The sequence below is a fragment of the Puntigrus tetrazona genome, chromosome 24, assembly GCF_018831695.1.
Source record: "Puntigrus tetrazona isolate hp1 chromosome 24, ASM1883169v1, whole genome shotgun sequence".
In the NCBI taxonomy this organism is placed as follows: Eukaryota; Metazoa; Chordata; class Actinopteri; order Cypriniformes; family Cyprinidae; genus Puntigrus; species Puntigrus tetrazona.
The window spans coordinates 15,550,320-15,822,975 of NC_056722.1; the positions used below are offsets into that span (position 1 = coordinate 15,550,320).

Here is a 272,656-nt window from a genome sequence, read left to right on the forward strand (position 1 = left end):
GAGTAAAGTAAATTACATTTTGACCTTAAAATGGCATTTAAAGAAAGCCTTTTTGACTTAGGTCATCACAAAAACACCCTAGAAATTCCGCAGCAATGCTCTGCCTTTTTTTTAGCAAGCACATATTAACATTTTTGAATCAGCCTGTCACGGTTGCGCTTTCGCGGGATGAAGCTCACGAGACGTAAAGTAAACGTAAATGGATTTAATCTTGAAATGGTTAAATAAAGATACAAAAAGGCAGGCAGGTAGAACAGGCTGGCAGGTAGACACAGGTACGGACATCGGGTAGGGACCTTGACGCTCGGACAAACAGAACTGAAAACACAGGACTTAAATACACAGGGTAATTGACTAAATTAACACGACACAGCTGCAGACAATACAATAAACAGAGGGAAGGCAGGGCACAGGGAGCACATGGCAAGAAACGAAAACATAAACAAAGAGTCCAGAGAACGTGACATTACCCCCCCCCTCCCGGAAGGTGCGTCCTCGCACCGAAAGGGTAACAAACAAAAACCAAAATGACTAGGATTTGGGGATACCGGGTCTTGGGAGGAGGTTCTGGTGGAGGACGGATCGCCAGGATGGGGCAGGCAGAAGGCAGAAGGGTCCAAGGAGGTGTAGATGGGGGAAGGAGCCAGGAGGAGTCCGGAGCAGGAGGAGATCCAGAGCCCAGCTATGGTGGTCCAAGGTGGAGCCGACGGAGGGAGGAGCCAGGAAGGAGACAGGAGGAGTCCGGAGTAGGAGGAGATCCAGAGCCCAGCTATGGTGGTCCAAGGTGGAGCCGACGGAGGGAGGCGCCATGGAGGAGGAGCAGCCATCGACTCCATGGGGCCGACCGACGGCGGCGGAGCAGATGGTGGAGGAGACTGAGGTGGAGACGGAGAGCCGAAGAGCCAGGGTGGCGTCGAGGCGCTGGAGGTCAAGGCGACGCCGCAGGCCGGCGACGACACGGAGGCGGGGGACGGGAAGGACGCGGCGGAGCCAGAGCGACTGAGGACTGAGGTGAAGCTGGAGGAAGGAGGAGCCTGACAGAGCCGGTGGGATGGGTGGCGAGGCGAAGCCGGAGGAGAGAATCGAGAGAGGCGACGGATGGTCGACGACAGACCAAGGCGGAGCCGGAGGGACGATGGAGCCTGGTGGAGCTGGTGGACTGACGGACCACGGTGTAGAGGAGGAGCTAGGAGCCCAGGGGAGCCAGCGGGTCTCTGAGCCGAGGAGGAGTCTGGGTCTCGGAGGCAGGACGGTGAGGCGAGGATCCTTCAACCTCGGCGGCGATGGAGACTGGCAGACCCGTGGCGAGCTCGGATGGTGAGCTGAGGATGAGCGCAGGGGCTGCTGGGATCCATCGGCGTGGTGTGGCAAGGGTGGAGAGGTGGGAAAACTTGAGGCGGCACTGGAGGAAGCGCACACAGGCACGGGCACAGGAAGCGGGACGGAGCGCGCGCGGGCGCGGGCACTGGAACGGGAGGACAGCGCGCGCGCGAACGGCGCGGGCACTGGAGCGGGACAGAGCGCGCGCGTGGCGCGGGCACTGGAACGGGACAGAAGCGCGCGTGGCGCGGCACTGGAGCGGGACAGAGCGCCGCGCGGGCGCGGGCACTGGAGCAGGACAGAGCGCGCGTGGCGCGGGCACTGAACGCAGGACAGAGCGACGTGGTGGCGGGCACTGGAAGCGGGACAGAAGCGCGCGTGGCGCGGGCACTGGAGCAGGACAGAGCGCACGTGGCGCGGCGCTGGAACGAGACGGGCACTGGGCGCGGGCACTGGAACGGGACAGAGCGCACGCGGCGCGCGGCACTGGAACGGGACAGGAAGCGCGCGTGGCGCGGGCACTGGAGCAGGACAGGCGCGCGTGGCGCGGGCACTGGAGCAGGACAGAAGCGCGCGTGGCGCGGCACTGGAACAGGACAGAGCGCGCGTGGCGCGGGCACTGGAGCAGGACAGAGCGCGCGCGCGGCGCGGGCACTGGAACGAGGACAGGCGCGCGTGGTGGAACGAGCACAGAGACGAGACGGGCGCGCACTGCGTGCGCGAGGCACTGGGCAGGACAGGCGCCGCGCGGCGCGGGCACTGGAGCGGGGCGGCTGGGGCGGAACCAGCGGGCTAGCGGGGCGGCTGGGCGGAAGAAGCAGCGGGCGCGGGCACGGCTGGGCGAGCGCAGCGCGGGCTAGCGGGCACGGCTGGGGCGGAACCAGCGGGCTAACAGGGCGGCTGGGCGGAACCAGCGGGCTAACGGACGGCTGGGCGGAACCAGCGGGCTAACGGGGCGGCTGGGCGGAACCAGCGGGCTAGCGGGACGGGCGGGCGGAACCAGCGGGCTAGCGGGGCGGCTGGGCGGAACCAGCGGGCTAACGGGACGGCTGGGCGGAACCAGCGGGCTAACTAAACGGGAACAGGAACTCAGGATACAGGGGAGGTGCCCAGTCTAAGTCCAAGTCCAAGTCCACATCATCCAGCTCCCTTTGCAGATCCAGCAGCCCCAGGTGGATGATCAGCTCATCCTCAGCCGATGTGCAGTGGGCGGAGCTCCACTCCGCGCTCTCCCTGCAGACGACTGACTCCATCGCGGTGAACTCCGTTGCTGGCTCGCGCACCTGGTCTGACGTATACGGCTCGGGTCCTGTTACGCTCCACGACTCTGTCGCTCTCTCTGGCGATGGGTCCGTGGTCGCGCTTGACTCCGCCCCCGTGTCAGCGGTGGGCTCAGGCTGGGGCTCGACCTTGCGGTGAAGGGATGAGTTGGGCTCTGGATCTGGAGTGGGGCTGGTGTCGTTGTCCTCAGGCGCAACCATCATTGACGATTTGCACGACACCAGCACCCACTCGACGTACGCGGCGAGGCTCTCTCGAGGACCGCTCCCGGACAGCTGCGCTTGGCTGGAGGTGTGAAGTCCGCGGAAATAGAGTTCGAGCAGAGAGCAGTCCGGGTAGCGGGAGTCGTTGGCCAGTTCGAGGAATAGTTCTGTATAGTCCTCGAGAGAGCAATCCCCCTGCTCCAGCAGGCGGAGGAGGAAGTTTGGGTCTTTGAACTGGGCAAACATGACAAACAAAAACCAAAAAATAAGGGGGAAAATACGCCGCTATTTACTTTTTTGAGGTCCGAGCGTTCTGTCACAGTTGCGCTTTCGCGGGATGAAGCTCACGAGACGTAAAGTAAACGTAAATGGATTTAATCTTGAAATGGTTAAATAAAGATACAAAAAGGCAGGCAGGTAGAACAGGCTGGCAGGTAGACACAGGTACGGACATCGGGTAGGGACCTTGACGCTCGGACAAACAGAACTGAAAACACAGGACTTAAATACACAGGGTAATTGACTAAATTAACATGACACAGCTGCAGACAATACAATAAACACAGAGGGAAGGCAGGGCACAGGGAGCACATGGCAAGAAACGAAAACATAAACAAAGAGTCCAGAGAACGTGACACAGCCACAACACCTTAATCATAAAAGTAACTTTTGCACAGTCTAAAAATATATTTTTTAATATGAATATTTTCTTTCCAGTACCCCATAAAACAAATGTGCTGAATTGTACTGACTAAACACAAATCTAAACTATACAAATCTAAAAGGAAATAACTGTATTGCATAATATAATAATAATTAATTAACATATCCAAAAGAAAAAAGTGTGTAACTCTCTTTCTTTCTCTCTCTCTCTCTTTATATATATATATATATATATATATATATATATATATATATATATATATATATATATATATATATATATATATATATATTATAATACAACTGCTGTTTCACATCAGGAACATAGGGACATGGTTGACATAATCAATTATTCTTACAGTGTGTTTTCATTTAATTAGCAAGTAGTCGAGTTTGAAAACACAGTTTACGTTGTTCTTTTAAAGTGTATTATTTCCATAGTAATTGCTCTTTCTATGCTAAAGTGTTCTACTTTTCAAAAGAGACATTTTTTGACCATCTTTACATTATACTGAGAAGCCAAGCTAGTTGTATCCAATTCGACTGTAAAAACACTGTCTAAAACATAATTCTAGGAAAAGACAGATAAAACCGCTTGTTCTTTACACACAAACGCACGACTGCGCTGCATAACTACTTGTAGTTGTTGGCCCAGATTTGAACAGCTGGTTGTGGCAGTTAATGGACGTCCAGCTTGGCTCACGGCTCGAGTCATCTCTCTATTAAACTGCCAGCTAAGGAGAACTGACCACATGGTGTCAACTGTCTTTCTTTAGCTGCCCCTCTCTCTCTAACTGCATTCAATGATAAACAGACGTATAGTTCTGCATACACATCATGCACAAAGACAAACGCACAGCAGCCCATGTGAAAGCATTCGTTCTCACAACGACACCTGCCCGGAGCACAGCTGACACGCAGCACAAACACACGCAAGCAGCAAGCGCAGAGCCATCCATACACCTGCGCTTGACTGCACGCCTCTCTAACGATCACGCAGAAGGAGTGACACTCTCGTTGACTGCTTTGGCACGGCGCCAGTCCTTGATCCTGCACGATCCGGGCTTGAGTGAGTATCGCCATGGCAACAGGAACGCCATTGTTGCCAAGGGAGCAGCTGGCGCATGGTGGCAGATTAGCACTCAAACAGATTTACTGGCAGAAAGAGAGAAAGAGAGAAAGTGTACTCTTAAACTAAGGGCAAGAGGCGAACATTTGTATTTACAAATGACAACTTTTGTTAGTCTGTCTGTCACCTAAGAAGAGCTACAACACCGAAACAATTGGGATTCATGAAATCAACAGTGCAGGAGGACAGAAGTTCAGATAATATTGCTAGAGGATAAAGGTTTTTCCTTGTAATTGAGTCGAGTTATATCAGGAGCTAAATAGACTTTAAGCCATTTACTGTATGGGTACCGTTCATGTTGGCTTATGTATATATCTTAAAAATGCTTTACTTAGTGAAATGTACCATGATATTGGACATGGTATCTTGGCAATTGCATGGATGACTGGTGATACTATGACATTTCTTAGGAGTAACAGGTATATATGACATGAAAGACGTATCATTTATGTCCACAGCATTTATTGAAGTGCATTAGAAACTGTTTTGAGGCTTAATATGTTGTGAAATCTAATACAGTTTTCTTTGAAAAGAAAGAAAAAAATATTGACCACAAATGCTGTAATAGTACCGTATAGTGGAATAATGATACATATAAATGATACATAAAATATTAAAACTGAAACCTATATTAATAACGCCAGCCTTTAGTTTTAAAAGATCTTGCCCCAAATTCAGAATATTATATAAGAATTTTTCAGCAGAATGCAGTTTATTGATGCTTTAATTCATTGTTAGTCTAACGGAATGCTAAAAACGTTAATACATCTGATCCCATCATTCCACCATGATACCACCACATTTCTTTCTTTTGTAAGGCCTGTGCTTGATTTCCCATGTCTATTTAATCTCTTATGATGTGGTGGACATTGATGACATAGACATATTTGTCCGGCTGGCCTCTCCAGTTCAAAATTCATGGCTCAAATTGCTCTCTCAATTACTCATTAAAGCAGACAAGCTCCAGTATTTCATATTTACAGCCTAAGAAATATATCTATTACTAGCCATGAATGGGTCTGCCGTATTAAATGGCCAACATTAATTATTCTCATGCTTATTGATTTACATCTACAGTGTCGCAACTGCCAGACAGTCCACCAGGTCGCCCAGATAACAAACAAATTACCGGCCGTGGAGACATGTCTAGATGAGATGTTTTGACATTACCTTTCGTGTTCCTCGACTCAGGATAAACAAAAGAACGTATACTATGCATCCCAAATACAAAATCTGACGTGAAAGGTCATTCATGAATATGCAAAGGATCTGAAGCACTTTAGAGAGACAGAGATGACGCAAGAATTCCTTTATTAACGTAAATTGGCACTATTTATGCTTGCAAAGATACATGACAAGAATTTTATTAGAGCTGCTTTTTTTAATAGATATTTGTCCCGCTTGTAGACTCCATCCACTGTAAGCGTCCATTAAAGATTTTTTATGTGGGCCATTTCTGAGATTTACTGAGTTTTATAGCACCTTTACAAAAAGCATAGGGGACATATACTGCTCTTCTAATGGACAAGCTTGCAATTTTGCTAGTTAATGCAACCACACTGTATGTAATTGATAGATAACTTCTGCTCTAGGGAGCAGCTTGGCATTTAGTAATGGAAATATAACCACTGAATCTTTCTTATACGGTGTGCGCATAGTGAAAATCATGAAATAATAATAAATATAAGTGGTTTATTCAATAATGTATGATATCACAGTTGGAACCTAGTTGTTAAATGTACGCTAATCATGATTTATTCACTGTATATTGAGGTTATTATTGCTTTTTAATTAGCTATATTTTCACAGATCAAAATGGCTAATACATTGGCAGCACATTATCATAACTTTGATTTGTAATTTCTCATTGAAAATTACCATTATGACCCAGGAATCTTTTCAGTGAAATGCTGTAGTCGTGGAATGCAAGTTCAGTTATAGGTTATGTTTCCATGGCACTTGAGTTCACAGAGTGAATTACATATAGACCGTTTGTTAGATTTTATTAATATAAAAATGTATGATTTATTAATTAATATTTCCAGTTTGCATGTCAATTATCAATCCACTGTCTTTCTTCTTGGGAAATTTATTGCTATTAAATAAAATGTATATTTAATGTTTGATTGACAGCAAGAGTATTATAATAATTTTATACTGTATACCTAATAACTGTATTTACCCAAAGTGATTTTTTTTTTTTTTAATTCTGGCAATGCTCCTTTAATATTCATGCTTCTAGTTTTCATCCCTTGAGACTGAATGTAATGAAGCTAATTCTGCAGAGATGTAAACAAAGATCAGTAATAAGGCTTAAATCCCTCTGCAGCATTGTTCTTTAGGAGGACATGTTTGGACATGCCTGAGGAAACTTTTCATCCGATGTGGAGACAAGACCAAGGGTGACTGCTCATTTAAGGGACTCTTTGTTTGTGTGTGTGTGTATGTGTGTGAGTGTGTGTGTGTGTGTGTGTGTGAATTTACAAAGCAAGTGTGTTTACATTCACACATTTGGAAGATGCATTTATCTAAAACCACTAATGGCGATTGCATTAAAGATACACTTTTGATCAATTTAAGCATTTCTTGGAAACTGAGTCTACAACTTTGAGCTAAAAGAGATTATTTCCTTGGTCACATAATAATGTTAGCATTATATTGCATTATATAAGGGCAGGCAATAGATGCTCTTTACACTAAGCGCAAATAACACCGCATTCTATTTACGCTAATTGAAAATATCAGCATTATTTAAGTACAAATAGCATTTTGTGCTATGCTACTTATTGCAAGTGATAATTATCTTCACCTCGGTATTAAAGTACATTATAATACCCTTATTCGGACAATAAAGTCCACCCTACACATAACCAAACCCTACCCAAAACTTTATTTTGATCTTTTTGATCATTGCCTTCATTATTATTGAGCGTAAATGCTTTTATGATGTGATTTAAAAAGGGGGAAAAAAAATGTCATCAGAAGATAGATACGAACCTACGCCAATCAAGTCAAAATGTAGACACCGTACGTTTGACCATCTACACCACTGAAACTGATATCAAGCAATCATCCTTTTGTAATGATGACTATCCCAATCACACACTGGTGGGTGGAGTTAGTCTAAATAAGGCAGTGTTAATAGAACAAAACTACAATAACGTGTAATTAAACTGAAATTGATTCGAATTTTAGGTCATGATAGGGCATGGAGAAAACATAGGACGATCCTTAACATGTCTCTCACCCTGTGCCCCGTCATTACCCCTTCAGTGCGGAAAGAGATCAGCCACAGTTGTTCCAGATAAACTTTACTTTAGAGGTGTCATCATTTGGACTAAGAAAGCAATTAACCCATATCACAACCTTTTGGTAATGGCCACGTCATCCCTGCCTTTCTAAAAGTGTAGGAGTAATTTACAGCTTCCTTCTTCTCGGTTGCTCACAGTAATTATTTTGTCGCATTCATATCCTGGTCATGACCTCTGTGGCGAGACTAGGACATATCCGCCACCGGGCATTTGTCATTTTTTTTAATATAAATCTCTATCTGCAGGAAAAGGGTCTGTCTGGAATGACATAGCTAGGAAACAGAATTCAGCATGTTTTGAATGCTGATGTCTTCATTTTGAATTATGTGCACTGAAACCCAATACAATATACTGCAAAAGTCTTGCAGTCTTTCCAGAATGCTATAGACACATTTTCCTTAGTTGTTATATTTTTTGACCAAAACGGAAAACTACGATTACTGACTTTTATTGAAATTTAATGGAATATTTCACACGAAAAATTACAGAATATTCTGTTATTATTTACTCAAAGCAAGAACGCAACACCACCAAGGCTTATTGAGAATGACGTGAGGTTATTACTTTTTTATCACATTGTTAGTCATTTTTAATTAAAAGTATCTGCGAAAGGAACAAATATAATGTGTAATTAAAAAAATAACTACTGTTCAAAAAATTTGGAGTCTGTAAGATTTTATAATGTTATCGAATGGCTGTTATGTCTCTCATGCTCACCAGGGATGCATTTATTTGATAAAAAGTGCAGATGTTCATGTAGCTCAGATAGCAGAGCATGGTTCCAGCAGTGCTAAAGTGATTGGTTCAATTTCCAGGCAATGCAGGAACTGTACAGCAAATTAGGAATACTCATTTTATACTACTATTATATTTTATACTAAAAACTATATATAATAAACATGGTCCAATAAATGAAACACGTGTACACAAACCAAACTTTTATTTTTACTACAGGTAAATGCATTCAACAGCTTTTGTATTACATATGAAAATACAAGCACAAAACTGTAATACTGCAAAATAATTTTCAAAAACACCTACTAAACATGCATACAAGCAACATTAAAACAATGTTGTTTTAAATAGCATTGCGTACTATATTAGTGATGCACTGTCAAAACAATTAGCTCCATAAGTAAAATAAAGAAACCAAGTCAAATCAATTAAAAGAAAAACAAAGTCAGGAATAAAAACAAAGCTGCAGCTAAATAAATAAACGTACAGACCTAGATGCATACATACAAGCACGAAACCTTGAATACAAAATTATGGCTTCAGTGGAAGTAATTCATTGAACAATGTGCAGATAAATGCTTGCTAAAGTTTCTGTTTGTTTGTTTTTAAACAGTATTTGTGTGTGCAATATTAGTGCTGCACTGTCAAAAAGTTGAGCTCCAAAGTAAAAGAGTAAAGAGACCAAGACAAATCAAAAGAAAAAACAAAAACAAAATCAGGAATACAAACAGGGTTGCAGCTTTTTTCAGGAATTTCGGCGGTCTTGGAAGATCTTGTTTGTTTTGTTCCCTTCATCTCAGCCTTTGACCAGGATTTATTCCCAGGACAATTCTGAAAGAAATGAATAGTAACTTCACAAGTTAAGAAATTAATGACACAGAAAGATTAACAAGCAGACAAGGTTTAGAATTTAGTGTCACCTAGATTTTTGGTGGTGTAAATTTATTCTGAAGCAATATTTTCAGTGCTCTATCAGCATTTACATACTTAAATCTGCATATTTATTTAACTTTATAAAGGCCTAATTTTACAATCCATACATGTTTTGATATTAAACAAAACGTTGGATGCTGACGTTTGAAATTATTTAAATAAAAAATGTCATTTAGTCATTTAGTCAAAAAATGTATCCGCTAGTAGGTGGCAGTAAGTCACTGTTAATAAGTGAGTCATAACGATTGAACCGAATCATTTAAACTGCTGATTCATTCAGGAAGCAAAGCAGTGCTGTGGCTGGGTTTGGAATGTTGGTAAAATAGAGCAAAAACAGGCAATATGTTGTTGAAAAAGTAAGTCTCTTAATTAACTTTCTTATCGAATTGTAATATTTGAAAAAAAAATCACATTTGTAATCATCGCACGGAACTCGTGCTCTAGACTTCATGTCTTGTAACAATACTAAAAAAACTTAACGTTACCTATAGATAAATTAGACTAATAAAACACTAAAATGTAAGGACACAGTCACACATTCACATTATCTCCACACATATCAATTAAATCAGAATCAAATCACTGTGTGAGGACATGCAAAACGGTTACGTTAAGTTAAACTCAACGGGTCTAAACACAGCTTGTGTTACATAAAATAAAGAAAGGAACAATAACTAAATCCAAAACTTAATATTTTACCTCAGGGTCGTTAATCCTTCTCCGGATGAAGTAATCCTTGTGTTGATGATGTTTGCTTCTCCCGCACCCGATTCGCGCCACAAGTTTCTTGCACCCAATAATAAATCAGTCTGAAATATAAGGGCACAGTCACATATATTCACAGCATCTCCACAAAAACCAATTAAATCGAAACTGGAATCAAACATTTGTGTCGTTGTGCGAGGACATGCAAAACAGTAACGTTAAATTAAACTCAACGGGTCTCAACACCAGATATAGCACCTAAATACTACATTGGCATTACTAAAGATTTTAAAGAACAAAAACTAAATACTAAACTTAAATTTTACCTTTAGAAGCGTTAAACTAATCCTTCTCCGGAAACTGAATGAAGTAATCTGTGTATTAATGGCGTTTGTTTCTCGCTCACGCGGTTCGCGCCACAAGGATCTTGCACCCACAATGCAATGCGTCATTAAAAATTACGGAAAAACACCTGTAAACTAAATATAAGGAAAATTCCTTCAGTTAAAAACAGAAGTTTTTACTGTATTTTTTTTACAGTGTAGTTCTCACTTATGATACCAATACAGCTTTATTATGTCAATGCTTCGACTTAAGAATACCTCTGAAAATGTCATGTGGTATCTGGAACCACGCTATTAACATTACCTAGTTGTGGGTGGGTGACTGGATTCGATTCGTTGGTTCAGCTCATCCAATAGATTGAGATCTGGGTAATTTGGAGACCAAGGCAACACTTTGTGAACTTTTTGTCATGTTCCTTAAACCATCCTTTTTATACAGTGTGGCATTATCTTACTGAAAGAGGCCAATGCCTTTAGAAAACACCACTGCATGGAGGGGTATATGGGTTTTGACTCTGTGACAATCTTTAGGTAATCTTTGCACTGGGTTTCCCAGCAGATTGTCTCCATTGGCCTGCTTTTTTCCAATAGTGATTACAGCTGCCATCTCTTCCCCAGGTAAACAATGCACATGCACACCATGCATGTGATGATACTGATAGTGATTTTTCAGACCAGACAACCTTCTTTTAAGCAACCACCCCATGGTCGAATTTTGGCCAACACAGACTCGTTGGAAATACGTGCCTCTGCTTAACTAAAAAAATGTACCTATACAAACAAATTGCTGCAGTTTACAGTTGAAATGGACACTAGAGACAGTAAAACTCCAACAACTTTTGTTTCTTTTCACTCAGAATATGATTTGCAGGTCCCCAGTTTTGATTAAAAGGCAATTTTTTGCATAATTTGAAATTGAGGAATGTTTTTGTCAGATACAGCGCCTTGCGAAAGTGTTCATAACCCTCTATTCCTTTTACCTTTTGTTATGTTTCCGTCTTATGTATGACTATGACATCAATCTATACTCCATACACCATAATGGTAAAGTAAAAAGCAGGTTTTCAGTCTTACATTCCTTTTTTTTTTTTTTTTTGCATCTTTGCAAATTCATTAATAAAAAACTAAAATGATTCCATTGCATAAGTATTCACACCCTTAATCTGGGAAAGCTGTGGTTTGCTCACAGATGTTACTACATTTCAAGTGAAGTTAATCTGTGTTCAATTGAATAAATATGATTTGGAAAGGCACACACATCTTAATAAAAGATCTAACAGCTGATAATTCATGTCAGAGAAAAAAACAAGCACTGAGGTCAAAATAACTGCCTGTAAAGCACATAAACAGGTTTACGTCAAACCACACATTTGTGGAAGGGCTCAGAAAAAATTCTGCTTCATTGAAGGGTCACAGAAGCATATAGTCTCTGTTACCCTTGATGGAAGAAGTATGAAACCAGGATTTTTCCTAGCTGGCCTCCTGGCAAAACTTAAGCAAATGATGAGGCGTTGCTTACAGTGGTGACCAAGAACCTGATGACTTGTTGAGCTCAGTGATCATATGTGGAGAAAGGAGAAATCTACAGAAGGGCAAACATTACCGCAACACTCCATCGATCTGGGCTTTATGGCTGTGTGGCAAGACTCTGCCCTCTCTTTAGTGAAGATGCATAAAAAACACTTGAAACTGACAAAGGACACATAAAGAACTCTCAGACTGTGAGAAACAAAATTCAACCAGCTCTGCTCACCTGCAGAGTTGCATCCCAAAAGTAAAGTGCGCTGGGAGCAGCCTCATGCTGTTTTTCAGTGAGAGGGACTGAGGGAACACCCCACAAAACTTGATTTTCTTTTAGATGCCAGACCAAGTTGTCTACAGAATCACTCTAAGACCATTTTTTTGCTTCCTACTCATGAAATTTTAGAACTGGTTATTCACTTGCTGACTAATATATCCCAACCTTTGCTAAGTGATATTGTAACGATATAACCAATGCTGTGCACTTCACATTGTAGAAAGATGTATATAAAATCTCTAAATTAAAAAAGGCTTATTTTGCTCAATATTTAATAAAATTAAAAACAAAAAGCTACAGTTCTACAGTTATGTACAGTATGTATGCCAAATATCAATCAGCTTGGGTAATATGTCACTATTCTGTAGTCACCCACTTAAAAACCGCAAATCCTGTCCATTTCTCTTTTTGCATGTGACCAAGTTAGAGAGTGTAAAGGGAATAAGCTGTTCAGTGTGCGAGAAAAGAAATAACTCAGTAAGTGTCAAAGTACTTGACTCCAGCCTGGCTACTACGTGACCTACACTGAGGACAGCTTCTACCTACCATACATTACAGCAGTGATTTAAAGCCTGACTAAATGAATGAGGCATTTTTCTGGGGCATTAAACATACAAGTAGGACCAGTGTTATTTCTGTACATTGGGCCGACGGCTGAAGCTCGTCTCTAGTGGGAGGTTGGCCCGAGCTCAACTATGCCGTAAGGCTGGAAATCATTTTTGGCGGTCTGCTGGTGGATGGTTGGGGCTACCATGCTGTGGCGTTTTCATTAACCCCACTGTGGCTCAAAGAGAAACACGCAGGAGGAGAGCAATTTGTCTGCAGTGAAGAGCTCCATCGCTGAGGAACGAGAGTGAAGGCTAGACAGATGAAGGCAAGCGATTTAGCATGCATAACGTCTTTGTGTGGGGTCACGAAGGCTTCAGGGCTTCCTGAGATTATTATTGCGGTGATTATCAATTGTCTGCACTTTATCTTGAGAATAATTTAATCTCTGCAGAGTCTAAAAAAGTCCCAGTGCTTGTTTTCTTTGTAAATTATTCCCATGTTACAAATAAATTAACTTATCTTTCAAAGAGTCAGCTGGTAAATGGAGTAGAAGGATATTTCCTTTTTCTTTTTTTTTTTTTTTTGACTGACTGACTGACCACAAAAGCAGTAAAGAAAGGAAAGTTATTTCCTTTTCTAAGGGCACAAATGGTGGGAGTTGTGTTCTTTGCTTTTTATAGTGTCTTTGGGCTGAACGCTTTCTGCCCAAACTGTACTGGGGTTTGTAAATTAAAAGCATATCATTTCTTTCTGTGGAGTTGAGGTCTGAATCCGCCTCTGTTCCAATGGAAGTGAGTTATATAATCTTACCGAAGGCCTTCGCTGTTGGTTGGCGCACGTCCTGAGTGAGGTTGGGCCGGATTGGAACATTTCAGTCTAAACTGAAAACACTCTGTCATCCAACCTTGTTCTTGGCACCAGCTGTTCGGCTGGATACTTCAGCAGCTGAGACCTTTGTAGCACTGTTTTTCCTTCTTTTTTTCCCCATATTTTCCCTTTCTTTTTAGTTAAGATTTTTAAAGGTCCACTTCAGTCAGCACAGTTAAATCTTGTATCCTCTTATGTTTTTTAACTACACATGCTTCCATATTTTACAGACTTGCACTTCAACGTCTATTTGTTGCTTAATTGTATCTTATTGCCTTTTTGAGATGCATGCTGTTTCACACTTGTTATAATTCCCTTGGTCCTTCTTTTGCCCCTCTCCTTTCCAAAATTCTCTCCCTTCCTCCATCTGTCTCATTTTTGTCTCGATCTCCATGCTTTAGTTGTAGTTATACAGAAAGCTGATCAATGTTGTGCAGCTGACAAGCACCTGCTCTCCATGTGTGTGTCCCAATGGTCCCTCTTCATTCAGTTTGCTGCTACTGTAGCCTGATGAGTAAAAAAAAAAATCCCACCTGTTCTAGCTCTCCACCAGCAACTGCCTGTTGCCTCTTTCCTCTTTTTTTCCCTCCCTCTCTCAGTTATCCTGTAAGCTCCTGGCCTTGTGTAAACAGATGACGCAAATCCTTAACGGCTGCTGTTCCGGCATAATGACCCTCTCCTAAAATCATTTGCCTTTTGTGACTTTCGTTTGTAATCCAAATCCCTTCCGTTGCAACGGCAGGTCACTTCGTAGACCCTTAATCTGCAGTTATTGGGTAATTAGTTAGGCATTAAATAGTAAAAGTTGACACTATGCCAGTATACAGACAGCTGCAGAGTATATTAATGAACTCTTTATCTAAGCCACCGGATTTCATTTTTCTACTTGGATATGCAAAAAACTTGGTTAGTTACTTACTTGCTTTAACATAGTTGATGCATTTCTGTTTTTTGTAATTATTTTGTTTTGCAAAATGCTATGATGAAAGTTCTTTAGATTGATCCAGCAGGCTGTATTTTGCTGCTAATTTGGTCGAATCAACTCGCTGTGCTACAAGCGGATAAATCAATCATGACTGATTTGTCCTCTGTTGGGTACAATAGTAATTGATGGAGCTCATTACCTCTCTGTTGTATCAGAAAGAATAAATGACACTCCTCACCTGTCTATCATGCTGTCATCACTCTGTTTAAGAGTTAACAGTCATAGACGACCATCTGGAATTCACAATGCATTGCCAAATAGTCATTTTCTTAATTGGGTGGAATATATTTTGTAATATTATATTTTATATTATACATTTTTTTGCAAAATTGCTAATAATGTTACATGTATTTATACATATCTAAGTGGTGCAAGACTTTGGCCCAACTGTAAAACATAACATATATAAAATATGAATTTATTTTATACTAAGTACAGTTCAGAAATTTTTACTGAAAGATAACTTAGGACTTAAAATAAAAAATATAATTAAATTCTATTTGTCATACATTAAGTTTAAAATGTGTTTTAATGTCAGGATTGTATGATCTATGAATTCAAATATAATGTTATGAATAATATACAATAGAAATTCATTAAGTACAAAAATTGTTCCAATTTAGCAGACTTTAAGTATACTAGTTTAGTATACTAAAATAAATGTATAAATATGAAAAACAATTTGTTGTGTACTTAGCATGAAATATATGTATTTCAAAAATATTTAAGTATATTTATTTTTTTCACTAGGGATGTTTGTTTTTATTTTAAATTAAATAATTTTGCAGACATTTGTCAACCAAATCAAAATCAGTGCAATCAACATGCAGAAATCTATCTCTTTGTTGGCATGTGACAAGAAAACTATTAAATGGGAAATCATATCACAGATCCTCCCTATAGAACCTCATACATACAAATATATAAGAAAGGTTGACAGATTTGATTTGTTATTATAGTGGTAAAGAACATAATTTAGTCATTTTAACTTTTATAGTTACAAAATTCAATACAGTATAGCTTTTGTATGAACCCATCATGAACCAACATTTCCAAGAACTTGGCATGTGAACATTTTTAAAAATAGTTCTCTTTGTATTCATTTTTAATAATCTTGGACAGTCTTTGACCCTTTTTATTTCTGGTAAAATGTCTAATCCACTGGCTTCTGACTTAAATTGGTCGCTTTAGAGAAGCTTGATGATTCAGTGAATATGAATGCGTTTTCTTTTCATCCGTACCTAATTTGTCTCTCTGTGGAATACGATGCTTTGAATTCCCCTCTGTGTGACCCCTTGAAATCATATATGGGAGCAGTCAGGGGCTCTCAGATACCCAGTTCCGGTGGGCTATTAGATCCTGCTGTTTTATGTAGCCATTAAAGAGCAGTCAGAAAGATGGGCTAACCAGTCTCCCCCAGAGACAAAGAGATGGATGAAGGATGCTGGATAGAGAGTGGTGAATGACGACAGGGTCACCGTTCATTTCCTTGATGATTTTGTGATTTCCTTGAATACATGTCTAAGCTAAACGCTTCCTCTCATTAGAGGGTGACTTGTTTGATGCTCCATTGATTTACACATCTGGCTTTGTCACATGTTAGACAAGTCAACAGCATGACGTTGATATGACTGAATTAATGGTTCGCCATTTAAGACCCCAATTTCCACCATGTGTCTTGCTGTCATTCAGCATAAAGATGAATTTACAACAGCATAATATGGTTAAAATAGCATTCGATTATAAATCCATCAATGATGAGAACCCAGTGTGCATATGCATGAATCTGCTTCATCTGCCAGCCATTTACCACCTGCCTTTACTGAATGCAAAACAACTCTAAGCAGCTATTCCTATTCCTAATAAGTTGTCATATAATAGTACAACAGATTCTGGCAGGCTACCACGTATCAACCGCCAATATGAAGACAGAATAGATTTGGATTTGTTTTACTCTAAATCTTCATAGACGTCTGGGAGCAGAACAAAACGGTGAAAAAGAAAAGCGTTTTCATCAAAAGCTTCCCCGGACAATCTGTACCTCATTATGGTACGCTAAACCTAACGGCCTCTTCATTAGTCTTCTTAAAAGGCCTCCAAAAATAGATCCTACTGGTGATATCCTCATTAAAAGACCAAAGCCAGAGCTGACCCAGACAAAAGAGAGTTTTAATTCATCAAAACTTTTGGGATAAAGCCAGCGGGAAGCCCTGTCTATGGTGTGAGTTCACACAACATGACTGACTGTGACTGGCTAGACATTTTAGTGGCTTGCAGAGTTAAGATATAATTCTTCATTCTTATCAGAAATTGCTTTTAATATATATGTATGTATGTACATATATATATATATATAGAGAGAGAGAGAGAGAGAGAGAGAGAGAAATAGTTTTTTAATGCAAGAGATAGCCTTGATGCAGTTCTTCCTTGCAATTCAAAGCATAACAGTGAGATAATCAGCGATTGATCAGGTCACCGACATTTTCTGTGAAATTTCTAAGAATTTACAAATTCTTCCTGCACTCAAATTTTGATATGCATCAAACTTTAATCTACATATATCTCGTGTGCAGGGCTGAGACCTTGCTATTGCACTGCAGGGTTTGTCAAATGTAATGCTAAAATCTATTTCTGCATCTGCTTATCTTAGTTTCCAGAGGAATACAGAGAAGATAAGCAAGACATAGCTACGAAACGATGTGTTTTGAAGGAATTTAATGACGTTTGGGTTTGGTTTAATACAGCTCTTTGAATTAAGCAAACAAAAGAAGGTTGGGATTGGTCAAGGAGTCAGCATTTAGTTTCATGCATAGCAAAAACTATTGATTATCAGCATAAAGACTGGTGCTCTTTGCAGACTCTGACTTGAAGTCGCAAAAAAGACTGTTTGAGTAATGTTTGCATACACAGAATTTATCTGAAATATATTATACACATAATAATGGACAAACATAATCAACACACACTATACTGTCTATTCTGAAAAAGAAACATATTTCAGTATACTTTTAAAAAAGCGCTAATTATGGAAACAATATAACTTAGAATAATATATATGCTTTAGCAATTATTGTTAATGTTAAGCAATATAAAATAAGTCATAGTCTTTGCAAATGGTTGCATTTATTATTATATATATATATATATATATATATATATATATATATATATATATATATATATATATATATATATATATATACATACACACACACACACACACACACACACACACACTGAATACAATGCAATCTAGCAAATGCACAAATGTAAGATGAGAAGCAAGATAACTATAACTGGGACACACATAACAGGCCTGTAATAATTTTGTGTGTGTGTGTGTGTTAGAACTGCATGCTCTAGCCAATGTGAGCATAAATGAATGACCCTACAACAACTGATGTGACTTTCACTCCAGACAGACAATTAACCATCTACACAAACAGCGCTGTCTGCATCAGCTCATTTCAAAAATCAATTTCACAAATAGTTTCATTATGTTTGAAGGGAATGTCATTAAAAGGTCACAATATGACAAATGAACAAATGAATGTTGCAGGCACTTTATTCAGGATGAGAGGGTCAGTTGGCTTTAATGGTGATCCACCTGTTGATGCCGGTCTGCTGTGATGCATCCGGACCCTTAAGTCATCCATGTTCGATCAATCAGGGCTGGCTGGTTTCTGTGGTAACCGATGTGGCGTGTGCAAGGGAAAGAGTGAGTCATCCTGTCCAATAAAATACCCAAATAAACAGGAGCATGCGTCAGGCAGGGACATGACCCACTATACTAAATGTCAGAAGCATTGTTTCCCTGGCAGCAGAATGAAAGAGAGAGAGAGAAGAAGAGATGGAGATGGGGTCATTTGGAGATCTGATGCAATAAAGCAGTGGTCTGCACTGCATACGTGGCATTAAGGGTATTAAAAACCTGAGCAACACGATCTGACTAACTGTATAATAAAACACAGAGTGCATAATAAAGTATGATTGGTCCTTTATGATGAAACGTCATATTTGAATGTTTTTATTATTTTATTTTGGCCTTTTTACCTCATCATGTAGAGAGTGACAAGAAGAGAAAATGAATAGAATGTTAGTTTAGAGTATATATTTGGAGAAGGGAATATTATCCCCAGTGTTTATATTTGTTTTTTGAGAATATTTATAGTTCTTTTTGATGTGTGTCATTTTAGACTATCTGTCTCTATTACTGACATTAGCTTGTTTCCCCCTCTTGTCATATTTCACTCAGGAACATATTTTTAGGAATATGTTCTCATTTACACAGATGTTTGACAAGAAATAAATAATAATGTTCACCTAATCACTACAGTATTTAGATTGTAAAAGATTTAGACTTAACTTCCATGACACCCCTATAGCAGAGAAATAAACATTGTGGCACTCAGGTTTGATTTGTATTGCGAAGAATATAAGGTCATAATACACAAATACATTAATATGTTTCATCATATTCTCTCATCCAACCCAACTATGTATGTTTTTAGATTTCCGTATAGATAATTTTGTTGAATCAGTCCACATATTCAAAAATTAACAATTTTAACATTACTAGTGAGTTATCACAATCTTCACTTTAGAATATGGATCCAAATAATTAATAACTCCCTCTGAAGTATTTGTTAATACTTGAGTCATTACTAGTGGGTTACCATGACCTTCACTTTAGAATTAATTATACATTATGTATTATTCATATTTATTATGAACCTGTATACTGTAATTCTTAGTAGTTCTTGGGAAGGTATAAAAAATAGTAGTTACTGATTAGCTAATAGCGAACTACCCCATTTGACTAAGTCCTATTACTTACTAATTATTAATCAGAGTTTCTTGTTAGTTAGTAGTAGTCACTAGAATACTAATATTGTGTTAGTCACGTGTTATTGTAGTCATTATGGATGGAACTGTATTCTAAAGTGTTACCACTTTTTTACTGTAATGTGCTACATGCAAGCTGGTTGAAGTTTAAGGGAAGGGTCGTGGACAAAAATTTGTGTAGTGTATATTTGCTAGCAGAGTGACTATGCATTTTGAGAAAAAAAGCAAGTGTTTTCAATGTTCAGGAGGAATAATTAGCATAGGAAACACAAAACTTCTAACCATTTTGAATTCATGCAATCTTTACAACAACATGAATTTATTTATTAAAAATACAGGGGACTATTAGCTTTCTTACCTAGTTCCTATATGTGCACACGCATACTACACCTACACACACACACAAACTCACAAAGCCTCTTCTCCGTCTGAGTGGGCTGTAGCCATGGTAATTAAACCCCATTAATAACTCTCTCTTTTACTCTTACGCTCACTCATTCAAAACAATCTTTCCTTTTCTCTCTCTCTCTCTTTAATCTACTCCGATAAAAGGGAACAAAGAGGGTTGCGCGTGGCCCACCCAAGGAGAAAGCGGATCTGACTGCAGCACTAACCCATCATTAATTATTAACCAAGGTCAAATTTAATGCGCAGTTGGCTCATTTTGGCATATATTATTGATAGAGAAGGGTCAGAGATCTGCAGCAGGCACTGGCTAGCAGGAAGAACACTGGACACTGCGCAGACATACGCTCGACACACTGCATGCACACACACAATATTGATTCATTTCAGTCTCAGTCAAATCCTGTATGAAACCATATTTTCAATTTATAATTCATGATGTGAAGGATGAGAAAAAGGAAACAGATACAGGCACCAAACTGACGGAGGGACAGGAAATATCATAATGGAGGGGTGATTGATTGATGATGGTGACTGAAAGTATGAAAAACATAGCACGCACACACACACACACACACACACACACACACACAATAATATAGGTCTTCCACCTCACTGTTAAGTAATTAACTTTTGCATCAATAAACTTAATTTGCTTCTTCGTAATAGTTAAAAAGGTAGTTGTTAAAGAGATAGTTCACCCAAAAGTTTTTTTTATCATTAATTAATCACCCCCGTTAAATTCCAAAACCATAAGCTCTCTGACCCTCCATAGAAAACAAGGGTACTGCCACTCACTGTCAAGGCACAGAAATGTAGTTAGAATATCAGTTAAATAATCCATGTGATATCAACTGGTCCAACTGTAATTTTATGAATTTACAAGAGTACTTTTTGTGCACTTTTTTGAACCATTTCTACTTCTACCTTTTCTCTGCTTCACCAAAATGACTTAGGACCTTTTTGGAGAGTAGAGCAATGCATGCGTGTAGTGCTGCTCTAGTAGAACCCATAGTGAGTAATTAATGAAAGAAGTTTAATTTTTGGGTAATCTATCCCATAAAGTTTATGCGACGGAGGGATCTTATCATGGTTATGCAGGATAAGACATTAATATGTGCTTTATAAGTAATATTATGGACCTAGAACACTATGTAACACTTGATGGCTGATCTTCCACATTTTTTATCATCAGTTACACACACACACACACACACACACACACACACACACACACACACCTATATAGAGAAATGTTAACCTCAAGGTTAGATTATTGTGCTTTATTGAGTGGTCACTCTTTGCGTTAATAAATTCCAGTTTGTCCAAAATGTAGCAGCGACAGTTCTTACCAGAACCTAGAATTATGACCATATTAATACAGTTCTGTCAACACTGCACTGGCTCCCAAATTAAACATTGTATACATTTCAGAAGTCTCTCCTTTTCTCCTTGTGCTAAAGAACAGAAGTGTGTTTAATTGTACTGAATGTGCACATGTGGTACAATTCCACTCTCAAAAATACAGATTTGCAGATACAAGAAATATACTTAAAAGTATATTTAAAAAATTCTGTGTGTCTTAGCACACTTACAGTAAGAATTTTTTTTAAAAGCGCACATTGTAATAATGTCAAATATTTACTTAAAATTCCATTATAAATCATTATTTAAATAATTATATCACCTTTATCATTTCAACTGTATTATTCAATATTGCAATTAAAAGTAAATATTTAAATGTACTAAATTAACAAATGTATAAATGAGTTATAAACATTTTTTTAATTAAAGGACATAGAAGTTTTGATTGATATTTGATATTTTAATTTACCATACGTCAAACACAGTACAAGTAATAATTCAATTAAATATATTAATACATATATAATATATAATATAATAATATGAATCCTGCTGAAAAGGATGGTTTGCACAAATATAAAAATTCTGGCATTGTTTACTAACCCTCAAGTTTTTCCAAACCTGTTTGAGCTTATTTATTTGTTGAACAATATTTATATGTTGAACAAAAATGTATAAATAAATAAATAAATATTAACCAAAAAGTTGATAATAGCTATTGACTTTCTATTGTGGATGTTTATAGTTAATGGCTACTGGTTTATTCATTTTTGAGTAAGCTATACCTTTAAGTGGGTTACAAAGCACTCAAAAGTTCTTACAAAAGTTTTTACAGTTTATTAAATATATGAATTGCAGTTTATATGTTTAATTGCATTTGCATCATATGTAATTCCTTTTTGCATGCTAAAATGTACTTCTTTCAACAAGCAATATTTTTTTCAACTATCCAGGATCTGCGGTATTTGTGTTTGCTTACCAGTTTGTCCACTTGTAAGATATGTACTTCTGCTTGAACAAATTAAGGCACCACGAACAAAGACAAGCAATCACACAAATCTGCAATGTTTAACCTGAGTCTTAAGCAGCTGCTGATTCTCCAAGGCAAGTTTGATCTGAGGTGTAGTATTTATCCTTTCATTCTCTCTCCACTGGAGCTGGCTTCCCTGACCTACATTCAAACTAGTGCTAAACTAAACCCTTCTGAGTTACCTATTGTTCATAATACAGTACTTTATCAATGTCAGAGAAACTGCTCCATTTGTAAAACCAATTATTGTGGTAATAGAAGGCATGAAAGTATGAAAGTTTAAGTACCATATATATATATATATATATATATATATATATATATATATATATATATATATATATATATATATATATATATATGTGTGTGTGTGTGTGTGTGTGTGTGTTTATGTATATATATCCACTTCTTTGTTTTCTAACATGTAAAATCAAGGTTTTGACCTGTGGCTGAACTTGGTCACTTTGTTTGAAGAGGGGCCCCAGGGTCAATATCAAGACACGTGTGTCCCTGATCTGATGAGAGCCTATATGCAACAAAGGCCTTGCAGGATAAATGAGAAAGGTGAAGGATGGGGCAAACACACACAGACTGGCTGTTCTCACACACAAACACACAGCCTCTAACGCATTCAGCGCGTTATTACACAGAGAGAGCAAATTGAACGTTATTTGGTCAGTGGCTGAAAGCAAAGAAAATGAAATGCAGAGGATGCTCACCTCTTAAGCAGATAGCAATCACCATTTTTAAAATGTCCAAATTGCCCTTGGAGAGCTTTTTACCCACATAGTCAATGGCTTGACAGAAATTGCTTACTCATTTGATAAGAAATGTAGGCATGCGGCCAGGCCTTTAACAGGTTTTAGTGCTGTTGAGCTGTGGTACTCGTAACAGAATTATAGGAGTTGATCTCTGTCTTTAAACTTTCAAATGCAGATTGATGAGGCCTAAATATATGCATATGATAAGCATTCAACACTTTGTAAAAATTGAAGATTTTGTCACTAAACCCAAACACACCCATGGAACGCATAAAAAGACAATAAATAACCAGTGAATGATTCATTCATTGAATAAATTAATAATTATCGTTCATGTTGTTATTTTCTATACAGTTGCATTGAAAAATTATACAGTGTTTTGAATGCAATTAAATAAAATTCAGGTCTTAACAGGTGAGTAATTGATGACAGATTGTGCATCTTTTTAATAGGCATTCTCTAGAGTTTAAGCATGTGTGCAAGAAGCTAAAGACAGCGGACTGAAGCATTTTTCCTGCTGCGTTCGAGTGAAGATCTGAAACAAGCTGAGCAGTGTGGAATTGAGGAGATTAGAGTGGAGAGTGTGTGTTTAACAGCCTGCTCTGCCTCTAGTGCTCTGTACTCTTGCTGTGTTGCGAAATTCACTCTGGCGGCCCTGAAATTGCTTCTGTGAGAACCACAGCAGCTGCATTGATGTACAGTTTGCCCCAAATGCCCTGCATCCACCATGCACAATCTCGCCTTTCTGACAGACACATTGGGAAAGAAAGAGAAAGGAAAAGGGGGCCTTCAAATCCTAATAGTTAGAAAAGCACATGTACTGTATAAATCTAATCTGTGTATTTTATTTCTTAGATGCTGCTTTAAGGTGTATTATTTTAATAGTATTAATTGTTATTTCATTATTTTTATTTATATAATTTTATTGACTCTTTTTCAGATGAGACAGATGTTGACAAACAAGCTTTATAAATTATTTTAATTCTATATAAAAATAATATTCATATAATTTTGGGGTATTTTTCAAGAAGATGTTGAAGTTCATATTGAAATTTTTGACTTTTGTGCTTTTGAATTGCTGTCTAGGAAAAAGAGATACTGAACAGATCTTCATATTTTTTTAAATGGTAAATTGACAGCTAATGACTCAGTATATCACATGCTCACAGACAGAAACAGTAAAATAAACAATAACATATTTAAAAATTGAATATTATAAATATTATATAAATGTTTAATGTTTATTCCATAATATATACGATATTTGAATATTTGATCTTAAATGCAGTACTGTTGATTCAGACATACAAAAGTAATTGTAAATTTATTTTATTTACTTTTTTATTGTTATTGTTTGTTTGTTTGTTCATTTATTTTGGAACTATATCAAAAAGCACAAACTCCAATTTTGACATTTCATGTATTATTATCTAACATACGTTTTTGCAGTGTACAGAAATGATCATTCCTAAATCATTGGTTCATTATTTACATCTTAAACATACCCACATTGCATTGATGCTGACATTGACCACAGAATTTACAGCCAGATTGTGTGAGGATTGCATTGCCATAAAAAGATTTATGTGCTCTTATTCAGTAGCACTCTTTTATATTTAGCCACTCTGTCTTGCTGTCTGCCCTTCTTTTTCTGTCTTATCCTCTTCCTCTTCCTCTGTGTTTTTTGTTAGCCTGAGGATATTTAGGGCTGCATGAGAGCTGCATACTACCATAAATCTAAGTCTTTGTTCCGCAAGTGTTTAAGACTAGATTAATTAACTAAAGGCAAGGCAAAACAACTAATAGCCTTAAACTTGACCTCGATGGACACCTGCTAATTACCCTTACAGTGTCTACCGCTGTTAGTCAGTCCACCTCATGCGGTGGCAGGTGTGGTCCCATGACTTTAGGGTAGATAGTGCACAAGTAAGAGGATTATTGGGATCCTGTGATGTCATTGTGTCGGTGGTAAAATTTCACCTGGCTGTGACCCGTCTCTTCCCCTGCTCTTAATCCTCTTGGTTCACAATGTCAATTTCAACATCGCATTCAGATGCATTTTAGGTAAATCTCATGAAGCCGCTTGAAAATATGCACATTTAATCAGACGTTAAGTGAGTAAAGTGAGTAAGCAACTACTTTTTTCCTTCTTCCCAAATCTTGTTCCTACAAGATAGAAAGTGCCATATGGGCTCAAAGTTGCACGTGAAGCGCATGAAGCCATTTGTTGAGGAAGGGTGAATGGCAGATGGCTCAGCCCTTGCCAGGCTGCAAAGACCGGGCATCCTGAATGGCATTCACACTCTCTGTGAGGGCTATTGTCACAATCAGATGCTCGATGAAGCAATGCATCTCCAAAGTACCAACGAATAACGATTAAAGAGAGACATTAGTCAGTCCAGTAAGTTAAGTGATCCATTGAAAAACATGAATTGTGCCTACAATGTTTCATGTATTAACATAACTTTTGTTCATTATTGATTTTTTTTTTCTTTATGTATGTATGTCTTTTTTATATTGTAATGTATATGTATATGTACTTTTCAGCAAGATTGAAAGACTCTACATAATCACCATGGTATATGCAATAATATAATATAATATAATATAATATAATATAATATAATATAATATAATATGATAAAAACCTGTTTGTGAATTGATACATTAAAACATCTTTCATCATTTTTGTTTTAAAAACTTAATATCTCATGTGGTTTATATCATTTATATCATATTTAACAAGAATTATTATGCAATAAATGCTACTTACTGAGTGTAATTTGTAACTTGTAGCATGAAATTGTACCCAAAAAACATTTTTGAGCTTTAATTTTTTTGTATAACGTAACATTAAGTAAACTCGAACACTAAAACATGCATTGTATCCATGCAAAGTATGAAATTATACAGCACTTTCTAATTCACACTCATGTATTAATAGCATTAAAAGGGTTTAATTTTCTCTGTCTTTTTTGCCGATACTTTGGTTAACTCTCAGTCAGTACTGACTTTATCTGAAGCGGACACCTCAGCTGTCGCTCTATTAGTCTATAACTTCTGGCTAAATCTTCTTAGAGCTTACACAGCGTGGCTTTACAATGGATCATGTAGCCTTTGTCTAAAGTAGGCTATCAGTTCTGGGTCCTCCTTCACTACCTAATTGAGCTGTACTATAGGCAACTCAGATTACTTTGGAAATTTCCAAAAAAACCCAGATGTCCTTACTTGTGAATATACGTAAATCGGCCCTGTCTCCATTCCACGTGCTGTGTGGAATCTTTTGTTGGCTTTTGTCATGAGTGTGTTCCTATATGTTACAGCATCTGTTATTTTATACCTTGCCACCGGGGCTTTGCGCTCACAGATGGCAGACATACATTGTGAATAAATAAGCATATTGCGCATTGTTTGGAAGATTTCACACTTAATGCTTGCTAGTGCCATTGCCAAGTTCAATGAAGTAATTTTCCTGTTCACTTCCTCTGACGAATTAGAGATATGGGTCAGATCTCTTCCATCTGTTTGGAAAAATGTACTTCACGCTTGTTATCAAACCCAAAGCAAAAGCTGATCTCTTTTATGAGCTTTGTTTTTCAAAATCCAGTAAGTGAATTTCATGAAAAGCACTGAAAATTTGATTTGATCACATGATCACTTCTGGCCTTAGACCAGTCTGCAGTCCAGTCAAGATATGCGCTGTCCACTGTGGGTCACTGGAGCTGCACATGAACAACATCGACATCAAAAGAGAACGGTGCAAACAGAGTGGAGCACAGGTCAAGGAGGTCCTTGTCACACACACATATCGATTCTCCATTACCTCATGTCTGCTGTCATTTCTGGCTGAAGCAAAGGGTACAATCAATCTGAGTGGTTTTGATGTTTCATGGAATCTGTATGCAAAATACTGCCTTCAGACCGAATTTTGTAAAACACATATTCTGATACATTAAAATAACATAATTAAGAGTTGATTTTCCAATTTTCTACTGTTTACAAATTCATGATTTAGTGTTTTATTCATGATGTACCACGATTCTTTGAAAAATGCATTTTCTCACATTTTACATTATTGCAGCAACTCCCTTCCAGTCTATCTTGAAATCCCTGTTTAGTTCCTGCTTCTCTGAAACCCCTCCTTATGAAATATGAAATGTGCTTTGATTGGTTAGCTGGCCCAGTGCATTGTGATTGGAGAACCGCTTATAGAGTTCATCTGCTCAGCTGTAAATATAAACAATGGCGTCAATTTTGCCATGCCAGTTCGAGCCAGATTTGCAATTATTATGATAATTTTTTTACTTTTTTGTGTGTTAAAAATACATTTTTCCACCTTAGGAAGGCCAAAACAAAAGGGCTTTGGAACCATAGTGGGGGAAAATTGTCTCTTTTTCATGGAGACAATATGCTACAAAGCACTTCTTCTTTGTCTACGTCTATGCTGCTGTGCAGTTGCTCAGGGTGTTCTTTAATATGTTGCTATGCAATTGCAGCAGTATTTTGCATATTCAAATGTGAAGCTGGTTAGATATCCATATTATATGCATATAATTCTGCATGCTATGTGTGGCAATATGTTTGTATATGATCTGTCATGTAGCATTTCTAACGTCCCTAGGTCAGATTCTGTGGTTTGCTTCCCTGTGATTTGATATATCTGAATGTGTGAAGGTATATGCATCTGCATGCATTAGCTAACCATCCTCACTGGATCCATTCACAGTTCTGGCCTCTGGAAACTCTTGTGTGGAATCTCCGGAATGTGCCACATCTCTCGCCCTCTTCTCCCGCCCCTTTTCCTCCTCTTGATTTGTGGGACTTGTTGAATATTAACCTTGTGGAACCTAGACTTGATTCCTAAGGCCTCATTCACCAAGTTCAAGGGTGTTTCAGGAACACAGCATGTTAACAGCTGAGGTCACACAGAGTGTTTACACGTGAGCGTCTCAAACATGCATTTCTCTTTTCCTCCACTGTACACAAGGACCTACAAATTATGTAACACACATTAATGCAATTTCTCATTCACACCGCAATTTATAAGATTGTAATATTATTGTAATAATTACTATTGTGATTTTCCCACAGAACTCAAAGTGGAAACCTGTGGAATCCTTCCTGTTCCTGTTCCACATCTTGTACAATGTAACCCTTAATAGGTTGAGTCTACTCAGATGATTTAGGAATCTCACCCAGTGTTGTCTTACCATTGCAAAATTACTTGTAGTTAGTAGAATGTCTAAAGTGAACTATCAAAATAAAGTTAAATCCCCTTTAAATCTGTCTGTTTTTTCAAAAACTATAGCATTGTATGAGTTTGTGTGTGTCCGAAAGAATTACACAGCAGCTGTGTGTGCCTGTCAGCGAACAGAGAGAGCTTCCTGGTATAACACATGGCAGATTTACAGCAAAGTCAGGGCAGGATGCCCTAAAAGGCCTGCCGGAAGCTTTTGTGTGTAAGTGTGTGTTTGAGTGTGTGCTCTCATCCCAGGAGCTTCTACAATGATATCATTGTTTGACTACTGTTTCTTTAATGAAAAAGGCTGTGTGTGTTTCTGTGTGTGTGTGCAGTCCTGAACTATAGGAGAGGTGACATCAGTCCACAGTACTGACTGTCCATCAGCTGTTTGATTTCCTGTTTAATACAATGAACAATGAGCGAGTCTTCTCCTACTTTATGCATGTCAGCTATAACTGCTACTGAACATGCATTTTAAAACCATCCACTTCTACTTCCACTTCTATATATATATATATATATATATATATATATATATTATATTAGACATAAATGCAATCTAATAACTCCTTTAGAAACATTGCTGACAAAATGTTTATCTTTATATTTTGTCATATGAATTACAGAACAAACTGACTTATTAGAATCAGTAATTCAGAAAACAGAGAACACTGGCTGACCCATCAAAAATAACTTGTTACAGACATTAATTCAAAGTTCACTGATTGTGATGTCCTTGAATCATTAAAAACATCCAACTCATAGTTATTCATTCAGTCAAATAAAAGAGATTGTGCTGTACATATGTGCTTTATTCACACAAAAAAAAAATCGATAATTGATGCCAATTCAATTCATACCAGAAAAAATATCATAAGTAAAAGCATATAACTTCCAAAAACTATGCATCTAAGCAAGCAAGAATGAAAGAAACACTGAGAACTCTGTTTTCCAGTCGTTGGGTTGTATTTTAATGCTGTATAAAGGGGTCCTTTCCCTGTAACGTCCTTGATTAAAAATTATAGTTGGGTATATTTGGGGTTTGGATGTTTTAACTTTTACCATAAAGCTGACAGACTTCTCTTGTTCAATGTAATGGTGGAAGATCCCTCCTCTCCCAATCTTCCTACTCCCTCCATTCCTCCTTCCTTTCCTTACAGAGCTGCTCTTTCACAGTAAAAAAGAGTCAGTCATTCAGTGTCCGTAGTGGCGCGTGATTATGACCCACAACCTCAATAATCACTAACTCATGGAAACAAACAAACAAAGAGTTACAACCGCGCTACTTGAGACAAAGACATGTTTAGTCTGTTCATAGTTCAACTCTGAATGAGCCTTTTTTTTTTTCTTTTTTTTAGAGAAGAAGCAAATAAGAATTGACCCCATAGAACCTGAGCTGGCTAATAAAGGGTTTATATTTTTGTTAATTTTACAGTTACCTGTAGTCTATGGTATATGGTAATTCAGTGAGATAAATAAACAGAACTAGTTGGATAAAATCACTTACTATGCATGTTCAGATTTAAAAATGTTTAAGTTTATGTAGTTAAGATATCAGAAAAGGACAAAGAAAGTTACAGAACCAAAACTTATGGTATAACATGTCGATAGTCTTTAGACATTCTAGTAACTTTGCAACTACAAATCAACTAGTAGTCATTAGAGCATTAGTAGACTGTCTCCAACTATCTTCCATATATCTTCCAACTCTTTATTTTGATGAGTCCACAACATACTGGTTATGAGACATTTTGCAAGTATATGCCAACTTATTCTACTAACTCTAAACCTATCCTAACTCTGAAAGTTAGCAGAAATATAGTTGCAAATGAATGAGAATTAGTTGACATGTAGTTACAAAGTTACTTATAGTTAGTAGAATGTTTAAAGTGTTATAACCAGAATTAACCAGACACAAAAACAGAAGTTAATCTACACATTTACCGTACAACATTTTTTTGTACAGAATTAATATACAGTAGTTTTACAAAACTATGAGCTGCAAAGTTCTGCTTTTAAACCCTCTAGGAATATCTTATAGTATTTAATACCATTGAGATTTCTTCCATCTTTATTTAGTTTGTGAAGTTAAACGAAGCAAATGAACTCATTGCCCTTTTGGAAGTCTGTTTGTGGAGGAGTGCGTGTGGTTCTGAGTTACAATCTGTCATTTGTGTGAATTTTTGTCACTCTTTCATGGATTGTCAAATCTAACAACAATTCACATTCAAAGACAGACAGAGTTTCAGTGGTTGTGACCAATTTGGGCTTTTTTATGATCTGGGTTTTTAGTTTTCTGTAAGGAAAGAATAGGAGGCAGAAGCGCAGTCGTCACAGAGCCTTGGAGCTACGTGATTCTGAAGCCACAGGTATTCCACAGCACCACAGAACAGCTCGTGGGCCGTCTGCCAAACACACACAAGCACATACTTCTGGCTTCCACATCCCTGTGTTTCTGTGCTCTTTTACCAGTTTGGAAGTGTTTAGTGAGGAATATGAAACAGTGTGGCATCATATTGTTTTTAGAGAGGATAAACATTTTTAAAAAGTAACTCACAGAAAAGTAATTCTCAAAGGGACAAAAATTCTGTCATTGTTTACTTATTCTAAAGATGACTTTTGTTAAACTCTATTAATGAAAGTTAAAAAAGCCCAATGTTCTCTTGAATTTCATTGTATGGTTCTAGACTTTTTTCTTTGTTATCTTCTTTTGAGTTCCACAGTAAAAAGCATGTGAGACAAATTGCGGACAACATGAGAGTAAATAATAACACAATTTAATTTTTTAGGTGAACTATTCCTTCAAATACGTGTAAATGGGATTGCAGGCAATAAATATCAAACCAAGCAGTATCTGAAAACAAAAGACACTACATGTTCTATGAGAACTAACTTCACTTTTCTAAACAATTCTTCCATTGACCTTTAAACAGTTGGTCTGAAGGTCATTTTCAGATGATGTTTGTACTAATGTTTGACCGCAAGTGTTCTTAACAGTATTGTTTTCACGTTTTTAAGCCAAACAAATATCCTTTTGTAAAACAGTTTGCTTGAAAAAAAGGGCTTTAAATACATGTCGCATAAATGTGATATTGCATATGTACTTTAGTTACCTCAATATGTTTTTAAGTAGGCTTAAATGCATGTCCATGTTGTAAAGTTTATCATTCGAAAAAAAAGTTAGCAAAAAAGTTTGAGATACAATTAAAAGGAAAATGTAAGACAAGTAATGAGGTTACTTTATTAGCAGTCTATTCAAATCATTTGTCAGAAGTTTCACCTACTGCGTGTTTGGGATTTCCCTAAAACGTTTACCACTTTTTTGTGCTAGTTTCTATTACTTTCAACTTTCTAAATGATTATGAATCATTGGGTATCAAAATGATGTAATCAGCTGATCTCACAGGAACACCTTTGAGCCTCTTAGTGGTTTAACTAATTAACTTCAATGTTCTTTAACTAAACCACACTGAAACTTCATTTTGTTGACCACATATGTCCAGTTTGACTAGCAGGGTATATCCCCCAAATCTCATTCAAGCACAAGTGTCCTGCAAATATCAATTATCATTTTAATCCCCCACAAAAAGAAGAATTTCTGAGGCAATTGCACATTAAATGACAGCAGGGAGATGAAAGAGAGAGTGTGGCCGGTTCCTTTCCCCATGTTATCATCCAAAACTCATTCTCGTTCACACTTTCTTTCTCTTCCTCACCTCCAAGTGAGCCACATGGGTGTCTGGCTCAGCCAAAATACTGAGGAGCAACAGACATGAGAAAACACACCCCCAGGCTTCACTTACAAAATCCTCCCCTAGACAAACACACACAAAAGAAGAGCCAGCTTTTCTATTACTTGAAAAGTCTTTGAGATGTGCTTTGCAGCTTTAAGCAATGCAAAAATTTTTTGCCAACTTCATTCTGTGAGACTCACATGCACTGCACAGTCTCTAACTCACACCTGCAGAACACTTCATCAACCTCAAGAACACAGAATTTGCTGCTTTACCTAAATATTTTCAGTCTCACTGTGCAACACTGTTTCCTAGATTCAGTGCTGCAAGAAATAAGTGCAAAAATAAGCCAAAACATTAATACACTCTGACATCAGCATCTATTGAAAGCAAGGACACACCAAGCTGATGTCTAAAAAGCTGGCGTGATGAAAGGTGACTGTGTTGTCACCACACATCTTCTGTGTCTTGACCCAAAAGCTGTGGAAACATGAAAATGACAGCCAGCTGTAATCTAGCATGCGTGTTCTCCCCCTGCTTGAGAAGAAATACCTGAAGGTAGCAGTAGTCTGTATTGTCATTTACGAAAGGGAAACCGGAGCTAGAGATTGAGAGATCCTTACTATTGAGAGATGAGAGCGTCTGCATTACTTACTATTGGAGAAAGTGTAAGTATTACTTGGATCACATGTGCCTCGATAACCACTCACATTATAGCCTTGACATCTCTGAAATGTGTCAGAGCTATGCTACACATTGCCATTCATGTATACCATAGGAATAAATGAGAAGTGCTGTAAACTGAATCCCACCTGTCTCTGTGTGTGTGTGTGTGTGTGTGTGTGTGTGTGTGTGTGTGTGTGTGTGTGTGTGTGTGAGAGAGTTCATCTAAAATTGCTATTTAGTGTTAAATAATTAAGATTTATTAAATGATAAGCTACTTCCTCCACCTAAAGGTTACAGGCTTGCCTTTCAGTAGCTTTATACATTACATTACACATAGAAAATGTATACAAAGCATAATTTGCATAACTAATTAAATAACATAGTTTTATCGCTCACCGTATAATGCAATGATAAATTTGGATGAGCTGTAATTGAAAAACCAATTCGATATTTTTCTCTTGCCAATGAATCAAACACTAATTCTACATGCTGAATCAGGCTAACTTCCATCAACACAAAAACTAGCCGTATAAATGCTCCTGGTGGCCCAACACCGCCAATCTACTTATTATGTCCCTGCCTTGAGACAGACATTTTAGCAATACTTTGGCAACTCGGTTCCTGGAGGGCCATTGCCCTGCAGAGTTTAGTTCAACACTAATTAAACACATTTGAATCAGCTAATCAAGGTCTTGAGTATTACTATAATTTTGGAGTTGGTGGGAGCTACACTCTGCAGGACAGTAGCTATTCAGGAGCAGAGTTTGACACATGTGCCAAAGAAATTCCACATCAATGCCACTCATAAAACAATAGGGACTTTAAGCAACATCTGCTAATGGAACAGCAACAGCTTTCTGGCATTCTTTTATTGTTACTTCACAATGTTGACCTGTAACCATATTCTATTGGATAATCTGCCAAGGTACATCCTATTGAAAAAAGTGTTGGTTAGGTATGTTTTGAAGCATGGTTTAAGCTGTCTCATGTGTTGATCCTAATCTGATCCTAAGCAAAAGCTCAAGACCAGGTTAAACCATCTGAAATCAGCTGCCATACTTCAAAACATACCTAGCCAGCATATGCTATGATTTATGGTATGTGGCATTGTAAATGTCTGAATATCATTTAATGACAAAAGCAACCATTGTTTGGGTTTATTAAATAGCTTTTTTTGTTTACATTGTCAACTGGTTAAATGATCTGTTAGGCCATACTCTCTTTTTATTGTTGCTTAGTATTTTTTCCATTCTTTGGATACAGCAGTTAACACTTTACTTACTGCCACCATTACCATTCCATTAGCAGCTGTTACTTAAAGTCTCTAATAGCTACAGCACAGCAACACCCTGGATACTACTTAGAGTACTTTAGCTACTGCATAGCAGTACCCTGTTAACTATTTAGAGTACCTTAATGAGTGCATTGCAAATCTTATGCTTCTCCTCAGCAACCGCATAGTGACACCAAGTCAAATTAAGTCTCCCGTATTGGTATAGTGCTTTTTACAGTGCAGTTTGCATCAAAGCAGCAATGCCTTGGCAACCATCCAGAACACCATAGCATAGCTGCCGATTTTGCACGAGTAAGGTAAAAATGTATTTTGACATTTATTGCACAACATTTATGTAATGTGCAAAGCAGTGGTGTAAAACAAGCTTGAAGTTTTGGCAAAGCTCCAGTGAACTATATCTAAACATCTTATCTTAGCTCTGATTATTGATTACATATGCTTGTGACACTGGCAACCGTGAACCTCAGCTGACAGCACTGCTGATGTCCTGATGTGTGCACAGCACTTTCAAAGTATGTTTTATTGAGGACACTCTGGTGTAGACACACACACAAACCACAGCGCTGTTTTAGGTGAGGCTGAGGCTCGATCTTACAGGTTGAGAGCGGTGGATTCTTAGAAACTGACACAGTTACAACATGCAGACATCACTACTAAGAGGCACCATGTTTTGTTGTAACCACTGTTCTGAGATAGTCTGATGGGTTTACTATAATGAGATGAAAGGTGTGCCGGGTTGATCTCGCTGAGAGAAGCGTCTGCAGACAGGTTCAGCACAAGGAAGTTGATGCTTTTTTGGGGGGCCAAAGCGAACTTCCTTTACTTTGAGATATGCTGTACTGACTTCTGAAAATACAACCACAGGAGCTATTTCTCGACTTTGAGTAAGACTTCTTCATAATTTTGTACATAAATAGCATGAAAAAAACAAGTTCAGCTTTGTTTGACTTTTACCCCAACAAGCAGAGCTCTCAGTCGTGGTGTGCGGAGTTTCTGTAGGGAAGTTTCTGAGTCACATTATTTCATTACGGGTGTAGTGTCCCCTAACTCATTCATGTAAAACCTGAGAGTGAAAACAGCAATGATAAGAGTTTAAATGCAGGACATAACACCAAGTCAACAAATACGGACATTACTGATTCGTTTTTTTTATAGGTGCTAAAGTGTATCACGCCATCACTAAAATTCTGCTTATATTTATTTACTTTTTGTTAATGTACTTTTATATATATATATATATATATATATATATATATATATATATATATATATATATATATATATATATATATATATACATTTATTTTATTATTTATTTTATCTGTATAAAGTTACTATATTATGTCTGAATCAGAAAAAAATTGGTCATTCAAGCGAGACTGTCACTTTCTTGTCTTACTAAACTAACATTCACACTTTCACACACTGTTTTTTTTTTTTTTGTTGTTTTTATAATCTCTCCACTCGAGTGTTGTCCTCCCCTCCCTCTCTCACTGTTCTGTCAATTATTCAAGGTAAATGATACCATCTGTGCAAACAGACAAGTTTGTTAGCCCCTCCTGTTGTCTTTAATGATGAAGCACTAAACGTAAAGTACTAATGAGATAGGTTGAACGGTGGGAAAAGACCAGAAAAGAGAGAGAGAAAGTGAGAAAGAGAGAGAGAGTAAAACCACTATGCCAGGATGTGGGCTGTTTTTCTTTCCTCCCTTTTCATGTGCTTTCTTTTAATGGGCTTGCAGTTTTCTCTTTTGTCATCCTTTTTTGTATTCATCTTGATCCTTCACACTGTTTTCTTCTCCTTGGTGTCTAGATATGATTAACCACAGTCTTGTTTTTTTATTTATGTTGACGGATAAATTTCCTCTGATATGAAATAAACGGGGAATCCACAGTAAGTGTCTTTGATATACAAACTGGGACAAATCTGGTCATGCAGACTAGAGGGTAGAAAGTCCTCACAAAAGTTCCCATCTGCCCACCCATTGTGCTGTGATTGGTCAAAGGCAAAGAAAAGTAAAGCAACATGCTGACAGCGGTTTTCTGCTGGTGAAGTGTAGACATAATGTCAACCTCAAATCCAAACACCATCACCTATAACTGTAAAACAGATAAAGGATTGTTCAAAACATTGGCGAACTTTCATCTTTTGGTACCAAACTCCCCTCTGGATGTTGTTAAAACGCTATCTAGTTTTATTTGCCCAAACAGAGGTAGTTAGAGATAAAAGGTGTTCCATAACAATAGCAAGTGTGAACTTTTCTGTGGTTTGAGCCCACGTGCTAATAGAAATGTCAACATTGTGAATAACAAACGTATCTAACGTTAGACAGTGGAGAAGTGAGGAGGATTTTATTGTAAGCAACAGTTCCATTACTTCCTCTGCTCACACTTCTGCCTGTTTTACTGCCTGTTTTTACCATTTAAATTACTACCTTTGGAAATTAATCAGAAAAATTGCTAAACGGATCTTTTTGATGGTGAAAATATATGGAAATTCATTAAGCATTAAAGTATGTGTTTACAGAAAAATGGACAACAGAAAAAAAAAATCACATATCACATGCAGATGATAAAATATGGATTGTGGCAACAAAAACATTTGTGAGACATGTCTTAGAACTCTATTTGTTTTCATATTAAAGAAGAGCTATTCTAATTCAAAAGGGAAAATTGTTACTTGCATAACAAAATACATATGCTGTATATTGATACAGGCTGCACAGACATGTGATATCTCATAATGCTACTAAATTAACAATAATGCATCTGAAAGCGAGCATTATTGATACAGCCAGATGTGTCCAACACCTGTGTTCTAAATCTGTGTAATTCAAGTGAAGCATTTAGCTGGAGGTATTGAGAGGGAAGGAAAGGAAAAGGTGAGCGAAGGTGCATAGAGAGGAAACAGTGCGTGATTCCTGCTGGCATCCTCACATACGGGTGGATTTGCAGGAACACGAGGAGCAGGTATCTGCCTGTTCAGCTGGCACTGGATTCGGGAATCTTGGAACACTGGGTTTGCCAAGCGGCCTGCCTGGCTCCACGCACAGCATTTTTAGCAGCTGCCGGGTCTACGAGCTGTCGGTCAACCAGTGCACGACACGGTCAGCGAGGTCAACAACTTTACCTCAGGGTAGCTTTGAGAAGCTGCCAGAACAGAGCGACTTCCTTTTTGCCCGTTTATAACAGCTGTAAGAGAACTATGAAAGCTGAATTGAATCCAAGAGTAACAAAAATGAAGTCATTTAAAAAAAATGAGTCAGGGGGTAATTTTGTTTGCCAGTTTAAAATGCATCAGTGCCACACAAAGTAAAGCAGAACTTGAATCACTTTACATTGTAAACCCACACACTCAGATCTGTGCAGCCAGGCATTAGCCGATCAGATAACAAGATTAAATGAGTGATATTCTGTCCTGCAACAGTAATTGGCGATTAGCTGATAACGATTTATTAAGGCTTAATGGGCTGGTGCTATTTATAAACCATCATTGACAATGAGACAAGACTCAGTTAACGCACAAATCACTCAGGCTATATTTATTTTATTTGATTGTTTATTATAATTAAATATTATGTATGTATATTTGTATAAACGTATAGTGCAAAGTTATATTTGCATTATATTAATCTTCATTACATTTTTCTTGATCTGTTACTGGTGTTGTCATTATTTAATGTACGTTTTAATTAATGTCATTTGAATCTAGAGGCTACTTTCTCATCTAATGTGTTTATGACAGTCACCATTTACAGTATATATTCGAAAAAAAATTTGTTCAATGAAAAAAACTGTGTTTGGGTCAAAATGATTGAGCTGTATTTCATCAGTCTTATTTCTTTATTTGTTTCCTCATAAAAACATAGCCCGAGCACGAAGTTGCCTGTGAACAAAAACCTACAGTAAACCATCCACTTTTTTCTACTTCCTGTCAGCTATGTTTTTCTGCCCTCCTATTGGATGCCTCATGTGTTGTGTAGTTTCAAATATATTTAGGTGTGAGGGTAAGTGGGGTAACCAGAAGTTTTAACTTGCTGCCACATAGTTAGAGTTACGGAAACCGATACTATTGAAATGAGTTGTTGAGGTTTGTTAGAGTCGTTACGGAGAGCGTAAATTGACTCCCACGTCCATTCAAAATGCAAGTCTCTGAATGAATCAGACATGCCCATATATAGCAGTTCCAGCGTGATAAAGCACCATAGGGATTAAAAGACAAATTAATTCACTAAATAATGCAAATTGAAATACTTTAACATACAGGAAACATTCTATAAATGCTTCATTTATTCGTATAAAGACACTTTAGAATGCAGGTAGCACATTAACCCCTTTGACCAAGTGACTTTGTTAAACTCTGCAGGTTATCTTTTTACGTGTTTATGATCTGTATTTGTCTTTTCTAGAGATCTGTGAATTATTATATTACAAAACGTAAGAAATAGTTGTGAGGGGTGACAAGTGAGTTGAAGATATTGAAGACTCCGTGGTCCTTAATGCCTTGTGGATGTTAAGATAACATAATACTGGAAAAACCACTAGCTCTACTAACGATAATAGCACTACTTCTGCTACTACTAATAATACACATAATGCATCAATACAGATAATAATTTAATAATACACATTCTCAAACTCAAGGAGCAAAATAATATTTCAAGTGAGTTTTCAAGGCTAAAAAAAGTTTCACTAATGCTTTGAAGAGGAGCAGTTTGACAAAGACCACTATCAGAATCATCTCGTTCCCATAAATACTGTTAAAATCTTCAATTCTTGTTTTCCATTTCTCCATTTCTCCACAAATGATGACGTTTTTTGTTCTTTTGATGCACCCTTTGCACCCTAAAATACAATGTGAAGAAAGCTGTTGTAAATAAAGCTCAATGTGTAAACATGTATCTGCAGATCTGCTGTTTATCCAAGAGCAGTATTAAATTCACGAACAAAATATCTGCTAAAGGATCAAGGACGTACTGTACATCTGCAGCGTTTCCTTATGAAGTGTCTGGAGGATTTATGGATTCTTCAGAATTTCAAAGCTGTGTGGTTTCCTTTCATTATTGGACACAATACTTTAATCTCTTGTTGTGCAAGAAGCTGAAGATGGCTGTAACAACACGTCTGTTAAAATTCAGGACTTTAATCTTTTTATAACATTTTCTTTTATGCCGTTTTTTCTTTCCATCCATCTAAGATGACAGACATGTCTGAAAACCATTATGGTCTTTTTATTTGGTTTTTTTATTAATAATTATTATTTTTATCTTAATTGTAGTGAATATTGGGTTGGCAATCACGTCAAATAAAGGTTCATGAACTTGTCTTCTTTCATAGAGACAGGAGCAAAGCGGTGGATGATATCCGGCTGCTATACATCAATAGGCATGTTGCGAAATACCTGAGTGAACAACATATCATCCTGGACTTAATCAGCGGATTGTCATTCAAGACTCCCGTGGTCCATCATTACTGTGAGCTAGTTCGTCTTATTGTGTTTGTAGTTTACCGAGGGACTGATTATAAACTCATTGCCTTCTGCTTGTCATGTAGTTATACATTACTGCAGGTCACATATTTATTTACAAGAACACTGACCTTGACACTGCTGGCCCTGACAGTCATCAAACACACAGCCGTAGGCCTCTGAAAAAAAAAAAAAAGAAGTGGCGCGTGTAAGCAAAGATGTAATGACCTGTTATCACTGTAAAACGGCTAGAAACACATCATTTTAACCTCAAGCCCCTCACATTTCTGCTTTTCCTAGTGATTTATAAACATACAGTAACGTGATATTCTTTAGCAAATCAATTCAAAGTGGTCCAGTAAAATGCAATGAACCTAACACTACAGTGTTACTTTGACACTACTTCGATTTCACTTCGAAGAATATGTGAACGTAAAGAATACCGTACATATATAATGTAAAACAAATTTAAAATCACCGTTTTCCATTTGAATTCATTTTAAAATGTTTTTTATTTTATAAAATAAATAAATGTTATTTAATTATATGCTTCAAGGAAAGCATTTTACAGTCTGTGAGATATTATACATATGTGTCTGCGTGTGTTTGGGAATTATTTGATTGAAGCAAAGTTCAAAAACATGTTTTCTCATTTACTTATTTGTGAGATCATCATAGCGCCGCTCACCTACCCGGCTAAATTCTTGGAAGAGAGTTGCTGGGTTCAGTAAGCTGGTAAGCTTTGGCTGAGTGCTAACTTTTGGCAGAATTCCAGCAAGACTTCTTCCTTTAATCCTTGAGCTTTCACAAAGAGTTTGAGGGGGAAAAGAGCAAGAGGTGTCAGAGGCGTAAACCTGCTGTCACTGCAGCACCTGTTTCGTGTCACAGCTGTGTGAGTGAGGCCAACAAGGATTGAGGAGGGATTTCAGTTTCCCCTGACCCGGATCAGGGTTACTAAGACAAAAGAGACTTCTTGCTTGTTTCTCCTTCATGTCTGACTCACTTTCTCTGCCGACTGTTTTTAAACAAACCAGGACCTTGAGGGCGATTGACCGTTCCTCCTATTACATCCCCATTAGGCTGACAGGAGAAACCACTTTTCAGCTTCTGAACAGGATCTGTTTAAGCATGTAATGGAACAGGTGTTTAATGTAAAGCAATGCTTAGCTTTTTGAAGCCCCCTCAGGCGCTATGACCCCTATGACTAAAACATGCTCTGAACATAAGATAGAACAACCATCGCCTTGCTGTTATGACTCACAAAGTCTTTCCATGCATGCTGACTCAATTCACTCAATACTGCAAGCGTATACTATTAATTTTTTTAACAACTATATTTTCTGTGTTAGAGGTAATGCATTACAAATAACGCGAGTTATGTACTCACATTTCTATTAACTTGTAAAGTAACAAATTACTGTTTAATTTGCAAGAAAAGTTACTTTTTCAAATAATTACACACCCTCTCTCTCATGTTCCTTGTATGAGCTGTGCAGACATAACATGCATTTACTCGTCTTACTCGTTATTCTGAAATATAAATATGACTCAAACCTTCAATAATTAACATTCTTTAAAATAAAACAGAAAATATAAAATAAAGGATAAAGTATTTTCGATGATCCAATTCAACTGTAAGATAAGCAAAACTTACTTTAGATAGACTTATTTATTTATTTATTTATTTATTATTGCTTGTTTGCAGAGAAATGTTGAATTTTCGTCTCCTACGTCTTATTCTTCACGCAACCCAAAATGGCAGCGCAGCTGGAAAGTTTGCATAAGTGGCACCCTCTGCTATACAGGCGTTAATTAGCATTTCCTTCAGCCTGAGGTTTATTATTTTACATTTTGAGGGATTTTACATTTGCCAAAAAGCTTAAACTTTTTATCATTAACAACAAACAAAAAAGTCCATCACAGTCGAGAAAAAGTTAAGTGGTATGGCAACTTAACACACCACTTTGCATAAAAAAAGTAACCTAGTCGCACAGTTAGGTACTTTTTTAGGAAGTAATGCAATATTGTAATGTATTCCCTTCAAAAATAACATTCCCCAACAACCACCAGTAAAACAAAGAAATGTAAAATGTAAAATGTTTGAAATAGTTTAATGTTATACATAGTATGCTGTATTAACTTATCATTTTGCATGTTTAAGTCAGAGATAGGATCCAGATATCTTCTTAGAAAACTGTTCTTGTCAGTCTGTTTTATTTATTTATTCATGACTGCAGCAAAAGTTAGCTGATGGCGCTCGATGTGTTTCTTGAGTTCTGCGGGTTTACAGAAGTCAGTGTACCGTTGCATGTCGCGTACTAACTAGCAGTTAATCTCACATCCTGAAACACATCCAACCTGCGTGACTCACCCCATAAACGAACTCAATACACCAAACCGCTCAAACAGGAAACAGACATCGTTGTCTGTGGCTCGTTTCTTATCTTTCCACTTAAGAAATCCCTCTTCCATAAATCATGTACAATGTTCTCATGTCAGAACATCATATTGTACATGTACATGATAGTAGTATATAACGGGGACTGCACCCTCTTCTACTGTTATAAAATTAACAACAATGCAATTTTTTTTATTACACATTTATAACATAAAAAAGTGACAGCATATGAAGTGAAAGAATTTTGTGGCCGATTTTTAAGTTATGTCGCAGGAACATATAGTTTATATTAAATTATAACAAAAAAAACACATAAATACATTTTAACAAATAAAAAAGGTTTTATAGCATCATGCATAGCATCATCACGTAGTCCCTTTTTAAAAGGTAAATTAAAAAGTGATACATAAAACACTTATGCACAGTGAGTTTGTCGTGAAGGTTTAAACTTTTATGTACATTTTACAGCCTCTCAGTATGTGAATAAGAGTATATTCAGCAAATCAACTATCTACTTTAAAATGCCTGGAAATTTTTTTATTCTTTTTTATCTGTTGTGGTCAGTTTCATTTCACTCTATTTCCAGTGAGATGGGACATCCCCCCAAATAACCAAGCAAGCAGTCATTTACACGCATAGATATGCACTGAACAGTTTGAGTAATCATCAGTCAAACAGAAAAGAAGGGGAGAGCCCTGCGCGCTGAAGATTGCTGAGAAACCTCACAAGAGCCAAGTGGGAATCTGAATGAGTATTCACTGTTTGGTGCTCTACTTTCTGTTTACAGATATTTTACCGTGCAAATGTTTGCAAACATTTTCTCACTATGACTGCTTTTTCCTGCACTGCAGACCTATAGTTGCAAGGTTAAAGTTAATGTTCTAATCTGATTTAATTTTCGGGAAAATATAAATAATTTGTGCGTTTGTGAGTGTGTGCATCTTTAGCAGCGTGGGCTGTACCATCCTTCAAATGGTAGGGATGGTATGCAAGGGCTGGTGGGAAAATCAGTCACCCACTTCCACCCTTCCTATCAGGTAGACAGATTGCTGTTCAGTGGCCATCACTCACTTACCCATATTCTTTACCCCGTGATAATATCTGTCTCACACACATACACATTCCTCCTGAGCCACAAAGTACACACACACACACACACTTCAAACCGACTCTGTGTGGGAAGGACACTTTTGTAATGCTGGCAAAAGACTTGTTTTTCCCCCTATGATTGCGAGAGGGAGAGTCGTGAACAAAACAGATAAAGGCTGAAAGTCGCGAATGACACGCTATGACAGGATCACTATAGCGGGCATGAGGTAAAGTGAAAATAAAAGGAAGATGAGCTAAAAACATTCACTGGACATGTATAAGGCAGAAACCATTACAACAAAAAATAAAAATGTTCTTTGACCACAGGGGGAATTCAAATCTGCAGTCAAAAACAAGTAATGAACCGCAACCGACTTGACTTTCATTGCACAAGTTCTCTGACTAAGGAGGGCAGTGTCTGTCCATGTTATGTCGGTGGTATGATTTTTCATTTCAGTGTTTGTAGCTCGATATTGATTCAGTTCATTTCAACAGCGCTGTTGACGTTGCAAAATGTATGAATTTTAAACAAATTTGATTCAGCTCTACAGAAGCCAGCTTCATTCAGATGTTCTCATCCATCTCAGAGCTGTCAAATCGACGATGTTACTGAAAATGATGCGTCTTTTAGAGCCCAATTAAATTCTAAGCAAAAGTGGCAAGCAAAAAGCTCCATCAGCTGATAGAAATGAAGGACGAAAATGCTTGGGAGAAACCAGGCTCAGTTTGGGGAGCATTTCTTCTCTGCGCTAAATAAACGAACAGAGAATTATTAATCTGGATATGTAGTTTATAATTTTTGAGTGACACATATCTTGGTCTGATTTGTCTCATTTTCATTTCATCATGCCTGTAATGCCTAAATCAGCGTTTATGAGCGCAGCACTGCTTTGTGTACCGCGTTACCACGGAAACAGCTACAGCTATTTTTACTGCTACAAAAGCGGCACCTAGCGACATGGAAGGAATTGGCATTTTCATTTACAGCAATGCAAAATAAAAAAACACAAGCGGGCATGGTAATGTAGTATACACTTTGCAGGATTTGTTTCTGTCACTTAGAGCTGTTACACACTGCTTGAAAGAAAATTTTCAAAAACGAAATAATGAATTGGACTTTTCATTACCACTGCACTTTTGATCGTTTCTTGAGCTCGCTTGCTCATAAATCTTCCATGAAAAAATGCAAATAATACTAAAAACTACTTTTAACTAGATTTAGTCAATTAATACCCAACATACACACGACGAACATACGAAAGCATATTAGCTACAAGTTGTGCATACAGATGATATGGTAATGTGATTATTTATAATTCACAATTATGGGGTTGAAGACAATTCTGATGATAATCAAGAATGTTATATGTGGTATGCGAAACAATTACGAAACTGAACAAAATAAGGCACAGGAATGACTTTTGACATCATTCCTATAGGGTAAGAAATGCTTTTGCAAACCCTTGAAACAACAAATACACACTCACATAAACTTCCAGTTAACTTGATTATGCAAACCATATCCTCTTTTTACATCCGTGTATTTTTCTTGTAATATGCAGCTTTTAAGCATTAACTGGAAAGCAAGACTGCATTTCTCAACTTGAGAAGCAATTTAAAAATACTCTTAAGCAACTTATAATATGATTAACCAGATAACTACCTATTTATTTAAATGATACTTGCTTATAATTATAATTAGTAGGATCAATTCTTAAACACATGTACGGCAAGACTACAAAAATCTATAACGACCAGATGAGCGCTGCTTACATAACATCTTCACGGTGACTTACTGATGTTCTGAGATTTCCACATCCATAACCAGGATCATGGGAAAGTTTAGATTAAATCTCACCTGTGACAAAAAGATAAGTACAAGAACATGAAATCACGTTGTAGTGTTTCTGTGACGTTAGAAATCAGGCTTGCGAGCCTTCCAGGAATGGGACACTCCTAGGGAAAGGTTTATCAACTGCTAAATCAATATGCAAAGCGGTTATTTCTTCAGTACAGAATATGCATGGGTGGAGTGTGCTCACCTTTGAGACCTTAAATGAATTATAACAGGTGAGAAAGTTTCTCAAACATTTTGATGCTTCAGGCTAAAACTGTTATGCAAAAATCTACATTCCATCTCATTTCAAAGATGGGATTTCAGTTGAAATGAAGAACGCTCCGGAACAGAATTTCCTCCAGCTGAAGTCTGTTAAAATGTACGAGTAAAATGAATTTGTTATAACTGTGGTAAACACAGTTTCAAACCGCTGCTCATGTTTTCATTATGCTATAGTTTACACTCTGGTTTCAACTTGATTACCCTAAATTGGTAGCAATATTTTAAAGGCAAAAATGATTATTGTGTTGTGCTGCACATTTTGAAACTCGGTGTTCCTAAGGAGAAAGGGAGTGGTTGAGTCATATCCACATCAGGACGGTAAGAAAAAGCACAATCAATAAGGATGTGAAACTCAACTCGGACCTTAAATACACATTTCGCATGATTTCGTGTCCGGTCCTGTGTTAAGAGCTATCGCAATTCGTTTGCTCAAATACAAGGAACTAAAGCGCAAGTTACAATTATCTGATTTAACCACATCTTCGTAGGAAACTAAATAAGATATTGTTAGAATGAGTTAATAATAAAAAAAAAAATCAAAGCACTATTCTTCATCTATTGTGCAGTATACTAAATGTCTACCAACATCATATGTTTTGTCTAAACACAGGTGATGCCATTCAGCTCTTGGGAATCAGCTGCTACTGTCTTTCAACATCCTGGCAGCCTGTCATCAACCACTCACATGTCTAATTGCAGTGAGGGAGAAAGAGAGACTAAGGGAAAGTTTATCTCAGAAATTACTGCTCACTTAAACATGTTCTGTCATGAAAGCACTTCAAACTGCTTTAACGGGTTGTTAAAAAAACTTGCTTCTGTAACCCTGCATGCTTCAGAGCCAGCGAGAGACAGATTTCTCAATGAAGACACAGGGAGACACTTAAGGACATCAGTAAAATGGTCAATTTGACATCAGGGGTTTAACAGTGATTTTACGAAGCTACGGAGGATGCTTTTTGTGTGCAATAATAACAATAAACAGTAAGAATTGGTTCAGTACTGAATGTACGCAACACTTATTGTTTTCTTTGTGCACAAAAAGTATTTTTGTAGCTTCGTAAAATTACAGTTAAACCCCAGATTTTAAAATGTCAATTTTATTGATGTTTTTGCTACCTTTTTCTGCTTTGATTATGGTAATATCATTGCTGTCTATGGAGGGTCAGGAAGCTCTCATATTCCATCAAAAAAATATTGTGTTTCTGAAGATGAACGGCGTGAGAATGTGTAATTATTGACAGAGTTTAAATTCTTGGGAAAAACTATCCCTTCTCAAAGTATTCCTTGAAGTGTTGACAATTACTAAACCTTATGTTGATATATCATAAATATGTCTTTCTTTCATCTGAGAAACAGAAAAAATATTTCATGCTGCTCTTTTCCAAAGTATAGTGACTGTCCAAATCATATTTTATGTAGTATTTTTAATATTTCAGAGATGCAAGGATGAATACATTTTCTATTTGATTAAATGAATTAATTTTTGCTGTTTTGGGGGGTGGGGAGGGGTTAGGGATGCAAGGCAAGTACACTATGTATTATGGCATGGGATGTATCATACTCGTTTCCTTATGATAGAGTCACAAAGAGCCTAATAAAATCTTTCTTCACCTGATCAAATAACTAAACCGCCACTCAACTATAAAACAAACTGCAGAACCATAAAACTGTTGAACATCAGGGAAGGAAATAGAGTTTATTATGTTTTATTGCTTTACAACCAAAAGAAGTACAATAAGGCTTTTCATCTCTTTCTTGGTCTCTATGTACAGTATGTAAGATAGCCAGGAAAAATGAATCACAGATCAAAGGTTTAACCAGAAAAAAAATGAACTCTTAATATATGCAATATATGAATGTTTAGCCCCAAATATTGTCCAATTCTCGGACAGTTCAATCTATATAATGCCATGAGGATATACTGCGCTTCACATTTGACCTTTCCTCACAGAAATAATGCTGCGGCACATTTACTTTAAATCAAACTCTAAACTATATTGCTCTTTTCACATTTGTTATCCCTTGACATGTGAAAAATGCAATTTCACATGTCATGTGCCTCAACGATATAAGCGTGAGAGGGGCAGAAGGGTGTGAATGCATCCCTACCGATGGAGAGATAGTGTTGCAAAGACACGCTGGCTGTGCAATATTCCTGGGATGGTGATGAGGTTTTGTCAGGAATGTGTATGAAGGGGAGAGGCTGTTTTAAAAAAAGGACCGACCTGACATGTTCACACACACACACACACACACATACGCACACATTCAATATCCCGTGCCTCTGCCCTGATTCTGTGGGGGCTGCTGATTGACAATAAACCTATAGAAGTTGCCGGTGTCATTCAAATGTGTATGACTCACAGATAGACACTCTCTCTCTTGCTTCATTCCAGCGGAATTAAATCTGAAAACCTGGAGGCTTTTTCCTCAGTCAGGCAGCAGGATACTTAAGCAATCACCTACACGCTGCCCATTGATGTCTAGAAGAAACAATTGAAAGATTAAAGATACATCATCTGGAATGGGTTAAAAGCAGAAATAATGAAGAAATCACTCAGACACTGTGGGTTAACAAAGACATGTAGGTTATTACGTGACTATAAGATATTCCTTTCTGACGTAATATATAACTCATATGTACTCTGCTACAAATGATTAAATCCGTGTTGTTGAGACAAACACTCCAACTTACATAATCACAAGTGTTTCTGTAAAATGGAGGTGCATCCTGTTTGCAAATTAAACCTGACCAGAGATAAAAGTTCATATTATACACATGCACGAAATATTCTCAAAATCAGCATAGCAAATCTTCCAGCAAACCTGAGCTCAATCCATTTGCATACTTGGAAACTGTTTCCAAGATCTGTTGACTTAGGACTACAAATCTAGAGCGGAACTGCAGTGTAATGAACTTTTTTGTTCTCTGTGGTTCCGCAGGCCGAGACCAGTTCTGTCAGGTCAGCAACGGAGCTGTATAAACCCTACTATTTATGGGACAGGCTGTAAAGGGAGTCAAGATTTTTTTTTTTACTTCCCCCATCCTGTGAAGCAGGAGATTTGCGAAAGACAAGCAAAGGGACTGGTTGACGTATGTTCATATGCATGCATGCGTGTGAGGCAGCCGTTCGGTGGAACAGAAGAATCAGCCATTCGCAGCAAGCTGTTCATCCACTCATCTTTCATCAAATGACCCTTGCTGAAATGTGATACAACAGGAATGCGCGCCAGTCTGTCCCGTCCAATCAAAGACAGGCAAATGAAATGGAGCACCGTCAATGATGAGGAAGGTCTCATTCATCTGCTCTCTGCTCATTCACTCTTGAGTCAAATAGACCTTTCACAGAATTACAGAAATTATGGTCCGACCTCCCAAAAAGTGACCACTAATATCGCCACTTGATTCATCACAATGATTAAAGAATCATATAATATATATAAATACATGACAATATATATGGTAACACTATATTTTTAAGGACTAATTCTTTTAGTAAATAAGGTAGTTGTTAATTTTAGGTATGGGGTAGGATTAATGCAGGATAAGGGTTTTTGTTAAATGTGAGCCAAAATCAATTAAAAGAACCAAAGATTTAAACTACTTCATTCTGTGTGCATTGGATTTATTTAATACACAAGTTTCACAATTTGAGTTGAATTACTAAAATAAATAGCATTCTAATTTATTGAGACGCACCTGCAATCAAATAATCAGCTTATAGAGGCATTTGGCTGATTTGATAAATAGATGTGATAAATAGAAATTTTTCTATTTCTACAAAAGCTTTTGTAACATAAATGCCATTAAAGACACTGAGGCCTACACACACACACACACACACACACATAGCAGGATGCATATATTGTCAAGCAATTAAACCTGCACAGAGAATCATGGGAGTGTCCATCCTTCAAAATCTTTTATTTTGTGAATTTATTCAAATAAATGCTATAATTCATTCAATTAAATGCAATCTTTCCACATTCCACATAGCTGCAGCTGGCATCATTTTTACCCTTCTTGTCTATTTTTGTTCGCCAAACATCAATAAAAAGCTGTAACTAATCAGTGTTGGTAATCTGGCAAGTACAACACTTATTAAAAAAAGACAAAACAAATTATTGAAAACAGAAGATGTTTATTATTCATTCAGCCAAAGAGGACTGGTTATTGGCCAAGAAACTGGCTTCTATGCATCTATTTCAACTATCATTAGTGGTTTATGTTTTTAACAGCAAACTGCACATGAACACACAAAATATCAATTACAATTTTATCAAATGATCATTTATTATTTGGAGAGGAAATCTTTTAGTAGTTCAGGAAGTTAAATGTACAAAGCATGTAGAAATAAACATATTTATATGGTGGGGATGGGGGGTGAATGCATAGGCCTGATGCTGAATTCATGCTAAGTCCAAATACCAGAGCCTTACCCTCTTTCACATCTTTGCTCCCACTGTGTAAAACCCAGCTGTCCGCAGGCAACAGCAGATCTTCATCTCTTCACAGCAAAGCTGCATCGTTGACTTTGATGGCAAAGAGTTGTCGGCTCACAAGGGGGCAGAACATGTAGGTCTTTTCCTGAAAAGTTTGGCATTCACTCATGGCTCCGGTTTCAGGCTTCCATTGAGAGAACGACAGGCTGACTAGCAGCTGCTCTGAAGGTCTGCAAGGAAATGAGGGAGGCAAGTCATCAGTTTATGGGGATGAATGGGCATGACTAAGTGATACTAAAACAGAGCATGTCCACTAATTGGGTTTCTAGAATTTCTACTGGCCATTAGGGGGAGGAACCTCTAATAGCATTTTTTGTATAGATCACTCTCACGTAGGCGGAAGAAACCTTTACTTTTCACAAAGCGAATGGAAGTATTGAAAGGTTTTGTTTCTAAAATTGCTCTGCAGCTGTATCGGCCTTTTCCCTCACAGTTTTATTCATCTCTGGGGGGTTATTTCCAGACACTTACATTACTTTTTGTGCCTTCTTGCTAGCCTTTCAACCTTTATTCAGCAGTTATCGGTTAAATTATGCCATGTTCACTCCAGCTCTATTATAGGACGTGCTAATGTGAGGTTTCATTTCAACTTTGATCTGTTTTCCTGTAAGAACTCGGAGTGACCTGAAGCCTCGGTTTTTTTTGCTTCAACTGTTAAAGCTTGAACAGGTTTGTCAGGACTTACTTATGTGCACTTGAAGTGCCTTATCACCATATTATCATGTATTTAACTTGTTTTAGATACATGTGAATTGGGCTAAAGAGACACTGACAGACTGAGCTCCAGGTTACTAATGACAAGAAAGGAGAATTCATTCTAGGGAAACTGTGTAATTTACCATGAGAGCCTTTAAGAGTGTGTTAAACTTCAATTAAATGTTCAGTAAGTCAGACTGTCATCCTCACCTTGGAATTTTGAAACAGGTCAACACAAGCTGCTATTTTATTCAGCTTTATTCACAGAGCTTGAGAAGATGCTTAAGAAGATGACACACACAAGTACATATTACCGCTTAGTCACATGCTGCAACAGAGAAAACGATTGTCTAACCCAACATAATTAAAGTGGAAATCTGTAAACTGGGCCTGTGCAGTGTAACACTAAACACTGAGAGAAGTATTTTGTTATAATAACTCAAGAGTTGTCCTACTTCCAGACGTGCTTCTCTCAGCTGTGTGCGACTACCGGGACTACAACTGCAAAGACTGCTTGTTTAAAAGATGGGGCATCGTATATGCAGCTGCAGCCTATAAATTAGTGGCGTTAAACTTGGACAGGCATGTCACACAACAGGTGCATTGCCTGAATAAAGCTATGCTGCTTGGGGTAGTACTGAGATGTTTTGAGTAGGTTTTTTTTGCAGCACAAGCAGAGTGTGAATACTGCATCCATATCTGATTATAGAGTCTCCTTATCTGATCATCACTATGCATTATATAGCAGCTGTGGTATAAGCATCCGCACGAATTTCTATACCAATATGTGTATGATGGCAGGTAGATACAAATGGATAGATGGAAGAAAGAACATTCAGATGTAGATAGACAGATGACACAGGAAGTCAGCAAGTATATATTTATATATACTTATATATATATATATATATATATATATATATATATATATATATATATATATATATATATATACATATAGTAATTGCTGACCAATTTTGAAAAAGTGGAATAAAAAAAATAAACAAAAAATCTAAGTTAACATACCTTTGACAGCCTTAAAATGCTTTTAGTTTTCTTGAATTTCTCTGAAACGTTTTATGGATCACCAGGCACTCCTTGAAGTCCCCTGGGACCCTAATTTGAAACCATACTCCTCAAGAATTTCATTGTATGGTGTAGCAGTTGAATTGGTTTCACCTGCAATTAAGAGGCCAAGGAAAACCTGTTAATTGCAAAGGAATGCCCACATAACTTTGACCATGTAGCATATAACCTGGTTAGCATTTAATAGAATGAGAAAAAAAAAAAACAAAGAGGGAGAGTGAAAGATGGCGATAATATGTATCTTTGTCTGCTACCCGTCTTGAGTCATGACGTACTTAATGGTAGCACAAAACAAATGACAGTCTACTATTTCTGTTATAGGTTTGCCCAACGTGATCTCATGATAATTTGTATGCATTTTACATAAATTATTGTTCTATAAAATATAAATTTGCTTTAAATTTACTGCAACATGCAGTGTTTCTGGTTAGGTGTGTTCAAATGATTATTATCAACATAAATTCTGCTCTGCACTTTACACAAACCTACTGTTTTCCGCCAGAGAGGACTGTGGCTGCAAAACATCGTCAGTTGGGTTACTTTTGGTACTGCAATTGACATTTTTGTAATTGCATTTATCTGTCTGTCGTGTTGTCTTATACTGTACAGAGATAATTATATTTAGGTTTAGAGGTAGGAGTGGGATTAGCAACAAAAAAACATTTTTAACGTTTTTAAATGCTACGTTAACTAACGATAAAAATGCACTGATACAAATCTTAATTATATAAAAGATATGCCAATATTTTGCATTTTTGAACTACAAATATGTAGCGATGTGCGTTTTATGCTTGGAAATGTTACGTATTTACACCTACGTATAAAAATGAGATCAGGCTGGTTTGCCACTGGTGACACAGTGTTTGAAAACTCTCTCCATCCTTCCACACTCTAGTGAGGTGATGAGCAAATGTGATACACTGTGAGTGACAATTGAGCTGATGAGTGTTTCAGTGGGATCATTAGATAACGTGCCATGTAATTTCTTACCCCACTGCTTCCTGTCAGGACAAAAGTCCTCCGACATAAATGATAAAAGTCTCTGGCTTTCATAATTTAATCTTCAGCCAATCAGCAGTGTCTACTGTAGATGTTAACAGAAGAGTGAGTTATGATGATACGATAATGCATGCTAAACCTACTTGTATTAATTCATAGCTGTACAGACTGAGCCAAAGTGAACAAATGATGCTCCCACTTTTGCCAGGAAGAAAACTGAATTCTTCAAATGTTCTGTTCTGTAGAACAATGATGTCATCAGGAATGTGGGTGTGTCTATGGCAGTAATGTTTCCTATTGACCACGGTGTTCCAATGAAAACACAAGTATTTGATCGCTACATGTAAACGATATTATTTCCTGTCAAAAATTTGGAATTCTTCAGCTTTTAAGAACTGCCAGTTTCTCTAGAAATGGCTGGAACTAATGCGCGAAAGACAATCTCATTGGCTGGCGCTCGCGTATTATCATCCCTGTTTTGATTTCAGCAAATCAATTCGAGAGAACGCTGAAAAGGTAACTCAGCAGCTCATTAATCCTTAGTGCATTTAATCCCTTTTTTTTTATTAATCCCTTTTTAATAGAAACACTTAATGATAAACAAGCACCACCACCAGTCCTAATTCAGTCAGCATGACAAATGTGCATTCATACTTAGTAATTCCGATTACGAAAGTTCTATAAATTATAATAATATTATATTATAATTCTCGAGTGACTGATGCTATATGTCAGTAGATAAATAGTGTAGATGAATGTACAATGTTTTGTAATAATACTTTTGTGTCTATTTCACTCATTTAACATATAATAATGGCGACATACAAGTTTGGCATTTGAATTTTTTTTAAGTAGCACAATAGTTACTTTTCCTGGTAATTAATTTATTTAAAATTCTACTACTTGTGAATGGTGACTAGTAACTATTAATAATTAGTTTTTTTTGCAGTAACGTGCCCAACACTGGGAATCATACAGTCCTGCTCATAGTATTTTAACATGGGTCAGAAAAGACAACATAAAAACATATAGACAGAATATAAGGGGAAAAAAAGACCCGTGACGTGTGTAAAAACATCATGATACATCTCAGTTTCTGAGCAGCGTAGAGGACACAGAATTCAGACAAGATGACACTACGAGACCACAGATGCTATACTTCACTGTAGTTTTAGAATGGGCTGGGTCTCACTGCTCTATTTTAAGCTTGTCCTGACCTCAGAACCTAGTTTGAAAGCACAGTGCAATATTACATCAGACCAAAGTCTTCCAGTGCAAACATATTTGATTGCTGTCATATGATCAGATATATCCAACACCTGGAGTAATGAGAAACTGCCCTCAGTTTGCCTCACTTTCTCTTACAGAATTAAACGAACAGATCACTTCCTCTTACTCTTTTCTCCACGGTCTCACAGGGAGAACTGTGTCTTCCTGTAAGAGTGCATTAGAAACAGAAAGGTCAACAGGGTTACTGAGAGCTGTCAGGAAGTTTTGACCAAGCCAAACAGAGAGAAAACTCGACGCAAAAAAGTCTGCTCATCAAAAGGTACGTTTTCTTCTATAGTTAATCATAATTTGATCAAAGACCTCGATAAATGATCAAATAATTTCAAGCATCTGGATTTCTTTTGTCTGAACACTTATTCCCACCAGTTCTCGTCACTGAGCTTTTGTCTTACTGTCCTGTTTAAATGTGAGCGAAGAAAAAATACTTCATTCATTTCTTCTGGAGCCTTTGAACGCTCCCACAAGAGCACTAAATATTTACTTGAGGTGCCTCTGTTTGTTTAAAGTTGGGAGACACACCAGAGAAGCCGAAGAGGCCGGTTGTGGGGGAACTTGAGACAAAACACCTCTTTACTTGTGATGACTGCCAGACCACCAGGTTGGTCTCTCCCTGTCTTCCTTTAAGCGCCATCACCTCTTTGCCTCCTTTTGAGGGCATGAGGGAGTGTAGACCACAGGCCTGCACTAACACATCTCTCTCTTTTCAAAGAATCTATGCAGACTAAGCCTACTGTTAAAGTTTTATCTAGTCTTAAGGTTTTACATTTCCCAATCATGGTATGGAGTTCAAGATTAAACATTGCGTATGGCTAAATGATGGTAGTTGTCTTGTCAGTAAGCTCTTAAAGTACTTAAGATACAGCAATAGCTCAAAGAGTATATGGCGCCATCAATGTCAAGATCATATGTTTGATTCACAGATTTTACCTGATAAGATCTATATGAAGAATGAAATCTAAGTGCTTTGCATAAAAGTATCTGTCAAGTGCGGTTAAACAGGAGTCAATTGCTGAGAAAATGTTCATTTGATGAAAATATCAGGATGACAGCTACCTTGGAAAAATTAAGTAAGTGGAAGTAAAGGAAAGCATAGGGATTAAGCTGTACAACACTTTTAGACCCAGATTTCATTAAAAAAATACTAATTGCCTGACAATTTGTGCATTGAACACAGACTTTGCATAATAACCAGCAATTTGTGTACTGGGAGCAGCACAAACTGCCAAAATTGGTGAAGACATGCTTTTTTTTACATTAAATCAGTGGTTCCCAACCTTTTCTTGTTTGAGGCACCCTTGGAAAGCCTTTCAAAAGTTCCCGGCACCCTTATAAGGAAATAGATATTTAAAATCTCCGTAGCTTTTTTATTATTATTTATTTATTTGTTTCATTTCGAGAGTTTGCATGCAACAACACCTTATACCTAGTCCTAGATGATATGAGAATACTGTTTACACCAGTGGTTCCCAACCTTTTCTTGTTTGAGGCACCCTTGGAATTTTTTCCCCGAAATTTTGGCGGCACCCTCAAAAGATCTCACGGCACCCCTTAGTGCCGCGGCACACTGGTTGGGAACCACTGCATTAAATAATGGCAATGGGTTCATGAAGGTGTTCATAAATGACTTGTAACTCATTTACAAATGCATTATAAATCATTGATAAGCCTTAATAAATGCATGTATAAAAGGGTTATTTTAATCCAAATACCTGCCAAATAGTGAGCCATTTTACCTCACACATAATAAATGCTTAACAAATACATTTAATAACACCCGCATCAACTTCAAATCCCTGATGCTGGCCTACAGGACAATCACAGACTCCGCTCCCTTGTACTTACACTCACTAATTGAATCATATGTTCCCGCCAGGTACCTACGCTCTGCAAACGAAAGGTGTCTTTGCAGTGCCATCGCAAAAAGGTGCAAAATCACTCTTGCGCACCTTCACCTGGTCTGTTCCTCGCTGGTGGAACGATCTGCCCGTTGCCACTAGGGCAGCAGAGTCACTAGCAATCTTTAAAAACCAACTCAAAACTCATCTTTTTCGTTTACACTTGACCCAGCATCGCTAGCAATTTCTTCTTCTTCTCCTGCTCTTTCCTATCCTTTCCTTTAAAAAAAAAAAAAGCCTTGTGTCTGCGTTAAGTAAGCCAAGACCCCACTTAGAGCAGTTATGCACTGCTGCCCTTTTGTTGATATAAATTGCTTCTATTGCCTTCCTCATTTGTACGTCGCTTTGGATAAAAGCGTCTGCTAAATGACTAAATGTAAATGTAACACATATTGCACTTAAAACAAAATTTGATTCATGATCCAGCAAACATTTTACTATTATAGCAGTACTGAAGGGTGTTGTATTTATGGTTTTCTCATTTATATCTCATGACTCTTGTCAGAATCTACTCTGTACCTTCACGATGCCTATCCACAGCAATGATTAGAAGTGGGTGTATTTTGTGCCTTGATACAAAAACTACATTTTTAAAAAATATGAGTTTTGAAGTAATTAAGTAATACAGGATAAAGTCTGTCTTATTGTAAAACCATCCCTCACAACCTAATTTTCATTCACATAAAATTCAATACGCTGACTAAAGTTTATTGTGCCTCATTCATTGGTGCACATTATTTCACAAACCTTATTTAATGAATAAAGTAATTTTCCACCCTTCTTATGTTGCATACTTTAAATTATTCAGAAATACAGTAGAGTAGGTTACAAGGTCCTATTCATGATGACTTTAGATAAGGTTTAACTAATTTGCTTTGAGGCAATGACATAGATACATACATTTTTCAACAATATTGCCAGGCATCTTTGGGTAATGTTGGCATCAACAACCAACTAGGTGAGACACAGGGACTGCAACTGATTTAAAGTATCCAGATAGAAATTTGTTACCCATTCTCAGTGGGAAAAGTGCCCGAGCAACATTGCCTAAAAAAGTTGCTCAGCAAAATCGGTAGGACTTTTTTTTTGAAGAATTGCGTGTTGGCAAAATGCAACTTTGGTATCACAGGAATTAATTACATTTAAAATGTATTAGAATAGAAAACAATTATTCTTAGTAGGTAGTAATATTTCACAGTATTATTGTACTGCATTTGATTCAAATAAACGCACCTTTGATTGGCATAAGAGACTTGTTATAAATAGAATATAAATAGAAAAATCAGCCCCAAACCTTTAAATGGTAAGGTCAGTATTTATTTGTCCTAATCATCTTCCAGAGCAAAGCATATGTAATACAGCAATGCAGTTCATGACAATCACATTTCAAGACCATGTGCCAGTGTTTTTAGCCTGCTTTATCTGGTCTGTCAGACCTTAACTGTTATAACTGAGATCACCGCAGTGGGACAGTTATTCATGGGCCAGCACATATAATGATTCAGCATCAACTGAAAATGCTTTATCCCTCACTGCTCTCAAATATTTAACAGGGAGCTAATCAAATATTTAACAGACAACAATAACCTGGCGAATAAAATGTTTTCCTCAACTGTTAATGTTACGCTAAAGCACATAATGCTATTTACATTACCATACCCTTAAGTACCAGAGTATAACCATAATATGATATTTAAAATAATTTGGTTAGACAGTATTTAAAATAGATCAAAAATAGTACTTTAGTGTTATATGCACACTTTTCTTAATGATTTCTTTTCATCATTAATTACTAGAACAGTTTTATCTCACTTTATCAGTGAGAATTCCATGTGGATGTATGAAATTACATATTTAGTGTAACATATAATGGAAAAATACTGTATAGCACAATTGAAAACACATGACAAAAAGCCTCCTCTGTAAAGATAATTGCTTTTACAGTGTCTGTGGACATGTTGTTTCATGGATCAGCAGTTAATTCGATTTGTAGAGCCATTATTGAGGAATGCACTGACTCAATGCATCACAGTATTTGGCCTGAAGAACTGAGAATTATATACTGACAATGACTTCAATGCAACTGACTTTGCTCTCCTCGGAGCAGCTGACATGAAGTTATTTGCTAAACTGAGTTGTCAAGGCTCCATCTGTATTTTGTGCAAATGAATAGAACAATTGATGTTGACAAGTCTTAACAAGACAAAAATTCTGATATGAAAGCCATACAGTTCCCGGTCCGTCTCTCTTTTTTTCTGTCCTCCCACTCACCTCCTGTTCACTCGTACCCATCACACAAAAGCACACGGCTCGATTTCTTTATTGTTCCTCACACTTTCGCCCTTGTGCATAATCTCTCTCACACACCGTCATGCTGGGAAGCTCCAAATGTTTATGTCCCATCAGTCTTTTTCTCCTCTGACCCCGGCGAGCCCCCACAGAGCGACTTCTGACCTCCCACCTGTTACTTTCTGTCACTGAGTTTGAAAAATGGGCTTTGGAAGGACCAATTGAATTAAATATTTATTTATTGTTTTAAAAGGAATTAAACTCTGGCTTCATCATTGCAGAAGTTATGTTTAACTTTTTTTAGTTGTCTGAAATTAGTTTTTTCAATTTTGTTCTATGGCATAAAAAACGTTCTGTTTTAAAAAAAAGGGGCTACTAACAAGCAGCTAAACCAGACAGAGGCACAGAGTTTGGTTATAAAGGAAAGCTTTCCAGGTAGGCAGTATTGTTTGCTGCCGTTGTGAGGTCCATAGAACATCTGATAGTCAAAACAAAATACCGCTTGCATTACTAACATATGAAATCTTATATTTCATTGAATTTTTCACATCAACACTGATTAATAAATCATCGGATTATCTGTAGCTTTACGGTGACCCCGTATTGTGTAACATCCAGTCGATGTATTGCCTCCATTCATATTCTATAGGCAGCCCAGGCCGAACACTCGATCTGTTTACATTGAGAGCACAGATGTGGCGGTCATGTAAGGATTCAGTCTGCTCTCCATGAACTCAACTCCAGCAGGTTTCTCTGACATATTCAGGGGGACAGGGAGAGAGACTCTCTTCGAGAAGAATTAGCCAGATACCTCCCTCGATGGAATGTAGAGAAGACATGCAGCACTTCTATAAAGAGACAAAGAGATAGAGAAACTAAGACATAGACATAAGGAGAAAGACAACTCTATGAGACTGTCACTACTTCCATATGGTGGCCATTCTTCTCAGTGGGACTAATGAAAGGGGTAATAAATCCCTGTGTGGAACAGAGAGGAGAGGCAAGCGCTGAAAGAAGCCCTCAGATGGGGCACATCAGAACGTGTATCTCCTCTTCAGATGTTGGGCTTCAGGAAACTGGAAAGCACTGAACTCAATATGGCCCTGGGAGATTAGAGCACAATCACATTGAAGTTTTAGTGCAGGTATTGAACTTGTATTTAAGAAAAACTGCAGCTTTGCAGATATAAATGTCACTTTGGGAAATACCACATCAGTGTCCAAAGTCAAACTTGACTGATCTAATCAGGTTTTGCGTCCTCTGTTAAGATTTATTTATTTATATTCTGTTTTAAACCCTGTGACAGTGAGGTGAAACAAGATGTAAAGGCCTATAGTTTCCTATAAGTGGGACAGAATTACACATGTAAAGGTTATATAATTAATCAATGTCTCTTCAATGCAATGCAGTGTTAATCAATGCAATGTCTCTTTTTCACCAAATAGTGCAGGTACTTGGATGGAACAATCTGTGGACTTCTCAATACCAGCCCATATTTCCAAATTGAGAGACAAACAACGAAATATTGGTCTAATGTAAACCTGTCACAAACACACATGCATCTTTATACCATCTGCCTCTTTATTCCATCACAACTGGCTTTAATGAAAGATCCTGAAATGATTTAAATACATGAACAAGTAAAATTCATAGCAATTAATTCACAGTAGTATTTTATTTTTTAGATGGAGGGGAAAAATAGACAAAAAACTGTGAACTACAGTACTCGTAGATGTCATGTTCTGAGACTATTTTGTGTTTTCTTCCCCCTTGTGTTCTCCTTTCCCTTATTTGGTCCTTCCTGTTCCTGTCCTCGTTATGTGATTAATAGTTAATTAGCTCCCACCTGTGTTAGTTCTCCTTGATTGTTTGTTAATAAAATAAAAGCAAAATATAATACTTAATAATTACTATATTATAAAATGACAAAAGCAAAAATGACTAAAACTATAAATAAACTATAAAAAAAATAAAATCATAAATTAAATTACATTGTCACAAAAATAGTATAATAACATTTGTGGTCAAGAACTGCTCTCAACCATTCATTCTGTGATGACCAATGAGTTTTCAGGATACATTAAAACAAATTTGCTCACAAGAGTCATTGGTGTCCTAATATGACTGCATCGGCCTTCTGAACTTCACTTCTTTTCAGACAGATTCCTAAAACCCTCATAGTAGAAGAAAGAAATCAGACGTTTCCTTAATCACATTTCTTTGTAACTGTCATTCCTGTTCCAGGTCAAATTTCAGAGTCAACTTTTTCATACAGCCACTATCAGATAACAGTCCCAAACAAAACTTGAACAAACGTTTTATTGTACTGTTGCCTGATAGTTTTGTCACCTTCAAACGATGTAGGAAGTCATGTTAAGACATATTCCTATACACTATACGCACTGAGAAAGCACTATCAAAAAGGAATTCATACTGTTGTCTAGTTCATTATGGTGACCAGGCAAGTCCTGCCCCCTGCGTGTGTGCATCTGCTTTAGTGTGAAAGATTTCTCCTTCACACCCAAACAAACAAATTAAATTGGTCCACTTAATTAACACAATGAGCTACATGCTGCCTAGGGCTGTTGATTTAATTTCCCCTGATGTTCAGTAAGTTAGGAAAATTAAAAATGGTAATTATTTGTCTAATTGTGGATAACTACCTGATCAGTCTTAGATCAGTACCTTGACACCAATTTGTAAGTTTGGTTAACATAGGTTACATTCAATCATGCATTAATCAATAATAGAATAGAACTTATTTTCATTGCAAGAGCTTAAAACTGGGGTTTTCTAACTTTAAATACTACAAACTAATTATATATATATATATATATATATATATATATATATATATATATATATATAATATATATATATATATATATATATCTTTTTTTTTTTCATCACTTATGTACAAATTATGCTTAATGCTTGGTGTTAGGGTTTGTTAAAATACACGAGACATAGAAATAGTAATGTCAAACACAGCAATTTAAACGTTTATTAACCGTGAGAAAAGTACACAAAGCCTCTGCTGCTTTTCCATGTTACATAACCGTCAAAAGATTTTCTTTAAAATAACGCCCACTTGTTTAATATCTCATTTTTCCAAATGGATAAATGTTCTGATATCCTGTTAAACAGCCCCTCCTTTTTAGCGTGGCGTCTATGTAGGTCAGTTGTACAGTTTGGATTTGAATAACTCTTTAGTTTAATATTGCGTGTGTGCAATAGTGTGTAGTTCTTTGTCTGTCAGTGTCTGTTGTTCTGGCATGCAGTGTGTTGGCAGGGAAACAAACACACTTTTTGTAGTAGCAATGACTCATAAATTAACAGAAGCTGGAAAATGGGCCAGAGAGACCAGCCCATCGTCTTTCTATGGCTTTTTCAATCCATCTCTTTTCAACCTCTGCAGCTGCTGACTTTCAACTGGTTTGACTCACGCTTTCAGTCCGAGTAATACAGAACTCCTAAAGATGTAAGCAGTGTGTGCTGAAGATCTACCTGAATAGAACAGGCTATTTATCGCCAATGAATTTAAACTATTCAGTATCTAACCAATATATCTCTGTAACTTCCTTTCTTTCACTCATTTTCTTTAGCAATGACAATGTTATAGTTCAATGTCCCATTTTGTCCTCAATGACTGTTCTTTGTTGTCATCGGAGGATTATCTATTTTAACTTTTATTATCATTGCAAATTACATCACTATGACACGCCTCTACTGTGGGAACTGACCGGCCAATGAGAATTGACCTCAGGCTAAACCCTGTTAACACGAAGGTGAGTGAATGGAGAGAAGATTAGGAGAGTTTGAACTTGATTTCTTTGTGTCAAAGGGTGTGGGAAAATGCAGATGTCTGCCTGTGGAAATGTTATGTCACAATTTTAAAAATCTAATTTAAAAGAGAAAGAAAGCTTCCACAATTCAGTCCACATTTAGAAGGCATTTTTAAAATGTGTCTTATGTCTTAAAGGGATAGTTCACCCAAAAATAAAACTTCTGTAATTATTTACTCGCACTCATTTCCCTTTTCAAACCTGTCTTTCGTTCACCTTTAGAAAACAAGCAAAGATATTTTTGATTAAATATTTAACTTTGACCTAGAGGTACTTCCTCGTTTAAGGCACAGAAAAGTACCAAGATGATCAACAAAGTAGTCCATGTGGCATCGGTCTGTCAACTGTACACTCTCAGAAAAAAAGTACAAAAGCTGTGACTGGGGCTGTACCTTTCAAACAGGTACATAAATGGACAATTTTGGTGCAAACATGTAACTTTTGAAAAGTGTTCAAGAATACACAAATAAAACAAAAAAGTATATTTTTCCTTATTTTCTTCTCTGCTGTTTCACTTCTGGATGTGTGTTCACAAAGAGTGGTGGCTCCAACCTAGATTCAGTGTGATGAAGTTTCTTTGTGCAAAAAAGTATTTTTATATCATTGTAAAATTAAAATTAGCACATTGATTACTTTGTCAATTATATTGGTACTTTTCTGTGCCTTAATCTGGGCAATATGCTTGATGCCTATTGGAAGGTGAGAGAGCCCTCATACTTCATCAAAAAATATGAAGAAAAATATTCAGATGATGCACGAAAGTCTTATGGGTTTGGAACAACACGGTGGTGATTAATTAATGACAGAATTCACATTTTTGAGTGAACTATCCCTTTAAGGCCCGTTCACACCAAGAATGACAACTATAAAGATATTGTCTGTTTATTCAAAGTTAACATTAATCTGCTGCTTTAAAGTCTCTAGCTTGCAATAGCAGGATTGATTCTGATTGTGTTATATTGTGCGTATATTAACAATTTACAGCATTCATACTGTTCACATAGGCAGCATATTAGTTCCCTTTCAATCAGTCATACCATCATTCAGCAAAATTTGCATACCTGACCACACCTAAATAGGCCAATGCAGCATTTTATTCCCATCTTATAGTCCTTGTTGTTAGATCAATGACACAGGCAGCATAACTGATTTCTCAACTGGTGCTTGAGAAAAGGATGTGTTATCAATTGCAACATCAGCTGAACCTGTACCTCCAGGTGCAACGTTCCAGTCCGACACTGACACTGAGATGGTGGTTGTGGTTACCAGAGCAGCTGAGAGCACTGGGCTATACTGGAATCCTCCAGTTTACCCCAAGTGCTCTTGGCTGGATGATTGGTTGCTAAGGTCTAAAGCAGGGGTGTCAAACTCAATTCCTGGAGGGCCGGAGCCCTGCAGAGTTTAGATGCAACCCTGCTAAAACACATATACTATGTATGTCTGAAGTACTTGATTAGCTGGATCAGGTGTGTTTAATTAGGGTTGCATCTAAACTCTGCAGGGCTCCAGCCCTCCAGGAATTGAGTTTGACACCCCTGGTCTAAAGTCACGCTCAGAAGTGCACAAGGAGTTGATGAAATCATGGAACACACCTTTCTCTGCTAGAACACGGTGCACTAACCCTTTTTGCCACTCTCAGTGGATGTTGAGCAAGGGGGTAAATTGAGGTGGACAGAGTGATTGAGAGCTCACTTCTATTAAGAGGGTGGGCGGTTTGCAAGCCCTCTTTTTTGCGACAAGATATGCGTCATACAGTTCAACATTCACATTTTTCTGAGATCTTGGTTTGGATTTGTGCCCAAGGTTCCCTCTATTCCCTTTAGGAACCAAATAATGATACCGCATGCTGTGGGAAAACCCAGACCTGTCTCTATTTTGCTCACTGCAAGCCCTGTGAATCAATTTGGAACACACACAATCTCTAACTGGATTGTGGATGTGATTTTCATGGCTTATCAGGCCAGAGGCTTACCATGCCCCTTGGGAGCATGAGAGCCCACTTGACCAGGGCCATTGCAGCTTTGTCAGCTTTGGCAAATGGTGCCTCAGGAGCAGACATTTGTGAAACAGATACACTAGGGACTAGTTTTATTACATTTTTGGAGGTATGTTTTGTGGCTGTTCGGAATTCAAATATTAGGGAAGTGTCACTAAAGGTTAATGCTCTATCACATCGAAAACACCAAACCCAACCCTAGTGTTAAATGCAAAAGTAATATCTAATTTCCTAAAGCAAGCATGCTATTTTAATTTAACTTATTTAAATTTCTTGCTGTTATGTCAATCCATAATTTCAAGGGATTTGTACCGGAGCTCTTCATCACCCTAAAGCAACACTGTATCGTGTGTGCTACAACGCAAACCTATACTGAATTAGAAACTCTTGCTGTGTATGTGACAAAAAACATTCAAAAGTATCAGCTTTCAAAGTTGTTTTGAAGTCAAAACACAATATTCTGCAAGTAACTGTGTGAAAATTTGACTTTATTAATCAAAACTCTGTACCTGTGAAACATACTTTGCATGAAAAAGAATATCAGTCATTATTTTTTTCCTCCTTCTGTACCAAAACAATAACTGTGACATTAAAACGTTAAAATTAGCAATGTACCAAACTACCATGATTGCATACCGTTACACTCCTACACACATGCGGCTTTGGGCCACATATTTTTTTTAGCTTCCACCAAACATTAATAAACCATAGTAGATTTATTTAGAACAGGTGTTCTCAATTCAAAGGAGCCCAAACATAAAAACACTGTATCTGGAGATAACTGTCATAAAATGGCTTTGCATCCTGCTTTGCTAAAGCTTTAGGACATCTGGGACCTGATCACACTGATGATGATGCAATGTTTTCCAACGTCTTAATCTTATTACTTATTGTTTACATAAATGTTTACATTGTTTAATAGGAGTGGGCCAGTGCCACCCCTTAAGTATCCTTTAGCCACTTAAGATCACATTTTTTTCAGTGTAGAGCTGCAGTTGTGTTCTGCAGCAGAAATTCTGTCATTGTAAAAGCACAACAGCCGTCTGCTGTTGCCATTACACTGCCACTTCACTTACACACTGCTTGTGCCTGCAGTGTTAAAACAGGCCTTAGTCAGTATGTCTGTGCTAAAGCTCAGCTCCCTTAGCTGAAACTAATCCCACAGCGCTCATGGTCAGGTTATCCCAGGTCAGGTGCACTACAACCTGCAACATCAGATGCCTGCTTATTCCTCAAACACCAGTTGCTGTTTTTAATATTAAGAGTAACTTGTATAATGCCAATATATTTTACAAGGATTTAAATGCAATCACCACTAGCAATATTTGTCCCATCATAGTGCTGGGATGCACAGTATTACCTGACCCGATTTCTCATGGTACTAACATCAGCGTGTTTTAAAACTGACGATAAATCAATTTTCTTAACTACAAGCAAAAAAATTCCATATTGCCTTGAATTGCTGCATTTGTGTACGTTTGAGTCAGTTTGACATCTTACATACTGTCACAAGCACTAGTCTATACTAAGTCTTTCGCAGCTTACATTCAACAGTCATACCGTGGTACCTATTGCATATACAAGCACCCTTTTATTTAAGCCCAGGACAGACATAAATAGTCTCCACTGCAGAGTACTGACATATCACAGAACGCACAGTATATAACCATAATTCAGTCTATAATTCTGAAAACAAGCTAGTTTTTAGAGCGACTAACACAGAGGCTGACATCACAGAATGTTTCCTCAACAGCTGTTCGTGAAGACAGGCGTGTGCTTTCGTGTGTGTGTACGCGCCTGCATGTTTGTCTTGGGGAGGTCTGCTTAAATATTCACAGAGGTGCCTTACGCTCCCAGACTGTAAATGAGCAGGCTTACAGCGGGAGTCCTGATCTTTGGTGGTCCGAACATGTCTCTTTAAGTGTGTAAATCTGGATGGCTTAGTTTTCCAGTGCTGTTTTTTATGCCTAGAATGCACTCCTTGAACGCCAGCTCTCACACAGCTAACACGACCGAGAAAAAGCAGAAAGCCACTTGGCAGGTTGACAGCACAGGGTCAGCAGGGCCAGGCAAAACACAGACGCCGCCACCATCGTCACTGCCGTCTGATGGAAAGAGTGAGAAAACAGAGAGAGGAATAGAGAGGGAGGAAGAAAGAGAGAGCATGCTCGCAACACGATACATTCAAAATGATTTTGCCTGTGTGGCAAAATTACGCAATTATAAACAATGCAGTTTTATTAAGTTTCTCAAAGAAACCTGAGAGCACATTTTCTTGTGACTGAAATGTTATTATTGCCTCTGTGATTAACTACAGTAACAAATACAGCTTTAAAGTTGAAAAGTTCAGTTTATTTCCATGAGTAACAGTTCAAACTGTCCGTTTCAGTTAAAATGCTTTTTTTTACCACCACTCAAAAATATTCCTGTGTAGCATTTTTCATATATTTAAAAGTCTTATTAAAACCTATATAGTATGTTCTGTTGCTTATTATTGCGACATATTATTAGAATTATATTGGTAAAATATAGTAATAGTATTAGGTATTAAATATAGTATTAAATAGAAAAGTATTAAGTATTAAGTATAAGCATATACTTAAAAAATGTTTAGCTTTCTTTTGGTTAATTTAAAGAAAACCAGCATGGAAAATATGCTGGAAAATCTAGCATAAAATATATATATATTTTTTTATTATTAAACACATTTAAACTTTTAAGACATTCCTGATTAAATGCACCAATATTAGGTTGTTCTTTTAAACGTTCTATGTATCAAAAAATCTTGAAAAAAAAATGTATGATGGTTTCCACAAAAAATATACACATATTAAGCAGAACACACGGTTTTAACATAATAATAAGCAATGTGTTTTGAGACAGAGTATTAGAATAATTTCTGAGGAAGAGTGGTGCTAGCCACTTTTATTACAGAAATACATTTTAAAATATATTCCAATAAAAAGCTTTTTCATTTGTAAATAAATCTCACATCTATCTATATCAAATAAATATATGGCAAAAGACAGCAAAGAGAGTGTGTGGTAACGTGGTTTTAGGCAGAATGAAGAGTGATGTCAGCAGAAAGTGATGTCGTTGTTTACAGGGGCCAGAGTTGAAGGGGGCGGGGGGGGGGTTAAAGAAGGAGACGGCGAAGACAAAGACAGACAGTCCTGTAGTGTGCTCAGATCTTGCCGCAGTAGGGACCTCCATTCCAAACTGGGGGGAGGGATTACATAACACATGGAAAACCATCCAAGGAAGGAAAACAGGCCGGCCTCTGTGTTGCCAAAGGAGCCTGTTCCACCCTCTCTCACAGCCTATAACACAGCTGATGGATCCAATTCATCTAAACTGCAGTTCAACAGAGTTCTTAGAGTCCGCTCTCAGAAGTCACATACCAAAAGTTATACACAGAACAATGTTTAATAGAGTTTGTTCCCCGAAACTGACATACTAATGAAGATCAGATGAGAGTTTTTTTATAAAGTTTGCAGCTCAAAGTTAAATGTGAGCAGTTACCCATGCAAACTGAGCAGACACAAAACGTTTCAAAAAGAGCCATCTGTATAACTCACCGATACTTAAATTTGAGTATAGTGGACGTGTGCTAAGAGCAGCACTTAGAGGAATGTACATTTTTGCTGCCCAAGATCAATACACATGATCAATAACGACAGCGGCGAGAAAACAGCAGTTATGAAAGCATCTGGTCATAGGGATGTGAATGTCTGCACCGGTTTCATGTTTATTTCAATAGATTTCTTTAATGCAAGCATCTGTACAGTATTAAACCCGATAAAACTGTGTCAGTTAGGATTACAACTTTAATTATTGTTATCAGACAGCTGAGATCGGGTTTTCTGACCGCAACAGAAACAAAGTTTTCCATAAGAAAAAAAAAAGACAGCATCAGAGCACATCTACAAATTCAGATGGCCAGAGCAAAAACTCTTCCTCAAAAAAATCTGCAGGAAGCACACCATCATTAATGTCCGCATAGCACAAATTCCCAATGTTTAATATTTTCAGTTCGGTTTGTTCAAAGTTTGAGAAACATTAATGATGGAAGCACCCACCATTATGTTTAATTTGCTACAAGGACATATTTAAGTGGCGCACCAATATGCTTTAAGTGTGCCAAGTGCAGCAGGTCAATGAATAAAAAGCGTCTGCCAGTGTATTATTTACTGCTTAGAACATCTATTAGTGATTATTGGTTCCATTTGTGGGTTGCAGCAGGCTAAAATACAGTACATAATTACTAATTTGAGGCCCCATGGGTGTACATTTATATTTACAGCAAAAACAGTAGACTGTTAACCGTGGTCTTCACTGCACGGTGTACCTTTGTCTCAGACTAACCCTGAGGCCGGGACAGACCTTGACTGTGTGTTAGTGTGTGGTCTACCTCCCTCAGTCAGACTTGTACTGTCACTGCCAAGGGGAACCATGTGAACTTGGAGTAGGATAGGCCAGGCCAGGGGAACCAGTTTCGTTTTCTACTCACGAGCAGTTGCTTACTTTTATTACTATAATGGAATACTTATGAAAGAGCCTTAAAGATATGGCTTTCCTCTCGCGTTCAGCTCTTTTTATGCACACATTGGGTGTTTAATATTACAGAGTGACAAAATGTGCAGAACTAGTCTAAGCTGTACATACAAATCTGAGCCAACTTGTGCAACACACCTTAGCAGTGTACACCTGTTAGTCAACTTCATTAAGGCTCTGCAAATATGTATCAGCTGACAATACAATTGAAAAATTAAACAGATATGGTGCAGACTCTTCTATTGCGCAGAAATATCATGCCCTGGGACGAATGCTTTGATAATGCGTCATATGAAATTTGTTTACCAATGCAGAATGCTTTCAGGCACTTCTCCGAATATTTTATATATGTATGCCTTTTTAAGGAATATGTTAGAATGATTAAAAATAGAATAATCAAGCTATTGAGAAGAAGAAGAATTTAGGGACGCCGGAAATCCTTTTATATAAAACAATGAAGGTGCAGCGACGGTGCAGTGTGTCTGCACACAGTTTCTTTGTTAAATGACATACAGACAAAAGAAACTCAATCCGAGCAAACACACTGCAGCTGTTTTCTTAAAAACACGTGTTTCTGAATTATGGCAGTTAAAGGTACTTAATATTTTTTTTTTTTGGTACCAAATACTTTTAACAATCTATTAGACAAGATGACATGTTATGGATTATAAATTGAACAGATAAATAAAATCAAATCTCTGTTTTTTAGCAGGCATGAAATGTAAAATAATAAGAATAACTAGACTGAAAAAAAAAATGTTACAAGAAGTCTTTATTTGAAATTTGGCAAGTATAAAATTACTCTGCCTCTAGCAGACTGACATTAACTAATTACTTGGCTCATAAATAGTGCATTCCTATTTGCATAATGTGAATATGCATTATAAAACTCTTCGTGTCAGCATATATGCAATATAGCTAATACCATGCACATATGCCCTATTGTCAAAGAATGAATTTGTATGCTTCAATAACAAGATGAACACACGTGTGCTTTTAAAACAAAACAAAATCTAAATTATAACGTAGGGTAATGGAAAATAATGCAACACCTACCCCTTTTGCTCCAGATTTGATTATTTTGTTACTGATATTCCATTTCAGGTTGGAGTTATTCTTTGGGTACTTCGTCTCGAGCCCTTTTCCATGTGCTCGGAGCACGCGCTCCACGGCACGCGCTGCGTACAGTCACATACAGTCCATGACGTCACACAGCCCGAACACAGCGGCGTCGGAGGGGGGAAAAAAAAAATCACTGCTTTGTTTAGTCGGCATGGAAATAGATCCTTGCGAGGCTAATACCCGCGTTTAATCGAACTCAGCGATGAGCGTTTGGGGAAGAGAAAGAGCACGCAAAGGGTTGAAGTGGCAATCCTTAACGCTTGAATTGTCTAATATAATATCGTAATCATACCTAATAAAGATTCAGACGTAATAGATATAATAATCATAAATGGTGATTATATGCGTTTATATTAACATAGGAGAGTGATTCGCTATTAAACATTAGTAAAGTGTAGACAGAAGATTATTATTGGGCGGGGCGTGGTAGGGACGTCTGACTACGGTTGAAGCAACCGACCCCAAAAGGAAGTCCACCCTATCTATCTATCTATCCCCAATCTATCTATCTATCTATCTATCTATCTATCTATCTATCTATCTATCTATCTATCTATCTATCTATCTATCTATCTATCTATCTATCTATCTATCTGCCTGCCTGCCTGTCTGTCTGTCTCTCTATCTGATCCTCTGTCTATTAAAATATATTTATATATCTCAAGCAAATGCAATTTTTGTTCCTGAAGATGTACAAAATGTGTCACAATTAAACTAAATTACAAATAAAACTAATTAGAACTACAGCACCAAAATAATACACTGAACTAGGTTCATGTTGCTCATAGAGCATCTCAGAGCATCTGCTGTGGACGTGGAAAAGGTTTGCTAATGCAGGCTGAGCTGTGTTTACCGAGCTGTAAACCACTCTGAAATCAGTGCAGCATCACTGCAGGCACATTGTGGACAGCGTGTGAGTTATAGATTTTAAAAGAACGGCGTTTAGATTTTAAAAGGTGTTTCAAAAGGACAGAGGGTGCGATGTGTTATTGAAAGTATAGAAAGTTTGTCTAGACTAGATCGAGGACTGTGGAACGTGAGTCATCATCTCTGAAATCGTACTGCCTCGACTATGGTAAATCACCTGAAAGTTGATTCTCTTGCTGTCAAATTCCCCTTCGTTGGGTTTCCTGGCAGCGGTCCTCACGAAAGCTTTGCAATGCCTTTCATTTTTGGGCACTGTTGCTTATTTACATACCAAGTATGAATGAGCCCAACTTTCATCTAAATGGGTGAGGGTGCATTCTTGCCTTTTGCAAGCTGTTCTATGCTGACTTCATGAAATAAGTGCAATCATTTCAAACAGGTGAAAGCTTAAACTGACTTTTCTGACTGGGAAAATCCCTGAAATGATTACCAGTTTGTCAAAGCAACAATACTTCTCGAACTAACATGCAAATATCAGATTTCTCTAAATATTCCCCAAACGTCTTTCAAAAGCGTCTCATCTATATGTATGAGGAGTACAGCGCAAAGAGACCAAGAGAGACCAGCGTCAGGTTCAGAAATTCTTTCCTTTATGATTAAGTGAAAACATGAAAAAAAACCATATAATGAAACTGAATATGGTTTATGAGAACATGTAGCTGATACAGATCCAAAAATACCTTTCTTAGGAAATATTAATTCACTATATACAAAAACATACAAAAAAAATTTTACTTTAGGGTTGTGCAGCCCTATTTTTTTCTCGTTTTATTAATAAAAATAAATGACTTAAATACAAATTATTTTAACCACCTTAAATTTTTTAAACTGTTGCAGTTTTAAACATGAAAAGAACTGACAATATTCCAAAGGAAAAAAAATGCATTGAACATGCAACATGAACTATACATAGCAACAGTTTAACTTGCATAAAAAAGCAGGGGGGGAGGGGGTTCTTAAAAAGTCTTTTCACTTTGACTCTTGTGACACAGGTCCATTAATGTGAAATCCGCAGCTGCTGCAGCCTGTGTTTTAACTGTTCGCTCTTTCGCCTCAGCTGTTCTTTGATGGACAGCAACCTTTGCTCATCCAACTGCATGCTGTGGATGCACTCTGTCGCCTTCTTTAGAATAACAACTTTAGCAGCTTTCTCATTATTCGCAACCTCGGGGATCTCATCCCGTAGTGCAAAAAAGCTGAGTTTGAGTTCGTTTCTTCGTTGGCGCTCCAGAACATTGTGAGTCCTGCGTTTGTCGTTGTCCTCGGAATCCGATGTCCGGGGACTTGTGCACTTGCGTTGCTTTCCGTGCCTGTTGCTGGTGCTGTTGTTGCTGCTGCTGCTGCTGCTGGCCTCCAGTCGTAGCCTCTTGACAGCCGGCTGGTCATGCCGCGTGGAGGGGTGGGCGGCGTAGTTGTGCTGGTGGGTGGAGACGTGACAGCGCTTCAACACTAGGGGACTGGGGTACCTTGAATCTGACACCTCTGCCTCATTCCTTTTCTGACGCTTTTCCACAGTCACCACATCAATTTCTTCTTCTTCTTCCTCCTCATCTTCCTCTTCCTCTTCTTCTTCTTCCTCCTCCTCCTCCTCCTCTTCTTCATCCTCTGCAATTGAATTACAAAAAGAAAATTAATCACTTAAACAAAACAGCAGAAACCTCATAAAACAGTGCAATGGGAATTTAACGCAATTTGGCAATGGGCTTTCCACAAAGGGTGAAGTGTGGGGGGAGGATCTGCATTCCAGTCCCCGCCCACTTTCCTCATCAGCTGATATTTGAACATTGCAGTCTTTCCTACAGATCTGATTTGGGTCTAGCAAAGGGGCGGTAAAGGGATCTTATGCAACTGCCACTTACACCGATCATTGCATCAAGGGTATGAGAATAAAGTCCTGTGACCGACACACCACCTCGCCAGTGCCATGCAAAGGTCACACATACAGAAACCAGCTAAATCTGGACTCTAAATAACGAAATAAAGCGCTAAATGAAAAAAAACAAAATAATGCATAACCTACCAGAATCGCTGCCACTGCTGCTGGAGCTGTTAGGTGGAGTGTCCAGGACAAGCATGGGTTCTGATGGAGCAACCTTGCTGCATTTGCTGGACTCCGTGAGGGGGTACGGAAAGACCACAGAGGGATCGATGCATTCTGATGCAGAGGCGCTCAGATCCTGCAAATAACTTGCATTGAGTCGAGCTGAGCCGCTGTCAGACATCAGTTCCTTCCTAGCAGCGTGCAGGGACGCCAGTCTCTCAGAAACCACTTTCTCCAACTTGGCAGCGGCGGAAAAGCCGCTCCACATGCAGTCCTGGATGATGATGGACTTGATGAAGGACTGGGAGTAGTCCGCATCGCAGATGAAGCTCTGGTTGACCACGTCGTCTCCCAGGAACTCGCTGACCATCTCCAGCTGTTCGGCGGTGGAGAGCGACTGTCTCCGGCTGGGAGAGAGGGGCGGTGTGGGCAGCAGCTCGAATTTCTTCCAAATGTCCTCGCTGGGAGCTGGAGGTTGAGTCTGTCCTTGCTGATGGTGATAGAAATCCTCATCGTCGTTGTCGAAATAGAAATAGGGCTGGATGGAGTCGTAGTCGTAATCGTAGTTTTTATACGCCAAACTCGCACTCACCGGCATTTTGACACTTGTGAAGAAAAAAAAAACAAACAAACGGGAATTACTACAGCGCTTATGCTAGGTCTAACTACACATCACAACAAAACGCTTTGCCTAACGCGCGCAATTAGACTATGCACAGCATGCATGGGATTGGAAAACTGGCTAAATAATGGAACTAAATGACAGCGTGTGTAAAAACGGAACGATTAAACGCCAAAGCGGGGCTAATATCACATTTAAAAGCTGCCCTCCTCCTGGTGTGTCCTTTGAGCGTGCAACATTCAAAACTCCAGTTAAAAAATACAAAGACGTTTGCGATATAAAGACGTCTGCATAACACGCAGTTTGCACTTTAAGTCTAAAAGATGCATGCAACGTCAAATGCCGGACCCCTTACCGTGTATTTAACAAACGCAGTTTCACGATGATTTCTTTCGAGACGCGATGCAGTGAAAAGAGAACAAAAAATCAGGAGCAAAAAGTAAGATCCAATAGTTTACTCCGCTCACTTGCAGCATAAGTGGAATCGCAGTCCCGGTCAAATGGAAAGTGAAGGAAAATGTAATGAACGCTGCGCTCTTGTGCACCTCTCAGATGCTGGACAGACTGATAGGCTTGTGTGACAGTAGCAGGATGAATAAACTCGAGCTCCCGCGAGCAGCAGCAGCAGACGTATGACATACGCACCGACGTTTCCCGCCAAACGAAAACACCGTGGTTTGCGGATTAGATCCCTCCGCTAGGCTCGCACATTAGAAATAATAATAATAACGATAATAAACATTATTAGACCTGGAAACCATCATTAGTCTTTACTGACTTAAAACGCGCGTTTAATTTACGTCAGAATTCACTAAATGTGGGACTATTTCTCGCGGAAGGACAAATCGATGGGCGGGGATTTCACGTCATTCGAGAGACATGGTTTATAGTCGAGCAGTGACAGCTCACCTTTTTATGTGTTTTGTGCATATTTATTTAACAAGGATGAAAAAAAGTGATATCATTGCTTATACATTTCTGTCTCATTCTGTTAAACCATAAAGAGAAGGAACATCGTTTGAAAGTAAACATCTTTTTGTTATTATTATTTAAAAAAATAAATAAAACATCGTTATAAGTGGTTTGAAGAAACCAAAGTAAAGATAGTCTTGGTTTGAACTTAAATATCTATTTATATATTGTGATTCTTTGTATTTTTAATTTCCTTTACTTCTTCATTTTCATTTTTGTGTGCTAGAATTTATGCTAAAAAGTGTTTTTAGAATTTGTATGACTGGCAGAGTAGATTAAAAAACAAGTGACAGCATGGGTTGTAGTAGAAATCATGCTTGAACAAACCAACAAGTGTAGACTACATAATGGCTATGGATAATATTGTTGAGGGAAAAACAACAATAATAATAATAAAAAAAACTACTATGTCACACAGAATGTCACAAATCTAAGTCAAAGTCATCCAGAGCAGTGTTTCTGAAGCAGGGGTCCACTCAAGGGGGCTAAGTATATATGCTAGGGTGTTGCAAAATGACTTAAATTGCTAGGTTAACGATTCAATGGGCTATAATCTAGTATTGGCATAGAAAACGTGTGTCCTTCTAGACAAGCATTTCAAAACCTATGCATTAGATAGGAGCATAAGACTGTTTTTGTTTTTCTTAGTACTGGCAAACTGCTGCGTTCATTAGTTAAGTTAAATTCTAATTAAAAAATAAATTTAAGACGGGTGACTTCTAGGGTTTATACGTTTAAACTGATTTATACATGGTGCAGGCAGTCCTTAAAAAGTGTTTTCGGAAACCATTAAGTCACATAATCGTTTAGGGGGGAAAAAATGATCAACGCAATGACCTGTAGCTTAATATAAAAGTTATAGTTTGGTATTGCGTTGTATCCAAAGATCTGTGAAATAGTATTAAAAGAAGGCTATTGCACCGAAGTAATTATTAGACTACAGAAGGGGCTTTAGGATTTCAAGGTCCACCCAAATACACGGTTTGTGTTATACATTGTTTTGTAGCGCCCTCTGCTGTCAATTACTATAATGATCAACTTATTATTATTATTTTTATTAGTATTAATCAATAAAATACAACTACAATGCATTCTAAGAAATGAATGAATAAATAAAAATGAACATTTTGTATATTGTACTTTCTACAATTGTATCAATGCAGCTTTACATTGTTAAACAGGAAAATGATGTTGGCAAACTAAATGCAATTCTGCTGCAAAGCTGCTCTAAAAAGAAGAAATCAAGTCGATGATATCTCCAAATATAAAGTGCCCCCAATTGAGCATGCCAAAAGGTGAGAGTGGCAAGAAACCTATATGTCCGTATGATATTTGTGAATTAACTGTATTATTGTTGTTAGTTTATAAAATATATTAAGTTATGACGACCAGTCAGTTATTTGACAGTAAAACCTACAGCAAAAAAAAAAAAAAGAAAAGTGAGAGAGAGAGAGTTAATAGTTATTTTAAATATTACAAATATTTCTACATTTTACTGTTTTTTGCTGTACTTTGGATCAAATAAATGCAAGACCTGGTGAGCAGAAGAGACTTTTTTAAAATCTTACTGTTCAAAAACTTTTATAATATGCTAATGCATATAATTTAATCATTAAAATATGCAATGAAAATCACTTAACTTTTTTTTATTTATACAAAGCTTTTAACAATACAGATGGCATCAAAGCACTCAACAGTATCAAATAGGAAAACTGAGTGATACTGATGTATAATGACGAGATAATTTTTTTAAAATATAAATTCAGAGACGGCCTCTAAACAAATCGCTGATAATTAAGTGAAATTAAGAAATTAAGCGTAAAAAAAAGCAGTAAAAACACTATAAATTCTTCAAGGATAGCACAATGAAAATTATTTCTATTGTGGCCCTTGATGTAAAGCACAACTTTCACTCCCAGTAACAGCTACACAGGCACTGCATTATAAATATAAAAATTGCAATGAAATTCTACATTTACAAAAATGTAAAATCACAAATAACCATGTACTTAATGCAAATGCATCAACAAGGCAACCTACTTAAAAGCCAGCTTTTAGCTTTTAGGTTAAAAAAACTAACCATAATTGAAATAACCTTTAATATCCACCAGTAGCTTATTCCACAAAAGTGCCCCAGAATATCTAAAAGACCTAGTTCTAAAACGACATAATGTAATATCCATAAGATTTTGCCTAGTTTTATAACATTGTTGCTCTAGGAAAAATCCATTGAAATATGAGGGAACTATATTGTTGATAATCTTATTTACATTGTTTTATTTAAAATGTTCTAATCTACTTTCTATAGGTAACCAATCAAAACATTAAAAATGAGAAATCTCCCCAACTAAACCTGTAAACTAGTTTCATCAATTTATTCTGATTTTTTTTTCTGTGTGTCACCTGGCTGCCCGTTGACGGCAATATTATATATTAGATAAGATGTCCAGCAAAAAGTTGACCTCTGTATCATCAACCAAATGTCAGGCTCTATATATAATCGACTGTGATGCCAAGCGACATCCAGTAGAGGGCAGCAGAGATCAAAAAGAATAGACTACACTTAACTTTTCACTGTAACTTATTAAACTATTGCGTTTTATATTAAACTATAGCCTAAGACGAAGACGAGCCAATGTTCCCTAGGAAACAACAAATCTGTGTTTTTTTTTTATTCTTAGCGCCGCTCCGGCGGACTGACGCGAACAGCTGGAGAAGGGCTCGGTGTTGTGACGCCCCACGTGTGTTCTGCACGAATATAAATAACACGCGCGCGCGCGCGAGCAAACACAGCTGACAAGCGCTTCAACCTTTCAGACACAACAAAATGCCAATTTTCAGCGGTTTCCCGCATCAGCACGTCCTGGCAGTGAGGTTTAATCCGCGGGTGAATGGCATGACGGTGTAACGCGAAATGTTTGGATGACCTTCTCCTCGGAAGCGGTGGGAACGACAATGTCTACGGTTTTTCCAGTTTCACTTCAGGCAGCTGGAAGCCGCAGATCATAAAGCGACTCCTTACGGACGAGTGCCTTAAATATCACTGTCATCATTTGTCACGATGGACTGTCTGTCGCGCAATGCGTACTGGCCTCTTATTCGCTTTCTGCTGCCGCTAGCCATTACTAATATAGCCATCGACTTCGGAGAACAGGTGAGATACGACGCCTTTCAACCTGTGCACGAACCTGTGAAATATACACCTTGGGCTTGTTTAGATGCACGAATGTCAGGTTGAGTCTAGTAATATAGGGTGGTGTGGCGCAGTGGCGAGCTAGTAATCTAAAGGTTTTTGGTTCGAATCTTACTGGCGTTGATCCGTTGCTTGCTCTTATTCCATTGAAACTTTACAATGAAGGTAGATTAACCATCCTTCAACAATTAAGGTTGAACAGAATTTTGAACTGATTTTGAAGATAGAAGTTGGCTGTTTTGATGGGTTTTTGTTTTATTGTTTGAATTACTTTATTCTGTATAATTCAACTGAAATGTTTGCGATGGAAAGTTACCTAGAATTCTGAAAAATATGCACTTGTTTAAAAGTGTGACAGCTAGCCCAGACCTAAAGGTTAATTGCTTTGTCAGTCAAATTCTGAGAACTTGCTTTTTTTAGGGCATCGCTGCAAATAAAACTGTGTTCTGTCTCTGGTGTCTGCTGCATTGATACGCAATTGCTTTTAATTATTGATTGAATTTCCCAAAATGCAGCGGCATGTTTGAAGTCAGTTCTAGAGGATGTCATCTCATTCAATCCCTTTTATTTATATAGCTCTTTTAACGGTACGAATTGTATCAAAGCGCTGAACGGTATCAAATAGGAGAAAGCGATGATAGGGGTGTATAATGACGAGATTGAACATAACCACATTATGTCTAGAACATAACTAAATTATATGTAATCTTTATGCTTTTTAAATTACAGTTAACCCGATAATAAAACTGCTGTCAGTTCCAAAAATGGCACAAAACGTCCTTGAACAATGTCACTACTGTTAAGAAAGGCATGTTAGAAGCTCTGTTATGTCTTAGGACAACTTTGATGAACTATTGTGATCCATTCAACTGTGTGTATGTCGCAACCAGAGGCTTTTAGACCCATCGTAAAATAATTCACAGTGGGGCATATTTAACTGAAAGTTTCACTGTGAAGATAATCTCTGAAATTCTTAAGGATAGCCCAGGCTTTTAGCTTTAGAGGATATTTTTATGCTCTCTGTGCGTGCCTTAGATATGCACCGGATGGTTTGTAATCAACGAATGGTTTATCAAGTTCATTTGGGTTTACCAAGTTGGGTTTGATAAATACAATAGTTTCAGGCAATGATTTATTTTTCAGTCTTTCAGTCAGGTTTGTGTCATTTAGTGTTAGAAAAATGACAGTCTTAAGTGCCGGTGTGCGCGCGTGTTTGAGCGGGGAGTTAGATGGGGTAAGGATTAGTCTTATGTAACTAACGTGTGAGTGTATTTTTAGCAGCACTCATTGTCTCTTTGCTTCTCTCGTTCTTGCTCTGCTTATAGGCAGACACACAGATACAACTGGAAACAAACGGTTTTCAATATAGTCTGTCCAAGTAGATTTTTTCTCAAAAAAAAAACAAAAAAACAACTAGGGGAACTACGGAACACTTAAATCATGTACACTGGATCTTGATCAACAAAGTTTGTGTTATTTACATGATTTAATTTGTTGAAAACTTATGAAAAATGATGTGATAAGTTGAAAAAAAAAAAAAAAAAAAAACATTTATAGGCCGATCCAATCATTTTGATCATGGCAGCTAGTAATGTAAGGCAGTAGTGGTGTTTATGGTCCCCATGTGTCTGTATGCGCTCCTGAGAATGTCTGGGCATGCTCCTGATGACATGGATTGTTTCCTGCGGGATCTCCTGCCAGACATGGATCAGGGCATCACTAAGCTCCTGGAGGTCTGTGGTGCTAATTAGCGGATTTGGATGCTCTAATACATAACATCTCAGAGGTTCTCAATCGGCTTCAAGTCTGGTGAACGTGAGGGACAGTCAATGCCTTTGTCATCCAGGAGATGCCTACACACTGTGGCCACATAAGACATAAGACACTGGCTCTGAGGATTTCATTCTGACAGTTTGGTCAAAACATGCACACAAGTACCCCGATGAAGGTCATTTTAAAGGGCCCTGGCTATACTCCTTATTTTATTTTTTAATCTTCATGGCCAAATAAACAAATTGAGGTTGAGCTGCACCCTTTAATTCCTTTTTTTCTTTTCTTTTGCTTCTCTTCTGTTACTGTGGCTTTAGCGGAGTGCAGTCACACAGCCAGGAATCTGAGAATGGCTTGATCTGAGAAAGGATTATGATTTTTGTGGAGAAAAAACACTGGGTAGACTTTTATCATTATAGGGTGGTTGAGCACACACACCGCCAACACACATTTACGTTCAAACTACATGAAAAAAACATTTTGCACCCTATGACCCCTTTATTATTTTTACGAAAAAGAAAGCAATATTATATTACGTGAATAAAGTGTAAAAAAAATTGCACTGCAAAAAAAATGTTGAAAGTTCAAGTTTAATAACTTTTTTTTTTCTGCGATAAATGTTCTGTTATAAGTGTTACGACTGTCACAAGGTAAAACTCGTGTTTTTCAAAACAAAGATATATCAATTAAACTACTGACCTCTTGCACATCATTGGAACTGAATTTAAAGGCTGAGACTTTGTGTTATATTAAAAGAAACAAGCACAGAACTTATTGCGATTTATTGGGTGGCTGCTACTACTAATAAGTGTAACATTAAGCAATACATTAAGTATCATTTCCAAGCATTTATACTATCAATAAAACCTAATAAAAGACCGAATTGGATCCTATAATGTTTGAGGGCACAGGACTGACTTCTACTCTGCTGGTTGCAGCTACTATGCTACAGGAAGTCACAAAGACACTAGCAACACACAAAACTAGTGACAAATCGGTCAGTAAGGATGATGAGTGAGTAATTGTCTGTGGCAAGCACCTGCAAAACCAGCTTCCTGTTTAATTGCCCGGAGTTAAACTGCGACCATTAGGTGTTACCTTAATTTTTCAGAGCCATGCATATATAAACACGCTCACAGCTATGACTCATGCCCTTTCTGTCGTATCTGCTTCAGGCTCTAAACAGGGGCATCGCTTCTGTGAAAGAGGACAGGGTCGAGATGTTGGCCAGCTATGGCCTGGCATACTCGCTTATGAAGTTCTTTACCGGACCCATGAGCGACTTCAAAAATGTCGGACTCGTGTTTATCAACAGTAAGAAGGAGAGAACCAAGGCAGTCCTCTGTATGGTTGTGGCTGGGGTCATTGCCATCATCCTTCACATCCTAATAGGTGCGTCCGTTTTGCGAATACAATCTAGTTTACTTTTGCAGTTCTTCAACGTAAGTCTTTTATTAAAAAACTGTCACTTCTCCCCAGCTTACACCGATCTGGGCTACTACATCATTAACAAGCTCCACCATGTGGATGATTCAGTAGGAAGCAAGACAAGAAAGGCTTTCCTGTACCTTGCGGTATTCCCATTATTAGATGCAATGGTAAGTATGATCCTAATAATATAACTTTTAATAGGAGATTCAAGATGGATTAAGCTATTGGCAAAGTTCCATATTTTGCTTACGCGCAATTTTCCCTGATAGCATGTGAAAGATGTAAAAAAAATAAAAACAAGGCTCAAACAAGAGGTGTAAAAGTTCCAATTAATAGGCTATTACTTTTGTTATTACAAAATGAAAAATGGGGGATCACATTTAATGCATTGTGGTATTCAGACTTTGATCACTATATATTACACTGTATACTACAGTTGTTGGCAATTATATTTTCTGTGTGGCATTCAATGCATGCAGACAATGTAACTAACTGTACATAGTATGCACACTGCAGAAATAAAGTACTAGGATGCTACATCCTTTTTAATTTGCACTGATTTAATTTTGCTCTAAAGGCGTGGATTCATGCTGGCATCCTCCTCAAACACAAGTACAGCCTGCTGGTGGGATCTGCCTCTATATCTGATGTTGTTGCACAGGTAGCCCTCTATAAACTGTTATATGCTAAGTAATCATCTCTCCTTGTGCCACAATTGGGGGGGAAAAACATCTTTGTCATCAGATGACAAACTGTTTTCTTTTATCAACAGAGAAATAGCATGAAGCAGGTCATATTTAAAAAGATTTTATATAATTATTTAAAACTCTTTTAAGCTATTTACATGATTATACTTCATATAAATGTGTTATTCATGAAATATAATAAATAATTAACAGCAAAAGACAGTTTTGTCTCTTGAGTTCTTCATGGTAAACTGATTAATGTGAAGTGAAAGATATGGGGAGTGACTTTATTATATCAGATATATGTCACTTTGCTCACAGCTGAATAGTCCAGTTTGGGTTTGCCCAAAAAAAAACCTGCTCCGGAGCAGGTTATGCTGCAGCGTAAGTTACCAAAGCAATGAAACCTGCTCAAAAAAACCAACCTACCAATTTCGCTCAAGCTGAATACAGGTAAAACTTATCTAGGTAAAAGATTAAACTGGTTTTGTGTAACAGGCTTAACTTGCGAATTAATTTGATATCGTCGATTAAAGCATATGACACTGAAATATTTTCAAGTAGTTTAACATTTTAAAAGAACATTGTAAAATATCCAGAACAATAAAATATTAATTAAAATAGTATTAAACTAACAAGATTTAATTAAAATAGTTTTCACGTGAATTTTTTTCACGTCATGTATTCAAATCTGTTTATTTAGCACCACCTGCCAAAGGACTATTTTAAGCACTCACTTTGCATTGCAGATTTGCATAGCATGTAAGAGCAACAGCGTATCTCTCTCAGTTTTTTTAATCTATTAAATGCACAAATATCTTTGCACGTTTGTCATGTGTTTAAACACGTTCTCAAACTTGCCCAATATTTAATTGATTCTTGACTCTTCTGTCTGCCTGCAGATAATATTTGTGGCGATTCTTCTCCAGAGCAACCTAGAATGTCTAGAGCCTCTTCTCATTCCCATTCTCTCCCTGTACATGGGAGCTCTGGTGCGATTCACTATCGTAGGACTGGGCTACTACTGTAACGTCCACGACAATATCCCTGAATCAAACAGCATTGAACAGGGGGTATGATTACTAAGAAGGCTTTCACAGAATATTCACAATGTTGCTTCCTATATTCAGACCACTTCTGTTGACTTCCAGGGCGACACCACTATAAGGAAGATGCTAAGTTTCTGGTGGCCGCTTGCCCTCATTTTGGCTACTCAGCGCATCAGCAGGCCCATTGTCAATTTGTTTGTCTCTCGCGACCTCAAAGGCAGCACTGCATCGACTGAAGTGAGTACTGATGGGTGCAAATATGTACTACAGTCAACAATTAAAGACAGCAGCCTGTTCTAACTGAATTGTGTGTGTTTGCTAGGCAGTAGCAGTACTCACAGCAACATATCCGGTTGGTCACATGCCCTACGGCTGGTTAACAGAACTACGTGCGGTCTATCCAGCATTCGATAAGGTAGGTGTCGGTTTGGATTATGAATGTGACAATGCATTTTACCGGCAAAACACTTAATATGCAATCACTTTTTTATCGCGATAGGATGGTTTAGAGGTGACAGGAAGTGAATTGACTGACCTTGAGATGGGATTCGAACTCGGGACGCCCGTAGCACAATAGTGTTACAGTATATCGGCTATTGTCAACAACAAACGAATAGATAAATGTAGTTCCCTCCCAGCTTTTTACTGTATATTATTATCTTTTATTATTTGGTAAGAGAATTAGGTAAGATCTTAGTAACTTTTGTTTGGTTTGTCCCGAGGCTTTGGAATGTTTTTCGTCAACACCCGATGACTAGTTTTCAAAATAAAATGCCTCGTCCTGTAGACCTGTAATTATGTACCATTCAAAGACCTACAAAAGTCAGATTAACATGCGCCTGATTCAACATGTTTAGGTCTTGCCTTGATCAGAGACCTAACCAGTATCCTGCATGAGATATTAGATTTTAATTTTATGGTTATGTTGGTGAGATTGAGTGAAAGATTTAGATTGGGGAAAACTTGTTTTGTAAATTCTAAATGATGTTTTTGCAGTCACTAGTACTCAGTGTTCTGGTAGGGAAGTAAGATAACAACATGCTTTTCATTGTTGAAGCACATAGTTGTATAGTGGGTGTGAAAATTTTTTTCTTGGTTTTGTTGGTTTGTTGAAAGGCGGCAGATTTGCAGATTTTATGCACGGATTAAATATATAACATTGACTTTTCCAAAAGTGTTTTTTTCTAAACTGTATAACTTGGAGAATAAATATTCACATTTGTACTTTTGTTTTAACAGAACAACCCTACTAATAAGTTAGCCAGTGGTCTGACAGTCACCAAAACGCATATCAAGAGGTTCACCCTTTGCTGTTTTCTCCTCTCCTTAACGGTAAGGTCTATTTATCTTTATGCTTTGGTGAGCAAAAAAAAAATTGGGGGTATCGTGGCATAGTTGTTAGTGTTTAAAATCTAAAGTGACCTACAGTTAAAAAATAAATAAATAAATAAAATAATGAACCTGATTTACATGCATGTACCCAGAGGATATTTTCATAATGTTTTTAGTTTCATTTTAAATTTTAAGGCTGAATCTGTTTACATCACAAAACATAGATCTTTGCATGCATGTGAAAATGGAATGCATTTTTCACATGCCATACAATCAGTAAACACAGATATCCGTTCCACGTTGGACGTAAACCTATTTTTTTAATTTTTACTGCTCAAAGTCACAATTTTTATAATGCACGACCAGTGGTTTTGTCTCAAAACACAGCAAGGGTTGTTGAAAAGTAGATGTTAGACATATGAAAGTTTTATTTTATCACAGATAAAACGTATCCATGTCGTAAACAGACAAAAAAATGATCCGAAAAACTAACGAGCTTGGTTTAATGGGTCACAGTTTTTGTTTTCGTGACATGACTTGTACGTATGTGTTGTGAAATACGGATTAGAGGACCAAATAAAATTGAGATGGAGAGAAACATGCGTGTAGATCTTACACACCCACTTTTCTGAATGGAGATGTAACACCTGCGCCACCAGTGGAGACGTCTCAAAACAGCCTGGAGATATCTGGCAGCTTTCCTGAGTCTTGTTTCATAATGACAGTGGAGAAAACAACGAATCAAATAATCTTTTAGGGAATCCATGCCACAATAAAAGGAATTGCACAAAGTTTTTAAAAATGTTGCTGCTTCAGTTGCAGAGGTTTACGGAGGTTCCTTGAAATGTATATTACCATAAAAAACAATAGCTTAAAAAAAACATAGATATCTTTTTTTTCAATTTATAAATAAATATTATTTTTATTTTTTTAGAAACTCAGCCCATATTAAGGATGTACTGATTGGCTGGTCTGTGCCACATTTTATTGTTTTTGACGGTGCAAAACATCCATCCACACATCAGATTCTGCTGATTTAGATTTCAGTGTAACCGTGTTCGTGACTAGAACTGTGTTATGAGTCAGCACTAAAGGTCAAAGCCAAGTGCGCGTTACATGACTGAAGCCTATAGCCTTTAACTTGGCCAGATGTGGAGGATCTTTTACTGTAAACTGGCATGCCAGGCCTTTGTCAGACTCTATTGTGCCAGAATAGAGGAATGCCTGTAGGCAGGGCGTCAAGCAGAGACCATTGCATAATCTAGTCTTGTTGGAATGAGAAGAGTTTCATAACAAAGGCACAGTCATAACTGACTGGCACATCAAAGATTATAATTAATGAAGGAGTGAACAAAATGTACACTTAGATATAATGCATGTATTGAGTATTTCAGTAGTGGCACTACAATAAGGTTTCCTTTGTTAACAATAGGTATATATTACTGTCCCAATGTTTCAGTTTGTGGTTTTTTTTGGATCTTTCAAATGGATCAGAAGTGACGGTATAGAAAGTGCTGTTACTTCAGGATCATATCAGCATATCACAATAATTTTGGAGTAATTCAGCTTGGCCATCACTTGAATATAACATTTTTAAATATATTTGATACATATAATTGTCCTTGATTCCGATTTTTTTTAAGTCAAGTTCGAAGCTTTCATAAATTATGCTCTACAACAGGGGTGGGCAATTAATTCTAGAGAAACTAGAATTGCGTCGAGGGCCACCAACTTTTTTTCGTTGTAAAATGCTCTAAATTAAATATTTTGAATAACTGGTACTGATAATCAGAAGATTAACACACTTTGTAAATATTTAAATTAGGTTATGTGAAATTATGGTGTATAGGTTAAAAAAGAAAACAAAATAATTTTTGAATCAGTGCAATTTATTTTTAACTTGTTCATTTTCCTCCAACAATGCAACAAATTGTGATTTAAAGCCCTTGCTCTGAAGTTAACTGTTTTACTGACAGCATCAACTACATGTTTCATTTTTAACACTGTCTTACACAACACTTCCTGATGTATGATACAATGCAAAAATGTCAATTTCTGAACAGGGTTAATTTCTGTGACTTTATCCTGCAATTCTCTTTAAAAGTCCAACATTTTTCCCTGTCAGATTTGGACAACCATCTGTTGTCACACCTGCAAGCTTGTCCCATTTCAAACCTAAAATGTTCAAACATGCATTTACCTCTCTAAATAAATCATTACCAGTAGTTGTGCCTTTTATTGACTGCATGGCTGCCACCTCCCCTGTGATTTGATAATCTGAAGTTTTTTCACGTAAGAAGATGAGTAGCTGGGCGGTGTCACGTACATCGCAGCTCTCGTCCAAAGCCAGAGAAAAAAAGTCAAAGTCAGGCGCTCTGTTCCTCAGCTGAAGCTCTAAGTTTCCAGCGATGTCCTCTATCCGCCTCGTTACAGTGAAACGCTCTCAAATGCGCCCCTTTTCTCCGGGCATATCAGCGCAGCAGAGTCCAATAAACATTCCTTTAAAAACTCTCCATCGGAAAACGACTTTTTTGGCGATTTTGTAAGAAATTACATAACTTGTCCTGACGGCTGCATCTCTGGCAGCGGGAAGTTTAGTAAAAAAAAAAAAAATCCTGTTGGGTTTGTAGTTTTGCAAGCAATGCAGACTCCCTTGCACGCTCTTCATCGGACAGATTTTTGTATTTATCTTCATGCTTGGTCGCGTAATGGCGATTCAAATTATACTCTTTAAACACAGCAATCTGTGTACCACTGCTTTACCTTTAACTTCTGTACAGAAATATTTGACAGTCCATTTTTTGTTAAAAATACGGCATTCTTTATCAACTTTTCTTTTCTTAGCGTGAGCCGATATCTTGAGGGTTAACCGTCTTGTATCATTTGTAGTTGTTAACCGTCACCCACTTACGCGCATACGTTCGTTTAATTAGTGACGTAACGCTTTTCAAAATAAAAATTAAAAAAAAAAATTTATTTATGGTAATTACATTTGACCTCGCGCGGGCCGGATACCAACGTACAAAGGGCCGGATGTGGCCCGTGGGCCGTAGTTTGCCCAGGTCTGCTCTACAAACACCCTTGTTTACATTTGTGCATTTCTTGACAACCAGTTTTGTTGGAGCCACAACCGTTTCTGAGGAAGTTACAATGTTTGACAGAGGAATAATGTTTTCATTAACACCGTTACACTTTATTTTGCTGTTTTATTTTGTGAAACCTTACTACGTATATGGAACAAACGTTTTATAAATGCAATAAGCCCCAATGTGACGAAGTGCCCCTTAGCCGTTATAAATTCACTGTAAACCACGGCTTCTTGGGTGTATTGCCTTATCTAATAAAATAAACTGTAATCTAAATGCAACTTTGGTATAAGAGATTTCTTTAAAAAATCTTGCTGACCAGACTTTTCAGTGGTATTGTAAACTGTATAAACTGTAAACTTTTGACCCAAAACCCGACAAATTACCCATGTCTGTATTTTCCAGATGTGTTTCATTGTATTCTGGACGCCTCATGTTTCTGAACGCATCCTGGTAGATGTCATTGGGGTGGATATGGCCTTCGCACAGCTTTGCATTGTACCACTGCGAGTCTTTTCCTTCTTCCCTGTGCCTGGTATTATAAAGCCTCTAACCTTTTATTTGACTTTGTACTGCATATAGATACACTGCACTGTAAGTCATGTGACCTTGTGACCTTGTGTCTGTGTTTTTCTATCAGTTACAATTCGAGCTCATATTACGGGCTGGTTAATGACGTTAAAGAGAACTTGTGTGCTGGCGCCTAGTTCAGTTCTGCGCATCGCTGTGCTCATCACCAGCCTTCTGGTGCTGCCTTACATGGGGTTAGTATACAGAAGTAATATACAAATATGCCGAATGCATCTCATTGAAATATCTTTTGAATGTGCTTCTCTGCTCAGTATGTGATCTGTGAAGTAATTAGCTCTCATGCTGCCTCTGAATTTTTAGTGAATCTAAAAATAAACCGTTTCAAATCCCTGTCTGCATTTTTTGAATTAATTATGACTGCACTCCGCAGCTAATGCAGACTGCTGCAGCAACCTTTAATATGAAAAGGAAAAATGTTATTTAAAGCTTTTTGGGTTTGTCTTTGCACAGAGTGCATGGCGCCACGCTTGGAGTGGGGTCTTTATTAGCGGGATTCATGGGGGAGTCCACCATGGTCGCAGTGGCTGCCTGTTATGTGTACCAAAAACAGGTGAGGGGCGAACAATACAGTGGTTCTGCAGAAATATTACAGCTAGTGGCCAATCAGTCTTTTTTTTAAATGTGAAATCAAGCTATTTTTTTGTGAATATGCCAGATTCATTAGGCCCTATAGATGTAAGAATAAGTGCAGCAAACATAATGATGCTAGCTGTTTGTGTTTCTGATGGTAAACCAAAGTGCTAGATTAGCAATGGACTGTACAGGTAAAACATCTGGAGACTCCTTACATATTCAAATTAAAAAATCCAGTGACATTTTCTTTTTTGTGTGTGTTGTTCTCTTAATTCTGACATAAAAACAGGTGTAACACTTTAGATTGCACATTTACTATTAAAGAGTTTTCAAATAAACTCCTGATTTACTGCTCATTGATAGTAAGGTAGCTGTTGTAGTAATTACAATTAGGATCATACGAAATGCTATTGTTATTTTTTATTTAGTATAGACGTGAATAAGAGATTTCACAACTTTTACATAGAGTCCAGAAGAGAAAACAGTAATACCCCGTTCAAAAGCTGTGAATGCTTGATTGTTAATGGCGTATTGTTACCTGATCCACAGCTGTGTTTCTAGGTTAATGAGTTCTTTCTTTGCCTTGAACAGTTAAACTGCCTGCTGTTAGTCAGAAAAATCTTTCGGGTCCCATAAATTCTTTGTTTTCCCAGCATCTTTTGCATATTTGAAAACTTTCCAACAATGACTGTATAATTTTGAGATCCATATTTTCACACTGATGACAACTGAGGGACTTATACGTAGCCATTACACAAAAGGGTCAAACATTCACTGATGCTCCAGAAGATACAACAATGCATTAAGATCTGGGGGGTGAAAACTTTTGAACAAAGACCTCTACATTTTTCTTATTTAACCCAATTCATGTAGTTGTTTTTCTCATTTAGTACTGCCCTTCAGAAGCTCCAAAAGAGACTTGCATGTTTCTCAAATACAAAATAAGCTAATCAAGGTATACTTCCAGGCAGATGTGTTAAGGCAAGTTAGAGCTAAACTCTGCAGGACAATGGCCCTCCAGGATCAGGTTTGATGACCCCTGTTCTAGAGCATCAGTGAGCGTTTTGATCTTTTTGTAACGGTTGCTCGCAAGTCCCTCAGTTGTCATCAGTCTATAAAAGATGGATCTCAAAATTATATAGTGATTATTGGAAACGTTTCAAATATGCAAAAGATGCTGGAATTTTTTTTTTGTGGGAGCTGAAGGACAAAAACAGCTGTGGATCATTCAGGTAACAACATGGTATAAAGAATGAAGCATATGTAAATTCAACTATTATTTTCCCTTGTGGACTATATGTGAAATATATTATTCAGGTCAGTGTTACATATAAAATAACATGCATTTTGTACGATGCCTCGTTATTTTGATAAAATCATTAACATTTTGCAGAAGTTTATGAAAATTTTGACCATAGCTGTATGTGTGTAGGTATTGGGTAGGGTTAAGGGATCTAGGATCTATGTTGGTAATATTTTTGCTAATAATAAGCAACTTAAAAGTGAATAGTAAACATGTTTTTGGACTTTTAAAACCCTTATGTATCTTAGTATTTATCTGTCTCGCTGTCTGTTTTCAGAAGAAAACCCCAGAAGCAGAAATGGTTGTGGAGGACAACTCTTCCCCGATGTATGAAGTCACCTCCAGGACAGAGCCAGATGTCACTGAAGAGGCTGACAATGAGCGGGTGGAAACAGAAGATGAATGAATCAGGGCGTGGAAAGAAAAACGAGGACGGAAGATACGTGTTTTCATTTCATTTGCAGCACAGTGTATTGGATTTTTGACAACGAGAGGCAACTAGTAATTTATCAATATACTTTTTTTTTTTTTTTTTTTTTACATTTCTACAATCTCTCCATTAACCCCAGTGGAATTGCCGGCTCGATTGATGTTTGTATGGGGTCGAATTAGCTGATTTGCATGTCTACATCAACTGCACTCCTGCACTTTTTGCACTGAGGCATATTTACACAGATGTCTTCCAAAGTTCCTGTTCTGCAGCCTGTGACCATTTTTGCCAAATTAGACCATTACAATCAGAAAACAAATCCTGAGAACAGAAGGACTCATCAAGACCAGGCTTGAAAGATGTTTTAATGACAGAACTGTTATCTGAACTTTGACCCTGAGACACACTGTCTCTTTCTTGCCTTGAGATGCACAATAGATAGTTACACTTTTGAGTGTATAAAAACTTGCTCAAAAAGAATTTATTTTACTGGCTTGGGGCACATGCTAGATTTGATTGTGTTCGATGTCAGTTGAATTATTTTTGTATTCACTGCGTTAATTTAGGTTTTGTACACTTTGCAAATGCCACTGTGGTGACAGGTCTGAAGATCACTATTCGATATATACAAAATATTTATTTGACCTTTCGTGAAAGCATGAATAGATCGTTTTTGATCCAATATTTTGTGTTGGGACCACATTATAGAATCCATTTTGTTTTTTCATTTTTCATGTAGAAAATGTATGTTTTGTTTTCAAGATCTGTTTTGTCAAATGATTAAATGGAATGCAGTTTATGCAGTTTTTAGGTACTTGTTTACTTGTTACTCACGTTACTTGGTGCTTGTGGTCTAACTGAATGACAGCTCATATTTCAGCTCATACAAATACACTAAGCACTTATAAATGCATTATGGTTATTAAACAAATGTTATGCTAAAGCTCATGTTTTGTACATATTAAAGTCAGAGCCCAAAGAGAATAGTCTTAGAATATTTTATTCGTATTCCCTCAAACGGTCTCGTCTTCCAGTTCTTGAAAAATGAGTATTTTACATAACCAATACTTTATAACTTTCATGTTCTGTATAACTTTCAAGTTAATCAGCATTAATCTGTCATAAAAACTTCAAACGAGCAGGAAAAAACATCAAAATAAAAAGTGCAAGTACTTGACGTTTCACTCCACAATGAGCCAAATATTAAGCTTTTTTGAGCTCGTGTTGGCAATTTTATCTCCAGCTGCCTTCTAACAAGATTTATGCATGTTATTGTTGCTTTTAATGTAGGTTAAGAACATATAAACATAAGTTATTTAGCCTTTTTTAAGAGTCTAAGTGCTCCAAAGAAACCTAATTGACAGTGTTGTGTGTGGAGCCTCATTTAAAAAGTTCTAAAATCATGAAAAGGAAAAGAAAAAAAACAGTTTTATAAATACGGTTTAGAAAAATGACCTAACATGTCTGACAGAATTAGTTAAAAGGCCTCAATCAGTGCCCATGGCTTTTTTCAAAATTTTCTTTTATATTTCGAAACGATGTAAATTTGAAGTATGTAACGAATGAACTTACGAGGTAAGTAGACAATTATCTTATTTCCCATACTATAGCCTACTCACAATACATTCTGTTGAATTAAATTTCTCTAAAATTACTGTAAACTCTTTAGTATTTTTTTTTTACATTGATAAATGTAAATCAACACTATTTCCGACAGTGCATAATACAAAAAATAACAGGGTTACAGTAAAAGGCAGTAAGGTTTTTTTTCCCCCACCTTTCTGAACCAGTGCTAATCGCAATATTTCCTGACAGGCTGATGTTAGTTCTGTGATTCATTTAGGGGGGAAAAACCTGAGCACTTTTGCTTGCAATTTGATCTCGGAAAAATTGCTGTAAATTCCCTTCACTGGATGACCAAGACATCATTATCAAAAAACAAACATCATGCCACTTTGTAGATCAGATTTGTTCTCCGAGGCCTCTGTTGTTAGGTCATTGTGATGTCTTCTCCGTGCTGGTGTTGAATGCTCCTCCTGACAGGGACGTTGTAATGGCGATCGTCTTCTGTGACGATACACACACAGGGCCACTCCTGCTTGTGGTCGTCTGGGTAATGTGTCACAAATTCCTCTGTGTCAGTCATGTACAGACGGAAGGCTTGAATGGTGTGCTTTAAGGCATAGCCCAGTAGAAACATCTCTACCTGCAACGAAACAAACATACATCTAAATTGTATTTTACAGCAGGAGCCTTCAAGAGCTGCAAGTCTGTGGCGGTGGCACCATACTTGCCTGTTCTACCCCTCCACTAAAGCCGATCTGGCTCAGGTGATTGGCCAGGAGGGTTTGGGGGTTTTCGGATGTGTCACGGGCGAAAAGAAGCCAGCAGAACACAGGCACTTCTTGATCTGCCGTCATGCTGTGATGTAGCTCAACAGCTTGGGCCAGCATTAGAAACTTCAGTGCTTCCAGAAGACCGTACTCCTCTTCTCCGCCTTGAAACACACGCTCGCATAAACCGTGCTTCTCCTCGGAGCTCTCACAGACTGCTGCTGCATGCCACTGAATAAAGCGCAAATAAAGACAGAAATTCTCATGATATTTTATGCAATTAAACTAAAAAGAACCTCAATTTTACTTAAAGTTAGACAATTTTCATTAAATGCTATGATTGACCATTCATTTTGATTTATTTACTATTAAATTAATATATTGTTGCCGGTCCCTCTTTGTGTCTCTAATACCTGTGTACTTAAGTAACTAGATGTGTACATAGCTGCTGTGTAACATCAGAGTAACTGCATGGTCTACTTAATATAAAGTATAACACTTTATTTAAAAAACTGCTGTTATTCCTGTTATACATTTGCTTTTCAATTACAAAAAAGTACATTAGAGCCGTAGATACTATGTACATACTGCTTACACATCTAGTTATTAATGAAGTGCACAGGTATTAAGACAATATAACCTTCTTGGTGCTTACGATGGCCCTGCTAGACTGTGACTTGATTTCGGTGAAAGAAAGGGTCTGTTTCAATCACGAAATGCATTCTATGAATAAAATATTCCTTTTGTGAAAGTAATGTAAAATATTGTGCATTTCATTTATGAATGCAATATGAAATGGAAAGTACAATTGAATGTACAAAACCTATTCTGGGGCAAAATACAGACCCTATTTTTCACTAAATTAAGCGTGCTTAAAAATATTTAGAAACTAAAAATGTTACAATTGTTAGAGGTTGACTCAGAATGTCTGAATTGCAAGATAAAAGTTTAGTTTTTCATGGTAAAAATAAAAAAGTCTATGTTGCTCTCATTATTTAACCTAGCCTACACATAACACACCAACACACTTTTATTATTCAAATCCATTAAAGGATTTTTAGGCTGCATTAATTAGATCTGCTGGAACCGGGAACACTACTCATAAAACACGATGTACTTGTGACATCGTAAAAAGAATGGCATCTACGCTCATATTAGTCTTGTTTCTTTCTTAATCTGTTTCAGTTTGTATCCAGACTAGATGGTGGATCATGAGAGATCATGTTCATCGGAGACCAGAACACCTAGATGCGCTCTGTGGACAGATCACCAGATCCTGATGCACACACGCACACGCACACACTAAGTCATTTACACTTTCTGACACAGCTGCGTTTAAAATTGAACTGGAGGTTAAGTGCTGGGCGTCCGGTCAGAGGAGAACTGGCCCCAACTGAGTCTGGTTCCTCCCAAGGTTTTTTTTTTTCTCCATTCTGTATGGATGGGGTTTTGGTTCCTTGCCGCTATCACCTCTGGCTTGCTTGGTTGGGGACACTTAACTTCTAGTGATTATCGCCAAATTGATTGCAGAGACCGTCTCTGCATTTAATAACAAATTCTTCACTCTCGTCATTATCCATCCCTATCATTGTATTCTTCTACTTTATACTGTTCAGTGCTTTGATACAACCTGTGTTGTTAAAAGCGCTATATAAATAAAAATGATTGATTGATTGATTATTTTTAAATGTCTTTATGGTCACATTTTATATTAGGTGGCCTTAACTACTATGTACTTTTTGTATTATATTTCAAAACACTTCTGCTGTTATTTAGGTGGGATACGGGTAAGGTCAGGGACAGGTTTGGTAGTATGGGTGGGTTAGTGTGTGAGGGATGGGTTAAAAGAATACTTATAAATGTAACTATGGAAATTAATTACAGATGTAATTACATATACGTGTTTTAAAAATAGAAGAAAAATGTAAAAACATGTATGTATACAATATGTGCATTGTAAGATTCATTGAAATGTAAGTAGTAGTAGTAGTAGTAAGTTCACTTAATATGTGTGGACCATTTACTATTAGTTTTAAAAAATTTATTAGATGATGATCAATTTCTTTAAAAATAAAAATATTTCAAAATGTTCTTGCACAGCAGAAAAAAAGATACTAACCTTCTTCTTAAGGAGATCCAAATAACATTTTAGCCTCTCCACAGAACTTTCCTTCTCACTTCCTGACTTGCATTCTGGAGGAAACACCCATCCACCAATCAAATGGTCCTGAGCGTCAATCTTCTCTGGTAACTGTGAGAATAACCAGCAGCTGTTAATCTGAGCTAGAATACATCACATACATTAACTATGTTTCCACATCTAATCTGATCTACAAGCAAAAAAAAAACTAATATAAATATCTGAATCTGAAATATTTTTCTCAAAAAGATAAAACAAAATACAGGACCTGTGCCATGATGAGTATGTTTACATATGTTTTACATCATGCAAATGTATGTATGTTTCAAGTCTTGTGAACTGGGTAAGTGGATGAAACTGAATATTTACTAAATATTGTTCAAAAGCTCAGCTATTTTTTTTTAGCTGTGTCAAGGAAAAAGCGTCAATTATGCTCAAGTTTGATCTGGTAACACACCTAGTGTCAGCTTATAAACGTCATTTGACACAAACGAACAATCTGTACTCTTTCTTTATATTACCTGCACCCAGATCTACCGATTTATTTGTCAGCTAAAATCTACCGAATGACGCACTTCGCCAATTCAGAGTTTTTGTTGGTGATTAACTGCAGATCGTGCTTTTGTGTTCTTGCAGGATTAGGCCCAGGAAATTATTACGGGTGTTGAAGTCTTCTAATATTTTTGGCACATCATCGCTCAGCCCTTTTCCTGTGCCATGTAGCACTAATTTAAAAAACAAAATTGCTTTCCACTCCAAGACTATCTTGCCAGCGCTGAATAACTCTTTTAAAGTCTGCTTAAGTATGGCATCCATCCACCCTAACTAAAGTTAATAAGAGTGTAGAGGTCTCCTTACCAATAGAAGGCCTTCATCTTGCAGCCAGGTAGGCATATTTGTGCTGTTTGCCAGCACCTGATACAGTGTAGCTCGTAGAGCACAGTAGTTATCTCCTCTGACTCTCCTCAGTCCACTAAAGCTACGGGACATCTCACTGTAGCCCTGAGACAAACACACTGAAGCAAGTCAGACTTCTTAAACAAGCACAGACAGAGCGATCTAAATACTTCAAACATATTTAATGACAAAAAAAGAGACATAGTTAGGTTACCTTTCTGATGAGAGCACTTTTGGCAGTGTTTCCCTTCCATTCTCTCTCACTGTAGGCCAGAATATCCACAGCTGGTGATAAGCTACATCTGGTCTCTACACCAGGAACTAGACAAGAAGAAAAACACATCATGACAAATACCAAATGACACGTCGATCTAGATGCAGAACCGGGTTCTTTCATATCATCACAACGACCTGATTTGTCTGTAATACATGTCTATAATTCACCCAAGAATGAAATGCTCTTAGCGTTTCTGTGACCAGCAGAGTTTCGCTTCTTTGCCACTGTTGCTTTTTGGTTTGCTTAGTTGCGGACACTTAATATTTGGAAATATTTTTGGACACCATTGGAAGAGAATTGAGCTGAATGATGATAGCACTGTTTACTCTTGTCTTCTTTACAGCAGAACTGATTTTAGTTTTTTTTATTGTGTTATTCTATTCCAAAATAGTATCTGTGTTCACTAACTTGAATACTCTGTTTGTCGGATGAATCAGAATTACAGTTGACAAGTGAACACAATGTGCTTTTAGGGGATAACTCATAATATTATAAGAATTCTCCTTTTGTGATCCAAAAATGAAAGAAGAGCAAATGGCATTAGAACAACACCAGGTTAAATAAATAACGACTTGAATTACATTTTTGGGTAAACTATTATATGCTGTTAATGAAAAAATCATTAATACTTGTGAGCTCCAGCAGTGGTTTGGATGGTTTATTATTGCTGGCCCCCATTTCAATCTCCTCAGCTCCCAGATACAGGTCTGCACTCCTACAGAATAAAGAGGAACTATCATTCATATGATGTTAAGTATGACAAGCAATCATGAGGAGTCTAGCTGGGGGAGATAAAACTGTTATAATAAAGCACAACATCCCAGACGATAGTGATTCATCATGCAGGGCAAGTCTTACTGGATCTAAAGAGGCTTTGTCATGATTCTTTAGCTCTTTTACGTCAGTTGTAGACATATTGTAGACATAAAACAGACATACTCATCCAGTGTCTCGTGTACTTCCTCCATACTTTGTTCTGTATCTTTCTGTATCAGCTTCACCTCTACTGTGCTACTGCTAAAAAGGATCTCTGATTTTGGGTCGGCGGAAGTGTCTTCTTTTCCTTCGTTTTCCTTAGCAACACTTGCTTCCTCTTCCTGTTTCTCCTGTCCATCCTTTGTTTGCTGAGGTCCAGTTTCTGCATCTTTAACAACTTCCTCCACTGACTTTGCTTCACTCAACGCAGAAAGCTCAACTTTGCCCTCGGTGTCTTCTAGAGCAACTGAATCACTGTAAACGGCAAATGAAAGAGTGGCTCGTATTTAAAAGTCACGTTTCACATTTACATTTCATATTTATTTTAACACTGCATTATACTTAATGTTTGTTAATATTTTACTATGTTCATATTCAATATTTTACATACTAAATGACCACAAACTACATGCACTGTATGCATTCATTTGCTAAATAAGCAACACAGTGCATTACTACTATTATTATTCTAAATGACTACTATTAAAAATATAAATATAATTTAAAAAAAGACTGTGTGTTTACGTATAAAAAAATTTGAGCAAAAAAACAGGAACTATTCTAAATAGTTCTATTTCATAGCCTTAAACTATGCCAAAGGTCACTATAATCTACGATCATAAAAATGTTCCCAAAATAAGGTCAAAAGGAATGCTGATGAGATAGCAATGGTCTTAGAGAATTGCTTGAAGAACTTCTGTATAAATGTATATAGCATGTAGCCTAATCACACATTAAAACATATAAACATAATTAAACAAAAAGGGTGTTTAAATGAACAGTGGCTCATTTAAGAACAAAAACAATCCGATTACTGCAACTGATGTTGACATTGTCTCTACACTGTACTTACTAGTGTTTGTACTTTATTACAATTGTTTGCCTTGGCGTGACACAAACTTCCCTTTTTGTCAATTTATCTATTTCTATTATGGCAGATGTGATTGCATTCTTAGTGAGTTGACACTGCAAACTAATTATGAACTTGAATTTCTACACTGAGCGTTTTGCGCCACCTAATGGTAATAAAAATGAATATCAGGAAGTACTGACCTGGTTGGTTCAGTGAGACCGGTTTTCTCAACGGGGCTTGATGGCACTGAGGCACATGTGGAGTCCAGTCCATTCTGAACGGGTTCTGTAATCTCGCGCTTTTGCTCTTCAACCTTTTCACTTTTCTCTACATCTTTCACAGAATTCATAATTTCCGGTTTGTCTACATCAACAGTGCTGTAAAAGAACAGACATGGGGTCAGTTAGCTAACATAAAAATGTATTACTTTACATAAACGTTAACTGAAATATCACAAAATATAAAAACCTACACTTATTACAATTTAGTTAGTTGCCAAAGTAACATTTCTCATTTTAATATATATTTTAGTTTAATTTTAAAACACTTTGAAAGATTAGTTAAAAGCAATCTTATTTAAAAAAAACTATATTCTAATGAATGGTTTAAAATCACTGGAAATACTAAATTATATGCAAAGCTTTTATGAAAATGCAGTTATACAATGTCACTGGTTGCCTAAATCCTACCAGTTTATTGTGTTTACGTCTATATTACCCAATCCTAATAATCAACAATCAATTCAAGATCTGTAGGAAAATTTAATTTGCATTAAATTTTGGATTTTTTTTTTTTCAAATTAACTCATTACCTGTCAGTTTGTGAGGAGGATTTAAAGGACATTTGCTCTTTACTCTCAGTTTCCAAGGTTTCTTCATTTAATGCCTGGACAATGTCTTCTGTTTGAAGCGTGACATCATTTATTATATTCTCAACTTTCAGATCACCAGGGTCCTTCGCAAGACCATTTTCTATGGTAGGAGAGAGTCCATTGCTAATATCCACATTTGGAGATGAAGCTTCCTGTGAATGTTCCTGAGTTTGATCAACTTCGGATGTCACATGCTTCTGTTCTGCCATCTCAGAATGAATATCCTCTGAAAGTTTGCCCTCTACTTGAGCTGTTTGCTCAGCGATAGGTTCTGCAGCATTCACTTCAGCTACACTTTCCTCAATAACATTCGTCTCATTAGACTTACCTAAAATGCATGGGTCAGGCTCTTTGCTGCTGTTGCCAATCAATGAAATATCCCCAGTGTCCCTGAGACAAGCCCCTTTATGTGTCACTTCATTGGTGTCACTCAGAGTTAGTTCCTCAGTTTGGATCATTTTCTTCTCATCTACAATCATCTCCACATGTGTTTCTGGCTCTGGTTGGGAGGAGTTCTTCTCAGATTCTACCTTAGCAAGCGCAGTTGCTTCTTCAACAGGTGCTTCCTTACCAGGTGTCACCACAGCAGCTGCGACTGTTGAGTCTGAACTTGTTGCTGTAGCACCTGCATCATCCGTCAGAGCAGCTGCGATGTCTACCTCTTCAACTGACCCTTGCTGAGTCTCTATCTCCCCTTTCATTGAGTCAACATTCTCCGCAGGTGCTTCGACTGTATCTTGAGGTGCTTCTGAGACTTCAGCTTCAATGTTTTGGATTTCTTCAGTGATTTCAGTCTCTGTTTTTGGTGGTTCTGTAGCTACTGTTGGAGCCATTACAGGAGAAACATTGTGATTATCTTCAGCAGCATTAGAGACAGTTTGTAATATTGACATTGTTGTAAAGTAAGAGCTCTGTGGTTTATCTTGAGCGATGGCATTTGGCTGCTTGGTTATAACCGGTTCACCCAGCTGTGGTTTTGTTTCATCTTCATGCCTGTTGAGAGATTTTAAATGCATTTAAGTCAAATATGGATGTTATGGAAAGTTAACAAAGCAAACTCTCTTCAGCCAATCTTTGAAAACTAAGAAGAATTTTTTTCATTGTAAAAATGTCCTATTATAACCATATTACTTTAGCATTTGCTATTCAGAATCAAACAATTTGGCCCATCTAGATGAACAGCCAAGTATGTTTAACTTAGCCAATCAAAACACAAGTCAATTAAACATTGATGTCTCAAAGCAGAAAAAAGCACAGTTTAATTCAAGGTGTCGAAGTGGCATTATAAGTGATCTGGGACGCAATTAAATATAAATCATCCACTTTTTCATGAAGCTGATGTCCTTCCAAAGACTGTACAAACATGGTAAAACCAGTGTATCAAAACATTCTCTTCCTCTTCCAATTGTCCTGTTGTTAGCATGCTCAAGCATGTGCAGTATGTCCGAAGTTGATTGGGCATCTGTATAATGTATCAAGTATAGACAGTGTGAATGATTATAATAGGTTCTATTTGCTTTTGACATAACATTGTAATTGTGCTCATTGTAGAAAGTTAAAATATTCCACAACATTCAAACAAGCCATTTTGGGAGCTTGGTTAAATAAGCGTTCTATGTGTACTCTCTCGCTATTAAATTTATAACAGATAAAGTCACAAAAATTCTAATTAGAATAAACTGTGACTTGTACTGTCAAATACAAACAACTAATGATACAACGGAAAAATCAAGTCTTCCAAATTTGGTCTTGTTGTTTCGTTCAGAGATATGTGGGAGCCAATCGCAACCTCTGCTTCATACTATGTTATTTAAAAGGTCAATTATTAGCATTACCTGTGCTCTTCATCTGAAGTTGGACTGGTGCAGACTTCCGTTCCTGCCTTAGTTGAAGTCTTCGATTCAGAACTGTGCAATAAACCTTTAGTCTCATCCTCTGTATGGTCACATGGATTTTTTCGTCCGCAACAATCCCAGAAGTTCCCCATGTTGGCACAGGCTGCAGTGATAGCTTTTAATAAATCCACTTCTCTGGGTTTAAGTTCAGACCAAAGGAGGCGCAGTTATCTAGAGCAAGCCGCTTCCACGTCCACAGGGCTAGCCATATGCAAATATTATTTCTCCAAACAAGATTCTACATGCCTCGTCCCAATACATTTGATCAGCGTCCATAAATAAAATGTATCTGTAAGAATAGTCCAGCTACAGGAGCTGACCATAAACTGAACTTCTGAGTATCTGGTCATCTGATCAGACCTGCAGATTAAAAACAAACACAAATGCTCATGTGAGTATAACATGCCATTTCTTGATCGGAAGACAAATCTGAATTGAATCAAAAGACTGTAAGACTCTGAAAGCTTCTAACATTAAGGTGATCTTGTACACATCATGTGCGGAGTGTTTTATTCGAACAGGTGTTGTTGAACAAATCCTTCACTTTCTCTTCCGTGCACTGATTCCTTTTTCATTTGTGGAATTCTATTCCTTTCGACATTTTCAACTATTTTATAAGTCAACTCTACCAAAATAAGGCAACTGAAAAGTTGGCGAGCACTGTTGCATTCTGTGAGACGTAGTGTCCTATTTGAGTGGTAAGTTTCCAAAACAGAGAAGATATTATCGAGGCACACCTCTGTGAATTTGCTCTCTAGCACTCACTTTCAGTACCCATCTTGTATATCTGTCTGCTGCTATCTGACACAGTCGACCTCCAGATCCTCCTGTCAACCCTTCATGACAAAGGGCATTGCCGGAACTGCACACTACTGGTTCAAGTCTTACCTCTCAGGTAGGCCCTTTAGGTTGTATTGGAGGAATGGGATGTATAATACACAACAACTACTGGGGAGCTTTAGGGCTTAGCGCTTGAATCTACACATCATCAGTAGAATCTTTATTTCAGAAACATGGCTTTTCTTATCGCTGCTTTGGTGATGGCACACAACTTTACTTCTCATTCCAGCCCAGACAATCCAACAGTAGCTGCTTGTACCCCAACCTGTCTGACAGACAGTTCTTGCTGGATGAAAGGCCTTGTTTTTCTTTTGTTGGTTTAATTGCTTTCATTATCCTAATTTGTAAGTCACTTGGGATAAAAGTGTCTGCCTAATGATTAAATGTCAACGTAAATGAGTCAGTGGAATAAATGAAGGCTACTAAGGTACATTTTTGTTAGGGAGTTTCCAATCATTTCTATTTACAAGAAAACCCAAGAGACTTTTTTTTATAGCTAAAATATATATCGCAAAAGATTTCATTTTCATTTTTTCATTGTGCCATCATTGGGGAATTCACGAGTTAGTCCTGAAATATAAACATGCAGTTCACGTAGGTAAGATTTCAGGTTTTCTAAGTGATTTAGGCTACTTTTTAAGACCTCCATTAGTGCTATTTTTGAAAGCTAGTTGCTACGCAGATGCTTTCATTTTAAGGAGACTTTCGCATTATATGTTTGTCTTTCCATGTAACTGACGCGTCTCAGTGTTTGCACATTACTGCACATCGTGTCTGAGGTTGTTTTGCGGCGCAAGGCACAAGTGTCCACAGCGCTCAGAATGATGACATTGTTTACCACAGGCACTATTGCAACACTTTGCCCTACACGTTAAGTATATTTAAAGCAGCTATTTCCCCAAAAGGAGCCCTAAGTATCAATTCAATCAAACAGAATGCATTTAGCTTGGTTTCTCAAACTCGGCGTTATTTAATAATACGCGGCATAAGTGCCTCACTGCGTGCTAGATTAAGCGATGCTTCGTACGCGAATAGCATGAATGTTACAATAATCAAATGTTATAATTCCTACCCAAATGTGGAGAATTCTCCATTTACTTGTGAAGCCGAACGACCAACTTCGTCCAGGAAGATCGACGCGTATCATTGACCGTATGTAGTTTCACTTTCCGTCTACGAACTTGCTCGCCACAGGAAACGGTGAAATTCAAGGTTCTCTGCTGATACCCTTGTTTAATAACGCGCTTTAAATGAACCAAAAGAAGGACAAAAACATTCGAGCCTAAACGGGTGCCGTTTATTTTATCCGCTGTTCTTCCTTTATAGCTCTTGAAGAGGGCAGTGCAGGGTCTCAGATTAAAGGAATGTAGTGAAATCTGATTCTAAAGGTCTCCACATCCATTAGCCACACATATACACAGTACACAACTATGTTGAACCTGCATTAGCACGATCTGTCCATAGCCAAGTTAAAAGGAAGTACACTTGTGCGTACTTTTTCAAATATTTTTTATAGAATTATATTTTTTTTTGCAGAAATATACTTCTGTGTAAACAGAATGCAGTGTTTTTGTACACAATCATTCACTTAATTGAACATTTATTTGTTGTTGTAAAATAAAGTGTGTTATAGTATAAATTGCAATACTTTACAGTACAATACTACAGCACAACAAAAGATTACAATAATGATTAAAAATGCGCTTTAAATGGGGAGGTTGGGTGCCATGCTGTTCCGTGCATTTAGAGTGGTTTTACAGAAAGTTTCAAAAAGTAATTTACTTCCTGGGTCATAAAAGTTTTTTTTTTTTTTTTTGGATCGTTGATCTGCAAGAGTAGACAACGATGGAACTCCTTATATGGGCATTTCCCCTTAAAGCACGCGCCCGCGCAGGCACAGACCAGAGGACTCGCTCGAGAAGAATGACTTTAAAGAAGTGTGTTTTTGGTCGTAAGTGAAATTAACTTTGTTTAGCTTCCTAAAGAAGCCAGCCTTACGTGAACAGATGATGCTGTTTGTTTTTCTGGAGCAGCAACGGAGTTTCACATGTTTGTAGAAGAACGTTTTATAAACGTGGCCCAGTTCGACGCTGTTTATGCACATCGTTTGATATTGAAAGATGGAGAGATCCAAGCTATAAAAGACTGTCATGATTCAGACAGCTACTCAAACGGCATCCAATATCTGTCTTGTTGCAATGGCCTAAGTGCTTGTCACTCTGTAGCTCCGCCCACAGGGCAAGCCTCCAGATTTATATATAAATATATAATATATATATATAGTAATAAATGGCTCAAATTAACTTCAGATCAGTAATTACATAAAAAAAATAAATAACTTTTATTTAGTGGTAAATGGTACAATTTAGATTACAGCTGTGTGCACAATGGTATTGACATATCAATATACAAACTTTAATGAATTTTGTACAAAGCATATATGCGAGAAAAAAAAAGAAAATGGACGGAGGTAGACTGAAAAGAATACATTATTGTTTTGAAACTTTATATCAGACCATTTATTATATAAAAGGGTATTAAAATGTACAGTGTAGTACTAATCCAGCAAAACTGCAGTTCAATAGAATCACAGCAATGAAAAAAAAAAAAAAGGTCAAATAATGCACAGGCTATTATCTTTCCACGAATTTGCTTGTTGTTTCCTGCCCACACAGGATGCTATATTCAGATGTTCTGCTGCAGTGAATCCACTTCAAGCGTCTATGAGCTGCTGTATGTGAAGTTTTAATTCTTCAGGAAGCCCCAGTTCTGTTACCAAGTCCGAGCAGCACTTTAGCAGCTGTTTTAGACTCTCTCCTGCAGAGAAAGAATGCTGGCAAAGAGTTCTCGGTGAATCTTCACTCACGCCTCCAACGTTTCCACAACAGTCACCATTTGCTCCCCCTCTCCCACAACAGTCCCCACTGTTTGAGCACCTGGATTCTCCACCTCGGTTTCTTTGTTCAACATTTAGGTCCTTCATGTCATCCACCATCTCAGTCAAATTAGGTGGAGGCCTCTGCTGGGCTTTCCTCATGTCCTCCACCAGTCCGTCCTCATGCACCTCCAATCTCCGTAGCAGATCCGTGATCGATGCAGAAGTCGGGCTTCCAGGCAGCTGAACCTGACACCAGCATCGAACGGCGCTGTGGAAGGAGAAGGCAGTGTGATACTGGTTAAAACAAATAGTGATACGAGTACATGTTTTTTTAATACTTTATAATTATTCAAGTTTTCAGTTAACACAAAACCTGGTGTAAACCTGGCAAGTCTCAGCTTTATTTAATTTTATATTTCAATAATGATAATAATTCTGCTTGAATAGCAAATTTTTTTGTTTAAAACAGTTGTTGTACTTTTTATTACCAGAAGATTCTGAGATGTTAGTGTCACAGAACAACCCTAGAACTATACATTACATACAAACCATCAGTGGAACGTTCTGTCTTTTGTAGTACTGCAGTTTAATTCTATTGTCATGTTGTGTCACGTATGTCACGTGATTGCCCGTAAACTCTTTACGCAAAGCATAATTATTAAGATTTTATACATAGCAAAATACCTATACTGCGGTTAACTACATAACACAATTAAGTATACTTCATTCTCATTGCTGGGCATATTTTTCACGGACTTCTACTAAAAAAAGGCCCTACCGTGCTGACAAACAAAGCAAATGCAGCTGCTTACCTGACGATTCCTTTGAGCTGACCGATGACTGTCATTTTAGTGGCTCCTTCCGTGTATCCCATGTTGAAACCAGCCTGTAGAGACGCTTCTTTCCCTGCATCACTGCCGTCTCTGAAACCATCCTGACAGAAAACCACATGGCAGTCGTTTCTAGACTGCGCTGCTTTCACTAGCTACACACCCCTGATTTTTCTTTTGCGCGTATCCAGCGTTTTTCCTTTTTTTTTTAAACAACTCTCACAATGCATGAACGCTCATTCAGACGAAAAACAGAACGAATCAAAACGATATTTCGGTATAAGCATGTCTACGCATGTGAATGAAAGGTTCAACACGAATAAAAGACTGTTCACGTACCTTTGCGCGTTTTTCCATGTTGTAAATCCATTCTTTGTTCTGCAGATTAATATCATCCACATCCTCGTCGAACACGTCCTCGCTGGACGCCACTGATTTCACCCACGACATGATATTTCCAAGGTATGAAACGCGACAGTTAATCTCACTAAGTGTGAACTCAACGAGAAAATGTGTCCGATGAGTAAAATACGCTTGTTTGGGCCCTTGACAGGCTCCATAAACCACACTCACATCCACGTGGTCATGTGACTGACGTCATCAGAATGCATATGAAGCTCTTTTCTTCTTCTGGTCGCTTCTAGGCGTAATTAAACAGGATATCGCCACCTGCTGGCGTGACTGTGCAGCGCAGGAGTTTATTTAACCTGTGACGTCGTGAAGCGTTTAACGTGATACCGCTCTTTTTATTTGCAATTAATTTTGGTATTAGTGTGGAAGTTGCTTGGCAGGCATATGACTGTCCATGAAATTTGCAATATTTGCGAGTGTAGTAGTATATATATATATATATATATATATATATATATATATATATATATATATATATATATATATATATATATATATATATATATACACACTTCCCTAGTTAATAAGAAATATAAATCCTTGATTAATTGTATGTACTTACGATTTAGTGTGAAATTAACATTTTAGTATCTGCCTACCCATTGGAGGAAAAAAAAAAAAATATATATATATATATATATATATATATATATATATATATATATATATATATATATATATATATACAGATTCAATTTAAATTAGGAGAATAAATTGAATATTACATTCTAAAAAAAATAAAAACAAAAAATAATAGAATTTGTGTAAATAAACAAGTGAAATAATAATCTTCAAATGTAATACTATTGTTAAAAGTATTATTAAAATGAAATAAAAAAAAGTATGTGTACTGAAGCATATGACCGCTAGATGCCGCTAGATTCACATTAAACTGTGTCTGGGCTCAACAGAGAGGATTGAGCTCATCGTCCGCGAGGTACAGTCAGTGCGTATCGAATCAACTCCGTGATCAACTAATCAAAAAGAGATATTTATTAGTGTAATGTAATTGCTCAAGGACACGGATATTTTTAATTTTTTTGCAGCTTGATACAAATAGTTCAATAAAGGACTTAGCCTAAGGAATTTTATTGAAGAAGAGAATGTGAGTTCAAACGACTCAACCTAGGCTGCCGTCTATATTGTCAATAGCCAATAATAATATTTAGAGTAAACATTTCACTGTAAATTAAAGGAGCTGACAGTGATCGTTTCCCCTGGTGTTGGACAATTAGACCGAGTGAAAGATGGAATCATTTTTAGGTTACTGAAAGCCTTATAAGATCAATACATTAATTAAAGTGTCAACATCACTTAAGAAACATGACTTTATTTCTCAAAATGTGCCATGTTAAATGAGGAGTCTAATTAATTTGGCTAGTCTAATTCAAAGTATTATGTTACAGGCTAAATAGAGCTGTATTGTAATGTGAAGAGGATAAATTCACCTCAACAGAACCGTGACCTTTATAATTATGCTAATTAAAACACCTCATTTATCTTCACTGTTATTTCGGGAAAGGAATAATTTTCAGGTATGCAACTTTTAAAATGAGCTCTACATGAGTCATTTGTCATCCTCAAAGGTGCCTTGCACGACGGTGAATAGTGCTTGATCCTGGTTATAAATTATGTCTCATAATAGGCCCAATTTTTACAAGCTTGCGTGATGGTTCAGTCAGTGAAGTGGCACAGCAGGCGAGAGCTTTATGAGAAGAGAATCATCCTCTATTTGCCCAGTGGGTAGAAATGTATCCATTTAAGGTTCTTTTCCTCACTGTTAGCACTTTGTTCAGTGCTGATATCAGTGTGGAAAATCCAAATTCATCACAGGTGCTGGGAACCCTCAGGAATCCGTGGTGAAATTTAATTGAAAAACCACCATACAGTGATTTCACCGCTCAGACTCAATAGAAAAGTTAAACAGCTAAGCAAGTTTCAGATTACAGCAGACCTTCGCGACTGAAAATGTACTCACGTTTCAAAAAAATGAGCAAAATTTCAAGTTTTTTTTGAATGCTGTTTATCTACACTCTCAAAGATAAAGATACGAAAGCTGTCACCGGGGACGGTACCTTTTCAAAAGGGACGTGTTTGTACCTAAAGGGTCCGTTTTGGTACCCGGTTAGTACTTAAAGTGTGCATATTTCAACCTAATAGGTGCAACATTTCGAAAAATACGTATTTTTATACTTTAGAACTGTACAAATAACTTCTATATGAACAAATGAATAGTAATTTAAAACGAACTAATAGTAGACTTTCAGAAATCAACGTGTACTTACATATTTGTAAGCATTTAAGGTATAAAAAATGTAAAATAGTAGTAGATTGATTCGAATGCATAAAATTTTGGTACAGAAATTAAATGTAAACCCAGTAAAACACTTATAAATGTACAAATATATATATTGTTGTCGATATTAAGCTACAGAATTGTAAATATGAAGCATTTAATTACACAGAAATATCAACTTTAAACATTCTATTTACTTTTAGCTTGCAGCAGACTTTCAGAACAAAAAAAAAACATACCGAAACAACTAATTTTCTATTGATTTCTTTCATTTTCACTTTAGTTCCAGCACTTTATAATGCTTTTAAAGCATGTCATCTTAGCGAGCGGCGTCTTGTTTTTTTTTTTTTTCGTTTTTGTACTCAGGTGCAGGAGATACGCTACAAGTGATGACAAACACATTACTCTCATCAATATTGCATTTTCCCTTTCTTTCGTCCGCACCGCAGAGACAAAGAAAAGAGGTCCCTGCTTTATTTTAAGATGGGCTATTCTTCATCTTGCGCTTTGTGGGAACACACAGGAGAGACGCGGCCAGTGGACAAATGCATTTCACCTTGCACAGAGTGCATTTGCAGGAGCCGGGCAACAATGGCCCAGAGAATACTCCGGAGGGCCGCGGCGGAGGCCTGAAAATGGATTCCGAGGGGCCTGCGGATCCGAGGCTTTTTTTTTGCCGCCACACCTTCCTCCTTCCAGTGCCGCGCTTTCCCCCTCTCACGCGCTCTCCCTTCCTCTCTCGCTCTCCAGGAGAGCAAAACAAGCAGCCGGGGCAATCACCTGACACATTTCCATCCAATTTCCACTGCCGAATGTGTTCATTTTCGGCCCTAATGGCATGTCATTTCAGCGGAGCCTTTGGTCAAGAATTAATCCTGGAATCAAAACAGATTTTCCGGGGAGCAATCTTCCATCAAGTATTGATTTTTTTACACTCACAGAGCCTGTACTCCCTAATTTAACCTGACAGCACACTGCACAATGGACTAGAGAGCACCTTGGCGACTCGCAGAGGGAACTCTCTTGCGTTTTCCCTTTCTCTCTTGCTCCCACTTTTCACCTCTCGCTCCCCCCCCTCCCCCCCAGCCTCCTTTAGAGCAGCTTTTCAAAAAGTCAGGGAGAAAAGGAGATTTTTGAGGAGAGAGGTTTAAAAACAAAGGACTTTGCGCTAGTCACGTAGAAGGATGATGGGAGATACAGTCACTGTTTTACCTCTAATTATGCTTTCAAGTGCATCGCATCCAAGGCGTGTAGAGCCGAGAAGGGCTCTGTAGGAAAAGAAAAAGAGGGAAATTAAAAGAAAGAAGAAAAGGAGGAAAGAGAGAGGAGTGTTTTCCAGGGGCTATCAGGTATCATTATGGGCCTGTTGACATCCAGGACTCTTTGTGCAATGCACCTCTAAGATTTTCTCCTCCTCCTGCAGCCATTTTCTTTCCCTGAGTGGGTGAAAAGGGTTTCATCAGGGTCTGGAGAGGAGGAGAGGGGGGACAGGAGAGTCTGAATGTTCAGCTGACCACTAATGAGTGGACCCTCCTGAAAGGGCTTCCAGAAGCCTCTACCCCTCAACCTGGCTCCTGGCAGAGGGTTCCCGGCTCTTTTTGGAATTTCTGGCTTTTCAGCTTTTATTGAAACAGATGAGTTGCCATTAAAAAGTCTCACACTATTCAAAATTTGAAAACAAAGAGATGCCATAAAAATCCTCATTTTGTTTTCATTGTGATATATTAAACCAAGTCCTTGCTTATATTCACTTTTTACTATGTATGCCAAAGTACAGAAATAAAGACACTTCTATTAGATGGCGACTTCAACTTTCATAAATAGAAGTAATGGAAATTGTGGTCTTTGTGTATAGTTACACACATTGTCCTCGTTTTTTAATGATTTCTAGACCAGGATATGCAAAAGGCAATTTAGATTTTGCTTTGTTTAACAAACTAACAGTAGTACTCTTAAAAGGTTAAAATAATTGTTCCAAATTTCTTTACTTAAGTTACTATTTATTCATTCATTTACTTATTTACTTTTTTTGTGGTTGGACAATCATTTTAGGAAATCCAGTTATCGAGTGGCCAGTGAGGGAACATAAAACAGTGATAGATTACTTATTAGGGTACTTTTTTGTGCATTTTAGCAGCTGTATGTAAATATTCTATTCTATTCTATTCTATTCTATTCTATTCTATTCTATTCTATTCTATTCTATTCTATTCTATTTAGTGGTGGGCCATGATTAATCACAATTAACCACATCCAAAATAAACGTCTATATATATATATATATGTGTGTGTATGTGTTATGTATATATAAAGAGACACACATACAGTATATATTTTGAAAATATTTGCATGTATTTATTCATATTGATATATATAAAATATATATATATATATATATATATATATATATATATATATATATATATATATATATATATATATATATATTAATCACAATCAATCATTGCAATCAATCAGCACTAATTATATTATGTTATATTATATTATATTATATTATGTTATATTTTTAGGTTGTAGTAATGCACTCTGCATTGCATCGCAGAGCCAGTGGTTCGTTGTTAGTCTCACCTCAAAGTTCTACTTACTGAACGCTAAAACGCCGCTTTAGCTGCTAAAGATAAATGGAGCGGAGGGCAATTGGATCTGTTGTCCCAGTCACATCTCCATCAGCATCAGAGGCAGGGGCATTATTTACCCTGCTGATAATGGAGAGGAGAGATGGACAGAGGGAGAGGATTGGGACGGGAGCCCAACCACTGACACCTCAGACAGGCTGTGAGCATCGGTAATTGCCCCTCCGGAGGCAACAAGGTGTGCACAAACAGCAGAGATGCCTGAGTGGCTATATATTTGTGTATGCGCCTCGGAGTGTGAGAGGTAGACGCGTTTGAGGGATACGGCGACAGTTCATTTTCCTAGAACATCGTCCCGCCACATGTCCACTGCTGAGGAGATAAGCCAAGAGAGCACCTCGCCGCTGATGGAAAAACAAAAAGAACAATTTAAAAGCATCGGCACCGCGCAAACACGCGCACCTTCACCCACAGCTGAATATTCTCCCTCACTTTCCTTTTCAGAGCGTCTTGACTGATATTGAACAGTAATCCATTTGAGCTGCTGACATTTCATAATGTTTTCTCCTCTCTTGTCTTCCTTCTTTCTTTCTCTCTCAGGGCAATTTCTGACACTTGGAAGTTGAGCAGAAACGTGTTCCATTGAAGCAAGCAGTAAATATGAGAGGATTCTGCTTTTGAAAAGCAGCGTGAAGTCTAGCGTGAGGATAATTATTGCTTTCACTGGCCTGAACAAATCGATCCAGATACGCTGCATTATCGAGACTTCTGCTTTTAAGAGAAGTTGGTCCACAACCAGAACGCATTTCTGTTTTTCATAACGGATAAGAAAACATTAAGAAGGCAGAATGAAAACAAGCACCGGCGCGTTTGTCTGCCTCATCTTGTGCTTAAGTTCTTAGAAATTTTACCTAGAAAATACAGCTCGCAGTCGCAGGTCTGTTACTGCTAGAAAATACACAATACAGAAGGTGTTCGTAGGCATAGACAGGATTTACAAGATTTAACCGTAGAGTATCACGATATCTGATTTAATCATTTAACTTATTGGTATTACATGTTATCAGAAACATGACATGCAGTTTCACATGTGGAAAAAAACCCATCTGTCCACAAAATACTACATTTGGCTAATCCGACCATAGACTTACTAACAAGTTCATGTTGAGAAATTTCATGGATCAAACCAAGCAACTTCCAACTAGCCAACGAAGAGAAATGCATACCGAGGTCAACAAAAATCATCAATCTGCATTAAAATTAAGCAAACTTAAACATGGATTCTGCACAAGTGAACAGGTTCTTTCTTATGTTTTTATAGTCTGTATAACCTTCTTTTCCCCATAAAGAACCTTTTGTGAAACAGAAAGGTTCTTCGGATCTTTATGGTTCTTTGTGGAACTATTTAGACGAAAAACGTTCTTCTATGGCAGCCGTGAAGGAGCTTTATTCTTAAGATTGAACATAAATGTGACCGCACCAACCTGAAAACATTCAAAAACTATGGTACAGATTGGAACTTTCACGCACGAGGTTTCATAACAACCAATAAAAAAAAATTACTACAAATTTATTGTAAAATAATAATTGTAAAGTAGTTACGAATTAACACAAAAGTGTTGAAACATGGATTCACATGTAGTTTAGATCAAATATGCGGTAATACCGTATATTAGCATATTACTAAAATACTAACCATTTATTAGTGCTAATAAAGCACATTAATTCTATGTGACCTTATTCCACTTAACAACTTCCTTTCTAACTATTAAAAAGCATCAAATTAGGAATGTATTGAGGGAAAAGTCATAATTAATGTTGAATAAGTGTTTCCTATTCCAAAGTGTTACCCTATACATATATTAAAGAACTAAATGTTATTACAATGAATCAAAATATATTCAAGACGCTGATTTCTTGCTTACGCTGATCCATTTTATTAGCTCATGCTTAAATCCGATCATTAGTTTAATTTAAAGCACAAGGAGACAAACCAAATATCACGTTCATTTTCCAACTGTTCAATGCTGATAGAGTGTTTGCCATTTAAAAATTGCCATTAGAAGTGCCTGAGTCACGTGTATCCAAAAAGCAACTAGAAAACTGGTTTATTTGGCAGAAAGAAAAAAAAATCCCCTCTAAATTGCTTCAAAAACGGAGCCGTTGTACTCTTTCCATTTCTTCCTACTTGGCAAAGTTTTTGAAAAGCTTCAGCCCGAACGCCGAAGACAACGGTTGCAAAAATAGCACATCTCTGCACGTTCATTACAGGGCTAATAGAAAATATGATGAAATGGAAGACAAAACAAAAGAATATCAAATAGCACAACTTTTAGCCTACAACTGAAAAATACATCTGCTACTTTTGAAACAAAGAGCAGGATGGGAAGAAAGGACAGCGCAAACATCTTCAACAACAGTTCTCAGCCTAATGTTAATAATTTATGTTGTGTGTGCTTCTTTATGATTAATATTTATTTATTTACCGCTCTTCAATTTGCCAGCCAGTCATGCTTTCAAAGGCTTCACGGACAAGAGAAGCCGTCACAAACTTCAGAGTTTACTTTCAAAAGCCTTTCAGCAGAGAATGTGCTTTCTCTCTTAGAGACGGCTCATTATTGTTATCTGTTGCCGCAAAGAAATGAAATATTGATGCGAAATAACCCTGGCATAGATTCTTCTCTATTGACCCTATGGAAATCTAAATGAATGGCTGCTGACCCTGGAAGCCCGTGGGCCTTCGGTTTGCTTTAAGGTGTGAATTCAGCATTGAAATCCTGTTCAGCTATAAGGAGAAAAGCATTTCTGTGTGACTCTTCACTTTATATCAGCGATTACATGGAAGGACGGCACATTACAGAGGACAGAATGAAAGACGGCTATTGTTCAGAGGAAGAGACGAATTACTGGGGAATAAAGTGGGCTTAACATGGTTAAAATAGCCGGACAGCGTTTCTTTTTAACGCCTAAATGGGATTGTTTTGCAGAATGAATGTTCGCTCTTGCGAGTCCACCGCTCGGCAATGCGACAACACTTTTTTTGAGGCATCATTTGAACTATGTGCAAGTAATTTAAAGTTTTACCACCACTACGCTGCTATTATTCACCATCATCATCATCATCATCATCATCGTATAGCTGTTAAGCCTTTGTTGTTTTATAGTTTTTATATAACGTTTCTAGCCTTTGTTGTTTTAATGCTGAAGTCGAAAAACCTGCACCAGACTGCTTTTGTGGCGTATAGGGGTGAAGATCTCTGATAACGATACTTGTTGATGAAGAACAAGCAGGACACCGCTTGAACGCTGATGTTTAGTAATGAAAGAACTGAGACGCTGTGTGTGTGTGTGTGTGTGTGTGTGAGAGAAGTGTCCACTGAATTACAGTAATTCAGCCGTCAATTGTTCATTCGAAATCCCTATACAATTTTTGCATTCCCAATCCATTTGGACACAAAGAATGTGTTTTATAAAACAGTCATAACATCATATTTTTCAAATGCAACCTTATTGTATGTGAACAGCAACTTAATAATCGAACGTAGGTAGATGTTATGTTATTACCGTGTTATTACTGCATTTCATTATTCCAATTTTGATTAAACAAATTGAAGAATTCTTTGAAATTCACAATTACACACGAGCAACGCAAAACATTATGATGCAATGTGACTAATGTCGTGATAAATTAACAATACATTTATTTATAAGGAATTTGCACAACGAGGTTATTTGATGTATTGGTCTAGTGATTACTCTAATTACAGATTTATTTTAGCATTAATACTGTTGCCATAGGAATACATAATTGTGAACCGATCCGAATATAACATCGCAGGTTGTCTTCATATATTTTTAGTAATCACAAAGGTGTGAACGCAGCATAATAGTAGTACTCAATTTATCGGTATATTTTTTAATCTTGCTTTAAAATATACCGATAAATCTAGATATTCCATATGGATGTTAAGTGCATTAAAATGCTGTGTAAAATACTCTTCAGCAAGAAAAGCAGCCATGGTGTTTCATGTCAAACAATTGTTTATTATTAATTATTATGGTACAAATTAATGTGACAGACTTGAAGCTGTTAAGAAATACACAAAGTGCAGCTTAACTGACCGAACAGATATTGCTCTATATAATACATACAGTTTTCAGTCTATAAAATTTAAAGCATCCTTAGCAGGTTAAACAGCTTTGGTTTCGAGGTCTTGAGAGTAATAACAACATTTCAAACTCGACTGTGTGTGTGTGTGTGTGTGTGTGTGTGTGTGTGTTTTAATGCGCGTATGTATACCAGTGTGTGTTCTTCGATAAATCTCCAAAGGTTTTCTATCATCTTTCAAAAGCAATTGAGTTGAACCGCAAAGTTTTCTTTGTTCCCCATTTATACGGGGCAATTCCAGGCAATTAAACTCAAAAATGTATCTTACATAGTGAAAGGAGATAAACAAACAACAATGCAGAAACCAAACAATAAAATAGAAGTAAGTCATGTAACAACGTCTGTTCTATACACGTGACCCTGGAAAGCACATCGTAAAGAAAAGCAGGTGAGAATCGATCTAAGATGGCCATAAAAACTACTTACAAACATGTACACAAGTCCTTCGTGTTTTGCTGTGAACCTTTGCAGAAAGGTACCATGTTATGACATTGCTCACTACTTAGCAGGACAGTGCTGAGGTAATTTTAATGATATATTCCATTTAATCAGTTTTCTTCAATCAGTTACATATTTCAAGATTGTCAGCGACATTTAGCCATTTCTCTGTACAATGTGCATATAACTATTGAGCTTTGGTCCAGCATTGAAAAGATGAGCAAAGGCAGAACTTAGATTCTCGTCTCTTGGTTTTAATTTTTGGTTACAGCTTTGTTTCGTAAGCCTGTATACCTTAAGACGTTCCTGTCTCTGCAACCACACACAGATACATGCTTCTGAATTCAGAAAAATGAAAGGGCCCGGGGGGGAATGTCATCTGGTACAATATGAGTTGAGTCAATGTAATCAGACAGCTCTTTTAATGCGTAGCCAGACGATGTTTCTATAACTATAATTGTAGCAAATGCTCACTGTGGTGACTAAAATACTTTGAAAAACGTTGCAAACAAGTTAAATCATACGATTTTTATCAACTTGATCGCCACTGCTTTTGGAAATACCACGTAGATGTCAGCAAATTGCCCGTTGAAGAACGCGATATGCGGCGAATTCCAAAATCTGATCATCTTTAATGTTCAAAAAAGTGAATTTATTGGTAAACTGAACTTTTTCCGTTGTCAAAGAATGAAGTGATTATGCCAACTTGATGTCATGTCCGGTCATGCGCATTCGTATACATTTGTACGGATGACCTAAGCCTGGCCAGATTGCTTGAGTGAGGTTGTACAAATCGTAAAACGCATACAAACTGGTTGCAGAACGGCATCAAAAAAAGCACGTCTTTGGCAAAATACTTTTAACATTTGCCGTTATTGACCTGTTATGCTATTTTAACATCAGCGTTAAATCGATCATCTTGCTTTCTAGATACCAGTCGTGCACTACTTTTATTTTCAATTGGAATGCTTCAATTGGAACTATACAATAAAAAAAAAAAAATCATAAAATTATTCTAAATCTAACTGTAAGGTGGGCTGAAGGTTTGTAGGATGGTGCGGTATTTGGGACAATAATCTTTATTTTTCTATATCAAGGTGTATGTTCAGTCAGACGTTTAGATTTAAATATGTCCAAAATGAGTATTTCCAATCGTTTCCATCTGAGAAAATCACGATTTTTGCACAAAAAAACCTTAAGCACCAAAAACGAAAAAGACACATAGACAAAAGATAACTTGCATAACCCAAGTGAAATATTTAAAAGTAATTCATCTCATTTACTTGAAATCTTTATATGTATATATATGTATATATATATATATTTTTTTGTTGTTGTTGAGCATGACAAGTAAAATAAAACAGTAAACCTTTGCTTTTAAAAAATAAAATCATCCGATCACATGAAAAGGATAAAATGGTTCAGGCCAAGGTATGACATACAATGTCCTTGTTCTTTGGCTAGGAGGCTTTGGCAACACCATTAAATAGCTTTAATCACAGCTGCAATGAATGTGGATATCTGTGGCATGTTCACTGAGAATCTCTTTGCAAAATATTCCTCCCAAGTGCACTCTTTCATGACCGATGCCTTTATGATTATGAACAGAGTGAGATGACACATTTGTCGATGGTCTTACAGACAGCAGAAACGTGACAATTTTGAAATAAACTTCTCAATTTCTTTTTTTTTTTTTTTTTTTTTTTGAACTTGTGATTTGAATTCGGTGACAATTTACCAGAAATATTTACATAAAAACCCAAGTGATAAAATAAGACGAAGATCAAATGTCACACCCATCTACCCCATCACATGAATCTTTTTCTTTTTTTTTTTTTTTTTTTTTTCCCCAGTAAAAATGTAAAAATGTAAAACACATTTACAATTAAAAAACCTCAGGTATCAGATGCAACAAACTTTGGTAAGTAGTTTCTTCACCATCCTTGATTTAAACAAGATCCTTGTTCTTAATTCCTCACAATCTGCTTGTGAATCAATACTAAAATTCTCGTACAACTCTCTTTTTTCTGAACTTTTTTGGTTTTTGCTTTTGTGATGATAACACTGACAAATATTTCTTTTTGCCTTTGTTGACCGTTCATCCAGTCGATGGTGCATCGGATAGCAATCGTCCAGGTCTTAAAGTCCACAACATCGGAAGTTTTCGCCATCGGTGCGTGTTCGCCTCGTGGCGCTCGTATCAAGCTAAGGGTGTTCCTCCATATTGTCAACCAGAGGGTCCATCGGTGCGACCGGCCCGAGCTCGGGCTGTTTAAGCCTCTTTATAGTGTTTTTCAAAGCTTGCCTCTTATTGCAGAACCAAACGCGCACCACCTCGCGATCATAGTTCAGTTTCTCTGCGATTTCCGTCATCTCCTGACCGGAGGGGTGAGTATTCTTCTCGAAGTGGCTGTTGAGGATTTCCAGGGCCTGTGGTGTGAAAGAGGTCCGGCGTTTGCGCTTTTTGGAGGGCTCGCTGCCGATAAACTCGGTCAGGTTCTGCATACCGGAGCGATGGCGGGCTTCTGCCTCGGCCATCCAGCGCTCCAGCACGGGCTTAATCTTCTGGGCGCTTTTTGGGGTGATGTCCAACTTCTCGAACCTGGCAGGATATAAAAGGCCAGGGTTCAGTTTGCCTGTCAGACTGCTAGCTATAGTGTTCTCTTGGGCTTCCTGTGGTAGGAAAAAGTGGCTTCTCAGGATGGTGTGTCTGGGGGAGAATTGAGAGAGAACAAGCTTACTCAAGTGCCCAGACCGGGTGAGGGGTTTCCTGTCTGACCCAGTTGCCCAGAAGAAGGGGTCTCTTGGTTCAGGCCGCCAATGGGACAGAGTGTTTCTTGGCATCTACCGCATGGCTTCAGCTGTTGCTTGCTGGGAAGCTATTTAATCTAAGCCCAAAGATCTAGTCTGTACACTCCAGTACAGCATGGTCCTTCGTGTGTTGCTTTGATTGACTCTCTGTACCCATGATGCATTGAACCAAGAGGACTCTTCCATGGGCCGGTCCAAAAACAAACAAGCAGCTGACTTAGCATAAAGAATTAATTCATTTAATGGCCTTGCATTTGTCTTGTCTAACTCTTCTGTACAATCAGAATCACAGATGGCATCACATACGATTTCTCTCTTCTGCGAGAGACTTTAATACATATTGTCAAATAAACAACACAAGCATGCAATAAAACATTAAAAGCATTACTAATTCACAAATGGCTTAAATTATTTACTCATACGCACATTTTAATACACCTCTCTAACTTTTCCGTCTTCCTCAAGCAACCCTGATGCTCATTTAATGTTTAATGCTAATACATTTTCACCTTCACTTTTGAATATGTCTGCAAGTTTATGTGGTCTCCAGGGAGAAAAATCAGTCGAATATTTAGGTCTTACTTTGGCTAATGCTGTAGAAACTTTGCTCTCGCTTCAAAATAACAATAATGGAAAATTTGGCACGGTAACTAGTTTTACACTTACATTTTGCTGGTAACGGTTTAGCACACTATGTGGCTTTTTGATTTACTTTTTTTTATTTCGTTTTAAGAAGGGAGGTGAAAATATATACACAAAAAACAATAATATACATCACATAAAATCATTAACAATGATTCATATTATGTTTGTTTTGTTTATATTATAATTAAGCATTGCATCTATAATTATGAATTCTTTCATGAATACGATGGACATTATTTATAATAATATATTAACAAAAAAAACAAAATTGGCATTGGAATAGGATCAGGATTTACTAAAGACGAACGTTAAAGAATTGGTGCTAAAAAGGATTGGGACTGTTATTTTTGTGCCTGACTTTATTGAATATGCATTTGCAGGAGTTTCCCTTTCAGATGGAAAAATTCATATGAGGAGAGTATCAAAATGAATCAGGCAACACCATTAGCATTCGTAAAATTAGTGGTATTCGCCCCAATTTTTAAATTGCCCCAAAAAGCATGTCATAAACTATTTTGTGCTCGAAATGGCCATTGCTAGGTGTGATTACTTTTCCACACGTATTAATTTACGTGGAATGCCCGAAGAACACATTATCCAAATATATACTTACAATAATTTGAACTGCTCTTGATAAAATTGTCATTAAATCACCCGCAGAAATTTCATCATGGCCGTTTTGGAACTGAGCTCTCGCACTAATTTGCCCTGTTTAGCGAAGCTGACCCTAGGTATTTAAAATATTGGCTAAAAAGAAAAGGTCTGTCTCTACTTGATGTCAATGTAAACTCTGAATCAAACCCCTTGAGAAGCACAGACCGGATCTAAAGCCCGTATAACCAGTCACAGAGTGTACAGTTACAGAAGATCCATAAAAAGAGCTTTTGTCTCCAATGACTCCACTGAATGGGGAGATTTCCAAAGTGTGTCTGTACAGACTTTAATGGAGAGATGTTTCGGTGAGTTTCCTGACCTGCGCTCCTATCCAACACATGGACATCTGTCAGGTAGACAGAGAAAAGCCCAGCTGAGAGAGGGGAGAGAGGTGAACTGCTGCTCTCTGAAACAACACACAGTCTCTCTTGGTCCTGAACTCCTGGACAGGCTCCTGTGAGGAGGCCTTTGATGGAATCTTAACTGGCATTTGAAAAGACGCCTGAAGCGGGGGCAAAGGCCCTCGCTCTCCCAGGTCCTCAAACGCAAAGACGTTTTTTTAGCACGGAGATGAGTGACAGCACCCTGTTAGATCCAACCGAGCAGGAAACAATACCGGAGTCCAGGCATATGCCAACTTATTTATTAAGTCATGTTTTATTCAATTTCCTAATTTTAGTTCCTGTTCACTGCAATAATACCAGAGTATTAGAAAATGTTCAGCTTCTGGTTGGAAAGAGAGAGAGAGAGAGAGAGAGCGCAGGACCATATAATAATGCTAATGCAGGTAGAACAAGAAACAAAATCAACAAATATCAAAACTTCATAGTCATATAAAACTGGGTTGGGTTGTAGCAGTAAAATATTATTATTCTTTTATTTTATTGTTATTAATTATTCAAGGGAAATTCAGGGATAATTGTTTTTGTTTAATAAATGGTCAATAATAAAAGTGACATCGGTATACATTTTTAAAAAGTCTCTCTTATGGAGAGAGGATGAATTTATTTGATCAAAAATACAGTGTATTGTCAAATATTATTAACAATTTAAAGGAACTGTTTTCTATTTGCATATATTTTAAAACTCCAGGTACCCAAGTCATCAGTGTGATCTTTCAAATATCATGTTGTTGTATATTTAATGTTTAATACAAATGTGCTATGTGATATGTTTATTTAAAATATAAATATTTTGTAACATTATACATTTTTATTTTTTATATATATATATATATATATATATATGTGTGTGTGTGTGTGTGTGTGTGTGTGTGTGTGTGTGTGTGTGTGTGGTGTGTGTGAGTGTGTGCGCGTGTCCTATTATCTAACATATATATATATTTCAATTTCAAAATGCCAAAATCATAAATTAATGTAATGCACTTAATAGCATCTACTCTATTTCAAGGATTTTCGAGACAAAATTTCAAAGGTTTGATCTGAACATTAACTAAATATATATGATACTTTTTTTTTAGGTGAATAAAGAGGGCAGCCTTGAGATAGAAATGAAGCAAACTGCAGCAGAAAAAAAAGTAGGTGTGATTAAATATATATACAGTCATGTTAAGCAGCTCTTCTGCCCAATTTGTTGTGCAAATTATAGATGGCAGCTTTGCAGCCTGAGACATGAATCATTGATGTGGATCCAGTGTTTTGGTGTGGATTAATGTTGTAAATCCACGCGGCTTAAAAGTGGAAAAGCGATTCCCATCTCGCAATTATGTGATGATATGACATCTTATGAGCATCCGCGTGCAGCGGTGCATGCAAAAGAGGGCTCGTGCCAGAAATGGCTGTGAACCGCACCGTGTAAAAGCAGGAAAATTTAATTTGACGCACCGAGTATGGCGTGTTTAACAGATTTAAACAAACAATTATACATTAATGAGATCTGAATATTTATCTACGGCATTTACTATACACTTATTCTCAATGAATTGAGTACGTCAGATGTGCATTTTATGATTTCATTGCAGTCATGTCAAATGCTTCACATCAGTCATAAGGCATCCGGATTCTCCGAGCTTTAATAATGACCCCTGTCTCTGATCAGTTTGACGATGCACCTTTGTGATTGTTCAGACGAACCAATAAAGCTTTTTTCCTCTGTGAACTATGAGATCGGACAAGATAGAGACATCTGTCAGGCCGAGTTTGACTGAGCAAAGACTACAAGAGCCCCAAGAGCTCACACGCTCACAAGCGAAAACGCGTTCACCTCTTTCCCCTCTTGTCTCTGCTGATGTTAACTAAACTAAAGCATGTGAAGTCTGCCTTTAAAGCCAGAAACACTCTGCGCACTGTCATGTCCAATGTCATACAAATGAACAAATAATGAAAAAAAAAAAAAAAAACCTTTCCCTTCTGACGAGACGAAAGGACGCGCATAGAGAAAAAAACATCGCATCACCTGTTTATTTTGGAAACTAATGGTTTTTAATGTATGCTATAAATATCTAAATAATGCATGCAGCTAAATATTTCATGCAGGATTTTTAAGACTTTCTACACTAGTTTGAAGCCTCATAAGGAATTCCCTCACTCTCCCTCCGCCGAGCAATTTCAGGTTTTATCGGTCGCTCGTTGCTGATATGATGAAATTTTAAAAAGCGTGTGACGGCGGCATGTCAGATAAACACAAGCGTCTCATCAGACGAACCATAAGACTTTTACAATCCCGCTGCATTAAAATGAAAAGGAAACAGGAAACTCTGAACTATAAACCTTAATGTGTCACAAATTGTGGCAAATTTATTCAAATGAGGTTTGGGCTATTTTATATCAAGTGTAATTAATGTTGTGTTTTTATTATTTTGAGTACTGTTTATATTGCTTATTTTGCACTTTCCTTGAATGCAGTACACGTTTACAACACTGTTATAAATGTAAGATACAACATACTGCATCTAATAATTAAACAAAACATTATTTTAACTTGTATTCGGTTAATTGCACTAAACATATATTTAATTCTTTCTCTACGAAAATGGAAAATTGACATATTATCAATTCACTTGACCCCTCAAGATCCTCAAAATCAAAAAGAAAACTTTTTTTTATTCCTATCCTTTTTTATTGTTATCTGGCATCACATTTGTCCTCTTTTTGGTGCATATTTTCCTCTGATGTACACAGGAACTACTAAAGTGCCCTCAATGAAAAACTGAATTTTCGCTATAATGATGATGTTAAATATTTGATTTACTAATGCTACAAAATGTCCCAGTTTATGTCCAAATCCGTTTTGCTGTTCCGCTGTGGAAAACCACGTTTATTAAAAGTCAAGCCCTGTCAAGTTCCTTTCAGCTAAATGTCATGTGAATACATGGCAATGGACCTTAGAAATTATTAAGTGGTTTAAGTGCTTCTTGTAATACCACAGTTGATGTATTTTACATTAGTAACTGAATCTTTTTATATATGCAGAAGACGAGTGGAGACAGGCACAGACTGGTCTAAAACAGATGGGTCTGACATAAATTGCACATCAGTTAACATCTCTGTGTAACATTTACATTTTTTGTAGTTTCGTATAAATAGGGTACTACTGTAAACCTGGGCAACACTAATGTGCAAAGTAGACTATTTAAAGATTATGATCACCTGCTTATGGTATTGATTAAATTATGGTCTGTACTATGGCAAAAAAAAAAAAAAATCACACACACACACACACACACACACACACACACACACACATATATAATGTATATATATAATAGCTAATAGATTTTTTACCCCTTTCTAATATAATATAATATTACATAATGCAATAATTTTTTTTTATAATTGTTATAGCTGTTAGACCTCCATACCTGCAGATGGCAGACTGGCTGTAGGCAGGGCCTTCAGTTGCACTGAGAGCCTGGCCCACCTGAGTTTGAGTAAGACCCAAAGACAGCCGGCGAATTTTAAATGCTTTGGCGAATTCTCGAATCTCCTCCAGGTTCACACCATCCACCTCACTGGGGGCAGTCTGGGGGTCTGTAAAAAAAAAAGAGAAAAGTATAAAGCTGCAACTCTTCGTTCACCAATTCATACCCTTGAAACAATGCAACGTTAGCTACTCCATTTTTGCCTGTATTTTATATCGAAAATGAAGACCTTCTAGATATTTCAAGCAGCTGCTTGAACAAAAGGACAAATGGACAAATTCTTTTCAATCATTTTCAGTATATTTTGACTTATCTTCATCTTCTTGTTATTATCTTGCATGATCTAATATAACAGGAATATCTTGAGAGTCTTCATAGAGTAAATGCATGAATGCACTTAATTTAAGAGTAAAATGACTAATCACATCAAAATAGCTTCCATTTATCTAGAATTCCTGTGTTATTTTCCAACCATTGAGAAAATTTGTATTAGCATATGGTTACTTATTTCCAGGTTTACATAATCTAAGTGTGAAAGCCAGTGAAATTAAAATGAACACTACATTGAAATCTGTTCTTCATTGGCAACTTAGAATTACACTTCTCAAATGAATCCTTTCGTCAATTGCATTCAAAAGTGCCTTTCTGAAAGCAATGCATATTCATTTTATGCCTTATTATAGGTCATTTTGCTATAAAAGTCAGAGGCACGCAAAGATTCAATTTCAACTTGATTCATTTAGCAGCTTTAGAAATGCACTTCAGGGCGTGTAGTTTCAAGATGGCATTTTAGGCTAATAAAATGTGATTGGGTATTATACACCACTGCCAGGTGGTCTTGCATCTTGCTTACATAAGAAAAGTTTGGCCGATTAAATAATTCATGGGCGTCATTATGAATGAATTATTAAAAGAATCCATCAGACATATTTAAAGTCAAAATCTATTGTACCAGCACCCTGTCACTCCTCATATGCAAATCAGATTTTGAAACCTGAACTTGCTTCTTTGCGATATTGAAAATCCCTGAGTTAAATGCAGCAGTTTTGTATTGTGACCACATAATAATCATTTATGACAAACTGTCAGGGCACATTGCCTTTTGGCTTGTTATTGCGTTTACTGCTGAACTGTTAAAATAAATTCCTTTTTAATAATGTTCTTAGATTTAAGAATTTGACCCCAAAAGATCAACCATGACCCGATTTCATGTCTCAACCCAAAAGTGTGGTATGATACCGTTATTATGATTTCCACCACATCAAATAAAATCCCAAAAAAGATTTGCCAAATAAAAAAGTGCACGGTCCTTGAAAACAAGCCATTTTTTTTTTTCCAGCTGAGCTGAACATGGTGGCTGTGGGGTCAGTCAGGCTTTTTTTTTTCCCTCCTCCATTCAAAACATGTTCTGGGGAATTAACGTTAGCCAAGGACATCGCGACAAACACAATCTGGCATGGAGAGCTGCGCCACGGCGGTAAACTGATGAAATGAATAGAGAATGCTAAAGGTATTGTGTATGTTTTGAACAAAACAAGATGGGAAAAAATGAAAACACAACAGTCCATTGGTTATATCCACAGCAAGTTGATCAATGGCTACTTCCTGTTTATTGAATTTAAAACTCCATTGCAGATGGTTTTAGGCCAATTGGCTATGACAAATGAAAATTTATCTAAGTAAAACAGTTTTTAAAAGGGCCGGCGTGGCTCTGACAGGCTGGAGGGAGTGATTTATATGTGGTGCTTCTCGAGGCCAAAGCCGTTCTAAACACAACCTTCCATTCATTAGGGCTACAGTTTGGTCAGCTAGATGACAGAATCAACTAAAATCTGATAAAAACAGAATGAAAAGGCAGAATATTTTAGTTAACGCTCATCTAAAAAACATATATCCACCAGCCACACAGAGATACGGTGCACACTCACTGCTGACTAGCTGCCCGACGCTAAGAGCCGAGGATGAGGATGATGATGTTGAGGAGGACGAAGAGGCCTGGCGAAGAGGGCTCTGGCTGTGGGGCATACGGAGCAGACTCGGCTGAGACACAGGAGGGGCCTGTGAAGTCTGACCAGCCTGCGGTAGCTGAAAAAAATGATAGAAAATAAAAAAGCTGATGAACAAACACAATGTAACATTTGAATTACCATGGCAGATCAGCTCAAGGTAATAAAGTAATATTTAAGGTTCAACCACAAGGTTAGAGCCAATCAAAAGCATTTGTTTCAAAATGTTGATTAACATTCATTTTGACTCGTCTCTAGGTTTTGTTTAAAAAAACCACTGAGGTTATGGTGAGCCACTTACAATGGAAGTGAATGGGGTCAGTTTTTAGAGGATTTAAAAGCATAAAAGTGAAACTTATCATTTTACGAAAGCACTTGCATTACTTACTCTCTAAAAACGAAGGTATTATTCGAGTTACGAATTTTTTTGGTTGTTTCTGGTTAAAGATTGCATGTTATAATCGCAAATAAGCTGCAAAAGCATATATCATTTACACAGAAAATGTCAATAAGTAATATTTTCTCACTACAAGTTACCACATTTTGTTTACATTTTGCCACTATTCTATTGCCTGCTTTTTTTTCACAAATCAATTTGAATCACAGAATGCGTAACAAATTTTGCAAATGAAATTTGCTCATGAAACTACAGAAAAGAAAAGAAAGAGGCTATTTCTATTTCGAGAGAAAGCAGATTCAGAGTAATGTGGCGAAACTGTTGAGAAATTCACAGCCTGTTTATTAGAGATGAGAAATAAGGGCGGGTGGAGATTCTAGAGGTTGCATTCAATTTTCCATTGAACACGGCTGTCAGATACTTTAAAGTACACAAAAGGAATGACAGCGTTTGGCTATTCAGCGCCGAAACCTTAACACAAAAAGGAAAACACACACGTTTACTGAGCCCAGAAATCAAAATTATGTGGCTACAATATGAGTCATTATTATGGGCAATGTGGCATGACTGCGGCACCATACATTTTCATGTTTTATGCACCATCGAGCACCTCTTGTAGACGGTGCATCTCCACTCTTCAAGAAAGCAAGCGTCTCATCTGTCTAAAAGTGGGTTGGCTTCTCTCTGCTGTTCTCTTGCACTATTAATTCTCCTCTGTGTGTTTGTGTTTGTGCGTGAGTGTGTTTTTCTTTGGATGCTGAGAGATGTCAGTAGTGTTGCACACACTGTCAGAACTGTCGACAGGTCTGTGAGAATTACCGAGCTTCAGTGGATCTCTCTGCCGCCACCGTGTTTGACAGCCATAAATTATCGCTGCATGAAATGTTTGGGAGTCAATTGAAATGCAGACAAATCCATAAACATTATTACAAATGCATTACTGCGTTTACGTCTGTGATCAAAGGTTCCAGTAAATATGACATAGAGTTGCTCCAACAGAAATGAGGTTGACCTATAGATGCTTTTATAGTCGACCGCTGTAGATTATAGGGTGGGACGGGGGATAATATGAATGCCTGTATAGTCTGCTGTGTTTTGCACTGTTGTTATGCTCTTTAAATGTGTTTTCTTTCTGCCTTTCTGATTATTATTTGATATCAGAGTTTGATCATTGTTATTTGAGGATGATTTATATGAAAGTTTTATTATTGTTATGCATTATTGTAGGTGCAAGGCCTTTAAATGCAGTATTACTGTGCAAGGGCTTTATGATTGGGTTCTCTTTGCCTATAGTATCTGGCTTACACATGTTTTTGCCTTTATGATGTTGTATATTAGAGGTTGCTTGATACTTAGGATGTATTGCACACAATGTCATATTCGGCACTTGAAATGTTTCTTTTATTGAAAATGCATATTTAATACAATGCTTTTAGGTACTCGGTTTAATAAACTTAATATATAAAATGTAAATCAATGCTCCATAAAATCGTCATTTTAAACAGTCACTGCATACCTGCTGTCCAGGCTTAATGGGAGAAAGCGTGATTCCCTGGGTGTTGATCACTGGCAGGATCTGGTTGCCAATCACAGTGGCTATAATCTGACCCTGTGCATTGGTCAGCAGCTGTGGTGTGATTGGCTGGACCTGCAGTGAGGGAGTGCCGCCCCCTGATTGGCTGGAGGGTCCTACGGAGTTTGGCATCAGAGGGATCGTACCAATGATCTATAAAGAAAGAGAAGAGAAATAAAATTCAGTTTGTTTTTTTTAAGTAATCAGCAATATTTAATCTACTCTATTAGTAAGCTTTTTAAAATGTTTTTAAACGTACACCATGGCTGCATTTATTTAATTAAAATACAATAAATCTGTAATATTGTATAATATAATTACAACTTTATATAACTGTTTTGTATTTTAATTTATTTTCAAATACAGTTTATTCCTGTGATAACAAGGCTCAATTTTCAGCAGCCATTTTGCCTGTTTTCAGTGTTACAAATACTTCACACATGTAATAGACAGAACAGGTGCTTAAGAAACATGTCTTTTTTAATTTGCCCGATATTTACATGGTTTAGCAGTTAATATTTGCACTTTGTGGGATTTGTGCGTCTTTTAAATGCACTTGGATGTGTGCATGTTTTTTTAAATGAGAGATTTGAAATATTGTTTGTACTGTTAGACATATGACATTAAACGTATTCATTTATTCATTCATTCATTCATTCATTCAAGAATACTTTTCACAACTGATGATCTTTTTTTAAAAATCCAAAACCTTTTGTAACATTATAAATGTCTTCACTTCAACTTTTAATGTATGTATTTTCATATATAATGAATATATTAATATTTACATACACAACATTTCAAACACACACACACACACCTCCTCACGCATGCATGATGATTTATGCTTGTGCAAAAATACGCTTCATCACTGCCTCTGTTTGATACAGTGTTATTCAGTTGGACATGACAAAGATCATGATCACTCCTAATCTTTGTACCTGACAAACACAACAAAGACATCAAGCTAGAGCACTAGAGGAGTGTCAGAGCATCAAAGTCCTCAGGTTTTACCGAATAGAGGGCTACTTAGTACGGGGTGGAGAAAATAGACTGTATAACCTTTTTATTTTGGAGAGAGGCTTGAAAGACATACACACACTCATACATTACCACTTGCACTGAACCACAAACCCAGATGAACGTACGGCGTACACACACACAGACACAAGTATGGGCACATGAAAGCCCCCCACACAAAATGTGCTCTTTGCTCCTCTCTAAAGGTCAGGCTCTGAGTACCTTTATGTGTGCTGGTGCACACCACTGACTGTATTATCTATCATAAGACCAGAGGAAAAATCTGTGTATGTGTGTGTGTGTAAAATGCAGAGTTAATAACATAGCCTCTTAACCACTCGTCCCCCAATAAAACACACACACATACACACACACTCTATTATAATTCTGGTCCCAGTGTCCATAAGGGACGCCCTCCTCCCACAGTCCTTTTCTCTGGTCTTCGGGCCCCCCCCCCTTTCTCCAGTTGTCACAGATCAAAGGCTGTAACCCTTTGTAGCTGCAGTGTTTTACCTCTCAAGGCCACGGCTTCAATGAGCCATGTAGAACAACTGCGCTGGAGAAAAGGACCCGACGCCTCCTCCTGGCACACAACAACGGTTTATGTCAGTGGAATCGCAAGACTTAAGACCTCTTTCATCCAGAGCACCACAAGCAGTTCATAATGAACCCAACAGTTCATAATAAAAAAATTGTTTGCTCATAAAATACATATATATATATATATATATTAATCAACATGACATTCAAACTGACACTAGTTATACTACTTATGAAATAAGACTGCATTTATTTGATCACAAATACGTCATTTATTCCTGTGATGGCAAAGCTGAATTTTCTTTATCGTTGGATGACCCTTTAGAAATCACTGAGAAACTGCTTAAAAATCTTTTTGGGGGAAACTCTTTTTCAGGATTCTTCAATGAATAGGAAGTTCAAAAGAGTTTATTTAAAACGTATTGAAATCTTTTGTAACAATGTAAAAGTCTTTATTATCACTTTTGATACATTAAATGAAACCTTGCTGAATAAAAGTGTTCATTACTTTAAAAGTAAATGATGACCACAAACTTTTGAACGGTAGTGTATATGTTCCTGGCCTTCTAATGAAAGATGTACAGTATAAGAATGTATTTATTCCAAGATGCAGATTCTTCCAAGGTTGAAATGTTTTTTTGCCTTTGTGCAAATGTTTCAGGAGGACAGTAGTGCTTCATAATGGTCTTTATACTCACCAGTTAAGACTTTCTTTTGCAATTTAATTAATTCAATATGGCTTTAAACAAAAATCTTTAAAATTGTAAATGTTGTTTTATGTTAATCTTAAAGCGTCTAGCCTAGCCTTTTTTAAAAGATCTCAAGAACGTTTCAAATATACCTCATATAGAGGTTAAATTAGGATTAAAAAGGATTTCAGCAACTTTAAAACAGTTCACCCAGTTCATGCGTCTTTCTTTCTTTTGGCGTAATACAGTATATCACAGAATAAATGCAGTAATAAAACACTATATTATTAATAAAAAAATTATTTAAACTTATATAAATTTAAGATCAAATTGAAAGAAGTCAAATGAACATTTAATGTACAATTACTCTGCTCTGCAATCAAGAATCATAAAGTATGTTAATACATTAAAAGGATGCTATATGATATAAATTGCAGCAATTAATTTTTGCCGCTAAGAAAACACCCATAACCTAGTCTTAGCCTTCACGTCTGGGACATACTTTGTCAAGAAACAAGAGTGCAAAACCCCCAAAACAGAGAGGAACGGAAAACGTTAAAAAACACTTTCCCCCTTGTGTGTGTGTGTGTGTGTGTGTGTGTACACATGTCTGATATACCACCTAGACTGAAAAAGCACCATTGATCTATTGCGTATAATTTACCCTCGCCTGCCAGCGGACCCCCAGCTGCGCTAACAAGCTCTGCATCTGTATAATCTCTGACCGTTCCTCTCCTCCGCCTGTTCCCTCCTCTCTTTGACATAATGACGATGGAGCGGTGGAAAAAAGGAGGGCTGACTATGTGTAATTCACCCTCACCACGGCTCATTTGGTTGCGTTGCTTCGCATTAAGCGACAGATAATTTATCTCTCTCTCCCTCCCTCCCTCCGTCGCTCTTTATCGCTCCCTCTCAATCCTCCGCGGCCCTCTCTCCTGCCACTTAGCATATTTTATTGTGCGGTGTGGCGCTCGTGTCCCCCGACATGGCATTTGCATGCTGTCTTGTCTCAGGGCTTGTTCCGCTCAATTATTCACTCTCATTGGACTAAGTGGCTGCTCTAACGCAAGCAATAATACAGCACACGAGCTGACAGCTACATACTGTCCCGTGCCGCTCTGAAAAGCGCCGTTCACATCGCTCTCAGCTTACCGTGGCATGTTTTTACACCTGCAACTGCATTAACCGCAAACAGAAACTGCACTGTAAAAAACGCTGTCAATCATATCTGACATTTCTATACGATTTCACGAGCTTTCGAAGTTTCAATTTGATTTCTTTCACTAGTTTAATCAATTATACTGTTAGGCCTGCACTTTTGTACTCTTGCTGTACTTTCTAGCGTGTGTGCCAAAACTAAATTATGCAGATTGCCGTTATTGTTTTAGTGTTTGCTGCATGTACGTGTGTCTTGTTGAGTATATTATTTATTGGATCCTTGGTTCATACAGACCATCTCAATAGGCATAATGTGTCATTTCTCACGTTAGTTATTGTATTAACTAACACGAACAATGCATTTTACACTATTTATTAATGAAAATACAGTTGCTCGTGGTTTATTCATGTTAGTTCACAATGCATTAACTAATGTTAACAAACGCAACTAGTGATTTTAACAATGCATTAGTAAAGGCTGAAATTAATATTATCTATGATCTTTAACGATGGTAATTAATACACTTTATTGTAATGTGTTACTGATATGATTAACACTGAACACTACTTCATAGAAAGGCTAAATTAGGATTAAAAATTATTTTAGGAAGAAACTAAACTAGAAATATTAGTTTACGCTAAACTGGAAATTCATTTATTCCTCATATAGTTCCAAATCAGAATGCCTTGTTTTTTTTCTATAAAACATAAAAGAAGATCATTTTGATTCTATAAATTTCTGTCCACATTATATAAGTCATTTAAATGCAGTGTTGTTTCAGATCCCAATAACCGTAAATCGTAATTTTTAGGGTAAACTAACCCTTTACATTTTAAACTGATGGGGATTGATATTACAGTATATGATGTCTGTCCCAAATAAAACAGCTGAGCTATAAAAATGATGCAGAAGGAAAATTAAGTTTAAAACGATTTCCATCACTGTCTAAAATGCTGCCATGTTCCTCGTGAATCTGTATAAGTAGCGAATAAAAATCCATCTGATTTGGTAAAACTGTGTGAAACATATGTGGACTTTGCTGGTGACTCGATCATGTTGGGTGTTTGATGTCAACAATCTCCTGAAACATTGTCAACCAATCCGGCAAGAGCCTGTGCTCCGCTTCTAAATCCGATAATGTATTTTGTCCGCATGAGGAACACCTGCCTCAAATGGCAGGAGATAAAAGAATTACTATGAAGTAAATTCTAAAGGGTCCATACATTGTGTCAATAACTGTTTTTCTCTTGTTCCTATACTACATAAGACTTGCTTTTGTTCTTCCACACTTGCGTTTTACACTGTGGTGAGCGTTCATCTCCCTTCCTCCTTTTCTCCCTCTCTCTCTCTGTTTCTCCTCTTTGAGCAGAACTCATTAGGATTATACTGGCAGTGATTCCCAGGGAATGTCATCTCTTCCTGCAGCCAGGCCAATCTTCAGCGTTAGCCATGGCCGCCAGGCAATATCCCTGCCCATTTTCTGCCCTACTGCCCGCTGTTTGGAGGGGAATAGGATGGGGACACATATTGAGAAAGAATTCCAAACTTCTAACACCCGTCGCTGTGAAAGTAACACAGATCAGAAACGGTCAAACACCACTTTTTCTGATCAAAGTCTTGGTCAAAGTTTTCAATTGCTTAAGTTAAATAATAAGAAATGATTTCCTTTATATATATGAAGATAAAGATACTTTACAGCAAGAAAGTTTATGCTAAATATATTATGCACCCATACTGAATGTTAAAATAATCTGTATTTGCAGAACAATTGCACTGCAAATACAATCTGTAAATTAGTATTAAACTAATATTATATAATTATGTTACAAGTAAATAAAGCATTATTACAATCGGAAAACATTATTTATTTTTATATAGAATTAATTTATTTTTCTTTCTTTTTATCTTTCTTTAACTATTTCCCAACGGAGTCTTAGTCCACGTAAATTTAGAACGAAGGAAATGGATGAAAAGTTGAAAATTCAGAAGAGGGAGAAAGCCAAACAGTTCTAAAAGAGCTGGGAATTTTGCCCCTGCTATCATTCAAGCCCAGAAGAGACTGCTAAGGTCATTGTGGTGAAAAACTTTGATCTTCCCACTCATTTGATCCTAAGCACAAAAAAAGACGAATGACTAGACTTGAGAATGGAAGGCAGAGGACCATTTTAGCAAATACTGCTGTAAAGTTTACTTTATTCAGACCCTGTCACATCTGCGAAAATACAATAGGCTAAAAAATGAAATGTTTTCACAGTCCTCATGACGCTTAAGTCCTTACATTTTTAGTTTTTGCAATGACAAATGTCAACTTTTGTTTCTCTCTCTCTCTCTCTCTCTCTCTCTCTCTCTCTCTCCATAAGACATTTTTAAACATAATTATTTCATATCAGGTTATCAAGTTATCAAGTTATCAAGTTATCAAGTTATTTGTGTTATCATCAGCCTGTAATGATCCAAATATTGTTAAACCAATATTTACGTTTGATGCTTTAATTGACAGTTCTGCACTTACAGTGTAAACATAATATATATATATATATATATATTTTTATATTTTACTCAGAAATATTCATAGGCTGATATGTTGAGGCTGTGAAAATGGTATTTTTAAAAGGAAAATATTTTTCAACTTTAATCTTATGATATAATATAATATGCAGTGAGATATTATATATACTGTGTGTATTTTTCCACCTATTTTCTATTTCCACAGAATTAAAGTTTCTTCCCATCCACTACATGTATGAAACTCTAATGATCTCCTTATGATTTCCTTATTTGAATGGCAAACTGTGACTGTAATTGAAACTGCACATTTATTCCAGTTAATACATTAAATACATATTTAAAATAACGATTAAAAAGTTTGAATTTATCAACATCCACTATTTATTACAATACGCATCCTTTCCCATGACACTGTTGCAATCTCTCATCCCAAATGAGACGATCTTCAGCTGTGTGGCAGCTGAGGGAAAACTCTGCTACTTATAGACTGAGCTTAAAGCAACCCAGCCGCATTTGTGTTATTTTAGTAATCTAATATCTAGCCAACATTAATGCCTAAGAGCCAAATCAACACCCTAACCAAACAAAGAGTGCTTCAGTCTAAAGTAACACATTGAGTTTTCCCTTTACTCCAACCTTTTCCTTTTTTTTTGGGTCTGTGGCAGCATCTGCTGTTCCCCTGGCCACGTCTGGGGCCTGTATTAGTATCATTTTAATGTTAAAAGCAAAAGAAAGGAGGGGGACGAGGCTCAAAAGGGTGGTGGGTGTTTTAGCAGACTCAAACTGAATAATGTGCGTCAGTAATAAGGTCGAGAGCAGAGCCTGTAGCCCTGGGCTTTGACCGTCTCAATGACCTGATTATGTCAGCCAGTGTCAGCCGCCACGACACTACAAACACAGCGCATCCCATCAACGGCATCGCCATGCCGATACGTCCAGCCAAGCCCTGCAGGCACCTTCAGTATAGACAAGGCCATACCAGTTTGTTAGGTAACGTCTACCGTACGCATGCATACACTCGGCATCTTTTTATATGAGTGACATTTTATCAAACACCAAACAAGTAGGGAATATAATTCATTTTTCATATAGACGTGTATATATTTATAATGTATATATAAATACACAGACATCCATGTATAGTTAAAATATATAATATATAATATATAAATGTTGTACTGTGTTATATATACATATAAAATATACACAGCACAATACGCATATACTGTGTACACAAAAACCTTTATTATGGATACTTTGACAGCACTGATACTGTTATAAAGGATTTCTATTTTTAATCAATTCTGTTCTTTTAAACTTTTTATTTATCAAAGAACCCCAAAAAACATTTTCTAATAAATAAACAAATAAAAAAATAAGAAGACTGACAATAAATCTAAACATCTGAATGAAATCTAATAAAGATTCAGCTATGCTAAAAAAGAAAAATAATTGTTTGTTGTTAGTTAATGTTAACCAAGGCCCATTTCTTATTACTTTATAGCATTCTTGCTGAATAAAAGTAACATAAGAACATATTTTTTTAAAATCTTGACAACAAACTGAACAATATTATATATTTTTGTGTAATAAATGTATATGCACAGATGCATCTGCTTCATGTGGCCAGTTTCTACTAGATTAGAGATGAGTTTTGTTGTGACACATTGCCTTTGACGTCAACAACAAAAGACATAGAGACCATTTTCTCCTTCCCTTTGAAAGTTGATAAGCCGATTTATTTTACTGTCCTCACTGTGCCAGATTATACGGCTCCTTTTACATATAAAATGTCATTAGATATTTTTGATTACATTCACAGCCAAAACTGTTAAAAGCGTCCATAAAGCCTTCAACGCGAGCGGATAGGCTACATAAAGAGGCCCCCAGCGTGCGTTTTCTCAAACAATGCTTTCTGTCGTATTACAGAAGAGAAAGTGTCAGTGCAAGGAGGGGAATGAGACAAGGGTTAAGGTAAATAATGCCGTCTGTAGCGTGAAAGGGCACATTGGCTATACAATCTTTCCTTTAATATGGGAGCGGTGCGCACCTGCGATAAGATGATTCATTAGATAGGGCCCTGGTCTGACAAGCCTCATCGTTCAAGCCTCTGGATACTGATGGAACAATTCTGCAGCCGGCCCCGTAAATATGACAAGGTCAGCATTTTATCCCCTGCACTCCCACGCGGCTGTCCAATCTAAACACTACTCCCCTCTCGGGCTCGTTCTATCGGGGCTAAAGATGGGGCACGAAGGTCAGTACTCAAGACTGGATTTGGGTACCTGGGTTACATTATACTAATAAAGGAAATCATGTTCAGAGCGTTTCAGTAGAACGCTAACTTGTCCTTCGACTTGCAGTACTGTGATTAATGTGCGGCAGACTTCAGCTTACACGTGCATTTCGTGTGCGCACGATCGTTTAAATGTGCTGCGCGTGTGTATACAGGTACCTGTCCTTGTGCATTGGTGACCAGTTGTCCAGTGACCCCCTGCAGGCTGGAGAGAGCATTACCAAACACCTGTGACCCGGCGATCGAACCCATCGCCGCCGCTGCGGCGACTGCTGCCTGACTGGCCAGAGGGTTGAGCTGAGGAAGTGAACACAAAATTAAACACTAATGATTCAGCCGGCTGGTCACAGTAAGTCAGAGGCGTTTTTTTCTATAAATCTCAAACGAGGAGACGGCTTTAAATGAATCAGATACATTTATACGCAATAGAACAAATTATACTTAAGTTAAACAAGAATTTGAGTACACTGCATCGATCATTTGAGCGTTTTTTGATTCATAATAAACTATAACGATGAACATTCCATGCATGAACAAAATGGATAATGATAAATGAATAACCATGGATAACTATTACGCTGTATCACTGTACAATCACTTTTAAAAGTCTTTTATTCATTCAACAAATTACCATAGATAATTCATAGTAATGAAAATAACTTAAGTAGGAAAATTAAACAGTTTAATTCTTTTGTTGTTGTTTAAATTTTTTTGAGAAAATTAGCAAACTAATAAGAAATATAGCAAACTAAACGGATAGATAGATAGATAGATAGACAGATAGATAGATAGATAGATAGATAGATAGATAGATAGATAGATAGATAGATAGATAGATAGATAGATAGATAGATAGATAGAATTAATAATAATTAATAATTTCAAAATTAATTTTCTAAATACTCCAAATCATTAAGCTAATATCAAATAATATTTAGCTACCCCAGACCTTTTATTGTTTCTTCACATTTAGACACCTTTTTTTTCATCCCCATAAAAGACAAAATAGGATTGGTTTAAAAAAAAAAAAGAGCAACTTAATATTTATTTAAGTAACTTGATTCCTCCTTATTGTAGCGATTTACCATTGTCAAAAAGACCCACGCCAGCACACATACAAACGCACAGGTGAATAAATCAAGCTAACCTCCTAATAAGCCGGGCGAATGCAGTGCTTATTTGGTTGCAGTGCTGCAGAATACAGGCTTATTAGGTTCTTTAAGTAGATCAAGAGCTCACGCAGGACTGCACACAGACTCCCCAATTACTCATCACAATGAGGCAGTAATGGAAACAGCGCTCCGAGCAGACAGAGGAGAACAGGGAGCGGTGACAGCAGGCAGAAAGAGTAAAAAAGACAGCATATCCTAATGGCAGTCAACAGTGATATAGACAGCAGGTTATTTCTGAAATCAAATTGCTATTCTTTTTTGACAAGTTCTGAGTTTGCTTTTGCTATGAATCACGAAGCGTATAATCCCAAAAGATGCTGTCAGAACAAGAGTTCACAGGTGTACAGTGATGATATTTTTGATGCCACTGTGCTTAAAAGGAATAGTTCACCCTGTAATTAAAATTCTGTCATTATTTATTCAATCTCGCTTCATTCTAAATCAATCTAAATCTTACTTTGTTCTGTATAACATGAACAGAGCAATTTCAGAATAAATTGGTTGCTTTTTACCAATTAATTTAACCAAAGCATCTTATTCAGAGCAAAAACTTTATTATAGAAAAATATTATTATATTTTTATATATTTCTATTGAAATGTATTTTAAGCATTTTAAGATTTTTTTATTTCTGTAACGGCACGGCTTATCCTTAATAATTAGAAAGCATTCCAATATGCTGATTTGTACAATTATTATTATCAATTTTGTGCTTTTATTTTTGTAGAAACCCTTTTACTCAGGATTCTTTAACAAATGGAAAATACAAAAGTACAAATATTTACATGTATATATTTGCATTCTTATATTTTATAAAAATATATTTAGCATATAAACATATCAAAACCTTTCATAAATATATACATATATATAAATATATAAATATATATTGCTTGTTTGACAGCACAACTTTTATCAGTTAAAAATCTCCTCTCTTTCTCTCTCTCTCTCTCTCTCTATATATATATATATATATATATATATATATATATATATATATATATATTTTTTTTTTTTTTTTTTATAATATGTGTGTATAGAGAGAGAGAAAACTTGATACTGCAAAGCATCAATATATTGCGTCAAGAACGTTTCAAACAAATCAGTTTGTTAATCAACAGAATCAAACAGATCCGGTTCTTGAATTTGACTCACTGACTCAATAAATCAATCCTTTTGCACATTTATGAAGCGCTGCCAAAGTGTTATTTTCTTTTTAATTTTTGTGGAAAGGGAATGACCCAAGGATGAGTAAATGACGATAGCATCTTAAATTTTGGGTGAACTAGAGAAGTTGCAGGAAGAACTAAGGAAGTAACCACGTCTAACAAATTTCAGCCCATATTCTCCTCCTGTTTCCTGTCTCCTCTGTCCACACCCCCCATCTCTCAGCGGGGGCCATTCAGCTTTGTTAAAGTGAGAGCATTCAGCTGCCATTCATCTTTCATCTTATCACACCATCATATATTACCAGGCTCTCTGAAATCAAATGATGAGAAAATACCACGGAGCGATCAATACTTTTTCATTGACAGTAAAGGTTAAGCACATTAAGAATGACACCGCATTTGTCTTATGAAATCATATTTCATGTTGGTGGCCTAAAATTGGCTGAGATTGATACTATGTCCCCTGGACTGAAAGTCACCCTTTTTTTATCACTAATCACAGAAATCGCCTCTTTGTGGCCGGCGTTTCTTTGTCCTTCTGCAAAAGTCAAGTGCCAGTTGATAATATCAGCGACCCAAAATGTTAAGGGCAACGATTTTAGCTCCTCAATGCCTCACCATGTGGCTATTGTGAGCGGTAAAAGCTCTCGGAGACTTCAGGACATTTCAGCCTTTCATCTTCGGAATTTGTCAAGAGATTTGCAAATGATTTTTCTATATACGGAGGCAGCATTGAGACGCCACTTATAAAACAACCGCGAATTATTTCTCAACGCTTTGTGATAATGCGCTCGTCCTTTTCATTGTCGCACATTAGTAAAATTCCAAACGGCTTGCGATTTCCTGCCGAGTAACTCAGCGACACCGCGAATGCTTATTCTGTTAAATAGAAAAGCAGAATAGCTTTGTGATTGCAGGAAAGGTGTCTGCGTAGGGAGCATCTTATCTCGGACTAACATCTTCAGATAATAAAAACATGTATTTCTGAGAGGGGGTGAGATGCAGAGAGAAAGCGCACGCAAGAGAGAGATGGACAAGGATGGCAATATCAAGCAGGGATTGAATTCATAGATAATCCTCTCACCCTATCTGAGGGCAAACACTCTCTCTTTCTCTTCCCTTCACTCTCTTTCTGACGGAGTAGATGAAACGCGTTCTCCTGGAATGATAAGAAGGCCGGTGAATTATATGAGCTGATACATATAGGATCATCTTCAGCGATCCACTGACATCTGAATCTGCTTTAGTTCATTTCCTAGCTTAACTTGAAAAGAGAGTCAAACATGGCCTTAGAGAAAGTATCTTGTGGCTTTATGCTCACATCTGCCAAATTGCAGTCTATCTGCTTTTGAACTGATCGTTATTGACTCATATTGGATCTTTTTTTTTGTATTGCATGCTAATTTCTTATATTTTAACATTCAGATTTGTCATGATCTAACATATGAATATGCATTTTACATGCTGTACATCTCACTTGGGATGAAGAGAATTAAGTATTCAATAACGTTGTGAATTCATACATGCATTTTAGCTTTTAAAAACAATGAGTTTAGTTTGAAGTGTGCTATTTTGAAATGATTTAGTTTATAATTTTTAGATAAAGCCTCTGTTTTATTTGGCTTGCTCATTTGGGGTTTATGAGGTCATTAACATTCAGTCATATTACCAATTTTACTGCACTAACTCTATCAGACGAGAACAAAATTTGAACTGAATTGAGTCAGATAATGACTCTAAATTTGCCAATCTGGCTCTGTTACTGAACTGAATTTAATAAGCAGTTAATAAACTTTAATAAACAGAGTTGAACTGAATAATCGTGCTATTGCATTTTGTAAAACTGCTTACATTTGAAACAAACGTGTTTCAAAATTGATGAAATGCACTAAATTGGAATAGCTGAATTGATTCATTGAATTAAATAACTGGACTGAATAAATAAACGTGCCTTGAACTGGCTATAAATTGATATAAAATAGACTAATCAGTAGTCTAATTAACAGTCATTACATATATCTGAACCAATTATAATTGATATCATGTTCAATGATTTTTATAGTTTATATTATAAGTCTAAATTTAGTGGAAGTTAAATAAAGTAAAAAAAATTAAGTAAATGCAGTATTCTTTAGTGTATGTCACATTTTTGTTTGTTTGGCATATATGAAAAAAGACCTGTTCAGTTATTGTTTACTGTTTCTCGCTATTCTTGTTATTTTAGAAGCGATCAATAATATTTAAGCCCATTATAAAACACTCAGCAGCACAGCGGGGCAGATTAAGAGTCCGTAACTTGGGGGGCAGCAGGAAGGAGACATGGAGAATGTGTGGATTGCAGGGGATTGCAGTGTTTGTCATCTAAACAGGTGATTTTCCGGCAGGCTGCCTCCACTTGGAGCCATGTGGGGAGGCAGGAAACCACGTTACCGCTCCACTATTTGTGTTGATTGTATCTTTGTGAGTGGATCTAAACAGCTGGCATCCTTTTTACAGAAAAGCAGCAGGTAAACCTTTGAGTAAATGTGACAAAACACCTGTTCTATCTCTGTTTCTTTTCTCTTCTTAGGTTAAAGTTGAAGGGGTTTGATAGAGAGATTATAATGTTTTATGTCTCTTAAGCTCACCAGTGCTGCATACTGCAATGTAAATTATTTATATACTATATAATTTATTCTTTTGATCAAGTCAAATTTTCAGTAGCAATTAATCAAGGTCTCAGTGTCCCATGATCCTTTAGAAATCATTCTAATTTTGTTGCTCTTTTGCGAAAGAAAGAATGTAAGAAAGAAAGAAAGAAAGAAAGAAAGAAAGGATCCCTCATATGCCTCATGGCAAAGCGGGTGAGTAAATTTTAAACTCTATTAAGTTCTGCGAGGCCTGCAATGGTCGTTTGACCAGCGGGGTCAGATGGAGCAACAACCCATGTAATCTCCTGAACAAGGGAAAAAACAGCTTGCCGTTACCATGGCAAGGGACTTCTGGACATCAAAGTGAGCACTCCAAAAGCTAGAGTTCATTTTCCGCCTGTTCCGTTCAGACTGCAAATTTAGACTTAATCGCTTTCTCTGCTAATACAATAGGTAGAGGCAGGCCTCAAGGGACAGGCTTCTGCTAACACTAAAGGTAAAAAAAAGCTAAAACACCTCCTTCAAAAAAAAATAAAGGTTTAAAAAGAACAAGATGGATTTGAGAAAACAACATCAGATAGTCCATCAAATAAATAGGATAGGATTACATAGGATAATATTTGTATTGTAATTTGGTTAATCTGCGATTTTTTTATTTGTTTTTTTTTTTTTTTTAATGTAATTGCTTAAAAAACGTGTTTTGACTAAATATTAATGTACAAATTTAAATAGATCTTTTTTTTTCAGCGCCAAACTTTCTTACTCCAATGCCAATGCCTATTAGTTAGTGAAAACAAATGCTTAAAATTGATAATTAAGTAATAAAAACACTTTAATTCAAGATAAAGTATCTGAAATTTAAACCATTCTACAAATGAAGGACATTCTTCAACGACTGTATTTAAGCATCTAAAAATATTTATTTGAAAAAAAAAAAAACTTTATTCAAGATATATTATCTAAAAAAAAAATACTGATTAACAATTGTTTTTATTCATTGTGCAGCTTTTCTTCGTCAGTTAAATGGGACAGCAAACAATAGATTCAGTGTCAGGACAGATCCGACAAGGACTGCTATTAAAACATCTGAAAAGCCAAAAGAAAATTGTTTTTGCATCATAGCAATTCCTAAGATGATCACACCTCTGTTTCACCATTTTTTTTTTTTTTTCCCCTTGCTCTCTCCATCTCCCTGTTTTCGCATTATAGAGAGTGGACATAATCAGAAGTGACACATCTGAGCATGCTCACAGTCTCCCCAGCGTCACTGCCAGACCTTATGCTACCTCCTTCAAAAAACCCTCTCTCTTTCTCCCACGTTCCCCAGCCTGGAGCCTCCCCTCTGCCCGGGTACATCAAAACACCATTAGACTGTCCCAAACACCTCAGCTCCCCTGTTGGACCCCTGGAGCACATCACCTGCCGTCTCCTCTGGACTCCTCACACTACCAACACTACTTACAGAGCCCCATTTCACCTTTCCATTGACAAATAAATAAATAGCTGAGAGAAAAACAGAAATATATCGACTCGAGGGAAGAATAGGTGAGAGAGTAAAAAGCTGGAGGAAGAAAAACAGGAATAAGGAGACGTGCAACGCTGTAAAGTTGAAGAAGCTAAGCTAAAAGTCTCGGGTCAGCCCTCCCATGATGCACTGCGCTGAAAACTGTGTGGCGGCATAAAGGGCCTCCTATTCACTCACGCACACGAGGGCTGTTTAAAATGCTGCACTTCATCAGATAAAAAGCACAACTGTTGGGAAAAGAGGGGGCAAAAGGGGTCACATTTAACGGGCCAGAATGCAAATGACAGAGGAACAAGGAAGGAAATTAATGACAAACGCACCTATAAAGATGTGATGAACTGCCCAGTGCTGACCGTCAATCATGTGACTCATTAACTCCAGGCATAATTAACTGCTTTTGGTGTCATTATCTAAAATCCTGCTTTTATAACTATAGCCCTTAAAATCCATATGAGAATTTTAAGCCATCAGTCATCCTCGCTCTATTTTCGCTGCAAAGAGGCAGTCCCGGGTGACCCTTCCAGTATGGTTTGAATAAATGTATATTTTATTTATATATTTACAAATTCCGACTTTTATCATTTTTCCTATTGAAAAATTACCCCCAAATGTTTTTTTTGGCCACGTTTCCATGTGATTGATTAATGAAAATGTTTGCTACAAAGCTAAAGGTGCAAGCGAAACTGCTGACTGCAATATTACGCATACAGCGATAGTATTTCCGTAAAAAAAAAAACTAAATAAGTTCTAAACAGTATGACTTGGACCTGCTACTATTGGAAAACGAATTTTTCAAGAGAAACTTTTTGTGAAAAGTTGGTATTATATTTCTGACGCCACCTGAGACCAGGTCTCCATCAGGTTTTTAATCTCCCCTGTAATTTCCTGTAATAAAAATAATAAAAACATCAAATGCAAAACGATCAATGGTTGTTTGTCTTTAAATGACTTGAAGTAAAACATTGCACATTTTAATCTAAGTGACGAACTACAAAACAGCGTGCCTCTGTTTGAGGAAACTTCAACTATTTTAATTCATCATGTCAAATTCTCCTCTGCGGCATTTAAACAGAATGCCATCTCTTTTCACTTGCTGTTGTTTGACATACAGATCCAGCATTTGAATGACTTTAATATTGGCTTAATCAATGGCTGGTGATCTTTTGATGGCCTCTATTCAATAAAGCCCAGCGTCAGCTGTGTGTGAGTTTCATAACTAGAATAATGGTAAATGATTACTCCTCCGCATGGCGTCTCAGAGTGAGCCGGGCTAATGAAGAGAAATGGTTGGGTTTGGAGCTGGGGCTGCCAGCTGCCATTTGAGAACTCGGAGCACCAAGATTAATGGTGACTGAGCAGGGCTCTGTGGCTATGATGCGGTCAGAGGTCCGATCAATAATACACAATAACACAAACCTGACCCAGGCATCCATTTGTACGCACACGCACGCATGCAAATACACTAAACTTTCACACAAACACTCATCCCTAAGTGGAGTGATGAACTGACAACATTTGGACAAAGCATTGATCAGGTTTTTCCCTGTGTTTTTCTGGGCAGTTTGCAGGGTTCAGAACAAACTTAAAAAGTGTTGAATCATACCGTTATCCTGTGTTAACATGCCTCATTTATTACTTTCATATTTGTTAAGGAGCAGGTGATGCGGGCATAAATGCTTTAGAAAGAAAGAAGAGGATCTGTGGAAGAAAAAGGGCCCAGGATAGAACCTTGAAGATCACCCTTATTATGTAGCAAAAGAGAGAGAAGGTGAGATGAAGCTACAGAACAGCAAAAGTTAATTCACTCTAATTCATTTAAAGGCCAACTTGATGACATTTTCATGTGTAGGATATGTGTACTGCCGATATCAACCTGAATGGGGTATATTAACATCTCCAACACTGTTGCTGTTTCTACAGCTACACTCCTCATGTTCCCTTTGTATTATTATAATCATAATGGATTTTTTATAAAACCGGTTACTCCGAATATGCAGAAAATATTAAGTAACTTATTGTAAATGACAAATTGTAGACATATCCGAAAGTCTTTTATTTCTTACTAGGTGCCCCAGTGCTGCCTTTTCTTTTTTTTTCTGAAAATAATCCCTCATTTCGGGTAAATAAAAAGTTGCTTTGCTTTCAGCACCCAGATTTTCCTCACTGGCTGCATCACATGCTTTATAATTATTCATACCAAACGCTGTGCTGCTGTTGATGGGCAATAGTCTTATTTTCTGCTTCAGTCACCAGTGCACATTTGTATTTTCATATAGTGGGAGTTTCGTTATGTAAGGCAATTTTCTGCCTTCTTAAGAAAGGTTGTCTATTGGGCTGCATTAATGAGTGAGTGAGTGAGAGAGAGAGAGAGAGAGAGAGAGAGAGAGAGAGAGGGAGGGAGAAGGAAGAAGAAAAAATAAAAGAAATCGAAGAGGGACTATACAGGGCATGGATAAAACAAGGGAAAAATGAAAACAGAAAAGAGGTTAAATATTAATTTCCTATTAAAATGACCTTCTGCTCCACAGAACGGAAATACTGTGTAAAAATCTAACAAAAAACAATAAAGGAATTCTACATTGATAATCCCACAACCTAATTACTAACTCTTTAAGCAGCTCATTACACAGCAAAATGTTACACACATTATTAATGTCAACATCAAAAACACTGCACAGTTTTATTATGTACTCTAGTAACTCTACAAAGTGAAATGGGATATTCAACAAGAAAAAAAAATAGGGCGGGGCTTGACTTTATCCAGTTGGAATTGATTGGATTGTGAAAATCGCTCTCTGTTGACAAGTGGCTGGACAGGAGTTTTTGGGTGTTGCTTAAAAAGCAGGTGAAAAATTACAGGAAAACTTTCTCTTAGGTAACCAATAAGTCTTTAGGCTGTTTTATTATCATTAAGCGGTTGGGGGGGCTCCCGTGAGATATGAAAACATGCTTTTAGGGGGCATTATAAAAGATAAAATCGGCATGTGTATGTGTGTGTGTGTGTCTTACTATGAGCATATGTGCATTGGAAGGGTGCCTGACCTTGGCAGGGATGGGGTTTCAGGAGCGAGCCATAATGATGGCTGATTGCCGGGGAATGGTGGAGAATGGACAAAGATAGAGGGAGGTAGATGAGAGGATAGGAGAAGAGAGGAGCAGAGAAATAGAAAGGACGGAGGAGAAGAGGCCGGCGTAATTGCAGCACTCGTGGGTCTGAGCCTCCTGTGGCACACATCAGTACATCAGGAGGGGTGTGTCTTAGAGCGATGGGCGAGTGGGAGAGAAAGCGGGGGTAAAAGATGGACAAGTAAGGGCGCAGTACAGTCTAGAGAGGTTGAGGAAAAGTATGAACGAGTGAGAGAAACAGAAAAAGGGGTTAGGTGAGAGGGAAAGGAGAGAGAGATGAAAGTTAGGAACGGCAGAGCAAGACGGAGAGAGCTAGAGGAGACAGGGGTGAGTCGTCCATACGCTGAGGCAGTAAATTGGCGTTGGCTGAATACCAGGCAGTAGCCTGTAATTACTGCTGTAAGACTCTGGGTCGGGGGTCCAGGCAGACCCTTACAGCCACTCTGTCTGAGAGAAGGGAAAGAGACAGCTAAGCCCAAGGTGGTCTGTAATACCTGGAGAAAACGGTCCGTTACAGTTGTCTCAATGCCAGTTATTGAGGTAGTGCAGCTACGTAGATGCACATAATTTGAATTTAAGCATCTTATCTTTTTTTGGTTGAACTATGACTTTAAATATCTTAAACATGATTTCATTTTACATGAAAAAAAAACTGCATCAGGAAATGGCCAGCAATTAACACACGTTTTTGGCATCGGAAGGGTGTAGCTTTGGATAAGCAACCAAACCTTTGCCCTTTGGCTACGAACTGTACAGACAAACACCCAGACAGTAGATCTCTCTCTGTACCCTTATTGTTTCCCCTGTCTCTCTCTCTCTCTGTCTTCCTGTCTGCCCTGGAACCATGGAGGCAGACACAATGGCAAGGTCAAGGACTGTTAGTGTACAAACTATGAATAGTAGCTTTACATGCTGGGCGATGCAGTAAATACATTTCTAATGTTAAAAAAAATCTATTTAAAATAAAAGCTGTTCCTTTGAAATGTATATTCATCAATAAATCCCGTAAAAAAGCTTCCATAAAAAGCAGAGCAACCATTCACCACTAAATTGTCACAACATGAATGTATATACTGTATATGTGCCTGCAACAGTATGCCCTGGTTGGTAGTGTGTGTGTGTGTGTGTGTGTGTGTGGATGGTCTGCCCTCTCCTCTCTCTCCCTCTCTCTGTGCCACAGATCGGTGTGCGTGTGTGCGTGTGGCTCAGGGCTGATGTAAGCCAGTGGAGTGGCAAATTACAGCAGACCTACAGCTGTAGGCTGACATTATGATTAATTTGATCAGTAATTTCTCCTGTTTTTCATTTTAATCGCTGTGACCATTCTGCTGTGGCAGGTCTCTCAGATCTAATTAAGATCAATTCCGGTGTAACCGGCTTGCCCACCGAGCTGCCCCCTCCTCCTCAAATCCCCGAGTCCCCTCAGCGTGGAGAAACCCCGTCGCTCCAATCAATCAGCACCTGCAAATCCAGCCACCCTGCTAATCAGCCAATTAACACACTTAGGCAAATTTCATAATCTCCACCGTCTGCTTGTCGTCACAACAGCCTGTCTCTGCCTCCCCTGATTCTTTTTTTAACGCTGCCTCTCAAAAGCAGAGTTTGCTATAAGGAAAAAAAAAAATTAAAAACAGAAAGGAAGGTGAATATCTCCCATCGTTTTAATAAAATAAATAACTGGGTCTAAAACAATCTTGTAGGGACAAAAAACATAGATACATTATTCAGTATATATAATTGAGAAAAGAAAGTTATACATGTTCAGAATGGCATAGAGTGCAAAAAATACATTTTTATATGTAAAATATCCATTCAAGCACATTTTGTCCTCCTTAAAATAGTTCTTTGAGAAAAAGTAGATAGTTAATAGGTAGTACTTTTTTGGAGCAAAACAGTTTAATTCAATAAATAGTTGATGCACAGTTTATTCCTATATTTTATATATTTATTAAATTCATCCAAATATAAGTAATGGTTTTAATTATTTATGCTATAGTTTTGTTAGTATTTGGACAAAAAAAAAAAAAGAAGCATGAATTTCCACTGACCACACATTACTGGCTAAAAATGTTACTGGAAAATCGTAAAATTGAACTGTCTAAAGGAACTCAGGGTCAGAGACTTACAGAAAAACCTGTCTGAACTTTTGACCAAATAAAGAAAAAGACGAGACAAGAAAAATGAGAGAAAGACAGAGGGAGAGAGAGTGCAGGCGGTGAGCACTTAGCTTCGTACACTGGACACACTGACTGTGGTATTATCAGAGTGGGATGCTAACACGCTGTCATGTTGTCAGTTCAGCAACAGAAGGCCTCTATCGGGGCCTTTAGGTGTCTTCAGATAATAGGAGACCTGTCTGCCCTCCCTTACTAAAATGATTACACCCAAAGAGAGAAATGGGAGGCAAGAGAAACTGAGAGGGCGGGGAGATACCTGTGTGACCAGAAGGGATAATTATGACAGATCCTGGAAATACACATTCCCAAAAATCTGTAGGTGTTCGTAATGTCTAACTGTGGCTGTCCCTAAAGGCCAGTAACAGCACTCCGGTGAAGTATGCTATAACTTTTTCAAGCAGACATAGACATAAGCCCAATTACAACTCCAGCCCCACAGGACAGGCAGCCTGCAAAAACCCTGCCACACACACACAATCACATTGGTTAAGTGGTAATGTGGACCCCCATGAAGCGGGAACTTCAAACCCCTCCTGTCACACACACATTCGTGCACACTTATCACTCTCTTTTTCTCACTCTTACACACAGTGAAGGGCAAGGTAATGATGCTTTCGTCTCTGATGCCACGCTCTCTTTGGATTAACGAAAGGATTACATATAACTCTTAGCGGTAAAATCTAATTTCGAACCTCAAAAACCTATAGAGAAGCTCTTTCAACACATCTCAGGTAAAGGGTGTTCCTCAAGGCTTTGTCCTGGGTCCAAATGCAGTTTTTGCCTTGATTTAAAGCAGTACATTTTTAGAAACGTGCTTCTAAGGTTGTCATAGTCATCAATGACATATTCTCTGACTTTGAAAATTAGCCTATTAAATTTAACTGACTTTGTTAGCTGTGTATCAATATTTGTTTACTTTGTAAAAAGCCTCTTCACCTCCGTCTTTTTATTATTATCCCTTACAACAAACACAATTACAACACAACCACATGGCATTTATCCACAAATATATATTAAAAACTGTGTGCACATCATACACTTTTAAGACAATTCACGAACATCTAGACCCGAGGATGCATCTAGCCAAAAAAGGTGGGCAACATCGTGCATTAAAGTCAAGTTTTTGGAGGCCCCACAGCCACTCCCTCCCATTTACTCGGTTCTGAATCATGTATCAGAAAGGCTTGATGATAACGTGACAGATCGAATCAGGTGTGCTTCAGCTGCAAATGAAGAAATATATGGCTGGCCTTTCCTAAGGAATCCCTTGGAAACCACTAGTTTTGGGCTCTGGAGACCATTAAGTGTGGGGCCCCGTAGGATCCAGCTGGTGAGTATACAGGCTGGGCAGAGGGACAGAAGGTGAAATAAATGACTAAACTGATGGCAGCCATAAAAAGGGGGAAGGGGAAGTGGGGTTGCGGTACAGCACAGAGCAATAAGGTCTGTGACGCTGATGAATGCAGGGAAGGACGGAGAGGCGACCCTGGCCTCTCTCAAACCGAAATGAAACCACTGGGACATGTAGGGAGGAGGGCATGTTATTAGTGACCGACTCAGCCAGATGAGAAGAGGAAGAGGAAGAACAGATGGATAGACAGATGCACTGAAAGAGTGAAATATGAAAATATCACTTATATTTGTCATTTAAATCAGAAGCTGTGGAAAAATTCAAAGGGGTCAGATCACATATGATATAAAGTTAACAAAGTTCTTGCGCATGAAGATGCAGTCATTTTCGCAGTTTCAATAAATAATCATTTTGAGGACGTTTGGGTGCTGAAAGTTAGATTTTCATTATCAAAAAGGAAAAAAATGATTAATGAAAATGTCAGATCAAGGCAAATTTGATATGACACGGCTCCTTTAAAAGACATTTGCTAACTCAAGCAGCAGCAATTCATGTGTGCCATCTGTGGGGTTTGTCTCAATTTTATAAGCCTGCATGACAATAACAGATAACAAAATAAAGCATCAACAAACTCATCTTATCCAGTCAACCCTGGCATATGGTTCTTTGGACTTCCCAACGCAAGATGTTATTTGCAAAAGATAAAATATGTTGAAAACTAATCTGGTTCAATCGGCTGCATATACTATACATTTTCACAACATGTCAATAAGTGATTATCATAAAATTGTTTCAAATGAAGTTACACCAAAAGCATCATTACTCGTAATTCAATATTCCACAGCTCTTCATTTCCAATAATAGTCTATTGCTGTCGCTAGCAAGATGGCTGGGATAAACTCTTAACAATAAACTTTCAATTTTCCTTCTTTTTTTCAGGGACAGGCTTGGCAAACAGGCACCTCCTCCAGAAACAATATTTGTAATATCCAAGATTTCCCCAGACAGATTCAATCATTCAATTGAATTACTGCCCCATTCTCTAACATTCATCCTAGACCTCGTCTCACTCCAGGGCTCCATTCTTCCAGACATGTTGTGAATAATGTAGAAGAATGAGTTCTTTAAGTGAGGCGACATCATATTTAGGGGTCATTACATTGAGTCGATCGGTCTCAACTGCCCTCGTGCCATGCGGCACTCTGGAGCTGCTCCCCATCACGAGTCAACTTATATTACAGCTTTAAATAACTTCACTTTTAGTGTGTAAACAAAAGGTGAACTGGGTGAGGAGCAATACAAGGAAGGTTGCTGGCTATGGTTGTCTGGAAATATGAGGACTTTATTTTGATATCACATTAAAGAGTTTTGTTTTTTCAAAACCGCCTAAAATACTGGAAAGCAGCAAAAGCAGTTATCATTTTAAATGTGTAAAATAAAATAAAATCTTATTATTTTAGTTATTTACTTGTGAATTTGTTAATAGCATAAATGCAGGAAAGAGTGGTTCATTATTTTAAAGGAGAAATGTTTAGTAAATTTCTCCACTAAAATAAATAAAATAAAATAAAATAAAATAAAATATGCAGTTATTATTTTGTTATTTACATGTGAATTTGAGAATAAAATAAATGCAGGAAAGCATGGTTAGTATTTTAAAGTGGAAATGTTTATTCAATTCACCAAGAAACAAAACAAAATAAAATAATTGTTGGGGGTTTTTCGATCTTACCTGTAGTGGCAAAGGAGGTGTGACAGGTGAGGGCAAGCTGTGAGCTGGTGATTGGTTTTGCCTATGAGAGGGCGGAGACTGAGGAGGCTGGGCTGAGCTATGATTGGAGGAGGTACAGGTGGAGACAGAGCCTGGAGAAGGTCCAGAGACTTGTGACTGAATCGGAGGAGTGAGCTGATGATGGGTGGGTGGCTGGAGGTGCGTGGGACCACAGAGTTGTTGGTGCTGCTCACGTTCGCGTTCGCGTTCACGTTCACGTTCTCGTTCTCGTTCACGTTCTCGTTGTTGCTGGTCTCTTTCACGCTGCTCTCGTTCTCGTTGCTGTTGTTGTTGCTGCTGCTGCTGCTGCTGTTGTTGATGATGATGTTGTTGCTGGTGATGCTGTAGCTGTTGGAGCTGTTGAAGATGCTGGAGCTGAGAGTTTAGGGATGAGGTAGCTGTGGTAAGAAAAAGAAAAACAAAGATTTTTTTTTCACGATCTTTGTACGTATTCATGAAACAATGATAACGATAAATAAATAAATCACCTTCAACAAGAAAAAGCATTGTGTAATTAATCACAAAACTATTCAAAACAGAATAGAAATATGAATAAAAATAAACCCTTGCCCTGGACAATATGATGGTGTTTGTACCACTTAGTGTGTGCCTTAGCCTGTAATTGCAGAAGCATCACTGATTGCTGGCCATTACATAGTATCTTTTCTGGTACATTGTAATTATTAAATAGCCCAAGCAGAAGACTTCAAGAAGCATCTGAGGTAAGAACCGTTCTGCAAAAAAAAAAGATGTTCCATTTTTTGAAATCAGAGAACGTCCTCCATCTTATCTTGAGGACTCTTAGATAGCATTTAAAGTAATTCACTGCATTTCTTAAATGTGACTCTCCTCTTTAAATAGCCCTTAGAGCTACAAACTGTAACAGGAAAACTGACATTTGTTGGAAAGTAACAACATGAGAACCTTTTAAAGATGAAATTACTGTTAATTAACTGTAATTATTCCTTATTTTGGATCTTTGATTATGAAACCTTCCAAAAATTGCATTATTGTACCGTTTCATCAATTTTGTAGTAAAACATCAACAATAAAATATCTAATAAAAATAATGCAAGATATAATATCTGAAATGTGTATTTAATTTGTATTTACACTTTAGTCAAATTAAAATGATTGGGTTTTTTAGTATATACACTACAAATTTACCATTTTTAAAAGAAGAGTCTTACATAAAGGCTAAATTTATTTACAATTAAAGATAACGGTTTTCTATTTTGATATATTTGACATTTTAATTAGTTGCTTTACTTCTTTTTATTCTTGGCTGAAAAGAATTGTGCTTCTTAATAACAATTGTTTTTTTTAATTTTTGAAATTTGAAGAACAGCATTTTTAATTGATTTTCTTTTTTAGATTATAAATGCGAACAATTTAATGTGTCCTTGTTGAATAAAAATATCAATTTCTTTAAAAAAAAACAATGAAAACAGTGAAGGTGAGTGTAAAAATGACTAAAGAAAGGAATGCTACTACGTACTATATTTTTTTCTGAATACAAGGAACATTGATTTGTACTAAAAACTGTGAATGCACGTCAAAGCCTTTATTTTTTAGTCTACATGAAAAGAAGCATTTCATTGTAATTCCCATGAAGGCATGGTAACTTCTTTTTTTTTTTATTAAGAAAGCAATAGAGCCTAAATTGTGCCATACAGATTTACCAGATCCTCTGCTGAAACTGAAGAAACACATTTACTCTCTAAAAGACCTGTGTACATTCATCTGGACTTCCCTTACAGACTCCATGACAGAACAAGATTCTTCCATTCACATGTTTGAGTCAAAATCAGCCTTATTCCTGCACTTACTGAACGATGGCGCACGCAGCAAAAAAAGTCAACTCAAATTATCCATACACATTATGAATGCCAGCGCTGAAAAACAGACTGCTAACACATCAGAATGAATCAATGTGACCTTCTGTTTGAACCTTCTCTGTAGGAATCAGAGCAGCGTTTTTTAGACAGATGCCTGACCTCTGCTCAACGTTCTGATAATGAACTCTTCACTGCGAAGTCATCAAACAGAGATGTTTCTTCTGTACTGCGAGATGTCACACACGTTTTATGGGCACCATTATTTTGGAGTTATAACTGAAATTGAACATTTCCTCCTTTGGTGTCACTAAGATGATATCTCACAGCAATATCTCAATATTTGAATCCATTTAGGTCTTGATTCTACAGTTTTTGAGACTGACAACCACACTGCTAAAAGGTATAACTCAAATTGTTCTGTTCACGCACACAACAAAAAATTATTTCCATATTTTTGTGATATTTTCCTAAAAAAGTTATAACTTTTTCAGAGTATATGTATTGTATTGAATTTGAAGTTTTTTTTTTTTAAATATTACATATTTCATTTTATATATTAAGTTTATTTTTAGCTACCTAAAGTAATTGCCAAAGAGTGTAAATGAGCATAAATCTCACTTAATTTTGGCATAGTTGGTATGTTTTAAAGGGGTGATGCACTTTTGACACATTAGAGGTCATTGCGCTATGAAAACATCCTGTAAGTTGTTCCATTTTATGGCATAAAAGAGTGGAGATCAACACCTGCTTCTACATCGCTGCCTGTTTAGCCCCTCCCACTGATTTGTGCATGTAGTGTACATAAGAAGAGAGTCGAATGCAGATCTATGCAGAAATAAAGATGATAAAGATGGCTCCGAAGACAAGAATTCATTGACAAGTGTCTTTTTATTGCTTTTCCTTCTGATTCCTACATTAGGAAAAATAGGATGAACTTAATTTTGAATGACTTTCAAGATCAAATTAGAATTTGATCCGTTGATCCTATTGCTTTGTCTGCTATTACAGATCATTTGAAATGTAATTTATTGTAGGCATGGGTGATAAAATTTGCGTTAAGGAGATTGTAAATAAAAAATAAATATTACTTCGAAATTAAAACTAAAATTAGCATTTAAATGGAAAAATTGTGTGCATCTGGGAGGCTAGCAATACTGTGGGATGGATAAAAAATGTTTTATTTACTTTATGTAACACAAGAAACGGATGTTGTTCCCTCTACATATCTCGATGGAAGGATGAAGGATACAATCACCGTAGAAAGAAGATATGTTTACATTTTATTTTGTGTTTGACTGTTGAAACTAAAATTATTTGTTTTTCCTTGATCAAAAATACAGTGATTAATTCTACTGCTCTGTTTAAAGAAAAATCAGTAACTACAGTTGCCGATATTTTATTGTAATATAATTTTTATTGCTCCTATTTATGCATTTCTAACCTAAATCCTGCCAGCATCCATCTGTTAAGGATGTAGGCTGTCAAACATACACAGCTATTAGCCAATCAGAGCAGTGGGCGTTTACCTCCAAGTCTACAAGCTGCCATACCTATTCAAACAGAGCGTTCTGATGAGGGGAGCCAAACAGAACAGAAAATAGATTATTACTTCTAAATGACCTGATCTTCAAGTTGTTCCATTGAATCTTAATAGACAGTTGCTTGTGTAGAATGTAGAATGAATATATATATATATATATATATATATATATATATATATATATATATATATATATATATATATATATATATATATATACGAGGCACACCTATATTAGCCTTCACACCGCCGCCGTTAAACACATATACTTATATACATAATGGTAAGTGGTAATTAACAATTAATCGACAGATAGCATGCAGTTTACTAACATAAAGGGTCATTTGTTCTGATTTTCAAGAATTTTTAAATCTCAGCAAAGTGTAAACGTCCCAAAAATGAAGCACAAAAGAGCTGAACAACGGATCGATGCTAAACTACAAAGCGAGACTTGTAATGTATCATCAAGCATGTGTTTGTGCACAGCGTACTTGACAAGAAGTGTCCATAATTAATTGATGCAGATGAATAATTAAAAGCAGCACATTTTTTTTTCTAGAAGATAACTAAGAAAATACATTGGTGCTGACATTTCTTTGATTAGCGTAGCTACCCGTGCATCACAACCGGACAGGCAGGCGAGGTTTTGATGAACCACAAGCCCTCTCTCCCCTACTCCGAGAAGAAAAGAAAAAAAGAGTCTGTCTCTCGACCAGTAAACAGCCCACTTTTACATTTCTTCAATCGCCTGACACGTTGACACCGCTCTCACACCCCAGCATGAATTATATATATCATCTGCGCCGGGGAAAATTCCAAGAGTCCAATTCGCGCTTGAAATGTTGGGGCAAGTTGTCTCGCAGGCCTTGACAGGGCGTACATATGTGGCGCTCCATCGCACGACTATAGAGGGAGCCGAGCGAGCTGCTACAAGTAGAAAATAAGTGAAAAGGAATAGGAGGAGGACAGGAAAAAAAGGACGAAGAAAAGAGAAAGCCTGAATCCTGTCAAAAATATTATCGAAACCAAGGGGAAGATCAAAGTTGATGGGAGGGTCTCCTCCCGCAGCAGTCGTGAGACCGAAGAAAGAGACAGAACAACAAAAGAATATAAAGAAAAGGAAAACAAATAGAGAGACGTAGAGAGAGAAAGGAACAGGATTGTAGAGAAGCCCCATGTGGCCCTATTATATGGGCAGCACTGCAGGTAAAACTGTGGTTGAGTGCGAGTGCTTTATAAACTCTGTCATCTCGTTACGAAACATAGCTAACCTTCCGTTCTCCTTTAAACAGATCTGGTCTCGCTGCACGGGAAAGCAGTGGCAGACCTTGAGCCTAAGAGTCAGGTGCGAGAGCGATGACAGAGCTGCAAAGGTCTGAATACATTGAAACACAATACACGAATACAGAGCCCAAATACTGTTTACTTCGTTGGAGTGTTTATACGAACAGAACACAAGGACGTGGAGAGCAGATGACGTCTATTTAGCATCGTTGTATAAAAGTCATCCTCTATAACACTCTGAACAATGGTAACATAAGGCATGAGCATGTGAATTTGGTTTTTCAGTCTGGATCTCATGTGCGCTACCTCCTCCAAAGCGCTTTCAACTGCTACCTTGACTTTATTAACTTGCTTTCTTTCTTGCGTAACGAGAAACGTAATGTAATTATGGCAACAATTGCATTGTTCTATTCATTTCCACTGAAAATGTACACGTACACTGGCTTAGCATTGTAGATAGAGAAAGCAGCATTTACTCCATGCATCTATAGAATGGAGAAAATTCAAGGATGCTGCGCAACTATACTAATGTATTGAATCTAGCAATTCTTATATATTCTCTAACAACTAAAAGTCAAGAAGTGTAGAATAATAGAGGGTTCAGACATAAACTTTTATATATATATATATATATATATATATATATATATATATATATATATATATATACATATACAACTATTGTCAACACTGAAAGCAGCGTCTTGTGCACAAAATCATAATATTAGGATGATTTGTAAGATCATGTATGAGTGAAAAAAATTCAGCTTTGCCATCACAGGAATAATTTGCATTTTAAACTATAATTAAAAAAATCAATGAATTAATAAAAAAAAAGTACATTACTGTTTTACTGTATTTTTGATCAAATGATTGCAGACTTGGTGGGCTTCTTACAAAAGCATTACAAAATCTTACTGATCCGAAAGTAGAGTAGTGTGTGTGTAAGTGTGTGTGTGTGTGTGTGTGTGTGTGTGTGTGAAACTTATGTAAAATAATTTGTATTTACTGTGTATTTTTTTTTACATTTTGTATAAAATGCCTACATTATATTATTTTATTATTAATTTATTCTAAATAGAATTATGAACATGTTTTTCACATGAAAATACATTAGTTCTGCTCTAGCATGGCTCATACATCATTATAATAAAAATTAATAATAAATGCACTGCCTTTGGACAAAGCAACTATTTATAGCACACTGTATACAGTATGCCTTTCCTTTTCTCTTTTAAAGGTCATAATACATTCAAATCCCATGTCATATTAAAAATAAATTGACAGGTAGATTATCTGACTATTTGATTCATTTTTTCCATGAGCCAAAGTAAAAAAGAAACACATAAATCCTGCCAGACCCTCTAAAGTTCATAGTTATAAAATAATACCTGACAACCTTCTCACTGGGCACACAAACGAAGCTACGGCCCGTCCTGACAAGTTCTGTGACCTCCCGGACGTATGGATGCTCTATTTTCCCTCCCTGCACCTGAAGTCACTCCAATTTAGCACTTTTTTTTCTTTCTTCCTTCTTCTTGAGACCGACCTGAACTCTAGCAAAGTAGCAGAAAACAGAATTCTCTCGAACAGATCTGTTTAACAGAAGCTCATTCCTCTCACCTCGGTGACCCCGCGTACGTGTGCGCGCCAGACTCCCTGTGTAAAAATCACCTGTCGTGTGTTTGATGTGGGTATAAGTGTGTGTGGGTGTTTGTGAAGCATAGAGAGCCTGATTGTCAGAGGTCAGCGCAGAGGTCATCAAGAACCGACAGGGTGATGGCACTATTTTTGTTTTCTAGTATCAAAGAGAATGTACAGGGCAAAGCAGAGCATCCACCTTTCTCATTAATACAGTACACTGTCTGTCTGTCCCATGCAACACCCTTTCCTTTCGGGGCATCCACCTGACAAATACAACAACATGAAGATCTAAGACTGATCTGTGTCAGTTAGTAACACACGGATCAACTGATAACTAAAATGCAAAATCTATTATGTGCATGCATCTTTGCATGCAAGCAGTACACTTTAGAAAACGTTAATGATTTTTTAAATAATAGCTACAAAATCAAGTCTCACACACACACACACACACACACACACACACACACGGGCTGCGCAGTGAATTAAAGGCCAGTCACAAGGGCAAAGTGAGTAACGTTGAGTTAATTAATTCTGTGGGAAACGACTGTGGTGGAAGAAAGACATGTAAAAACAAGTGAAAGGAACAGAACAAGAGATGTTAGTAACACTTTATTTTAAGGTGTCCTTACGTGTATTTACTATAATTATAATATTATAATAACAATTCATTACGCATAATTGCATGCAAGTAACCGTAAGTCAAACCGTAGTCCTAACCCTAACCATGTAGTAAGTACTGTACGTGTAGATGATTAATATTACTCAGGACTTAAATGGACACCTTAAAGTAAAGTGTAACCGTGATGTCGCAAGGAAATTACTAATAATTTTATAATTAGTTAAAACAAACAGGAATGATGACAAGAATGTCCAACCTAGTAAGACACAAGGCAAAAAATAAATAAATAATTATGATTGGATAAATAAATAGGGACAAGTATGAAAAGAAAAAAAATGTTACAGAACTTGTGCGACTGGGCTTTTGACTTAGAATCTTTTAGTTTGTGACATATATAAAAATATAGTCTCCTCTATACACAGTATACATATTTAAAATAAAAAATAAGTTTAAAATGAATTTGTTAACACTTTATTCTATTTTCCATTCTATTTATTCTATTAAACATTTAGGGTCAGTAAGATTTTTTAAAAGAAGTCTCTACTGCTAATTGCATACACACACACATATATACACACACACACACGCACGCACACACACACACACACACACACACACATCTTTCAGTTTTATTGTATTTTTTATCAGATAAATGATATATAATATATATTGTACATTATATATGTACCACGGAATTATACATGATTTAGAATTATATTATTTATACTCTATACCTGCGAAATGCATTCACAGCAGTCTTTAAATAAAAACCTTACTAAATAAAAGACCTGAAAAAAAACAAAAAAACAATTAAAAATCTGTACCATCTTTAGCAGATGGCATCTCCAGCATTTACAGTGGAGCTCAGACATTATTACGTGATTCTCTATCAGCAATTTGGATTGGGATCAGACAATGCTAAACGGAAAAGAGGTTAGACTGCAGTTGAGAGGCTCTGAGTGTTTATAGCACTGAAGTGGACAGCGTATTGGGATCAGACCACAAAGCCCCCCGTCTGACATGCATGTCTGATCAAAGTGTATTACTGCTATGGGCTCTGCTGGGGATTTAAAGGAATTCTGGGCCGTCTTCCAGAGAGAACAAGGTGTAAAAGTGGAGAGTTTATGATAAAAAAAAAAACTTCTTACAGAGCTTCGGAAAGTGTCTTGGGTGGAAATGCACTAGTTAAAACAATTTTTTTTGCATTATTGCTTAAAATAAAACATAAAAAACTCTTTTTCCTTATTTAACGTGACATTTTTTTCCAAATAAAACTGGATAGGTTATCCCTACAACCCCTTGTAAACAGCAAATAATTGCAAATATCCATTGTCATACTCAAAACAATGTACTTGCAGGTAATAAGGTAATAAAAGTCCACTTAAATGAATGTTTCAAAATGCACTTACGATAGGTTCTCATATTATGCTTTAAAGCAACTAAATACTAAAGCACATAAAATGCTTGGTACCTTGATGCTATTCAGGATTATATTTGAAGTTAACATGCAAGTTCATTATTACAAATGTGTAATTATGAATATATTTAAACACATGACATACAAGTTTCAGTACATTTAAATACATTTAATTTTTTTTTCAGTTCTTTTGTCATATTTTGAAACGATGCACTTGAATCCTACTTAAAGAGCCAATAGACCACTTTACTATAAAATTAAACATTTTCCATTTTCAGTTAATTGAAAATAACATGCCAAAAGCGTACATTTAAAAAAATAATAATTATGCAAAGCATAGTTCTTTTTTTGCAATCACCGCCTACTTTAACGCACTAAGATTACCTGTGCTCACCATCTCCATCTGTCTCTTTCGCCAATACCTGTCTGCCTTCCCTGTCCCATGCGCCCAGCTCCCGAGGTCCTGTCCCCCCCCCCGCCTGCTTTCCCCTTAGTGTCTAATGCAAAATTTATGCTCACGAGGTGGTTTCAGTGGGTGGAAAAATCAATACCGCCGGGCCCTGATGCGCCAGGGAGAAAGAGTGCTCTCTGACTGACAGTAAAAGCATGAGGGGGAGAACGAGGGGGCACTTTTAAAGCGACGAAAGGTGGACGACGCCACAGAATTGGCCCATCCACATCATATTACAGCCTCATTTAAAGTCTGATTTCGATAGCAGTTCCGTCCGTATTAGAAACGGAGAAATGTTTTTAGAAAAGGCAGATTTGAGGATTATACTCCCGTTCCGCCAGCTATTAAAAATGCATTTTTTTTATATCGTTGTTCCGCCCGCAGCTGCATTCCTGAAGTTGATAAGCGCGAGGCTGCGCAGGCAGCGCCGTCGAAATGAAGTGATTTAAAGACAATGCGCGTACATCATAAGGCCTTTGTTGTTCGCTGCCTGCATTGTGCTTTGCTTTGGCCTTTGAAAACACAAGATGGAATGTGTACGCATGTAACCGAAAAACCAATTCGGGGTGTAAACCAGGGCTCCGAGAAAGTGTGTAAAAGAAAAAGATGTTTCAATGGAATGAAACGGCTTTAAACAATAGGATTTGCCCTAAATCCTTATCCCACTATCTTTCACCTCTTTAATTATTCCTTTTGCTCGTCTCGCGGAGCATGTAAGCACTATTGCGTGCTACCGAACGAAGGGGAGAGGAGCGTTGTGCCCGCGGGCAGCCGGTCTGTTGAAACGTGGAGCTCTAAGTGACATGCCACCGCTTGTGATTCCTAATGCACTTTAATAAAACCCAATACGGCAAGAACGAGCGAGTAGAAAAGTCACCCGCTGATTCGAAACGCGAATTATCCCGAAGTATCAAATGCGTATAAATTTGTGTACGTTGTTCAACAATGTTTTTTTTTTGGGGGGGGTTTGTCCCTGACACACGCTGAACCATTTTAAGAGCTCGCAAACCGTTTTGCAGCAACATCTTAAACAGCAGAAGAAGAAAAAAAAAAACGCAAGCATATGATGTTTAATACGACCTCAGCTTTTCGAAAAAAAAAAAAAAAAAAAAAGCACCGTGATCCTTTCTGCCGGTTTAGTAGTTTCTCTCCTGCATGGCCTATGAGGTGTTTGAGTGGTCTGAGCGATACATGATGAATGAAGTGGCGTGCTACTTATGCGCTTATCGTGCTCAGTGACTAGCAACAGGTTCAGCAGAGGCCAGCCACAGTAAATGAAACTCCTCAGCAGGACAATACATCATCAGAGCAAATGTATGCGGCCCGGACGTCTCTCGCTCGTGCAGGACACCGACAACGGGTGTGATGGGTAGGAGGAGGAGGAGGAGGAGGAGGAGGAAGGGGGTGGAAATCTTAGAAGAAAAAAAAGATGGAGGGAAAAAATAACAAGGAGAGAAGGAGAGGAAAGAAATATGGTTGGAGATGTGTGGAAGCACAGCGGATTTCCTATTAGCTGATGGACGTCGTTTCTTTTTCCATTTTTTTAACATTAACTGGCCAGGCCGGGAAAGCAAATAGAACTTGCCATGGCTAATATCACACATAGGGCTCATAGAGAGGAGATTTATCATGATGAAATACTGTAATGCACACAGGCCGTGCACACATTATGTGGACGCCGCTCTTTTGTACTTTCTGTCAGTGAAGCTCATTATGTCCTCCTAGAATGTAAAAAAGAGCACATTATCATAATATTAAATGCCTCAAATTGGAATTTTTAATAGATAATATAGCTAGACTTTTTAAACCAGAATAGTTATTTATAGTTTATACTGTATATATATATTTATAGTTTTTCGTCGCTGTGGAAGCATAAAGTAGAAGAACCTATTGAATGCAACAGTATTGTTTCATGTTTACTTTGCTGCCTCACAAAAAAAGTATTTATTCATTTATTCATAAACGATTGTAATTCATTTATTATCATTTCTAAAATAAATATATACAGTTTAAAATTGTAGTAATTGTTATTAATCTAATCCATAATTATTATAGAATTATTCATTCTTTGACTGAACGACTTGAATGAATGACTTTTGCATGATAGATTACGCAAGTATTTTGATCTATTTTTAAAAATAAAGCTGGACTCACAGTCGCATGTCTATGTTTTAGAATTTTAGCAATAACGTTATTCTTTACACTTTTATTAACTTTGATGATGATGATTTTTCAGGCCTGGAATTTACAGAAATTCTGTGATCAAATAAAACATACGATATTATGTAGAACCTTTTTGAGAGAAAAAAAAAAATACAAAGAACACTAAAGAAAATGACCGATGACAAACTGACAATGAACAACGGAAATAAAAAAGAGATGATAAGAAAGACATTGAGAGTGTCTCTTTGCCCTCAGCCCCCTCCTCTCCTCTTCCAGCAGTGTCCAACACTCTGCCCTGTTTGTGAAAGATGTAGGAGTTTAATGTGACGATATCTCCTCTTCTCTCGCGTCTGTGGTCTACTTACCAGCTACATGATCCAACCCTGATGCGCCTGCTGTGTTTTCAGCAAGGAGCCCTCAGGGACCATTACACTCCAGCCTGCCTTCCTCTGGGGCCTTTTAGGGCCCCTTAACACTTACTGAAGACCCTTGAATGTGAAGCCCTTCCCCAGAAAGCACATCTATTAATTAAGGTAATTAGGCCCTGAGATGGCAATTAGAAACCGCAGATAGCTTTTAGCCTGTCTGTCGCTTCCAAAAAGGCTTGGTTTCAGCACCATCTGCCGTGTCAGAAATCACCACAGCATCTTGTGTTTCCGAGAGAGGAGGGCGAGCGGCGTTATCTGAGATATAGACCTTCACCCGACCGAAGGGTCAAATTCTGGACCCTCTCATATTTGGGCTTTTCATCTGATATGAAATGACAAATGAAACGCTTATCATGTGTCACTCACTATCGGCTTGAATAGTGATCCTTATTAAAATACGTTTGCGGGGTTTATATGGATTGAATTGTTAATGTACCCGAAAGAGGAAAAGAGAAAGTTATCGCACTTGTATTAAAACGCTCTGTGATGTGTATTGATAGGCTGATTCTTTAGATATTGATTGAACGGCACAGTCGTAATGACGAAGCCAGATTTGTGTAGGTTTTTTTATTGATTCCGTTGTAAGTCAGCAATGATAAGCTGCGAGGTTGCTATTGATCGTTTCGGACATTCAATACACTTGTTTTCATTTGGAGATTTCACTGTACTTTATCGACAAAATGTTTCTTCTTTTAAGCCATAAGTAGCCAGAGCGAAATTCATTTGAACACCTACGCATTTTTGGACTTTCTTTAAAACTTCCCGGGGAGCTGTAACAATGCCAAACCTGCCGTTTTTTTTTTTTCCCCCGCAGAGGGCAAAACGCAGTGAGATTTTTTTTTTTGTTAAAATGAAATAAAAGCGATGTGTGCCACTCAAAGGACAGAACTTTCTTTGTTTTATCCATTAAGAAGCCTAATTATCATATTTTTACATAAAATACCATTTACTCACACAAGAAGGCGTATAGGTCATAGTAAGTTCTCTATCACCATGCAAACACGTTTTGTTCTCCCTCTCAGTCTAATTGTTTCAGCCAAAACCTCGAGTTCTTACAGTAAATTGCAGGGGAGTTTTCAGCCATAAGTCATGTTACACACACATGCGCTTCACACACACAAACACACTCACAAAAGAATGAAATATGGTTTACGAGGTCCTGTGACAGAGCACAATCGCACATTGTCAGTGGAGTGTGATAACCCCATTTTCATTCCGTTTCACTCCCATGAAATTACCATTAGCATTACGAGTCATGCAGAACCCAGATAAATGTAAAAAACGCTACCCGGTTCTTCCAGACAGGAATAACAGTCCCCACAGATTACCATCTCTCTTTCGCCTTCTGCTTGCTCTGACTCTAATATTTCATTTACAATGTTTCGTCAGTTCATGCTCCCCTCACTGACCATGTAAATCACTAATCAATTTCCATTTCCAGAGCTTGACAACAGAAAGCCTATGAAATGTGTCTCAGAAGTCTATGTAAGGATTTTAATAAGATGGGGGACAAGATACAGAGAATTACGATGGGAATATAGTACCTCAGTGCTGAATGACTTGGTTGGGCTTTAAGCAGTTAAACAAGGGCTTCAGAAATTTATCAAACCACTAGCCCTAAGTATTAGACTTCAGAGCATAAATCATTGTAGAGAGATGTGCCATTACTTTTTGTACGCCATTGGTATCTACACTTGTGCAGGCTAAAATATTTCTTCTTGGTATATCTGCTCTAATTGTGACATTGCTTGTTTTCAAACCTTTCATTTTCACAAACTGGAACATTTATTAAATTAACTAAACAGATTCCAGTCAAACAGTCTGTTTATCAATAAAAGCAATAGTAAAATAGTGAGTTGTTTAAAGTAGAAAATACACAAAACATGATATATATATATATATATATATATATATATATATATATATATATATATATATATATATATATATATATATATATATATATATAGCCTAATTTCAAACTATCTAAAATAAATACAAATGATTAAATATTTTGGCTCGACTGGAAATATAGGTACATGTGTATATTTGTACCTAAATGCATATGTGTGTGTGTGTTTGTTCTGTTTGTTTATTGAATGCAATTTCAGTTACTCATATAATTACTTACAGGTGAAAGAATATGAACATTAACACATAAAGATAAAATTGTTATTTTTTGTTTGAAAGCAGATGCTTAATGGTTCTTAAATTTGATATATAATATTATTATATATGCATATCAGAAAATATTCTATAGGCCATCAAATTTAAATGAAAATTAAAACCATGTTCGCATTGACTGGCAAAAATCGCTGGTCGGGAAAGAGTTAATAAAGTATTCTAATATATGTTCCAGAAAGTCTAATTTGAATTTCATAAATCAAAAAAGTAAACAGTTAAAAAAAATAAAATAAATGGAAGTGCCCAAAGCCACTCAGAAGACATTATCAACCATCCTGGCAACCATCCACAACACATTAGCTTCGTGGCAGCGACTTTCACAAAAAAAAAAAAATCATCTAAATCCAAATCAACTTGTTTTGACAACTTCTTTGGATTATGAAACATTTTTCTCACAATTCCTCATTTCCCAAACCTTCCTCCTCCACCTCTTTCCATCATTACTTTTATAGCTTTTTTTAATCCCATGTCTAGTGTGTCCTGAGCAGTTTGCAGGATGTATGTATATCCCTTACTCCAACAGCCTCCTACTCTTTCATTACATATCTGAGTGAGCATGGGCGCAGGCCTGGACTCTGCCAGCACAAACATGTAGCTTTGCTTCAGATGTTCTACCTCCAGAGAGCTGTAGTCTCAGCGGTTTGGGGGTTCGGAGGGGCCGCGGTGAACGCGCTCTAAACGATAGGTTTAATTTAATGCCAGTTTGAGAGGCTTAAGTTATTTCAGGCCTCCGTGCACCAGTTCTTCATCGGGAGAGAAAACTGCCAGTTCACTCCTTTAAAAAACATTACTGGCACTTCCCAATTATTTGTAGACTGATGCAATTACCATAAAATATGTATCGAACATGGATGAGTGGAGGGAGGCTAAATCCCAGCAGAATCACAGAGGCATACTGTATTTGTGGGCCGCTCTGCATCCTGGGTCTCGGCTTGTGTGTCTCTTTCGGTTTTACCACAGGAGGGCCGAAGCAATGTGGCCTCCTCGATCGAAACGGACAAAGCCATATCCGATTACCATTATTATTGTCTTTTCCAATCTTCCTTCACACCCCCCTCCATTTCTCTTCCTCGCTCTCTTTCTCCGAGGACGGGGATTTTTCCTCTTTTCTCAGTTTAAACAGAGTGACAATGCCACCAGTCACGCAGGACAGAACAGTATGCGGCAGGACAGGCAGCTGGTGAAGCCATTTCAAGATGACAAACGCCACCAATATGTCAAACATTAACAGCTTGATTTTGCTTGACACCCGAAGGACACTCCGTGCCCTTAACGTTTCACACGCACAACTGACACAGTTAGGTCTTTTTTTGTTTGGCGTCACTAAAGTTAATAATTGTATTCGGGGTGACGAACAACAACATTTTGAGAACTATCAAAAATATCCATCAAAACAAATATTAAAAGTATGCGATCCTTGTTTCTTTTAGGCTCACTTTCTCCATTCACTAACATGACTCACGCAATTATTATTTTTGTATTTTTTTCTCCTAACATTCACAGAAAAATCTACATAAAATAACTAAATAATGTGTACATACAGTATATACAGCACTGTTAAAAGGTTTGGAGCTGGTACAAATTTTTCACACATTTATTTGCTCAAAAATACAGTGAAGCTGTTATATCATTAATATTAAAATTCAAAACAACTGATTTCTTTTTTAATATATCTAAAATTGTAATGCATGGCTGTGATGGAAAAGCTGAATTTTTAGTAGCCATTCATTTATTCTTCTGCTTAATATTTTTGTTAAAACTGCAAAACATTTTTTTAAGGAAAGTTTAAATGAGCTGCCAAATGACGTGATGTTTGATCATTCTGGCAGAAAAAAGAACCTGCGAAAACACACGCTAACATTTCTGTGCACATGCTTCATTTGAGTGTGATGTGGTAAAATGTATTTGTACTTTGTGCGATGATGTATAACGTTTGTGACGTGAGGTGCTTTCTGTTTGAGCGCCTGGATATGTGTGGGCCAACCTCGCTGGGTGCGTGTACATTACGATTTGTGTTATTTTTGTGGCTACGCCACTGTCATATGCAGTCACCCGGCATCACACTCAGTGGGAAAGAAAACTGAACAATATCCAAAGCGAGCGGCAGATGAGAATCTTTGTCTCTTTCTGGAGAACATGTGGTGTAACCCCCCTAAAACACACATACACACACACACACACACACACACACACACACACACACACACTCACACCACCACCTCTCACTCTCAATTATTTGGCTGCTGTCACAACAAATCAATCAAATTACCACAGCAAGTCTGTGTGCAGGTGCTGCTAGTGCATTGCTAGTCACATTAGCTTTGAAATGTATGAGGGCGCGGGCAATTTTATCACTCTTCTTTATTTAATACGACTCTTTCCCTATGAATCGTCTTAAAACTGCATCAAACTTGAAACATTAAAGGACAATGTGGAAGGCATGCTGGGAATACGGTACTTTAAGATAAACTAAGAGACAGAGAGAAAGAAATGTCCATTTCTGTAATTAAGGGTTTAAAGTAAGTTAAGCACCACGGACAGCGTCGATGCCGTGCCGTTGATTACCACAGACAAACATTTTGACTTGATTTTTGCTTGTTTTACAGACCGCAGAATGTTTAAAAGCAATGCACTTATAATGGGGCAGGACATTCAAGTGAATCTAAAAGCGAAAATGTTTTTGATAAAAATTTTATACGAAAATATCTTTTTAGATAAAAATATTTAGTCGTTGGACTGTATCTTGCTAAGCTACAGATGTATCTGTGTCTGTATAAACAGCTACACTAATGCAAATTTGGGGCCAATATGTTTTTTTAAGAAATTAATACTTTAGGGAAGGATGTATTCAATTCATGAAAAGTGACGGTAATGGTTTTTATAACGTTAGAAACGATTTCGGTTTCAAACAAATACTGTTAAAACTTTCTGTTCATCAAAGACCCTGAAAAGAACGTATATTTAACATTGATAAAATAATAATAAATGTGTAAACAGCAAATCGGCATATTAGAATGATTTCTGAAGGATCGTATGTAGTTAAAAATGGAGTAATGGCTGGTGAAAAATCAGCTTTGCCATCACAGAAATACATTTTAAAATGTATTGATACATGAAACATTATTTTAGACTGCAATGATATTTCACAACATAACAGTTTATCATTTTTGACCAAATAAATAATTTTACCAAACTTTTTAACTAGTAATTTTAAACTAATTAGAAGGTCAAGGTACCTAATATAAAAAATTTAAATGTCATTTTTGGTGGCAGAACAATACAGGTCACATGAATCCTCATTCCTTTGTTTCTTTTCATTTCTATCTGCATAACGCCCTTGAAGTTCAGCACCACGGACAGTTCATTGTACAACCAGTTAATGGAGCTAACTGCTAAGTGTCTTCAACGGTCATAAAACAAAACTAGAAAAAAAAAAAAACGAAACATGTTTCACTTAAAAATAAAATAAAATTAAATTAAATTTCTCTAGTTAAAGCAGAGTCTATATAATCGTGTCAGAGTTGTAAACCCAGATTCTCCAGAGACGTATCATTTGCTGCACCAGATAACTTTCCTTTAGCAAGCATTGACTCAACATCTAAACCAAAGTCTTTAAATTAACTTTCACCGGCAGTTTTTTTTTTTTTAATACAACAAGAGTAACAGTTCTTGTTACTTGAGTTGCAAACATATCGCAAGCAAATTATGAGCTTTCTATTGTCTTTTTCCCGTGTGCAACTTTATCACCCTTAAGGCTTTGCGTTTCGCTTTGACTTGGCTACTTTTAGCTAAACTAAGTGAGTTAGCAGCTTCAAGTTCCCCGTCTGTGTCAGTACTCAGTCTAAAGCGATGCCCCGGTCTGACAGGAGAGGGATTCCTGTGAGACTACAACTGCTCTTTCATTGAGACAGAGGAGCAGTGTTGTGATTAGAGCCAACATGGTTCCTCATTAGCCTACGAGCGCGGAGAGACTCAGGCAATTACTCCTCATCCCTGAGTGCTGTTTTATGTTTCCTGCAAAGGGAACGCACAACCCCGCGCACTATTCCTTCCCCCGTACACGCTGCGCTGCAGGTTCTGATGTGCTCCGATCAGGCAGCTTACAATATGAATATGAAAGAGGCAGAGTATACATTTGTTCTGCATTAACTCAAAGTAGGCTGACAATGTAGCACTGATCTTTCATTTGCCTTACATCTCTTTAGGGAAAATATGCCGTATTACAAGGATGTTTCCAAAAAGCCTTTTCATAGGTCATGAAAAGACAGTTATTTCATGATCTGAGGGTTACCCTTATGTTTTTTGCGAAGGGCCTGTTTTGAGGCTTTCTGAGCTGATGAGCAACAACGTAGATGTTATTTTCGTTCTGCAGCTTATTGAAAGATGCTTTGATGTAAGGAGAAGCACATTCTGTCATTTGGTTTGTTATGAGACAGAATATGGTAGGAACGTACAACAGAGGGATTTGTAATTTTCAAAGCAGCGAAATCATATCATTAAGTCTCATATCAAGTCAAATGAAATCAAACGATGTTATTTGTGGCATAAAGCAATGTCACAGTGTCAAGCAAACACGCTTTCATATTGCTGTGTGTTTTGAAACATCAACTTACCTCGCATATGTTCACATTATAATTTACAATCCAATCTTCTTCCTAAATATACACCATTTCTAAATATATATGATTAATTCCACTCCTAACACCGTGTTTGCAGTCTGACGGACAAACAAACATGAGGCTGATTCTTATTCTATTCAAGTTACAGCTGGATTCGTACACATAGTGTTCAAGAGGGAATTCACTTTCTTTACTTGACATGTCCAGACATTAATCTTCCTGACAAAATAACAAGCTACAGCGGCGCCAGGGTTTAAAATGAGCGCGGAGTAACGCAAGCGCAGGCTTTTATTTAGACGACCGTGCCGAACTTCATGAAGCTGCCCCATCGCTGTGACGACCATTCATCAGAGCAGAGACGCAGTGGCGGGTTTGCACACGCACCACTGAGCCTTCTGCTCGGCACACTCACGTGGAAGGTCTCAGAGAGGCAGACGTCTCCTAATTTGGAAAAGGTGAGCTGTGATGTTATAAAGGGCTCTAGCAGCAATATAAGTGCTTTTGTCTTAAAAGCGGTGTAATTCTTTTTCACATTAAAGGGTTAGTTCAACCAAAAATGACAATTCTGGAATCTGCTACGCCCATGTCATTTAAAACCTCTATGACTTCTGCAAAACACACATACACACACAAAAGAAGTCCATTCTATAGACCAAAATTTTTCGAAATATCTTTTTTATGTTGCACATAAACACGTTTGGAACCACAGAGCATGAGTTTGAGCTGGGATAAATATTTGGCAGCTAAACAACAAGTGGGCATTACGTTCAGTATTATCATTTGATTAGTTTAGGCTAATTATTATCACCTCTCAAAAGTGTGTTTTTGCAATAATTGTTCAAAATGGAATGTAATTGTGTATATCAAAAATTGTAATTATCATTGTACGAATATAAATAAATACATTTTTAAAGAACTTTTCATTGTTACTTCATCTTACCTCGCGTACCCATCCGTATTCAAAAATTCGTAACTGCATGCATAGTCATGGGGACTTTATTGTCTTTTATTAATTAATGCAATAATATCCAAATAATTGGTATCTTGGTCTGATAGTGGGTCAAAAGTTTAAACGGAATAACACATTGCATACACAACACTATGACATAATAAATGAATTTAGTTCCTTAAGTTTCTTAACTTTACACATTGAATTCTCGCCGGGCCACAAGCTCTATTATATCTTATTTGCTCGTCATTAGTGTGAGTTCTCTGTTAAAACTGTGTTACAACAGCAGCCAGTCTCCTTCACTTTCCCTGAACAGAGAAATGTTTGATCTGGAGCTAATTAGAACATACTACATGGGCACACTGATCTATGTGTCTTTTTTGGTGCTTGAGGTGGAGATCTTTGCAGGTTGTGATTAATCAGGCCTGCGGGACTCAGTTCACTGCTCAACTAAGGCTGTCTGGCAGAAGTGCTGTGCCAGCAGCTCTCCATCAATGGGGGGATGATGAGATAGGATTGGGGGGGATTGTGGAACTGTGCGACTGGCTGTAGGGAGAGCAGACACAGTCAAATCATTTAATGTCACATGGCAGCCATGACACTACACCCTTAGAGAACCCCTCAGGTTCCGCATCTAAAACTGAGAGGCCTAGTCAGAGTAACTCACACTAGTTTATCACAGTTTTTTTTTTAAATGACCATTTTCTGTTTCAATTTGCACCAGAGATAAACACAATGTCACTGTTCACAATTTGAGTGCAAGAACATCATAAAAGGACACGTTACCTAAAAATGAACTCACTGTCATACCGTTCCAAACCCATATTACTTAGAAGACGATATGAAACATTCTGAGATCCAAAAAACATTGGAACCTATTGATTTTAACAGCGTGGTGGTTACAAAAAAATACTAAAACTTTTTTTAAATATTTCATAGAAGACTTATTCCTTTAAAAGCTCAGGACAGTGCAGTTAAAAGAACTTTATTTTATTTTATTTTATTTCACTTATATTGACAGAATATCCTAAAATTTAGTTTTTGCAAAATTAATTTTAATAAACAATAATATTTAATAATATTATTTTATGTCATTACATTTTTACATATATATGATAGCAATGACCAAATGAAAAAAAAAATGTATATTTTTAGTAAAAACATACTAAAATAATCATGTCAAGTTAAAAATACAGTTTCAGAGAGTCTCAGACAAAAGCAAATTCAGACAAACAAACAAAAAAAAGACAAGCATAGAAGTAAATGTCCGGCTAAACCCCTTAAAGTTTGAGACAGACAATCAATGGAGCATCCATATTTACTTCAACTACTTCTACTTCAGAGTCTTCGAAATGTGAGGCCGGGCCCACAGGCACATTATCGTGACTGCGGGAATTCTGGGAATTTTTAGATATTTATTTATTTAGCCCATGCGAGTGTTTATTAAAAGCCTAGACGTGCTTTGATGCGTGTTGTTATTTATGCATGTTTGTGTCCATTAGAGACTTCTTCTCCATCCCACTATTTTAGCCATCCATCCATCCATCTATTCGGGACAACCTGTTTCCTGCCGTGCATTATTTTAATCTTCGGCTTCCTCCTCCTCAGACGAAAAAGGAAAACGTGCTATTTTACATGCACTCAAATTTATAACCTATCATTTTTTAGTCAGGCATTAGAGAAGGCACCTCATCTAAGATTTATGACTGACGGTTTCCCCCTTCCACCCCTCAATCTAATGGTATAAAAGAGACAATGTTTTAAACATTAAAATGAAAACCATTTACAACTATGATCAAAAGAGAACATTCGTGCATTAAAGTTTAAAAGGCGAGGAGAAGTATGGACATGCGGACGGAAGGAAAGAGGAGGGGGAGAGATAGAGGTAAAGAGGAGAAGACACAAGCATGCTAGTGAATACTCCTACTGAAAGAAGAAAGAGCCTTAAAGTGCTTTTGCGCTTCGTTGCAAAACGCTGACCTGTAATGAATGTGAACTACTTTCCCCGCCTATATCGCTCTGATCCTCCTGTCCTCTGCTTTTCTGAGCACTTTCTTAAACGCAGGCTGTTTGGATGGGGTGATGCTACCAAGTCCCAAAAACACAACAAACTTAAAGACTGAATGTTGTAAAATAAAGTAAGCTTTCAGGATATCTCCTTGTTGAATTGGTCTTCACGGGTTCTGATGGTGCTTTGAACAGCTTTTTTAATATGACCATTAATTTACTGCTAATTTTACTTTAAGCATTGATTTACTTTTTGTTTAGTTTTGCCATTATTTCATATAGGCTTAATAAAAAAACAATGATGATAATAATGTGGACATACACATACGGTGGCCCAAGATTCAAACTTTTGCCAGAAATTGAAGATAAAGTAAATAGAGCACAGGCAAGACCATATAAATATGATTTATATAATTCTCAAAATAAAACTCAGAAATATGGTGACCATGCATCCTAAATTGCTGATAATGTTCAGATTTTGGCTTTGTTTTCATGCTCTATACATATACTGTACGTATGCATATTTGCATTGCTTTGATGAGAAGTCAGAATTAAAGTAAATAGACCATAACCTAGAAAAAAACATGTAAACATACTTTATATAAATTTAAAAAAAGACAAATAAAAAATTTTGAAGTATTCTAGCTAATGCAATTCAAGAGGTCAAAATTGTACTAAATTATATTCACACTGGTGTTTAAGAAAGCCTAACTAATTATAATAGAATAATGACAGCATATGCTGCAAAACAATTGCACTGTGAAAGAAATGAAAATAAATATTTCATATTATTTTAGCTTTACACTACAGTGAGGAAATTACAATACTTCTTTCCAAACTTCTACACTAGAAAGAGGTATTTTGAATTTGGACTGCATTAAAGTGACCCATTTAAACAGCCAGCAGTCAGCAATTCATACTGCACTGTTAAGCTTTTATTTTGACGGAAATGGCAAAAAAGCTTTTATTTTGAAGGACACTATCAGGACAACTAGCTTTAGTAAAAAACGGGAGTACAAAAATGTGCCTAACTACATATCTAGTGAAATGCTGTAATCATCTGCAGCGAAAAATAAAGCGTAACCGGTGCGCTGTTGTGTTTCCAAAACGCGCTATACTCACGGCACAGAAAATAAACTAGTTTATAATAAATGAGACTGCATTCATTCACTGTGAACAGAGCCATTCAGAGGAACAAAAAACCTGAATTACAAGCTGATATGTGTGCGATATGTGTGCATTGCTTTAAAAAATGCAGCAAAAACAGACTTGATGAAGGGATTAAGGCATATTGTGCTTTCGGTTTTAGTTCATTTGACAGATACTGTGCCAAAGCATTATGGCCCAATTTTCTTTTCTTTTTTTTTTATTAAACTCTTTTCCTTTCATATCATAATGTGATGTACTGCAATAATATTGCGATATTGATAATATTATTACATCCCTAATAAATACATAAACGGTATAAATAAATAAAATAAAATAGGTTTCCCTTAATAAATTCTTAATTTGCTGCTGATTAATAGTTAGTAAGGTCATGTTGAATAAGGCATTAAAATATAATAATTTATAATTATAATAATTAATATTTTAGTATTAATAATTAGCACTAAAAGTGTTACCAAATTTACATTCCCTAAAAGTCTTTAAAAAAATAACACTGATTTATAGCACTGGAGTTGTTTTTTTTTATTTAATATTTTTTTATGTTGTTGTTTCCACACCAATTCTTTGTAGTTGGATCAATATGGACTCATACCTTGCAGATTCTGTAGGGGAGTGTCATGATGCCACCAGCAGCAGCGGCTGCCACCAGGCCTTGTATGTTGGCAGCAGTGGGCAGAGACAGAACCAGGCCCTGCTGCCCACCGAGATGCCCGCCAGCATTAAAGGGGATCAGAATGGGCTGGTTGAGTCCTGGAGCTCCTCCAGACATCACTCCACTAACCGCTGATGCCAGCTGCTGAGCAACCAACAGAGACTGAAAGGGAGAACAAATAGGACGTTAATAAAGTTTTATATATATATATATATATATATATATATATATATATATATATATATATATATATATATATATATATATATATATGAAGCATCACATTGATGTTTTATATATATATATATATATATATATATATATATATATATATATATATATATAAAATTTTAGATAAATATTTTTCATATTTATATGTATGATTCATTTTTAGAGTTTGAAATACAAATGAAAATCTCTAAAACCTCCAAATTTAACACTGAAATCTGAAAAAACATTGCTGCCAAAATTCTTTCTGTTGAGAATTGGACAATATTAGCTAAAAGTGCTGTGTGCTAGCAGAACCCACTACTGGGTCTGACAAATCAAATGCTTTTCTTGCAGGAGACCAGAGCATTTTTCTTTTCAGCTCTCCCAAGCACTGTTTTATACCTCTATACTGTACAAAAAGCCTGTCTGTGATTCAGCTTACAGCTACCACACTGCCTGCTCCTCCTTCTTACAAGTCAGCAATTTCTATTTATCTCTCACTTACCAACACAGGTTACATTATCATCATTAGCATTCATCACTGTTTCTTTTGTTTAATTTTGTGTTTCTTCGGTGATTAATTGGTACACTGTCAATAGTGTGAAACAGTGTTTTAGTTGTATAAAAAAGATTAAACATGTGAGGTTGAGTAAATAACAACTGAATTTTATTTGGGGGCCCTTTAATATAAAGCAGACTGAACTGAATTGAAGCGGTTGCATAATTTCTGGCGTGCAGCATTGTTCCTAATTTATGAATGGAAAAAAAAACAAAACGCATGAACATGGAATGACAATTAAAGTGCATTTATTCAAGCACTTTTTTTCAGAATGGGGGGTTTTAGAAAAAACCTTCGAACTATAAGTGCTTTAATGGTGCTTTTGATTTCTGTGTAAGACTAGGCTTTGCTCATTGCTTTAACGTTTCATTTACAACAAACATTTTGAATGAAACGATAATCAGCATGAAATAACACTATTAAATATTCTTTCTCCATCTAAACGGAAAACCAAACAGACAAAAGGAATTTGTCAAAAAGACAAAAACCCTTCTTATAGAACAGAAAGAGATGTCATTTTCTTTTTTTCACTTTAAACACTGACATTAAAAGAATGCAAAAAAAAAAAAAATTCAATTAACGACTCAAAGGATGACAACAAAGACTCTTTTGACAAAGCTGTGTGACATATGCTTAATCTTGCTGTTTTAAGTGTGTGTGTGTGTGTGTGTGATGTTGGTTACTTGAGGCACAAAATCAAAGATTGTCTGCCAGCATCTCATCTCAATCTCAAAGTGAATGTCATTGCCTGGTTTGCCTCTGTGTCCACATGATGCTTGAAATCTGTACTTTTTTAAGAAATATGTTAAGAAATCCATATGTGGATACATTCTTAACTGTTTGGAATGTACTGCATGATTCAAAAGTTGAAGGGGAGTATTTATTTTATTTTAAATCAAATAAAAATAGGAATTCAGGTTTTGTTAGAACTTTGTCAAACCAATGTATAAGCAAATAGAGAACAATAACATATATGGCACATGTAGATCATTCTTAAATCTATAGATAGAGGATTAACAAGACCCAACATTTTGCATGTTGTTTGTTTCAGGACTGAAGGCAGTTTTGCATTTAATAACACAGCTTTTTTGGTGTGGCTTTGTTTGAATTCTTTAGAAAAATGATTTAATTTTTGTATAGCACATGGCATTTTCGTACAAATCAACCAACTCCTTATGGGGCATTCTGAACTCCACTCAATGAACTGAGGAAATTATTAAAAGGGCACTTGACCTGAACAACTGAGCTGAACAGCCTCCATCAGTCTAAAGATGACTAAAACCAGATAAAACTAAAAGTTTAAGACAAACTTTATAAAATACAGACATGTTTATTTGGAATGGTGCAAGTACACAGGAGTATTAAAAGTTCTTTATTTAATAAGAAGACATGTTTGTTATTTTTTAATAGGACGTTTTTAGTCATTTAGAGACTTGATAAAAAACAACACACACAAAACTATGATTTGTTTATTTTTAGTTTAGTTTTGTATTGCTTTAAAGTTGCAATTTTTTCAGTAATAAATTCATTAAAAATCAGTCACATTTAAAAAAAAGTGTTAATGAATTTTAAATTCATAAATTAATAAAAATTAATAGCTTCTTAATAAAAGTCTTTTATTATTTAATTCAATATTAATTAATTGTAACAATTAATTTAATTTATTACATTATTAAAGTTTAAAAAGTTAGATAAAATTAGTGCAATTATAAAATCCAGCCTAAATGGTATTTTAACATCAAACGTCAGTGAGACATGTTCATAGTTAACACTGGTTAACATAGTTAACATGGTTACTGCTCAGACACCTGTGTGAACATAATGAGAAAGAATCTTACTGTGGTAAAATCCAACTTCAATTATGATCATTTTCATGGCCTTTTGCCAGGGAGTACAAACCACTATGCTGTGTCCAGCAGAATGTCTGTGTCAGGAATCACGGGAGGGCCATATACTCCTTGACTCAGCATGAAAACCGGTTCTTCTCTCTTTCTTTTTTCGTGTTAGATTCATTAATAGCTCGCACCGTTTTCCCATCAGCCCTCTCTCTAAGCGACAAGCAGCTGACAAACTGATCTGAACCCCAGCGTGTCTGTGAAATGGGATCCCCCAGGATCAAAACACACTTTAAAATGGCTGAACAACTCCTCACTCAAAATACCCTTGGGATGTTTAAGTCACGCTAGAACCTCACTGTTCCTAAATGTCCATTTGCATACGCCAGTTTTCAAATATATTGTGGCATGTTTGTCATGAATGTAGAAGTTTGCGAGACTGATTTCTGAAATGTACAGTACATACACTGAAACTCAGCGGTCAAACTCTTTTTTATATTTTATATTATACTGCAAAAAAAAAAAACTTGCAAAAGTAGTCTATCAAATGCAATTATTTGTAATTATTAAAATTATAAAATGGCCATTTCAAAAAGCATTTAGGGGGAGTTTTATTAAAAAGGGCAAATGAGTGTGATAGCGCAATTCCAAAACAGCGCAGATGGCTGTGAAAATATTTGCAGGAAATTTACTGGCAATGCGCAAATTAACCAACGCAATTTACCAGGAATCCATTTTGTAATACCATTCTCCCATATTTATTTTTTCTGAACGGTAAAGTCTTATAAATGCTTATTTAATAAGATCAGCGCTAATTCGTTACTGCATCGTTAGTATACCCTGACGGCATCAGACCTCAAAATAGTATTATGACATGTTAAGCTAGGTTTTAATTCAGAAAATGGGACTTGATCTAACCATAAGGGTTAAACAGAATCATCAGATGTTGCTCAAAAAAGAAGTCACTTCAGAGGTAGAGCAAGTCGGTTTGATGAATTTTGCACAGCAAGACAAGCGTGTTAATACTCAAGCATCTGAGGCATGATTGAAAGAGACAAATCATTAAAAAAACTAATTTTAACAGAATCAATACTGAATGTATGTGTCCCCAAGACCCTTTGGCCCATAAGCAACACTCTATACCTTCTTGATCTGGCTTTTGGGATTAAATTACCCTTTTCTTTTCCTAACCCACCCCCTATCCCATTCCTCTTTCTAATAAGAAGAACGGAGGGAGCGGCCCAGCGGAGGAAACGCTGAAAGATTACTCGTAATCAGACTGATAGCAGTGTGCACGAATGAAGCCAAAGGCACAGGAAAGAGTCGGACCCATGTAGGGCTAACTGCCCTCTTACTGATCCAGTTCCGTAATGGCAGTGCACACAATATCCGTCTCTAGAGTGAGAATCCATCAAAACATATTGATCCAGAAACAAGGGAATTGGCCATGGCACAGGGAGAGAGCAGTGTGGCTGAAAAGTGTTTGTTTCTGTGGGACTGTCCTGACAGGGTTCATCTATTAAGGCAGAGCTCAGGGGAACGAGAAGACAAGGGCTTGGACATCGCTGCGGCATGTTGAGCTGGATATGGCAACAGACAATGATCATTCTCCATCTCTTGAAAGAGCTTGTTTGTCCTGCACATCCTAAAAAATGCTACAGTTGATTTTCTAAAAGTATGAGCATATGTGTGTTTGTTTTACCAGGGCATAACCAATGGTGAGTGTGTTGAGTTGGATGGCATTCTCCTTAAAGTCACCGGAAAGTCATCCAAATGGATAATGTATTACTTTTTTGAAAAAGAACAGTTCACCCCAAATGAACAAATGATTCCAAACATACAGAACTTTCTTTATTCTGTAACCTGGCCTCATAAACATATGCACCTCTGTGCACTTTTTTGTGCAATACCATTTTTACGCACCTTACTGCACGTTTCACCCACTGTTTAAAATAGAAATGTCCACTGAGTGGCGCTAAAACAAAGGTTTAATACGTGAACCCTAGCACATTTTAATTACATTGATAACGTATTGCAAAATGTTAATATCCACGGACTGTTGAAGTTAATGCTCTATCATGTTGAAAATACAGCAAGTCCAACCTTAAACCTACCTGATAACAAATGCAAAAGTGATATAAAAATAAGAAGCAACAAGAAGCTGACTAAAAGTTGTTATTTATTGAACACTTACTACTAGGCATGTTCATTAACGTTTGATTCGTGAATAAATCATTCCTTTTAATGAATCCGTTGGATTCTGACTCACAAATCTGCCGTTTGTCTTGCTATTACTACAAAGGCAAATTCTACTTTTTCATGCAATGTAGTCTTTGTTTAACTGTTTTGGCCTAATAATTTATTAATGAAAGATAACTAATGAAACAAAGAATGGGAGCATTTGTGTATCGTATGTGTTATGTGTATTGCTGTAAAGCATTTTAATGTTATTGTTTATTCTGTATCTTTTATAGATTTTTATTTATTAGTAGCGTTATATTTTATTTTATTACCTTAAAGGGTTACTCCACTCCAAAATTAAAGTGTTATCATAAGCACCAGTCAAAAAACTGAAAACTGAAAAGCTACTGGTACGTAACTTGAAAAACATTAAGAAACAATGCCAGTTTTAGTTAGTAAGGCGGTTCAGTGTCAGAGAATGCAAACCAAATTTTGCAAAAGTCGCACTCCGTCTGCTTCCCCTTTAGTACGCAACACTCGCTTTTTATGATACTATGAGTTACTACTAGATAAAATCAAGCCCTACACTAGAAATATGTCACATTTCAAATGTAAATTGGTTTATGAATGCCATTTCATGTTGACGTTAATGACGTTAATGAAAAAAAAGTGTGTGTTCTCACCTGTGGCCCGACGGGGTACGTGGGGTGAGATTGACCCATATGACCATGTTCTGTGGGACTACTGCTGGCATCGGACTGAACTGAACCAACTCGACCACCTGAAATAGAGAGCGAAAGATAGATTTATTTGTCCATTCTTAAAGAATAAAAAATCCTTTTCAATAAATTCTTCCATTTCCCCTTCCCACAACCACACGCACAAACACTCAGAGACAGTATCACGCTGCGACGGCAGTGAGCCCTCAGTAGGGTGCTCCGTAACTGCTGTAGTAAAATGTTTTCCCAATAAAAGAGTCTGCGCACCATGTATTCTCTGCTAAACCCACATTACATGCATGTCACAGCATCTCCTTAATTCAGCGACTCAAACCACACATCAGTTTACATGCCAGAGCTCTCTCCTGATCTGTCAACATACACACATTTAAACACACACACACACAAACATGTACACACAGCTGACATAAGATACTGTGCTTTCTCACAAATACTACATACCTGCCCTGCACACACATTAACTATAAGAGCCAGGTATAAAAAGAAACCTTATTTCTGTGAAGAGTGTTTAATGCTCAGAAAATGTATAAAGAGTGTTAACAAAATGTTGAGCCGCCTTTCAAAAACACGCCATACTCGCTTGGAAAAAGTCAATGTTCCCGTCTTAACTTTAAAGGTAAGTGCAAATCAATAAAAAACACTTTAATCTGACCTTGTGAAGCATTTTTTGATACTTTTATTTGGAAAGGATGCATTGAGATTATAAAAAGTGACAAGTTAAGACTTTTAAATTGTTGTAAAAGTGTTACATTTTAGATAAATTAAACTTTTTGTTCAACAAATAATCTGAAAAATATACCAGCCCAACGTTTTTGAACAGTAAAAATTGTAATAAATTGTGTTCTGCTAACCAAGCCTGCATTTAACTGATCCAAAATACAGCAAATGCGGTAATACTGTCCTTTTTACTATTGAAAATAACCGCATCTGAATATGTTTTAAAATGTAATTTAATCCTGTGATCAATAAATACAACGTGCATAGCTTTCAACATCGGTAATAATAAGTAATGTTTCTTGAATGTTTATTTTCTTGAAATCCTAAGTAAAGAAATTCATTTTTTATAATGTATATGAAAAAAACATTTTAAAACGCATACACATCAGGGGTGGATTTAGAGAATTGGCTGCCTCAGGCAGATCTAGGAATGGGGCCCTATACACGTGCACACTTTTACCTAGATCAACCTTGAGGTTCCTTTTCTGTTGTGATGATTAGCCCAATGGCGCTCCATAGTTGTGTCCAGTGTTTCTAAATTATTCATGTACATGTTATAATAGTATTATTTTATTTACATTTACGTGCAGTCATTTAGCAGACACTTTAATTCTTTCATGTAGACCACAAAATAGCAATTGATTTGCCACTGAGATTCAACCTCAGAAGTATAAATGATTATATTACTTATTATATTTACTGAGACAAACCTGTTTAGGCTGCATTTTTGCAATATAATAAGCAATATGTACGTTTATTATACATAGTATTATTTATGTATTTATTTGTTTGCCTCTCTGCGTCTACATGCTGTATTTTGATGCACATAAAGTCTCAGCAAAACTGTTTTAATTAATATATTTTACAGTTTTGGCGTCAGACAACGGAACGAAACGCAATAATGATTGAAAGACGTAACAAGCTAGCTTCCACGATGTTCATCTGCGTTTCCGTGCTGTCGTCTGATAAAGTCAAAAACGGCTATGCAGAAGGCAATAAATGTGCTGCGATTTCGGTTAAACTGACATGTAAAAAAAAAAATAGAGAAACAGCGCATCTGTGTTCGAAAAAGCGCGGCTCCTTTCTGCCTTTCGCTGAACACAGCTGACGCAGAGAAGGCGCGTGAGGCGGGAAAGAGACCTCGCGCGGCAGTCGCCTTCAGATGCGTCATACAAGCACGCGGACGCGCAGCTGTAAACAGAAACAGATCCCGTGTCCTCGCTTGATGCGCATCACGTAAATAAAAACATGTAATTTACTAATTACTTTATTTGTTGCCTGGACATATCGGCTAATAAGAGTTTGTTGGGTTTTAATTCATTTTGAGAATGGCACGAACTATCCCGAGTGTGAAAATTATGAATTTATATCATGAAAAATAACATAAAATATCATAACGAAGTTTTCGTTTCACTGCGATACTTTTATTTTATTTGTAAATGCTACGCTCTGGTCTCAGGACTTCCCGCGCGCACGCTGTTCTCGCGCGGTTACGCGGCTGTACCGTAAAAGCACGTGGAAAGCCATGAAGTGCATTTTAAAGCGTTTGCTGCGTTGATTAAAAAAGTAGGACAATAAATAATTCACACATCAGACAAAATTGCGTTGCGGCAAATACTTTACAATTAAAGGTAAAGAACAGAAAAATATACAAAGCTGAAAATATTCGCAGCTATACAATTATAGGAAAGAGTTTTATATATGCCATTATAATCTGTGTTCTATTTTTAACTGTATAAGTAGGCTTTACTATTATAAAATACATTTGCAACATTTAATCGGGCATTTTATAGACTTGCCTTATTTTTTTATTCAAATAACTCACCATCTACTCGTTGAATGCACTGTGCCTTGAGTGAAATGCATCTTTACGGATAGGCAAGTGGAAGAGTTTTTCCTTTCACTTTGAATTATTGAATTTATGTTGGTAATTTAAAGTTTTCTCTGGATATATTTATCATACCCGTGAATCAATTCACTGAGTTTCGGTTTATCAATGTGAAGCCCTCAGACAGTAGAAACCCTGTTTTATTTTATAAAAATGTTTACATATAAAAATAGACCCTTTACATTGTCGAATGATGTATTACTTTTACCTTTATGAACAAAAATTGGTGTTTCTCATGAAAAAAAAGAATGCAAGCGATCACACTGACGCCTCCGTGTCTCCGAATGTTGGTTGGAAACATTTAAACTAATATTGTGATATGCTTTAACTGGTTTATATCTGTAGATTTTATTTTAGGCAAGTCGTGATGATTTGAGAAGGCTGAATCCATCAAACATCGGATATGATAAAACCTCTGACCCCAAAAAAAGAACAAAAACTTACATCTAACCATAAAAAAAATATATAATGCTCCAAACGTTTTTGTACATGATAAAAAGAAACATAATCATGTTTCTATTACTTTACAAAACTATTACAAAACTGAACTATGAGCTGTTAGGGGAAAATTCTAAAACACGGCGTTCAATTTCAAAGAAATTCAGCTTCTAAAAATGTCTTGCGCGTTAAAAAACAAAATCAAAAAACGTCCGAAAAATCTGTGTGAGCCCAGTTTTTTTGTTGGAGCTTCACTAGCGCCCGCTTTGCTTTACCTGTTTTAATCAGTTCTATCAGTTCATCGCTCTTAAATAACATCACTTTACTTTTTTTCTAAAGACACAGCATTTATCTTTTATTTATTTATTTGCATGCATGGCTCATACAAATCTAGCTAGTTGATCCTCTTTAAGCGATGTTAAAAAGTTGACATTAGGCTGGCCATCAGAGTTGGCAGTTCGTCGCTTGAATACAGCATCATTCAAATGTGTTATTGTGTATAATTAACTCATACAACTCATGCTATTTAACCAGTCAGAAAAAGATCAAGCAAGGTCTCGGCTGGTTAATGCTGCTTTGAGAGGCATGCGCTAGTCATCTGTTTTTGTCGTGTACTGACTTTGGTTCACGGTCACGGGCAGATTCTACTCAAATCCAACCTATTGCTTCTTCTACTCATAAAGAGTACTGTTTCCTTTTTTCTATCAACAACTGCATTACGAAACACTCAATAGATTAAAGCACACAAAACTAGCTCGCTGTAAATTGTGTCATTACCACATTTTTAACGGGTACCGAGTCCGCTCCGCATTGTTTCCGCACAGTTTTTAAAAGTAGGAACAGGAGGGGAGTGATGGCGAAAGAAAAACAAAGCAACTGATTTTAAATGGTTCTTCACACTGACAGAGGCTTCTCTGAGAATCACCATGGTAACATATCCTCATTATTCCGGAGATCACTGGAGAGTAAAGACCTGTCTCCCTGGCCCTAATCTTCCACACACACGCTGATCAAACCTAATAAAAGAGTTTGTAATCAAGCTCCCCAGCACACTTATGAAGAACACCTGCTTATGGCCGCTCACCTGAGGAATGCCTAAGCCCACTGTTGTCTGGTTAGGGGTCAGCCATTCTGATGTGTGTTTTTAAACACCACAAGCTTATGATTAGTTAGTTCTGGTTTCCTCAGAATGCCTGCGCAAACATAAATCTTGCCCGAGAGGAAAATTGAGGCAGAGAAGTCAATAAGAAATGTCTCAAAGAAAATAGTTTGGACAGTTTCTGAACAGTAATAGGGTACCTGTTTTGGATAACGAGTGTGAGAGTTACGGCTTTAATGTTAAACTGCATAAATAAGTAATGATTAAAATTAATCGTTTTTAAAATAAATTATTTAAAATATTAAATACATTTTAGCCTTTTTAAAAGAAAATGTATTTATTTGAAATAAATTTATTTAAAAAAAACAACAACAAAAAATACTATTTAATAATGAATTGTTCATATTTGATACTAATTTATGCATACACTGTCTTAAGGACAACATGATGTAAAAATATTATTTTAATTTAAAATAGCTGTATTCTATTTTGGTATCTTTTAAAATTAAAATATTTCAGTCTTGAGTGTCGCGTAATCTATAATAAATCATTTTAGTATGCCGAATTGGTAACATTATAATAACTTAATAACATTTATTATTTTTATTATTATTAATGTTGAAAACGGGCATTTCAAATAGATTTATAAACATTATTATTATTAACATTATTATATGTATTTACATGTCACATGTTTTTTATTATCGTATTGTCACGTCTTTGGACTCTGTGTTGTTGTTTTTGTCATGTGCCACGTGTTCCGTGTGACCTACTTTTGTTAATATTGTCATTGTCTTCACCTGTGTCTAGTTAATTTAGTGATTTCCCGTTTGTATTTAAGTTCTAGTTTGATCCTGTGTATTGGTCGGTTCTCGTCTTTAATGTGCGTGTGGTTTTTGTCCTGTCTCTCTGTCTGTCTGTCTGCAAAGATATTGTTTATTCCGTTCTGAGAAGATTAAAGCGTTCACGTTTACCTTATGCTTGTTGCGTGCTCTCATGCTAACCACTGTGTGACAGAAGAACCGACCGTACAAAAGTACTAGTGTATAGCGGCATTTATTCCCTTTTATTTTTGTCATGGATTCCCCTTATGATGACCCGAACCTCCTCATCCTCCTGCTGGAGCAGGAGGATCGCTCTCTCGAGGGCTATACATAGGAACGACTCGCGCTACCCGGACAGCTTCCTCTGCTCGATTCACTTTCGAGGACTAAACACCACCACAGAAGCGAAGCTGTCCGGGGACGGCCCTCGAGAGAGCCTCGCCGCGTACATCGAGTGGGTGCTAGTGTCCATCAGCATCAGCCCATGGACAACGACACCAGCCCCACTCCAGATCCAGAGCCCAGCCCATCATCTCGTCGCGTCGCAGAGCCCCAGCCTGAACCCACCGAGGCTCCTAGCTCCCTCCTCTCCACCGTGGTCCATCAGACCACCAGCTCCACAAGGTTCCATCGTCCCTCCGGCTCCGCCTTAGTCTGTCGTCGACCATCCGTCGCCTTGGGATTCCTCTCCTCCGGCTTCGCCTCGTCCCTCCATCCCTCCGGCTCTGTCAGGCTCCTCCTTCCCTCCGGCTCCACCTCAGTCCTCTGTCGTTCTGGCTCCACAGCGCTCTTCCCGTCCCCCATCTCCGTATCTGTCGCCGAAGCCTGTAGCGTCGCCTAGGACCTCCAGCGCCTCGGCGTCACCCTGGCTCTTCGGCTCTCCGCCTCCGCCTCAGTCTCCTCCACCACCTGCTCCGCCATCGATCGGCCCCATGGGGTCGATAGCCACTCCTCCTCCATGGCTCCTCCCTCCGTCGGCTCCACCGTGGACCACCATAGCTGGGCTCTGGATCTCCTCCTGCCCCTGTCTCCTCCTGTCTGTTCCTCCATGGACTCTGTCTGCCTACCCCCTCCTGGGGCCCGTCCTCCACCAGAACCTCCTCCCAAGATCCGTTATCCCCAATTCAAAGTTTCTGTTTTTACTTTAGGTGCGAGGACGCACTTTCCCGGGAGGGGGGAGTTATGTCACGTCTTTGGACTCTGTGTTGTTGTTTTTGTCATGTGCCACGTGTTCCATGTGACCTACTTTTGTTAATATTGTCATTGTATTCACCTGTGTCTAGTTAATTTTGTGATTTTATTTTTTTTTCCCGTTTGTATTTAAGTTCTAGTTTGATCCTGTGTATTGGTCGCTTCTCGTCTTTAATGTGCGTGTTGTTTTTAGCCTGCCTGTAAAGATATTGTTTATTCCGTTCTGAGAAGATTAAAGCGTTTACATTTACCTTATGCTTGTTGCGTGCTCTCATGCTAACCACCGCGTGATCATGTCTTTTGTATTTTATTGTGCAGTTTGATGGAAGTATATGTATATAAAATGGCTGCACAATAAAATGTCTATATCTAATCGCAATTACAATGGATGCCACAATTACATTAATTGTTCCCAATGGCAATTATTCATTCAAAATCTACTTATAATATTCTGTGTGACTAAGATGCGTTCTTTTCTTTCTACACTGTTTTTTTTTAACAGTATGCATGTTATATTAAAGGGTTTTGCATTGTTTTAATAGCATTATAATACTAGGCATATTTTATTTAAAGAAACCAATCTAACATTTAGTTCACAATTGAGGCTTGATATAGAAAAGTGATACATTTTCAGTTGCTTTTAGCTTGCCAATTACAGTTTTAGGGGAATAATCTACAATGTTTGTCATAATCATATATATTTAAACAATAGTTATACTTGTATTTGGAGGTACTGCATTGTCTAATCATAATGAGCACCAAATCAGACATTAATAAATCAAAAAGGTGAAACAAAGAAAGTTTTGTATTATGTTTTTTGTAATTGTGGGATGATCACATATTATCACAGGGCTGTTTTGTCCCCTTTTGATGTTCCAGATGAGCGACAGCACTAATGATGCTGCGACGATGCGTTCGTCTCAAACTTTGGAAAATGACAAACATCAGAGGAAAATCTCCTGTGTCAGACTCCATTATCATATGTTCACGAGCTCAATATCAAAAATGAAAAACAAAGCCGATCCCACGTCTAATCAAAGGAGTCGTGGCTCTGTATAATTGATGAGGAGCATCACATTGACAGAGCACATGACAATATCATATATAAATAATGCTTCTGTTACGCATTGATGCTTCTGGTGTAACTTGGCGAGTTGTGAATAATATATCACGTCTATAAGTAAAGCAGCAAAGCGTGGCCTATCGAACCACCCTCTTTCATTGGATGAGTGGGGAACGCTTGATCCCTTTGCAAATAATAGTAAAGTTAACACATTTGAGTTGAACGGGTGGCGAAAAAGGGGGATCAATAGTGAATAAATGTACAGGCCCCTCATCTCAGGGGGCTTTCACTGTGTTTTTTTTCTCTCCATGCAACAAAATTAAAAAGCCAAAGGAGGAGTGACGGGGTGTCTGGGGATTATCAACCGTGATTCACTCCCATTACCCAATCCCATTGTTCTTATGACCTGTTTATTAAAACAGCCAGTGCTTTAAGTGGATTACCCTTCGAATGCTGAAGATATCGCATGTCTAAAGTACTGATGCACACTCAACCCAAGGTGAATTTTTCCTGGGATGCATTGCTTTCCTCAACCAAACTGCATGCCATGTACTAGCTACCGAATTGCTAGTAATAGTTACTGCTTGGGTTTAAAAGCCTGAGGGTTTTTCGATAAACTCACCGACAACGAGTCTAAAAGAATACGCACGCACGCTTCTCAAGGTTGACAGACTTGCAGCGCATGGCATCCCAAAGAAACCACTTATGGATACTCAGCCTCGCTCACTAATTTATAAAGGTATTGATAATTGAGCATATTTTGAAACATTGGTCCGTCCTCCAGCACAGCAGGCGGCGGGCGCTAACGGGCCGTGTTTCTGGTCAGACAGTGTCTCATTTGTAATCTCCTCCTATCTATAGGAGGTTAAACACAACTGAGACTCAGGGAGAGAACCTCACCTACTGAGTCTGGATGTGCCCGCTCTGATAAAGTGGCTAAGACACCAAGAGGTCAGAGTTCAATTGTTGTTCAACTGCTTTTTTTATTTTTATTTCAAAGACCTCTGAAAGGTATTATGAGATGTTATGTACAGCTTGATATTGTTTCAAAGGCTGGCGTGTTTTATAAAGAAGGAGTGATTAGGAATGTCGTGACTCTTAGGTAATTCCTGAACAGTGCCGATGGGAGATGATTTATTAACAATGCACAAATTAAAGAATAGACGCTACATCATTTACATATCTCCCTTCTACCACGTGCTACTTCCCTTCTAACGTTTGAGCGCAACATTTGAAAACGAGTTGCACGATCCAGTTAAATACTCCCCTGCCATAACTATTGCGTCTGAAAGGGAAACTCAAAAACTCCAAAAATAATATGCAATGAGGTCAGATGCAAAAAAAATGACTGTGCCCTCACCTTTTCAGGGCTAATTTGTCAAGGCATGTATTTAGACAGTACCAATTTAAGACCAAAAGATGATTTAAAGTAAAACCGGCATACCAACTTCAAGCCCATTAAAATTTCTTCAGTTTTAATGTATATACTGCAAACAAAGACGGACTCAGAGGAAAACATTAAAAGATTACTGTAAGTCTGACAACAAGCATCATGTCCATGCAAATTATGCAATAGTACAGAATTTTCCTTCTCTCCATACCAAAATCTAACTTGGATGTAGGGATGAGCGATATAGCCTCAAAATTACATCATGATATTTCAAAACTGTTTGCGATAATGATATTCATGACGATATACAAAAAATTATGCGGAACAGTGTTTTATTGGTAATTGCATCTGGCAGGCAGCAGCATTTACTAGTGCAAACACAATTAAGAGCACAATAGTAATGACCAGTGTTAAGCAAGTTACTTTAAAAAGTAATTGGTTAAAAGTGACATAACCAATTTACCAGGGAAAGTAACTATCCTATTACTTAAAAAGGTTAAAATATGTTAAATGATTTGGATGCCTCCGATATTAAATGTTAAATTGAATTGAATGGGCACTGCGTGGAATAAATTGTTATTTTTAAACACAAATACAAAACATTTTAGCATCTTTTTCCGATGGTTTTAAACGCTGGGACTGGGAGTCGTATTTAGCTCCGATTTACTCAATTTCACTTGGGAATTAAAGTTATAAATGTCAAAAATTCAGGGAACTCAACTTTTAAACAGTAGCAAAAATATGAAAGCTATTGCAAACATAAGATTCAAACAAATTAATCAATTAAACACCTTCTGTTCCATTGATCAGTTGAGTGGTAAATATGTATTCAGCACGATGGGTCTGCCAGGCCCTGAATTGGCATTAATTGATCTCATGTATGTTGCATTTCAATGCCAATTGTTCCCCTTCCACCAAGGGCAACATCTACAAAATTACCCCAACCAATTGTTTTGTTGTCATCTCGTTTAGTGCCGAATTGCTCACAGATGGCAACACTAAATCGACACGGCTGAATTAAACAGTCATTGTCAAGGGCTCAGTTAGAGGTTGGCATTCGCCCCCGCAGACATTTATAATCAATTTTTCCTTCCATAAAAGAGCGGCTTTAACACTTTCAAAAGGAAATACATTATGTCATAACTTCAGTGATGGTGAGAGATGCTCTTTCAGGCTATTCAGAATCGACAGACCCCCAAACCTGATCTTAAACAACCCCGCACGTGTGTGTCCGCATTGTGAGCTTTCATCTATTTATCATCTCATTCACTATCATGCGGTTCATCCAATTTGAATTACAAAGAACACAGTAAGTGCGCCATTTGCTTTTGTGCCATCCGAGAGCCACGGTGAACTGAAACGGGCCATAAATGCGTTGAGTTATAACAAAATAGAGTACATGATATTATCCGCATCATCCATTGATCCAACCAATCCAACTGAAAGACGTGTTTAGCGGTCTATTGATCTTCCCCATTCTAATCTACTGTAAAATACGACTTAGATTGAAGCCACTGTAAATATAAATCATTAAGCTTCATGCAGTGACCTCTTTGAAACACATTTAACTGTATTGGCACAGAGCGTATGATTTGATTCATAATTTTGCTTAGGGCACATAACACACTTTTCATTTTTAAGTAACGCTGATGTATTGTTGACAACAGGATCAATCAAAGTTAAAGCCCATGGATGACAGTAGATTGCTTTGGTGCTACAGACAGTTTAAAGTTTAAAGCCCTGGCCGCATGATTGGCAGGTCACATTTAACACAATCCTAAATCCTGTCAATAATCAGCCAATTGTGTTCAAATTGTTGCGTTATTGATTTCCTTAAACAGACACAGGCGATGTCTGGAATGGAATACTAGTCTAATGCTTACTGCATATAGAATGGAAATGTGTTAAAAAATATCATTTAATGAGACATATTTCAAACAATAGCCTGCAAGGTTTGAATATATAAAGTGAATGCAATCCACGCACAGTAAATATAAAAATGAAGGATGTCGGACATTTATTTGTTATCAACCACTTCGTGACTATAATTATTAGCTTATCTGCGTTGGCCATAAATGTCATTTCCAAAAAAAAACAAAACAAAAAAAAACACATAAGTGCAATTAGGCATTTAGACACATTAGACCAAGAAAAAGCATTGTTTTTATCTTCTATTTGCAGGGAAATCCTAATTTGTTGCAGCAAAAAATAAATGTATCCGGTGGCAATAACTAATACTAATCATTGGGTTCATGTAAAGCCCCATTAAATCTGTACGACATCTCAAAATTACACAGCTCCTTATTCTAAACCTCCCCCGTGAAAAAAGACTTTAAAAATTGCTCTTAATGAAACTGGAAGGTGCTCTTTCACCAAAAGCCCAATAAAAGCAAGCTTTGGATTCCCGGTTCCCGAAAAGTTACTTCAGAACCGCTTTTTTTATATATAAAATCAAATATAAAATATACAAACATTGGGATGGATCAATGTAGCCGAGAACGCTAGAAGGGGGAGAAACCAAGGTGAAGACAAAAAGTAGAGAAAAGGGAGAAAAGAAGAAAACAGAATTAAAGCAGGGGGCAGAGGAAAGGGCATTTATGTTATTAAAAGAGTGATAGAAACTCACAGAACCCATCTGTGAGAAAGGACGCATAAAAAAGGCAAAGGAAAGGCCTGAAAAAAAGAAGGACAGGGTGTTGATTTTGCGTGATCTGAACATTAACACACAAACAGCCACATCTGTTGAAGAAGCCTTTCCTCTCTCTCATCCTCAGGCAATGTCAACTCGATTACCGCAGGGTTGAAAGAGACAAAGATCCATCCACATGACTCCTCATCCTTTTAGGCCCATCTGCAAAGCCAGGATCTGAGGCCAACCCTGCCTGAAGAAAATCAAACCCTTTTAGAGCGAAGACAGAAAAATGCCAGGGTCGCCATGCTTTTCACTGACGCCGAGCTCTTCCTAAATTACCTTAAGCATATTTGTGGCAAATAGGATTCCGCCTCCTGACCTCCAACATTGTCTGTCTTTGGCGAAAGGTCTCTCCTTATTTGCTGTTCTTGTGAGGCGTCTCTGAGTGCATCCCAGGTTTCTTTTTCTATACGTGTTCTGTTCGGCTCTCATGTGGCGATATAACAAGTGCTCTCTGACTTTACATGAATAAGGATATTAAGAGCTATTTGCTCACAATCAGGGCAAGAAAATGAGGGAAAAATTTTTCATTATGTTTAACTTGCCACGGTAAAATCCTTCACGCTGTAAAACTGTAAAAAGCTTCTTCGTGGGCTGTATTCTTACAGCATTTCGCCTTTCTCTATAGTGCAAAAGTCACAGCTTGTGAACTGGCAAAGCAGAAGCAAAAAAAAAAAACCCTGCAACCACCCTATAATAAAAATGAAATATTTTCTTCATCTTGTTTGGTTTTCTAAAATACAAATGTACATATTCTATTTCTCATTACAGCCCGAAACTTTTAAAAATTTTAAAAATGCGTAATTTTGCTTGCAACCTCAAAATGTCTTCATCCCGTACTACTTAGGTCAGTGCAAATATTAGTTTTCCGTGTTTGTCGTTTCTTGCACATGCAAACGTGTCATTTCTGTCAGTGTTTATAACGTGTGTGGAGATGCAAGAGGGGGTTTAGAGGAGCCTGTGGGGTGACAGCAAGAGCTTTGTGGATGGTGTTAGCAACACGCCAGATGCCCACATGTCATGGCCAGCACATCGCCCGCTGACCCTAAGGCCGTATAGCCACACTTGTGTGTCCATCCCTCCCCCAAACGCAGACGTCCCTCACTGCACACGTGTCTATGTACAAATAAGACAGACTAAAAGAATCTGCCTTATGCAGAGTGTATCTGTACACTACCTTAAAAGTTATGCAGAAAGGATTATGTCGTACAGATTTACAATAAACACATTATCAAAAGATATCAGTTCAAATAAATTCTGTTCTTTTAGACTTTCCATTCATCATCCAGCTCTCTTCCCCTCAAAAATATTAAGCAGCATTGTTTTAAACATCAATAATAATAAGAAAAATTTGTTTTAAAAACAAAAAGCAGCATGTTATGATTTCTGAAAGCTGATATATATATATATATATATATATATATATATATATATATATATGATTTTAAATGAAAATTATTTTTTATATTACATATATTATATATAATTATATATATATATATATATATATATAATTTATATAATATATGTATAAAAAATAATTTTGCTTTCAGAAATCATAACATCTGCTTTTTGTTTTTAAAATGATTTTTCTTATTATTATTTGTTTAACAATGCCGCTTAATATTTTTGAGGGGAAGAGAGCTGGATGATGAATGAAAGTCTAAAAGAACAGAATTTATTTGAACTGATATCTTTTGATAATATATATAAAATATAAAAATATAAAAATAACAATATATATATATATATATATATATATATATATATATATATATATATATATAATTATATTTTTATATGTATGAAATTGTATTGTCTTGACTTTGTCACACCCATGACGACCTTTTGCTCCTTGTTCTCAATTAAAAAAACAATTTTACAGCTTTTTCAGAATTTTTGAGAACATTAAAAAACCTTACTGACCCCTTGTTGTGTACCACTAAAGTTTAAATATTGAATTTTCCTAAGAAGGGGCAATTTTTTGAATAACACTTTTTGGTTTCCACTGACTTTCAATGTATGGACAAAAAAAGTCATGCAGGTTTCAAAAGACATTAAAAGTGAGTCATTTTCCTTTCTGGTTGAACTAATCCTTGTAAAACTGAGGCGGTGCATTTCTTTATCTGAATGGAACATCTAAAATAAATGTTTGCGTTCAATAAAATTATGAAGAAAAGCAATATCGTAAAACTCAATTGCCTTTTACAGTCTCACGCTTCCTTCCCTCACGTTTATTTCGGAATCTCTCATCTCGTTCCTCATCTCATCCTAAGCAGTCATCTCATTCCCTCCCAGGTCACTCGGCAGCATCAATAGACATCATCATAAACACAAGCAATCGCAGCGCGAGCGTGGAGAATCCCCCATACGCAAGGTCATCCTCCAACCTGTCTTCGCACAAAATGAAGGAAAGTCTGGAGCTTTGAAGCTCTAGAACTCCATTCCGTTAGAGGAGCGACGCCCTGAGTTTCTGTTCCACATCTTTAAATATAACAGGAAGGATGCCATGAAAAAAAAAAGAAAATCACATTATAACTTCTGTGAATTGCTGGACACAAACACTCGCATTCCTCTACCCCCTCAGATACACACACAGTCTCTTCTGGCTCTCATCTCCTCAATCTTTGGTTTCAAAGGGATGGTATAAGGCAGAAGGACAGGGGGTTATGCATTAGTACTGGTCAGTGCTCAAAGAGACTCCATCATAAATAATAAAGGGTCTGTGAAGGACATCCAGACTCTAGTTACCGGCTACGCACTGTGCCTCGCATCGCACCAGACAAACACAAGATTGTAATTTTTCATCCAGCGATGACCACCCTCTCTACCCGTATGATTAGTTGACGGCTTCAATTATCCCACACGATGGAAGCAACACGCACGGTGACGGTGAATGTTAGTGAGCGAGCAGTCATCCATTTCTCAGCGGAGAACAGATATCATCTACTGTTTGTAAATACTGCATTCTTTTTACATAATAAAGGAAATCTTCATGGTTGTTTTAAACGCACACTATTTTAATTAAATACGAATTATGAATATTATGCGTGTAATAAATATGAATATATGAGAGTAAAGAGATTTATGTTAAAAGTAAATGTGTTGATTCTTTCTTCAGCAAAGAAACCAGGAAAAACACTGTAAAATAAATAAATAACAAAATAATTTTGGCAGCAGTAATTTTGTAAAAAATAAATAAATAAATACATAAAAAAAAAAAAAATCTAAATATTAGCTTTTCCACAAGCTGAAGTATATATTAATATACAGAAAGTAGACATTCATGCAAAACACCAACACGGTAACAGAACATTTAAATAATGCAATAAACATTCAGAAGATATAATGTAAAACCAGAATGTGCATAACTGAATAAAAACTATTAAGAAACTATATATTTAAAACAATACTTCTGGAGTGTCACAAAGGGAATTCTGGATGCATCGGTTTACAGTTTTTAATGTAAATTATACATTGATTTAGTTGGTTGACCAAACTTTTGGGATTGTTGATTATGCTAGTGGTACAATGCTAGTAGCAATTAACCACTGATGCACATCTTTTTTACAATACATTATCGAGGGGGTAATTCAGCTTTCTGAAAAAAAAAGCTTTGCAGTGTAGTCGCACATACGTGAAAAACGAACAGGCCCAGAAACAGCGGAAACTGCAGAAGATGCTCAGAGGCAGTTTGGAGATTAACTTTGAGCACGAGAAACATTCACTTCAATCAGTGAATACTCGTGGAACGACCCAAAATATCTTCAATAACAGCCTTCTGTCCTATTGAGCAGAAAATGCCCTCCTCCATCCATTACAAACTTGAGATGGAAGTGCCAATTAATTTCCCCTGTCCTCACTGACCCTACCAGCAGCATGTTTCTAAAACAAAAGCGGACCCTGGACCGCTCCTGCCCAACCCCTGCAACCATCCCCCCCTCCCTTCCCTGCTTGAATAGCATCTTATCTGTAGCCGCTGGCGGTACAGACGCATTAGCGAGTGGATTACACATGCTTGGTAGGCATGCATTAGGGAGATGGGGGCAGATCCCAGCTCAAAGCAGCCAACTAAAGGCCTGAGCCTGCCCTATAATGAGATCTAACTCCTGAGGAGAGGCACTCGGGGCTAGTGCGCTCTATTTAAAGAGGGCCAGCCTCATTTAAAAGACTGTGTCTGTGTCACTTTATTACTTAACCTGAGTGAGGCACATCAAGGCCCTTTTGCATTAGCACCAAACCCCCTCCTCCCTATTTTCAGCTAAGCTGATTACACAAACATAAAGTGTGTTTGGTTTTTTTTTTTTTATTTGGGGGGCCTTAGAGGGAGCAAAAGAAGCTAATGTGTATGTGCGTGTGCATATACCTGCACAAACGAGGCCGAAAAAGGACCAGAACAAGCAACTAATGTGTTTTGCTCGTGGCTAGCCATTAAAACACTATTGTCTCCTAGAGAGCTGCTTTACAGCTGAATCAAATTTGTTTCATAATTGATTAATTTTGCAACTTCCACAGTGTTATTGTGAACAGATTTGAATAAACGCCGATCTGACTTGAGCTGAATAATGACACTACCGCTTATAGACGAATGGAGCTTGTTTTATAACTGAATAGCTTTACACAGAACTGTATAAACACTAAACTAACTAGGTTTTGCCTTATATTTGAAATTTGCATCTTTGATTTTGCTGTTTATTTCTATGAAGCTTTATATATATATATATATTATATATATATATATATATATATATATATATATATATCATATAAAGTCAGGGTTGACTTTTAGATGCTCCGATTACTTTAAGTGACAACTGCTTGTCAAAACACATCTTCTCAGTTTAAAATATAATTTCCAGACTCAAAAAGTTGCGCGTTCCACTTGAACGGTACGTTCTCCTCTTAAAGAACAGTGCATTGAGTCATAAACCTTCTCCCTCTTCTCTTGTCTACAACAGATACATTTTCCTCTCGAACTCCCCCTCAATTACACAAATCAATACACATTTCTTTTATCTTTTCGTGCCTTTTTTTTCCTCCCGTTCTCTCGGCTGAAGGTGACCCCTGGGCTGGAACGTGTCCTCCATTTCGGCGGAATCGGTATAAGTGCTGGCCATTTGGCGTGGACGTTAAGTGTATGAAATGAGTGGCCCTGTCTCTCTCTGGTCCTCTCCTCCTGACAGGCTGATGATAGAAGCGTCACATCCTGGGCCCGAATAAAATGCAAACTGACAAGAGACGAGGCTTTGGTGGCTGAATATAATGCCGGATTGTGCCTCCGAGTGCCTTATTATCTTGTCTTGGGATGCTGGAGAGGAGGCGGGTCTCTTAGAAAAGAGTAGACAGCCACTGTACACACACACACACACAAGCCATCTCCTATTTTGCGAGTAAGAGCGAAAAAACAGGAGTTTGGCCTCCTAACCACTGCTTTTGCAGCTAATGTACCTGACAATAAATAGGCATGGGGTTGTTGTGGATGTTTGCGTGTGATAGCTGGAGTGAAACCTGGAGAAATGAGCTTTTTAAAAGGCGGGGGAGGTCAAAAACATCGGGAGTTGAAAGTGAGAGGAAGATGAAGGAGAAAGATGTTATTCTGAAGTCAACCGCCTTAAATTTAGTCACAATCTTGTTCCGAATGACACAAAAAAGGTTTAAAGCAGGCAGTATAAACACGCGGTTGAGAACTAATCAGCCTCTTTTATCATAATCACCGCCCAAGCAGGCCCAGTGAATCCGTCAAGGATTTTTAAGAGATTTTGAACAAAAGCAGCTGGGTCCGAAACATTTTCTATGCATTTAAAACGCATTTTACTGTTTTATCAATTACCTGGCTTTGTAGACAATGTTTCAATGTAAAGCTAAATAAGAAAACTCTTTTCTTTTATCAGCATCCTTTAAAACAAAGCTTACCTTTGAGAAAACTTAGTGGCATTCTTTAGTGGCATTCATTATTTTTGCAATGGGTCCACCAAATTACAAAAATAATGTTCGATCATCTATATATTTCACTCTCTCGTTGTCCTCGCAAAAAATAATCTAATCATGCTTTTCATTCTTTCATTTACGAAGAGTTAACATCTTTCCCTAAAGATAAAAACCCCACAGCATGTTCTATCCACGTCGCACAAAGCGAGGCCCATCATATTCTCTATATTCTCTCTCTGTGGCCCTTCATACTCCTGCAGAATCCCCCCCTGCCCCCCTTCAACTTTTGAAAGCAAATGTCAAGGCCGGTCTTTTGTCAGCTGTTACACATATGCGTTTGTGCGGAAATTAGACTGCACATTTGTCCATACATGCACAAGTGATTCTTTGATGTGGCCTTTTATGTTGAATTTTCCATTGAAAAACATTTAGGCGACGTTCTTGTTATCATCACCTACACTCAATAGGTGTTGAAAATCAACCTAGGAAAGAAATGAAAAGAAGTCTTTTAATTTCCTCATCCTCTTGGTCAGATCTTTTCAAACAGGGGACGCAAAAGCTCACTCAATGCCGCGTATCAATTTGTCGAGCATCAATTGAGTCGTTAGACATATGTATTGCACTTCTGTGACCTTTAAACGTACAGAACCCCCTTTGAGGGCAGCAGAAGATGATTTAATCAAACACTGTCTAGCCGTAGAAAAGAAATCACTTCAGTATAAATCCTCTTACGCAGTTGATGGGAAAAATACTCCCTCTTGAATGTTCAATATGAAGCTTTAAATTCAGATTCTAAGCATTTAGAATATAAACACTAGTAATATAAATCCACCAAGTTTGAACTAAACTGTCCAAGTAAATGCGTCAAGTGAAGAGCATTTTGAATGTAGAGCTCACAATGTGGTTCAGATTAATTTTACTTAACTGATTTTGTTTACTTAACTTAATTGATTTTTAAATGGTTTTAATCATCTCAAATGTTTCTTTGCTGTCAGCTTTCATTATATACTATACAACATTATACAAATAAAAAGAAACACAGTAAAGTATCATAACCTGCACTTATTTTTCCTGTCATTTCACATCTTTTATTCTCAATTCTTTCCGTAACCAAAGTACAGTGACCTTTCAGACATTTCTCAGATACAGCGCCCAAGGACAGATTCGGCCGTGCCCATTTGCCCCGAGCAGCCCCTTGGCGCTGCCCACGGCCCGTACCTGGTGTATCTCTCACAGGGCAAGAAAAGAGCAGGGATGCTCCATTTGGTGGCCTTAAAAAGAAAGGCCAATCTTTTTTTAATAATGTTAAACCTAGTCCGACCACATGCCAAAAAACGAGAAATGTATTGATTCAAAAAAAAAAAAAACGTCTATAAAAGAATGCACCTACATCAAAACCACTTGTGTGTGTGTGCGCGCATATGTGTTTGTGTAAGCGTGCAAAAAAGTGAGATTTTACAAAAAGAATAGATTGACAGATAGACAATGAGCTGTAAAGCTGCGCGTAAAAAGAAAAAGCAACAAGCAAACAAAAGCAGGTTTGATGCTTATTAAAGAAAATTGTAACACTGGCATTATGAAACAGTAACTGGGCTTTTCTTGCCTTGGGATATTCTAAAAAATTCATCAGACTGACAGCGGGAACCACAAGACTGATCAGGGCCTGACAGAGAGGTTCGGACGGGGATCAGACACAAACGCCCCCCTTTTCAACATCCACCCCCAATCCAACTCCCAAAATCAAATCAGCAAAAAGACCCGCCGTGGTGACACACCATCACCGTGGTGACAGCCTACACTGCGCCCGCCCGCAGTCCCGCTCCCGAATTCATTCTCTCCAAAAATTCAGTCTACCGCGTTCTAAACTATGCGCCCCTCACATACACACACATACACTCTTGTTATGTGCGTTTGCTGCACATAAGGGGGTAGCCGATGTTTGATGTATAATTCATCTCAAAACACCAAGCAATACTCTTTATTCTGTTCTTTTAATGTCTAATGTAACATAGCTTCAGTGATAGCTCAAACCGGACTGTAATGAGGACCGAGTACCTGAGCCAGTTCATCAAAAGCAAGGTTATTATAGAATGAAAAAACAATGTGAATTTAGCAATAATGCTTTATAATTCATCGTTATGGCCTCGGAAAATATTAATCGTTTGCATCTGTTAATTATTTCGGAAAGAAATACTGTCACAAAAAGCAAAATTAGACACTTCTGCACGAACGTACACAGGGGAGATATTCTAAAACGTGATGAATAAACGTACGCATATTTCATACATTTCTAGAAATTTGGTTTGGATTTTATTGTAGATATAATAAGTCCTCTGACAGCATTAAATGTTTATTATGATCAGGTAAGTGGCAAGGGATCAGAATCTATTATCATTAATGTAATGCTGTTAGTTCTAACATAGAGAGCAATGGAAAAGCTCCCTACGGGCATCAGTCAGTCTAACTATGAACACAGACAAGAGGAAGATGCAGTCACAGCTACTGAATATCAAACCTGAAGCACAGAATCCAGCCTGACTTTACACCGCATCAACCGAAATAATAAGCTTTAGAAATATTCATGAGATAAATTGCTAGTAATTACAGGAATGAATGCAAATAACAGCAGACACGTACGAGGCTGAGTGCAAACACTTCTAAAGCGTTTAAGCGTTCTGAGGAGGTCACTTTATTAGGGTGGATATTCAATAAAGAGGTTATTCTTCACTCATTTTTATGCATGTGCTCTTTCAAATTTATTGTACTGCATGAGAGCATGTTGACTTTTGTATTAATGTAATTTTTTAATAAAAAGCATATTACAAATTTAGTGTAGGGGTTTGCACGTTCGCACTCGTGCTTCTTTGTTCGGTCATAAAAAGTGTTCCTCGATAAATTCAATTATCCTCAATTCATTATCAGACACATAAAATTAAACATATAAGCACGACAGCAAATAAGGTGGATGTTTTTATGTTGGCACTACAGAACGTAAATCACGGGTAAAAAAATAAATGTAAAAGTGATGTTTGGAGTCTATAAACTCAATAGCAGGAATTTGAGCTGAGGAAATTGCAGGGTGATTCTGAAACATGGCTTATGTGTTTCTGACTTCTATTCAAATTGAAAAAAATGAAATTCTGTCTGAAAGAAGCCAGCGGCAAAGTTACACAAGTCTTAAAGTATATCATTAATGTTGCAAATTTGACAACCACAGCAAACAGTCCGTCAATGCATGCTGAATCTAAATGGTTTGAAACTTGCCTTTTCACACACTGCTGTATATCACTGTTGAGCAGTTTAAGGATTTCTAGGCTTTTTTTTCCCTGTTAAACAAGGTCAGAGCAATCATTCTGACTGCGAGGAACATCAAATTTTAACATAACACAGAAGAACACACTATTTTAGGATGTTAATTAAATCCAACATTTTAAGATTTTTAAATATATTTTGTGTCAGTGCTCATCAAATATGCCAAAAGTCGATAAAGTGTGCTCTGTGCTCACAAAGATAAAGCATAATTAAAGAGCCTGTTTCACGATCAAAAGAATTTTTAAATGTTTGAAAATGAAACTATTAGCATTCTGGAATATTAACAATATTACACTTGAAATCTCTGATAGTGCTACAATGAAACAGAGCTTTTCATAATTATAATAATCAACATTAATATAAAATTGTCTATATTAATGCAAACACACACACACACACACAAAATAACTTTTAAAAGTGCTGCTATTTTAGAAACTACAAAAAAAGGAAAATTAGAATAAAAATAAAGAATAATCAAAACAAATAATGATAATATAAATAATTAATATTGTTGTTGTCTTATTATTATTACAACAACATCAAGTGCCTTTTAAAGAGATTTAGGGTATATGTTGCTCCTCATCAAGAATATACAATTCAGTCTGCTTAGATCTAAACTCCTCATGAGGCCGTGGAGCCACAACAATCACATTTCTCTCCCTCAGGCCTCTTCACTTTCTCTCATTTTATCTTCAGCCTAAGCCGAGGAGATCTCAAATGTGAAGAAATGTCACCCTGTATGACAGATGAGTGTGTGTGCGAGTGTGTGTGTGCGTGTACATTATATGTCTCCTGTTGCCTATTTGCCCCAGATTCTGTCACATTTTTCTGCTTTATGAACACCAACAAAAAACCGGTCCCCACATACCGCATGGCTGCACCCCACCAAGCGTCACAGGAAAAGGACACTTCCTCCACAAGGTAATTTGGTAGATTAGCAGCTTAAAATGCATTTCGAAACGCACAGGGTGAACTTAGAGAAGAACTTTTTACAGTCTATAAAAAGCCAGCTCAGATCTAAGGAATACATATGAATATAGACAAAACTGGAGGTCGCTCGGCGTTTAAAACTAGTAAGAGAAACACATGTATCTTATGACCCCGGATCCACCTACACCTGAAGCACAACTTTCACCCGCTCTGCTCCAGCACTTTCTACCACGGCAATCTCGCAAACACAAACAAACAAACGCACTCTCGCCGGTGTAAAGTTCCCCCCCCGCGCATGACCCCAGGTGTCACGCACAATAACAAGGAGGATGAATGGCGGGCTTACCATACATCTTCTCCTCCGAGTCTGTGTCAGCTGACAGCAGCAAGGGCTCATCGTTGAGATCGCTGTCCGGGCTGGCCGCTTTGTCGTCATCCCGCAGCTCGCAGGCGTCCATATCGGCACGCAGAGGGAGCAGCGGTTTGCTCAGCTGCCCTGTGATCATCGGATCCTGGAGGCGAGCGGAGGAAGGACCAGGTCGGGAGGACAATGAGAGGGTGGGGGGAGAAGGCAAAAGAAGTGATGTTAGCTTTGGTGCGCACTGGTTCACTCTCAGTGGGTCTCAAGCGCACACATGCCCGCTCATTTCCTCGCTTTCTCTCTCTCTCTCTTTGCTTTCTGAAACTCACCACCTCTTCTAACACTCTCTGTGGTCGCGCTTGCTCTCTTTCTCTCTCTCTCTCTCTCTCTCTCTCTCTCTCTCTCTCTCTTTCTGTCTCTCTCTTTTCTGATGGTTGTTGCTGCTGGTTGTAGTGCTGAAGAGCTCTTGTGGATGGCAGAAATTTAAAAAGATTTTGGTTAAAAATGCTCCACTTGTCAAATGACTCATTCTCACGAGTATCACCAAGAGCCATCAGCATTAAAATAGAACGCTTAAGTTACATATAAAAGTGTCACATTTGTCGAGAAAAACATTTTGTTTTAATTAAAAAAAGTTTTCGCCATTAACAGTGAGAATGTAAATGAGTGCTGAAACGTTGCTTTTTCAATCTTGCTGGTCAAAATGGCAATATATATATGGATTAATACTTTAAATAAAACAATTATAAAACTGCTCTTTGGGTCATCAATATTCACATTTAGCACGGGTATTGAGAGAATATGTAAATCAAAGTTGAATGAAGTGGGCCATTACATTCTCAATGAAGTGCAGCTGACACTTTCTGCAATATATATATATATTCTATATACTCTAGAATTAATGCTTTAAATACAACGATAAGAGACACAATCAGCAGCATGATAACAATTTGCATGATTGTTTTAGTTTAAAGTATAAAGTACTTCTGAAGAATTATCACTTATACCTCCTGTACGCTTTAAATACAATAAAGTGAACTAAACAGTTACCAAGCGCGTTAAGAAACTACTTCAATAAATAAATGAAAACAAATAAAGTTTTTACGATAAATTACATTTTTCAAAAAAAGCAAGAAAAAGTTACGTAACGAGAAACTTACCAGAAGGGTGCTTCCAGATTAAAGAGAAAAAATATCAGAATTTTTCTGCTCCAGAAATCTAACTTTGCTGAAATCCACGAGCAGTTAGAGCATGCCAGAGAGTTATGTGAGATCAGTCAGTGCATGCTTGTCACAAAGCCCAAAAACCAGTGTGGATAACGCAGATACATCAAGTGAGCACTGCTGGTGCAAGCCTGGGATTGCCTCTGGAGACTTGCTCGAGATGTCACCTCCTCTCTCTCTCTCTCTCTCTCTCTCTCTCTCTCTCTCTCGTGCGCTTCAGAAGTACCTCCCCCACCCCTTCTGATGATGAGACACACAAACAAATGTGTAGACATAGGGAGGGCAAAAAAACTGCTTTTCTCTTTTTATGCTCTCTTATTTATAGAGTCGTTTCTGCCCAAATGAGTCCGAGATGGGGGCCAGGTGATCCGTTCGCATCAAGCGCTGTCACGGGGCATCCGCCCCCCCCACCTCGATTCAGCGGGGTGGTCGATGAACGGCGGCCCGTGGGGCCTCTGTTAATGCGCTTATCAGATGGAGTGCATGAGAGTTTGATATGACACATGATAATCTATGAAAATGTTAATCAATAGGAATAGTTTAAGCTGTCATTCGTGGTGCGGCCCGCTTGGTCGATACTCTCCGCTTTGCGACAATGTCTCTTGTCATCGCTTCACTGGAGTTTTTCTCAATGCACTTATGCACAAGCGACTCACCCTCTATTTCGGAACGGCACCGAATGAGGGAGCTTCTAACGCTGCATTCATTTAAGGCACAACATCCATCCTTCCCTCCTCCCGCTCTTTCGCTCCCCTTTGAGCAGCCTGATAGGTCCAGTGGAGGGCAAAATTAATACCTAATTGAATTGTGAAGTCATCAAAATAATCAATACTTTTTTATTATTTATTCTTTACAGTCTGTTGACTGAACGAGAGCTGTGAGAGCCCGAGGGAGAGTGAGAGAGAGAGAGAGAGAGAGAGAGAGAGAGAGGAGAAAAATGGAGAGAGAGAGAGAGAGAGAGAAAGAGGGGGGACAGGCCTGAGAGGATGCAATACAATGTAATTTTCACCACGGGCTGCTGGAGAAGAGAGGGCACAATAAAACAAAAGGAAAAATTACAAGAAAAGGAATGAGGGAAGGAAGAACGGGAATTTTTCCACATTATAAATACATTTCGACATTTTCGGAAGAAAGCGCTTGTTTTCACCACAAATCCAGGGTGCTGATATTTAGCCGTACGCAAGGACTGAAAGGTTGCTAGGCTGTTTTTAGGTCATTTTTAATTTTAGAATCATTTTTAAAAACACACCGCTGCCCCAAAGAAGATTTTCTGTGAAAGGAACGTGTACTTTTATTTAGAAAGTGCGCACTTACTATTTATGTAAGTATTAAGCGTCATGAAATATTAAGCAGTTTCCAACAGCGATAATAAGAAATGCTTCTTTTAAAAAGCAAATCAGCATATTAGAATGATTTCTCAAGGATCGTGGGACACTGCAGCCTGGAGCAAATGCTTTACCATCACAGAATCTTAAAATATATTAAAATACATAAACGCTATTTGGAATAGTATTTTACAGTTGTTGTTGTTGTTGTTTTTTAAATAAAGCCATGGTGAGCAAACGAGACTTTTAAAAATGTACAAAACTTATGAACATTTTGTTAAGAACAATATTTTACATTAGTTTTTACTTTTGCATTTTAATTTTTAAACATCTCTGAACGTTTTTTGTCCACATTTGCGTCAGTACGAATCAATTAAACAGTGATGACCTTTAGTTATTTTTGTCTCAAAAAGAAAATAATATCATAATATAAGCCATTTAAAGTCCCGCCTTCTCTCGCTCCTCTCTCTCACAGTTAATTACACTAATGAAACAGGGACTCCCAGGGCAGTTCTTCATGCCAAAGAGCATATGTGAAGGGACCTGAAGAGTGTGTGCGCGTGTCGATGTGTGTGTACCATATGCGTGTGTGTTTGAGATCGCCTTACTCCCTCTCGGCCACACAGGAGGAGAAACAAGAAAAAGCACTCGAGCCCCTCTCCCTCCCTTTCTCCTTTTGCCTACTCTGTGGGTCATTTCTGAACCTTTTTTCCTCATAAGATATCCATGCTAATTGCTAATGGCCTTAGCTGCCATGGTCTCCGGTCTCCCCCGGGGACACAAAAAGTGTCTCAGAATGGTCCAAAGACCCCTCAATAGTCTTCTGATCACACATCCCAAATTTGCTAAATAAAAAGGTATACCTAACTATACTATACTATATGCTAAATATAAATATATATTTAGTATATTAATTTCATGCTGTTAAACACTGTTCTTCACAGCAGGAAACAATGGCCCAATGGCTCTTGTGTTGAATGAGCAGATTTTTTTAAATATTGACATTTATAAAATGTATTATTATTATAATTATTTATTCAAAATTAATTAACTGTGGTTGTTATACGTGTATAATAATTATTAATAATTATTTCCAGTATGCATATAAAATATATTAGACTAAATAAATATTTAAAATGGCTCTAATTATTATAAATATATATTACAAGTCATATACATGAAAAGTTGTACAATGAAAGTACATATAGTTATGGTGATTACTTGGTCATATATATGTGTGTATATATATATGTGTCTGTGTGTGTGTGTGTGTGTGTGTATATATATATATATATATATATATATATATATAGTCAAACTAGTAAATCTGATTTGTTACTATGAGCAAGGTACGGCTTGTGACAGATTTTTGTTTAGAGTGAGTTTAAGAGGAATCTGTGTAAGCAGCTGCAAATCCTCTGAGTGCCATTTGAGCTCTATTTAAACTCAGTTTCCTTCAGAGCCGTCTTTGGCTTTTGTGTTAAAGCTCTGTCTCCCCCATAGGGCTAGAAAAGTATCACCTCCGCCTGGAAGCTAAAAGCATCCTTCAGGGACAGTCTCAGGGCCTTTTTTTTTTAAATATAGCATACATTAAACATACACAATTGCACTGCTCAATCATCATGCTGACAGAGTACAATAATGCCGTATAAAACACACATTTGTATAAAGAAATTCTCATTAGACATTAAATCTATGTTTAAAAAATAAAAGTATTTTATGAGTGAATGAAGTATAAACGTAAAGTAGTTGCATTTAGTTAAGTGAATGTTTCTGTTCCTCGCACATCTAGTTATTATTTAATTTTATTTGATTAGTTTAAAATGTATTCAATGGTAAGCAAACAGTTGTTTTTTGGTTTAGAATCTTTACGCTTTAAGCTACTTTTGCGTAATGTATAGCACAGCTTACTGTACACAGATTTGTTCACAATAGCTTTTAAATTCTACATATTGGAAGATTTTTTTTTTTTTTGACAGACTTACAATTAACAGATATTAATAAAATAATGTATTTCCAATAATAATATGTAATTTATTTCCATTTGATTAAAAGATAATCAACAGATTCATTGTTTATTGAGGTAATCTTCTGCTGTCATTAATTTATAAGCTTTATAAATTAATGATTCATATTAAATCATTCATTCCTTTCCTAACTTACTAACAAAAAACTGTCACATTTTAATAATCAGCATTATTATTTCCATTCGCTTCCATACCAGTTAAGGATGAATTAACGCTGCTTTTCTAGCAAGAGATGGACATATCGACAAATGTGATTGAGTCCTTGTATTCCCCAATCTATATTTTACATAATATTTAAAATCAATTAATTTGCATAAGTGCACTCAATGTTGTTATGTCCGTAAAATTGAAATACTTATGTAGAATGACCCCAATTGATTTTTATTTCCAGGAAAATTGAATTTATGGTGCATTTGTCATAGCAACATTCGGTCTCTCTGCGATGCTGCTCAGATGAATCTACTTAATTGACTGGGATCAGAGAACAGTGAGAAAATGTGTCATAACCTATCAAAGATGAGTGCCGGAGAAAGCTGTGATGCTTCAGACACTATCAGGACCCCCTCAGATAAATATAAAGAGCCATTGATTGTTCAGGAGAGTGAGTTTGTGTGCATGTTTTTTTTTTCCCTTTGCTACATCGATCTCAGAGCTGACCTTATGCTGCATCAAAGCCTACAGGAGTTAATCTGGCCTCTGTATTATGACCTGAGCACGGAAAGATAGCGTTCAAGACGGAAGGGGGTGAAAGAGACATAAAATACAGAAAAACCTGCAGGAGGAAGTGGTATTCACATGCGTTAGCGAAAGAGATTAAAAAGAGGAAGTCCAAATACGCTCGCATAAGAAGCCTGCACTCAAAGGTCTTCATCAGCATGCTTCCATAGTCGGTCACTGACGGTAACATTATCTGGACTCACATTGGCTGCTAAGCAGCGCAGGTCTCGGAGCCTGTCTGTTGTCTGACACTGACAAATAGTTTTTAATACCTTGAATTTCCAGCACCTTCTGCCTAGCATATGTAGTGGACAACAGATATCAGCGTACTGTTTATGAAAACACACAGCTGCACATACATATATTGTTAATTAGCGGTAGCCTACCGTCTTGGTAACTTGGTAAAGGTAAGAAAGCGTGTAATGTCGTTCATTAGAGCTAGGCATTGCCACAGGCTTCAAAAATAACTTTCAATTAATTAATTATAATAATTAATAACGATTACTTTGGATATCTCACAACTAAATCCTATATGTAAACTATTCAGGGAACCCTGTCAGCTGATATGTTTATTTTGTTGCTATCAATATATTGATGAAAAGGCTGTATAAAAAAAATCTTTGTTTGAATATAAAGTTTAAATATGCTTTTTTTTCCCCAAAAAACATAATATATTTTTTTCAAGTTAGCTTGTAAGAGATTGAATCGATTCCCTGAGAAAAAACATAGCGTTACTTACTTGAATGTGTTTACGGACTGTTTTACTGACGTCTTAACGTCCGCAGTTAAAACCGCAAAAGAGACATGAGATGTGATATATTTCGGTAAGCTGTACTGTTTCTTTCAACACACCTTAACATTCAGGTTTATTTCATTGTGTCAGTAAAGAAGAGATGACCGGTTTATGTGTAAATCTGAGGCGGGGCTACAGCGGTCTATCACGTAATAATAAAGAGCCTCAAAATCATATGGTCAAAACAACAGATTTTTTTAATAAATGCAAACTGCACACGGACGAAACATAAAGCAGTTTTATATTTAGCCTACAACATATAGCATATCCTAGTTAAGCAACATGCCACGACCAAGAGATAATTTTCCCAAAAAAAAAAAATACTAGAAACGAGTAGTTAATAAGTGCTTTACGGATTCGTAAGTGCCCTTAGCGTTTTATTATATTAACTGAAGTAGGCCTAGCCTAATTAATAAAATGTACGAATTTGATATGATTAAGTTAATTCGGATCAATTAAAAGTCTATATTTTCAAGATAGAGATGTGAACAAACATTTATATTAAACATTGTTGTGTAAATCATTTAAGTTGCATACATTATAGCTTAAATCGCGTGGCATGTGTGATTTTTATTTATTTATTTATTGAACAATAGCTTCATAATTGTCTATCCACTTCTCATAATCAACTTACGGTATATTAATGCGCAAACCCACATAGGCCCGAAGAGGAATGCCTTACCCAGACTCCAGAGTATCATGGAGAGTGGCCCTGTTGATCTGGGTTAGCAACCACTCTAACAGCATAGCAACACACTAAAACACATTCAAAAAACTGTAGCAACTATGGCCGCCTGTAGCATCATCTCTTGGGTGGCATCGATTCACAAAGCCAATTGCAGCATCATGTATCTACAACCCCTGTTGAGCGATCCCGCTATGATGCGAACTTTGCAGATGAATCCTGCATACCAACCTGAGAAACATTTCCTGGACAATAGTCCTCTCGCAATGCGCCTCTGTTTGTTTTGAACGAGAACAATGACTGAATTTTGAATGAATGACTCTTCTGAGTCTGTCCTTTTTTTCCCCCCACTTTGTAAAACAGTAATGCAATACACTAATAATGCAGTATTAAATAAAACTCTGTGCTGAGTGAAATATGGACAAATCCAGGAATTAGTAACCCAAACGATGGGTTTGTCCACATTTCACTCAGCACTGGACTGTATTTAACCGAGCAGTTTTTTAGGTCTACTGCAGAGAAAGAGCAGAAAAGATTTCTAAACTATACGTAAATTTACCTACAAACAACTGAAACAACATTCAAAAGTGAGCTATAGTGATAGTTACATTTAAAAATCAGCTATACCGTAACTGACATAGCACCATCAGGAAATAGACTGGATGTAGAATATTCATGCTTTATTTCTTCCAAATATATAGTAAATTCATACAATTAAATCATTTAGCATAAACAATTAACAAGCAATAATAACTTTTTAAAATAGTATTTACCTCTCACTAATTACATAACCAATTATAATACAGCAACACTGCTGCCAGCATTTTACTGTAAACTGTTTGTTTGTTTTTTTAAAGGAGCTCCTTAGCCGATTTATTTGGTTTTAGCCTATTGCACTGTAACAAGTAACTTTATATTAATACAGCTCAATAAAATGGTAAAATGTTGATGAATTGGGCTGGACTGGCTCTCAAACAAAACACCCAGCGAATTTCTATTAACAAAGTCAACCCCCATCCAGGTTCACACACACAAGAGGTGAGAAAATGTGATTTTCCAAAAGGCCTGCTAATTCAGTATGAAGGAAGAGGCCGCGATCAATAAATCATTGCTAAGTAGATTGTAAAGAAAAAAAAAATATCCTAAGCTTGGTGACAGTGCATTAGTGAATCATAGGAAAAAAGACAGAGAAGGGTTCGGTTTCAATAAATGAAAACCCGTTCAACACCTACTTTGACTAATTATAGGCATCTCGTTTGTGCAGTTTTATGTTTATTTGTTTGCCTAGGGGCCTAATCGTGGTGCCTGTTTAGAAAGGCAAAAAAATGAAAACTAAAGCGAGAGGGATGGTGAAAATAAAGCGGGATTGTTAATATCCGCCCATTTGATTGTTTTTTTTTTCTTTGTGGATTCATGAGATGCTTGGACATTAATTCAGTCACGACCCAGGTAGGACACTTTGGCAAATAGCTACTCCCCGACATTTAGCAGCAAGTCACTGAGTACCGCTGACTGCTCTAAATTTACCACTTCACTGAGTTTTACATGTCATGGTCATTAACTGTGTAATAAATACTAATTGCCACTGAGGGCATTGGGCCAGCTCTGATGCAGGGGTGCATCCTAATTATAGGGAAGAGCTCTGTAAGTGAAATAAGACATTGTCTTTCTCCGTTGGGAGATAATTGTGTGGTTCAGGCCCAATTCCCACATTAAACGAGAATTATGTACCATATTAGTCCTCTTTTCGTGGAAAATTAGTATCCCTTCGGTGCCACGGGTGTAACGAAGTGGCTTGTTTGTGATTTATGCTTTGGTCGTGAATATAAAACAGCTTGCTTAATCAAAAAGTAAGCATGCATTTTAACGTGAGGCATAAGATAAAGGGCGTTCATTACTTAGAGGCAAATTGATTAAGAAATAAATATGGTATGTCAAATTAATAGGAAAATATGAGTTTGTACTAAACGGGCCTAATTATGTGTGATATCCAAATTAAATGCACTAGCAAATAATGGCAATTTGTTTACTCCTGGTTCCGGGTACAGAATAAAAAATGCTGAGGCTTTTAGGAGAGCTTTGTTCCACAAATGTGCTTAAATCTTATAAGTGGGTCAGTCAAGTGCCCCCAATAATAGACTGAAGAAAAAAAATCATTTTATGTGGCTTTGAAAACTTGCATGCACATGAACTGAGTAAATAGTAATAATGCATTTTCCTTACAACTTTATACACATCTTTATGCACCTTAATTATTCATTTGGGGGTAGTATTTCAATGCATTTTTTAAGATAATTTAGTTGTTTTTTTTAAATATATTATACATTGATGCATTGTCACTACTACAACGCTCTTTTAGACCGTCCTTCAGCATGTGCAATCAAGCATCTGTGTCTCCAGTTCAATTTTTTTTTTCGATTTTTTTACATTTACCTAGGCCTCTGACCCAAAAGCTGAGACATGTTGTGTAATTGGGTACTTTAGACTGCTGCAGGTTTTTTTGCAGGCCAAACCCTTGAAACAATTAGCATTTTATAACTTCTAGCTCCATCATCCTGAATTCAATGGGGTTTTTGTGGAACTATGGTTTTGGTTCGTGAGGAACAAGATATAATTTTGTGTAAAGATCCATTTGCCAATAGGAAAATCCTATTGCATATCCTATAGCGTGAGGGTGATGCTAATTTACTGGCCTACAAGACATGTGCTCAGCATAGTGCTCTTTGCATGCATTGCAGTACATTCTACAAGTATCCTGATTCTCAGATAACTACGACAAAAAAAATTATGGATTATGGAGTCAGTTGAATTGGCTAAGATCCAAGGTAGAATGTGTTGATTGTATTCCCAGCAGGGCTTTCTTCTCCGGCCTCAGTGGGGGATAGAGAGGGTGATGAGGGTGAGAGGAAGGGCCAGTGCTCCCCACTCGCCCCCCTGCCCACGTCAGACTGCACCAGCATGCCAAGATCGATCTGGGGGGAGAGGAGAGGAGATGGGGGCAGGTTAGATATTGTGTGAGAGAGAGACTTTAAGAAAGAAAGAGAGAGGGGGGGAGTGGTTTACAGAGGGCAAGACAAGACAGAGTGGGAGAGACAGGCCTACACTTGTCCTGTTGTGATCTCTTTCTCACCTTATGTCCCCTCGCTGACCATGGCAAAGGTCTGGAGAAAGTGAATCACAATCTCACAGTCCGCGGAAGATGTGGCAGAATCAAAGCTGGAAGGAGACCTTTACCCATCAATCTTCTTGCAAGAAGAATCACTTCAAACATAACCACACAGTATTAGAGAGGTCTACTGTAAACTTTCACCGGAAAACAATGGAAAACTTGTCTGTTGCAAACTTCTACCGGGAAACAATAGGGAACATTTGACTTAATCCGATTCTCAAAAGAAATGTTTGCGCACGTGTTTGTGCCAAATAACATTAGTAGAAACCAAAGCCATCCAGGAGCCAGATCAAAATCAGGCATACAACAACAGAGATATTAATAAATAATGTGCTGTGATGGTATTGTGTCGAAAAGCAGGTTAAGGAGGCTGAAAGACTCAAGCCGTGGGTGAGGGGCTGAGATAGGTGTGTGTGTGTGTGTGTGTGTGTGTGTGTGTGTGTGTGTGTGTGTGTGTGTGTGTGGATCTGAGTGTGTCAGATGAGACACCAAAATGACCTCAGCACCAAATGGAACTTAAAGGTCACTTCCTAGGAGAACGGCTCTCACTCTCAACTTGAGGAAGAGACTTTCTTTACTCAGGAGAGATGAGTGCAGTAATATAGGAGGAGATTGGCCGCACATTGTGTTATTAGGACACATGCTGAAAATGTGTGGTGTACAGAGTAGCCTGGTTAAACCTCACAATGTCATTGTTTGAGTCAATCATGACACTAAATATATATAAATAAACTACTAAAATAGTATTTGAAAACTAAAATAGTAAGCCTAATATCTGAGAACAGAAATTGTACAGAATAAACTGAAATTTGAAAATAAAAATATATATATATAATTTAGAGTAACCCCAGGAAATAAATATTAAACTTGTATTTATTTATACATATTTAAATGTATTTTATTTTATTTTGGTTCACAGAAATATTTATATTTAATACCTACTTTTGCTCTATTTTATTTTTCAGTTTATTCTTTACAATTTCTGTTCTCAAATATTAGGCCTACTATGTATCCTATTTTAGTTTTCAAATTCTATTTTAGTAAATTAGTTTTATTTTTCAGTTTTATGAAATTTTTTCATTATACTGTACAGTGCTTTGATGCAACCTGTGTTGTTAAAAGCGCTATATAAATAAAAATGATTGATTGATTGATTGATTGAAATGTTTTGTTTTATTTAATTTTATTTTACTTCATTTTTTGAAAATTAATTATGCTTTTATATTATGATATAGGCTATATATAATGCTTTGATGCAACCTGTGTTGTTAAAAGCGCTATATAAATAAAAATGATTGATTGATTGATATATTATTTTCTTAAGACAATGTCCAACAATTAAGAATTTTTAAAGTGATATTATTCAATATTACTCAATTTGAACTGTTTTTAGAGAGAATGACCAAATATCAGCGAAACCATTGAAAAACATAAGATGTGTAAAAAGCATGTAGTAAAAAAAATGGATAGGACATTATCAGTGAATAATTCAAAAACAGCCCGCAGCATTATAAGGCTTGAGCCAATAAAGCAATAAGCAGAGGCGCAGTGGGTCATTTCTCATAAATTATTAGAACGTGAACCTACACATGTGGCAGAGATGCAATGACCCCAGCTGTTCAACTATTTAAAGAGCTTTTACCCACTGCAGAGGGCATTAGAGATGAATTGCCCAATGAAATTAGATCGTATTTAACTTATGCTTGCATGTTTGGGTTCAGGAGGGGGAAAAGATTTCACTGCTGCAAGCTATGCTAAATATTTGTTCCCCTTTTTTTTTTTGAGCTGATGTAAGTCCTTAATATCAGTGCAGCATCTGATCTAATTGTATATGACCAACATTTACTATGCAAATATTAAAATACTCTCCTATGGATATTTGATTTGCATAAGCTAATTTGTATAATGCTTGCCCAACAAATTTTAATAATTGCTGATTAAGCTCCAAACGAACGTAAATGGAGCTGATATTCTAGCTCATTACCTGTATATATTGTAAGAGCAAAGCTCCTCCCGCCAGACATATCAGCATAAACATATGAGACACATTGACAGCCTGTCTCAGATGATCCTGTCCTATGGCGTTCTATCTGTTACAAATCTAACAATGTCAAATTAAATCTCATCACACGTCCTCTTCTTGACTGACGTATTAGAACTAGCAAAAAGATTAAGGTAGGTTCTGTGGGTTCAGCTGATTTAAATAGCCTAGACAAAATACATTCAAATGTGTTGCTCACATTGCAGGTGTTGAATTACGATTTTATTTAATAAAATACGAGAGGCGGGCGAAAATGCGTTAGCTACAATAAATAAAGTAAACACGAAAAGGTCGAAGAAAAAAATGTGTGCAAGCGAATTCCAGCCCTTGCACTTAAACTACAACTCCCATGATGCTGTAGCGGGGTTTCCTGTTTTTGTCATGTGACCTAGTGCCTATAGTAATGAGTGTCTCATGACTAGCTGCGCCGGTTTATTGTGCAAAATAACAGATTTAGGTATACATAGATGTTATTAACGTTGTTGATAGACCTTAAATTAGTAGATTGCGACTAAATTCGCCTTATTATCCCACATCTGGAGCCTCTATCATGGCGGAAGTGGAGGAGCAGGTAGGTTTCTAAAAGAAGAAAACATTCTGTCAAATGACAAAAACCTGTTATTATACGTAGCCTATAATGTTTCTGTATGTTTAATTTTAAATGCGTGTTGGATATTCGAGGCTGCAGTTGCAAACTATATTTTAAAGGAACCATTTTAAAGACGTGTTATTGAAACAATCAGACTCACTCGATAGTTACACGCCTCCCAATATCACTAACGTACTTAACACACTTTCACTTTTTACACAAATGCTGTTATTATTGCTAAAATACTTGAGCTTCGTTTCCTGGTTTTAGCTGCATTTGGATCCTTGTCAACTGGCTGTGAGACATCTTAGACATCTTAGACCTTAATATAGCTTTTACAGCAGGGTTGACAGCAAGTTGACTGACAAAACCAAAAATACTTTACTATAAATGTATAATTTCTACATGATTACATTTTAGTATTGGGTGTAGAAAAGTTCTTTGCCATCGTATATATATATTTGAAAGCAGTTTAAGAAATAATGTGCTCTGTTCGTGATTTTTTTTTTATTAATCCATTGCTTTTTCTCTTCTTTTTTTTTACTTTCAAGGGAAGAAAATTAAGTGAAGAATCCACAGATGAGTCAGAGGTAAAAATTAAGAACTGTTCAATATACTGAATTTCATTACAGTAATTTTAGCAGAATTTGGAAATATTGCATTTGGTAGCCAAATATTTACTGTAAGTGATGTATATTTAAAAGAATGCTCAAGATTGCTTTTAAAGCACAACTCTTAAAAACTTTAGTGGAAAATGTTATGTTGTCATAATATTTCATTTTATTTTGTTATTGAGATGGGATATGGTTAAGGTAAGAGACATGTTTGGTTGTCTGGGTAGGTTTAAGGAAGGGTTAAAGTAAGGGATGGGTCAACAGCTATAGCTGTAACTATAATTGTCATTGCACACATTAATTGCAAATATAACTACATGCAGGTATTTAAAAAATAAATATATAGTTACAATGTTACTGCATTGCATCAATTATTAATTTAAATGTAAGTAGTTAAGGCCATCTAATGTAAAGGGGGATCTGAATCCAGTATCTTTTGCTCATAAGTTTACATACCCTTATAGAACATTCAAAATGTTCATTGTTTAAACAAAGTAAGATAAACCATAAAAATTGTATGTTACTTTTTACACAGTTTCACATAATGCATGTTTAATTGCATAGTCACAGGACCAAGTTATGCTTCGTGATAGTTGTTCCTTGTTTGTTAAACAACCGTGTATTTCTATAGAAAAATCCTTCGGATCAGGTCAGATGTGTAAAAATATGTTGTGTGACATAGAACAGTACCGCTGTCCATTTTTATGATTCCTCTTATTTTGCTGAAATTATTAACTTGCAGTGGTATGCAAGGGGTATGTAAACTTATGAGCAGAGCTGTATTACTTGGCTGTAACATATTCTATGTGCAGTGCAACTGTAAAAGGCCATATTACATTGTGTCCATTTCCTCAAGTGCTGTTTCAAGAAGAGACTTTTGAAAAAACGTATAGAGTTCGTCTTTAAGTGATACAGTGAATGAAATGTCAAGTAGACATTCTAGTCCTCAATTCAAAATGAAAACAGAAAGAAGGAAACAACAGCCTTGCCTCTCTCGTAAATGAAATCTCAGTCCGTGGAGCAATCTCTCTCATCTCCTGTCCACAAACTGTCTTCTGTAGGTACCCAAGCACCTTGGAGAGCATGATTGTATTTTCCTTTGGAGTCACTGTAAGCAGTTTTTTTTTTTTTTTTATAATTGTAGAGCTCTGACTTCTGGAAGCTTATTTCCACTATGGAATGAATGAATGAATGAATGAATAAATGTGTACTTTTTTTTTTTTTTTTTATTAATATTTTGTTTTTAATTATGTGACATTTTATCTCAAAATTCTTTTGTCTCACCATTCTGTGATTCGAGATGCAATCTCTCAGTTCTGAAAAAATACTTTCTAATTCTCAACTGTGAGATATAAAGCTGCGTTTACCTTTTTTAAATTTTATTCTTTTTATATATTCACTGTTCTAAGAACAAAAGTAGATATAAACTCGCAATTGCAGACAATGATTTTGAGAAAGAAACTTCCACAGCGTAATAAAAAAAAATTAAGAAGGGAGTTAATGACATTTTCTTACTTGATGCCGTTATCCAAAGTGAATTATGCAAATTATGACTTATCTCACATTTGTGACTTTTTCTTAGAATTCACATTTTGTAATTCTGACTTTTTTTCTCATGCATAAACTTAGAATATTAACTATTTAAATCCTATTCATATATAAATTGTGATTTTTATTTTTTATTTTTTCCCTAGATGTATAACTTGAAATTCATAAACTCATGATTGGGAGGAAAAAAAATGTGAGGGGGGAAAAAGGAGCTTGCTTTTGTCACAAAATTAAAAAAAAAAACCTTTATCTCATTGCAACCTTTATCATCACTAACTTTCTTTTAACATTTTTCTATCTCATCATTCTGATTTATTATCTTTCAGAACTGCACATTGTTATTTTATCATTTTATCAACCTTTTTTATTCATATATATATATATATATATTTATTATCTTGCAATTATGAAAAAAGTCAGAATTGTGACATTGAAATGGAGTCTCAAGAAAGTTTCAATTAACCTTATATATATATATATATATATATATATATATATATATATATATATATATATATATATATATATATATATATATATATATATATAAATCATGCTGAAAATAAGCTTCCATACTGTCTCTATCCCCTCCCTGTCTCTTCCTAACACTTCCTGATATGACCATGGATGTGCTGAAGGCTGTGTGGAAATGTGCTCTCAGATGGACCCCACCTTCCGAGTCCTCCGAGCTCATACTGTATAACATTTTTGTAGCTTGACAGCATTCATGACACCCCACGTAAAGCCCTTCTATCCTGATGAAAGAAGAATGCACATCTCATGGCTTAAAGAAAACATGCCACAACCTCTAAACATGATGTCACGCAGTGTGAGGAAATGAGAAAAGATGCTGGTGGGGTTTGACATTAATCTGTGCTTTTGAGGCCCAGTGCTTCACTATAGCATTCCGGCAAAGTTTGTAACTAGAAAGACAGAGACAGAATGAGGGATGAGCGAAAGAGGAGAGTGTGGACGGTCACACCACTCCAGAAAAGGGGCAATTAAAGACAGACTTCCCTTCATCCCCTGCTCCCCAGGGCACCAATTAGGAGCGGCAGGGAATGAGGCACAACACTCATCCACCACATCGGCATGGCGATGGCAAACACTAACAAGAGGAAGAAATTATGGGATATGAAACAGGAGAGATATTATCCACCCCTCCCCACCGTAGAAAGTTTGTCAGGTTTTTTTTTTTTTCCCCGCCTCTCTCCGTTTCTCCATCCCTGTCTGTAATGGCTTTGTAGACCATGACAAATGCTCAGGCATTAGAAATTTCACATCTGGACACAACAGGAAATGGACAATGGAGGTGTTGGTGACGAAAAGAAAAAAAAAAAAGTATAAAATGAAACACTAGGCAAACCGCCGGTCTGTCTGTGATCTTATCTCATTCTGCTAGCTACTTATTTGCATTGGAGTGACTGGAATTTTCCGGCCCAAACTTGTACTGCTCAAAAGTTTGATGTTGAGATTATTTTATGATTTTGAAAGCTTTTGGGACAGCTGGGTTTATTTGATCTAAAATATAGTTTCAAGTATACGATTATAATTTCATTATAATTTAAAATAACTGTTTTCTATTTAAATATATTTTGAAATGTTTTTCTGTGATGGCGAAGCTTAATTTTTAGCTGCCAATTCTTCCGAATCCTTCTGAAATCATTCCGGTATGCTGATTTTGTACTTTTAGGAGTAATTAAGAAACAATATTTTATTATAAATGTTAATGACCATTGTACTTTTTTGTAGAAACCGAGATACCTTTTTTTAATAGGGTTCTTCAATGAATAGAAAGTTCAAATGAACAGCATATCTTTGAAATAGACATCTTTTGTTGCATTAAAACGTCTTCGCTGTCACTTTGGATTAATTTAATGCATTCTTACTGAATAAATGGTTTAAGAAAAATTATTGCCCCTCGCACATTAAAATGCATTTGTAATGTATTAAATGAAAATAATTATTTTACTACACATGCGCTATTAAAGTTGAGCAGGTTTGAAATCAACAGCCCGATTTTGTCACATACTATAGCAGGAGTAAAAGGAAAGCTAATGATTAATGAAATGATGATAAATGTATCATTTAAATATGTAGTTATAAAAAACCTATTAAAATAGAGCACTTACTATTAAAACATATTTTAAGTAATTTTTTATAGAAAATAATTTAGATTAAAGAGGTTCTGCTGACCAAAAAGTTTGTTTGTTGTTTGTTGTTATATAAGTTTGTTACATCATGCTTAATTATTACAGGATATGACACATGATTACAAATTACACATGATAAAAGTAACAAAATAAAATTCTAAATTGTTTTTTATTAACTGATGCACTAATTGTGTGTGATAATTATTATATTTTGGTGCCTAATGAGCTAAAGAAGAGTGGTGTTTGTGTTTTTGTTCAGGAGGAGGACACAGAGGAGGAGCCTAAACTGAAGTACGAGAGGCTGACCAATGGCGTGACAGAGATCTTGCAGAAGGATGCAGCCAGCTGCGTGACAGTGCATGACAAGGTATTTAAAAGCTATTTAGCACTTTTATTCTTTTTTTTGTTTTGCTTAAGTACAGGACATGACATACAAATGCATATACAGCATATGTTTGTATCTTTTAATATTGTACAGATCCAAATTAGAGGACAAATACAATCAAAACTTTAACTTGCTTATTTGTAAAAATCTTTTTAAATTGTTAAATGCAGATATTTTTGAGAGCATTTTATTATTATTATTACTATTGTTACACTTTTGTATAGTACAGAATATAATATTTTCGGCCTGTTTCCTCCGCTCCGTGCGTTCCTTACAGAAGTGCTTACGCACAAATGCTCACAGGCCACCAGCCTTTTGCTGATTTCCTGTTTATTTCCTCTACTTTTAGATTTCTCTATCTTTTTTTTTTTGCCTGTCTTCTCTCCGTTTTTTCCCTGGCTTGATATTTTTGTTGGTGGAACATTCTACGTGGGCTGGTTAATCGTCATGGCAGCCGGTTCACTCATGCACGGACGCTGTGGAGGAATAGTCATACCTAGTTATGTCTCCTCACCTGATGTTTTATTAACCGCTATTGATTTTTATTCTTTTTCCCCCCTCTTTTCCTGCTTTTCCCTGGGGACTTCTCCCCCCCCCTTCCTCCTCTTCCATCTCTCCAAAAAAGGCAAGCTTGCAAGAAGAGGAGACGTTGAAAAGCTGAATTTCCAATGAGAGTCCCCCCTTTTTCCACTCTTTCACCTTCTCTCACTTTGTCTATCTCTATCTTTCCCTCTTTCCGTCTCTTCCCTTTAGTCTTTTATGCGTGCTCTCCGATGTGCATTCCACCACCTAGGCACACAAGAACACGCTCGCGCCAGCTACCCACCTACCTAATGTTGCCTCATATTTTAAGTGCCAGGAATCCGAATTTCATTTCAGCAATTCCATTTTGATAAATCCCTTTAAGAGCCACTGAGGCTGGTGAGGCCACCCCTTTTATTTATTTATTTTTGGCTGATTTTATTTGGGGAGATTGCGGGGGGTTCTGTTGGACATGCTCGACTGTGCCTGTAAATATAAGCATTTCATTATAGACTGCAGTGAAGCATGGGGCGGCTCGGTGTGCTGCGACAGGGAAAGGTCTGTGCCCGTGTAAGCAGGTGTGTGTGTGTGTGTGTGTGTGTGCTTAAATGCAGGGTAACCTCCGTTTCAGAGCTGGACTCGTTCTGTGTGTGTTTTAGTGTGTCTGGATACTTTTGTAAAGCTGGGCCCGGTTTGCAGATGACAGAGCAATAGCCCAAATATGCAGGGGTGTCAAACTAATTTTAGGTTGGTGGCCGGACTGGACTGAATGTCCTCTTATGTGGCCTGATTTCATTTTATCTGTTTAACCTTTCAGTTACGCAAAAGGTTCTTTGCGCTCTTCTGTAGCTAATAAAATATCAAATCAACTTTAGCACACGGAATTGAATCATTTCATTCACCAATTAGCAATTAATTGGAAATGTAAACCAATTCAAAAAATAAAACAATAGCATTAATGAGAAAAACCCATTGCTCTTGATTGGAAAACTTAATTGCTTAACAACAATAATGTAAATTAGTGAATAATAAAATTGTAATTTATTACAATATATGTAATGTTATAACAAATTATTGTAACGTTGTCTAGTAATTTAATATACTTTAATTATAATTTACATTTTTAATATTAATGTACTGTCAAAGTACTATAGTACTATAGTACACTCTCATTATATCATTATATTATCTCATTAATCAGCATGTTTCTGCAAAGACGAAAAATGGTTTGCAGTCTTTAAAAACAGTATAATTCTATAATTTGCTGTGACTCTAAAACAACTTTTAATTTCTACTGACATCACCTAGACCTCTTTATAAGCCCCTCCCCTCCAGCCACCTTTCAAACACTGTAAAAAAAAAGTTGTTTCAACTTGAAATAAATCGTCACCTCGCTGCCTAAAATTTTTTCAACTAAACATTTTCAGTTGTCACTTAAATTAACATTAACTAACTTAAAATTTGAAGTTGACTCAACTAGTAATTATTATCAACTAATAATTACTTTTGCATATAATTACAGTTATTTAAAATAGCTTGAAGATCTTGCTCCAGTTAACAAATTAATAGGAAATTATAAAGGTTACAGCCAATGTTTTCACAATGTCGCCTGCAAATAAATGGAAACGCGTGTGCGGTGGAGTAAGCAACCTTCAAAAAACATTTAAAAGTTTAGTGCGTGAGCTTTAATCGTATAGGATTTATTAAGTGAACTTAAGTTTAAATGATCTAATTAATTTAGTTTTTTAATTACATACATTTTGAATTGGTTGGTGGTGATACAGCAGTTCACGTGAGATAATAGCTTACGTTTTCGTACGTTAAACTCTGAAATGTAATTGCATTAATCTGACAGGCGGAGTGTTGGTGTGGAGGGCAGAGATGTGTGACCTGTGGCGCATATATTATGTTGAAGCGTTTTGATATGTCGGGGAAAAAAACGCTATTTCACACTGGGCCGCTCTGATAAATAGGCTTTCCTGTCCTCCAGCAATTTCACACTTTTTGCCCTCGAAGGGTCCAGCCGAAACCACACACACAAACACACACTCTCACATACACGCACAAACACTGAGGCCTCACAGCCATACCTGGTAAAACTCATTTTTAATACCTCCTTCACAGCTTTTAACTCCGCATAAGTGTAGGATGTCCCGTGGTTTTGACTTGTGTGTCTGACATGTTTGTGTCTCCTGTTGCTTTCAGTTCCTGGCTCTCGGGACACACTTTGGAAAGGTTTACCTTTTGGATATTCAAGGAAATGTTACACAAAAGTTTGAAATCGTAAGTCTGAAGTGTGATTGCTACAGATATGTTTATGTTTGAGCTATAACACAGTGATGTTGCTTTTTCTCCTTCATCTTCTTTCTTCTGTGCCCATAGAGTCCAGTGAAAATAAACCAGATCAGTTTGGATGAGAGCGGTGATCATGTTGGCATCTGCTCTGAAGATGGAAAGGTGACAATTCTTTATTTTACGGTCACACCTATTAGTTACTTATTAGCATGCATATTATTTGAATATTAGTTCTATTTATTAGTGCTAATTAAGCAAATATTAATGCATTGTTCTACATGTCCTTATTTTACATCCCTATACCTATAATAAACTGCTCTATTATGATTTCAACCAACAGTTGCAACCAAATTGTTCAAATATGAATGGTTAGTTCAAATTGCTCTGAAATTAGAATCATGGGGGAAAAGTACTTTGTTATAATGATTTAAAAAAATATAGGTAACATTTTAGGATAATAAACACTTATCCACTATTAGCTATGTCTTTTCCCTCAACGAATTCCTACATTTATTATCAGATAGTAGTTTCTAATTTGTAACAGTAAGGTGATTGTTCAGTTTAGGTATTAGGTAGGATTAGGGAAGTAGAATAAGGTCATTTAGAATAAGGCATTAATATGTACTTAATTACTACAAATAAATGGCTAATATTCTATTAAAATGCATGCTTATACACAACTCGTTAAGAAAAAATAATATGTTACCGAAATATATTTTATTTATTTGTATTTAGATTTCATTAATTGAATGAAATAAAAAAACAAATATAAAAAAGTTATAAAAATAATATAAACTAATGAAGTGAATTAAAATTATATAGGAAATAAATTAAAGAGACCATATAAAATAAAATTGTGAACAATTGACATTTTAAAAAGCAGATTTAGGTGTCTGTATCACAATGGTGGAGTGTTTTTATACAGTCCCAGCAAATAGTATACAACATTGTAGTAGTCTGCGTCCTCCACATCCCAGCACACATAACTGGTCTGCAAAATAGATATTTGCAACACAAGTCTTTGGGTGTGTTTATACCATTACTTGAGTTACAGGTTTATTTAGCGAATCGGGTGCAAAATCCACAGCATGCGCAAATAAACAACGCCATCAGCATTGCACAATTCATTCTTAGTGAATTTCCCCACGAGAGTCTAAGGAGTTGTTTACTTGAGTTTTCATATCTTTCTCTGTTTGCAAGATATGATGCAGTGCCTGTCTTCCCACTCAATACCGGCTCCGTCAACTCTGACACCTGCAGAAACAGCATGTGCGCATTTGGTCCATTTTAAAATGTGTTTAAAAAAAGAACTCCTCTCTTCCTGGCTCCTTCCTTGATTTCTATCGCTCTTCTCCATCTATCTGCTCATTGATCATGAGCTGTCTGTTATCAGTCCACGGAGGCTAATCATCAGCACCTTGTGTGGCTTTCTCAGGCTGATCTGTGGCATGATAGACCATGTCTATCCCTGTTACTATGGCAGAGGCGAGATCTTGTCGCACATACAGCCAATTAAAATCGATATGGTGGCCATTGTTCGCTCCTCTGCACTGTTAATCCCAACTTACCGAATGTGTTGCTACCGGTTTTTGGAAAAACGTGAGCTGTAATATGGTTTAAAGCATTATTTTTTTCATTATTAAGTTTTTCCAAAAAGTAGAAACTGCACTTCATACGTAACGTAAACGATAAAAAACAATTAATCAGTAGTTACCAAGATGAGGCATTTCATAATGTCTTCAGTAAGTAAATGGAATAAATGGAAGGTGGCCTTCAGCAGAGTTGTGATAGATTCATGTGTGCTTCGTAATTAATAAATATATTAAATATAATTAAAAATCTGCTCCTAGCCTAGTCTTAACTGTATCACTAGAAAATTATACATACATAAATTTTGAATTGTTTGGCTTTTATATTGATGATTAATAAGTAATAATGTCAAAACTATTGAATTATTAAATGTTAAACTATTTGATTAAAATGAATACGGAGGCCTTTGTTTACTCACTGTTAATCTTAAGTACACTTGCCAGCTGCTTTGCTATTGATGTTATACAATATATTACAGAGGAAGTGTTTTCTATTTGTTCAGGGGGTTTTTTTCACGAAAAAGTAGAAACCTGCACTTTAAAATAAACCATTTTCAAACTAGCTAAGCTTGTTGCCTGACCAGAGTCAGTATACCATAATGTAAAATGCAAGAGGATGCTTTACTTTTCAATGGAGTTGTACTTTTTTTGAGACCTCACAATCATTTTTCAGTTTCCTCTTGTTTTCTACAGACAGGTGTAGGTGAAATGTTGTGTTAGCGCTTGTTTGTAGCCATCGGGGACTGCAGCACCGCCAGTGATTAAGTCAGTAGCATAAAGGCGTGCGAGGGCAAAAAGAGTTGACCTTTCCACTAATTGGGAGTCTGGCAGATGGTTAACTAGCCCACTGGATGGTCTGATGCTTTGCCCAAGTCAACTGTAATCGCAGAGCGCATCTCTGGACCACAGTGATTTTACCTTAAAAAGACATCTCTGTGTCTCTTTCTCCATTTCTCTCTCTCATCTTTTCCAGGTGCAAGTGTTTGGCCTGTACACTAGGGAGGGCTTCCATGAAAACTTTGACTGTCCCATCAAGGTAACTTATTGCCGTTAATGCAAGTCGTCTGTCCCCCGGCAATGTTTTTGCTGCCTGATGGGAAATAGCCCTTTGATTTCGATTTCCCGTCACAGCAAACATTGATAATTCTGGAAAACAATGTAATTTCAGCCTGCTACTAGTCTTAATTGATTTCTCTAGGGCATTTCATATCATGCATGAGCCGGCCGTTTGTTGAGCATGAGTGATGTCACCTATGGCACACATTAAAGAGAGCCGGTGCTGTCATCTTCTTGTATCGATACTTTTGTGTATTGGACTGTGAGGATCAATCCTTTAACTTTTCCTGGGTTAAAAAGCACTTTATTGAACATGTTTCAGACTGGCTGTAGTCTAACCCCCTCTGAGGCACTTTATGGCTTTAGAAATACTGGAGTGGACATTGATATTAACTCAGATGTTGCCGAAAACTGAACTGAAATCTCTTGTTCAATTCCAGGTCGTGGCGCTACACCCTCAGTTCAGCAAATCCAACAATAAACAGTTTGTGACCGGAGGAAATAAGGTAAGTCCACTTTCACAGTCTCCTGGGACTTAAAACTCACATTGTGAGTGTTAAAGGCACAGTTTCAGAACTTGTCTATGTTATTTTGAGACCTCATTGTATTCGTTGTCCAATAGCTCCTCTCTATTTTTAACAAAAAAAAGGCATTTGTTTGGCAACTTCCATATTTTCACTCAGAAGATGCTAAAAGCTGATATCAGTTCTGCATTGGGTCCCAATCCCATGTTTAGTGCTCTAGAGCTTTGGTGCTAATGTGAGAGATTCAGGTTTAAATCCAGTTAGAATCATTTGCTCTCTTTTTCTTTCCAAACCTTTCCTCTCTCCTCTTTTACTGTTGTCATTTACTAGCACAAAAGGAAACAAAAGCTCAAAAGCACTCGTGCATGCCATTTCAGGTTTGAATCAGTATGCACATTACAATTCAAAAGTTTAGGGTAAGTTTCAGCAGGGATGCATTAAATTGACCAAAAGTGACAGTGAAGACATTTATAATGTTATAAAAGATTTGTTTTTCCAGTTAGTGCTGTTACTTTGAACTTTCTGTTTATAAAATGCCTGAAAAAGGCATCCTGGTTTATGTTAAATGTTCAGTTCAACGTTGATTCAACATTAATAATAATTCGAATTATCACTTGAACACCAAATCAGCGTCTTATAAAGCACCTCATCATGTGACAAGACTAAATATATACAAGTATAAATTGCATTTATTTAATGATGAGATTTTTCTTGAAAGCATAAAATCTTAACAACCCTATACTTTATGGTTGCAGGCTTCTTGCAAAAAAAGTGCAGAATCGTTTATTTAAAAAAAGCAAAAAACAAACAAATTCATCAACCGCTGAATTTTTAAAAGAAAGCATCTCTGTTAATGTGCTTCGAATGATTTAAGATAAAAACAAAAGCCACATTCATACCTAAGTTCTGAACATATATTTTGTGGTCTCCATCAGTTGATGCTCTTGAGGCTTTGACACTGAGGGTTAAGCTAAATTATTAGAATGGAATCATTTTTTGTCATGTTGAGTGCCGTGTATAGTGGTTACTCAAACTGAAGCTGTTTGGCATGAAACGCTCTTACCGTCTTGGCCTTAGACTGGGGTCAACATCAGGGAGAGAGAGAGAGTGGTCCATTTTCTCCAAAGTGTTGTTCACTAGAGAGATGTTGTCTCTTCTTGCGCAATAAATAACTGTCATTACATAGAGTGCCATAGTGTTTGCAACATGTAGAACACTCTTGGCTTATGGACTAAACAAATACGCTCATTTTTCAAAGGACACAATGCTACCAACTGAAGATGCCACCGTCTGATACATACTAGATTCCGTGCATCTGTAGAAATGAAAGCAGGCTTGTGTCTGTCGTAAAAGCACTTAGAAGTTGATCTGTTTGCGTGCGCTGATCAGACATTTTGTGGCTGGAAAAAGAATTTGAATAAATGCCACTGGTTCTTTGTAAAGTGGACTGTTAGAGGTTTGGTTGAGACGTACACATCTTGAACCACTCAAATAGAGTCTTCTCAATTTCTGTAAATCATAGATTTGTATCCTCCGTGCCACGATTGATTCTCATAAAATGGCTTCACACTGTTACCGCATTGTGCTTATCAGAAGCAATTAACGGCGTCCATTGTGCGCCACAGTGGCCAAGTCCTCTGCATTTTCCTCCCGCTTCTGCTTGTTTCCTTCTCTCTCCCTGGCTTAAGGTCCCCATAATGCAGCCCTGCCATGAAAATCAATACGGCTTCCACTGAAGACGCATCTTGTCAAAGGCAATTCAATTCCGTCTGCTCGGCTCTTGGAGTGTCATCTCCTATTGCTGCGCTGTGATCTGTTAACATAGCCAAAAGTGTAGAACTGAAGCGACATTGAACCGTCTTTCCTTTCAGTCACTTTCTCTGCAGTCAGGTCAGGTTGGCTGTGTGGTGATTGTGTGTGGCATTTTTGACACTTTCGATTCAAGGTTATCCACCAAGTGCGTCGCTGCTTTCTGCACGTGATTATTATCACACGAACCCATTCGAAAATGTTGTTTTTCACCAAATAGTATCAGATTTATCGGAGTAAAGCAAAACTTTAAATACCTTTTCATAGAAATGATGTTGTTTGAGTCTCTTCTCGATAGTTCATGAAATGTCAATACTGTATCGTCTTCTCTTTGTGTGCTTTTCAGTTGCGTTGTACTGCATGCCTTGCGTAAGTAACTTTGTAAACGTCCCATTATTTAAAGGTTGAACCAAATGCTGCCATTTTCTAAAATGGATTTTGATACTGCTTGTAAAATTATTTTTATTGAATTTCCACCTGAATGTGACCCGAACATAAGACACAATGAATCCAATCCAAAACTTACTACAATAATAATAATAATTGCAGCATATTTGACCGAATAAAGGCCACTGGGGCAAACTAGCATAAACCATTAAAAAGGCTTATTTATGTTACCATTCAAAGGTTTAGGGTCAGTAGGATCCTTTCTTTCTTTCTTTTTTCCTTTCAAGAAATTAACAGTTTGGTCTGCATAATTCATCAAAATTAACAGTAAAGACATATAATGGTACAAAAAAAACTTCTATTTCAAATAAACACTGTTACTCAAATAAGCATTGTATATTTAAGAAATATATTTATGTAGTTTATTCATTTAAATATAATAAATATTATATGAATTGTATGAATATAAATATATACATGCAAATAAATGCAAATTTATTTATTTATTTTTAAGACAGGTATATTATGTAAATAAAAACATTTATTTTAGGTGTGATTAATACTTTGACAGCACTAATTAAAACAGAAAACGGCTTAAAACATAATTTGTTATAAATGTTAATGTTAAATGTAAGTGTTAAATTGTTATAATGTTTTATTTATTTTTTAACCAAATAAATATAGCCAACATATAGCAAACATAAAAAAACTCACTGGCACCAAAAGGTATGTATTTATAACTTTTATTAGGTACCACCCCCAGCCACAGTAGTTTTCTTTTTTTCTTTCTCACGAGTAAAAGCAAACATTGAAAAAAATACAAATCCTTTCACATCATAATTAAAACGCACATGTAGTCACCGACTTTTGTCGCGCACCTATTCATGCTTTGTGTTCTACTGCCCTCTGGTGTTGTGTTGGTTAATCTCCGTCAGCGAGCGCTCACTAATATTCTTCTGATGAAATATGTCTTATAGCTATTGCTTTATGAGAGGAACTGGCTGAGCCGTTGGAAGACCTCTGTTCTGCACGAAGGAGAGGGAAACATCACCAATGTCAAATGGAGAGCCAATCTCATTGCCTGGGCAAACAATGTGGTACAATCAGATTTAGACACACTGAACATGTTTATTAAGATGCTTTACTAATCACGGTTTTAACTAAACTGTAGTTGATGTATTTTAGGGTGTGAAGATTTACGACATCAGCAGTAAACAACGCATCACCAACGTGTTGCGAGACAACACCAATCTTAGGCGGATATGTACCCTTGTAGTCTTTGCTGGAAAGACAACACCACGCTGATCATCGGATGGGGCTCTTCTGTTAAGGTGTGTGTTTGGTACAACTGCAGATCAAGTGTTTTAATAGCGAAAGACTCTCATTTATGTATTCTTATTTGAATAAAGTTGTTTGGGTTTTTTTTTCCTCAGATATGTGTCGTTAAAGAGCGCGACCCAACAGAAATGAGAGATCTACCCAGTCGCTACGTTGAGATCGGTACTAAACCAATTGCAGCCAGGCACATAATGAGAACATGTATCAAAACAAAGCATAATTCTTTTTTTTTTTTTTTTTTTTTTGGCTTTGCTGATTTCTTTCAGTGTCAGCATTTGAGACCGAGTTCTTCATTAGTGGACTGGCGCCTTTGGCAGATCAGCTGGTCACCCTGTACTATGTCAAGGAGAACTCTGAGCACATGGTAGTGTTACACACTCTCACCAGAGCTAAGATCAGGGGCCTCGTGACATGTCCAAGGGAGCGGCAAGATGAAAAATAATAAAATTAATTCATTTCCTCAAAATCTGCCAATGTATTTAAGAACGAGGCTTTGAATCAAACCTGGATATATATAACAGGAAAATATGGAAATAGATCCAATTTTAAAGAGTAATAGAATACAAAATGTGAATACAAAATAAATAAATATATAGAATAAATATATAGAATTATTGGCTAACACTTTACTTAAAGGCTTAATGCATACTGCATTATAAAAGTATGTTTAATGCATTAATTATGCCTTGTAATGCACCTTAAAATGCATCCTAAAATTGTAACAAAAGTTAACATATTATGCATTTTTAAATTCAGTTACTAGATACAATGTATTACAATGCACTATATGAATAACGTGTATTATGCATTATATTTCAGAAATTTCAAAAAGGTCTTTGGCAACAGAGAGCCTCTGAGGCAAAAATGTTGAGAAACGCAAAAACAGTATTTTATTAAACAGCATCTTATTTAAAAAAATGTTTTTGTATTGCTGTGAGTATAAAATGTACTTCTTAAAAATATAAATCTGTTTGTCAAAGGAGGAGGAGTTCAGAACACGGCCTCGTTTAGACATCATCCAGCCGTTGCCCGAGGGCTGCGAGGAGATCTCATCAGACGCTCTCACCGTACGAAACTTCCAGGAGAATCAGTGCCGGGACTACAGGCTCGGTATGATGAAGACAGAATGAACGGAAAGCTCAGGGTTGCCAGGTTTTCACAACAAGATCCGCCAAATTTGCTATTCAAATTGCCGTTATTGTGGGGACTTCAACCCCAAAACAATTCCCGGCAACCGTGGTAAAGCAGCCCAATTCCAAAAGTAGCCAAAGTAGCCTCAGCTTGGCAACACAGGAACATCTGGAATACCCTAATAAAAAAAGATGGATAAAAATCACCCGCAATTAAATTCACATTTTGATGATATGGTCATAGTTTTAAAATCTTTGTTGTCGTTCCAGAACACTCTGAGGGAGAGTCTCTATTCTACATCATCAGCCCTAAAGACATTGTAGTGGCTAAAGAAAGAGACCAGGATGACCACATCGACTGGCTTCTGGAGAAGAAAAAATATGAGGCACGTGTTCAGCAACCCAAGGGAGCATTTCATTTATAAATATTTGAACTGTGCTTAATGATTTCTGTTGTTGGTCACAGGAAGCACTGATGGCGGCGGAGATCAGTTTCAAAAACATTAAACGACATGATGTACAGGTGAAAACGAATGAATGATGTGATTTGATGATGTGCAGAAAGCTAGTCTTAGTTATTATAACGCTCTCAGATAATAACCTGGAATCACGGTTTCCTGTCTATGCTCTGTGAATAGAAAATTGGAATGGCGTACATCAATCATCTGGTGGAGAGAGGAGATTATGATGCAGCTGCCAGGTACAGGACGGCCCTCTGATTTATTGACCCGTTAACCGCTTAAACTACGAATGGATGCTTTAATATATGCCTCGTTTTTCTCTCTGCATTCCTTACTGACAGAAAGTGTCAAAAAGTGCTTGGAAAGAACATGGAACTCTGGGAGAATGAAGTGTACAGGTTCAAAACCATTGGACAGTTGAAAGTGAGCAGAATTTTTAATATGAATGATTATTATTTTTAAGAATAAGTGTTATCAGTAATACACACGCACATTAGTGCTGGCTAATCGCTTATTACAGCTATAGTTATATCATTTGTATGGAGATATGGATTATCTCTTGAGAGTGCAGTGTGAGCAGGACAAACAATGCAGCATATTAATAACTATGACTGGCACCGTCATACATGACAATTATAATAAGAACACTATTATAATAAAGCGCTATGCATTTATTGAGTGTTGTTGCATAAAGAACATAAAAAAAGGAATTCATTCAGAGCTGTGCAGAAACGTTCATGCATTTCGTGAATATAGTCATCGTATAAATGATGAATTAAATCCCATCGATTAAAAACCTGCTAAATATGATTCTACTATCAGTCGAATATTGGCAAGAATCGAAAATTCTGATTTAACTGAAAATCTTTAGTCTAGGACACCCTTGGTATTATATATATTTTTCTGAAACGTATACGTGCATATAAATTATATACATTTGTTGAGAAAATCAATGTTTTATTATTAATAAAATTGCATGATGTTATTAATGCGTGAATTAGCTAAAATGTTTAACGAATAATATATTAAAACAAATTTTATTATGCAATGTATTTTACGTTTTTGTCAAGAATTTTACTGTGAACTTTATTAGGATTATGCTGTTATAATAGTAATAATAAAATAAGGAGAATAATTATATCATAGATAATATATATGCTATTACTATTCATGATCACTTTTGAGTTTAATATATTTTTAGTATGCATCAAAAATATCAGTTTAACCTGAAATCTTTTCTTTTAGCATCGAACAAATGCTATTTGTTAACTACCCACTCCATTCTACTTCCTCCCAGGCCATCAGCCAGTACTTACCAAGAGGAGACCTTCGTCTTCGACCAGCAATTTATGAGATGATACTTCATGAGTTCCTCAAGACTGACTATGAGGTATACGTTTTCCATGAAATAGTTTTTTATCAGTTGCATGAACCAGACGGTCACCTATTTCAACAGTAACCGATTTCTTTTGTTGTTCTTCACGCAGGGTTTTGCCACACTGATTCGCGAGTGGCCAGGAGAGCTGTACAACAACATGGCCATAGTTCAGGCTGTGAACGAACACCTGAAGAAGGACCCCACCAACAGCATGCTTCTCACCACTCTGGCCGAGCTGTGAGTAAATGCTGCCAATTAAATCAATGAATGAAAAGCTAAATTCAAAATGAGTTCTGAAGAAGTTAGACCGATCTTATATGCGTGTGTACGCAGCTACACTTATGATCAGCGTTATGATCGTGCTCTGGAGATCTACCTGAAACTGAGACACAAAGATGTCTACCAACTCATTCACAAACACAACCTATTCTCTGCCATCAAGGACAAGATTGTCCTGCTCATGGATTTCGACAAAGAGGTAAACGGAATTTAATGCAAGAAACTTGTCAAGTGCATAAGTTCAGAAAGTTATGGATTGTTTTGCTGATGATATATATTATAGATGACTTTGGAACAATGTGATTTATTGTCAGAGAGATGAGTCTGAAGGATATGTCCGCCTCTTTGTTTCTCTCTTTGTTTCTTTTTTTTTAGAAAGCTGTTGACATGCTACTGGATAATGATGATAAAATATCGGTGAGTTCAACTCAGTGGCCTCATTTTTCTGATTAAACCCTATCTCTCTATACAGATAAATATCTGTGTGTTTCTCTCCCGCAGATGGACAAAGTGGTGGAGGAGTTAAAAGACAGACCTGAGCTGCTGCATGTGGTATGTTAAATATGACCGGTTTAAACCGTGCAGCTATGTCTCAGGGGTCCGGCTGTAGTTAACATTGGATGTGTTACTTTCTTTCTCCTCAGTATTTGCACAAGCTGTTTAAGAGGGACCACCATAAGGGGCAGAAGTACCATGAGAGACAAATCAGTTTGTACGCTGAGTATGACCGACCCAACCTGCTGCCCTTCCTCAGAGAGAGCATGCACTGCCCACTAGAAAAGGTGCGACTATTATACATGACCGTTCTAATGCTTGGGCTAGGAAATGAAGGAGCGTTTAATTGATCAAAAGTGACATAATGTTACATTCAATTTCTATTTAAAAAGAATGCTTTTTTTAACATTCTAATGTCATATAATCCTAAGAAAATGGGGTTTCCACCAAAAAATATGAATTAATTATATTTTAAAATAATAAAAAAAATGTAATAGTCAAAGTTGTTTTAATTTTTAACTGTATTTCACAGTATTAACGTTTTCACTGTATTTTGATCAAATAAATGCAGCCTAGGGAGCATAAGGAACCCATTTTAAAAATGTTCTGATCCCAAATTTAGTTTTTTATTTATATACAATAATATAGTTCAGTTGCAAAAACCTCTTAAGTGCCAGTTTTGAATTTTTCTTTTAATATGAAAATTAAATTGCAATGAAAACAACCTATTCATGTTATATGTGTATATATATATATATATATATATATATATATATATATATATATATATATATATATATATATATATACACACACACACACACACACACACACACACACACACACACACACACACACACACACACACTCGTGTGAAAAATTAGGACACCCTATTAAATACCATGGAGCTTTGAGCATTGTGCTAGTGAGGAAAGAAATCAGTAATAATCTTAGAGAAGCGGTTGTTGCTGCCATCAATCTCGAAAGAGTGACATGGCCATTTCCAAACAATTTGAAGTCCAACCTTCCACAGTGAGGAAGTTTATTTACAAGTGGAAGACATCCAAAACACACACCAATCCTCCCGGGAGTGGACATCCCAGCAAATTCACCCCAAAATCAGACCGTGTAATGAAATGGCAGACAACCCTAGAACCAACAGACTCCACAGGCCTCAGTTAACATGTTCATTGTTAAGATAGATAGATAGATAGATAGATAGATAGATAGATAGATAGATCACAGTAACATCATTTTTTTTATCATTGAATTAAATGATTGTATTTATTGAGAGCATTGTATTTCAGTTTATTGACATGAATTAGCACGAGCATTTGCATTCTTTACAGTTTTTGAACAGTTGCTTTATGTCTTTTAGGCTCTGGAAATCTGTCAGCAGAGGCACTTTGTAGAAGAGACAGTCTTCCTGCTCAGTGAGTTCTGAATCATTGATCTGTGTATTTCTGTCATCAAAATTGAATGCATGTTATAGTTCTTTACGCAGTAATTGATCCAGTGCAACAGAGGAGATGTCACTGTGTGTAAAATTTTTAACCGGCTATAGCCTCTGGTGCTTCTAATTTTCTTTCTTTTTTATTTTTTTCCCCCCCGTCAGGTCGTATGGGAAACTGCAGACGCGCCTTGCAAATGATCATGGAGGAGCTGGCGGACGTGGACAAGGCCATTGAGTTTGCTAAAGAGCAGGATGACAGAGAACTCTGGGACGATCTCATCTCTTACTCTATAGACAAACCACGTATGACGCCTGACTTTACAGCAGCTCTTTCTGCTTTTAAAAAAAAAAAAGTGTAACTTAATATTAATAATGCTTCTTTTTTCGTTTTCTTCACTGTAGCATTTATCACAGGCCTCTTGAATAACATTGGAACCCATGTGGACCCCATCCTGCTCATTCACCGCATTAAAGAAGGGATGGAGATTCCTAACCTTAGAGACTCGCTTGTTAAGATCCTGCAGGACTACAATCTACAGGTGCGGACGCTGACGGTTAAACCGCCATTCTGTTCAGACCAGAGTACTAATATAACTAGATGCTTGTACAGGTACATTTGATCTCGATCGTTTTGTGTTTGAAAGCGTACAGAACATTTTGATGTTTGTCCTGTAGATCTTACTGAGAGAGGGCTGCAAGAAGATCCTGGTGGCAGATTCCTTGTCTCTTCTACAGAGGATGCACAGGACACAGAAGAGAGGAGTGAGGGTGGATGGTAAACAGATGTTTCGTCTTCCTGTCATCCAAGACAAGATTACTCAATAAATATTAGGGCAAGTCGGCAGTCGTTTTGTTCACTTATGCTACAAAGATTCTTGTTTTTATTTCTAATAGAAGAAAACATCTGTGAATCCTGCCACACTCCTATTCTCCCATCAGGTACAGATCGATTACTTTTAACGCCAGTTTGTATACATTGATCACACACCCACGCATTAAAATATATATGAACCTGGATCACAAAAGTGAGTCTTTTTTAAATAAAGTGTTACCGAGATTTAATTATCATCTGAAATAAATAAGCTGCCCATTGATGGCAATATCTGGCTGGGATACAACCATCTGAAAATCTGGAATCTGAGGTGCAATCTTCACGGAAATGATCTTTACTTAACGTTGTAATGATTTTTGAAAAAAAAAAACATACAATGTGTTTTTGGCTATTTTGGCTACAAATATACCCCAGCGACTTAAGACTAAAAAAATTATAAACCTATTTCTTGAAAATGAGTATTAAATAATTTTTATGAAACCTCCAACACTAAATTGACCAGTGTTTCAGTTTCATTGTCCAATATATGTGTGTGTGTGTGTGTATATATATATATATATATATATATATATATATATATATATATATATAATATATCTTTAATGTTAATATTTTGCAAATAGCTTGACAATATATCTTTATATATATATATATATATATATATATATATATATATATATATATATATATATATATATATATGTGTGTGTGTGTGTGTGTGTGTGAGAATTTTTAAATAAAAAGTGTATGGTTTATACACAATAATCAGGAAAATAAGAGCTGTCACCCAATGACTATTTTAATTTTTTTTTTTTTCTCATTTAATTCACACTCTAAGACACGGCTCAGGCATTCGGTGTGGTGGTGTTTCACTGCAGACACATGTTTCACAAAGAGTGTCTGCCGTCCCCTGGAAATGTAAGTATTCTTTAATCTTTGTATATGTAACTGCTTTTTGTAGGTGAAGTACTTTTTGTAATCCACCTAAATTTGCAACAAGATGACATTTGCATTTTGCATTTCAAAGGTGACTTCAAAGGTAACATTTTTCTAGCATTCTAGTTGCTCAACCAACGTCGTTCATTAATGCTAGAGATGCAGAAATGACACGCTTCACATTTGAACCAGCCTGCTGCATTCAAACTTTGACCCTTTATCTTAAAAAAGGAGAAATGTTTAACATTTTGCATTCTATGTCCTTTGATAGGTCCCTGGAATACAGTATTGTAACATCTGCAGTGCAAAGCGGAGAGGACCAGGCAGTGGCATACTTGAGATGAAGAAATGATCGTTCCTACGAGGGGAATAACAGTTATACAATTACCACTCGCACCAGAACCGGTTACAAATGAAATCATCATAAAATAATCTTCCATTTGCTAGCAGTATTTATTAATTGCATTAATGCAATGTGATTGCAATATTTTAATTTCGTAAAAGCGCCAATAAAGCACTCATAATCTGTTGAAATCGTTTGCCGCAATTTTTCAAACAAAGCATTTAGTGCAACATCACTTTTTTTTTTTTTTTTTTTTACCTCAAATCTTATTTTTCATTAAAAGATTGATTACTCATTGTTATAGTTTTGGGAAGTTTTATATGAACAAACGACGCCATCTGGAAAATGTTTGAGTGTCATTCAGACGCATATCTGTTTTTGTAAGGCTAAACTTTACTGTACTACGTACTACAATCATACAGCAAAAATTTCAGCTAAAGGCATTTCCACAAAAGCACACAACCCTCAACTGCTCGATTAACAAACAGGAGCCTGAGGAGTTTTAAAGTAGAAACATTATTAACTAAATGTGTAAAGTGTAACGCTGCTAAACTAAAATCTCATCTACATAAGCTGGAACTCATCTGACGTTGCCAAGCATTCACAGCGATGGCTGCAGCACCTTCTATAGGCCACGGCTATAAAAATACACATCAAGCCACAAACATGATATGAGATTAGAAAGGTTAAGCTTTAATAATGGTTTGTCAATCGTCATGGAATCAAATAAAATGAGAGGAACAGGGATGAAAGGGTTAAAGGGACATTGTTAGAGAAAATCCATTATTTGCAATATGTTGACAAACTAGCACAGAACTACATTCTCACAGAGGGATACGGAGGTGGTTTTTACTCCTCAGAGTGGTAAGAATCAAATCGAACAGGCTTTACCTGCAAAACGACCAGGAAGTGCCTTCCAGAATGCTATTTTAACACATTCTCTAAATATATATATATATATTTTTTTCTCTCCTTTGCTTTCATATTTTTCCCCCACAGTAAGGCCACTTTAAAAAGTAAATTTGTAGACTTAATGCCTCCGTCGACAGATCTTGCAAAATGGGGAGGGGAAAAAATAGAATTTTCAAGTTTACAGTTAAAACGTTGAGCCGCTCCTCTTTGGCCGGACTGGTGTTAATTCCTGCAGCCAATCAGAGCCAGGACCTGGTCGACATTGTAACCACAGATATGTAACTGAGGTAGTCTCCACTCTCTGGTGCCCAAACCAAAAAACTCCCAGCTTTCTGTCATCACGATGTAAGAAAAAAAAAATTCAATGGTTTGGGAGCTATACTGATGTAGCGAAGAAAAAAAAAAAAAAAAAAAAAAAAAAACCCCAGTTTTTTTTTTTTTTCGTTGTTGTTGTTTGTTTAATTCTCACCCAATGTCTTGAACTCCATCCTCAAAGTGGCTTTTCTCATTTTCTCAGGGTTGGCCGATGTCCAGTGGCTCTGCCGGCCAACCAACCCCATGAGGAAATCCACCATAATAAACATTTGGTGCCTTGTTCGTTTGATGCAGTGTCATTCATCTTGGTGAACGGTGTTGTATAAAGCAGAATTTGAAATTTCAGTCAGTTCCCGTTCCTGCAGCCCGTTTGAATGCAGTTGATAAGGAAGAGCCTTTATCAGCTGTGTCCGTGTGTGTGTGTGTGTATGAGAAGACTTTGATGGCTAAACGTGTCAAAATATGTTCATCTCTGGGTGTTGCTTGACAGGGGTCTAATGGGATGTTTGTGTATCACTGTGTGCTAGTGTGTGTGTGTGTGTGTGAAAATGGACACAGACGTCTCCAGCTCGGTCCGGACTGCATCAGACAGCTGCAGGATGTTTTCCCCCTACGAGTCTTACTGTACCATTGGCGGTAGGCTTGGGGGGGAGGGGGAGATGGCGTTTATTTGTCCCCCAGGATGGCATACTGATTATCTAACTGTAGATGCTGCATGGAGCCCGGGCCTTCCCCTTCTCTGACCCGGCTCTTGTGCTTCACCACCTCGAAGGTCTTCTCCATCTCTCTGTCTCTGCAACAAGAAAATCCACCAGTATGCAAGATTGGTTACATGCAGAATGGAACAGAAGCAACTGTATAGTCATTTTTAATTATTTTAAACCAGGGGTCTTCAACTAACACTGCAAGAGGTCCAGGAATGAACCCTCCTCGCCAGCAGAGATATGGACAATTATAGACCTAAAAACATTAACTGGTGGTTTTTGCAAGACCAGGGTATCTGTACGGTAAGACTTTAGACCTGCACAAGTAAAAACTAATTTGAAAAGTTTTATAAAAATGTTAAACTTCACATTTCTTTAAACCTTTCAAGAAAATGTATTTATTGTATTTCACCGTTTACATTTTTATAATGCATTATCATCTTGTCAATTCTCTCGTTCACATTACACTCAACTTACATGAGTTCATTTTCACTAGGGATGCAGCAAAACTAATTCTTGTCCAAAACCAAACTAAATTAAACACTGGACCAATGGCCAAAAAACCCTGAATAATATTCACTTAACACTTAAATATACTTATAACTATACAAAGAAATTTTAAAACAATTTAATTTAAAATTAGTATATATATATATATATATATATATTTTTTTTTTTTTTTTTTTGCCATTTGAATGCCATTTGAATCAGGTATGTACTGTGAAAATAAATAAGCAGGAATTATTATAGCATTACAAAATATTTCAGATCCCAATTGAATCATTTATTCCGTCTTTTTGGTTATTCGGATATTTTTAAAAGTCGAAGCATCGTGGCTTTACCTCTCTCCGAGAGCAATCCACCACCGCTCCATCATAAAGGACAATTTATGTCAATGAACCATAATAACTAAATGTTTATCGTGAACTCACATAGAGAATAGACAGAGAAGGACCACTCAAATCAGAAAGAACGTGAAGGTTATGATGACTTGAGAGGGATTTTGTTTCTCCTACATAGGCTACTATATATTTTCAGATGAAACAAATATAATCTTATGTGCTGTTTCATCTGTATCCTATTTTAAATGAGCAGGATCCTGTAAGAAACACAACGATCAAAAAACGTAGGCTATTGTTATATTCACAGCACATCAGTATGGCATTCCTAACATACTCCGTGTATGAGGAAAAAACGAGGAAGGAAGCTGAAGGTACATCTGATTAAGAAATTAAGAGTGCGCAGCCCTTTTTAGAAGAGCTCAGTCACTTACTTGCGTGTCTCCACATGTCTGGCGGTGGCCAGGAGAGAGGGGAACTGGGTGTCGTTGAAGATTTCTGGAGGTCCTTGAGTTGGGCCTCTCTTGGTAGAGGTTAACCGGGCCCCTGGGGGACGATACACGCCAGGTGCTTTGGGCTCAGGAACCTCAACTTCCTCTACTAAACAGTAAATGAGACAGATTTGCATTTAAGAGCTAATCTCAACTAATAATTTCATTAGTTGGCTATTTATACTGACACTGCCGACTCACCCGGAGCAGCTGAAGGGGGGGCGCCTGATTTATTCCAGGGTCCAGAGATTTTATCACCAGTGACCAGGATGATCTCACCATCCTCGCCCACTTCCTCCTTTTCATACTCTTCCTCCTCCTTCTCATCACTATCAGACATAAAAATGCGTGCTTCAATAGAGACATGCATGAATCAAAATAACTTAAGTGCGTTTTGAGAAGCACAAGGTTCTAATATATGAATAGAATTTGTAACCCTTTTTTAAGCGATTCCAAAATGATTACCATTTCTAGAATTGATACAGGGATTGCATCTTTCAAATGTCAAAATTATTGTAGTTTGCTATTCATTTTTTTTAAAGCAGAATTATGCATGGCAACATTAAAGTTGATAAATCCACCTGATCCGTCTTAAGATCTTATGATTTACTCTTCAAAAGAATTGTGCATCACACAAGCATTTTAAGATCTAGGAAGTGAGTCTACGATGCATAAAAGCTCAAATTAAACGCACAACTGTGGGTAATGCGAGTATGGCTGCAATAAAATTACATAATTCCCTCAAATAAGTCTCTCAATGAGTAAAACGGGTGTCTATTATAGATTACGCAACATTTTAATTAACAAGCTGCACTTAAAAGGATACAATCTAATCCTGTTTACGTGAAAGAAGCCTGTTCCCGAGCAGGTTTGAAATCGTGGACCTGTTACTACGACAGCGGTTCCGAGACGAGCTTCGAAATACCTAACGATCCTGCATCGTGTCAAATCGCCAACAACACAAATCCAGCTAACTAGGTGATCCACATGTTAAAAAGAGACGCCAACTGTTTGCGCTTCACACCTCATCTGCAGGGCCTGGAGTCGGAGTCCGGTGTAGTCCACCTCCTTCTGCTCAAAATCCTTCCATTCCTCGTCCTCCTGGAGCAACGGTTTAAGAAAAGAGAGGTGACACTTACATAGAGTTCAGTGAAGACATTTTTAGAGAATTTCAGACCGTAGAAAAACCAAGTAAATGTCATAATATATATATATATATATATATATATATATATATATATATATATATATATATATATATATATAATTTCTCAATATTTAGGTCAATTTTTTTCTCTTCACACAGTTCTCCAAACAAACTTTCAGAAACAGCACAGTTAGTTTCACATCTAAAATGAACACTTAATACATGTCTCATGTCTTTTTCCCCTTTTGTTTAGATGAATCGTGCAATAAAATTGAAAGAACTGTATGCGTTCACCTACATCTAATATTTTCAAAGAATTCATTTTCTAGATAGGAATACATTTTACCATTATATTACTGTAGAAATCTAACTTGCTTTATGCGGTTTCAGATTTTTTTGTACAAGTTTAATCAGTATGCAAATGTAGTCCTAGAGAATTTTAATTTTTAACAAAAATGTTAAGTAACAAATTAAGAATATATAAGAGTGTGCATTAAGCTACATGGAACATATTGCTATTACTTTTTAACAATGTTGCAGCCACAATTTAGTTCTTAAAATCATCTTAATTTTAATCAAAACTGCTATTTTAACATTTACTACATTTTAGTTTTTCACTTCATAAATCTGAATTGGTCTCAAATGATCTCATTCAACAGTCTCCACTTGCGCTGCTTGTGTGTAAAATAACTACAACAGCAGTGAATTAAGCAACAGCATTTGTGACTCAATAATTGCTATCCAGGCCATATTGTGATTTGGGATTGATTGGGATTAATTGTGCAGTCCTAATATCCGCGCAGATCTATATACACTCCAACGACAAATTATCAAAAAGAAAAATGTAGGGCAGGGACTTAGTTCTGTCTGTCAGTTGCCGAGTTCATTTGAAGGCAGATGAGATGAACATGAGGACTGAGGACTCAATGACTGGAGAAGTCCTGCACACATCTTCAGAGAAGTCTGGGGATAAAGTCTTGCATAAACACTATGTTAAGACCAACTAGCAGTATGCCAAAAGATAATCAGTTTTATTTTTTGACTCAGATTAGACTAATCTGAAAACGTCATGAGCAATATTGTAGTTTTTCAGATTAGTCTAAGCACTTTGTGACAATTTATGTTTTTTGGGGGTTTATTTTCATAAAACATACACAATGCGCGCTTTTAGAGAACAGCATAATTAGGCGGACTGATGCAATAAACAGGATTTAATTAAATTGACCTAATGTCATTGTAAAAGTGCAATCATCATATACAACCTCCGTTCATTAGCACACCGCTACTCTGTCCTGTCTCACAAGAAAAAGAAAAAAAAGCATATGGCAGAGGTGAAGGACACAGTTACAGCTACAGCAGTTATAAAACCCCTGCTGGAAGATTGATGCCCTGAGCAACTAATGTCAGTATGATGTCACATCACTAAATACGTCACGACCAAACGCTACTTCTATTTAAGGGTAACATTAAAAGGCATGGTTCACACACACACACACATAAGAAAAGTTACACTTCTGTCATATAGTTTACAAACCTTTATGTTGCTCCATTGCTATGAAACGTTAGGTAGAATGCTAAAAGTCACCGCTCACTTTAACTGCATGGGGGGGAAATGCAATTGAAGTAAACAGTGATAGGCTGTCAATATATAACGTTCGGCCAAAACTCTTATTTTCTAGAGGAAAGAAAGTCAGGCAGCTTGAGTAACAAAAAGATGACAATTTGACTAAATTTAACTATTTAAGAAACGTAGCAGCTGTCAGCTACAATACAATATCGCGTTAACTTACTTCATAAAGATAAAAGAAAACGTAACCTGTTAGTGTTGCTATCTGCTCGTGTCACAAAACCGAGTAAACTGCCTGCTTAGACCACACTGCGCTTTTAGAACGTCCACGCGCCCTTTGTACCTCCAAACGCTGTCTACATAGGCAGCTCGCTAGGTTTTGCGACACAGCCCATGTGTGTTGTTTGACTGTGCGTTACCTTTTCCATCTGCGCGTCCTGATTTTCACTCTTCGTCGACTTCTCCTTCTCCTTTTTCGTCTTTTTCACCGCCATTGCGGCTCCACCGGTCGCCTGCTCTTTTCCCTTGCCCTTCTCCTTCTTTTTCTTCTTGTCGCGCTTAGCGAAGAAGTCATCCAGACTCTTCTCCACGCCGGCCGGAGCCACATCCGCCATCTTATCCCCAAATTTCCTCCACTAAACACTAAACAAGCTTAGAAATGATCAGATCAATGTCTGAAGCGACTGCAAACGAGCCCTTGCGTGCGTGTCGGACAGGTAATCCGTATGTTTCATGTGTATCCGCAGGTTAGAGGTGTGCTGAGAGCAGCATGACAGACTCACCAGCTGAAAGTGTGACACACACACTCGCCCAATGCACCGGATAGTGTTGCTTCCGATCTGACCCGGATGGGAAAGCAGCTTTGTGATTGACGGTTCTCCTATCCAATCGCTGAGCGACAATGTTAGTTTTCGACCAATACCATCGCAGGGTGAGGATTCCGCAGAGTGATTTTGGCAGATTGTGCAATTTTGTTATACAATTCATTGTTAGTTGTAGTTATACAACACTTGTGGAGTAGTGTAGTGAAGAAATAAAACTTATTTCTACTAATAAATTTAGATACGCTGTGCAGAATGTGCAATGTGCAGAAATGTTAATGTTAATAAATGTAAAAAATAATCTTGACATTTTGAATATAGAAACAAACGGTAAATAAAAAAAAATCTAGAATTATAAATAAAAACATGATATGAAGTACTTAGCTAGCTTTTAAGCTTTTTTTAGCTTAACTTTTTGGTTGTAATATTTTATATAAATATAAAATATACAAATCTGCCATTGTTTCGGGCACTTTATAAGAAGGAGGGATTGAAAGGATGTTACTAAGATGAAATAGCATTGTTTTGATGTGTAGAGTTATATTTTTTTAAAATATATATTATATAAATATATAATTATATAAAAATATTTTTATATAATTATTATTTTTATATATTATATTATTATATAAATATATAAAAATATATTTTTTAACATTTTTAAAAAAATATTATATATATTTTTAAATTGGTACTTTCATTAATTTCATTCATTTTTAAGGTGGCGCACACACAGCATGATGTTTATAAGCTTGATATATAAGCATAATATTGTTTTAATTTTAGGTACATTTCTCAAATAACTCAAGACAGAATATGCAAAACAAAGACTATCACACCTAACTGTATTCTAGCATGCAGCAATGCGATTGAGAGGGTTTATAAAAAGACAACAAACATCTGTTGCCTTTTGAGAGACTGTGAATGACGAACAGCTTGTGAATAGAAAAGCTTCATTCAGCATACACAGCAAACAGGGACGATTCCAGAAACCTTTGACCCATTTAAATCAGGGGAAACATTGGCATTTGTGCTCCACTTTGTCTCTGTTTTTTTTTTTTTTTTTTTAACAGGCTTTGCTTTAAATATCGACAAAAATCAACTACAAACCCAAGAAGCCTTCAAAGCTTTTTATTTGTATTGCTCAGCAGTAAAAGTACAGTTTATGTGCTACAAAATATAAGACATGATTCATAATATGCAAGAACGATTTTTTTTCTGTCAGCTGAGCAATTAACTCCTCTCCTTACATATCTAAAACCCATGCCGGCACAAAATAAATGGACGGAGACGATGAAAACAGAAGTAAAGGAAAACATCGATCTACAAATTCATTTAAAACAATATTTATATAAAATCTGCTAAGCATACAGAAAAAAAAGGGATATGTAAAGAAAAGATGATGATATGGTTTTAAAACATGTTACCAACCTCGGTGGCATGTGTTTAAAGAAAGTACAAAATAAAACAGGTTCTCTGTATGTATTCATATCTAACAATTACACTCTATTACATCCAGTGATATCATTGACATTCATCTAAAAAAACTGTACAGTACAGCAGTAAGCACTTGAGAATCAAAGAGAAATTCATTTTGGTCTCATTTATTCTCGTCAATGTTCACACAAGGGACAGAGATAGACAGACAGAACCACAAGCACACCTCATTCACCCCTTCACTAAGAAAAACATGTCTTCTAACAAAATATATATAGATTTAGCCAACCTGTTAAGCAATAATAGTGCCATTTTCATCAGAGCATGTCATAGCAAGAATAAACAAATATAGAGGTTTAATAAAAAAACTGAATGCATTTCCACTACAGTTATACAGTATAATGCTTAGCCCTGCTTATGAAAGTTGAACACAAACACGTACAGCATGAACATATATGATGTGAAATGTGGAGCACAGTAACATTACCATACAAAGGGCTTTGTATGAGGCATTTCATTGGCATTTAAGCGTTTTTTCTACTTGCTTGTGCAACTGTGTCAACGCAAATGGAATTTTAGGTGCTTTAACAACAACGAAATCTTGATAGAAACCAAATCCTGTTTGACATCTAAGACACACATACACCTCAAATCAGAAAAGATGCATGCAACAAGACATATACGCATTACCGAAAAACATCTCAAACATCTAAGGAATGGGATAATTGTCGCTTTTTTTGTCTTTTGGCTGGTGACTGGGGACAAAACCACCTCGGAAAGTCATGATTCATCCTCCATCAAATGCAAACAGGCAATCAACTCAAGTTCCTCCACCAGGGAAGCGAGGGTTGCTGCAGTACCCACTGGACCCATTCCAGAAGTTGCCCAGAATCAATGCCCTTACCCCTGCATCCTCACATACAGAATTCAAGTGCGGCAGGCTTTTTTAAGTAATCATATTAAGTGTTTTGGGTAACGTCACACAAGCATCCTTACACCACGTGTCATGTTTCTCAGCACTCTGCACCACCAAAGCCACTGGAACATAAGAGCAATCCACACTTATTGTTTTTATTCAAAAAGACATAAAAACCCTCTTATCACAATGAAGGTCTGTAGAAAATCCACATCAGAAAAATATGCAGGGCTCCTCATAGTAAATAGCATTTGTTCTGTTTTGTAATATTCTTTCAGCTCCTTGAAACCAGTTTCATATATAAAACCGCAGTCTCTGAAGATTCACCACATATATGTATATACAGTATATTTATTTATATTCTATATATATATATATATATATTCTTAAAAATGCGAGCAAACAAAAGAGACTGGAAAATCTTCCTTCTTCTAATATAGTGTGTTTAGATATCAGATGCCTTGTCTCTGTTGATAAAGAGAGTCTCTTGGCAAAGGGGTTAACCAGAACCACGCCGCTATCACTGTAGTCACCATTAGGGGCAGACACGTCTCTTGTTCCTGAAACACAAAGAAACATAAGAACATTAGCACTGTATACTTGCTTTTATGCTAACTAAAAGCTAATCACTTAGGGTGTCTGATCCTACAAAGCTAAGGTGAAACAGTTAAGGTGAAAGGAACAGGTATGATTCACATTATCTATGTTCCTATAGAACAAATGTGCATTTCTATGGTGTAGTGATTGAGCTTCTATCACTATGGAGACTGCGTCGGAAATGAATGAGAGGAAATGAAGGAAGAAACAGGGTAAATTGCACCTGTGCAGGAAGACAACTAATTATAAGGCTCTAGATTCTAATGTGTTTTGTGTTTGGTCTTATTCAAACGTCAAAATGAATCCATCTATCCGACTTTCCATAAATCTAAAAACTGAAACATGACAAAAAGTGTTAGCAGGATAAGGTAATAAAGTCAATTACAAAGAGGAAAAACTGAAAAAACATAAAGGAAGGGAACTGTATCGACTCTGTTTTTTCTAAAAGGGTAATTTGAAGACCTGTGGGTCACTGGCATCCCAAACATGATTCTTCCTCTTCATCACATCATCATCATCATCATCATCATCATCATAATCATAATCACATTCCTGTCAGAAATGGTCAGTGTTTGAGAAACAAAAAGGTGGGGAAAAAGAAGCATGCAGAGGTTGAAATGGAAAACGCCAATGAATGGATGATGGTAATAATCTCAAAATAACAACAAAAGAGAAAAAAACTAGAAGAAGCTAGTGAGAAAAGAGTTAACTCTGAGCACCAGGTGGCGATATATAACATGAATGGTACCATTAAGTGATTTTTTTCACACATTGTCTTGATTGCAATAATTATTAATAATTTCATAATGATACCCACCAATGAAAAAGCTATCTATATATGTGCCATTCAGACAAGAATATTATTTACTTGACGATTCACAGAGAAAATCATACGAACAGCAAAGCCTTTTCTGTTCCTGAAAGCATGGAGACAGTTAATTACTGTGAATGGTAAAGAACATGCTTAAAATCTCTAACAAACATTTTTTTCAGCTTGTGTTGGCTTCTTCTCTGCACATTTAAAGGACATTATAGAGATAAAGCAAACGATGGAGAAAAGAGGGAGAATTAAGGATCAAGAAATTGCGAGCTGGCCTCGAAACATCTTGAGACAGCGTGGCTCAACAGGTTGGAGCACATACATTAAGACACAGGAAACATTACGGAGTGTGGTTTGTGTCCTGAACTTAAAGTCGACATGTAATGAAAGTTCTCTAAATGCACATGGTTTTTTCATTATTATTGTAAACAGTTCACCCGGTATATGTACCATTTTGACCTAATAGGTTTTAATTAAAGTATCACAATACAATCTTCTGGAGTAAAGACCAGACTTCTCTCTCAGTTGAGTATGCTGTACTTTTCCAGTAATTTAGTTTGCAATGGATCTACAGGCTCGTGATTCAGATCCTCCTCCATCCAATTCAACAACCACTGCATTGAACAAAGTCTACGCCCCTACATTTTTCCGCTTTTGATAGCCTGTTTGGATCTAATGTACACTAAAATGTCTTCCAGGTCTCAGTCAGTACCTCAGTCTCCAGTGATTGTATCTCTCGTGGGAGCTCCACAGCATGGCGTGTGGTGAAGTAATCCATGGTGATGGCATCATTCCAGTAGCCAAGTTGTTCTCCTGAGTTGCAGACTTCTTCTTTTCCTCATACAGCATAATGTAAGCAGCACAGCTGTAGAAAAGAAGATGAATATTCTATATGTATCTCTTCTTCATTTTAGCCTTAAGACCACATTTATCTGAATTTTGTATGATGAATTTCAGAAGGCTGTCAAGCAAGAGCCACTAAGCCACAAAGGGAATTTTATGTTATCTTATATCTTTTGAAAAGTTCCTGTCAGTGCTGCTGACAGAAAGTACAAGTTTCGAAAGCTGGAGGAAGTGTGATATTGGTTACTCACAGCATGAGGAGACAGGCACGCTAATGCAAGAACCAACCACACAATGTCCATTTTGTCCAGGCAGATGGTGTTTTTTTTCGTGAGGAGGACCCAGAGCTGGACCCGACTGGTTCCCAGACCCCATGGCCTTGGCGTGGTGGCTGGGACCTGCCTGTTCATGAAGCCCCCGCTAGCTGTGGAGGTGCCTCTGAGATGTTCGAATCATTCGCAGGCCATGAGGCGCCAGTGCTGTTGGTAAAATTTGTGACGTAAGTTATATTCATGGTTCTATCATCTTGGATTTTCACAACGCTCCGCTTCTCTGCTGAAGAAGTGGGACTGGATGTTGTAACATGGTTAGAAGGCAAGGGCAGAGCTGAAGGAGGGACTGATGCCAGTTTGTGCCAAAGCTCTTCCCACCTTTTCCAATGGGAGAGGATTCTCCCTCAAAGACACGTCACGCAAATGTAATGGTGTGCAAAGCCTCCTTATCCTGCCCTCTGTGGGTTTTGAAGTTTGAAGACAAAGAAGGTGATGGTGGATGCTGAATGGGTCCCTTCACTTTCATCTCTCCATTGTCTGTGACCCTGAAAGGTCCTCGGCTCCAGGGGCCACATCACTTTCAGTTCCTGAGAAAAATAATGACCAGAGCCAGAATTTGTGGCTTGGTTCAATGGCTTTCTACTGATTGTACTCGGCTTGTCTGTATTAGTGCTAAAGTTCTGGTCTTGGGTTTTAGGTGGTGAAAACCCAGAGCTTGTTCTATTGACCATACTTCTAGAGGTCAGTTGGTGTGCATCTGATTCTGGAAGAGGGACATTAGGTATTGCCTGATCCCTGGAACCAAAAGCATGCACCCCTACTGTTGATGTTTGAATTATGGCAGATGGTACAGTGTTCTTCGGTGTCTGGAATGAGTGTACAGCCGTGGGTCTACTGTTGGCTTCTCTAGGAGGCCATTGACTGGATGTGCAGATCCCCAGTCCTGGAACCTCCTGCCAGCTCAAGGGTCCCGGGTGAGAGGGTGGCGGAGAGTTCTGCTGCTTGCTGACATCGACACAAAATCCTGGAGGGGTTTGGCTGGGTTGAAGCTCCTCTGGAGAAGAACACCAGCCCAACTGGCACAGACAGAATCTGTGCAGAACACCTGAGGAAGAAAACAGGCCTTGAAAAGGAATGCAGACATAATTCATTAATGTAAAATGCTCGGTTTCAGTATCAAGCTTTATTTAGACTATAATGAGGTTCTTACAGAATCATTCAGAGATCAGTCAAGTAACAACATTAGCTGGGTCAGCTTGATTAGAGTTTGATGAGCTTTAATGAATGCTGGTAAGGTTACAGCTTCTAATTGCATCATACATGGACTGGCCTTGCCTTAAGGTTCAAAATTGGACACTACTACACACACACAAAAAATATAGAACTACCTTCTAAGACACCTGATGATGAGAGTGAGGTCATTGTTTCATCTGCATGTCATTTTAGTTGCCATAGAAAACCAAGATTCAGCTCTTGGAAGGCGAAAGGCAGTGAGAGATGAGAGAACATCATCACAAACAGTATCAAGACATGGAGAGATCTAAGGTCAGTTCTGAGCGATTATCATTATTGTAGCTGTTGAAAATGTGACAATGATTAGTGAAATATTTTTCATTATGCACATGGAACCCTTCAAAGCTTTGGTTTCATCCAGTAATACAAATTTAAATCAGATCAACACTAATCACTCTGAAGCCACTCTGAAAGAAAAAGTGCTGAAAAACATTTAGGGGGAACTTGATAATGCTAACTAGCTAAATGAAAATTTAGCACTAATATGAGCAAAATAAAGGCTACACAATTGAAACAAACTTCTCTCTTACAATTCCCTTTGACTGATCAACAAGATAGCACATTTTTTGAGTAAATGTAGTGCATGCTAATGCTAATTCCACATTACCATATCAAACATGAGCTCGCTTAAAAAATCTATATGGCTGTGATGACAATATGGCCATTGATTGAACTACCGTGAGTCCATACATGCACTGACAGTATCTGCAGTGTCCTTTTTTTCAAAAGGAATTACATCTAACATCCAGCCTTACCAATCCAACACAGCATTAATAAAACATCGCCCTGTAAATAAAACATGAATCTTTGCTTATTCTCACAACAAAGCGGCATGTTTAGATCAGACACACATGCTCCTTAGCTCTCTGCTCAACACACACATCCTGAACAGACTCCTCAGAGCGCTTTAACAAGCCATGGATCTGAAGGTTACACAGCCACTGAAATCATCTGAACATGAGCCCCTGTTCCAATGTAAACACACTGCTGGGCTTATTAGTGCAGCCATGCTTTATAATTTATCAAATCGTAAAAAATATCAAAAGTATGAAATGTTTTCATGTCTCAGAATAAAAATCCCTTAGTAATTTGAGTTTTCAGTGACTTGGTAATTTAATGTCTCCCTATGGTTTTTTTACTGTGTTAATTAACCTTTGGATGAGAATCCATTATATCATAGGAAAATCGCTTAGAAGACAACATAAAGGCAAAATACTATCGTATTTCAGTTTTTTAAGTATTAATTCTGCCATGTGATTTTTGATAAAACAGCATATCCAGCATTTTAAAGCACGTCAGCTTGTTTGAGCTGGTTTAAGCTTGGGGTCATGTGCTGGTCCTAAGCAACTAGTTCCATTATAAAACCAGATCATGACCAGCTAGCATAGCATATATCATACCAGAATGTTATTCTGTCTATTTCTACTAAATGGAATCTGCATAGGCTACTAACATACTATCCTGCATTTCCATAAGATTATATAAAATGCTATTTATACAAAAGTAATAATTATAGATCATTGGACTGGGTCGTAATCTGTCCAAATATTAATTTCTGCTTCATACCTCCAAAGATTCGGTAGCTTTACTACTAAGGCAGTCTTTTAAGTACAGAGACTCCCATAAATGGTGTAACTTGGCATCCAGTCGAATATACATGCCTTTTTAGCAGTTTTGCATGTTTGCTGGCAATATACATCAGACTTTCGGGTGAACAGATTGTGGGTGGTCTGTGGGTGTTCTGTCTGAGTCTTAGATTAGACTATTGTTAAGTAGAAACCAAAAGATGATCAGGACATCCAACTTAGGTATATCCATTAATCCATGAGTGTGTACTTGTATATGAATGGAAGTGAGAAAAGACAAAATTGTCATATTACTGTTTTGTTTTTATTTTTGCTTTTGAGACAATTGCCTTACCAAGAGTTACCTCAATCTATCAATGGACCATTTCCACTCTCTCTCTATAGTGTTGACATTTATGCAGCACACAAACACACACACTCCTGGCTCCAGTGTAATAGTGAGAGGCAGAGGAGGACAGCACAATACATCCACAGCACTGGGTGAAAACACTACAATGGATACTTTTAAGATGAGCACTGGACCATAAAGGGCATGGGTATTACTTCAACTACAGGCATCTAATATCTCAGAGGTAGTTTTATTAAAACTAACATACGGTAACTATTGCCATTGCTCCAGTCTTTAGTTTCTGCGGTCCATGAAAACATTACCATGTGCTGATTTGTTGAGCACGTTTCTTATGATATCAGTGTTAAAATAAACATGATGCCTTCTTTCATGATATACAATCCAAGTAAGCATTAATTTATATTATACGTGTACAGGCCCATAACATTTGAACAGTGTGAATATTTAGTTTCCCTCTTGTCCTAGACTTCAAATCTAAAACTATCAAAATTGAAATCTTAAAATAAAAACCATATATACATTTTCAGAAAAGACATTTCATAAGCCACTTGAGTGTTGAAATAAAATTTTGACATTAATTATAACCTCCCTTTAGGATATCCTTAATTGTAAACTAGTATAATTTTATTTTATTTTTTTTCAAATTATAAAAAGATTGTGAATCTATAAGTAATCTAGAATTCTATAACAGTCTATAACTATATCTTTATATAAAGCAGCAAAGTCAAGAATAGAGACACCCATTTAGAAATCCAGAAGTAAGTGTATGTATCTGTATGTATTTAGTCCTATGAGGAAAAGCCTATACATCATAGGTAATAAACATTAAATAATGCAGAGTAATGGTTTTAAAAATGTAGTATGTGTGTGTGTGTGTGTGTGTGTGTGTACATATCAGTGTCTGGCATATAATGTACAGAACATGGTGTACGGTATAATTAGTCTAACCAGGTTTAATGTAGATGGAAAGATCTGACCTCCTTCTTTCCCTTAAAACTGGGAAGGTATTATTTTCAGTGAAAGCAATTTGAAAACAGTGATGAGAACTCAAGACATTTTAATAAACATCCATTCGTACTGAAGTGAATGCTTGATGTAAAGAAATATGGAGAGAGTGTAAGATGAGGAAAGTGACCTGGGGACTACCACAAAAAAGACAGAACATGAATAAGCGAGAATGTAAACTGGAAAGGCATTACGCAAAAGTTCTTTGTTTTCTGCAGCAGATAAATTAGTTGACAAGCTGAGGCTCAGCACATGGAATGATTAACCTTACAATAATTGCTTCCTCTGCTTCAGTGCTAAAAAATGACTTTCATTACAAAATTACATACTATATCTACTGATTTAAGAACATAACATTCAGAGATGGATGAACAGAGTTATTTTTTTTTTGAAGTACATCACAGTTTTGTTTGAGTTTGTTTTCATTTTGACTGCTTTTATAAATATGCATACATATAAATATTGATTGATCAAAATATATATTAGAAAAGGAGTTGAAAAAATGGTGTGTTCAAAGATGAACAAAGGTCTTATGGGTTTGGGGACGACATGAGGTAAGTATAATAACAGAATTGGGTGAACTATTCCTGTAAATATGCCTCATGTCAAGGATCTAAGATTTCAGCAAGAGAGAGCAAAATATTTGTATATTTTGATATAGACAAATATATTATTTTAGAAATAATTGACTAAGCTGTTTAAAGCTGAGCAAGGTTAAAGTATGTGTAGCTAGAGCCAGGATTGGAGTTGCTAGATGGATCTCTTCTTTCACTCTTAGAATTGCTTTATGATTTGCCTCATTTATCATTACCTCTATTCGATGAAGCTCATTGAGAACGTGAGTGCGATTTAGGTCATTAACGATAAACATTCATTAAAAGTCTTTGGAGATATTTAAGAGGCTGTATCTGACTCCTGAAGTCCTACATAGCCAAGACAATTAATAAATCAAATGAAAAAATCTATCCTGCACACTGCAGTCCTTGAACTATCTGTAAGTCTCTCACATTAGAGCTGCAGATACTGAGATCTCAAATGTATGACAGATTGCATGGAGTTTTGGCTTATCTTCCATCCATCATTTAATATTACACATAACCTCACCTCCAGAGCTACGAGTCAAGATGGCATCTGCAGTATGTAGCTGCAACAGTGTCAACTGCCACAAGTCAAACAAACAGAGACGATGCTATAGTTTCACCAGCTGATCTCATCCCAATGCGGGTTTTGTGGGGTGCAAGCTGAAATGTATAGCTTGCATTATAGTACAACATTTGTAATACACAATTTGAGTCAGTTTGTAGACCTTTCCGATCTATCCTCTCTTCCTTTCTATCTACAACTATACTGCTGAAATAAAAGCAAAATAAAAAAATCTAAAACCAAAAGCACGTCTGTCAGGTTGGTAGTAAATCAACCTACTAAACATTCTATACTTATGATTTCAGGCCATCTCACATCTGTAGTACATACACAGCTACATGAACTCTACAGTACAGAGAAGATGGAAATCTGCGTGTGTGGCAGAAGTTTTAAATGAGTTCTAGTTAAGCTGCTGCCGCCAGGCCCATTTCAATCGGAACATCCGAAATAGGACACAATAGCAGACATCAGCATTAATGCTTTGCTGGAGTGCACACGGCAGCAGAGCAGACGTATCCTCATGAAGAGCACCCAGTGGAAAATTGAACAGGATTCCTGCTTGAGAACCATATAAGCGCTGGTTCACGGTGATAAACTAGGCGCGCTGAGTCAAGCAGAAAATGCAGGTGCAGGGAAAGGCTATTCTAGGTGTTGCTTAAACATTGATTAGCACAGTGCTTTGTGCTGAGATACTCAATAAATGCTTGAGTCTAGCGGTTTCCCAAAGGACAGATGTAAACTGCTGTTCTTTTAGTGTGAACGCACAAATCCTCCTTACAATATGATCTTCCATAAATAGTGTTTTAATCTCCTCATTAATTGGTGAACACCAGCTAAATTAGTATTACTGCAGTGAACTCGCCTTTAGCCTTGAGACAAAGTCTAACAAGCCTATTACATAAGATGCAGAAACAGTAAAGAGCAAGATCCTGGCAAGTTTTAACATCCATGTGAGGGAAAGGGGATTAAAAAAATTCAGCAACTTAAATACAAAAGAAAAACAACACATTTATTTAGGCATTACATAGATTTTAAGCAATAAAGACATTTATAATGCAAAGAGATTTCAAATTAAATTTTCTTTTGAACTTTATATTGCAAAAATAAATGCATTTCCAAATACATTTTCAACACTGAAAAACTTCCTGAACGCAAATCAACATTTGAACAAACCCGTGCCTTGCGAAATGAGCTGATATTTTAAGAGATGTACTGATCCTGACATAACTATCTGCTGGAACATCTCTTTGATGTATAAAAGCACATATTTCAAAACAAGCGTAAACTGATTTGCTGCATTTTCCCTACTAAATAATGATAAAAGATATTTTATGTTTATATTAGGTTTTGATAATGCTCTAGAATCTGTACCGAGCTGATATATTGACAGAGAGCGTTTTAGATGTAATTACAAATACAGATGTACTGCCAGCTGCAATCTGTCTCTGCTGACCACTTGGGATTTGATCAGGTTAACTGGAATACAGGTTAAGCCAGACAAAATGATCTGAGCTGAAATCTGAAAAATGATGGCTTTTGACATGCTGACAGTGTGAGGCCTTCATTAATCTCTCTTTGGCAGTTACACAAGGATTATTTTAAAGCTTTTAGTAGACAAAACCAAAACAGTAGATCCAACCAATGAATAAATTCCTGGTTTCTCTTTGGGAGCCGTGGTCTTTAGAGGTCAAGGATCATTACCCCCAGAGGATTGTGGGCTGCTGAGGCACTTCCTGTATTGAGGAGGGGCAAGTGGGTACAGATGTGAGCTCGCATAGATGAGGCCCAGGAGTCTAGCACCTCTGATAATGGCACCTGTTTGTGTGATTTAGGTTGCGTCAGTCCTCCGTAATGCCTCTGAACTTTCGGATGTTATCAAAGTCAGGAGGTGGACTGAGCGAGATGCACTTGGCAAGAGATGGAATCAGTTTGCTTACCAGATACATCAAGTCTATGGTTGCAGGGCGCACTAACAAATGACTTTGGCTGCATAGGAAGTAAACACTTTAAACGGAGATTCTCAGTACATAAGTAATGTCGCTGGGCTCTGAAAGCTTCTCAAAATAGTTGTGACAATGAAATAATGGCCGTGCAGTGAGAACATTCTGCCTTTAGGACTTTTGAAGAAAGCGTTCTTTTTGAATTTAATTTAGGATGTTATTTGGCAAAAGCCCTTTTATTCGATAGCTACATGTACCATCTGTATCAGGAGAACAGCAATCACACCATAACTCGTAGAAAGCCCATCAGCTAAATTCAGTTTACTTTAAGCAGATAGTACCATCCCTACAGATGAGCAGATGAACGGAAGATGGAACAAAGAGCGCAAACGACAGTGGAAACAAAGAGAAAATTGCGCTTATTATCAGTAATACTTAATTCCAAAACTAGCTATGAATTGCTCTAGTTACATAACTAGTAAATTTTGTAGCCAGAAGCAAATGGATGTCCCCTACTAATTGTAGGTTGTAATGTCCTTATTCATTTCTCTGGCAAGATGCTTTTGGTAAGGAAACATAGCTCAAATGCAATCACGTTCAAAGGAGTTAAAATAAACATTACTAAAACTGCATATATACAAACCACATGCTGATCTTTGAATTCCTCATGCACTGAGCCTCGAATAAACACTTCAACCTCAGGCCATGCAGAGGTCAACAGAGTACAAAATGCATTTAATTATGATATTTTTAGGGTAACGAAGAAGCTTTACAAAATAATAATACTAAATAATATCAACCTACCAGGCACTCCAGCCTAATCTAATTAGTTTTAAATACATATAAATATGTAACATTTGTCATTTATGCTAGAAGCGTACAATATGACGACTTTAAAACAAACATTTAAAAAAATATGAATATACACATATTTCCTAAGTATTACAATTTAAAATAAACTGATTATATTAATATATTTAGACATTTATTCCATTGACAGCCAAAAGCAAAAATTTTCCTAACTATTTGTCAGTCTTCATCTTTTACCTTCTAGTCTATATGGCAGCCCGTCTTCTAAATCTTCACCACCAATCATAAGCCACCAAAATGATCAAATATTATAAAATATGCATTTTCAAATTTCATTAAAAGTTATTATCCATACATTAATGAAAAGCTGTTTTAAAAAATTCATTAAATGAATTATAAACATTTGTGTGTGTGTGTGTATGTATATATATATATATATATATATATATATATATAATGAAAATAAACATAATAAAATAACATGTTTAGATGCTGTCAATGCATATTTTTCCTCTTGTGGAAATGCATGATAACAGTTTATATGTAGATTCTTATGATTACTAAACACTTCCATAAGACTTATTTTAAAGCCATACACAGATACACAGTCTCTCTTACAGCCTCATGTCACACAGGGCTCGGCTGAGAACCCTCTGAACATTAATATAGAAAAATGACCTAAAACTTTCAGAGCACCCTGAAAAACAGTTTTTACCAACTTCCTTTTTTTCTTTTGACATCCCAGTTTGAGACAAATGGCTACAAAAATGCCTGAGCCTGAAAGTATATTTCTCTGAGAACTTTAGACTGAGGTTTTGTTAACTTGCCCTGTATTTAGATTTTTCTGAGCATGACATCCCAGTTGTAGTGAAATCTCTTTTTAAAGTTGTTTTAGCACGTGCATTTCACATGATATTGGATCTCAGCCAGACTGCTATCAGAGTGTGTCGCCAATGCTAATATTCTGCAAGTGTTCTGAGGAAGAGACAAAATAAAGACTCATGACAGATTAGATGGGATAGGCAGAAGGTATGCTGATGTCAACAAGGCTTTTAAATAGTTCAATTGTAAGTATTCTTTAGTGAAATAAACTTAATCAAAAGAAACATGTGGCTTGATCCTGAGAGCTTCACAACTGCTGTAAGTACAGTATCATGCAAATACTGTTTAAGTAAAATTTTGTTTTAAAATTAGACAGTTCCATATATCTAAAGAATGCAATCATTTCCCAGAATGGAGTTCATTTGAAAGTAGCCATTCAGACATAGTTTTGAATGTCATAAGAGCAAAGATATACACAGAGTTTGCACTTAAGTTTGCACCTATTTATTTTCATTATTTTACAAAAGCATGTTTATTTGTTATTGTGAGTTCCTCTCTATGTCTGTCATCTATCTGTATTCCATTTCACATTTATCTCATTCCTGTTGATGTTATCAATCTAGCACATTCAAAATATATATTCTAGTAGTAGTAAATCCAATGATGCTAAAATAACAATAGATTTAGCATGTGCTTTAGCCGTAAAATGTACATAATTATATTGTGTGTATTATTATTATTATTATTATGCATGGGCAGTAAGTCTTTTATCCCAGCCATCATGACCAAACAGAGCTTTAAAAGAAACCAATATAAATGGCTTATCAGTATTAAAAGCTTTGTGCGTAGAGACTACTCAGCAGCTGGTGGGGCAGGACCTGCAGGCTTCTCTCTTCATGGTATCATGTGGTCGGCTCCTCCTCCACGAGTGCTCATAGTTCTCTACAAGACAAAGGATAGTCTGGATTTAATCATAATCTGATTATCATGCTTTTGCATTCCTGAACTTTTAACGAACTTTAATAACATAATGAACTTATGTATTTTTATTCAGATAGGGTCATGGATTTTTTATGTGAGGAAGCAGGCCAACAAGCAGCAACGATATCTCAGCTATATTATGATGCGTCTATTTTATCAACCGCGCAAACTAAAATTTTGAACACAAAAGAGTAAATCAAACACTTTAGTTTTAATACACCAAATAATTGCAGAAATAGCTAAATGTGTATAAACATGGAATTTAAAATTCCAGCGTTATTCCCCATTCGGGCATTTTGGCATGAGCCCCGCGCTTTCCTGAGAAGTCTCGAGGAAACTGTCCACACTGCTAAATGCAAATGGACATGGACACATTTCTCTCAAGAGATAGCGTCTATGAATGTGTGCTTTTGCGTATGATTGTCAAGGTGTAAAATTGTACTCCTCTCACATCTTGTCCTTAGGAGTACTGTAGTGGAACCGCATCCCACTTTGAACCTGTGTAGTGCGATAAAGTATGTGAAATGAGATTTGAAGCCCCCTTGGTGAGGAAATCTGAATCTCATGCTAAATCTAAAAGTCTCATCCCAGCATACAACCACAATGGCCGTGACACACCGAGCGTGATCCTTTCTCAATCTTTTCATTAGAGCTGACTATCTTTCCTTATAGCGCCGGATGAAATCAGGCCGTTTTTAAGTAGAAACCAAACCAAATCTAAACAGCTTTAGATCAATTATTTTTAACTTGTCTTTACACTGGTTGCCAGGCTGCAGGAATAAGTCCCAGCAAATATGCGTCTAAATTTATATGGCAGCTAAGTAAAAGCGTAGAACTTTTAGTCATAAGATATTTCCATTAGCCATTGGTAAGAAAGATTCACGACAAACAATATCAGTGAATATTTTTGAGCATGTTGAAGATGCTTAATAATGTGGCTATAAACAAAAATCTTGAGATAATACTTTTAATTTATAATGAAATAATAAACAAGTATGCAAAAGAAGTAGAGCTATTTTCTCACTGTAGTGCCGCCATGTTCTGATGGCGGCTGTGTGTTGTTGTGAAAATGAAACTAATTTGTTTTCAGCTTCAAAAAGTGGTATGATGGTTCCTGGATGCCCAAGGAGGAGCCTGTGCTGGCTGTACAAGGCTGCTATAAAAAATTTAGAGCCAATTTCAAGGACAGTCTAGTGCTTCTGACTCCTTGTACATTGTTTTTTTGTTGCCACAGGAATGTACTTACTATTCAAACATGAGTTTTGAGCAGTGAGAGGTAAGTGCTTATTGTTGAGCGTTCTCTGATCACAGAAGTACTCAAACATGGTTTTATTTATACTGCCACATTCAGCGCAATGCGTACAAAGACAGAATAAATGCGTTATAATCATTAATCACGTCCTCACTGGATTACAACAAATGCCTTATATGGATTTAGTCATCACATTATGGTGAAGTGCTTTGAAGTATGAAACAATCAAGACATTTTAATCTCTTTTCAAGTATCCTTACAAATCAAATGCTATTTTATTTCACTTATATTACGTATCTGCAAGTATATTTTATTTATTAAAATATGCTTTTACAATTATGCAAGATCTGAAGTAATTGCACATTCAGTATAATTATTGTACAACAAATTGCTCTTATCAGACGCATCACTTCATAATGGAATTCACAACCAGGGGCTAATTATCATCTGTCATATAACAGACAATATAATAGACAAGAAGGTTATAAACCTGTTTCTCATGCTATTTATCATTGCTGTTCAACACAACCCAGCCACAAAAATTCAAGCGCTGAGCTTCTTGGCTTTTCAATCAATACGAATCATGACGTCTCAATCAATAGACCCACACGGCTTTTTGTGCGCACAGGTGTGTGCACTCCAGTAGCTTCTACCAACGTCATCCAGGCAGAATATCTGTGAATCACGACAGCTTTTCCAGTAAATGAAACCAGTGTGTGTAAAGTTTGTGTGAAGTCCGTGTTAAGTGATCATGCCCACCTACGTAGGAGCTACGAGATCAAGGCCTTTTTTAACAGCAAATTAAGTCAGCGGAGTAAAACTACAAGCGCAAGACAAATTGAGGCCATAGAGTGACGTATGGGCCAAATGAGTAAATCCTGAAAACAGCGAAATGCAGTTCTGTGCAAATTTTAGATATAAGCAGTAGGCGTTTGTATCTTTTCACAACCAAACCACTGCCTTAACTGGCACATGCAGAGACCTGCTTCTGTCACCATAGCAACCCTAACAGAAATGATATTTCAAATCGTCACAGGACAATTGTGAGAACAATACAGAAAATCAAACTTGGCGGCCAAATATTAGCCATGTGTGCTTTGAGCCATCAGAAGGCAACAGACTGAGAAAAAAGCCCCTCCTCTATCAAGCCCGATGTTTTGCGTTCGTTAATGATGATGGTTTGCCTGGCGTCAGTCCAGGTCAGTTTGGAGACAGCACCTCTAAATTGTCTGTCTGGAGGGACAAGAGGCTTTTCCAGAGATGGAAGCAAAGTCAGCCTGAGATGGGTGTAATGCATCCCAGCTGTCAATGGATCCCCTCAGGCCACACATGACAGGAATAGAATAACTCTGTGCTTATGTTACATCTCTATTTCACAGTTAGACTTCCAAAGCTGGAAATGGACAAATTAGCACATCTGCTTCAGGGTAACTCAACAATTTTGAAACTTAAAGAGAGTTGTGAAACCACATGTATCGGCAGCAAAGATGTTATTTTTGTTATTGATGTATATATTTGCAATACAGTATTCAGGTAATGTAACAAAGTGTCTATAAAATGATACTACTTAAATATCATTTATCAAAATAAAAATAAACTTTAGTGAATAAAATAAATGGCAGCATAAATAACCAAGATAAAGTAATAGATTTTAAAGGAATAAATTGTGAGATTTACCTCCATAATTATATATTGAATTATATATGAATGTATATATGTTGAATATTATATATGTTGAGTTATATGATTATATATGAAGTCTGTGGAAAAAACTGTGGTAAAATCAGCAGGTTAAGGTCTAAGTGCAGTTTCAATTGCAGCTTCAAGACTATACAATATCCTAGTCAGTCATTTTCTCTGAATAATACACACACACACATATACACTATATATGTATGTATATATAATATATAATTTAATCACAAATGCTCGTGGATAAACATGGATGACAAAGAAATTCAAATAAATTTACAAAGTAAAACAATGATGTCTGACAATTCCACAGAAAGTAAGGAGAAACTGGAGGAGTATACAGATGATGAAAAGACTAACCACCCACTTTTTCAATTTGGGAAAAAAGAACTTAGCTAACATTTATAATTCCTATAATGATTTCCTCAAAAATATAACCGTTCCGAATGAGAGAAGACCCAACATTTTGAATCGGGCAAATAAATTATTACTCGCTTCTTTAATGGCGCAACATTGATACTAAATGTTTTGTGCACCACATTGGAATATTAAATTATTTCTGAAGGATCATGTGACTGCGAAAGACTAGATAGCAGGTGCTTTTAAATAATAATAATAAAAAAACGTTGTACAACCTCTTTCAAGTAAATTAAAACTGTTCTTTAATATAATTTTAATATAACATAGCATCATAGTATTACTGTTTTTTTACAAAAATAAGTCAATGTAGCCAGCACCAGGCATAAGAGACTTTAATAATATATAAAAGCATGACAATAGTGTATACTGAGATTGTACAATTCAATTGAATCAAAGACCCGACTACTGAAATACATTTTCTATAATAATTTCAGTATCCACTAATAAACCTAACTAGGAAAGAAGTGGAAGAGAAACCTAAACATATTTTGTTTTCATAACTCAAGTGTGGCAATGTATTTCAGCGATGTAATAAATTGCCCAAAACAAAAACGATAGAGCATAATGGTAGTAACACACATTAACATATTTCACCTTTTTAGAAAGCATGATAAAATATAGCAATTTTAGATTTAAGAATCTGCATTAAAGTAAATGTACATTTTCCAGGCAATAAGTGTTTACAGACAACATGAAACTATGTTTGTTCTGCTGAGTCAAGTCGAATTCAGACAACATGATACAGCATTCATTACACATTTCACTTATTATCCAGCAAACTAGATAAATCCAACTGATCCATTGTGTATGTAACTGGATCTGAAGAAATTACACTTTGAAATTGGAATTTAATATTATATCTATTTGCCTACATCAATACAAAACTGGTTTCTATGGTGGAAAGTTATTATACTTAAAATTTTTGGTTTCCCTTGTGATATACAGCACTAGTAGACTAAGCATAATGGCATAATTCTGCAGGAAAATAAAGAGGTCAAGTTTGATTTCATGTTAATTAAGGCTGTATAACTTGCAGTACATGAAGACATGAGCATCTGCAAGAGCTCAATTACAGTATGTGCTTCTCCTGTGAAGTCAAACGACTCTCTCATAGTATCTTGTTCACTACAGTCAAGTTGATTGACTGAATGTGACTACCACTCACTCGCTAATTCTGTTTACAAAGGACTCATTAATCCAATTAAACCTGCACTCTCATTCACCATGTATTACATGACATCATTTCCTCTAGGCATCTGCAGAGTTAACAAAAAAAAAAGGTTCTGTGTGTCTGAGATTGTGTTCAACACTATGCTACTTTGAAAAAAGACACAGGAAGCGATTCACACAGATTTACATTTCCACGTAAGCTCATGCTGTTTTGACACCTGAATAACTGCATACATAATCAATAATACTAAACTGAAATCTGAGATTACTAATTCTGACTAGGCGAATAAAGTAAAATATTCCAGTAACACAGGCCTAGCTAGCTTCATTAGAGCTACTGCATATTTTTAGTAAGCTTCGTTCTTCTAGCGTTCTTCTAGACAGAATAAGAAAAATCCTCTTGATCATTATGTTAAAATGAATATCTTTAAGGATGAGGGTTTAAAAGCATCTCAAGATGCCTGGTGAGCGAATTGAGCTCACTGGTTTTGTATGTAAAGATTTAGTTCTCTGATGGAGATTGGCGTGCAGCACTGATGAGTAAGTTGAGACTCAGAGCTGCTGCGTGTTTCCCTGTTTCCCATGTGTGTTTGAGAGAAGCCCCATCAGCAGCAATCAAGCTTACGGAATGTCACAAGCTCCAGTATCTCATTAACCAAGCAGTGACCTCTCAGAACATATTCAAACAGATGTTTGGCATTTCATGCTGTCATCATGTCACATCCACAAGCTCTCACGCCATGGGAAAGGTCATGAAAAAACAGCTAAATTACCTCCTAATGCAGAAAATATATTTCTAATAACCAGGTGGCAAAATCGTTGGAACCAATATTTTTCATATTTCTTTAAAAGCGTACTATATATTTTTTCCTTAAACTTTCATATACTCTTTGATACATGTTATCTTCCAAACTAAGGATACACTGATATTATTACTGATTCACTCTGATACATATATTGGGTAGAAATAATTTTCATAGACTGAATTATGTATTGTAGAAGTTTATACAAATAAGCGTATATTTTTTTAAAAAATTATTTTCATGCTACAAATGAATTGAGGCCTCAAAAAACATTTACAGCTTTCAATTATGAAAACCTTTTTAATTGTATCAAAATATTTATTTTTAATTTGCTAAATATAATCACTTTAATCTGCATTTATTTGATCAGAAATGCCATAAAATAAACCAAACATTTTACAATTTAAATCTTTTTTCTTGTAGGATTCTCTTTAAAATCATAATATATTCATATGTCATTTTCTAGTCTCAATGACCTTTTGAAAAATCATTCTACTGTGATTTGCTGCACAAAAGCGTTTCGCATTATTACTGATATTCAATGGGTTATTACAACAATAACACCAGGAGTTTTAATAAAAGACCATTCAAAAAAAAATTCACTTTTGCAACATTATAAATGCCTTTACTCTCCCTTTTGATCAACTGAATGCATTCTTGCTAAATAAAGTATTACTATATTATTATAAAATGTTACTTTTGCATGGTAATGTGCCTGAGTCACATCTTACAATAATCTTATGACCTCACTTAACATAATCGTCTGATCCGTGTCATCTCATAAGGACTTTGCAGTTTCATAGGCATTAGGTACCAGAAACCAATGAGTAAAACTACATATGAACCGTAATAATGTTCTGCATCATCAGTATTCAGTGCCTTTGCTGACATGATTCAATAAAGTGCCATGTTCCTATCCATGTCCTGAGACTAAGTGTATACTGTATGTAAGCGAATCATCGCAGGCTGAACAATAGCTCCCTGCAAACGGCGCTGCGTGGAGCACGAAGTGCAGGCAATTGTTCTGCTGAATCACGACTGGTTCTACCAGCGGCCCTGGCCGACACGATGAATTGCAGCTGCTCACGTCTGCTCTCCAGCCCACCTTAGGAGCGTGTAATCAATCAGAGCCGCAGCTACATGGAAGCACAAATCCACAGCTCCAGATCTGCAGGCCATTAAAGTGCATTACCTTCCAGCATGCCTTTCCCGTCTCCCACGAGGAAGCGACAAAACGTCGCCTCTTCCTCTGGTTCAGAGTAAGTAATACTCTAACAGCAGCACACTAAGCCAATATGCAGCAAAATGATGTCCCTCCATAAAACACAACACAGCTGCACACATTTCACTCGGTGATTAAGCGCTTAATGAGTGTGAAGGTGTTGTCTTAAGAATGTCAGTTCATGCTGAAAAACAAACTTTCGTAAGCGCTGATCAGCTTGGGATAAATGAGCAATGTCAGTGATGAAATTGCGATCTCACAGCAGATGCATTACGCATATGCTAAAGGTGGCTAATTTGTATGAATTCTTGCAGCTTCATCGCTGAAATTCAGTATGATTTCGGTAAATCACGTATTGTGAATTTGTACAGACCTCCCACCCTAGCCGCCCTAAACCTGCCTGGGGTTTTCAGACACATTCTAAATCAGGTTGTAAGAATTAGAAGGAATTAACCACAAACTTGGCAACTCGTAAAATACGTTGCAAATTGGTTAGTGCCATGTATCATCAAAATTGTGTACTAATGCTGTCAATCAATTAAAGTTTTATTTTATTAAATTGACTTTAAAGGTTGATTTTACATATACGTAACTACAGTAATTCGAATGACTCGCGGGACGACTCTCGCAACTTTCAATGTTGTGGACTCAAGTATACCGAAATGAACTTATCTATTGCTATTGGAATTGCAGAATCTATGTAAAAGCCTCAAATTAGAAAATGGAATAAATGGATAAGATAGAACATACTTGATTCCGTGCTGGCAAAGCGACAACAGCTGTGTGCGTCGATTAATGATGGATTGAATAAGAAACCAATGCGTCTAAAATATTCTGCTGCAAGACTTCTTATCAAAATAAAAATGTGTCTTTATTGTTAATGGGCATGTCTGAAGAATTTTACCATCACATATTATCGTTTATAAAATTATGTCTGTGTGTGATGTCTGTATCAACAAACACAACAAACTGGCGATTTATATATTTGTAAGCTAGATTAATAAATGTAGCTGTAAAAATAGAATTAATTTAGAAAAAGACATTATATTTTAATATTCATTTGAGGACATCTGACTAAATAATTATTACTGATACCAATGCCCAGTGTCCCTAGTTCTTTTCCTAATATTTAAACAATTGATTATAGACATTCAGCATTACTGCGTAACTATGAACTGTTTCATATTTTAAATATATCTCAAAAAATGTAATACATATAACATTCGGTTGGCCAATTCAGATATTTTCATGTAACTGAATTGTCTTTTCACTGTAATTGTTTTATTGGTACAGACCCAATGTGTATTAATTGTATGCTCAAATTTCACCTTTCAAAACTAAATTCACTAGATGAAATATCCATTTATCTATATAGAATAATGTTTCTCTACATTTTTGACAACATTCTGAATTTTTTTATATTATCTAAAACATAGATAAAATAAATGGTTTTCAATATCAGCCAAAATATAAATACTGGTACATCTCTAAAACCTAGTATTATAAATTATGTTCTCAGATTTCACATTCTGCTTGAACAAACAAAATGCAGCTGTGATCAGACATCAGCTGTGATTCTGTTACTCAACACATAAACAAGTCTATTCCAGTCTAGTCTGGGCGGGGAACTTTGGATCATTTTAATAGCAAGTTAGAGCTCTTGAAACAGAATAATTAGCATCTAAAATTTAAGAGCATTGAAATGGAGGCATTAGAAGTGTTGCAGACATAGAGGTTGAAGCTGAGTGTGTGTCACGAGCATGACACCTCAAAGAAAAGAGTACATATAACAGAGTATGAATAGTGTGGGGTTCTTTCTCTGTAGGCATGTGTGTGTAGATGATAAATGTGCCATCAAGATTCAACACAAAGTCATTCTGGACGATCGCGGAGAAACTCCGTGGAGTTTTGATTCTGTGTAGGTAGAAACAGCTCAGACACCTCACTAAGAGGAAATGGGTCAAATAGATCTCCACGATGGCTGGTCCATTCACTCCGGAAATACACTTCAACCAAAAAAAAAAAGTTTATAGGAATCACGGAGGATTAATAGGAATAGGTTTTTTTGGAAACAACAGAAATTCCAGTCAATCCTAACATCAGTTATTGAATAAAAATAAAATATACTTGACCAGCGGTCGACCAAAATATTCTGAAAGTCAATACTGATAATTGCCAGTAATACCAACCAATGTTATAAAAATAGCATAAATGTCAACAGTTTCCAACGTATATCAATATATTAAATAAATTGTTTTATTTTTATTTTTTTAAGTGTTGCTAGTAGGACTTTTATTTGACAATTTGACAACATCTGATTGCAGATACTCCATGAAGGCTCTCATATCAATATTTATCTAATGATATTAAATACCACAAATCTACCAAACCTCTTTTAATTCAGCTGTAGATCTTCTCTTATGTGCATAAACATCATCACTTAAAACTACTCTGTGCGTGACGATCTAAGATTATATGTGGACAGAAGAGTTTGGCTATCACTAGAGACATAGCAAAATTTGAATAACCGATCTTATTAATGCTGAACTATATCCAGTTTGCTTCTGAGTGATATCTTCCATTTTGCTGTACTTAAACTTGCATTATGGTCTTTGAGATAATAGACAGACTTGCTTGCACAGATCTTGTGTGAAAAACTTATCCATGTATGATTCCTTTTTTTATTAATTTATTTATTTAATTTCAGTTTTATTTAAATCATGCCTGGATCTTTCAGTGAAACAACAGAACTTTTCTGTCATGATATATGCCAGACCAATCATCTCTATCACTCAGATATACTTCTTGTTATGAAAAAAATACACCTGGATGCTTCCATTTATATCTCAACTGTTAGCAAACTACCTGCTTGCCACCCATGCTTATCCCCTGCACAGACACATTAACATTTAAAGCTCATTTCAGTTAGCATTTTGTTTGGATTTAGCACAATGTTGCTAGGCTAGCTAGCTCACATGTACCATGCATAACAATCTGTGGCTGTAAGGAAAGAAATCCATGCAATTCAATGAACTTTTGCATAATACTAACGAGGACTTCAGAAATAAATCTGTAGCATAAATCAGCAGTGTGAGAGACTAGCAGATGCATAGGCACGACAAGCCGTAAACAGATTCCAGTAGAGAGGCTGACAGCCCAGAAGTGGATACACACACGGCAGACTGTCACCTACTCTGTAGTACCTCTTACAAGATGAGCTGGTGTGTAAAAAACATAACTGACAGAGCAACTGAGACAGAGTGTCTGGATAATAAGGCGGCTATCTGCTAAATGGCATATGATTCCAGTTAATTTTATTTTTCTTATAACAATAACTTCAAATCCATTAAGTTTTTTGAACACATCGGCCATTCAAACTTATTCCAGTTAGCAAATGTTTGTATTGACTTCTCGGATGCGTCTTACCACAAATGTTTGTATGCTGTAACTCTAATAAAAAATATCAAAAGTCTACTGTAATTTTAAACAATCATTTGAAACTCCGATACCGCATTAAATAAATTGCTTAAAATAAAATAATGACTTTATTCAGCTTCTTCTTCCTCTTCATGTTAGTCTTTCCATGCATTCCACAGGCAGTGGTGCCAGTATAGTTTAAGAGTCCCATAACATTATATTGACTTGGCGTTTTTGTTCCGCAGAAAAGTATTGTAGCCTCATAGCATTAGGTTGAACCCTGATGTCACCAGGCTACTTTGTGTCTCCTTCACACTTTCTGGGCCCTGGCTGTAAATCACTTGCATTGCTGTCTATGCAGGGGGCAGAAAGCTCCTGGGAATTTCATCAGAAATCTTCAATAGAGTATTCTGCAGATGAACAAAGTCTTATGCGATTTGAGAATAACACTTGAAAGTGAATAAATAACGTAGCCAGAATTTGCATTTTGTAGCAGAATGTCACGCTAATGGCTAAATGTATCATCCGCGTTTTTCAGAGAATTCCCGTAATTTCAATGGAATCGCTGCAGCGTTGCGATGTTGACCAACAAGAGTTGCTTAGTTTTGAAGGACATGAACTATGCTTTAAACAACAGACCATCTTTCCCACAGTTTCACATTCAAATTTCACTAACATGTCTGTATCTTTGTGAGAACAAAAAAATACAAAGTAGTAGTCATCAGAATTTGTGCACTCCAAAAGGCAATAGAAGTGACAAAATGCCATCAGCAATAAATGCAGGGACTTATGGCAAATCCCTTTGGATAACATGAGATACTTCTAAATCTACACAGTGCTTAGCTAACAGTGTTATTCATGATCCTTTATTCACAGAAGGATTTTCTTATAAGAAAATGCCTCTAAGAGCCCACTGAGCACATTAAAAATAAACAAGTACAATGAGGAGGAAGATAAGATAAAGGGGCGCTTTGGAAGATGAACCAGCTGTCCAAGAGGATGGGAGGCAGGTCGTTACAATGCAGGAAGTAGTTTTCAGTCCTCTGTGTCTGCAATATCATTCAAACACCCAAGATCTGCAACCATTCACAGGATCTACAATCATGCATGTGCCTAAAAGAATAAACCACAAAAAAACATCTGGTGACTTTTAAAATTCAGTTTGATTAAACAAAATAAAATGGGGAGACTTTTTGTCACATCTCCTGTTTCCATGTCTCATCTACAGTTTCAGGATAACTGTACTTAGATTTGTCAAGATATCTAAGTATCTAATCCTGAAAACAATGATATTTCTCAGTGCTGTATTATTTATATTGCTCTAACATGTATGCTTATTTACTTCTATAACATATATGGAGCAACCAATGAGCAGTCATTTTAGGAGTATAAGAATAAGGTTAGCAACAGAATGTTAAAGACCAAGACATACAAGTAAGTGTACAAAGCAGCGTAGATTCTTTTTGTGCCAATCTTGTTTATCTCTACTCAACGATTGATCTGTGGTCAGTGTTTAGGGGCACAGAGACACGTAACAGATCAATTCCTATTTGTAGCGCATGTTTATGGGATTACATTTAAATGCAGAAAAGTGCTACCATCCAAACCCTAATAAAGAAGCCAGTCAGAGTTTAAAGAATATTTTATGGATTATATTAACAAGCACATCCATATGATGGATTATATTATTGTTTATGAATATATTATCACAAGTAGTTTTTTTCTTAAATACCACGTAAGAAATACATAAGACATTCTTACAATAAGATTGATTTTTGAAGATCGTCCTCTGATAAAACTAATGGGGGCATTTTTGTGCTGTTTGTTTCGGAAATCATTACATGTTCAATAAAGCTCTGCGCAGGATCATTTCCTAATTTGAATTTGACCTTGTATGAAATTGTTACACAGTGACTGGATCTGTTCGCTGTTGGCATTTTTCTAGCATAACAAAATTTCATATATTATACATTTCATGCTTGAATTAATCACTTAACTACAGTATGTTTTTGTTTATATATATACCTATTTTGGGCTTCTATAGAAATTTTCTAAGCGCCGACATGAGTACAAATGTTTAACAATTTTATTGATTTCCGCTTGATTTAAGTATCTGATGAATTACCTCAAAAAACTGCATATTTTGAAGGGACTTTATTTATGTATACTCTCAAAGCTTCTCAAAACCATAGTTTCTAAAAATTCTCACATACAACTTGATGTTTTTGTAGCTTTGGCAGAATTTTTCCTACCACACCCTCTTGAATTGCTGTTGCCTTTTATCAAAACACTTCTATCCTCTTCCATCATTACTTTGACACAGAGAGCCTCTTCCTCTCTACAAAATGTTAGGGCTATGAAGATCGCAGAGCGTTTTCTGTCAATCCTTAGCCTTGTATCTTCTCACAACCCGGGCTATGATCACATTAAACAAAGTGCAGAATATACTCCTCTGTGACTATCATCAAAGTTATTGAGATGTCAAAGTTTAGGTTTTGAACAATTTGTGGAGAAAAACATAGATGTATTAAACTATGTCAATATGGACAAAATGTAGACACGTGTACCTTTTGATTCAGATAGACCTGACGCGTCTGCAAAGGTGACACAGTATTCTGGAGGAAATGAAACTAAAAGGACTTCCTTGGAACCTAAAATTCAGTGCAGACAGCAGTTCACAAATAAAGACGGCAGCTGTCACACTTTGCCCACTCTTTTCCTGTCTATCACAGGATTCCTAAGGATTTAGGACTGCTAGACAGCATTCTGTATGTGTGTGTCTGTCTACTTTGACCGACAGAATGTCTTAAAAACCTTTCATAACTCTTTGCAGCTCTGAATAGGGCTGTCAAGTTATAATTAAATGAACTGCACAATATGTAGATTAATAATTCACAATGAATTGCATACATCAATATTTGTACACTTTACACTCAAGGCCAATACGCCATTTGTTAAACAATTAATATTAATCCTTGTTTTTAATGCTAGTTAATAAAATAGTTCACAGTGCTTGTTAGAACAGGCCATAATATTAAAGGGGTCATATGATGCGATTTCAAGTTTTCCTTTCTCTTTGGATTGTTACAAGCTGTTTATGCATACATAAGATCCTAAAGTTGCAACCACAAGGAGAATATTCTTTATAGAAATTAATACTGACCACGCCTTCCTAAAGCGTCTCATTTAAAAGCACATTTACACATGTCTATGTCACTATGTGGAATCATTTCATTCAGATGTGAATTCAGTGTTCAGCGCATATGGAGAATTGATTCCTAAACCTGACAGAGCAGCCTACACCCAAAGCAACATAGTGGAGCAATTCCTAACTTTGCAAGGACAGCCTGGTGCTTCTGACTCTCACAGCCTGTAAGTACTTATTTAAAGAATCTGCTACTATTTAAATGCGAGTTTGTGTGCAGTGTTGCATTTGTCATTTCTCCGATCATAAATACAGACTGAATGGTGTGATGTTTGTGCCCTGCAAGAAGTGCGTTTACAATTATCGTCAGCAATTATCTCCCCACTGGATGCAACAAATGCCTCATTGTGAGGAGATTTATTGTTTTTTGTATCATCATGCCAGGACATGGCAGCACAGTATGTTAAAGGCCATAACATTTCGGTCCACGGTCTTGAGGTATTCGCCAATCCCAACTCACTGGATAGTTTGCCAACCAGAGCACAGTTCACTTCTCAGAACGATGAGCTTGTAAAAATTCTATGCGTTTCAGAAAAGCGGAATATAAAAGTAGCAACAATAACGTACAGTATACTGGAAAATAATGCTTTTTAAACACATTAATTTACAGTTATTAAATACACAATATTATGCTCTTTTTAGCAACATCATATGATTCCTTTAAAAGATACAACTTAGCATTACCAGATGTATATAAAGAGTGGAAACACAGATCTGTTTAATTATAAAATGAAAGAAAATAATTGATTTTGGTAAACTGAAGTAGGTCAAATAGCAGATGGGAAGTGTTGAATTAAAACTTGCATTAATTGTAAATCCAACTGCACTAAATAAATTTGTTAAACTGGCGTAGTTTTAATTGCAATCTACACCAAATGTAAGAGCCTAGCATTAAATAACTGGAGGTCTTTCTATCATAAACAAAAACTCACGCTGTCTATAAGCCAGTGCTTATGCTGTATGTATATTTTACAATTACCACACTCTAATTGAGCTGAGCAAACCTAGAACTAAATCCAAATTGGAAATCAGCACCACCGTTCCTAGAAGCGCGAGACACAATCCAGCAAGGAGGCGATATTTCATCCAATAATAGTTCAGCATCTGGCCTCAGCTCTGTACTTGAATGGCTGCTGTACCAAAGCAGATGTACTCGCAGCCCCAGATACACACGCAGCAGCTAGGTTCCATGGCATTCTGGGTAAATGGAGATAAACAGTGTGGGTTATGTCTGGTGTGGTGGCCTGACACAGCACTGTGAAGCTAACAGCAGGGGAGCTGTCAACATATTAGTCCTCCCACATCCCAGCAAGATACACACCAACACAGAGAAACATCCCTCTGAGCGCACTTCTACCTGCCAGACAGTCAAATACACAAACAATGTCACACAATAATGTCACTATGTCTGTTTAGTTTGCATTTTTTTGTTTTTACAATTTACTGTTTAATTAGCAATGTCTGCTACGGCAAACATCCTGCTTACTATTGCTTAGTGGGTTTTTTCAAATCCCTAACACTAAATATGAAACTTTGCCACATGACTTGTTTTGCGATGTTTGTGCTATGAATATGAATTAGATGTCAAATTGTACAGCAGTAGAGGTGTTCATTTACATCATTTACTGTGAAAACAAACTAACAAGTCTTGCTTGAAAGGTGTGGGAAAAACTGTATTTTCCCTAAAGGAAGATTCAAAGCCATGTCTGACAGTCTATAAAATAAATGTTTGACTTGACAACCACCCAGAACACCTTAAACAAGAGAAGGTAAACTTGGCCCTCCAGGCCACTTTCCTGCAGAGTTAAGCTACAACCTAATAAAACACCTAAAACTGCTAATCATTGTCTTCAAGACTACTATAAGGCTACAGGCAGGTGAGTTGTACCAGGGTTACTTTAAATCTCTGTAAGAAAGTGGCCTAGAAAGACCACATTTGGCCATCACTGACCTAGAAACTACTGTGAATATCGTACCACCCAGCATACCTCTGTAACCACCTAGAAACCAAAGAGAACACACAATCAAATACATATTTGGCTGCATCCAAATGCCTAGGCCTTATGAGGCAATGACTTGCATGAAAGGCACCCCCAGAAAACTGAGGTAGTATATAAAGGTTTAATGATCTACAACAACACAGAACAAGTTTTGGCGATAACTAAAAAAATCCATTGATATAATAATGATTTATTTCTAGAAAGATTATTAAAAGCGCAAAATGTTATAAATATACATATACACTTAAATTGACTACAAAACACAACTTTCAGATGCCAAGTTTTGAAACTACATAGTAACAACCCAAAACATCCTGGCAAATACCTAGAAACCACCCAGAACACCCATCTACCACCAAGAAGCCACTGAGACTACCTCAAAAAGCAACTACCTAAAAACCACAAAACATTAACCACCTAGTGACAATGCAGAAGATCATAGCAGCCTGAAACTAAACTGAACTGATTTTCACAAAGATTTATTTTAGTTAAATGCATATATTTGAAGTCTTTTGGAAACCCTGAAGTAAGCATTTCAACATACTCTTTACTAGACAAGCGTCTCGTCATTAATGACTCCAGGGAAAGCAAGAGTCTGGATCTGCTGTCCTGTGTCAAAGGGTTAACTGGTCCTGCAAGCGCAATAAGCCATTAACGACTTGTTGGGGTTTTACGCTAACCCCCATAACAGACATTTAAAGGGTTAAAATCCCGAGGGCGAATCTGATTATGCGAGTTTACCCCCTCTTATGAATGATTCATATTTTATGATAATGAGCTATGAATAGAAAAACCACCAAGCATTTGGTGTTGCTCTCAGGGCATATAAATATATGCAGCAGATTATCAATGATATCTTGTCCCCGTGGGCTGAAATATGCCAGTCCAGGAGGCGATTTCAGACAGTAAAAAGAACCAAGAGAGAAAAGTCGTCGTCTGTTTCTAGATGAGAAACGATTAAGAGGGAGTCATTTGAATACTGGAAGCTACATTGGCCCTTAACCCAGTGGGAGATATTATTTCCTTTCCTGAAATTAGCAGTGTTATATTATTTTTATTGTTCTACTAATGACTTAATCTAATCTATTTATATCTAATATGTTCTTACGTGAATCTGTTTAGCCATGGAACAACATAACAGAACATCAAATGAAACATAATTATGCATAAGACTAAATAAAAATGGCTCACTTGATACTGCATAAACATTAATCCATGAAAAGTTGATTAATAAATACAATCAGCAAGAGCTATGCAAACAAGAGGCAGCAACTAATAATGAATGTGTTTCAACTTGTCAGACTTATCATAATTATGAGAAGACAACACAGAAAATCTGCTCTGAGCTGTTCAAATTCTCATCATTGGTTTCTATGGCTACATTCAAAATGCCAAAATGGATCCATGTGATGTTTTGGGGGTATTTTTATACCAGGAAAATGTCATTGCAAAAATTGTTCACCTTTAGCAGAGTTTAAAAAGTCAGTAAATACATATCTTGATTACACTCAAGTATATATGATTGAATACATATATGATTGGCTATAATAAAATGACATTTTAAGGAGTTTTACTAAATTGTTGAGGCTGCTGCCATTTGTTCTTTTTAGATAACGTCATGATAGCCGAGGGTGAAAATGCTGATTTTACAATGTGTAATTATTAGTTTCATGGTTTTTATACACTTTAATAGTCTCTGTACTCTGTTTTTACATACTCTCACACATAGGTTTTCAAATTTTGTTTAGATTATTACAAATTTTTCCAAAAAAGATCAGATCAACAATTGAAGGAAAAAAAATCCAAATCTCACGAGCTGTGAAGAGGCCCCAATAGAGAGATGACAGATGGCAAGAAAGAAACCACATACTGATCCAAGTTGCTGACTCAAGCTTTATGAACAATATGGACACAACAAATTGATAAGTTTATCCAATTTTGCAATCATTTACTCTCAGCTCGTCATTACAAACCTGTATGGTGTTCTTTACTCTCTACATTTTTTTTTGAATATGGTCGTTCTTGTGATGTAATTCCAATTAATAAAAACTAAATATGTCCAGCCTCACAACAAACAAAAGAGCAACATAAACATATTATAAAACACGTTACTGTAATTCTCATTTGTGACCAC

The 272,656-nt window shown here is 37.0% G+C and overlaps 7 protein-coding genes and 1 long non-coding RNA gene across 12 annotated transcripts; 2 read left to right on the plus strand and 6 right to left on the minus strand.

The window, feature by feature from the left end:
- Positions 1–54,317: 54,317 nt before the first annotated feature.
- On the plus strand, positions 54,318–90,340 carry ankha (ANKH inorganic pyrophosphate transport regulator a). Of its 2 annotated transcripts, none has more exons than XM_043226677.1 (12): positions 54,318–54,409; positions 80,213–80,429; positions 80,517–80,635; positions 81,046–81,129; positions 82,057–82,227; positions 82,306–82,440; positions 82,526–82,618; positions 83,443–83,535; positions 87,027–87,156; positions 87,262–87,385; positions 87,663–87,762; positions 89,366–90,340. In XM_043226677.1, the coding sequence occupies exons 2-12, from the start codon at positions 80,258–80,260 to the stop codon at positions 89,492–89,494; spliced, it is 1,350 nt and encodes a 449-aa protein (XP_043082612.1). In that variant the 5' UTR covers positions 54,318–54,409; positions 80,213–80,257; the 3' UTR covers positions 89,495–90,340. The 2 variants fall into 2 exon arrangements, with proteins under 2 accessions (XP_043082612.1, XP_043082610.1); XM_043226675.1 differs by lacking the exon at positions 54,318–54,409 and adding an exon at positions 76,781–77,228.
- LOC122329957 lies at positions 57,002–69,878 on the minus strand. The gene is made up of 2 exons (XR_006247956.1): positions 69,447–69,878; positions 57,002–58,843 (listed from the first exon to the last, which is right to left on the minus strand). It is a non-coding gene; the product is annotated as an uncharacterized LOC122329957 (long non-coding RNA).
- On the minus strand, positions 71,008–73,863 carry myca (MYC proto-oncogene, bHLH transcription factor a). Its single transcript, XM_043226678.1, has 3 exons — positions 73,458–73,863; positions 72,460–73,085; positions 71,008–72,044 (listed from the first exon to the last, which is right to left on the minus strand). The coding sequence occupies exons 2-3, from the start codon at positions 73,076–73,078 to the stop codon at positions 71,437–71,439; spliced, it is 1,227 nt and encodes a 408-aa protein (XP_043082613.1). The 5' UTR covers positions 73,079–73,085; positions 73,458–73,863; the 3' UTR covers positions 71,008–71,436.
- A 162-nt stretch (positions 90,341–90,502) lies between the features above and the next one.
- LOC122329953 lies at positions 90,503–104,783 on the minus strand. Of its 3 annotated transcripts, none has more exons than XM_043226674.1 (11): positions 104,647–104,783; positions 99,700–100,119; positions 97,805–98,857; positions 97,194–97,370; positions 96,105–96,395; positions 95,795–95,880; positions 95,103–95,209; positions 94,850–94,993; positions 93,971–94,102; positions 91,813–92,082; positions 90,503–91,724 (listed from the first exon to the last, which is right to left on the minus strand). In XM_043226674.1, exons 2-11 carry the CDS (start codon positions 99,849–99,851, stop codon positions 91,509–91,511), a joined length of 2,628 nt encoding a protein of 875 aa, XP_043082609.1. In that variant the 5' UTR covers positions 99,852–100,119; positions 104,647–104,783; the 3' UTR covers positions 90,503–91,508. The 3 variants fall into 3 exon arrangements, with proteins under 3 accessions (XP_043082609.1, XP_043082608.1, XP_043082607.1); XM_043226673.1 differs by lacking the exon at positions 104,647–104,783 and adding an exon at positions 101,672–102,012; XM_043226672.1 differs by lacking the exon at positions 104,647–104,783 and adding an exon at positions 99,188–99,326 and having other exon boundaries at positions 99,700–99,835.
- On the minus strand, positions 103,095–104,652 carry otulina (OTU deubiquitinase with linear linkage specificity a). The gene is made up of 2 exons (XM_043226679.1): positions 104,290–104,652; positions 103,095–103,745 (listed from the first exon to the last, which is right to left on the minus strand). Exons 1-2 carry the CDS (start codon positions 104,349–104,351, stop codon positions 103,313–103,315), a joined length of 495 nt encoding a protein of 164 aa, XP_043082614.1. The 5' UTR covers positions 104,352–104,652; the 3' UTR covers positions 103,095–103,312.
- Positions 104,784–113,639: 8,856 nt separating the features above from the next.
- pou6f2 (POU class 6 homeobox 2) lies at positions 113,640–200,975 on the minus strand. The gene is given in 11 exon segments (XM_043225829.1): positions 113,640–116,924; positions 122,145–122,313; positions 124,133–124,289; positions 126,124–126,333; positions 134,552–134,689; positions 149,274–149,710; positions 172,218–172,238; positions 172,241–172,439; positions 177,746–177,843; positions 199,621–199,786; positions 200,796–200,975. Coding segments are annotated over 10 exon segments (2,094 nt in total). The 5' UTR covers positions 199,781–199,786; positions 200,796–200,975; the 3' UTR covers positions 113,640–116,419.
- Positions 200,976–211,983: 11,008 nt separating this feature from the next.
- On the plus strand, positions 211,984–233,922 carry vps41 (VPS41 subunit of HOPS complex). The gene is given in 30 exon segments (XM_043226226.1): positions 211,984–212,186; positions 212,756–212,794; positions 216,779–216,886; positions 219,632–219,709; positions 219,809–219,883; positions 222,284–222,346; positions 222,807–222,872; positions 226,064–226,183; positions 226,272–226,341; positions 226,344–226,417; positions 226,520–226,586; positions 226,691–226,788; positions 227,405–227,534; positions 227,825–227,940; positions 228,021–228,077; positions 228,193–228,254; positions 228,357–228,438; positions 229,313–229,405; positions 229,503–229,630; positions 229,727–229,871; positions 230,048–230,089; positions 230,174–230,224; positions 230,317–230,454; positions 231,546–231,600; positions 231,783–231,923; positions 232,023–232,159; positions 232,296–232,395; positions 232,515–232,559; positions 233,291–233,370; positions 233,660–233,922. Coding segments are annotated over 30 exon segments (2,562 nt in total). The 5' UTR covers positions 211,984–212,165; the 3' UTR covers positions 233,741–233,922.
- Positions 233,923–234,403: 481 nt separating this feature from the next.
- On the minus strand, positions 234,404–240,538 carry LOC122329733 (protein CDV3 homolog). Of its 2 annotated transcripts, none has more exons than XM_043226229.1 (5): positions 240,126–240,538; positions 238,017–238,090; positions 237,194–237,321; positions 236,936–237,101; positions 234,404–235,751 (listed from the first exon to the last, which is right to left on the minus strand). In XM_043226229.1, exons 1-5 carry the CDS (start codon positions 240,318–240,320, stop codon positions 235,625–235,627), a joined length of 690 nt encoding a protein of 229 aa, XP_043082164.1. In that variant the 5' UTR covers positions 240,321–240,538; the 3' UTR covers positions 234,404–235,624. The 2 variants fall into 2 exon arrangements, with proteins under 2 accessions (XP_043082164.1, XP_043082163.1); XM_043226228.1 differs by having other exon boundaries at positions 238,017–238,093; positions 240,126–240,537.
- Between the last annotated feature and the right edge of the window lie 32,118 nt (positions 240,539–272,656).

Coding starts and splice junctions, on each gene's coding strand:
- myca (XM_043226678.1), bottom strand. CDS start 73,078: ATGCCGGTGAGTGCGAGTTTGGCGTATAAAAACTACGATTACGACTAC. Junction 72,045..72,459: donor CAGCAGTGGCAGCGATTCTG/GTAGGTTATGCA, acceptor ATTCAATTGCAG/AGGATGAAGAAGAGGAGGAG.
- LOC122329733 (XM_043226228.1), bottom strand. CDS start 240,320: ATGGCGGATGTGGCTCCGGCCGGCGTGGAGAAGAGTCTGGATGACTTC. Junction 237,322..238,016: donor CTCCAGGCCCTGCAGATGAG/GTGTGAAGCGCA, acceptor TATGTCTGATAG/TGATGAGAAGGAGGAGGAAG. Junction 235,752..236,935: donor AGACATGTGGAGACACGCAA/GTAAGTGACTGA, acceptor TTCTTGTTGCAG/AGACAGAGAGATGGAGAAGA.
- otulina (XM_043226679.1), bottom strand. CDS start 104,351: ATGGGATACACGGAAGGAGCCACTAAAATGACAGTCATCGGTCAGCTC. Junction 103,746..104,289: donor CAGCTCAAAGGAATCGTCAG/GTAAGCAGCTGC, acceptor CTCCTTCCACAG/CGCCGTTCGATGCTGGTGTC.
- ankha (XM_043226675.1), top strand. CDS start 77,136: ATGGACTGTCTGTCGCGCAATGCGTACTGGCCTCTTATTCGCTTTCTG. Junction 82,441..82,525: donor GCAGCACTGCATCGACTGAA/GTGAGTACTGAT, acceptor TGTGTTTGCTAG/GCAGTAGCAGTACTCACAGC. Junction 87,386..87,662: donor CTGGTGCTGCCTTACATGGG/GTTAGTATACAG, acceptor GTCTTTGCACAG/AGTGCATGGCGCCACGCTTG.
- LOC122329953 (XM_043226672.1), bottom strand. CDS start 99,796: ATGAGACTAAAGGTTTATTGCACAGTTCTGAATCGAAGACTTCAACTA. Junction 95,210..95,794: donor ACCACTGCTGGAGCTCACAA/GTATTAATGATT, acceptor CTTCTTGTCTAG/TTCCTGGTGTAGAGACCAGA. Junction 92,083..93,970: donor TGGATCTCCTTAAGAAGAAG/GTTAGTATCTTT, acceptor CGCTTTATTCAG/TGGCATGCAGCAGCAGTCTG.